Below are 288,358 nucleotides of genomic sequence, written 5' to 3'. Positions count from 1 at the left end.
TTATGGAACACAAAGAGCTATCTATAAATGACAAATAAGTAGTAATATATCTTACATATGTCTCAACAAGGAATCTTAATTACCAGCTCACCTCTTGCCCTCCTTGCCCTATTGCCTTCCAAAACAAATGGTTAATCTTAAATTTTTATCTTCAACAGATGTCAAGGATCTTGAGTTCACATCAACATTGAAAGATCTCCTTCATTTGATGGTTTCTAAACAAAAAGGCCTGACAACTATATATCAGGAGTGCTCGATGGCGTCTCCTGTCTGGCAGGGGGGCTAGGCTGGTGGCTGACTTAATTTCAGGATAGTTACAACTCTTACAACTATATGAAATAAGAATCTAGCATTTCTTAAATCCTTTGCATAATTACATTTAAGCCAATATATTTAAGCTAATATATTTCATACATTATCATAGGTAGCCTTTTAAAAGGAATAAGGCCTTTGTAAAGTAAAAGGAACTCAGTAAAAAACAGCTTTAAAAGAAGCCTCTTCAGTTTACACCCCTCCTTTCACAGCCAGCTAGATGCTTCTCCATTGCTCCTGGCCTTAGGAAAATACGGCTCAAGTTTTAATGGGAGGCCCATGGTGTTATTTTACCCATTCCCAATTGTGTTTATCTCTGCTTTTTTATCTTCTGTAACATGTAGGATCAGTGTCCTCGCTCTCAGCCTGTAATTTCCTTTTTTTTTTTTTACGACTTTGAGAATTGTTTTCTGCTATAAATCAGGGGGCCCCTTGTTCAGGAGGAAAACATTGCCAAGGTTCTTTCTAAGCAGCTGGTCTTCTGCCTGGCATGAAACATTTGAAAATCTTTAAGCTTATTTTAAAATGCAAGCCCTGATTAAACATATAGAAGCTTTGATAAAAATGCAGGCTTATGATTAGATGCCTCAATATGAAACAAAACCTACCAAAATAAATAATTTTGAATTACAATTTGTTCTGTACTTGAAGTTTCAGAATAATTTTAGTAGCAAGGTATTGGAATAGAAGACAAATAATTTCTATGCTGATTCATTCCACTATGATGACACCGTATTATTGGAGTAGTGGGGGTGTTCACCAGGAAACACACATCTTCCCATTTTAAATTTGCTAGAGATGTGTAGCAAGCAGAGAAACTCACTATTTCTAGCCCACTGTGATAGATCTACACATAGTTCTATTAAGGATTTGGAAGAGATAGGGTTGCTTAGAAAGTCAAATATTTATTATTAAATATGTGCAGATTCTCACACCTAAAGAAGTGAGGCAGATGGTTGCTAGGGAGAGGGCCTTTTCAGTGGTGACATCCCTGTTATGAAATGATCTCACTCATGAGGCTTTCCAATCACCTACATTAACATTTTCTCACTGCCAGGAGAATAACTTTTTTTTCCTCCTAGAATATTAGAAGTATATTTTAGTATTTGGAACAAATTGTTCTTATCTGGATTTTAGAATGATTTTATGTTGCCTGTGTTGCCTTTCTGTTTTGATTTTAGTATATTAATTTTTTGGCTGTTGTGTGTTTTATTCTTTTATTTTGTGTGAGTGTGACCCTTTAAAGGGATGGTGTTAATAAATCTATAAACATAGTCTTTAATGTAGTCTTGATAGAAATGTATGCAGATGTCATGCAGACAATTCAGTTGGCAATAGTAAATATTTACTTCTACTGCCTTGACAGCTGACCATACTACAGTATTCTTCCAAATTCTCTCCACCCCCTGCAAACTCCTCTACCATCCAAAATGTCATCATCATAAAAATAGCAATAGTTTTGTGACCTAATTAAAAATAAATCCCATAGCTTCTCTGTGTGTTTTTTGTAGGTCCCAGTTTCCAGAGGCATAGCTATGCTAGGCAGTTGCAGCAAAAACAGCAAAGAGTATTTTGGAACTTTAATGACCAACACTTACATTATGTCATAGGACTTTGTGGGCCACAGTCTTCTGAAATAGCTTCGGCTGATTCCCAAACTTTCATTTATATTAGTAAACACACTTCTTGAATCTGTTTCAAGGGCTCAGGGACCAAATGAACATGACACCACACAGCGACTCACATTTCAGAAATTGCATATGGAAATCAATTCTTCAAGATGAGTAATGAGGAACAGCCACTTAGATCTGTGTTTCTGGTATCCCACTGAAAGGCTGCAGAGTTTTACAGCTATGAAACAAAAGTAAAATGGCTCGAGAGTGGGATGCTAATGCAAAACATAGAGATGTTTCCTTAAGGGTCAATTCTAATATATGAAATCAATCTCCTCCTGCTGCTCCCTCACTGCCTGCAGGATTAAAATCACAAGTGTTGTGGAAATGTGAAGAACTGAATTTAAGACTGGAAAAATGAGAAACGTAAAGAAACCAAAACCTACAGATTTGCCCATCCCTATTCACACTCCTCAGCAACATGGCTGTGCTATACCATCCCCATGTCCCTCCCATCCATTTGCCAGATCTTATTATTTCTTCTACTGCATATGCAACCCATTTTCCTTTCATTGGTAACTTTGTTCTCCCACACTCCTATATGAATGTAATTGGTGCTTAGTGCTTCAGAATCTTTATAGTTTATAAAATCTGTCATACTTTACAACTATGCTGCCAGACAACAGTCTACAAACTGACATAGTACTATTAGGGCTTCCTTTTTTACTTTTCTTATTTCTGTGCATGTCCTTCATACAGATAGTAAAGTTTCTCTCTCTCTCTCTCTCTCTCTCTCTCTCTGTGTGTGTGTGTCATTTAATATAAGGACTGTTTCAAAAAGTTTAGATCATGACTCTTGTCAGAAACTTTTTTTAAAAAATGTGATTGTTATTTTTTTAAATGCAAATTGAAAACACTTAGTCTTGAGGAAGCAAATTTTTTAAAAATACAGTTTCCTTTATAGTCAGCTTCACACCACATCATTTCCCTCATAAACACAATGTTAGAGTATGCTATTAGTGAATGTAATGGTGTAATGATGTAATGGTGGGCAATTTTGAAAGGTGCAGATGATGTTAAGCATTTTAAAGGATTGGAAAGGATGGGTAGAAGAGAGAGGGAGACTTTTTTTCTCTATATAAGTGGCAGATCCCTGCCTTCTTTAAATTTATATAGCTTAATGAAAGCAAACACAATGCCTACGTCAGCCATAGTGCTATCAATCAGAACACTAGCCAGGAAAGCTCCTTTATTTGAAGCTCCTTTATTCAAAATTCCTCTCATATGCATTTTCCACAGTGTTCAATGCATGCTGATGCCTGGATGGATGAGGAAAAATAACATGATAAACTGATGATTTATTTCCTTTGAGAGCAACAGAATGTAGAATACTGTGACAAATAGAGGATCTAGTGGGACCGGGAAACATTATATTAAAAAGTAGGAGACCTGATTACTGTATTGTCAGTAATTTATCACTCTTTCCCTCAGTGACTTACCCCTGAAAGACTATTTATGTGTGAAAATCCCTGCAATTGCTCCTTGCAATATTGAAGTAGTTTACATCACATATAAGGCTATTCTGAAATTTTAGAAAAGATAGTAGAAATGTAGAAACCTACCATGACAACATTTCCCCTTAAGGTGCCTTTCCAAACTCCAGATGTATAAAAGCCTAGTCATATGTGTACAAAGCAGTCAACCCTTTGGGAACAGAGCCTGAGCCACCTTACTTTTTTTCACCACATCGCTCCCCTCATCCAAAGAACATAAGAACAACCCTGCTGAATCAGGTCAAAGGCCCATGTAGTCCAGCATCCTGGTCTCAGTGGTCAACCATATGCCTATGGGAAGCCCTCAGACAAGACCTCAAGGTACCAGTGCTTCTCTTCCCACTTGTGTTTCCCAACAGTTGGTATACAAAGGTATATTGCCTCAGAAAATGGAGGTACCATATAGTCATTGTACATTTAGCCATTGATAGATTTATCTTCCATGAATTCATCAATCCTTTTTGAAAAGAAGTATCCCAGGAATATGACCTTTTACTACTACTACTACTACTATTAGTAGTAGTAGTATTGTTTACCAACCCTTCAAGCTAAGGTCCCAGGGTGGGTTATAGCAATTTTAAATACAAAATTAAAAATCATTGAAAAACTTACAATCACAAAAAATACAATCACAAAAATTAACATTTAATAAAAATAACAATATCACTTACTGGTTTCTAACATATGTCTACCATTACTGTTCCCTTTGTGGGAACATAAATTCAAGCAGAGGAAATGCAGTTTGAAGGGAATAGGAAGAAAAAAGACACACATGGAGCAATGGTTCCAAACTACAAGAAAAAGGATTCCACCTAAACATTAGGAAAAACTTCCTGACAGTAAGAGCTGTTTGACAGTGGAATTTGCTGCCAAGAAGTGTGGTGGAGTCTCCTTCTTTGGAGGTCTTTAAGCAGAGGCTTGACAACCATATGTCAGGAGTGCTCTGATGGTGTTTCCTGCTTGGCAGGGGGTTGGACTCGATGGCCCTTGTGGTCTCTTCCAACTCTATGATTCTATGATTCTATGATCTAACTTCAGATGACAGTCTGACTTCAACATAGGGCACCAAGAGGGGTTTGTATAGCCCCAAAATAGGGCTCGCTCTTTCTTTTTTTTACTCAGCAGCTTTGAAATTGGGGTAGATTCCTAACTGACTGGATAGCAGCAGAATTATTGTGCTGTGAATTAAAAAGCATAAAGTCATAGAACAGGAATAGGACACTGACTGCCTAAAGCCCTGATTCAGTTCACCATTTGGACTAGCCTACCATCCTCTTCAACAGTGATCCAAACGGAAACACAAAAACACCATCTTCAGCTTCTGCCACTTTAAATGGCAAATGAAGTGCAAGATGGGCAGAGCATGGCAACCATCAGAAATGGGAAACCAGGCTTTTTCTGATGCTTACAATGTTCCGTCCATTTTCTCTTGATGGAAGTGGTAGTTCTAGAAGACTTCCTTCACCTTGCTCAGCAGGGCGCATTGAACATCTTGAAGCAGCAGTTCTCAGTGGCTTTCCTTAAGGTGATGAAAACCAACAATGTTAGGAGCTGCTGCCTCAGGGCATTCAGCACACCTTGAAACTGTGTCTCTCAAGGCAGCGATCCAATCATCACCCCTGCTCATCTAGGCAGCACAGCAGAGTGTTTAGCTTGTGTGTGGAGATGGCTACACCCCCTATTTCTAAAATGTAAATACAGTTGTTGTTGTTGTTTGTTGTTTGTTGTTTGTTGTTTGTTGTTTGTTTGTTGTTGTTAAATAAATGGGATTGGCCTAATCATCTCCATAAGCAGAAACCCTGCAAAAGGGCTTCTTATTCTGCAATGGGTCTTCCCCTCTCTCCTGCTCTTGTCCCCCCTGAAATTATCTCTGATGGGGTCTGGAGAACCACCAAAGAAGTGTGTGGAAGAAGGAGATGGGGAATCATTTCACCTGGCAAACTGCATGCTTTCACAGAAAGAACAATTGTGTGAGTGTGATGTTGAATTCCATCTGATAAAAATAATGGCTTCTGCTGGTTAAACCCTAGGCAATATGTTGGTCAGTTTTAAACAGAAGTACCGAAAAGCCATTGCACTGCCCCACCAAGCTCAATATATTTCTCTATATGAGATGTGAATTCAATTTCAATACAGTTACAACTCTAAAAAAGTATGCAGAGTCTCTTCTTTGGTGCATATAACTCTGCTCAGTGAGCAATGCAGTGGTACATTGTGCTGCAACACAGCTCAGTTGGTAGAACATAAGACTCTTAAATTTCAGGGACATGGATTTGAGCCCCATGTTGGGCAAAAGATTCCTGAATTGCAGGGGTTGAACTAGACCACCCTCGTGGTCCTTTCCACCTCTAAAATTCCATGATTCTATGACATCAAAGTTAGAGGTATATTCCTATTAAAATGTATGGTATGATGTCCATTTAATTATAAAATATGGGACTCATCTGGAGTTCAGTCCTAAGGAATGGAATTCTGGAGTAAATACTAATTTGCACCATCATTCCCCATACCACCTCCTTCCTTCCCCATGCATACCCCAGGCCCCCCCCCCCAAATCTGCTGCAGAGGGTCAGAGGCTTGGGGAATCCAGGACAGATCCTGGAGGACACAGAGCAAGGAGAGGGGGAGAAAATTCCCATGTGCATGAAGAAATCCTTGTATTGATGGAATGTTTGCTTTTAGTGCTACAATCTAATATCTTCATATCCCCAATCATTTTGAAACCTTAGTTATGCGCATATGGCTAGATCTTCAGATGTATGCACTCTCACTAAGCAGAAATTATTTCATCTGAAAATAATTATAGGTTTATTTTTATTTATTTAAATTCAGTCATACAATATTGCAATCCTGCAGCTAAATACACAGCAAGAGTTAAGATAGCTCTGACCATTAGTATTTGTTTTAAACACTACAGGTTTATTGCTATACTAAAACCTTTTACATCATATTAAAGAATGTGCACACAATTTTTTTCAATGGTGTGTATCTATCTATACAGTCAAATTTTATGTCATCTCAGAGTAAAAGACTTTTTCTGGTTACTGGCTTTTATAATGAGAAATTTTAAGGTTCAGTAGCAAGCATGCTTGATGAAGCAACTAGATTTCTTAACATTTGCTTTTTATGCTAGCAAATAGATTGAATGAATCCCTGCTCACAATTCATAGCAGCAGATAAGAAGGTCTGTGAGTCTCCCACAAATAACTCTAGAGGTCACAGCTTTAAAACTGTTAAGTTTCATCCAGAGTAATATAATACTCTCCAGCCATTAATTTAGTGAACTAGCATATTTATGATTTTTATATTTCATTTTTTTATATTCTTTCCAGGAAACTTTTAAATATTATCTTTATATCCCTTCTACATGGTTTCATCTCAACAGATAAATAACTTTAGGTTCTCTTATTCATTCAGCTTTCCAGTTAGAATATTAGAAAAGCCTTTTAGGATTTTTCTTTCATTTTCATCTTTAAAAGATCCTAAACACCCCAAATAACTCTACAGTTTCTATCTATATTGTTTTCATAGTAAATAGTATGTACAAGATCAAATATTTTTCCTGTTCTTTTTTTCTTTGTGCTTAGGTTTGAGAAATAGCTGGGCAAAGAATTTATTGAACCTTTAGAGCTAATCTTGGCCCCCATTCTTATATTGACGGTTTCTCTGAACTTCTTGTAACAACTTAAAACAAGATAGTGTTGGTTTTATTATTTGACATATTTTTCAAGAACCAATAGGGCCTGGTATCCAATATTCTTCACCAAGGTTAGCAAAATACCTTTAGCCAGCCCATATCCACAACGTATCCCAAGAATACAACTGTATCAGATGATGTCTATTATCTTCAGATCTTACTTTGCAGCTTATCTCTGTAAAACAGCACTTGGGTTATTAACTAGCTTTCTCAAGGGCAGATGTCACAAATCATTAGGAAACATGTTCATCGTCTCTTTTTTGTGAACACATTTGTTCTCTTTCGACATGAAAGACAATGGTTGGCTACAAAGTTGTATAGATTGAAAGACAGTCACAACTAATTCTCTGTGCTCAAGGGAGTTTGGCGCTTGTGTCCCTCAGCCTCTCCTTCATTATATAGCCTGGCAAAGCACTTTTTGTGATGTGGTATGGAGTGGAGAGTCTGTTTTAAAATGGAAAAAGGTTTTTTAGAAAATCTTCCTGGGCAAATCAAAGCACTGAGCTCGCCCTAGGTCTTTGGTCTCTGGCCAGTGATGCCTTTCCTTTCAATTTATTCCAACCTACTTTACAAATAAAAGGACAGTTAAACAATCATTTTTATTGCTTGTTCTAAGTAGTACAGATAGTCTGAAGTCTTTTGCTGGAGTATGAAAATGATTCAATTAAAAGAAAAAATTCATGCTACTGAGACAAAGTTTTCCATTCCATTCCACTTAAAAGACAACAACGGGAGATTTTAGCAGAATATTAAATACAGATTAATCCAAACCTATGTAATAAACTTTTATTCAAAGTACAGATATGAATGCACCATTATTGGCTTAAACTGCATTGCTACATTGCAGCTCAGATTCTACTGACCTCACTGAAATCAAGCAGCTTCACTCTGCACAGCACTGCAAGCTTAGAGAAGAAATCACATTCTTCTAAACTGAATCTATAATCAAGTTGCTGAGTTATAGAAGCACAGCCTAGGACTTCTCAGTATCCACTATGAAACAGTTTGCATTCATGGATCTTGTTCCTGTAAAAAACAACAACACTGAGATCCAGCTGCTAGGGCCAGCGCTACCATTATACAATCTGAGGCACTGGCTGCCGCTTCCAAACCCTACCGCGGCTGCCGCTTCCAAACCCTGCAGCCTTGACACCACCTTTGGAGGCAGCCACTTCACCAGTTGCCACTGGTGCTGAAACAGCCACTGCTGCCCAGTTGCTGCCCTTCTCTGTCATTGGATGGAGAACAGAAGCAGCAGCTAGAGCAGAAGCAGCCAAAAGACCAAGCCACAGCTTCTTCAAAGGTCTTCTAGCTTCAGGCTCACCTGATTGGTTCACCTACTCCTTCTGGCTCTTCTGATTGGTTCTCTTTCCCTGGGCTTCCATTCATTTTGTGTTTGATTGTGCCAGTTGGGCAATCCTGTACATGTTGGGACTGCCTTACCATGGACCATAAAAAAGGAAATGAAAGGAAGTTTGTTCCAAGTTTTGAACTACAAATGGATCTCTTTCACCAAGTTTGTTGATATATGCAAAGTAAAGTGTTTTATTGAGGCTGCAAATAGCCACAGGACTGAGATGTTAGCCAGTCATCAAATAATAGTAATTTATTTACTCATGTGAAGGAGGGTTGTGTTGCATAGAAAATTGATTTTTAAAACTGAGGATTTTTTCAAAACCTTTGTAATATGATATTTGCATCTCTCTCTCTCTCTCTCTCTCTCTCTCTCTGTGTGTGTGTGTGTGTGTGTAGCAGCAATGCTCCTGGATATGCCCAAGACTTTGGGTGTTCCCTAAATGTGCTCTTTGACTCCTAGCTAAAATGTGCACCACAGCTTCTATATTGATATATTGAATGGAAATGTTATATTCTCAGTTTTTTTAAAAATTCAGCATAATTACCATATTATTAATGAGAAAAGTACTGCATCATAGATCTCAGCATTATTTAGATTAGTTGCTTCAAAAGTAATTTTTATTAAATGGATTAGATCAGAAAGAAAGGAAAGGAAATACAAGGCTGAGCTTTTGTTTGCAAAAAGAACAAACTTGGTACAAGTCATAACCAACAACTTAAAACAAGTCATAGTTTGATAGGGATCAGGGAAAACATTTCTTTTGACTTTACAAAAATCTTTTCATGTTTTTGAAACAAAGCCATCCTCCTGTGCATTGTCTGGTCAAAGAATGTTCTTGTGTTGATAAATGATTACTCTGATCTTTCTTCATACCTTTGATTTTATTGTTGAATAGTGTTCTCCATATATTTATTCTGAAAAGACTTCATCTTACAATTCAAAACTGACTTCTGAGATGAGTATTTTCTGATATATATACATAAGGAGAATTTGTGATAGTGGCAGTGTTCCTACTTCACTCTGATTCTTTGTATAGCAAAAAGAAAAGAGGGGGAAGCATGGTAGTGTGATAACAGAGCTTTGCTGCTGAAGAAAAGTCATTTTATTCAACTATCTCTTCTAATTGTAGCTCTTCCTCAATTCAGTGGCTCTTAAACTTTACTGTACTGATGACCATCATGCTGTTTGGTCATGTTGTTTGTAGGTCATTACATTTCCTTGTACCATGACCATTGCGGAAGAGGGCACTTTAAATGTTTCTGAATTGAAACTCAATTGCAAGCCACTTTTTAGTTACTTTTGTTGATTAAAATAATATAGCCGCACACACAAATAATCTCTTGATACATATAAAGCATAAATTTAATGACAAAATGCAAAGAATGTGTAACTAACTTAAGAGAAAACACATTTATTACTTCTTAGGTGCCCATGGCTACTGAAAAGAGGCAAGCCATTTCTAAAAGTGATAATGCAATGCAATTCCCATTAGGGCATTTTGTAAGAGTGAAGGATGCTGCTGCCAGGCTAATCAGTGCAGCTCTTCAAGGTGCCCCTTGAAGCAACAGCACAACTCAAAACCCTCTTTCAGCATATCTTAAATGGTAAGCCATCCTTGTTCACCAAAAAGTACTAGAATTAGATACCTCGCGCCCAAACGTTTTCTGACAGTGTGCCCTGAATTTCAGGGTGGGCAAATCATCCCAACAAAGATGGGGAGGGAGAGGTCATTTTCATCCTGGAACAACTCAACCCCCATCAGCATCCATGTGAAATTATGTGTGGGTTTTTTGCCTCAATGTGCAGCGCATTACACTTACTTTGAACCACATCTGCCAGTTTGTGGCCCATTCACCCAGTTGGAAGAAATTTGTTTGGAGTTCCTCCTAATCTATTTTTGTTTTTACTACCCTGACTAATTTGCTGCCATCCACAATCTTTGATGCTTCCTAACTCCAGGGTCATTTTGTGCCTTAGCTCAGTTTCTTTCACTTTTTCATTTTTCCAGTCTTAAGTTCAGCAAACATTTTCAACTCATTTTGCATTAAAAAAAAAAAGTTTTAAAAAATTCATCAGCCTTTCAGTACACACAGAATGGCATTTTTATACACATTATTGGATAGAGAACCATATTGCAAAATTCAAATAGGTTCTAAAGTTTCAAAGGACAGTTGTGCTTCAGTCCTTGTATTGTTTCATAAACTAAAAATTAGGTTGTTTCACTTAAATGTGAATCAAATTTCTCCCCCATTCCTATCACCACATAGGTCCCACTTAAACTTAAGTGTAAGGTGACCTTTAAGAATGAATCATCAAGGTACAATAACAATGAAATAATCTAAATATGGAAATCAATTGAAAATAATGTTGTGGCTTGGATAAAGAGTAGAATGCTGATTACAGAATATTGTGCTGTGTGTTCAATCTTTCAGATGAGAATAGATTCTTGGTCCCTCAAAGCTCACAGAAGAAGACAGCCTTTCGGAAAGGTTAACCAATCCCAGTGGCACACCCTCCCCTTCATTTACAGAAATCAGGTTGACTAAATGTGAAGGAAAAAGAGCAAGGCAGGGTATGGACACCCTGGAGTAATGTATGCTCTTCCATCACTATGATGAAGTCTTGTTTCTAGACTGTCTGAGCAAGTTTGACAGATTTTCAGAAATGGATGCAAGCACTACCACTCACCATAACAAGTCTCCTGTAGCTAAGTCTCATACATCTTTACTTATATGTAACTCCCATTTGTTATGGAAAATCTGAATGAGCCATGTCCTAGAAAGGTTCTTAAATGTGATTATATCTGCATGTTTCATATCTGTGGTCTATTCAGAGCATTACTTGCATAGTGTGGATCAAATCTATGTTGTTCCCCATCCCTAAGCACTGCTGCAGTTCCACCATGCAGTTTGAGTGGAACATAGAGGTTCCACATATGTGCAATATGTTACCTGAACCTACAAACACCTTTCAAGAGTCAAGACGTTTGTCTGAACACTTCAAAAGTGTGGCCAACTGGTCTGTGGAAAGTACCAAAACAAAATATATTACTAAGTTTTTATATGGTCTCATCTTCACTATATATTTAAAGTAGTGTCATAGCACTTTAAACAGCCATGGTTCCCCCAAATAATCTTGGGAATTGTTGTTTGTTAAGGATGCTGGGAGTTGTTAAGCAACCCCATTACCATTACACAGAAAAGAAAAAAAAATCCAGAGTGGGAATTGCAGCTCTGTGTGAAGCAAGAGGTCTTCTAACAACTCTCAGCACCTTTAAACTACAGCTCCCAATATTATTTGGTAAAACCATGACTTTTTAAAGTGGTATGATAGTGCTTTATATGTATAGTGCAGATGGGGCCTATGACTGTGTATATAATTGCCATTCAGAAAAAAAAAATGTGATGAATGCTTCCACTAAATGTCCATTTCCCCTCTCCTCTCTCTCTCTCCCCCCCCCCGGCACTCTTGGTTTTGAAATTTTGGTTCCAGATTATAATTTGCAAATATGTCATCCAAATCAGTGTGCACTAGAACCTTAATTCAATCAGTAATTTTTATAGGCAATACAGAAGCTTCACAGCATTGCTATGACTGCAGTTCTGGAGGACATTATAAAGATTTGTTTTCTTGTAATAAGCCTCCTTAAATATAACTGCATTATGATATCTTCTTAACCGAATAAAAGGTGACACATATACAGAGCCAAAACAACATTTTCCCCAATAGCAGCTGTCATTCAGTGAACAGTTTATCAGCTGCCATCCACCATATGGAAAAGCCTCCTGTATCCTCCAGTATGGGATTGGAGTGGAACAAAAACAGCAGGCTTTTCTGTTGAGATTAGAGGAATCTGCGAAAAACAGAATTGCAGCCAACCTTATCCTAATCTGCATGTACCAGGGGCATGGACACCATTAAAAAAGTTCTGTTCCATCAGAGCATGGCACAGGTTTTAAGTGTGCACCCTCAGGTAGAGCCTTTACTGTGCACTTTGGGTTGCTGATCAACAGGCGCCCAAGGGAGGAATCCTCACCCTGGTCACTCAAGTGAGACCTTGCTAGATTGGTTTACACAATGACAAGGTTCAATGCTGGCTGACTCCCAAGGAACAGGTTTGACACAGTCCAACCCCCGCTGAGCCAATTCCACCAGCATCGAGTGTATGGAATGATGAACTGATCCTGGCCCTACTGCCATGGCAACCCTAACCCTACCTGCTGCATTCAGGGTTTTTTCATCCCAACACCTGGTGTCTTGTCTGCTTATTTGCCGTTCTTCTGGGTCACATCATGCACCTGCCAGGGCAATCGTTGCATGCCAATAGCCTAAGACAAAAAGCAGTTGCCATCCAATGTAAATTAAATATATTAAAGAAGCAAGGGGTTTTTCTTCTTCCATTCAATGTGATTTCATGCAGGTGAGAGTAGTTAGTAAACTGAAATTGCCCAAGGTGGTCTTAGGCTTGGACATGCAAATAGAGAAGGTACTATCTGTATTAGATACTACTGAAAAAAAATAATAAAATGGAGAGAAATAAGAGTCCAATATTCTTTAGCTTGTTGACAGTGGTGAATGTCTGCAGCATGCTGTAGACATGCTGATTTTTGATTTTGTAAATGCAGTGGCGTAGCGTGGGTTGTCAGCACCCGGGGCAAGGCAAGTAATTTGCGCCCCCTAACCCATGGATTTGCGCCCCCTAACCCTAATCCCCAGATGTTGTACCCGGTGCGTCCGGGCCCCCCTGCACCCCCCACACTACGCCACTGTGTAAATGGAACCTGCAGTAATTCATAGATGCACAATATCACAGAAGCATCCAGACCATAACCAAATGAAAAGAAAATCTAATATGAAGAAATAGTGGGAAGTGGGGGGGGGGGCAGGATGCTTAAAGCTGAAATGAGATTGACAACATTACAAATTGCACACCAAAAAGAATGGAGAAAAAGTCTAGTATATATTTACAGTGGAACAGACATAAACCCCAAGAAGAATGGCTGGATGCCTGAATGAATGCTGGCAGTTTCATACCTACCCATTCTCTATGTGGTGGTTTGTTGCAGATGAACTCCTCATGGCATGGGGACAGTTGCCATGGAAAGTAATGTACAGCGTCTATAGGGCATTGGTCCAAAATTGTCCATTGAAAGTTAAGCATTCATTGATGTTTGAAGAAAGTCCGGTTCTACTCTCAAAGGGCAGGGCTGTTATTACCATCATGAATGGTAATTTATAGCACAATGTTAATTGATTAGTGATGGGAGAAACTTCCTATTGCTCAGTTAGAGAAAGTTACGAAAGGAAATGGTTTTCTTCTGATCAAAGATCTATTATTGCTACAACTTTTAAAAATAAAAAAGATTATCTTTTAAATACTAACATTATTCTCTGCTGAATGGTGCTTCTTTGATAAATGCACTAGTTGGTCGTAGTTCTGCTAGATTCTGTCTTCTGCAACTGCATTTAGATTTGTTATTGATGACCAAAAGGGTCACCAAATAAGGGTACATTGATCCAGTCATGTGACTCTTGAAGCTGTATTGGGGAAATGAAGGAAGAACAGGAGGCTACAGGATCCCAGGAAAAGAGGGCACTGAAACTGTGAAGAGGTGTCAAGGGAAGAGGAAAGTATGAAAAACTGCAAGCTATTTTCCCTTTGTTGTCTGAAAGGACAGTAAAGCCTTTTTAAAAAGAAAAAAAAGGTTGCAGTATACATCAGAGCATGACTACATTTTTATTTTTGTTTTGTATTTAATGAGCATATATTGGAGAGATCATATAACGGGAATCTCATAATAATTTATCATGCAGCTGACCACACCCATAGCCAAACAAGCATTGCTTTAGGATTTTAAGAATGCTCTCTGTTGCTGAGACTTGTACAATATTTATAAGGCTCAAAACCCATTCAGATGTTCATCCATTCCTATGCAATGTGTTATGTTTGCTACAACCTTCATCAATAAAGAACATCCAGGTCATGTTAATATGCTGTAGTAAAAATTCCTGTTAATTAAAAATGTAGTTCCCTCTTTCCATTTTCTCTCAAAATGCCAAAGAATATAAAATATTTTGCATATTCATGTTATTCCAGTGACATTGTATACAGAATTCAGAGATAGTGTATTTCATCAACAAGTGAAAAATGTTGCCTTAACATGACATTTGTGGAGATTTTCACATTTGGTATTATTACAACTGTCATTTCTAAGCTCTGATAATGAGCCCTGATTATATGGTGTACAAAACAAAACATATTTTCCTAGCCTCAAGTAGTCTATTATCCTGAATGAGAAATGCACATTCAGAGCGGGAGGGGGAAATAATAATAATTTCCCCCTAAATGTACCCCTCAAGGAATTTGATCTTATCTTCCTTGCTAATAAAGTGTAGCTATGATATTAAAGCAGAAATTCATCTACATTTTCTCAAGGCTATTGCAATCACTGGTTGAAGAATTTTGCATTTGGAAATAACCGTTAGAGTTTGGGTGTTCATTCCTGATTAAAATTTATTCTCTATAATTTTCTATTTATTTTTATTGATGCTTCATTTGGTAGAAACAAATCATTTAAGGTCATGCTGTGACTTTTATTTGATAGGATTTTGAGTATGCTTTTATGCAGAAGTGTTTGGTCTGATCTTATAAAGTCTCTTCAGATCTCTCACTCTCTCTGTTTGCGTTTGTTTCAGACAAGCAGGATGTAACTATCAGCTCCTGTTCTTGTTGTTATGAATGACTGGTCTGGTATCTCAACAGTATTGAGGGGGTATTTTGGAAACTCATTGATGACCCATATGCTGATTCTGTTGAACAGTTACAGGTAGGTAGCCGTGTTGGTCTGCCGTGGTCGAAACAAAATAAAAAAATCCCTTCCAGTAGCACCTTAGAGACCAACTAAGTCTCTAAACAAACTTAGTTGGTCTCTAAGGTGCTATTGGAAGGGATGTTTTTATTCTGTTTAACAGAGCACAGAAAATATTATATAATTGCTTGAACACATAGATGTTTTCTACCCAGCAACAGGGTAGGAAACACTTGAACATATGCAGGAAAAAAAAAAAAGGTTTGTTTTGGTGCATGCCCAAATTCTTGTTCTTGAATTAGCATGGCACACTGATATTTTCAGTGCATTCCCACTATTGCCTACAGATTTGGTAAAGCTCTCCTGAAATAGCAGTTTTGTGATAGTCTAGTTTAGGAACACATAAATGCAAAGACCCTCAGTGTTAGGGCATCTGCTTTTCATGCAGACCATCCAAGGTTCAGTCCCTTTAATGGGATGCTACTCACCTCCTACTTATTGGCCAACAGCTGCATCTGCATCTGCACCTGCATCCCTGAGGTCATATGTCACTCTGCAAGACATTGGGGCAAATACATCAACACATATACAATCCACTTCAACTGATTCAAAATACATCCAGATTACTGGCTCAGGCTGCTTTTAGAACTCACATAGACGCTTTTCTAAAACAGCTGTGCTGGCTGCCAGTTCATTTACACACCCAACTGAAGGTTCTGATGTTAGTGTTTAAAGTCTCAAATGACTTAGGCTCCCTTCAGACCCTCTCAAGTGTTAAGATCAGCAGAGGGAGCCCTCTTGGTAGAGCCACTGCCCTCAAAATTTCACTGTGGGGCCGGGGGAGGGTTTTCTCTGTGACAGCACTTAAATTGTGGAATTCCTTCTCCAAACAGGTACATCTGTCACCTTCACTATACAGCTTGTAGCAAATTCTGAAGACTTCTATTTACCCTAACCTTTAACACTTGAGATGTGTGTTTTCAGAACCCATGCTATTTTTATGATGCTGAGCTGGACAAGCATACTGGCAAAACAGCTACAGCAATGGCTCACCTCTCCAAAATGGTAGTGGAGAATGTGATGCTAATGTCCAATCCCAAGACAAAGGTCTATCAGGCTTGTGTGTTGAGAACGCTGCTTTACAGGAGTGAGTTGTGGGCAACTTACACCTTCCAGAAGCAACTCCTCAGTGGCTTCAGCATGCGCTGCATCAGGAAGATTTTGGGCATCAGATGACAGGACAGAGTCTCAAACAAAGATATGCATTCCCAGACCCACATTCCCAGCATTTTCACACTCCTGCTCAGCGACATCTTCACTGGCTTGATCATGTCCACAGTTTAGAAGATGGCAGGATCCCCAAGGACCCTGTTAGCAGACCAGCTCTGTATGACAAAGATGCCTGCAAGCATAACACGAAGGCTGGCAACAATAACCCCACTGTGTGGGAATCTCTTGCAGATGACCATAGTGCCTGGAGACAGTCAGGTTGTTTATCCATAGCAGAGACCAGAAGAAGAATAACTGCTGGGAGCAGCATGGAAAGAAAAAAATGCCATTGTACACCTGCATCAGCACAACCAGACACCTTCATCTGCCCTAGCTGCAACAAAACATGTCTTTCCCATATTGGTCTCCATAACCATAGCAGGCACTGTAACACTCAGACAGTTTGCCTGCACCTCTGAAGGCACACTCTTCCACTGTTTCCCAAGACAGACAGATGCCAAACAAAACAAACTGTTTTTAATTTCTGAATTTTAAATTGTAACCTATCTGGGGACCAGCTGGTGAAGAGCAGGGTAATCAACATAGCAACAACTTGTGAGCAAGCATTATGAACTAGCCCTTTGTTACATGTGAAAAGAGTAACAACAACAACAACTAGCTCCAGCAACACATATACTTTTGGGTTTTGTAGTCGTCTCCACAATCCGTGGCCCCTTATGTTTTTATATGAGAACATAATTTCATATGTTCATTTGACTTTAATTCTAGAGAAGTAACACATTTGACTGGCAAACCACTTAATATAGAATATATCTGAAGATTGAAAAAGACAGGCATAGTATATATTAAATATGTACTGGCCAACATTCAGCATGCTACATTACTCAGTTTATTCACTCCAAGATTTAACTCACATGACTACCTCCACAGAATATTTCTAACCTTGGCACATTTCCCAGGACCTTATATTTTGGAAAGAGATTTAAGTTAAGTTGTTAATTCTGCGCTGAATAAATCCTCCTGTCTCAAGAGAAATGTATAAGATCGTTAAAATAATCCATCCTTTTCTACCAAAATTGAGGTTAATTGATCTATAGAGAGTCTTAAAGAATCTACCTTTTTACTCTCTTCTATAATCCACCAAGGGATAGTTCAGTTTTGGGAGGCCTTCAGTATTCTATCCTTTCAAGAACACCAAAGCTTCCACACACACACAGACACCCCTCAGAATAACAAAGATGTCTACTTTAAGGAAAGTTGTTTAAAATTAAAATATTTATAATGAAAGACTCAAGCAAGTGCATATTCATAGTTATATTAGAACAAAGTGCTATGACTTCCATATATGGCAGTCATGTGTCCTACTTTACAGGGCACAGCCCTCTATTTGGAGTCCTAAAAAACTATTCAGGCCAAGTCAAGTTTAAAAGAACAAGCAGTCGGGAAAGCAGCGGCCTTGAAATTGCCCATCAACAGACTGTGCAGGCACACAAGTCACCTGCCATCGTCTTCCTCACTATGTCTTGTATTTGTATTTAAATTAAATGTATTAGTTCTAAATATTCATGGATGCATATATAAATGTGCACATGCCATTTTATCATATCTGTGCCTCCTTCTGCTTTTTGGTATTGTGTAAGTGGCCACCTTACTTTCGGGTTGGGTTATGGTTCAGCAGAAGTCAAGGGCTTCAAGTTCCATTCAGTTCAATAGGAGACAAAAGTATCTCATAGAAATTAAAGCAATTTAAGATTTCTTAACATTTGCTGGATTGTGCTATTATAGTGCAGGAACAAGCTCTTGAGGTGTACATCCCAAAACTGAAGTGAAGATAAAAGCTTCCAGATCATTTCAGTTGATCAGCAGATCAAGATACAGATCCATGAAGATCTTATTCACCACATGTGTGATCAGTTCTAAGGTGAGCTGGCCATTGCACAATTGAAAACAACCTTAGGACAACCCTTATTTCCCAATGATGGCATAAACAAGCTTTCTGCCTGCATAACGGCTTCACATTAGGACATAAATATTCCAAATACTTTCAGTTTCTTCTTGGCACTGTGCTTCCCAGAGAAAGGGGGGGGGAGAGAAGGGAACAAACAACAAAAGATAATGAAACTTAGTGCATATAAATATGCACTAAAATCTTAACAGACAAGGTTAACGCTTTGGGGCATCCAATCTATCTTTTAAATATGCATTGTCAGACAAGCCTGAGACAGTACCAAAATATGTTTCCTTCACAGTAAATCTCCATCAGGATTGCCGTTATTGATCAGTACAGTCAGTAACTGAATCTATCCATGGGATTCAACACTATCTGTCTTCATATTATATAGCCCTTTCCTCCTGCCAGAGCCCATTAAACTGTCACCTCTGGACTTTACATCATTTTTATTTGAGGGTCCTAGTGAAAGTTTGCACCCCTTACTTGTCTTTAAAAATATAGCATTGCTCTGAAGTATGGCATCCTGAAAATTCCATTTCACATCCCTTGCTTTGTCTCTTGTTATCTTTCGTGGGGAAAGAAGGGCAAATTTAATAGGTTTTAAACAGCATGATATCACAAAGACCAAGCAATAGAAATATTTAAATTAGACATTTGATATATAATTCCTCAGACCCCCGTCAAATGTCGTTGAGCTTTTGTTGCACACTTCTGCTTAGAGAAGTATGTGAGTCACGTTTGTTTTGTTAAGGTGCTCGCTTTGATGTGCAAATAAATGACAAAGTTCAGATAAGAAAATTCAATATGTTTGCTGTGTATTTTAGGTCTTTGATGGAAACAGATGAGGTTCAGTCACACTGGGGAGGGGAGGTGTAGTTGGTCCCAGAAAATGTCATCAGGAAAAATTTGAATTGTATTTAATAATTGCTGGAAAATATATTTTAGTGGGATATGAGTACAATCAAAGCCTGTACATGAAGGGGTGAAGAAGAAGAAATCTGTTTCCATAATTCTGAAATGGAAACGTTTGTACATCTAGTGCCTTAATATGAAACAGTTTTGTTGATTTCAGATGAACACACTTCGACTTTTAATATATTAAAATGAAAGAAAAGCACATTGCAATCAATGACATTTACTTACAAGGAAATGGTTTCAAAGCAAGGTCTTATTACAAAAATAAAAGCTGACTATTGATGATCAACTGCTTGATGAGGAAAACTAGCTGCCTGACAGAAATGAATCTGGATTAGGAATCATGATCTTCATACATCTGTGAGCAGATCAATCATTAAACAAGAGCTGGTGAACCTTTGAGCCTCCAGATGTTGAATTTCAGCTCAGCAGCCTCAGCCAGCATAACCACTATTTAAGTTATAGTGCAAGGGTGTCCTCCAGATATCTGGGGCTACAATTTCCATCTTCCCTGGCCATTGGCTATGCTGGCCGGGACTGGTTGGAAGGAGGTCACAACTTGTGAAGGGCACAATATTGGCAATCACTGTACTAAAAGCTGAAAATATACATATGCTTATAAGAACATAAAGAGAACTCTGTCGGATAAGACCAAAGAGAGGCCAACCAAATATAAAGATGCTTAGTACATACGTATTTGTTTGTATATGTCGGTAATGTTATGAGATAATGAACATCAACTAAATGTCTCTCAGGGCACTCAGAGGTTTACCCCATTTCAGGATGCACCTGAGTACTTCCTACTCTTCTGTCTATGCCCCAGACAACTACAATTTCAGTTACACAAATATTATTGGTCCCATCAGAGCTGTAGAGAAAGCTCTGGAATTGCAATACCAGGACAAAATGCAAGACGACGGGCAACCAAAATAAGGGGACAAAAGCATCCAGATCAGAATGTTCTGATCCACATTTATTGTCCAATATATTAGATACCTATTTTCTTAATTTAAATGTTATCCCATAAATCAGTGTGCTAAACAGCTTCCCCCATGAGCATGAGTCACAGGATCCAAACCTGTGCTTCATTTGAGTAGCTAAAACCTGCCCAACCCCTGCCCTAAAACTAGAAGTAGAATATGTGTCCTTTTCTCAATCCACAGATGTGCTGGAGTGAAATAATTCAAAACAGCTTGAGCTGCGCACATTGCCAACTACTGAAAACCAACTGTGCATTTCCATTTCGTAGAATGATGCCTGCTCCTGGCTTGATCATGCTAAGCCTCCTTAGGCTACCTAGTGCAGCATCACTTTGAGCACAACAGTGGCATCAAACAATGGAAGTAATTCTCAATCCGATTTGTTCTCATGCCTTCCAAAATGAAAACAAATGTGAAATTAGAGAGAAGCAGTAATCTTCAACCACATGTCGCTGTGTAATTCGCAAGGAGGCAACTGTCATCTCAGGAACACATCAGCTGTTGTTTGTAATACAGAGGCAAGGAAAAATATGCGAGGAAGGCAAAATGCCAGATACTATTACTACTTTGTGCCTATGGCTACTAAAATGCACTGGATATTTTGACCCAGTGCAACTGGGACAGATCTAGATATACCAGCTAAAATACTGCGCAGCATCAGAAAATAAGTATCATTTTAAAAGTTATATTGTTCCTATACATGAAGAAGGAGTAAGTTATCTGATTCCACATAGTCTAGCATTTTAGAACTGAAATTGCATACTTTGGGTTCAACTGAAGTCAAATACTGCCATCACAGTTGCACATAACAAAGAGCTGGAAAAATGGGCCCCTTATCAGCATATATTTCTCTATAGCTAATAAAAGTGCATATGGTGCTACAATGCAATCACATTTTTAAACAATAATTATCCAATCTGTTTTCCATTTGTTCAACTTTGTAAGACATCAAAACAAACTTCCTTGAATATTCACAGTCCAATTATAGTAAAGCCTGAAGAGATGTTGAGCAACACTGAAGCGCATGAAATGGCTGCCATAAAGAGAAGGGGGGAAGGATGAAGTAAGATAATGGCCATCATTGCAAACTTTAACTTGCAATGTAAATTAGGGGTGAAGCCAGACTGACATTGAATTGTGGGAAGGGGTAGCGGCTCAAACACACATTCTCTGTTCTGGAAATAAGCGCCTCAGATGCCTTTCAGATACTGAAATTAGCATATAGGGCCTGGGGGCTGGAAGACAAAATTACAGTGATAGGCTCTGCTTTCACATGATACACATGTTCATCTGAAATGTCCTCTGCACATAAGCCTTTGTACATAGAGAGCTTCTTCTGTGAAATCAGTAATCCTAGAAAAACAAGATTCTAGATGGCAGACTCGGAGGGGTCTGCGCAGGGGCTTTCTTCAGACCTTCATATCAGTGCATGTAGTTTAGGGTGGAATCTGCTTTTGCTGCAATTCCACTCTCCACTCCACATGTATTCAGTGGATGTTTTAAAAGGAAATTCCAGTGCAGAAGACAGGAAGGATTTCTGATATCTGATATCAACTTTCTGACTATCTATGTATCAATCAAACTAACTAAGTAAGTAAGTAACTAACAAACAAATTAAGAACAATTGAATAATTTTTGCCTCTGACAGTACTTTTAACATGTAATGTCTACCGTTGCCCTATGATACTATTAACTCTGATGCTAACCACAGCAAATATTAATATTGTGAAATGATAGCAGCAAATACAGTAATTTTCCAATGACAATAATTTCCCTATTGTCGCTGAATCATTTTCCAAATATTAATAACTATGGGTAACTGTGAAACTTAAGTGAAACCAGATGCATGGAGACGGGTAGCATGGCAAAGTAGAACCTCTTGATAGTTGCCCCAAGATGAGAAATGCACTTGTCTGGAGAGGTGCTTCCTGTATTAGAGGTCGAATGCTGCTGCATACTGTCAGGAGTGCGTGCAGAAGCCGGGCCCTGTCACTGGCCTGGAAGGGCAAGGCACGGGCACACAGGTGAGGCTTGATAGAAGACTTGTAGTACCTGGTGGCAAGGACCAGGAGGGGTATATAAAACCAGCGTTCCCCTCTGGCTCTTTGCCACAGCAACACGGTCCAGTATAACCTGAAGGAGCATCTCCACCCCCAACGTTTTGCCCGGACACTGAGATCCAGCACCGAGGGCCTTCTGGCGGTTCCCTCGCTGTGAGAAGCCATGTTACAGAGAACCAGGCAGAGGGCCTTCTCGGTAGTGGCACCCGTCCTGTGGAACGCCCTCCCACCAGATGTCAAAGAGAAAAACAACTACTAGACTTTTAGACGACATCTGAAGGCAGCCCTGTTTAGGGAAGCTTTTAATGTTTAATAGGTTATTGTATTTTAATATTCTGTTGGAAGCTGCCCAGAGTGGCTGGGGAAACCCTGCCAGATGGGCGGGGTATAAATAATAAATAAATTGTTGTTGTTGTTGTTGTTGTTGTTGTTGTTGTTGTTGTTGTTGTTAACACACTACCCACCTAGCTGTGCTTCGGCTTCCTGACTCCTGGTTTCCTGACTCTTGGACCCTTGGCTTCCTGACTCCTGGTTTCCTGATCCGTGGACTCTTGGCTTCCTAACCCCTGGACTGCTGATTCCTGCTTTCCAACCTCTACCCCCGTCCTGACGTACCAAGCCGGGAATCCGACTGCCTGTAACCCAGACCGTGACACATACCAGTTGCTGGAAAACACTTGTAGGAGAGGGTGGTTGTGCCGCATCTGTTTGCATCCTGTGGGAATCAGAATTCTAGACTCGACAGACCTTTGTTCTAAACCAGAGGACAAAAACTGGAACCTGCCAGAGGTCCCTACAGACTGATGCCATATGATCCTAATGACTCATACCTATCATGAGATTATCTTCTGTGATTTGCACCAGTTGTGACTTGGAAATGTTTTTAAAGCATACACACTGTTTAATGCCTAATAATATGCAGTTCACATATCTTTTTAGAAATACAAAAAATAACTGGAGGGTAAAAATAAGTCATCATTTGAATCCCACATTGTTATTGGTTTTTTTCAAAAAAAAATAAATCATATATTCCCCCCCCAAAAAAAACCCAAGTTCATCAAATCAATGTTCTTTTGGGCAAGGCCCAAGAGACATTTAGGACTATCTAATATAGGTCATAACTGCTGACTCTATTTCAAGCTGACAGCAGCATATATCACTACAATGCTTGATGTAGTAATTTGCTGGACTGCATTGTTTGGGGAAAGCAGCAGCATTTGGGTACAATCCTGATAAATGGTTCAAGCACATACTGTAGTCCTATAGAGGCTACCTCATTTCTCAAAGGAAATGTGTGGATGAAAATTGAAGAAAGAACTTTCACATAATGGGATTTAGATTGATCCATTAGATTTATTTCTCTGGAAAGGTTTTATTTCAACTCATTATACATCTTGCAGTGGATTTCCCTGGCTTCAGTGTTAAATGTAAATTTCTGACATTTAACAATGGAGCAGTGAAAGAATTGAGGAACCTCAATTTACAAACAAGCATAAGGTCTTGGCCTGATTTATTTCAGGCCTATTAAAAATATGAAAAGTCAGCATCTGTCCTGCATACACTCGGAACCTACCCAAGGTCTTAAAAACTTGGGGGGGGGGTATTTTCTTAAAGAACTGGTTGATTTGCTATGATTATTCTATAGAATAAGCAATGTTACTAAAATATTTTTTTTTTTTAATAATATTTATTAAAGTTTTCCAATTAATTACAAATTAATAAAACATCCAATTTCAAATCTTTTTCCAATTACATCTTTTCAGGACTTCCCCTTCCCTCCCCCCCTTGTATTCCAAATCTCTCAAATGATCTCAACAAGTTCTTCTCCTCAATTCAAACTTGTTATCCTTAACCCAATTTTTTTTTTTAAAAAAAAAACATTATTTTCCATTCCCCTAAAATCGGCTTATTCCCACCACGAGTTCCCCACTTTAGAATACCATGTAGATGTATATAGCCTAAATAAAACATAGTTTACGCCTTTAAGGATTCCACATTTCCCACCCCCCCTTTTCCCGGTTGCGTTCCCAATGTTCCTCAATGTCCGATATTTCCACGTCTCTCTAAATCATAGTCCTTTGCCAGTCCTCTTTAGTTTCGAATGTCCAATCATGGAAGGATTCTGTCTCAAAGAGAGGCCCATTTTTTCCATCCAGATTTTTATATCCAGGAGTGAAAAACTCCAAATTATAATCCTTAAGCTTGTCAAATCTGGATGTCCCAAATGTCCCCACTTTTAACTTGGTCCAATTCTTGTTATTTTATTGTTCTTATTGTCCCTGCTTTCCTGCACAAATGTCCTAATTCCAAAAGTTAGTTCCTTTACAGAGGCTTGTTATTCAGAAACAAAACATTACGTCAAGTTCCTTTCATTCCACAACAGATGATTCCATTGTCTTCTTCGGTGTAGTGGCCTCTGTAGTCATAATAATGTTCCATTTCTGCAGTTTCCCAGGAGATAAACAGTTCAGTTCCATGCAATGTTACTAAAATATCCCCCCTCTGCTTATATTTTCAGCAGTACTTATTTAGGCTTTGATGATGCTTCTTAGAAAAGCACACTGATAAAAATATTCATCAGTAAGATTGGGCTGCTGAAGTAACTTGCTCTGAAGTAGTGGAACAGAACTCATTAGGATTTTCAATTTTTCCTGGAAATGACATTGGAAGTTTGCATGATAAATTTTGGTGTTAAATCAATAAGGCTGCCAGAGGTTGTGCAATGCTGAATAGTATAAATTAGGAATTCATTTTATTTCCCAGGCTCGTTAAATGGCATGCTAACACTAATAAAACATTTGAGAGTTAATATTTTCTAGTACACATGGGTACCTCCAATTTCCCTTTGCCATTTCACTTGCATACTAGTGCAAGATTTTCATTATGTCAGGCTCCCACTTGAATACTCCAGACCCCTGTGCAGAGCCATTTTGAATATTAGATAGTGTCTTGGAAAGATAGAAGGGTGGGGAAAGGACAGATTCCTTGGAAGTACTGCCTCCCCCTGAAAAGGCTCTGAAGAGACATGTAATTAATTCACCAGAGGTAATAAGTTCATTTTCCCATTGCCATTCTTTTTGCTGCAATACCCCATCATCGTGACATAGATATATATTGGTGAAGGATATGGCTCTGGAGAGCAGAGTTCAAGATTACTAACATTTAATAATGCCATGTCTGCATGTATGTGTACACATGTGCACACAACCAGGAAAAAAATGCCAATACTAACATTCTTTGGGGATTAAGTTGCCTCATCCATCATCGCCACATGCCTAAAATATACAATGGTACATCAGTTTTCGAACATAATCTGTTCTGGAAGTCTGTTCGAGTTCTAAAGCATTCAAAAATCAAAAACTGAAAGCGGAAGCCTAAAAACGGAAGCCACGTTTCCCGTTTGACTTCCAAGGCACGTTTGAAAACAGAGGCATTTACTTCTAGGTTTGGGGCGTTCGAGTTCTGAAATGTTCAACTACGGAGGCATTCGAAAACCAAGGTACCAGTGTATACATGTTCCATACCAAATTATCATCAGTAACTCTCTCCCCCCCTTTTTTAAAAGAATGGCAAACTGTCACATGCAGCGCCTTACTTGGATGTGTCTGGAGTCTTGGAAGCTTGACTACCCTACGTTCTCCTACAAATGGACCTTGAGCTTGTTTGGAGGTTCTAGCAGGGGAGCGCAGCTATCGTATACCCTTGACCGAAGAACGGTACACTCCTTCTATCTGGGATGGTCGTCCTCTTCCACCGAGCGCGTAGCTTTGGGAGGGACGCATATGGAGCGGTGAGGGAGGAAGGGGACACCCACGTAGCCAGCCAGATCAGCCAAATCAACCCTGGCGATCAATGGGGTGACAGATGTCGCAGCCAGATCACCCTCACATCCTATCATCAGTAACTCTCATTTGTGGTCCTTCTGTATCAGTAAAGGCTAAGCAGCCTGCCCAATAGTTTTCAGTATCTGGATGTCTACTATACTTTCATTATCATTTGCTTCTGAGTAAAGTACTATATTTTGTTTGCCAGACATTATTATGTTCATTGTGTTTTATGCATCCTACCCACTTCTAAGAGGCCACAGATAGTTGAAGGCCAAAGGACCGGTGATAGAGTTTTTGCCTAGGCAAAGCATGCCAAAAACAGGAAGCCACTGCAGAAATGACCCATTCTTGTGTTGCCACCCTCTGGACCTCTCATGGACAGGGAACATGAAGAAGGGTCTCAGATGATGAGCTCATTTTTCTGGGTTGGATCATATGGGGAACACGTGTCACACATTCACATATTATAGTCTCCAAATGTTTTAAATATAGAAACAAAGGCACCATGTGATAAAAGCTTGTTGTCTTGCAGTTACAGTGGTTACAAAATGTTACATTGAAAGCTCGAAAGTTCAAAATACAAAGTTGCAGTCTATTCACAAGATGGAGACAACACACCCTAATATGAAATTTGGTGGAAAGTGACATGTAGATGAAGTAAAACTGTAGCTACATTTTTGTGTTCTTCCTGGGCAGCTGCAGAGAAGGTCAAAAAGATACAGGCATATCATCCAGTTTCATCATGCATATTTCTGCACATAAATAATAAGCATATGCAGTGAGATATTTTAGTTTTGTAGATACTTTCCCAACATTCCTTCAAAATAAATGGAGAATTAAGCCAGGCATTATCTGAAGTAAATGATGCCAGGATTGTAAAGTTCTAAATTCTGAAGTAGCCTTCCAATATCAAATGCATGCTCAAGAAACTGCATATCTATATAATTTCACATTCCTCACACAACTATCTGAAAGATTTATTGTGGAGTCATCATTAAAACACATCTCCAGAGAGCTATATAAAATAATCATAATATTAGCAGTGGCTCAGTGTGAAGTATAACACATGAAATCTGCCAAGAGTCTCACAGAAGCTGGCTCAAATTAATTTAGGGTTATCTTAAATATATTTCACAGTAGAAGTCACTTTCGAGCAGCTTGGCTAAAAAGCTGTTCTTATGTGTCAACTTATTATAATTATCTTGCCTATAAAATGAAAGCTATCTTCACAGTGATACAACTTGATGAATAGGTTTATTTGACCAAACCTTTGAAAACCATGTGTATTTCAAGGAGTCTCTTCATGAATGTTAATAATCATGTTAGCCTCATTAGCAGCATCAAGGTATTTTATATTTGACTGATAGCCATTCATGATGTTATATAAGTAGACGAAAACTTGCTTGGTATCCAAAATTAAATTTTATAATAACCATTCATCTACCAACTGGTAACTTTCCATGATAGGCAAGTGGTGATCTACAATCTTCCTAGGGAATCCTGGGAATTGTAGCCCTGTGGGGGAAAATAGGAGTCTCCTAACAACTCTCAGTACCATTAACAATGTTTACCAGGATTATTTGGGGAAGCCATGAAAGTTAAATTCTGCTTTAAATGTCAAGTGCAGATGGGGGCACATTTAGAAGCATTTCCATAATGGGGGAACCTGTGTTGTCAGAGTTGTGAATTGTGAGGAGCTTTCTAAATGCTTTGAGTAAAACACACTTGGAAACTTCCTTCAGACAAGCTCAAGACAGGAAGGTCTGAAATGGAACTGATGCAATGACCATTGACTTGCATGAGTGCTTCTATTCCCGCCTGACTTTTTAGCTCTTGGGAATTCAGGCTGCCTGCCTGAAGGAGGCTACAGAAAGAGAAGACTCAACCAGTCAGTGGTCAGTTTTTTGTTAAACAAATACTGAATTGACTTGAATGCAGATGAATAAATTGATTACCAATGCAGCCAAGCTAATATTTGGAAGAAGCAAACTCACTATTACAACAAAGGGAAAGGATAGGCAGGAAGGGGGTCAGAGACTAGGCATGGGTCAGAGACTAGGCTGACACATAAAAAACTGATGTGTCAAAGCAAATATTAGTAATCATAGATATATTGCAAACATAAAGACAAATCATGCAAAAACATTACCATATTTTAATAATGAAATATCCTTTCAGGCCTGAACAATTATAAATAGTCAACAATTAACTTTGCATACATCATTGACATTATGCTGAAAACAGAATCTAAATTATACATGAGGAAAAGAGATAGTTTCAATTAACCCATAGCCTTTTAACAAATTTCCCAGGGAAACTAGTTCAAAAGCCAGTGTCAACAGAGAAATACATTAATGTACTAAACTGTTTACAGAAGAAACCATTTTCATGCTCCTAAAAGGTTTATGAGATTGAATATCTGATTTGTAATAATTCTCCACAAGGTCTAAACCAATAAAAAAATCAATAATGAATGAAAGACTATCAACAGCCATTCCATTATCTATAATATATAAAATAAGGAAGAGAGCAGTTGCGTTTTAATTTTATTTTCATAAGATAGGAAAACATTGGATGGGATCCAAATATGTCTAACATAAAGCAGAAAAGTAGTACTGCTTGCTCAAATTGTGTGAATTCCTATCAGTGTGCAGGCCTCCACACCCTCATGCCATTCTGAAGCAGATTTTGGAGGGGCGGGGGGGGGACTCACATTGCACAAGTGTTAGACCTAACCCATGGCCAGTATGAGTGTCATTAAATATAAATTTTATCAAGATTCCTTCAAAAAAATTATCTTATTCACAAAATTTACACACAGTCTCCCATTTGAGTTTGTTCCTTTAAAAATGGGTAATTTAACACTTGGAGACAACAGCAAAACTTGACCTCCCAGTGGGAAAGCTCATGGCAATTTACCTCCTTTCTTTTTTTCCTTAGGCTAATAGGATATTTATACCAACAACTACATTCTTTAACGTAAGAACTTCCCTATCCTCAAACATCTCCCTTGAGCGCTGACAATGCTTCTTGCTTGGAGGGTGGAGAGAAACGTGTGGCAGGAAAGAATCTAGCCTACAGCGCAAAGGTACAATTCACACTTATTGTTCTGCTCACTTTTGCCTCTGGCCTTACACACCTCTGTCATGTGGTCCCCAGAAAATTGCCCTGAAGGAAATGTGACACTTGGAATGGAAATGTATCCCTACTCCTGCCATAATCCCTACACATTTGTACATGTACAGATTACTACACAAAGGTGGCCAACTGGTCTCCACTCCAATATTCTTTTCCTGACCCTGTTCTTGCTGCTCTGCCCTGCGCAAACTTAGAGAAGGGACCACATTAAACCCTTGTGCTGTGAATGTGTTGTGAACCCCTACTTCCAAGGTTGCTGCAGAATAATGCATTTGATCGGCTATAATTATAATTACAACCTAAAAACTACCTATACTAGATATACCTCGTTAGATCACAGCATAGGAAGCCTTATGACAGATGGTTCTCATATTCCATCTTTCCGTAGTTCTGTGTACGTTTTATATGAAACCTTGTGCCTATTAACTTTTTAATGATTCATTTTTTTAAAAGGTCAACCCTAAGAACCCTAAGTAGATGACTGAGTAAAACTGGAGTATATTTAAAAATTTTGGGCATGTTTTATAAATCAATTGAAACTTTTGGGGGGAAAATAAAACCCATTCAATCTTTCTGTGAGGCATAATGCAAAACCACTGCTTGCAGCTGAATGAACCCATTAACTTGCTGCATTGGTAATTTTTGGAAGAAATAGCCAGCCTAACCATTTCCCTTGAAGCAAAATAAAACCTACAACAGGCATAATATCCCTAGTGCCTCAGATACTCTTCTTTGCATTCCTCTTTCCACATAGTATATCTGTCTGAGAGATAGCAAAGTAAAGGGCTTTCAAAGTTATGTAAAATGTGGTTTTATAATTCACCCTGAACTCATAGTGAATATTTGATGAAATGAGATCTTGCTTCATTTAACCTGTTTAATTACATTCTCCACTGTTAACACTCAATTTTCAGATCTTCCCAAAAAATGTCACTGTGAACTATAGTTAAACAGTGACCAGCAAACTTTGTTGCTGCTGCTTAAAGTCTAATCCTACCACAGGGGTCAACAATGTGGTACCCTTCAGATATTGCTGGCCTGCAATTCCCATCAGCCCCAGCCAACATGGCCTATAGTCAGGGACAATGGGTGTTGTAGTCAGTGGCAAAGCTGCATGCACCACTACTGGGGCGGAGAGCAGGCAGTGGTGTGGCTGGTGCCCCCGGGGGCATGGCACACATCCCAGGGGCATGGCACACTGCCCACAGGGGTGTGATACGCATCTCAGGGGCGTGGTACACCACCCGCGAGGGCATGGCGCACATTCTGGGGGCCTGGCGCGCAGTCTGTGGGGGTGTGGCTCCCAGCGCTTGGGGGGGGGTGCAGCACGTGTGCAGGGGAGGCCACCGCAATGGCACCCTACCGGAATAGTGAAGCCAGGCTATATCTTGACTCCTGCCCGTCTGCAGGGATTCCATCTAAGAGTAAACCACCAGTAGGGGGAGCACTATGACTTACATCAAATAGGGGCACTCTGGGGGGGTTCCCGTTGGGGTCATGCCATGGCCTTAGCCCACATCCGGGCATCAGACAGAATCCACACTCCCGGATCCCATTAACAGGATACCCTTAATGAGGAGGGGCAGGCGGACGCTACAAACTCCTCTCGATCCAAACAAAGGATTACCCAATGCATGACCTCACAAAGTGATGATGATTGCTACAAGGCAGGTGAAAACCACAGCCACACCTATTGCTGGTGCTGACTGGTCAGCGGGGTCACCCTGTTCCCTGCCCAGGACCAGAGATGTGGCCCAGATGCCAACAAGGGGGGCGCCAATCTCCACTCCCGCTGGATCACTGCAGGGCCCCCAATGCCTGACTGTAACAATGCCCACCAGAAAAGGTGAGTGGACTTGCTTTGCTTCTAGCTCACATCACTGCTATCTCTGCTTCAAACACTGGGTTTCTCTATTGAGAAAGGGGCCCCCTAACTGTTTGCTATCTCACACCAAGTCCCTTAATCCCCCTTAATGGCTCATCACCTCACCAGGAGGCTAGCCTAGCCATTCCACAAATTAAAAGTCTTGATTAAATTCTAACACTTGCTGGATTCATGGATTGGAAGGGTCTGGAGCACATTTTAACAGCCCAAAGTCAGAACATTATTGAAGCATTGGCTCATTGAATGAGCATACAGTCCCAGCATGGCATACTTTTGCCATCAAGAATGTTTTAAGAGCAAGTTCAAAAATGGGCCGATCACAACCCATAACATTGTCTGGGATTTTATTAAGAAATCAAAATAATAGTAATAATAATACCTTAATTGTCATTGTACAACCTGTGTACAATGAAATTACACAAGCCTCCCCCCCCCCACCCAAACACTCAATCTCTTATTGAACAACACACCACCTCGCAAGTCAATTTCGCTGTTATTTTCCATTCAACAGCCTAACAGCCCACAGATAGAAGCTATTTTAGCCTGTTGGTACGGCTGATTATACTTCTATATCTTCTGCCCGAGGGTAGAAGATTAAAGAGGTGATGATGGCCAGGGTGTGAGTCATCCCTGAGAATTTTTCTTGCTCTCCTAAGGCAATGATCCCTTGCGATATCATGTAGCAGACTCAAGGGACAGCCAATGATATCCTGTGCTGTATTCTCCACCCTCTGTAGAGACTTTCTGTCCGTGGCTGTCAGGCCAGCATACCACACTCTGACACAATATGAAAGGGCACTTTCTAAAAGGAGTTCATCAATTGTTGTTTAACATTATTCTTTCGCAAGACGCTGAGGAAATGGAGTCTCTGTTGGGCCTTTCTGATCACCTGTGTTGATTTTCCAAGTACATATATTAAAAGTATATATATAATTAATATATATTTAAAAAACACAATAAATGTGCATTGCCAACCACTTAATTTTTGTTCTGTGCTGTTATAAGTGGAGGAGCCCTGTCCACTTTTTCATCTGTCACCTTACACTGCCCTCTCCCCCCAAACTTTCCAAGATAATGTAAACCCATCACCTTTATATTTTTCCTTGCAGGGTTGTCAGAATGTTCCAAAGCACATGGTGTCTTGCCCATTCACTTGCTGGCTCTATGTGCCACTCAAGACACAGCAGAAGACAAAAAAAGAGGGTACTTTAAGGCAAAAGCATCATCTAGATTATGACTCACACAACCTTCTTGGTTTAGTACTGTCAAAATAGCTTAGTCTGCGATCAGGAATCAATCACAATTGCCCCTGATTTGGCAGTGTCTGTGTGGCAGCACCTTGTTGTAAAACAGCTGAATTTCACCGAGGTTTTTCACCCCCTTTTCCTGGCAAGCATTCTTTGCTCTGCATCCTCTAGTTTTACACTAGAGTTTTCCTGCTCTGGGTAACACTCTCCATCAATGTTAATGAATATTTTTACAACATCACTTCCACAGAAGTGCTCCAATCCATTAAATTAGACAAGTGAGACTTTTACCATCATCTCGAAGAAGAGATGCTTCAGCTGTTTCTAAGGCTTATGCTCGCATGATGAAGCCTATGTTCACAATAAATCTGAAGTGAAAATATGTAAGCAGAAAAATGTTTTGGAGTAAAAATTCAAACAGAAGAGATAGGGTGTGTAGGCAGTATGTTGTGAGTACATAACATCAAAGTATCACATGATTTGTTTGATATTTTTCTACCAAAAATATAATAAGTCTTGCTGATGAAATTTATACACATCTGTGGTTCTACCCAATGGCCAGAAGTGCTGATAATCTCAAACACTGCATCAATAAAATCAAGATTCTGCTACTTACCTAATTTACATTATGCGCATCTGTCTACATTTCTCATGACTATTCTTTTTTTACTGGAGGTGCAGTTTGGAGGCAGGGGTGTCCTTTCATTTATTATATCATATTAATATACTACTCTTCCTCTCAGTGGAGCCCATAGTGGTGCACAACCTTATTAAATGTGCATAATGAAACAGGCACATTAAAAACATTTTAAGAACCTTATGTCAAAACCAAATGAAAATAATACAGCAGCCATACCTCTTCATTGTCAGATCCCAGCAGGATCCCAATGACTCATAATATGGTATAAGCAAAGAGCACAACTGTAGATTGCAGTTAGGGAGAGTTTTGATATGGATTACCCTCTGAACAGTTTCAAGGTCTCAGGCATACCTGGGTGGCATCTCAGAAAAGAACTATTGAAATATTGCTGGATTTAGGTGAACAGCTGTAGTAGGGACAGGTTTGGTAAGATTTTTAACATGCCTTTTTAAAAGCAAAAGGAGTGTGTGTTTAGAGGAAGGAATTTGGTGCTGTTCATATTTTAATGTGAACTTACCTAATTCACATTTCCCAAACAGGATGTGAATCAAAACACAGTTATCCTTCAAATTTGCAGTCCTCTGAATTTCACAATACAGCTCTCCAAAACTATATCCATGGAAGGTGTGCATAAAATAACATATATCAGACAAAATAGCATGCAAAAATGCATTATATCATATAATTGTTTGCAAAACTGCATATATTAGGCAAAACATCCACAAAATGTTCATTTAAAAGAAATGAAATGCTGCAAACTGATGTAGAAGATGTGGAGAACTAAACTTAAGATAGGAAAAATGCAAAATTGAGATAAACCAAAACTGACAGATTCATCTATCCCTAGTGTTTAATTTGAATGTTCTTCCATTTCAAAGTTATATGTGGAGATCCCAGTTTGAACCAACTTCCATTTACCTTTGAGAGGCCAGAGAATAATTTCCAACCTTGTTTCCATGGGCACAAAAATGATACAGCGTCTTTGACATCTTGAATTCATGCACACTGATTTGCAGTGTGCTCATTAGTCCCATATGTGGAGCGTGCTGCTGCTGTTTTCATTATTGTTACACAGGCATCCATTGCTTGCCTTTTTCAGCAAAAAATAATCTGAGACTAAAGCAGAAAAACAATGAAGACAACCAAGTACCTGTGGGAGGAAAAGACATGATAAGATTGCTCAGCAATTTGCCCTTTCATCATCTTCTCTCCTGGGTTTCCCCAGCATCATACTGAACTGAAAAGAGAATGTATGCACTGAGAAGCGAGGTGTTTTCCATGTGCTATGTTTTTCCACTTTAAATTTCCATTAATTCATTCTGATTGTTAGAAAGAAATGGCAGAATAATTTAGTGAGCAAGCTGCGCTTGACCAATGTGTACAGGCTGGGTAGCAATTTCCTCACCTCTTCTAGCCCTTCAAGTCTTCATCATGCTTTATGGAAATTGCTGCTCAGTTGCAAAAGGATGTGTCTTAACAGCAACTCAGTAGGAGCTCTAGACCAGGTGGAATACCACCCTCTCTATGCTTGAATGACTCTCTGTGTGAGAAAGTCATTAATCAGGATGGTGATGGGAGTTAAGGGGGCACTTAATGTCTGACACCTGCTCAGATGAGTCTTGCGTTCAGAGTGTTTATATCCGGAGACCTTTTGAGGAGGTTAACAGAAGTAGCAAAAAGCAATTATGTTAATTTCAGCTTCAGCTGGGTGAAAAGTTTTGCTTGTCAAGTAGAAAGGCAAACATTTCTTTGCTATAAACTGTTTGTGAAAAAGAAAATTGGATACTCTAGCTGTAGTCCATGCCAACTCCTTACTGGCTCATTTAGAGCATGGAGGGAAAGCTTAGTGTTAGGCTTTATATTATTCACAGCTGCATGAGTTTTAACACTGTATTTACCAGCATAATTGGACCAAAAATCACAGTATTGCAATGTAACATATCACCGTGGCAACTTTAAGGTCTGTTAACGCATATACAGAATTAACATTCATTAATGAAATTGACACTGTGGAATTTGGCCTCAACTAATACTTGGAATGGCAGAAAGTAAATATCCCCTTTTAGATGAAATTTTACACTATTGATTTTGCTGCAGCCTAGGGTTAACCAACATGGTGCCCTCCTGACATGGTTGGACTCCAAGTCCATTTAGCCCCAGCTAGAATAGCCAATCGAAGTGCATCATGGGAGCTGCAGTCCAGCAATATCTGGAGAGAATCATATTGGCTTCCATGCTATACACCAGGCATCCCCAAACTCGGCCCTCCAGATGTTTTAGGACTACAATTCCCATCATCCCTGACCACTGTCCTGTTAGCTAGGGATGATGGGAGTTGTAGTCCCAAAACATCTGGAGGGCTGAGTTTGGGGCTGCCTGCTATACACTATTCATCACCAGTTGGGAGAATTGATGAGAGCTGCTCATTGTACATTTCAGAGTTTTCTTGGATAATTATTGGTAAGGGGGAGGGGAAATCACTGATACAAGGGAATGCTCTTGAACATTAAGTCATAATCAACATATGTTGTTGTTGTTAAAAGCAGACATGTGTGCAAGCACGCACGTGTAGAAGATTTGGACTGAGCTATGACATATTGGTTTGGAGCTTAACCACTTTCCCTGTGCCATTTCCTCAAGTTAACACACAAGCACATGCACACACCCACACCCAAATTCCTGTTGGATGTGGAGAAGAAAAACAAGAGATGTGCAGTATGCTTAACAGCAAGTTTGGGAGGGATTGAAATAACTGAAGGGGTTAAAAACCCCTCCATTAATACAACAGCCAAATTGTCTGCTCCCAGTGGCTGATTTCAACAAAAGGAAGGTATGAAGCAGGGAGTCTGCGCTAAATATATGTCTCCATTGTTCTAAATCTCATGTGGAGCCTATGTGTACACAGCAGGCTCCCCAGGTCCCAACATCTTCTCCAGTGTGTAGACCTGGGTAACTGGAATATTTTGAAGACATGATGGGGACATGATTGGAGAAATGGGACCAGGCATTTGGGGTCTCCCTCTCTCTTGAGGGATCAAGTGCTGAGCAGGACTTGATTTGAAACTGAATGTGTACCATAATGTAAGTTCTGAAGGCAACAAAATCATTAACATTCCTGACATTTCACTTATATTGTAGAGTTTAACTTTAGTGGTAAAATATATGTTTAACTTTCTCTGCAGCTCATAAGCAGCTTCTAGTGATGACTCATTTCCCCATATGGTTTTCAACAAAAGAATGGAGTCAAGCAGATCCTCGAATAAAATCCCCTGAAGAAGCAGTCAGGTCAGCAAACACACAGGAAATAAAGCTTGCTGAAAACGGGAAGTTCTCTGGAAATGAAATCAATAAGTCTGAATAGAATGGTGACATTTTTCATACGGAAACTAACATAAGGGGGGAACTCTGCTTTAAAGTGACAGACACAGATGTAGCATCTGTTGACATATATTGATATACTTTGGTTAGTTTTCATTATTTCTTGGGATTTATTTCAATGAGTTGTCAGAAGTGGCATCTAGAATTTTAAAATCCAATTTAAAAAGTAACCTGTAAGAGTTTCACATTTCTTCTGTGGTTGGGTACTTTTGCAAAGGGGGGAGCTGATGCTATACAATGTGTCGTTGTCGTTGTTGTCGTCATCTTAATATTTCTAAAATCTCTAAGTGGTCACACTATGTACAATATAAAAATAATATCCATTCCCAAAAAAACAAAAAACCCTTAAAACCAATACAACAATATAGCAGACCATGCGGTCCTGAACTGTACCAGTACCGGCTTCAAGGGAAAGTAGGAAAGTTTCTATATACAGTGGTACCTCAGGTTAAGTACTTAATTCGTTCCGGAGGTCCGTACTTAACCTGAAACTGTTCTTAACCTGAAGCACCACTTTAGCTAATGGGGCCTCCTGCTGCTGCCCTGCCGCCGGAGCACGATTTCTGTTCTCAACCTGAAGCAAAGTTCTTAACCCGAAGCACTATTTCTGGGTGAACGGAGTCTGTAACCTGAAGCATATGTAACCTGAAGCGTATGTAACCCTAGGTACCACTGTACACACTTTACACTATTATAAGCATTTTTGTACCTATTACTTTTCTTGATAACTGCACTGCAAAATTTGGAGAAGGGTGAATTTCAAAGGGTGGGTGTGTTCCTATATTGTTTCTAAAAATATGGATTAGGTAGATTTACCTGAAATTGTGCACTGACTAGAATTCTTCGCCCATCCCTAGTTGTGATATGTTACTCTAACATGTTTCACGTCGCTAATTCATTTTCACATGCTCATATGAAGGTGAAGTGTGCCCCTCATATTAAAGTGTTGTAGTATTCAGAATTCATAACTACCATTATTTGAGGATTTCTGATTTCATTTCCAGAGTACCATTAACAGGACTTTATTTTTCAGTACTTTTCTTCTTTTAATTGCTGGATAGTCTGTACTCTACAGCTTATAATGTACCTAAATTATATTTTTGTAAAGCTACTTTGTAAGAACAAAGTATTTACACTTCCAACTACACAGCTGTTTTTTTCCTTCTGAATGTTCATGCCTGGATCTTTTAAATAAAAAATCCTTGCAGAATAAAACACTCCTGCAACCATTTTTTTGTAATGGTTTTGTTTGTCTTAAAAATAGAATGGAAATGTTATTTTTGTCTGAAATGATTGTAAAGTAAAATGACACCTATAACTGTGACTGTTTTAGAGTTCCTTTCTGATTAGGGTAAGCTGAATTTGAACAATTTCTAGCATATATACTAATACAAACAACAATCAGTGAAAGTATTCTCTGAGCCTTCACCAAATATTACAATTCTGGCATAACAAAGGGTTTGACTTTCTTATATACTTACAGCAGACTCGGTTTTCCAGTGTGAAGCTTTATGTAATCAAAAGAGCTCCATCTACTCACAAGAAGGAACTTGGTGTAAGTTGCAAAAGAAAATGAAAAATCCTTAGGGAGAAAACCCTAAATATGGTGAAGGATGAGAACAGCTCAATGCAGCCTGAGCATGTTTAGTGACCATGTAATGATGCCAGAGTGTGCATGGACAAATGGAAAACTTGAGGTGTGGGGAGAGAGGAGGAGGGCGGGGGGAGGGAGATAGAGAAAGAAGAACAAAGAATATCCTGGAAAGGGACATGGTTTCCTGGAACCCTGAACAGGGACAATTAACGTAACAACATTTTGTTGAAGATTGTACTTCTTCTAAGAAACACTTGGTCATTTATAGCATAATTCTCTAACACCTTTCCTGAATCAGCTCTTCTTGCAGCAGCTTCTTGTGAATGCTGGGGTGGGGACAGAATAGAAAATACTTATTCTCATTGTCCTATTTCTTTCCTCTTGTCTATAGTGCAAGAATGCCCCTTCAGATGCCAGTAATGCAATAACACTGTAAAGCATCACATATCTAATAAAGGGAAATGACTTATGGACATTACTATTACATTACTATTGTGTCTGACATGTTACAAAATAGATACACAGACACGCACACAAACCACCACTCTGAGTGGCCCAAAGTTGGCCTACCACATGTCACCAAGCACACATAAACTATTGGTTGACATACAGCTCACTGCTTCACAGACATTCCTGGATCAGCACCATTACATTTGTTCCTCAAAGTCTGCTATAACTGGAAACCCATTTGCAAGGAATATGAGAGAGATAATTGGCAATAAACAGCCTCTGCATCAAACAGAACAAACAGTGCAAATACTGGGGAGGACATAAATGTGGATGAAAAATAAGTAGACATCAAGAGTCAGATGGTGTGACTTTTCTAGAATCATGCAGAAGGCAAATGGCCAAGCTAGTAACAAAGCTCAGGTCCACCCATTAGACAACTCAGGCTTTAGTTCAGATAGATATTTCAAGATGTTAATTCAATACAAATAAAATTCCTCAGAGTTATGCTATTAAAAAAATACACACCTTCAGTTGGGAAGATTGAGTGCCAGCTGCATCAATTTCTCTATAAGAAGGTGGGAGAGCTGCATTAGAACCCCATTAAAACTTTTTCTCCATCTTAAAACTGATCTTTCCATCAATCTGTTCATGGGTAAGTGGTAATTTTTAATTCCTCCCTAGTAGATGGTGAGTGTGCAGGTGTTATTTTGTGTGCCTGCCAAAATGGGATCAGAAAAGCACAAATCACTTCTAATATCACCTAAAAGGCATATCTGAACTCATTTTTACATACCTTTGAAGTGCATGTGCTGAGCTTTGATGTCACATAACAGCTGCTCGTTTACCCACATCCCAATTCTACCCCCACCTCAATTAAGTTTTATATTGATTTTCAGGATAAATTTATAACACTTCAAAGAGCATTTTTTATAAAAAAAATGTCTTGAAGGAATACTATTTACTGGTATGAAATTAGAGAGGGACAGTTTTCCTAAAGCCTTTCTTCAACAAAATCTGACCCCTTCACATGCATAGCTAAAATAAGACAGTGTGGTGTGGTGGAGTTGGTAGATAAAGCATTACATCCAAAATATTCCATTCAGAGATTTTGATTTAGCATGGCATCTGAAAACTAGCAAAACATTCTGGTTGCATATAAATGGGCTAAAGTTACAGCTCTGTCAGCACCCAAGTGCTAAAATGTCACAGGTTATCAAAATGGTGAAGTTAACAGCATACATGCAAATAAGAAGGGGGGAGTATCTTCAATGGGTTAGTCTTTGTTCTTAAATTAAGATGCAGAAGTATGCAATGTCTCCCACTATTTAATAATTCTGAATTACCCATTCATGAGAGTTCTGCTATCATCCTTTCCATTAGCAATGCATGGGGGTAGTTTCTGATCCCTACACAGCACTATCTAGAAAGAAGAGGGAAATATCAGCATGCCTGAAGGAGGAGGAGATTTAAGAGTCAAATTTAAGAGTCAAATTTGGGAGTGGCTGTTGAATCTTGCAGAACCAGAGGAGCACAGGGACCCAGATACTCAGGTTCCCAAAAAAGGCTCCCCACACTACTAGGTTGATTATCGAATGGCATGTTAAACTATTTATAATGTGGATACATAAAGGACCACTAGAAAGCACACAAGTATAAAATATTCTCCCGTGATACTTAATGTTTTCATAATTCTTTTAAAAAGTAGCAGTGTTTGCTGACCCATCAGCATTACCACCCAAAGCTCTTTAAGGAACACTGGAAGTTAATCATAGTCCTTGCTTATTAAGGTAGTCAGCAGCAATCACATTTAGCTTTCCTTTGGGCTACCAAATACAGCACCTAATTGTTGTTCCTGTGAAAATGACTGACACTAATTATATATCATCACTTCTGGGAGGACATGTGCCCTTCAACTGCCTCCTATTTGATACACACAGAATTGTCCTTGTTCTGATGGCTGCAATTTAGGAAATAGAAAACATAGCCAGCCATTAAATATCAGGTGGGGATCCTCATTCCCTTTGATTTGAAAGGTGCCGACACACACATGGTTCATTTATGCTTTCCAGAGACATACACCTTCCTAAACTGTTCTGCTATTTATGCCTGTCAGATAATAAACATACCAACAGGGACCTATGGAGTCAGGACCTATAGACCTGATTAGTCATTATCCTCAACAACCAAGAAGGACTGGAGGAACCAGAACCAGTTATCAGGCAGAAATCAAGCAGCAAACAAAGGCCAGAGCACCAAGAGAAAAGTACTTATCACGATCGGGCAGATGTTCAGAGTCTAGAGGTGGCAGAGCAGGAGAAAAGATAGGAAGCACTGACATTTCTAGAACAGCTACTATGTAGGATAAGTTGCCCAGACTGAGGAACCTTATCTGACCCATCTGCACCAGGCACCATGTCAAAGCAGGACCATGGATAGCTCCAAGTTAGCAACTTACTGTAACCAAGGACAAAGCTCAACTGATACAGGTACCTCCCCATTTGTGTGCAATCAGCACGTGTATTACTGCTAACACACACACCATTTTCAGCACTGCAAGGGGGCAAGGGCAGAACAGGGTGGGGCGGGCTTACTGCTAACATGTCCAGTGCCTCAGAATGTAAGCCCTGTGTAAATGGGGACTTGCCTGTACTTTAACAATTCTCTCATTCGCTCATTTTCCCCAAGTTCTATCCTCTTGGCCTCAATACGATGGCACTTAGTGGAGCAAACCCTAGCCTGCAGACATGAAATGATGCTGGAAGCTATTCTTTCTATGCTGCTGACCATGACTCTGAATACCATTTACTCACAAGAGGAGAGAGTAACAGCTTAATCATTATTTTATACCCTTCCCTCTGCCCAGATCCTTCAACAATTTGACAAACATTTGGACATCTGGTAAAATCATAGTATTGGGTTAATTAACGGTATAATAAATAATAATTATGATTATTACTGCTTGTTTGTTTGTTTGTTTGTTTGTATGCCACCCATCTGACTGGGTTGCCCCAGCCACTCTGATGTTTTAATTTGTTGGAAGTTGCCCAAACAAAGTAAAACATCAAACCTTCCTAAATTAGAGTCAGTCACCAATACTTGAAATAATTGTGTCACACCTTACATGGAAATCAGACCCACAAGCTACAGTTTCATGGAAGGAAAATATATGTGATTGTACCAGTGTCGTGTTGGCCCTATGTCTAAAAATGCAATGCTATTATAAGATTAAATATATGAGAAAATATTTAATGCAAATAGATTGAATGACTTTTTAATGATTAGCTATTAAATATTTAAGCACAATCTTGCAGCATTTTGGTTTTTTATTATTCTCAGTGTGATCTTCAAAACATAATAGAAATTTCTAGGTAAGAAGGTAATTATGCATAATAACTAGTAAGTGTTTCTCCTCATAATGCTGGAAATAATTTTATTATTGCTAGGCACTTAAGTAAAATAGCAAGCTTAAGAAATGAATGTTTTCTTGGTACTCCAACTTGGAACGTAATTTGGATGTGCTATTTAATCTATTGTGTTTCACAGCAGCAATTACTACTGCCAAATTATATAATGGAAGATTGATCTACCCATAGGATCTGCTGCAGTCATCTTCATGGTGTTAAATAGGTTCACAGTGTCTTCCATTGCACCCGCATGTGGTTCTATGGCACAAGACACACCATATAAAAAAACCTACCCATTTCCAACTCCCCAGAAATATTGCTCTTCATATATAAACACTTTTAAAAATTCACTGAGTGTTTCAGTTAAAGTAGGGCATCCAAATTCTTTTCAAATTTCACTTTAGGTTGAATGCAGAGATATCTAGGACTGTCAATCCCACTCCTTGATAATTGTTCCAGTTGCTCTTCCCCTTAATAAGAACCCCCCATACTTTCTTAGGCACACTGTTGATAGCAACATAAGAGGCTTACCAAGCAATCTTATATATACTGACCTTTGAGTCCCATTCAATGGGGGCTTACTTCTGAATGGACACCTATAGAATTGCCCTGCTAATTGGTGTGTTTAGAGTGTTAGTTACAAGTTAGTCTATATTTAAAATTCTCTTTCGACCCCCCATCAAGGATCAAAGTTGTATAAGATACTAGTAGTGTTTGTTATTTTAAGAACATGCTCTACATTTTCAGTTGGTCCTGTGCCCTTGATGGTTTGACAGCTATACTATAAATCAAAGAAATTCAGACCTAAAGCTAGCCTTGTTCTAATAAGTTTTCAGTGCCTGCCTGGTAAAGTTTAGAATAATTATAGACCCAAAAGTAGCACCACAAAAGTAAAATGGAACTGAATCAGTTTGCATATAAAACAGCATCTTGATAATAAGGGGAGGCGACTATAATTCTTTAAATAAGGCAGTATTCAGCTGAATGTAAGCACTTTAAAGCCCCATTGAGTTAAACAAGGGAAATTTAGGAATGTTCTTAAACCTACAGGCCTATCCATGCTTATCTAGGAAAACCTACCGAACACAGTGAAACTTATATCTTGCTCTACATGCAATGGATTGTACTCTAATGCCCCTGTTGAAATCTAAGGCCTATAGATTGTTCTGTAGATACATGGGCTTAAATGCAACATTCCTGTGGTTTTTAAAGGCAATGAAGACAGATTAACATTTTTTTCTAAAATAACCCTAGAGATAGTTTAAGAGTAATGCTTGTTAGCAAATCCCGTCCTCCAGCAACAGCTGACTGCACTGAAAGTCCACAGATGGAAAATCAGTTCAACTCATGGATCACACTTGCTGAATTATGTCAAAGGACATTAGAGGTCAAATGGGGCCTGCAATAAACTGTTACAGTGCTCAAGATTCTAGCTATTCCGTGTTATCCCTCTCTGCTTTTCCACATACGGTAGACTCAACAATTGGGGAACATTTTTGTACTATGAGGTTCCATCAAACCTCCTGATTCCTCACTCTTGTGTGTGGGTGGAGACATTTTGGCTACATCAGCAATGACATCCACAGAAACGGGGGGGGGGGGTTAGTAGAGAATTCTATTGAATGTAATACCTCTGCTCAGAATTTGCTTGACTACAGAGATTACTAGAAACTTAAAAAACAAAACAAAAAAATTCACCACATCATTTTACCAAATACATATGCAGGCCAGGAGCTGGCATGTTAAATTTTAATTAGATGATCCAGTTGCCTAAGCCTACAGGAAACTAATTTTATAAAAGAAGCGTAGAATGTCTGCAAAGGCATGCCCTCCTTATAAGTGATCTGTGAACATGAAACTTTTTTTCTCTCGGCAGCCTTATTATAGAAAGTTCCAATTAATGTCTTACAATTTCCATAAACAATCATATTAAACTCTGCTTGCCATGCTAAAATCACAAGTGTTTTCCCCCTTTAGGCGATAGATGATCTTAGCACTTGAACCTGCCATATTTCTATTAGACAAGAAATAAACCTCATGCATAACATTGTTGAGTTTTTAATTGAATTTCTTTATTGAAGACAATATTGTACAGATGTTCCGTACCATCCCTGAGCATGTCTTTTTGCCATTTTTTCTGCTTTTTAAAAGCCAAAACAATGTACATTGTTATAGAAGCTTGAAGACAGGAAACATTCACTATACCCATACATATGGCAAAGATTACCGTTGCAGTGGATTTTTAGCTTGAACATGTTTTATGGATCTAAAATGTTTCTTGGATTGATTGATTGATTGATTCACTGTTTGTCTCAAAGTGACTTACTGTAAAAAAAAATAACAACAACAACCCAAAACATACAATGTACAAGATTGAAAACACAGAGTAAAGCATCAGGAAGAAGAAAAAATAGAACAACATTCATAGTGCAAAGGACTCCTGAAATACAACCATTTTAAATCTCTGGACCACAGAGAAAAGCTCATTGCATTGACAATGCAATGCAAGAAGCAAAGAGCATCTTCTTAGCCACCTTCAGTGTTACTTACTAGATGGGTATGTGCTCTAACAAGTGCTTGATCAGCTTTAGAGTTAGTTTTATAGCACTTATGCTCTAGCCTTCTCTTGGATTACCCTACTGCATTGGAGTGATCATGCTGACATACCCTCCAACATTTCTCCGATGAAAATAGGGATGTCCCATTCCATAATGATCATTTTACTATTTATACCCCACATATCTTACTGGGTTGCCCCAGCCACTCTGGGAAGCTTCCAACATATATAAAAACACAATAAAAAATTAAACCTTAAAAAACTTCCCTACACAGGATTGCCTTCAGATAGCTCAGGAGTCAGATAACTCCATACCCTCCAACATTTCTCAAATGAAAATAGGGACATCCTAAGGAAAAGTGGGACATTATGGGATCAAATCAGAAACTGGGCCTGCTTTTCTAAATCAGGGATGTCCCTGGAAAATAGGGACAATTAGCGGGTCTGTGCTGATAATCCTCTTCATGTTGTTATTCCACAGTGAAATGAGTCCCTATGTTCACCAAAACCCTCCTTTCAGTAGCCTTCTCAAGAGGCATACTAAAACTATAAATAAACACTAAAAACAAGTTACATTGAAAAAATATGTAGTTACATTAGTCCAAAAACAAGTTAAATGGAAAAATATGTAGTTACATTAGTCCTACAAATAGCCCAAAGCAGGAGCTGAATGAGGCCTTCTTCTGTTAAATTTAAACGGTAATTATTTTTTTCACAGATTGCTATAATGCTCACCTCACACTGCTCAGTCCCCATATAACCCATGTTATTTCCTATTTAAACCTACAGACAAAACAAACCCAAAATCTTCCAGGATAAGCAAGTTTGAAATAGGCAGATCTCTGGCTGAGCTGGAAGAATCTGGACTCAGCTGGGCCTATGCCAGCTGTGGTGCCTCAGCTGGAAATACACCAGTTTAGCTGGCGGTCAGTCACTTCAGTTGAAGCTGGCTGGAGTTGGAGCAGCATAACTCCTGAGAAAGGGTTTGGTGGTGGACAGGAGAGGGCAGGGGCAGACTCACATCTATCCCAAACTGCTTCCAGCATAAGGGGGTAACATACACTGTCTTAAATTAGGCTAGTGTAACTTCTACTGGTTTCCTTTAGTTAGGATTACTCTGTCAATGGAGCTCTGGAAGCAGCAACCACTCAGCACAAAAGTATGTATTTTATCACAAAGCTTCTTATGGCTTCCTTCCTGCCCACCCTCCTGCAATCAAATTAAGCAATAAAAACTGTGTTTTCAAGGTCACAAATTACTAGGAATTATATATCTGGCATTTGGTCAAGTTTCAAAATGTGTTTACTTTACAGCACTTTCCCTACATTCCCTTCCTGAAATCTTTCCTTGTCATTTTAATTATTGGCTCTAACCACTGTCTGTACTAGACATCAGAATTTACATATAAAGTGCAGCCCCCAGAGCTCTCATAGAGCATGTCCTGATCAAAGCATTTATTTTGCTATTGATTCCAATGTGAAATGACTTGACAACTCTGCTCTCAGTAGGTAAGCATTTGATGCTGTTTCAAATCATATGTATTCAGTCCCCTCGAGCAATACTAGACTACTCACAAATTTCATTTGCCCAAGTCCTGATCTTATTGAGTGTGGCAGGTATAGAATAAGTGACCCAAGGTGAAATGATTGAGAATGAGGGAGGAAATTGTTTTGGTGTTTTCCCCTGAAACACTTGCATACATTTTTTTTTTTTTTTTTTTTTAAGGTAGTCCCATCCATCACAGCAAAGTTCCCTATACTGTTCTGGAAGATTTTGTAGTGGAATGGGTAAATTTGTTTGATTTTAAAGGTATAACAAAAAATTCAAAGTGGAATGATAAAATATTTTTAATGTAAGGCCAAGAATAGAGGGTGCAAAGACATGTTCTGAGTCACACAAAATGGCACCTGCTTCTCCTAAAGTAGTGGTTTTGGTAGGCATGGAGATGAACTTAAAAGAGCAATTATACCTAGCTTACTTTTCTTAAAGCAGTATTAATTGAAATGTGGAATGTAAAAACTTTTGATAACTCGGTATTTTTCATTGTTCTCATTCATCAGCTCTATATTGCATATGAAAATGTGTAATAGCAGTGTTCAGTAGAAGTACATTTCAGTCTCCTAGGACAATCTGCTGCTGGTCTGAAATTCAGTATTCTCCAACAGAGATTTCAAAGGCAGAGTTCTGTTCTCTGAATTTTCTTTTGTTTTAAATTGTGATTTCTTTCTTTTGAGATGTCATTCAATAGATTTCTTTACAAGTCATTGTTACAAGAAGAAGGTAGGGCAGTTTACATGAGACCAGTGACCTCTCTGCATGCTCAAGAACCTGAATTTTACTAGTGGGAAGAAAAGGGGAAGTGATAAGTGTGAGGGAAAGAGCCTCATTCTGGACACATCTCATCACTTGTGTGGAAAGGAAAGAGCATCAAACATAGTCTCAACCACAGTTAAGTGACTGCCGAAGTACATAAGCAACTGCACATTTTTGCACTAAAAATGTCACCCAAAAAATAGTGCGGTAGTGCTGTAAAAGGTATGTTTGGACGAGCCCTAGATCTGGGCAATGGTAATTAAGGGTCTAAAATAGCCATACTTTTTCAAAGCAACAAAATAAAATTGAAGTAAAAATGTTCCTGACATGTGCTAATGGCAAAGTTCGTTTCATTCCATCTTTTTAAAGAGATTGTTGTCTGTTACAAAAAGTGAAACACTCCTTAAGAAAAAGTTTCAAGGGAGTGAATCAGACTTAATGATAGTTTGCTTTTCAAAAGTTTTGTCCACAGACTGATTGCACTTCCAAATGTGAACACTGTCAGATCATCAACTTTACTTTCAATCTCCATAAAACTCACCTTGCAGAGTGCTACTGAAGTCTTTACATCTGTGCCACCAGTTTTTGAGGGCTAAGAAACATACAAAAAGAACTGAGATTTTTCCACAGCTTATGGCAAGGTGCCATCACACAAAATCTGTTTTATGAAGATTAGAAAGTAAGGTAAGCAGCTTTTACAGGGGGGAAAGTGTGTTGATTGGTGCTTACTTATTTTTCTTTATGCAGGTACTTTATCATCAACATGATGAAGGTGCTGCTGGCATTTAAGGGGAAATGATGATGTACGCAGCATTGTGCATTCAGTATGATAAAACGAAAACAGCATTGGCTCTTTTAAAGTAATCTGAAGCTTGCTACATTAGTTTTAACAGCCATTTGGAGTCCCAGAGCAGTTCTTATCTTTCTTGTTATTCCTATCCCAAAGCCTTAGAAACTCTCAGTAGTCCAGAACCCAAGCACTCCTGTCCCTTTCTGAGTAGTGGCTCCAGTATATTATCCTGTATATAAAGTACTGCAGTCCCTTTGAAGAATCCAATGTGGCAGGGACTTTATGCAGTAGGTTGCATATGACAGAGTTGTTCCCTGCATGAGTTGCTCATTTGCAGATAACTTCCTCTATAGTGGCCAGCTTTGATCTTGAGTTTGCATGGAGACCAGGTCTCCTGGATGGCCTTCCATGTTGATTGTCATCATGCAAGGCAATGTTTACAACAGGCATGGGAAACCTGTATTCCTCCAAGTGTTGACGCCCCATGTCCCCCAGCCAGCATGGCCAGCGGTCCAAAATGATGGCAGCTGTAGTCCAATGATATGTGGAAGGTCACAAGTTTCCCATACCTGATTTACGAGATCTGGGGAATCTGAACTTTGAGTAATATCCATATTGTAACTTCACTGTACCTCAGTTCAGTTCCTGTCTTTAAAAGCAAAGACCATTCAAAATCTAACTGTGTCTGAGTAAATGTCATAATATGAGAATCAGGCCTAAGGCTACCTTTTACCATATACATCAATGTTCATTATATATTTATAGTCAGATCCAAATAATGGATCATCAGTATATATTTAATGGTGACCACTGGCCTCCTGATTTATGTCTAATAGTCAATAGTATAAAAAATGCTCCAAAAATTGGTCTTAAAGCTGAAAGTAAGTTGGTTTGTCCTTGTAAACTGCCTTGATGAGAAACCAAGTGGGAATGGCTTCAGCCACAGAAGACCAGTGGGAGAACTCAACCTTTCAGAGAAAGGTTAATAATAATAATAATAATAATAATAATAATAATATCCATTCATACATATATTGCACATCCTCTAGCTTCTTTTAAACAGGGTGCTGCTTCAATAGAGTGCAATCCAATGCTGTAGGTGTGGTTTGTTCAGAGGACATTTTCAAGCTATGTTCTGGGGTATCTGAGTGTTGCTTGGCAGCTTTTCAATGAGTCATCATTGGATGAAAACTTCTCATCTGGCTCATGACAATGTGGTTCATGTGTACAAGCAAACAGAATAAGCTTACTTATTCAGCAGTTCAAACCATTTCTACCTAAGAAGTAAATCCTATTGAATTTGATGTTGGGTTTACAGCCTTGGCCAATCATCCTAGTCTCACTTATGTGAGAGTAAACTCTGCTGGAGACAGGGTCACCTATGACTGAGTAATTATGCACAGGATTGCATATATAACATATATTTAATATTTTATATAGAATTGTCCTTATTATGCCTTCAATATTAATGTCATGATGTGTGTTTTTTAACAGCAGGATTTTTATTTACAGTAGCAACAGGCCAGTTTACAGATTTTTCATATATACACTTTTTTAATAATAAAAAGCCTTCTGCTTTTCATTGCCTTTTTCAGTTTTTTAAAATGTTAAAAAATGTTGTGGTTCAAAACAAGGAATGATATGTGTGGCTGGGTCTACTGCTGTGCCTTTCTAATGAGAATTATTCAAGATATAGTAGGGAAAGTTGTACACTGGTAGTATGTCAAGGGAAAAATGTGCTTTCTATATATATTAGAGGACTTGAAAAGTTCATGCAGATAGGTATACATTCTGTGTTAGACCCTTGGCATAAGAAAACGCACACACACAAACAAATGCTGAAACAAATGAGCCTTTTATGTCACAAAAAGAGTGAGGTCTTTAATAAGAAAAGCAAATGGACTAACAAAATTGTAAACATCATTGAACAGCCCTAGGTAAAGGGGAAGGTGGTTGTGAAGTGGCATTTAGGTTTCATTGCAGAAAGGAGATAACTAACTGGCTGGAAAAGCTGTGTATGAATACATTTCAAACAAAACATTTCCACTCTTACGGTTTGTTTTAATATTAAATAAATGTGCCAAGAAAGGAAGGAAGGAAGGAAGGAAGGAAGGAAGGAAGGAAGGAAGGAAGGAAGGAAGGAAGGAAGGAAGGATGGGGTAGGCAGGCTACAGAAAATAATAGCTGTGTGTTCAGATATTTATCTGAATCAGGAGGGATACAAATATGTAGCAAACCCTGTGCCCAGGGGTCTGCATACCTGCAGAAGCCTCTCAGAGTTTTGTACATTGAATCTATGCATATTCAACTGTAAGCACTGAGAATCTTCTTCAAGAATAGGAATCCTGATAAAGTCAGATTCCCAATCAGATGCATGCAATTGCATCCAGTGAAAATGATAGGGAGCCCCTCTTCAACTTTCATGCTTAACATATAACGGTTTGAGAGGAGACTGCAGCTGAGTAAACAGTAGGGGAAGGCTTGAGTGCCTGCTTCAGTCTTCAGTATGATCCCTTGTGTGCTCAGTACAACACCAGCAAGTACTCTAGTGCCGTTTCCAATCGGAGATGATGGCACCAAAATATATGTTCAGTTATCCACAGCGAGAAATGTTGTTCTCAACTTAGAGTGCTATTTTTTCCAGAGCTCAGAACTAAAGGTGAGAGATGCGTTTGGATTGATCACAGCATGATGCCTTTATATTTTCCTGCTGCTGCAAAAAGTTTTATCTATCTTCACAAAAATATATTAACTGACATGCCACTAGGATCTAGCACGTAATGCATTAAAAAAGAGAGTTTTGTTGGACCACACTTGCCAACAATAATAGGCTTAAAATTAGGTTAATCAGCTCAATGTTTCATTTGAATTTAAAATTTTAATTACCTTGTGCAGTTTCATTACTGCAGGGTGAAAAGGGTGGAGGGGAGGGAGCTGTGTCATTTGCAAATGTTAAAAAGCCAAGATATTAGAATGCTTAGGTTGAAATGACTCCAAGTTTATCAGCAAGAGGAGTAATAATCTCTATCACATATGAGACCCAAAGAAGAATTTGTATTTTGTATGCAGTCATCCATATGTTCTCTACTACTATTCACGGTGAACCACATTCATTCTTGGCCAATTTTGAGGGCCAGTATGTCATTTGTACACTTCTGCATTCGCAAATAGGCACATAGGCCCTTCAGCTAATCTGTGCAGGTCAGCCGAGGAAAAGGTTATAGCCCCTCTCTGCTCACCAGATTATCAAACTGATGCCCATGAAGGGGCACCAGGCACTACCAATCCCCATGCTCTGTCTATTTTTTTATTCTTCTTTTAGCACCTGCTGCTATAATTTGGGTAGGGAAATATTGTTTTATCAGGTCCTTGAAAAGGAAGCTAGCCGCCCCTTCTTTAAAAGCTTCTTGACTTGCCTTTTCCCTACACTAAAACTCCCTAATGCTGAAAGCTTTCCTCATAGGGGGTTTTCTCCAACCTCTTCATCATTTTCTTTGCCCTTTTCTGAACTCTACAATATACTTTTTAAGATGAGGTGAGCCGAACTATATGCAGTATTCCAAATGTTCACACCATTTGTTTAGTCGTTTAGTCGTGTCCGACTCTTTGTGACCCCATGGACCAGAGCACGCCAGGCACTCCTGTCTTCTACTGCCTCCCACAGTTTAGTCACACTCATGTTGGTAGCTTCAAGAACACTATCCAACCATTTCATTCTCTGTCGTCCCCTTCTCCTTGTGCCCTCCATCTTTCCCAACATCAGGGTCTTTTCCAGGGAGTCTTCTCTTCTCATGAGGTGGCCAAAGTACTGGAGCCTCAGCTTCACAATCTGTCCTTCCAGTGAGCACTCAGGGCTGATTTCCTTAAGAATGGATAGGTTTGATCTCTTTGCAGTCCATGGGACTCTCAAGAGTCTCCTCCAGCGTCATAATTCAAAAGCATCAATTCTTCGGCGATCAGCCTTCTTTATCGTCCAGCTCTCACTTCCATACATCACTACTGGGAAAACCATGGCCTTAACTATACAGACCTTTGTTGGCAAGGTGATGTCTCTGCTTTTTAAGACGCTGTCTAGGTTTGTCATCACCTTTCTCCCAAGGAGCAGGTGCCTTTTAATTTTGTGACTGCTGTCACTGTCTGCAGTGATTATGGAGCCCAAGAAAGTAAATCTCTCACTGTCTTCATTTCTCCCCCTTCTATTTGCCAGGAGGTGATGGGCCCAGTGGCCGTGATCTTCGTTTTTTTGATGTTGAGCTTCAGACCATATTTTGCGCTCTCCTCTTTCACCCTCATTAAAAGGTTCTTTAATTCCTCCTCACTTTCTGCCATCAAGGTTGTGTCATCTGCATATCTGAGGTTGTTGATATTTCTTCCGGCAATCTTAATTCCGGTTCACACCATAGAGTTATATAAATGGCACTATAATAACAGTAGTTTTTTGCTATAAGCTGCATTTGTTTGACTTTTTTTTTTTTTTAGGATGTTGGTAGCTTTGTTTTTAGTTCCTTTCTTAATGATCCCAAGTAGTGACTTCACCCTTTACACAGCTGCCACACACTGGGTCTAGCTATCCTCTATGACAGGATTTCTCAACCTCGGCCCTCCAGATGTTTTTGGCCTACAACTCCCATGATCCTAGCTAGCAGGACCAGTGGTCAGGGATGCTGGGAATTGTAGTCTCAAAACATCTGGTGGGCCGAGGTTGCGGAAGCCTGCTCTAAGATGTCAAAGTCATGTTCCTGGTCAGTCACTGCCAGTTCAGACCCTATTAGCATATACAGTGTGTGAAATTAAGATTTAGCCCTAAGTCTTATTGTTTCAAGGATGGATGTCTAAGAACTTCTTGGAACATTCACCTTTACATGAATGTGTATTGTTTAAAAGTTACAACTACCTTGTCAAGAATGGGTGAGAGAAGGCATTGAGAATAATTTTATTGAATACAAACTAATAATTGTAGGGATCGGTCCATTTTATATGAGCCAATAATCTATTTTAGCTTCTCTTTTGCCCTTTTCAAACATGCCCATCTTAGATAAGGTCTAATTTATTTTCCCAGCCTTTTGTAATTGCTTTATTTTTACTATCTTCTCTGGGGGTATATCATTCTGGAAATTAGAAATGTCTTCTTCATCCTTTCTGTGATATCTTGAATGATTCAATTTCATATAATTAGATTTTAAACACCACCATGTCTTTAGTGAAATTTCTTCGATTCGGCTGAATCAGTCTCTTTTGTAAGACAACCTGTGCTTCCAAGATGTATTAAAGATGCTTGATGTTCATTCATCATTCTGAGTTAAAAAAAAGACTTAGTGCAATATGCAAACTGTAAAATAATAAGGATGCTCTTAAAGCTGGATAACTTTATAGATTCCACCCACCCCCTGCCAAAACCAGACATTTCCACACTTAGAGGATAATAGCTGATGGAGAAACAGACCTCATCCAAAAACCACAATCAAGCTTTGAGATCCATAAAACACATTTGTTTGTTCCTCAGTTATATATAACTCATTGAAAGTCAGGATCACTTACATTTCCTTCAGAGGAAAAAAAAAATCAATTCAAAGTCATTAATTCATTTACTCTGCTATATCAACACAATTTGCCAAAAACCAGACACTATATTAAATGCTTTCTTAATCTTTATTGTTGTTGTTATTACAGTGTGGTATTTTCCTCTCCAAAGAGGTTTGCTTATATAGTAGTACTGATACTGTTCAAACTCTGCTTATCATAGGATTATTTATTAAATTTATAGCCCCCTCCCCCTCCGTCCTTTCTCCAGAAGGAGACCAGGACAGACAAGCATACAAAAGATAGAACAATTAAAATGTTTAAACCAGTTCCAGAACAGACAGACTAGGAAAGATGATATAGTGAACACTGGCATAATTTTGAGAATTGAGAATTTTGAATAATTGTGAGTATTGGCACCAGGTAAACCAAATCAATCTCCACTCAAATTTTGCTTTCAAAAGGATCACCTGGGGCAATTAATGTATAAATTTCCCAGCCATCAAGTGCCATAAGTCAAAGGACACGTTTCTGAAGCAGGAGCTGCCTTTGCATGCAGAGCCTTATCACACATTGTAGAACACTGTATAATCAGTACTTGACTGGCAATGCCTAGCTGTTATATTTATGTATTTCATGCAGTTGTGTTCATATGTGTGCTAAGAATTATGGCTACATAATTATCTTAAGGCTTTGCAATGGTGCAAGCTGTATATTTAAACAAATGAAGAATACTATGACTGTTATGAACGGTAACTACAATCCCCTGAGATTATTTCACATGGAAAGCTCAAGGCAAGGAATGTATCAGTTTTAGATGAATCTATTCTATCTGAAAAGAATTAGCTTTGGGATAGATTTTTGAAGGCATTTACATTCACCGTTTTGACATTCCACTCCCTCAACCTTTTCACTAGAGAATGAATAACATGACACCCTAACTTTAATACCTTTTTTAAAAAGAAGAGAAAAAAGACGGTCCTATGATTTAAATAAGGGTTATTTTAAGGTAAGAATGCATTGGATTGCAACCTTGGGCTGTAATGTAGCACATAGACTGCTTAAATCTTACTGTAGTCAATGTGATTTAAGTGGCTTAACAGGGTGCACAATTTTTCAGCTGGCATGTTCCAAAGGACAGAAAGGCAAATTTGGAAACTCCACAGATCAAAGCAGTCAATTTACACTATTACTACATGAACTAAGGAAATAAGGCAGGCAGGCATTCTGCCTGCCTGCCTTATGGGAGAAGGAAGGCAGAATGAGAGAAGAACATCAGGAGAATTTTTGGCAAATCTCAAACAACAGATGTGTCTGGGATTCAGAGCTGTCTCAGGGACAATTGCTAACATACGGATGGACAGAGGGAAATGTGGATTAAAATAGAAATAAATAATATGCTGAGTGGAGTGCAGTGACCCAGGAGAGAGAAAACAACAAGGCATTCTATTTAGAAGGAGCAGATGATCAGGCTGGCTGATCAGGAAATTAAGCTGTTGGGAATGATGGCTAGATTCCGAGTGCTTCTAGCCATGTCAACACATTGTTCCTGGTGTGGATGGGCTCCGGTCCAGATCTTGATCGTTCCTGCAGCATTTGCTCCTGTGGTAAGCAGTGAAAAGGGCTCAAATCAGTAACATCTGCTAGGATCATTGAACACCTTGTTTGCTAAAGGCTTGAAGGGGCAAACCCTATGGTAGCTCATCTGTTCTTGCATTGTCATAATTGGGAAAGCAATATTGGATTTCACGGCACACAAAGAAAACAAGAACAGCAAGAGTTGTAAAAACATAGCCCTCTTCATAAGGGCCAGTGCTTGTGTCGTTTAGCTTCAGAAAGAACATGAAGTAATGTAAAGATAGGATCCTGTAAAAGTTTATCTGATAGTTTTAAAGGACTGCTTCTATATTTGTACCTAGAATAAGCGTACATTTTCCTACAACATTCCTGTAAGCATTTAATATAGGTGTGGATGAATCTCCCAATTTTAGTATCTCCCAATTTCTAATTTTTCTAATCTATTTTTTTTTTTTTGTGGGGGGGGAAAGTTCATATGGAAATCCATACATTTATTTTTGTGTGTGTGTGTGCATTTCACCTTATATCTTTATTTTGGCAGCCATTTTTTATAATATAATGCTTTTTGGTACATTTTGTGCTGTACTCTTATATTAAGATATGCTTTTCGGTATGCATATTTTGGCTGAAAAACTGCATCACAAAATTTGTATAATGCACGTTTCAAAAGACAGCCGTGCTCCGAAAGAGTGAATTGGGTGGGTTCAAATAAAAATGTAAATTTAACAAATATATCCTCCATCCCTAAAGCAATCAATTTTACTAAATGGGTCTGGGTGGCAGGATCTCATCTTGCATATACTATGGGAACTGCACATGTTCTATTTCTGAAATTTGTACAAAGTCTCATGGGCTCACACCTCTGAATATATGCCTATATTAATGTCATTTATTTTTCCAGGCTTTGTTGCTTTGTTGTTGTTTAGTCGTTTAGTCGTGTCCGACTGTTCGTGACCCCATGGACCAGAGCACGCCAGGCACTTCTGTCTTCCACTGCCTCCTGCAGTTTAGTCAAACTCATGCTGGTAGCTTCGAGAACACTATCCAACCATCTCGTCCTTTGTCGTCCCCTTCTCCTTGTGCCCTCCATCTTTCCCAACATCCGGGTCTTTTCCAGGGATTCTTCTCTTCTCATGAGGTGGCCAAAGTATTGGAGCCTCAGCTTCAGGATCTGTTCTTCAAGTGAGCACTCAGGGCTGATTTCTTTAAGAAAGGATAGGTTAGATCCCAGGCTTTAAAACATCTTAAACAGATGGGAGTACTGTGTTTAATTCTTCTGTGCTTTCAGGCTTCCAGCAGATAGGTGTTTCTTCAGTTCTTGTTATAATAATAATACAGTGGTGCCTCGCAAGACGAAATTAATTCGTTCCGCGAGTTTGCTTCGTCTTGCGGTTTTTTCGTCTTGCGAAGCACGGCTATTAGCGGCTTAGCGGCTATTAGCGGCTATTAGTGGTTTCGTCTTGCAAAGCAAGCCCATAGGGAAATTCGTCTTGCGAAGCACCTCGAAAAACGGAAAACCCTTTCGTCTAGCGGATTTTTCGTCTTGCGAGGCATTCGTCTTGCAGGGCACCACTGTAATTTATTATTTCTACCCCACCCATCTGGCTGAGTTTCCTTAGCCACTCTGGGCGGCTCCCAATCAAGTGTTAAATACAATACAGCATTAAATATTAAAAACTTAACTAAACAGGGCTGCCTTCAGATGTCTTTTAAAGATAGGATAGCTGCTTATTTTCTTCACATCTGAAGGGAGGGTGTTCCACAGGGTGGGTGCCACTACCGAGAAGGCCCTCTGTCTGGTTCCCTGTAACCTCACTTCTCGTAATGAGGGAACTGCTAGAAGACCCTCGGCACTGGATCTCAGTGTCCAGGCTGAACGATGGGGGTGGAGATGCTCCTTCAGGTATACAGGACCGAGGCTGTTTGGGGCTTTAAAGGTCAGCACCAACACTTTGAATTGTGCTCGGAAACACACTGCGAGCCAATGAAGATCCTTTAGGACCAGTGTTATATGGTCCTGGCAGCCACTCCTGGTCACCAGTCTAGCTGCCGCATTCTGGATTAATTGCAGTTTCTGGGTCACCTTCAAAGGTAGCCCCACTTAGAGTGCATTGCAGTAGTCCAAGCGAGAGAGAACTAGAGCATGCACCATTCTGGCAAGGCATTCTGCGGGCAGGTAGGGTCTTAGCCTGCATACCAGGTGGAGCTGGTAGACAGCCGCTCTGGACACAGAATTAACCTGCACCTCCATGGACAGCTGTGAGTCCAAAATGACTCCCAGGCTGCGCACCTGGTCCTTCAGGGGCATATTTACCCCATTCAGGACCAGGGAATCCCCCACACCCTCCCACACCCTGTTCCCCCAAAACAGTACTTCTGTCCTGTTGTTGTTACTGCTGACATGGTTCCCTGAAGGAACCATTGTGCTGTGACAGTGCAGAATGCAAATTCTGAAAGTGAAAATAAATAAATAATAATAACTGCATTAACACACACAAAGAAGTTATTATTAGGTCTGTTTTTATAAGAAAAAGAGGTGCCAGAACTCACCATGGACGCCTCCCTTGTTCCCTTATAATGGCAATGGTTCCCACCTGAGAGGAGCTGCAACAGAGTTTCCGTGAGTTTTGACTGTAAAAAAACCCTGGCTATTATTGAAAGGTACTCTCTTCTTGGCAGTTAGAGACAGGTTGCAAACATTTACATAGGCCACATAAAGGGATGAATCTAGCTAAGTCATTGTGAGAGCAATTGGACTTCTTATGCAACCTCCCCCTGCACATTTTCTGTACCTTTCCCAAACCTGCTATGAAGCGTTGTGGGGAGTAGATTTGGGGCGAAAGGGCTAGGAAGTTCCACTACACAATCAGAAATTCTACTGCTTGTGCAATGACCTTGCTGGATGCAACCAAAATGTTTGTTACCACTGAAGAAAGATGATGTTGCCAGACAAATCTCCCTTGCTCTCACCTGTTGGGAATTGGTCACCTATCCAAGCATTTCTATGTCAAGAGGCGAGCGATTTAATTCCCTATTTTGTGGGAGGTGGCAACAATTAATAATTTACCCTAAACTCTCAGGCAAGTTAGGAGAGGTAAATGGAATTATTATTCTCTCCTGTTACATCATGAATTAGTTGGAAATCCTATATCTAGCCTCCTTCCTTCTTCCAGGCTTTTCTCCACATTTGGACCAGCTTCACACATACAGTGGTACCTCAGGTTACATACGCTTCAGGTTACAGACTCCGCTAACCCAGAAATAGTGCTTCAGGTTAAGAACTTTGCTTCAGGATGAGAACAGAAATTGTACTCCAGCGGTGCGGCAGCAGCAGGAGGCCCCACTAGCTAAAGTGGTGCTTCAGGTTAAGGACAGTTTCAGGTTAAGTATGGACGTCCGGAATGAATTAAGTACTTAACCTGAGGTACAACTGTACTTCATTTGAGTAGACTCCCAAACTCAGATGTTCAACAGATACATGCAGATGATGTGAAATGTTAACCATATTAACTTCTTAAGCACTGAGCTTGAATGTCCAATGCTTGCAATACTTGTCACATTATTTGTGAGCAAGCTCCAAGCCAAGAATTATTTTCAGAAGCAATTTGCTATAGGTTTCTGTATTCTAAGCACTCAATCATAAAACAGGGAGAACATTCACCAGATGAATTATTCATTGCTGTTTAGTCACCCAGTCTCACTCTAAGAACAGATGGGATTTCACTTCTTTTTCATGTTTCGGCTTTGATATGTACATGCAACATTTTAAACACCTCAGAAGGCCTTTTTTCGATTTCTATGAAAGTGCAAAATCCCATACCACTTCCATGTGTGGATTTTCTAAAAGCAACAGCCACCCAAGATGCAGAAAAACCAATTTATTATTATGTATATAATTAAAATTGACTACTACACTTGTTTATTTTTAGAAAGAAATAGGAAATGATAAAATAATGGCAGCAGAGTTCAGATGCAGATCTTGATGCAGCTCCCATACACAGCTGGCAGCCCTGGATAGGAATGTGCAACCTTCCAAAAACCAGTTCACTGAAGCCTGGATGAGATGGACACCAAAATCTTCATCTGGGTGTTCATCTCCATCTACACTGAGCTGCTTTCATGCATATCAGGTCTGAATGGGCCAATGCTAGAGACTCAATGCACTCAGTTCTATCCAATTTACTCCAAATAATATTGGGGTTATATGTTATGTATGCACAAATGCATATATTCATTCAATTTATCAACTCTCCTGAGAGTTATGTGCAAAACATTTCATTGTGGTCGTGCGCCTGTCATTAATGTTGACTGTATATTTTAAAAGTATTTTCTGGCTTGTATTTGTCCTATAAACATGATGGTGGAAAAAAAAATGCTGTCTAAATGGAGCCTGACTTATGTTCATTAATTTTAATGGGGTTACTCTGAATAGTACTAACATGAATACAAGTCAAGGTCTTTATCGTTATCTTGGTGGTTCCGCTGTGGTACATCACTAAGAGGTACGATGAAAACTTATGCCATATTCTGATGGTTGCTCAGAAAAAGCAAGAGATACATAATTCAAAACAATCAAGTACTTTCTTAACCTTTGGACAAGTAAGGCAGGGATACAAATTTACTTAGCTTACTTAGCTCTAAGAACAATTCTCTATTGTTGGAAGAGATTTAAGCAACTTAAATCACATAATTCTGATTTTAATGGTGATTTGTACATGTTTTTAAGTTTTTAAGTCTTTGTAAATCAACCTTAGACCATTCACTGAAGGGTGGACTATAACTACAAATCATAAATAACATTAAGAATAATAGAGGTGCCTCTGTTAGGCCTGTAAAATAATACTCATTCCTTTGCATTAATGGGGGGGGGGACACAACATGAATTATCATATAATCATTAGGTATTGGTTCTGTTCTCTTTGAATCCACAGAGATACATTTTAAGTTTGTTGGCAAAGATCTTCAAGTAGGCAAAATATTCTGATGAACAACATTTGTTTCTAGGATATTATTATTTTCTAATTATGGCACATCTGTGTTTATTCATATGCAAGTGTGGGTTTTCTGGCTGGATAAATGATGAAACAGAAGATGCATTTTTATGTCTTGCAACACATTAACCAGGAAAATACATTTCATGTAATTCAGTGACATGGTCGCTATTAAATCCTGTGTAATTGCAAACCACTATGCAGCCTAAGCACATATTAACACTGAGTCCATACACATAAATACCAAAAATGTATTTATTTCCATTCCTATGAGGGCAAAAGCAGGTTTAAAATGAAAATTCACACAATATGACACACATTCACATGCAAGGAAAAACTAAGTAAAACTAAGGCGATATCAAGAGTGCTTTTACTAATGTGAAATAGCAGCATGATTATGTATGTTCTTCAAAGTCTAGGGAAGGAGAAGTGTGAAAGTTAATAGCGCCATAATAACACATTATAGCTCTATTCAGATGTTATCCCCCATGCATAGGGCTACTGTGTGGAAGGAAGTGGGGTCGCACTACCAATCTCACAATGCCTGCCATCCGCCACTGGTTCCACACCTTCTAATAAGGAAATATTCTCCCTTGATGTGAACATGCATACACAGAGCCCAGGAATTCTTCGGAGAACCCAGGACAAAATAGGAACTTGAGAATGGAACCTGAGATACCGGTAAATTGCGATTTTGGTTATTAGGTGTGAAATACTTACAATGCAATCTCTTGATGTAGAGGAGAAGCAAGCTGTGAGGGATAACTATCAATGAAAGTCCTTTTGGCAAGCATGGACCGATAAATAATGAAACTTTTTACCAAATTAGTTTTTACAGAAGCATATATGAAAGTGTGAGATGAGGCAACTTTCTGAATCTAAGCAGGTGAGGGTGTGACCAGTGCCTGAATTTGAGGTCACCAGGAATCCTGATATGTACAATACTGGAGAAAACATGGGGTATAAAGGCATTGGATACATTACAAATAAAATGTGGAGAAATGAAATAAGGGTTCGAAATCTCTCCTCCAAAACTCCATATTTTGATATAAATGACAAATGTTAATGTTCCTTTACTTAACAAATTGTCATAATGTGTCAAAGCATCAACACCAGCAATGTTCTGCGTTATTATTATTTAAGAGTTGGTCATTTTTTCTTCTCATCCTTTGTAATGCCTTTGTGTAGTTTTGTTCTGCCTTAGTTTTATTTAAACTGCCTTTAGTTTTCTCATCTTATGCATCATACTTATTGGATTTTCATTAATGCTTCTCTTTCCTTTGTTGACTCAAACCTTTTGGTTCCTCAAGCTTCTCCTTGAGGCCCTTTGATCTGTGTTCTTTATCTTTGGCCACTGGGTTTTCTTATTAACAATCATGTGTGCTGAAGATATTGTCGTTCATAGATTCATTTAAATGTGTGAAATTGGAAGTGGGCCCAGAGAGTGTGATCTCTTTCATTGCTACGCCAGGTGTTCTTTCCCCAATATGAAGGTGTGAACAGTTCTTTTGACAAATGCTTATCTTTAATCTCTGATTTCTCTGTGTCCTCTTCTTCGTGGCCTCCTTTCTTTTTTCGTTGCTTGTCAAATTGTATTTTTATCTCTGTTTTTTCACCTTTGGGCTTTTTCTGTATTGGCTCCCTTTATGAAACACATTTACCATCCAAAATTCATTCATCTAATTCTGTTCCTCTTAAAAGAAAAATAAACAAACAAAATCCAACATGCATACTGAGACTCAGTTATTCCAGTTACTCATTATTTTGGCACTCTCCCTACCAGTACATAGAGTTTTTGTTTGTTTGTTTGCTCTAAATTAGATTGTAAGTTAATTGGCCTGGCTAGGAATGACAAGTGAGCCTCATTATGTTCCTCAACACTGCTGATCTTTTCTCTTTTCCACCAAAACTCACAGACCAAGGTAGTGATGAAAGGTAACTGCTGGAAATTAGGTCTCAGTTGTGCTTCACGATACTGCTGTGGCAGAATCTTAGGTGTCAGGAGCTCTGCAAAAGTAGTTTCCAAGACTTTAACATCCATAGATCAGAAAACAATATTGTTCAGGTTCCGGGAATTCTAGAGGAGTGGATTTGAAATTTTTCACCCTGCGGACCACTTTTAAACTGCTGCAAGCCACTGAAATAACCTGCCCCCCTATCAGGCCTGCCATAATCATTATCATCACCAAAAAGGGGCTAGAAGGGTGCCAGGAGAAAACTGTAATGAAATGCCATCCTTTGATATAAAATAATCAAATAGTGAAGAAAGTGTATCAGTGAAAATACACGCATGCAACTCCTTATTGTGCTAGAATATTAATCTAACATTAATACCTAAAATGTTATGTGAAACTTCATTTAGAGACTGTGACAGTTGACTGTCAGTCTATTTATCAGTCAAGGATATTGCATATGCCAAACACTGCAGAAGCTCAGAAACATATGGGAGAGTTTCTGAGACTTTCAAAGGTTCATATATATGAAGCATACCATATATTTATAATCTACGTATTAGAATGGCGTCATTTTTTAAAGATTGTATCAGCCAAGATAAATAATAACTGATTTTATGTCTATTTATGGTGCAACCTGATGAATGTCTGCTCAGAACCACATTAAGGAAGTGCTTATAATAGTGAAGGACCCAATGCACGCCATCGTGAATGCCCTTTAATTACATGCTATTCATTGAAATAGCTTTTTATATCTTTGTTTCCAAGAGATGATTCTGCAGTTCTTTATACACTTTTCTCAATCTATGCAAGAAATATTTTATTCTCTTGGAAACTATTCCAAACACTACTTTTTTTTTTTAGTATAGGCACCTAGTTGACTATGCAAATTAACACAGGTTCTTCATCCTTACCTGTTTGCAGTTATTAGGTGGAATTATTTTTAATGTTAGCAACAGTGTATTTGTAGAACTAAAGACTGATTATTATTTTTGTGATCCAAACTATCTCACTGACAATAGCAGTGTACTTGAAGGCTTTCCCATAAGTGCTATACCAATACATCATAATAAGTTGTAATGCAGAAGGGATATACTATTTTTCTCATTTTTGATAGCATGCCGTTTTTGTTTTAAAATGTCTTCTGGAAAACTTTCTCTGGAAACAAAATTTGGAATAGTGAAGGTTTTTAAGTAAATGCTCTCCCAAATCAGCTTATTCCTGGCAGAGAGACAGAAATGGAAAATGAAGCATTTCATTAAAGTAAAAGTCTCTTTACTATTAATATACAAATGGTGAAGAGTGACAAATAATTGATATAACTGTAATCCATACTTTCAATATCTTTCATAAATACAAAACTTCAGCATTGCAGTATCTTTTTTTTTTTTTACAGTTTAGAATATATATATACAGCATTTCATAGGGACATAAAATTCTGAAACTATGAACAAATGCACCCCAGTTGTAGGTAACGCAACAGTACAGTAAGTGGATCAGATGGCAGATACCATATGGAATGTTGAAACAAAAGAAATGTTGATGAACAAAAACTGTTAAGTCTTAATTTTACTGTACACAGAATCCAAAATACCTACTAAATGTTCATTTTTTGCAGGATAACTATCCTTGTCAAAGTAGGCTATATATCTGGAGGCTTAAAATGCTCTGTCTCTTTTTTATTATCCACTTATGTACATTCAGAGGCTGTTGTGATGATGGCAACTGTATTAAATTGCATGATTAAGGAAGTAACTCAAAGGTCCCGGGGGAGGGTAGCAGGTGGCTGCAGGGTGCAGTGGTTCCCAATCTACATGGATTGGGTAAGTCCTGCCATTGAAGGCTCCTCATGGCAGTGGCAGAAAGCTCCACTGCTGTTGCTCCTCTGCATTCAGACTTCCAATAGCAGTAGAGGGTGAAAAGGAGTATGTTGTGAACATGTCAGGGGGGACTGGGGGAAGTCTTGGATCAGCAAGATCCAAATCCCTCCTATGCCCCTGAAGAAAATGAATATTAAAAACTGACTACAGAAAAATAGAAAAAAAAAATCCCATTCCCCTGACCTTCTGCCGTGTACACACAACATGGCAGGGCTTAGGATATGAGTAGTCCACAGACTACTCCCTGCCTCCACCTAGGATTGTTCTGCCTGAGATCTCTTTCTGAGAACAAGTCTCCTTACAGTTTCCATTCAAAACAAGCATAGGTTTTTATGTTATTGTCCACCTATTTGTCGTTCTCTGTTGGCTGCACCACTACTTCAGCATTGCCTTCATGGGACCTGTTGCTGTCCTATCCTTTCCCCCATCTTTTCTCTCTTTTTACTGCCCTACTGCGATCACGTGGAATCAGTGGGGCTTCACATTGACAAACTTCAATTGTTTTGTGCCCATCCACACCACACACCCCAGGACAGGTCTACAATAAAATCTTAAATACAAGCAGAATGGAAATCACAATGCCTTTTTAAAGAGAAGTTTTAACTAACAAACTGTAATTGGCCCAAAGAGCTCTGAAGCTTCCCAGCTGCATCAGTAAATTGATCAGGTCTTCAAAATCTAAATGCAGGTTACATTTATACATGAATGGTGGAAATGTTGCAAATTCTGTGACCAGAAGTCGCTCTATCTGGTGAGTGTAATATTACATAGCAATGAAGTTATCGTGTGTAAAAGAATCATCTCACGCGTGGCTACTGACCAGGGTTCTGAAAAAGAAGCATATCTAACTGAATTCCTAAACAGATTCAGGGGACCACTGCAGTAATTTTGTCAAAGATACTAAGTTTTCCTTATAAGACTAGCAGCCAGTGATTTTAACTGATGCTTGGACCTGATGTCCATTCCCTGCATAGAAATGATTGAACTGCATGCTGCAATAAGAGTTCTTGGTCAATAATTTATTGTGACAATGCAAGCAGAGGCAGTGAATTCAATACGAGCTTCGGCAACACTCCTAATAGTTTTATGATCCACTGAAAATTGAGGGATCGTATGTTGCAGATCCTCCCCCCCCCACACACACCTTTTTAGGAAAAAAAGAGAACAGAATTAAATGTTAAGAGTTAGGAATATTAACACAGAAGGCTATTTATTGATAAGATTGCTCTAATAAGCCTTTGCTATGATGATTTAGTTAAATAAGGCAATAATTGAAATGGGGCTTTTGTTTCTCTCATTGCTTTTGTGGGAGATAGCAGTATCTGTTTTGTTTTAATCTTCTTCAAAAGAGCTCTCATTCTCTCTCCCTTAAAGGAAAGTTGAAGACAGACGTCTGAAAACCCATAACTACATTTAGCAACATACTGCACAAATCCAAACAAAATGGCTACTTTACCAGTCTTAGGTAGGTTTGGGTTTTTCATGGTGCCACTGAATAACATGATGGCCCAGGTGTATTTCCATATGCAAGAATGTAAGCAAGTCTGAGGCTCTGTATTCAATGAAACTAGGGATCTATAGGTACATGACTGGAGGTGGGTGTTGTTTTTTGCTTGACTAAAACAGAGTGACATCCTACCCACTCTGTTACTTACCGTGCTAAGCAACAGGGGGAAATGACTCACAGTTTGGCACTTAAATGAACTTATTTCACAATCATTAGACAAATAATTGATTTCTAATACACAGTTCAAAGCTTGGCAATATTTAGTGGGATTTGTCATATGATTACATATTGTCTGTCTCAGTAATTGTTTTATTGTGGAATATTGCTGTATATTTCTGTAGATAGAAACTAGACCTCACACACATACCTGTGAGCTGCTTATGAAGGACAGTTACAATCTTGCATTACCCTACAAGGTGGTATTTGTTTATTATTATTGATCTAGCACTCAAGTTGCCAGATATTCCTATATACTAATAGAAAATTCATTCTCTGAGTGTCAGTCCAAGAAGGAGGTAGGTGGTGGGCAGGGCGGGATTAATGGAGGAAGGAGAAAGTTACATACCATCACATTGATGACAGAGGAATGAATGCTGGCAATTGGGGGAAGGATGGAAAACTTGGGGAGGGGATGAGTATCCTAGAAAGGGGCACTCTCCACACCACAATATTTCAAATGTTTCAAAAGGAGAAGTTGGAACAATGGATTCTAGTTGACAGAAAGCTAAAGCACTGGTATGTGCTATAAAATAAAGCATTAAATATGAAATTAACTACAGTCATTTTGGAGTTGATTTTCACATGTATTGCATTGTTCTGAAATTTAAGAGAATGCCCTATTTAACTCTTAATTGTGGAATTCTATCATGTTGATTTCATTATGCTATTTTTGTACTCGTTGTTTGAAGATAGGTTGCAAAGATGTTGTCAACCACCTAGAGATATTATTTTTTGGTAAAGCATGAACACTATGTAAACCGTCTAAATAAAGCAAAAAGTATTCAAAGTAGTTTAGAAAAACTATATTTGTCTTCAAATAAAGAAAAAAACTGGCTCTGACATATGGCACCACATTATCAGACTGTAGGAACATTAATATTTAGCAGTTCTAGCATGATGACACAGGAAGCCAGTAAACATGTTATGAAAATTTCTAATCAAATAAATATATATTTATACCCATTTCATATATTTCAATAGTGTATGCCAGAGAAGGTGAATGCTTTATCAGGCCATTAGTGGATGGAAACCTTGGGCCCTGCAGTGCAGACCTATCATACCATGAGCCCTTGCTGGGAGCTGCAAGAATCGTCAGGACATGGAGGTGGGGTAGCACCTCCATATCTCTGCCCAACATATCTCTGCACTTCTCCCATAACACCTTCAGCCTTTTGCTCCCTTGTTTGCCACTCAACAATAGCAGTTGCACAATACATTCCTCCCATGCAGGACTACTGTTCCATATATTTATTAACAGCAAAGATTTAAGGGGGATCTGGGAGCCAAATGAATATACTGCAGCTGATGGCAATTTTACCAAGGATCAAAAAAAAAAAGCAAAAAAAAGCACAGTTTTTTATTTGTTATTTTATTTCAATAGCAAGTTACACATCTGTAGAGGCCAACCAAAATTTAACTATTGAAGGGTATGATCCACAAATTGTTCTATTGCCATCACAGCTATCCAGTACAACAAAGGCATGCCTAGGGTTTGGAGACTGCAGTTCAACATTCTATTTTTATTTGGATTTAAATGCATCTTAAGGTTGTCTGCTTAGTTCATTCCCAAACTAGGGAAGATATTGCTGGGAAAAATTATGTATAGAATTCTATGAGAACAGAAACAGCATTTTAAAAGTCAACTGGTTTCTTGGATATATTTTCCTCTATTGTTTAAATGCAGCTCACTCAACCTCTGTCTTATCTTTCTTATCACCTATCATTTGACATTCCTCCTAACACCCACATTTTCCATTGCTTTTATTTTATTTTTGTGTAGTTGGTTTATTAAATTGGTGGTGGAAGTGAAAATTACACAGGGCATGGCCAAGCCTAGAGAAGTTTTTTGGATCTTGGGTTTGAGTTTACGTGAATAACTTTAAAAATATATATTAGAACAAATATGATTATTGTTGTAGTAAACAAATGAAAGCAGAAATGTGCATATTATGTTTCTTTATAAATACATTGAGGCAACTCAGTTGAGCTTGTATTTATTGTTGTAAGACTTGCTTTGAAGCTGAGTGCTATGGTCATAAGTCAGGATTCTTATTTTCACAACAAAATAGGTTTCGACATTTTTAGCTTACACATGATCTTCCAAACATAAATACAAAGTATCTGAAGCACTGAAATTTCTGTGGACTTTTGATAGTTAGGATGTGATCAATGTCTTCATCAAAATAGTTCACAACTTTTGTTAAAATCTGTACATCAAACCTACAAACCCTTCATTGTCTGGTGTGAAGTGCAGGGTTAACAGCATAAGGAGGTTGTCTACTCTGTGTCAAAGATCAGCTGCAGTCAAGTCACTATTTAGCTTTGCCAGCTACATATATCTAATTTCTAATGGAGCCTAATATTATATCTATATATATATAATTTGTTTATATATATATATTCTTTTAAAGGCAACCAAAATCTTTTAAAATTTCAAGTACAAACAAATATAAATGTATATGGCACTTTCTCTCAGGGTTTAATTTCCATTGTAAGTGGTACGGCTGTCAGGTGTACAGTCTGTGGCTAAGGGGGTTTCTTGAATTTTTATAAATAGATTTCTTCAGTGATAAAATAAATTACAATATTTATATTGGCTGATTTGCCAAACTGAGACCACGGGACTGATGTCATCCAGGACTACAGACTAAAACTATTGAAATAAAGTGAAAATGGACAGTCAACAGAAGTCATTTGAACTACGGTACTTCTGAGAATTATTCCATCTTAAGTTGCCCAAGAAACTAAGGTCAGCTGTAAAGTTTTGGTCACAGATTTATTTGAATCCAAATGCCTTTTATTCCCCTCTAGACAGCTGTAGTTGTTGTATTATGCTTTGCTATCATCTTCTTTTGACTGGATGATGTCATTAGAAACTTTGATTTCTATAGTATCTGAATTTAAAACTTCTTTTCCATTTTCTTCCTTTAATGGCAGTTTCCTGTGAGAAAGTAAGGAAAAACCAAAATATTACATTGTAAATTCATGGGTGATTTTTTTTGGGGGGGAGGGGGGTTAGATCATTTTTCTCTTATTCAGATTTTGTTGAGAGCACTACACTGCCGCAGTGGCAAATCTTTAAGTTTCTCTATGCGTCTCTTCCTCCCCACCCCACCTTCCACCACTGTTAACAATGTGCAACACTACCCAAAAAAAATTGTTCATACAATTGCATCAAGTTTCATTTTGTGAAGTATTTTACTGATGCCCATGTGTTGTTGTCTTTCATGCTCAATAGAAGCTTTTCTTCTAGTAGAAATAGGCTTAATTGTGTTTTTAACATTGTTGTAAAGCACTTGGAGACTTTCCCATAAAAAGTGATTAACAAATATAAGAAATACTACTACTAGCAGGCAGGACCCCCCAATCCAGATTGGGAGTGGGGGTGGGCAGCAATTTAAAGTTTCTCCTTCTCTCTCCAGGGTCCCAAAGCAGATCAGGCATTCCCACACCTGCCATTTACATTTGATTGATTTCAAAGGGATGTCCATTTAACCAGCTACATTTGGATTGGGACAAATAGAAAATATATATTATATGATGGAAGGAGCATCAATATGATATGTTGTAAGGTACACTAAGATTACTTTCCCCCATAGTTCTGGGAGGACAGTTGTTGTTAGTGCACAACCTACAGCCTATACATTATGGAGATGGTAGGGTGATCTGGACCTAGGTCACAGACCCACTTACATGGGTTCAGCCATGAGTCATCCCTTCTGCTCATTCAGTTCTTAGTAGCAGCCAACACAAGGCAGCTACCCTGACCTTTTTAGCTAGCAGCTATTGTTCTTAGAGAATGCTAATTCTGTAACGCATCAGACTATAGTTGGGACTTTCCTATTGATGTCAAAAATTACAATGCTCCAGAGGCAGGGGTCAAGGCAGCGAGCAACCACAGCACCTGCTTGAGCTAGTTTCTGATGTTCAACACTGAGCTGAGGGTCAACCACAGAGTTCCTGTTTGATAGCCCCAATTTATAAAAATTGGAACATCAATCTGCTGCAACTAAAGCGTAAGTTGATTAATAGGAAGAAACACAAGGCTTGAGAGAAACACGTCCATAGAAGGACAGCATCGGGGTGCCAACTTGAGTAAACTAGGGTGGGGCAGGTAAACCCTGCTCCATATAATCAATCAAATGACATGGTGCATGCACTCCATTTGAAGGGCAATACCCATCAACTTAGGGGATGGTCCCCTCAAATATTTTATTGGGGGGGGGTATGAAGACCACGTTGACCCCTAGGAGTTGGTTCCTGTGCTGCAGACCAATCAGGGGAGTGCAATGGGGATGGGCAGGGTACAGTAGGGAATCACATATGTGTAGATAATGTGCATTAGAACTTATGCCTCTCATCCAGTCTTGGGAGATTAATCTGCTGGACATTTACTTTTGAATATACAGGGTGTGAAGTTATTAAAATGTGGACTACATACTCTGGTTCTGTTAATGGTGTTGTTTCATTGGGTTCATTTACTGGACTTCCATCTTCGTGATTGGTAATTCTTTCATCCTCTGTTCTCATTTCAACTATCGGCTCTTTTGATCCGTCTTTCCTAAAGAACATTGAAAGATTCTTAGCCTCACTTCCTTTGTGATAAAAATATGTTGCATTTTATTAATTGTCAGTATTCTGCTTTCAGAATCATGGAAGAAAAGCAAAAGGCAACTATAATTAATACTGATAAAAATATTTCAACATTTATTACACCCATCATTGTCACCTCATACATTATCATACATTTTAAGCTCAAACTAATATGCAAAAATAAATGTTATATCTAAATAATAATTTGAGAGTACCAAATTGGATTTTTCAAAAACTAACATAGAGGCTAGCAAACTATCTGATCTATTCAGCATGACAAATGATAGTAGCCATATTATAGTTTCAACTTATATAGATTACCTTAATATGCTTTTCTGAATAAAAGGAGAAAAACTAATGCCTTTCTCATGGAAACTGATGGTAAGATTTTCAGAGCTGTAACGATATGCTTGCATAGACTTGCCAAGTTCATTAATGTGTTATGTTAGAAAACCCTTTTCCTTTTCATCAAAGTAGCATCAAACGTGTGGGGCAGGGGATGAAATCATTTTTGAGTGCTGCTTATATATAAGGACTTTTAACTCCCATTGCTTAAAAATATGGGAAACTGTTCCGCATCTACCTAACTCTCTCACTGAAAGCCACCAGCAAAACATAAATGTGCTTAATTTTGGCTGAATGGGATTCATTATGTCTTCAGTCTCAGTACTGACTGAAAGCAGCTTTCCAGGGTTTTTAGACAATGGTCCTTCCAAGTGGTCCCTGGAGATTCCAGGGATTAAAGCTTGGATATTTTGCATGTTCTCTATCACTGAACTACAGCCCCTTCTAACACTGAAGCCTCAGCACAAATGTCTATTAAAAAAACTTTTAAAAAATTGTAACATGCAATATGTAATTCTGCCTTTCCTTGGCAATATGGCCCATCAATAAAAATGCATAGGAGCAGGCTGTACAGCTGCGATCCTAAGGACATTTATTAAGGAAGCAGCATTGGGTTTTCTTAATATTGATGTGGTCAATGGTGCTACTCAGAGGTGTATGTTTGTAATTATAACCTGCATGGAAGCACATCTGTGAGCTCTTGGCAATTCAACACACCTGCAGTCTCTTAACAATTTAACTAATTAGCCGGGGGGAGTTTACCTGCTGCACCGAACGCAGCAATGTGATAGGGTAATTGATTATTTTGAAAACTGCATTTAAGTTGATCAAATGCTTTGTATGATACTGGCTGGAGTGGAGTGGTGAGAAGGGTTGTTTTGCAGCTGTTTGATCATATTATTTAAAAATAAAAGATAAGCAAAGATATCGTGGGCAAGTTTTTATTCCATCGCCCCAGCCGCTGCGCTCAGTTGGTGAAGAAAGTCCAACAGAAAGTCCAATTGGACTGACCTGCAAGGACTGGAGGGGCATGTCTGGAGTTAAAGAACACAATTTGTGCCAGTCACCTGTTGGCACACCATTGAAATAGTGCAGCGGGCCATAAAGAAGCTGTAGTTAAATGACACAGTGAATAAGCTTTCTCAGCCTTGGAGACCCAAGGTTGTTCTGTGAATGGCAGTTCGTGACAGATTCACAATTCACATATGCTTGTCCTTTGGCTAAACGTTGCGACTAATACTCACAGATATGCAGCCTTCCCCTCCTCTAGCTCTTTACTCTTCCCACTGGAGCCACTCTTCTTTCCACAGATCCTTCTGGTGATGCACATCAGCAATCCACATTGCCTTACAAAGAAGCAGCTGACATCAGTCACGACAAGGATTAATAAAAGGGCAGCTACACCCAGTCCAATGACTGCACCGAGTCCAAGTCCATTAAAAAGTGTGTCTTGAAAACAAACAAAATAGACAAAGGCAATCCGGTTAATCTACTGTGATGCATTCACAAAGGGAAGAGCTTATATGTCTTGATGGCAGGCCTACTTTTGCACATTAAAGGCCTTAAAATACTTCAGACTTTTCTAGCAAAACAATTTTCTTCTACTGCAATGCAGTATGCATTGTGCCTGATGGCTTTAAAGCATGGTAGTTACATGCAAACTAGGAAGAGTGTTTTGTCAGGTAATTTAGCTACAGAATTCAATGGCTGATCATGTACTTTGGAGATAATCAAACATTATAGCTCAAAAGGGTTGTTATTTTTAGAACATGCATTATTTGATTGATGGTTTGTCAGATCCCATCATTCCACTGTTGAACGAAACAGAAAGGTTATATGTAAATACTTTTTTAAATGCTACGGTTAGTACAAATAGACACTTTTCAAAGTTAATTGTGCAGCTATTAGTTCACACTTGATGAACTCCAAATATATTTTTGTACTTATTCCAGTGTAAACACACAGAACTTCATTAAGTTTACTCTGGAGTTGAAGCAGAATAAAAATTGGTTGAAAATGTTTATCCAGACTACACGTCCATGCAATTGGCCTTTGGCAGAAAAGATCGTTTGGGAGGGATAGGGTACCTTATCTGAAGGTAATAAATAAATATAAAAATGTAGTTTTAAAACTATTAATTTCAAAATTCAACACTTTCAATCTTTATTCCAGTAAATTATTTTACATAACTTTCCTATCCCACCCAAGTGCATTATAGTAGACAGAGATCATCTAAGCCTACAAAACAAAATATTGAATTGCATAATTGCATATAACTGGCTGGTTGTGTCACGCCTTTGCAGCTCTAGCAAGATCTGGCATATTAGGAACATAGGATGCTGTGTTGCCTTGTATCACACCATTGGTCCCTCTAGCTCACAACTGTCTACACCTGGGATGGGGAACCTGTTGCTGGACTCCACCACCTATCACCCTTGAACATTGGCCATGCTGACACTGAAAGGGATCCAGCTTCATGTGGAAGGCCACAGCTTTCCATCTCTAGTGTACACTGACCACCAGCAGCTGGAGATGTTGGGATTTAACGGGAACCTTTTCAAATGTGCTTTGCTACTGATTACAATCCTGACATCTCCTTAGCAACAGTAACAACACTACCCTCTTTTCTGCAGTAGTAATAGCTCTGATATCTGTGTTCCAAGATATAGCTGGGCCTTGAATGTCAAAAAATGCCAGGGCGGGCTGTTGTCATATGGCCTTTACTCAACCCTTAGGAAGAATGGACATAGATAGTGGTGGTGAAGAATTTATTTATTTATTAGCTAATTATTTTTAATGCCCTTTATCAGCTATGATCCCAGGGTGATAATTTAAAACCAATACAAAATGCAACCATAATACAATGTAGCAAGAGGACAACCTTCGGCTTAGTAAGCATGTTACAAAAAGCCAAACCATGGCTTAGTGTAAACAAGCATGCACATGGCTGCCACACTCCATGAATCCTGCTGCTGATCTGCAGCTCTGAGCTAAGCCCTGTGGTGCTTGATCTGTAATGGTAGATTCACATATGCTATAGTCATATGTTGGTGAACATTAATGTATTCAGCGGCTCTGGGTATAACAGATAAATTCTTCGTTGATGTAATTTACTGCTGTACAGCTCAAAGCAGATCTTTGAGATCTTCAGATATTTGTGCCAAATATTTGTGTTGAGGTAGCTTTGTGAAACTGAGACTCAGGCTTAACTTTAGTCAAACCTGGAATCTATTCCACTAGCCCAATGACCTTTTTAATGCCAGGGGAGGGAGCAAAACGAATACAGTTTGGAAAGGGGAGAAAAATGAAATTGAGAAATAGTATGGGAAGAGGCCCCTTAATTCCCCCATCCCATTTCCCTGGTCCAAATGGCTGCATTGCCAAACAACTGGTGTTAATACTTTGGTTTTAACTTACAATTTGTTGAAGAGTGAATGGTCATTTATGATTAAGTTTTTGGAACCCAAATTCCATACAAGTGAGCTGAATTTATGTGGATTTCACTTCAAAATCTGAATGAAATGGCCTTTTGGTATGTTCTCCGCCCCCACTTTCTAGCCTGTCTCTCAGAATTGCCTTGGGTTAAAATGGAAATCATGCCAAACCCCAAGTTCCCCCTACATACACTACATCACATCTCACACTATCAGCAAAAATGGCTTTGTCCCCTTCTCCCTGTGGGAGAATTTTGTGGACAGTGCTCTGCCCACCAATAAATCTAAAGCCTACCATCTTTTCTTGCAATGCTGATGGATTTCAGGCAGTGAGCTTAACATTACTGTTAGGCTTTTCTTTCTGTGCAAATGCTTATTGTTTTGTACAGAACTGAGTCACAAGATTGGCTCAGGGTAAATCCTGTATAAGCAGAGAGCTGCAGAGGCTGCAAGGCATTGATTGTATCCAACAATCCACAAGTGGCATTCTGCTTGCACAGTAAATCTTCCCCTTCTCCCATCCCTGCTTCAGAAGGTCCCCAAACCCTCTACAGAAGATTCTGAGGGTGCATAAGAAGGGGGCTGCTGGAGATAGGGAAGGAGAAATTTCCATTTCATAAGTGGGAGCCTGCTACATGAGGGTGGCAGCATTGGATAAAACCCTAAATTTGTGCATCCCTAGTGTGCAAGTCTGGCAGGTAGAATCCTCCCACTACATAAATGGGTGAACAAGACTTGATTAAGTAATGCTATCCATTACAACTATGGTCTGATCATGTGCTTTCAACTCACTCTTTGGTGAGTTCCTAAAACTATAAAGCCCCATTTAATCATCTTGCTCCTGCTGAGAATAGCACATCCCTTTATACTTTCACTTTAAGTTCTTGGGGTTTTTTTATTATGTGATGTTTTAATTTATTAATTAATTGAGTGGAGCAATTAATAGTTCTAATCCCATTAGCAACAGAACTGATTAGAATTTCATGGTTGAAGGAGACAAGAAGTGATCGGATTCACGAAGGGATATAAGCAAGAAAGGAGACAACCTCAACAGGTGCTAAACTTAATTAGCCAAAGAAGCAGCACAACAAACATTATCTTCAAGTTGCCCCTAATGAGCAGTTTATATCCAAAATGCATTGAGATGCATTTCTTCATGTTATATTGCTTCATGACACTTGCAGAGATTATTTTCTCTCTTGTTTCTTTGTTGTCCCCCCCCCCCAATCCACCAAAGAAACTTGCATACAAGCTTCTGCATTGGGACTGTTCTTTGGGACGCAACCCCATAAATACGACAAATAGCTGGGGAAGAGAGAAGTCCTTACTTCCAGCCCTCTTGGAAATCCTGATCACATAATTGGAGACAGATTCTGAGCACCCAACTCTCAACTAAAGATGTCCAGTGTGCAAAAAGCAAAATAAACCAAAGCAGACTCCCCCCCCCATAAAAAAGCTCAGATTTTTATTTTTCTCTCCCCCTAAGGGAAGAATAGCAACTTTGTAGAATTTTCTCCACCACTTTCTTGTGGTGATCACCACCATAGAGCTTGAGCTACTGTTACATAAATGGCTACAGAGAAAATGAAAGCCTTTTCAGAAAGCAGAATAAGGAGAGATGGTTTTGCAAAGCAATGCAGTTATGAAGCAAACATACATCAAATTGTAAAGAAAGGAAGTAAAATATTGAATTTTATGGGCAACACTCTGTGTAATGAAAATCTCAAATCTCAGTTGATCACATATTTTCATACTTAATTCTAGTGAATTGAGCGTTGGCAATTTGCAATTGAGAAGTCAACATTTTGCAAGCTAGTTACAGATTTTAAAATAGTGGGCTGTATAAAATTTGCTAATTTGGATCCTGTGTTTATTTTGATTGACATTTGTCAAAAATGTACTGGTTCCACAATTCTATCACTTTCAAATATGAATAGCTTTTCATAAATGAAAATAGCATGCCTTATCTATGGTCCTGTCAAGTTAACTATAATGTTCAATAAGCGTTACTCAAAAACTTTTGAATGTGTTATCACTCCCAACCCTTTTAATTACAAATATGTTAACTATGACAGAGGGCTTTGTTCTGAAAATATTCCATCAAAGCAGAATCAGACAAATGAGTTGACATGTGAAAATTAGTATTAGCAGGTAGTACCATCAATATATAGCAGAGGTAGCCAACATGGCTCCTTCTATATGTAATTAGAATAAAACTTCCAACATCTCTGATCATTGGCCATGCTGGTGAGGCTGATGGGAGTTCTAATAACATCTGAAGGACACCACAAAGCTGTGTTTTAAAGTACAGCATTTTAAAAATGATTCTGAGTACCTGTGGTTGCAGGAAACTAGCTGCATGTGACAATTTAGGGCTCAGATGGGCAGTGTATCCAACCAGTTCAATACTTCAGGAAGCCATGTAAATTATGTGGACCACTCATTACCTGCACTGCTCTATTCTTCTGTTTTAGCTTAGAAAAAGAGGGCCTTAATGTAATCTGTTGTAATATTTACCTGCATGGGAATAAAGGATTGTATCCAGTGCTAGTATTACTCAGAATAAGCTCATGGAAATGCATTTGTTAGTGGTGTTCATTAGTTTGAATGTGTCTACTCTGAGTGGTCCATGGGGTCATGAAGAGTCGGACACGACTAAACGACTAAACAACAACACTCTGAGTCAAACTAGCATTGCCTACAGCCCATAATTACTAATTTTAAAAGATAATAATAATAATAATAATAATAATAATAATAATAATAATAATAATAATTTTTATTTATTTCCTGCCCTCCCCAGCCGAAGCCGGGCTCAGGGCAGCTAACAACACTAAAACAGTGCAACATTATAAAAACATTATAAAAATTAATTAAAATCAAAATTGATGGCAACCATAAACTAAAGTTTTGTAAAGATTGCCAAAGGAGGGAGTCAGGCTGCGCCCTGACCAAAGGCCTGGTGGAACAGCTCTGTCTTGCAGGCCCTGCGGAAAGATGTCAAGTCCTGCAGGGCCCTTGTCTCTTGTGACAGAGCGTTCCACCAGGTTGGAGCCACAGCCGAAAAAGCCCTGGCTCTAGTTGAGGCCAGCCTAACCTCTCTGTGGCCTGGGACCTTCAAGATGTTTTTATTTGAAGACCGTAAGTTCCTCTGTGGGGCATACCAGGAGAGGCGGTCCCGTAGGTACGAGGGTCCTAGGCCGTATAGGGCTTTGAAGGTTAAAACCAGCACCTTAAACCTGATCCTGTACTTCACCAGGAGCCAGTGCAGCTGGTATAGCACCGGATGAATGTGGTCTTGCAGCGAAGACCCCGTAAGGAGTCTCACTGCGGCATTCTGCACCCGCTGGAATTTCTGGGTCAGTCTCAAGGGCAGCCCCACATAGAGCAAGTTACAATAATCCAGTCTGGAGGTGACCGTCACGTGGATCACAGTGGCTAGGTCAGGGCGAGAGAGGTAAGGAGCCAACTGCTTACCTTGGCGGAGATGAAAAAATGCCGCCTTTGTTATAGCTGCAATCTGCGCCTCCATGGAGAGGGAGGTATCGAAGATTACACCCAAACTCTTAACGGACGGTGCTGACACTAATTGCACCCCCGCAAGAGATGGGAGTTGCCCCCTCAATCCCATATCGTCCCGTCCCAGCCAGAGGACCTCTGTCTTCGAAAGATTTAACTTCAACTGGCTCCCACGTAACCATCCAGCCACAGCTTCCAAGCATCTGATCAGTGTGTCTGGGGCCGAGTCAGGATGGCCATCCATCAACAGATAAGAGTTGGGTGTCATCAGCATACTGATGGCAGCCCAGCCCAAAACTGGGGGCACATAAAGATGTTAAAAAGCATCGGGGAGAGTATTGCACCCTGGGGCACTCCACACACCAAGGAGAGGCGGGATGACAATTCCCCCCCAAGCGCCACCCTCTGTCCCTGACCAGAGCGAAACGAGCGCAGCCATTGAAGGACTGTGCCCTGGATCCCCACGTTGGCAAGGCGGTGGTCCAGGAGTTCGTGATCGACCATGTCGAAGGCTGCTGACAGGTCTAGAAGAATCAGCAGCCCCGACCTACCTCGATCCAGCTGCCTGCGGAGATCATCTGTTAGGGCGACCAGAGCCGTCTCGGTCCCATGACCAGCGCGGAAGCCGGACTGGAATGGATCCAGAGCCGATGTTTCATCCAGAAACCTACCAAGCTGTTCAGCAACCACTCTCTCAATCACCTTACCCAGGAATGGAAGATTCGAAACCGGGCGGTAATTGGATAGATCTAAGGGATCTAATGATGTTTTCTTTAAAAGCGGGCACACCACTGCCTCCTTCAGTTCCCCTGGGAATGACCCGGTGCCAAGGGACAAATTGATGATATCCCCCAGGGGGGCCCGCACCTCGTCTGGACATGCTCTAATCAGCCAGGACGGGCACGGGTCGAGAGGACAAGTGGTGGGCTTTCCAGCTCGGAGGAGTCTGTCCACATCGGCTGGGGATATCCGGTCAAAGTGGTCCAATACTGGACCCGAGGACAGTCGAGGGGCCTCCAGTTCCTTTATTGTATCCAAATTGGCAGGGAGGTCATGGCGGAGCAACAGGACCTTCACCGCACAAAAGCTCGCAAATGCCTCACAGCTGTGTGTCAAATTGTTATTTAAATTTGGCTGTCCTTCGAGGGACGTTAAAGGCCGAATTATACTAAATAATTGCGCCGGGCGAGAGCTAGCGGATGCAATGGAGGCCGAGAAGTAGGACTTCTTAGTGGCCTTCACTGCCATCTCGTAGGTTTTCATAAAAACCCTATAAGATGTTCTTGAAGCTCCATCACGGGCACCCCGCCATACTCGTTCTAGCCGTCTGAGGTCCCACTTCATTTTCTGGAGCTCCTCGGTAAACCAGGGAGCCCGGTTTCTGCGGGGTCGCAGAGGGTGCTTTGGTGCGATCTCATTGATGGCTACCAGGAGCTGGGTATTCCAGCCCTCAACAAGCTCAGTCAATGAGTCACCAGGGGGAGAAAGGTCCCGCAAGGCTTGACAGAATCTATCAGGGTCCATCAGCCTCTGCGGGCGAGCCCAAATCGGCTCGCAACCTAAGCAGGGTGGGGGTGGAACGTCAATCCTGGCTTTCAGAGCGTAGTGATCAGACCATGGCACCTTCATCGAAGGAAACATGATCACGTCTATACCGACGCCAAAGATCAAATCCAGGGTGTGGCCTGCTTGATGTGTGGGGCCCGAAACAAACTGGGAGAGCCCTAGTGTCGCCATGGAAGACACCAGGTCCAGAGCCTGTGAGGAGGGAGTGGCATCAGCATGGATGTTGAAGTCCCCCAATACCAATAGGTTAGGGAACTCCAAGGCCCAGCCGGCCACTGCCTCCAGCAGGCCTGACAGGGTGGCTGCTGGTGCGCTAGGTGGCCGGTACACCAGACAGACAGCCAAGCTCACCTCGGAGCCCCACACTAGGCCAACACATTCAATGCCGGGGATCGATGGCGATGGTAGAGCCCTGAAAAAACAATCTTCCTGGATTAATAATGCCACCCCTCCCCCCGACCTACAGTCCATGACTGGTGGAGGACGGAGAAACCCGGGGGCGCCATCTCTCGTAAGGTAACAGTATCCCCTTCGCGCACCCAGGTCTCCGTCACACAAGCCAGGTCGACCCCCTGCGAGATGAAGAAATCTCGCAGGGTGGCGGTTTTGTTGCCTATAGACCTGGCATTGCACAACACCAGTGACGGAGGTGAGTAATCCTTGCTCACCCTACCCTCGTCTCTTGGGATGGGGCGCAGATTGGAAGGGGTACGAGCATATCCGGATCTCGATCCCCTTCGCCTATGACATCTGCCCCCACCGCCATACCTCCCTCGCCCCTCCACAGTAGGAATCCCAAGCCTCATACTCGCCTCCATTTACAAAATATAAAAGCAAACAAACAAAAAACAATTACACCAAAACAAAACCAATCCCTTTGAAAAACTCAAAGATAAGGTGTGGGATTGGCTACATTATTTTCAAGTAAGAGAGGCCTATAATTTAGATAAAAAGATTGGCTTCCAGGTGGAAAAATCAAAGTTAGAAACTGAATTGTTAGAACCCAATGCTAAGATATTATCAAGAATGCATAATCTGCTGTTGAAATGGAATACTGTGGATGAGACAGTGAAATCTACTATGATTAAATGGGCACAAGATGTTGGACATAACATTATGTTTGCTGACTGGGAACAGTTATGGACCACCGGAATTAAATTTATGGCATGCAATGCCTTAAGGGAGAATATTATGAAAATGATGTATAGGTGGTACATGACCCCAGTCAAGCTTGCAAAAATTTACCATTTGCCCGATAACAAATGCTGGAAATGTAAAGAAACTGAAGGTACATTCTTTCACCTTTGGTGGACATGCCCAAGGATTAAGGCTTTCTGGGAAATGATTTATAATGAAATGAAAAAGGTATTTAAATATACTTTCTTGAAGAAACCAGAGGCCTTTCTCCTGGGCATGGTTGGCCAATTGGTGCCAAAGAAGGATAGAATTTTCTTTTTGTATGCCACAGCAGCAGCAAGAATTCTTGTTGCAAAGCGCTGGAAGGCACACGATCTACCCACCTTGGAAGAATGGCAGATGCAAGTAATGGACTACATGGAAATGGCAGAAATGACTGGCAGAGTACGAGATCAAGGAGAAGAGCAGGTGGAAGAAGATTGGAAGAAGTTTAAAAACTACTTACAAAAACATTGTAAAATCTTTGAATGTTGAGGACATTGAAATGAAAAGAAGAGGTTCAAGTGACTAAGATAAATAAGAATATGAAAGAAGGGATAGACATTGGATGAAAATTTGAATAATATATTACTTGAAGGAATTTTTAAAGGATAAAACTAATATAAATGAATTTGCTAAATTAAATTTGAAGTGGAATACAAGAAAGGAGGGCGGGTGGAAGTCAAGAAAATAAGGCTATGAAGGATATGAATTTGAAAAGAGTGTTCTTTTTCTTCTTCTTTTTCTTTTTTATGTTAAGTGTTTGTATTTTTGTGGTTTGTATTTCTTTTGTGTTTTTCTTATTTATTGTTTATAATTTCTTTATTGTGGAAATTAATAAAATATCATTAAAAAAAAACAACAACCAATCCCCACCCCAGTCAACAACCATCCCACCCCAACCCAAAATAAAAATACATGGGTAAAAACCACCGTTTATGGTGGTACAACAAAGTAAAAAGTAAAAACACTTTTAAAACACTTTAAAATATATAAAAACATTTTAAACATTTGCTGCTGCAGCACCAGTGTCCTTAAAGTTGTGGCGGTGGTGAGTGTGGGCCCCGCCCCCCGGGCCTGGTGGAGAATGAGCTTGCAGGGGGAAGAGCCCTCCCCACAAACTCACGGCAGAGTGGCAGCAGCAATGTCCCGAGGCCTCCTTGGAGCCTTATATGCTGAGGTGGAGTATGGGGCCCGCCCCCAGGCCCAAGATGGAGAATGGGCTTGCAGGGGGAGCGGTCCTCCCCACAAACTCACGGCAGAGCGGCATCAGCAATGTCCCAAGGTCTCCTTGGAGCCTTATATGCTGAGGTGGAGTATGGGGCCCGCCCCCAGGCCCAAGATGGAGAATGGGCTTGCAGGGGGAGCGGTCCTCCCCACAAACTCACGGCAGAGCGGCATCAGCAATGTCCCAAGGTCTCCTTGGAGCCTTATATGCTGAGGTGGAGTATGGGGCCCGCCCCCAGGCCCAAGATGGAGAATGGGCTTGCAGGGGGAGCGGTCCTCCCCACAAACTCACGGCAGAGCGGCATCAGCAATGTCCCAAGGTCTCCTTGGAGCCTTATATGCTGAGGTGGAGTATGGGGCCCGCCCCCAGGCCCAAGATGGAGAATGGGCTTGCAGGGGGAGCGGTCCTCCCCACAAACTCACGGCAGAGCGGCAGCAGCCGAAATCACCATGACATTCATGTCAAATGATGGTTCAGTAAATGGGAATGGAATACAAACAATATTTCTTACTGGTCCCAGTTTATTTCAATTTGAAATAGTAGATATCGAAGACCAAGCTTTGGAAGGTGAAAGTATTACCAACAAAATCTCAGGGTGGTGACTCTATATAGCTTGTCAGACACTGTGCCCTCCTTGGATTACAAGTAGGATTTTCTTTTTTTAATATGATTAATAAATTATCAGAGTAAAAATTAATTACACAGTTGCTAAGAGCTATTCCTCATATGTTATTTTCCTCTAGCATCTATATTTTGGAATCAGAATAGGAAAAGGGAATCTTCACCCTTGGGACTGAATCCAGCTCTCCTGGCATAATAGGCCCTTGGGATTGTTCCGAGGCCACACCCTCTCTCCCTAGACCATGCCCCTGCTCCGTGCCTTCCTCGGATTGTTTTGACTGGCCAGGGTATGTCTATAACTGTGAAAATGCATCTTGATTTCCTATATGCAGGATGGGAAAATGTCTATGTGGAGAGAGGCCCCCTGTCTTTTACGTGGCTGCTGTAGTCTACCAAGGGCAAGAGTAACCTCCATTGCTCCACCCACTTTTGTTTCTGGCCCTGCCCACAGCTGACATGCAGTCCCCATAAGTTTCCTTTTGAAAAAATGTGATTCTTGGACTGAAAGGTATGGAATCTTACTGGAGGAGCACCACATGCTGGTCACCCCCACTCTCATGATGCTTTAAGGCAGGTCTCTGACCTAAGACGGAACAGGTATACACAAGTTTAATAAGGAAGCAGGCACTTGCGTAGCTCTTTTGAAAAATGCTACTAAAATCACAGGCCTGAAATTCTTATGTTGTATGGCATAGCACCTTTCCCCCTACCTGCTGCCATGTGTACAGCCAAGTTTTAACTGATGCATATATGTCACACTCCCACAATACTATTGGTATTGTACTAGGGCTGTATCCCAGATTTGACCAAATCTCAAGCCAAGTCAACCTGATTCAGGTGGGTCAGCTTTGGTTGATTTGAAGTTGAGGCCTAAGGATAACTGATAGATTATTTTTATTGTTAATAGGAGCTGACAATTTTGCTTGGTTTTTTAAATGTTATACTCAGACACACACATACACATACATGCGCACGCACACACACACACACACACAATCTGAACACTATTATGTTTTACTGAAAGATCTTCATGATAAGCTAGGTTCTATGTCCACTGTAAAGAAGCAGTATGCCTCTGAATAGCAGTTTCTGGGCATTGCAAATGGATTAAGGTCATGCTTGTGGGTTTCCCATAGGCATCTGGCTAGTCACGATGAGAACTAGATGCTGAACTAGACTGTTCTTATAGCTGCATTACATTTGGTAGGGTTCAGAATAAGAAGCAATAACCACAATGCGATGATTGTGTTTTCTTCAATATTTTACTGATAAGACAATACTGTCCTTTGACTTTACAAAAAGGGGGGGGGGGGAATCCTGAGAAGAATGTTATACAGTTAACTGTGATGTGGAAACGTGTGAATTAGAACAACAGTATCTTTATATATAATTAAAGAAACTACTGCTAAATGAATGTTACATTACTTTTCTTTATTACAAAAATGGGGTAAAGATTACATAAAACAAAATGGACGTTAAACAAGTAATGAAAGACGTGCATAAGGTTACAAATGTTTTTGACATTACACTTGGGAAGATCTTGTGGGACATTACACTTACAATGCACACACTTGTTTTAAGGAAAAGATATGATGCATGACAGTAACCATCAGTGTGTACTAAAGCCATTGAGACAGAATGTCAATGAGACATGAATGAATGAATAAAGAGTTACACAGTGCTTCATAAACTACTTTAAAACTATATATTTCTACATTTGGAAAGTGTTTTGTTTTAAATAGCATTCCAGAGAAGATATTTAGTATGGACAGTTTCTCTCTCACACACACACCTCTACACCCCACACCCACACCTAAAATCATGGCTTATTGGGAATAAGAAGCAGTGACCCATGAACTTTAAAACCACAGTTCCCCATTACATCTGACCTTGGGGAACTGTGGTTTGCTCTAACCAAAGCTAGTTAAAGCAAACTAGGATCAAACTCTGGTTTGAACCAGGCTAGACTAGCTTAAGCCAGCTGTTGGGAACCTTTGGTGCTCCAACGTTGCTGAAATACAACTCCCATCATCCATTACCACTGACCATACTTGCTGGTGCTGTTGGGAGCTGTAGTACAGAAACATCTTGAAAGCCAAAGGTTCCTGACATCTGCTTTAAGTGAACCAGACATATGCTGGATATGCTTGATTTATTTTTCATGTGTTACAATTCAAATATGATTAGTAACTAAAAGAAAATAACAAAATAATGTTAAGACCAACTTTATATCAAATAAAAACAATTATTTTACAACCTGCAAATATACATTCCTGTAATTTGATTACTGAAATAAAGAGTTTACATTAATGGGCAGCAACATGTTTTTGTATCCAGAGCTTTAATGCTAAGTAGATGTCTTTGAAAGATTATGAAATACAAGAACAAATAAAATGCTAACTGATTCTAAGATTGATACACAATGCTCAATTTATTTCAATGTGTCTACTCTGGGCATGGCTGAAGCTGGATATCACACACAGTTTTGAACTTTGTGAATTAGTGGGTGCTTTAGTGAGGGTAGCTGTATTGCTGCCTAGAGATTTAGCTTTAGATGATGCCCTGCTTGTCACACCTTTAAATTCTTAGAGAATTGGTGTGGCCCTCTAATAAAAAACCCCCATAAAAATATGTTGCAATAATTAGAGAAAAATGTTATTACCCACTCACATAGCACTTACTATTTAGTTAAATGCCTGTAAAAGGATCAGATTGGGCTAATAGTCTCTGGGCTCACACCATCTCTTTCCCCTTTCCCCAACCTATTTCTGCTTCCTTTGCTTCAGCACCTCCCCTTCACAACTCAGACTCTGTTTCATGGCTCTCCCTCCCTTATTCAGCACCCCTGTGCTGAAGTTCCTGCCCTTCATCTGAGCACTCAGATGTTTAATTTCCCATTCCACAGTCACAGCATCCCATCACCTTCTCCCTCCTCACTCCTCATCAATATTTTTCAATGTTGAGATAGGTCAGAGCTGGATCAGGAGCTGTGAATATGATCCTGCCCCTTGTTTTGTCCACAGGAAAAGCCTCACTGAAAGATGACAAGAGAACGTGTAGGGACTCTTCATCCCAGGGGTGCCAACTTGGGATCCAGGCAATGGGTGCCCAATGACACCTGTGACATAACATGACATTGCAGTGTCATGATGTCATGTTAATCAGTGTGCCGCAGCAGAGCTTCTGAGGCCTGACAGGGCCTCGGACGCCTCAGAGATCATGCCCAAGGCCTCCCACACAACCTCCAAAGAGACTTCTGGTTTGTACTGGAAGAGCTGTTGGAAGGCCTGGTTGGGCCTCCAGCGTGACTTTGGGTAGAAACCAGAGGTCACATGGGAGCCTGCAGTGTGGGTACCAAGCACCCAGAAAAAAATTGTGGATGCCCGGGCATCTAGGTCACCCAATGCTTGGCACCTACGCTTCACTTACATTCAGTCTGAATGCCTGAAAGTCATGAATGCCTTTGCCATGGTCAATGTAAAGGGCAGTACAACTGATTCTACCCCAAACCCACCCACTGAAGTGTTCCTTTCCAAATAAGATATCTCGCATGTTTCCAGTGTTGTCTCTTTGGTAAGAAAGAGGTAGTCTGCTGCTGCCTTGCTTCCAGATATTTTTTGAGAGTTCACTTCCCTGATGTAACTGAGAAGCCATTTCATAGTAGAAAGACAGTAGGGAGAAATATAGACCTAAACCATCTAGAACCACCAGTTGTTGCTACTCATTAGTGCCCATATAGACTAATAGCTGTAATAAGGGGGGCGGGCAATGCAGATGACACACATTTGGTAGCAATCCCCTCTGTTTCTCTATATATCCTATAGTATGCTTTTTATATATTCCATTTATATATGGCACTTCACTACTTCAGCGGGTATGGCTCTTTATTGCTTGTATGGAGACATGCAATTTCAAGCTCTTATTAGAATCAACAATGCTATAGGCAGCCTCATTGCTGACTGATTAGACAAATTATATGGGAAAATTTATTTATTCATTTATTAAAATATTTCTAGAGCATTATTCATACACAGCAGTAAGGCAGTTTACAAAAAAGCAGAATTACAATAAAATTACAATAAAAAACAAATTGGCATTAGAAGCCAGCAGAACCCTCAAAAAAATAATAATGCATTTTCAGCTAGTGCCAACATTGCATTAATATATATGCTTTCTGCAACTCACAGGGAAGGTGGTTTCACAGGGAGGGTGACACTTGAACAGACCCTCTCTGTGTGAGTTGTAGAACAACCCAATATGTTTCTGAGCATCTGTATAAGATATAGCCCAAGTGGTTCCTTCCAGGTGTGACCATTGGCCATCAGCTGGGGCTGATGAAAGTTGCAGGCAACATCTGGAAGGCTCTACATTGGCCACCCCACCTTAAAAATTCCCAGTCCTATTTTAAGTTCTATTGTTGTTATATTTCTATAGGATCCATAGTAGGTTTACATTAACAAGACGTGCAGATCGTAGAAGGAAAGGATGCTAACTAACAGTAACATCTAGTATCTAAATGATTATTTACTTATTAATTTTGACAGGCCAATCAAACTGACAGGCTTCAATTCATCAAGATGTTTAGGCTTATGAATATTTAAAGCATATACACTAGCAGAGAGGATATGCACATGGTTAAGTATTTTTAGGACATCTGCCTAATGCAGATTCCCAACATATTACTAAAGGTTTTAGGAGTGAAGAAAGTGTATATAAAATAACATATCAAGTGTAGCTCATTAAGGTTTTGAAGTTGCAAAACAGTTGCTAGGTATTATTTGCTAAATTATAAATTGGCTAGTGAAGTTCCCAATATGAATGATATGTTGAATGATACCCATAAAAATAATGTGAAATAGAACATTTACTTTCCTAAATATAATACATAAGTGGATATCACTGACCATTGAGAAGTTTCAATCTTATGCTCTGTATTTGAAACACAGATTGAATGATAAGCTTATTACTATGATAAGCTTATTACTATGATAAGCTTATTACACGTGACTCAAAGAAGTAGGAGGCCCAGGGTTCGCTCTGATTGTTTAGAAATACACAATCGCTTTGAGGTCCTCTCCCCTAGCATGGAAGACGAAGAGCAGACTCCATTTGAGGATCTCTCCCTCATTACAGTCGATCAGGTATATGAAGATGAGCAGCAAAGTCAGTCCTCAGGGAATGTGCAGGCGACCTTGGAACGGACAGCTCACGGAAGAACCCCGACCATACCTAAGAGGAGGCGTGTAGTGGTGATAGGGGATTCCCTACTGAGGGGAACAGAAGCAGTGATCTGTGGGCCTGACAAGATGTCTCAGGAAGTGTGCTGTCTCCCCGGGGCTAAGATCCAAGATGTAACTGAACGACTGCAAGGAATCATAAAACCCACTGACAAATACCCCTTCCTCTTGGTTCATGTGGGAACCAATGACACTGCAAGCAATAGCCTCCAGAACATCAAAAGAGACTATGAGGCTCTGGGCAGGAAATTGAAGCAATTAAATACACAAATTGTCATCTCATCTGTCCTCCCAGTTGAACGACGTGGCCCAGGGAGAGAGGGGAAAATAGTGGAAGTGAACAGCTGGCTTCGCAAATGGTGTAAACAAGAACGGTTTGGATTCTTAGATCACGGACTGCAGTTTCTTGAAGATGGACTTCTGGCAAGCGATGGGCTGCACCTCACAACGGTTGGGAGGAATGTTTTTGCCAAAAATCTCAGAAACCTCATCAGGAGGGCTTTAAACTGACTAATGTGGGGGAGGGAGACAGTGCTCCTGAAGGTAGGAGTCTATCAATTGATGAAGATGATCATCCAAATGTCATAGACCAAATGGAGCAAACAAAATGAACTCAGGCTTGCTAGAGAGGTTAAAAGCAACAAAAAAGGCTTTTATGGGTATGTTCGTAGCAAAAGGAAGAACAAAGAAACAGTGGGGTCACTCAGAGGAGAAGATGGTGAAATGCAAACAGGGGACACAGAAAGGGCTGAACTCCTCAATGCCGTCTTTGCCTCAGTTTTCTCCGATAAAGAAAACAATGCCCGACCTGAAGAATTTGGAGCAAATGATTCAGCAGAGGAAACACAGCCCAGAATAACTAAGCAGATAGTACAAGAATACTTGGCTAGTTTAGATGTATTCAAGTCTCCAGGGCCAGATGAACTGCATCCAAGAGTATTAAAAGAACTGGCAGATGTGATCTCAGAACCACTGGCAGTCATCTTTGAGAATTCCTGGAGAACAGGCGAAGTCCGGCAGACTGGAGGAGGGCAAATGTTGTCCCTATTTTCAAAAAGGGGAAAAGAGAGGACCCAAATAATTACCGCCCAGTCAGTCTGACATCAATACCAGGGAAGATTCTGGAGCAGATCATTAAGCAAACAGTCTGTGAGCACCTAGAAAGGAGTACTGTGATCACCAATAGTCAGCATGGATTTCTGAAAAATAAGTCATGTCAGACTAACCTGATCCCGTTTTTTGATAGAATTACAAGCCTGGTAGATGAAAGGAACGCAGTGGATGTATCCTACCTTGATTTCAGCAAGGCATTTGACAAGGTGCCCCATGATATTCTTGTAAAGAAGCTGGTAAAATGCGGACTTGACTATGCTACCACTCAGTGGATTTGTAACTGGCTGACTGACCGAACCCAAAGGGTGCTCATCAATGGTTCCTCTTCATCCTGGAGAAGACGGACTAGTGGGGTGCCACAGGGTTCTGTCTTGGGTCCGGTCTTATTCAACATCTTTATCAACGACTTGGATGATGGACTCAAGGGCATCCTGATCAAATTTGCAGATGACACCAAACTGGGAGGGGTGGCTAACACCCCAGAGGACAGGATCACACTTCAAAACGACCTTGACAGATTAGAGAACTCGGCCAAAACAAACAAGATGAATTTTAACAGGGAGAAATGTTAAGTATTGCACTTGGGCAAAAAAAAATGAGAGGCACAAATACAAGAAGGGTGACACCTGGCTTGAGAGCAGTACACGTGTAAAGGATCTAGGAGTCTTGGTTGACCACAAACTTGACATGAGCCAACAGTGTGACGTGGCAGCTAAAAAAGCCTATGCAATTCTGGGCTGCATAAATAGTAGTATAGCATCTAGATCAAGGGAAGTAATAGTGCCACTGTATTCTGCTCTGGTCAGACCTCACCTGGAGTACTGTGTCCAGTTCTGGGCACCACAGTTCAAGAAGGACACTGACAAACTGGAACGTGTCCAGAGGAGGGCAACCAAAATGGTCAAAGGCCTGGAAACGATGCCTTATGAGGAACGGCTAAGGGAGCTGGGCATGTTTAGCCTGGAGAAGAGGAGGTTAAGGGGTGATATGATAGCCATGTTCAAATATATAAAAGGATGTCACCTAGAGGAGGGAGAAAGGTTGTTTTCTGCTGCTCCAGAGAAGCGGACATGGAGCGATGGTTCCAAACTACAAGAAGGAAGATTCCACCTAAACATTAGGAAGAACTTCCTGACAGTAAGAGCTGTTCAACAGTGGAATTTGCTGCCAAGGAGTGTGGTGGAGTCTCCTTCTTTGGAGGTCTTTAAGCAGAGGCTTGACAACCATATGTCAGGAGTGCTCTGATGGTGTTTCCTGCTTGGCAGGGGGTTGGACTCGATGGCCCTTGTGGTCTCTTCCAACTCTATGATTCTATGATTCTATGACTATCCTACAATTTTCATGTAATCTATTTTTGCCTTTAGAAAAAAATGTATTCCCTGGTATATTAAAAACATAACAAAATTATTAGACCTACGTACCTGCATAGTAGTTGCTTAATCATGAGACCTATTAGATGCCCAAAGGTAAGTAGTGTAAATTGTCTGACTATATAAAATGTCTGACTATTTAATAAGTAAAAATCATTAATTTGAAGAAATAAATAATTTTATTTATAGAAGTCTATGGTTGATGCAAGAAAGACTGAATAACTGAGCAAACTTCTCAGTGGTCAAAATTTTATGTAGGAAAACCAGACAGAGATGTCCTTTTTCCCTGTTCTGGAATACCAGCATGCTACGTTAAGTAAAATATACAAATGAAATAAAAGTAAATAATTAGATTAGTAAGATATCACTATTGTCATAGGATATCATGTATCTCTTATAATATTATGTTTTTCAGAACTGAAAACATCACCCCAGTAGCTCTTTGGGGAACCTTTGGACCTGCAGATGTTGCTAAACAGCATATCCCATCAGCCCTAGCAAACATGGGCAATGGCCAGGGATTATGAGAGCTGTAGTTATAGAATCTAGAGAGCCAAAGATTTCCCACACCTGCATTAGAGAAGCATTTTGATTTGCTGTTAACCATGATAACTCAGAAAAGTATGTTACTTTAACAACTAAGGGCAAGGAGAGAGTAAATCAAAGTTCCCATTTGTGTGGACTAAAAAATATCGGAGACACTTGGAGCTAATCCTACATCTGATCACTTGCTCATGTTCGGAGAGGAAAGAGCTATTGATGGCTACTAGACATGATGGCTATGTTCTGCCTCCATAGTTGGAGGCAACATTGCTTCTGGGTACCAGTTGCTGGAATCCACTGGAGGGGAAAGTGCTCTTGTTCTCAAACCCTGCTTGCTGGTTTCCCAGAGGCAAATGGTTTGGCACTGTGAGACAGGATGCTGGACTTGATGGACCATTGGCCTGATCCAGCAGGCTCTTCTTATGTTATATTTATGTGTAATAAACTACTTTGTGTGGTGTGTGTGTGTGTGTGTTTGTATGTGTTAAGAAGTTATAATTGTGGATATAATGGAGAATACTCTATTCCTACCAAACATGATTAAATGAACCAAGATTTCCACCTCCAATGTTCTGAAGAGGTGGCATTAAGTATGAATGTTGAATGTGTAAGTTTATGTCTAGAGTCAATGGATAGAACAAACACCATTAGATGTACAACTGGATAAGTGTTTAATGTTTCATGTATCTGTATTTGTTTAAAAAACAATAAAAATTGTGTGGGGGGGAGGAGTTATAAATATGGATGGGATGTTGTTTATCTTGGGCAGTACTTCCAAAAATTATAAATTTCAAGCAATGTCAATTATTTAATTATCGCAATACATTAATGAAATGGCAAACTAAAATAAATACTTTAATGAGGCGAAACAAGAGATACATCCTACATTGTTGCCTTAAGGGGGATAGGCTGGCATTACCGCATATTGCTGATTATTTTTATGCTTGTCAGTTGAAGGATTTATCAGGAAGCATCATGGCAACAAATGGAACAATTTGAGTCCTTAATGTATTAGAAGTTTGGAAATAATAACTGATATACAGTAAGGATAAAATGGAAGGGGAGAATCATATCCTCAGAACAGTCCACTAGCTGCTGCCAGATGTAATCCAAATTTCATAAAGCAACATTTCAGGGGTGGAAAGCTCTAAGCAAGCATGAATTTACTGATACCTTTAAAAAGTGAAGATATGAAAGCTGACTACTGTAATGCAATTCTGTTCCCTGTTGATTTCCATATTTGAGAAATATTACAGAGTCTGAAAATGTGTTTTTCACACTGTTTTAGAGAAAGAAGTTCCTTTGGTGGAGAGGAGGTGCAAATCTTGCTTTATACCTTTTTTAGGTAAATGAGAGCATAGCATAGCATACCATACCATAATTGCTACATAATAAAATGGGAAGTAATTTCCAGAGTGCTGAATCCACATGGGAAAAGTGCTGCTTTTCCAAGGGTAATAGAAATTTTCCTCCAGCAATAGGAACAGATGTGACACAGGTGAAATGAGGCATATTGATATCTCAGTTCTGATGCTGTCGAGTGACATAACTACAGAAACTATACAATAAGACCTGTGGCCTTTGGGTTATTATTTAAAGTTAGATTTTAAATTTCACATAGAGATACTGAATAGTATGAAACAGAATCCAATGATGAATCAGAGTTTTATTAGAGGATTGTTATATGGTAGTTTAAAATCATCAGGTATTATAATTATTTATCTGTGATCTTTACTTCAATATGTATTTCTAGATATATGTTTTAGTGTGTTATTCCTTTATATTAGCTGAACATTTATATGTATTTATATGAAAGGATGTGTTTTACCCTTAATACATAAAAAGAAAGGCCTTTCCCTATAAATTAATCCCTGTCATTCCAATAATTTACATACTAATAAGGCCAGTGATATAAAATATTGCCTATTACTGTGTTAATGGAATTATCACCAATATCTAATCTGGTGGATGTATTGAAAAGTAACAACATTTGGTGTAAAATTATTAACTGTCTCATATGGGAATGATTATTATTTTTTTGTAAAGATGTATTAGTTAAGGCAGGAATGGCTGCATTTTACCTACAATAAATAGTATATTATACTCTCAGTCTTGGGACGGTATTCTGAGAGAGGTTTTAGTTGTCTGAAGAATTGTGATAGGAAGGAAAAATAGAAAGGGATTGCCTAGGGAACTTACAAAGTCTATAGAGGTACGAAATGGCTGCTTGTTTGTTTTTGAATATATATACACATATAAATCTAAACTATGTTAAAATATATATTAGGCAAAAACGCTCCGGCCTGAAGTTCTGCATGCATTCCAGTATGCTTCTGCAGGTTTCCCCATTGACTTTAATGTCAGAAATATCATTGTACAGGGATGTATAAACAGGCTCTGACAGCACAGTGAATGGAAAAACACAGGTAGGGACAGTAAAACTCTTTATGGGTATTTAAGAGGTCCCAACTATATTTAATCGTCCTTTAGAAAGGGCTGAACGTCAACACTTTGCTTTAAAAACAAAAAACAAACAATGTCATAAGAAATAACAAAGAGCATATAAATACATCTTAATAAAGGCACAGCAATATGCATAGTGGCATATATGAAACCAAAGTATTCTAATAGACTATTCAAGTCATGTGATAAAATTGAACTACAGGTCAACCCATGGGCCAATGAATAACTATGCTTGTGGTTGTTGCTGTTGTTGTTTTGCAAAGAAACATAATTGAGACAGAATGGCAACATTTTACTCCAAACCATGCTACAAGTAGCTAATCATGTTGTGTGTTTGCCATAAGATTGAAACTGTTTCCACAAGTGATGCTGAGAATCTATCATTTTGAACTGAATCTACTTCTATACCATGAAGATTCTACATTCAAATTGCATATGCATGAAATACAAAAGATGATTTAAGCATCACTTCTGAAAACATTCTTAGGGTTTCCCCAATAAAAAAAAGCCACTCGTAAGGAACATTCATTCATGCATAGTTTCTTCAGTTGCTTTCATGTTGATGTAATATAACAAATGTTTAAAGGAGCTCCAGAAAGTCCAATAGTATCCAGGTCTGTTATTTCCCCTTAAATAGGAAGTTCACAGAAAGAAAGAAAAACCTCGTACAATGTTCTGCATGGTTCACCACCAATATGAAAACGTGCACAATAGACTTATGACTATAAGGAAAACAAAGCCAGCAGCATTCAGCTGCCGTGACTGGCATCCATTTCCACCTTTACGGGCTTCGCAGCAGGTATCTGCTTTGATGAAGATTGATATAAAAATCAGAAGTGTAAGAAAAAAATTGACAAAAATGAAAAAAATATTATAAAATGTGAAAAAAGAAAATTAAAAGGAAACAGTGATAGTGAGAAAGAAAAAAGAGAAAAAATAATTAATGCAATATTTATACAATGTCAAAGACATTTACTTAAACCAATTACTTTAAAATGTTGAAAATGTAGGTAAATGAAGGGCCCTTTTTAAAAAACGTGAAACAAATATCGTCTGAAGTAGGAGGAATTACCAGGTTAAGATACTGAATATACTTTCAGTAAAAGTGCACCATAAGAGCCCTAGGACAGCAATATGAATTTCAGGTGGAACCACACCACTGCTAATCCCATTTTAGTCCTTCTACTAATATTATTAGACAAGCCAAGATGCCATGTTACCATTCAAAATCTGATTTTGCAAGATTGCAATGGAACAAAATGGCCTCCCATTCACCAACATTTAATACCTTGCCAAGGTGCAGGCAATAAATTATGAGTCATTATGTTGCCTTCAGCTGATCTGCAGTACATATTAGTTAGATACAGCTCTTTCTGTTCCGTTACTTTGGAAGTACTGAGAGGCTATGCAATTTTCATCTTTTAAAGTGTTGGTAGAAATCCTATTGAAGTGGCTGAGCTATAAATCAGTTTGGCATATCTTGCAACACCGTGCAGGTTCCACATGCAATGTATATGGATGGTGGTGGCATGTATGAAGCCCAAAGCTCTATCACATGAATGACCTTATCTGATTGGTAATAGCAAAATACCATTCATCCATTCATTTTATGTAAGAAATAAGTTGCACTGGGAAATAAAAAATGTTCACAGAAATCTATGGGCATATGTAACTCAAGTCCATTAATTCCAGTGGGTCTATCCTGATTATGAATTAGATGGATGTAATCCATCTTCCTCCCAATGAAGTACCTCAGTTCTAGCCATGTCTACTCAGAAATAACTCTTATTGAATGAAATGAAGCTTATTCCCAAGTATGCAGGGTGATGATTGCAGCCTAAGTGTCTTTGACACCTCCAGTCTTTGATCAAAGAGCAGAATTGGGAAACAACAAATGGAGGGTGAATCTTTCTCTTCCTGTGCCCTACAAATCACCAGCAGAGCAGAAATGGTGGGTGAGTGGGAGTATATATTAGTTCTGGATTTTTATTTTTATTTTTTTTGTGTGTCTTTTAAACAGTTTCACAATGAGAGAGAAATAATTACATCAGATCCAGGACTGGGTTTGCTCCAGTTCTGGGAGCATGATAGGGACAGTTTCATGCTCAAACATAAATGTTCCCATCACCATTTTTGACATTAGTGCTCCAGTGTTGGAGAGAAACTGGCTGTGAACTTTTCCACAGCAACATACAGTAGAGGAAGCCTCTGATTTCATACCTCCTTCTCCAAGGGAGATCCAATAGCATATATAGCAAATGCAACTAATAGAATTTTCTATGCCTCTGTCCTACAGGACTTTAAATGTAAGATTTCTAAGTAATTCATGTTGAGTTTCTGACTTTCTGCTGCTCTTTCTGGTAAATAGCTATGTTTCACCTTAGCCTTCTCACATTCCATTGGAAAATTACTCCAGATGCCTCTGGATCAGCACATAAACTTCTGAGGCATCAGCCTATTTTTATGCTGGGGATGGTGACATGCTGCTCAGAAGAGGTATGTAATTCCCAGCAAGCATGCTCCACTTAGCCTGACCTATACTACTTTCCCCAACTAGTTTTTTCCCCCTTAGAAAGAAATATTGGAAGCTGTTGAGATACAGACAGGACATCTCTCCAAGAAGGGCTTGGAGATAATAGCCTGTTAGATCAGGCCAATTGCCCATCTAGTCTAGCATCCTGTTATCACAGTGCCAACCAGACGCCTGTGGGAAACCAGTGAGCAGAACATGAGCACAAGAGCACTCTCTTGTGGTTTCCAACAACTGGTATTTGGAAACATTGCTGCCTCCAACTGTGGAGGCAGAGCATAGCCATTATAGCTGGAAGCCATGGATAGCCCTCTTCTCCATGAATTTGCCTAATCATCTTTTAAAGGCATCCAAGTTGTTCGCCACCACTGCCTCCTGGGGGAAAGAGTTCCATAGCTTGACTAGCTAGCTTCTATGACTCCCAGATTTCACTCCTGCTCTGTCACTTCCAGTTCAGACCCTTAAATTAAGATTTTTTGGGGGGTCCAACATGCACCACTTTACACTTGTTTATATTGCATAGCATTTGCAATTTTACTGCTCATTCGCTCACTTTGGAGAGGTCCTTTGTTCAAATTCTCTTTTTTGTTTTTGAGAACCCTGAACAATTTAGTGTCAGCAGCAAACGTAGCCACCTCACTGCTTACTCCTAACTCTGAATCTCTAGGATCTCTCAGCTGGTTGAGCAAAGGCACTTTCTAGACATCTCTAAGATGACAGCAACTAGGAGCAACATTGCACAACCCAACAGCATTGATCAGGTCTCTGTTTCTGAGACAGTAGATGCCACATTTGAGAAATGGGAAGAAATGACTATTACACAGTTCTCTTGCTTTGAAATGTCCTCTACTTTTGAACCAAGGCAGTGCTTTCCAAATTATTTAAGAATGTGAGCAGCTTAATATGGAGGGTTTGAAATAAAGGAGCACAAAAAGGAAAGATAGCAGTGTTGGTCCATAAGAAAAATTACACACTCCACAGTAGGGCAATAATTTTATTAGGTCAAGAAAAATATCACAAAATAGTGTCAAATTTAATAATTGTGTGATTTTCTCCTAATAAACACATTTTTATGCAGTGCGTGTTTTGCAGTGAATTTATCCTAATATAATCCATTTTGTATGTAATCCTCACCAATATATTCATTTTTATGCACAATTGTTCCTAACAAATTCATTTTTAATTAGTTGGAGAACTGAGTTGAAAAGTCAGATAAGGGCGAATTTCAAAGAATAGTTGTTTCTCCATTCCCATAGTATTTCAGAAACTAGGAGTTTGATAAATTCACCTTTAAAAGTGAACTGAATTCTCCAAACCCATTCCTAGAAAGAACCATATAATTTACCCACTTATAGTTCTTACAGAGCATACTGGTGTGGCAATGTAACTACTGCACTGTAGATGCTGTTACATGTTGAGTGGTAATAGGACAGAGAGGAAGAAGCAGACCTGATTGTCAAGATTTCTTTCCCATAGAACCCTACAGGGTGGACTCAGAGACCCACAATGGTTTCTTACTCCAAGTTCTGCTTGGCAGGTTCTAATCACAGTATCCCTTTTTTGATAAACAATCCTTACAGTATAACCTGTTTTCTTTGGCTCACCACTGAAGTTTACACTCAGACTTCCTCCCTTGGGTATCTCCCTTTCACAGCTCATCATCTCACAATTATCTCAATATACCTATGCTGGCAAAAGATGTCTGGAGTTTATCATTCATCTGTACTGGATCATGGAAACCAGCAAGCTGTGCTTGCAAAGAACAGTAACATGACTGAAGCTGTGTACATGCTACCACTGGTGTTTGAAGATGAGTACTACATGATGTTATACACAATTGATATGTAACTTGTATTTTCTTGAAAAATACTCTTAAAAAAAATTAAACTATTAAAGCTTTTTCATAATGCAACAAAGTAAAAGAAACTAATCTAAATAAAAACAAAAACAAAGAGAGAAAGAGAAAACACCAAATGAAAACAAAAAAGAATGGAAGAAAATTAAAAAAGAAGAAAAATATAAAGCAATTTTGATTTTCTGTTTGTCAGTTACATAAAATAAATAATTCAAAATAGACATTCTAGAATGACATCCAACTGATCTACTTTCTGTTAGGCACCCCCCCCCAATCTTCTGACCCAAATGTCTCAAATTAATTCATTTTACTTTTATTTATTTATTTATTTATTTATTATTAAGGATTTTCTTGTTTAACAAGGGTTCTCTAATTCTTGATATTAATAAAAGTCTGAAATGGTTTTTATCTAATCAAACGTATCAACTTCTTCTCCAATAACTTCAACTACCATTCCTCCATATTAAACAATAATAACTCTTTCCATATTTGTCCACATAAGACTCTTTCTGCTGTGATCATATATTAAAATAATATTCCATAGTTCTTTACTTATGATGTATTCATCAATTCACACCTAGTTCAGTTTCTTCCATTTCCTGTTGAATTTGCCATGGTTCTGCATCTTGATTTTTAAAAATTACCCTTCTGTTTACACTTCATTCTACTCCATCAGGACTCCAGCATTTGGCTGTTTCATTTCTCTAAACTCCTGTGTGAAGGGTTTCTTCTATTTCACCAACCACTGCCTCCAACTCTAGAATTTCACCCTCCTTTTCTGGCAATCTTTTATCTATATTGTTCTCTGAAGTCTCTGTGTCATATTCAATTCTGTTTTACATTTCATCCTTCTCTGGTCTGCTTTCATTCACCATTTCATCAATCTTAGCTCTAATCACTTTTATTTGCTTATCAAACATTTCCTGAAGGATGCCAACAGTCAATGGAATGTCCAACATTACATCTGCCATCTTCACCTTAAGTTCTTAACAGCACTATCTCTTATCAAAACACAAACCTTTCCCATGGAGGAGGTATGAAGTGGCAAAATTACTATCGATTTCAAGGCAACACTTTCATCAATAAAACAGAGAATTAAAAATAATAAAATAAGAATTATCAGCACTCAGAGCTCCCTTGACCTTTTAAAACTTTATTGGTTCAAACAATTAGAGCATGTTTTTTTTCCTCCTGCCTTGAATGAACAACTCTTCTTAAGGCCAGAAAGTAGATCATACGCCAGATTAAATTTCCACTGGCAAACAGAAATCTTTCTCAGTCATAAAATATAACTGCCTCAGAGATTGTTAGAAAAAGGAATGCTTTTCAGGCTCATACCCATCAGGGCTCTTACATGGCTTTTGGGCAAAATGTTGATTCCTCTACTCATAAGTTGCCCATCCTTGTTCAGGTTCCCAGGAGCTGACAGCTTCTCAGTCGCCCAGTGTAGAAAATGGCCTTTTCAGAGTATCAGGCATTAATCCCCTGTTCACTCTTATCTCTAGATTACTTCTGGATCCACAGCTGTCTCTTGAGGCTCAGGCGGCCTTGCTAGCATGGTTTAGCTTCTGTTAGGTTTGTCCAGTAACCCAGCTGCACCCTTACCTGGACAAGGATAGCCTAGCTTCTGTTGGCCAAAAAACAAAACGAAACCTCAAAAAAGCTCAAAAACTTTTGTTTTTGAAACATGGCAACCCTGGGACAGGACTTTTCTGTGGTAGCTCCCCATTTGTAGAATGTTCTCCCAGGGAGGCTCAACTGGCACATTCATAATATATCCTTTGGTGCCAGGCAAAAACTTTTTTCTTCAAACAGACTTTTGGCTGATTAATACTCTATGACCTTTTAGATGTGTTTGTGGGAGAGGCATAATTGGTTTGTTTTTATTATCAGTTTTGTTTTATTATGTATTCTTCTGTTCTCATTTCATATGTTTGTGTTGTGGACCACCTTGTAATCTTCAGATGAAGGGCAGTATACAAATTTTATTATTAATAATAATATTTTTACTGAATCGATATTGAATCCTCATTATATCACAAACATTCTGCCCCAAGATGTAGAGAACATATCTGTGTCCTTGGGTACACTCTTTGGATCTTAGACTATGTACTTAAAACTAGGGGAATATCAATCTTAGAAATTTCTACATGATCAATGCTGAATTCCAGTCAAAGAGTCTATACTGATATAATATGATATGATAGCCAACTTCAAATATCTAAAGGGCAATCATAACAATGACGGAGGAAGCTTGTTTTCTGTTTCTCCAGAGGTAGGATCTGGATCCATAGATTCAAATTATATGAGATGAGTTTCTGCCTGAACATTAGGAAGAACTTTCTGGTAGTAAAAGCTGTTCAACAGTGCAATGGACTCTATTGGGAAGTTGTGTACTCTCCTTCACTGGATGTTTTTTAAATAAAGGTCAGATGACCAGCTGTCAGGGATTTTTAAATCTATGATTCCTGTATTGCAGGGGATTGGAATAGATGGCTCTGTGTCACTACCAACTATAATTCTTTGATTCTATGCCAGGCAGGGCTGCCAAGAGGTGGATACAGAAGGTACTGATTTACAAGACAGCAGGGGTCCTGGACTCTGAGATTCCATTTAAAAAAGAGGTGCTAGACCTCCCAGAAGGGAAGATATAAAGCAAACATGGAGGCAAATCTCTAAGTGATTTCTGTGAGATGACATGTCAGTCTGGCTGCTCACATCTTTCAGTGATTACAGTCAACGAGTGAAGTCAGAGCTGTGACTGATTAGTGAGTTGTTTGGACACCAAGCAACAGGAACACCTGTATTCCTAAAAAACTGTTGCTTTCACTCCTTGCCTCCTTCTGTCTAATTTTTTAGTCCCTGAAGACTCACTCCACAGTTCTAAAGACCTCATTTCCCCATGTGTTCTGGCATCCTTCCTTTCCTCTTAAGCAACTTTTCTGTGGTTGTTCATCTGAAAATAGGCACTGCCTTGAAGTTATTTTGTGCAAGTTATTTAAACAAATTTTCTTTTTTAAAAAAATGAAAGACATTAGAAGGAAAAGCAAAACAGAAGAGGAGAAATCACACAGTCTAGGGGAAAGTTACTGTGTAAGCACACTAGAAATATATTGATATATAGGGTTTAATGCAAAATATAGAAGAACAGTCTTCTTATAATTTTACCATAACTTATGATAAATGGAATGGAACCAAGTATATAATATATGCATAATTTGTTTACAAACTAAAATTACACAACATATTTGGGAAGATCATATTTACAAGCATTTTATGATGGTTCTAGATTGCAAAAAAGAAGTGCATAAAATGCAGGTCCACTTGTTGTTGGGCAAATTCACTCTTCAGTCTTATAGCTACTTCAGCCCACATTTGAGAACAATGCCATAATAGCTTTAATTATGTAAAGGTAAATTACTTAGGGCAGTAATACAAAGTGATGTGTTCTCTTACTTTTTTTTCCTGAAGAGCTAATTAATGTTCAAAAAGTGCTGAAGTTGCAAAAATATCATAATTTAATTGCAATTTGGGTAACGAAGCTGACATTGATGTTGATGATGATGGTGGTGGTGATGATAGTGACGAAACAGATTTACATTTTGCTTGGTGCAGAAAACTTTCTGCCCCTGGGTATAACATTCCCAGCAGCTATTTTTTACAAGTGCAGGAAATGAAAAAAAAAAAAAAGGTTGCACTTACCCCAAATTGTTGTTCATTAATCAGGTCCTCTATGCAGTCACACACATAGAACCACACATATACAAGTCACAGATTCTAGAGCTCTAAGCAGGCCCAAAGGTGCTTGGGTCCCTTTTTGACTGATGGGTTTTGACCTAGTGGACATGTGCTGACAGGCAGGCTGAGCACCTCTCTCCTCACTACTCAGTTCCTTCCTGACAACCAAGACCCTTTACAGGGACAAAGGCAGAAATCACGTGTTCCATTTGATATTACCACCCCAAAAAAATAAAAGTTACAGATATGTGCATTCTTCTTTTCAACTTTTTATCCATGTTCATTCCCACATAGTGACAACTGATGACCTAGGCAAGGTCGTAAGTGTTTTCAGGAGTAAAAAGCCTGAACAAAACTGCAGTCAATCTTTGCTCAAACATCCTGGGAATAATGTTTGAGATATAGTTCACACAGTAGCTTTGCACAGATCTGGAATATGGTCCACTGGAATGTGCCAATATGAGTAGAATCCCATATCTTGATGAAAATAATAATAATAAAATTGAGATGTAGAGGATCATATCATCATGCTCCATTACACTTTGGAATTATGACCGTTATATTTATTAGAATTTCTCTTCGTGAAAGTATCCACTTTAAATTGCCCTTCGGTTTAGTTGTACATCAGCTGTTCCACTAAAACATGGCAGATAGCATACAAAGGACTAACATAATTTGGTCCAGAATCTGCAGAATGGGCTCCATCTTTGATATTTTGTGCTCTGCTAGGGCAAGGAGAAACACTTCCTTATCTTGCCAAGATAAATCTAAAACAGAAAGGAGCATAGAACCCATTGTCTTTTGTTCTAAAAGTTTAGAGCTAAAATGCCCAGCAGAGTTTGATTCCCCCTTTATTCCATCATAATCTGGCTTTCTTTCCTTTGGACATGAATCTGCTGGGCAATTAACTGTTTTGTTCTGGAAGACAGTCAACTGAGTCATTTTGAGAGCATCTCTAAATCCTGAAGTCATTTCTGGGGTGATCACATAAGACGTTGTGTGATTTTAACTGCCTCAGCTACTTTCAGTTTCCGGTGAAGATTCATTTTGTAATTCCTATTTACCTGGCACAAGGCTGTATAAACTTGACAAACAATATAACTCTTTTAAGAAAGAATTCCTGTAACTACAGAGGAGATGTCAGTAGTACATCGCTATAGAGTGAGTCTTTATTACTCACTTCCCTAATTTCCATTTGCTCTTGATGGCCTATAAGAGTTTTATCTGTGAGTCAGCAGAGTGTCAGTCCATGAAATGTGTGCAGCTCACTGCGTTGTTAGTGCAGCTATTCTTTGTAATATGGAAAGACCAGCTGGCTCAGGGAATTCCAAATCAGCATCATCTGTTCAGCCATAAAAATGTTCCAGCAAATAACTGGAGATCTTGTTGATCCAGTCTGCAGATGCACCAAATGCTAGAGTGTTCATCTTTGGCCCTGTTTACTTTGAAGTTTTATCTCTGAAGCAGACAGTATCACTTGATTTCAGCAAAAGACACACCTGGGTCTATTTGTCAAATGAACATTTTTGCTTCTCTTTCTTTCACATTCTTTAAGGCGACATTGCCATGAGTTTTCAGTAGGGTGTCATTAATTGTATGGCAGCATCCTTCATCCCACTTGCTACTGCACTGAGAATAAGTCATACTCCAGGGCTGTACATAGGTCAATAATGCTTTAAACAAATCTCCATACAGCATATACTTTCTTCATCATGTATTTCACTGTGTGGCTCTTTCAATTACACACAGTTCTGGGTTATGTGGGCAACTTGTGCTACAGTTAAACAGTTTAAATTCAGCACTGGGAAACTGAGGCATTCATTATTACTGACTTTATTTGGTATGCTATATTTTGAGAATGTTAACTACAACACAGCCATCACTGAGGACTACATGCCTGTGGCATGTAGTGAATAGATATATTGGGGTACAATAAATGTAATTATTAAGTGCATCTTGGAATTTCAAGTCAAGCCATCCCTTCCTTTGTGGCATTGGGTGAGAATTTAGTGCCTGCTCTTGCAATCAAGCACCTTCCAAAATTATCCCATCTGCAATTCCTGTAGTCTCTCACCCAGAGATCACAGCTACATTTATTTTTTAGCTTTCTCATATGACTGCTTCCTCTAGAATTCTCAATGAACAATCCTCTTTTCCATTATTTTTTTGTATGCTAGAGGGAGTGATTTGACAAGTAATCCTGCATGGGCCTGCAGCTCAGGTTCAGAGATCTTACCAGCTTTCAATATAGAGTTTAAATTTCCAGAAATAACATCTAAAATATGCATTTACCTGTCATGCAGGTGCAACATTCAACTCTACTTTTGCATTTTTATCATTTGTTGAATCCTAAAATGTGGTATAAGGAGTTTGTGATCTGCTTAATTCTGGGCAGTTTGCACAGATATAGTCATAAAATAAGATTCCCAGCAACTGTTGATTTCTGTGTATCTTGTTTGTGCCGCAGACAGATTTATTTAGAAGATTTGCACACCATCTCTTAATCAGGTTTCAAAAAGTGGCTTATAACAGGCTGCATAAATTAAAACAAAAACCCAAGAACCCTTGTTCCTTAGGCTAACGCAGAGGCCAGTGCTCTTCTGACAGCTAGACACAAGATGATCTTTCACTTCCTGTGATGTTCTTCCTAGGAGAGGAAGGAGCAGCATCTCATTGGTCTTTGTTTCTTTGGTTGATGAGAGGACATAATGGACATAATGGTATTCCCTTTGCTTCTGCATTCCCAGTTTCATATTCGTATGTCAGCCATTGTCAAAATAGATTTGTGTATCTGCAGACTGTGCTCCTTGCTCCGGTGATAATACATCCAACTGATATTTTGACACACATCCCGGAATCATAGTGCCGCTTTTGTGGTAAATTATATGTGTATTTTACTTTTTTGCTTGACAAAAGCAATGGCAGCAGTTCAGGACCCTGAACTTTTCTCTTGTTCATTTCAATCCCTTTGGTGGAGAGGAAATCTACAAACGTCAACTCAGTAAAGGCAAGCACACTTTTTATCAATTCAGTTATATATTTTCAGTTCAGGTAATTAGTAATTGAATTAATAGGGGGTCTCATTGGCTCTTTCATCCTGAATAGTGAATCAATTACACTTTCAGGTGAATTTAGCATTTTGGCGTGTGCTTTTATTGCTTTTCGTTATCCTGCAGATCTTGAGAGTCTTTTACAGAATCAAGACTTGCTCATGAGAAAGCTTCTCTTGTGACATATTGGCTGCATTTACGCATTAATGTTAAACAGTGGTTTAGCATTATGAGGATGAGCTACAGTAAGCAATGAACTCATGTACACACAGGTCCAGCAGTACATCCCCAGGAAATTGTTTAATAGGCGAATGTTTGCATAACAAGCTGATGATTTCCATTATTTCTTATGGGAAGATTAATAAATCATGACTTGTCCGATCTCCCTCGTACCCTCCCTCCCTGGCAAAAGACAAAAAAAGTAAGGAAGTGGGCAAACTTCGACTGTTCAGATATCTGAATCAGCTGCTGGTGTAATGAGGTTTGGGTATCATTCTTTGTGTTCAGATAACTGAGATTTCAGATAATGAGCATTCTGATTTACTCCCTTCCCCTGGTGGGGTCTTGAGGAGTTTGGAAGCTTTTGCTTCTGTTTTACATTATCTTAGTGTTGCATCCCAAACCTAAAATGTGGTAAACTAAATATGGTTTATTGAAACAAGCCTGCTCCATAACAAATAATTTGAAGTTGGTTTGTTTCTATGATAGTTTGTTTTTAAAAAGGTGCATTTATTTATTTATTAAATTTGTACACTGCCTTTCATCCATAGATCTCAGGATGGTTCGTAGCATAAAAATACAAGATAAAAACACAAAATACATAATAAAAACAAGAACAAAATAATAACCTCGCTCTCCCCAACACCTCCCACAAACACATTTTAAAGAATATAGGGTGGTTGAAGAGAAATGTTTTTGCCTGGCTCCTAAAGGTGTGTGTGTGTGTGATGTTTTCATTAAAGGTTTCTTGGTTTACAAAAGTATGTGCAATGTCTATTTTTTCAACTTACATTTTCTACAGATCAGTTTCATTTGTTGAGACATTAGTGTTACATTTAAAAGTGTATAATTAAGGAGCCCAATTATAGAGAACAGAGTCAAAAATTAAGCCAGCTCTTAATACAATTGTCATGTATTGGATTATAATAAATAATTGATATTTAAATGGGTCTTTTCTTCAGCTTAAATTCTTCAAACTACTGTAAGCATTGAATGTTGATATCATTCACGGGATCAAGTACTGTGCAGGAATTTGAACTTTTCCTCCACCAGTTACTGTTGTAAAAAGTTTGTTCCAGCCTTAATTATATCCTTGATAAGGCACTATGTTCATGTGTGGCCTTAGGACAATCACCCTCTCATTCTAATCTATCTCAAAGGTGTGTTTTGAGGATAAAATGGGGAGGGCGTCATAGGAGCCAACTCCTAGGGGCTGAGGTCTGTTCAGCCCCCCCTAAAGTATTTGAGGGGCCCATCCCCCCTCCCCCAAGCGGATGGGCACTACCATTCAAATGGTGTGTTTGTGATGTGTATTTTGATCAATTATGTGGGGTGGGGCCCCCCTATTTTATTCACGTTGGCCCCCTTGCAGGGCATGTATACCACCCTGCACTTGTTGGGTGAAAGGTGGGGTGAACATGTAGTAATTAACAAGTACCATACATATTATCTGTTTCCTCTCTTTCTGTGCCAACAAACAAAGATAGATTTTATTCATCTTATTTCCTACACAGTTCTCACTGATGCTATAGAGATTTCTATACAGCAATCTTTCCCCTACCCATTCCCGCAGTGTTGCAAAACACTTCAGGGCTTAAATTCTGCTAGGGGCCACCAGAGTGATATTTCAAACCTGTTTTTACTTTCATATTTTAGCCTTGGGAGAAGTGCATAATAGTTGAGTGTCCTTCTTAGCATATGCCAAGTGAATTTCCTGTTGCAGCGATAATAATCAGATTAAGCACATCAAGGCTCAGGGTGCACTTTTGGGAGTACTAACATGTTTCTTTCTATTTTAAATTTAATTTTATTCTGTAAGTAAATCTATATGAGTAAACTGAAAGCTCTTTTCTATAGTGATGAGATTTGGAAGCAGGTAGCAGTATTGTAACAGGCTTGTACCCTATAATATCTTGAAATTAGGTACTGAATCCACCTTACCATTACAGAAAACTATGAAGCAAGAAAGAAACTCTAGTTGCAAAAGTAAACAGAAGTGTTTCACACATTTCCTATGGGGGGTTGCAGAAAAGAATATATCAGTGTTGTGTTTATTCAAGCTTCAAAATATGAACATATTGTTATACTTAAAATAAAAGTAAATGTTTTTAACCTCCAGATGAACCTTTAAAGTTCATAAGGCTTTCACTGTGAGTAATTAATGAAAATATAAAGGAATGGTTTAACTTGAACACTGACATTTTTTGCAAGTATATAGCACAACACGATCACATTAAATAGATTATCCATCATCTCTGCCTATGACAAAATGGGTTTGGTCAGGAAGAGTGAAGATGCTTTAACACATATGATGGAAAGGGTATGCAAGACATTCCAGTCAGGGACATAAAAGGTCGTAATATTTGTGGAATCTGAAAACAGTCCTAAATGCAATGACTGATGGGTGCGCTTCCATGAAATAATTGGCTTAAGTCCATAGTCAAGAAAATATTGCTATGTAAGCTGAAGGGTTGTGACTGGAAACAGCAGCTATTCATCCCAAACATCAACAAATAAATTCTGCCTTGCTGATAAACACAACCACTTAAAATATTTTAAAGAAATTGATTCACTGAAAAAGTATTAATATGTTGAGAATTATTGTACATAAGTTAAACTCTAGGGAGAACTGAGATATGTCTAGAAGCTTTCAATTTTATCTAAAAATAATCAATGTGGATTCCTAAGATAGCAATTGTCTTGATGATGATGGTTGAATCTTGTGATCTACCTTCAAATCTCCTGATAATATTAGTTTTAGTTTCCTACCAATTTGCTCTGGATACCAAACTGATATTGATATAATTGTGAGACCTAGAAAGTAATTGAGGATGGCAGAAATCCTTCTCAGTGGAGTTATATTTGATACCAAATGTGTCATAATGACCATGTTTGCATGCTTGATCAAGGCTTCATAAGCAATAATGATACCCAGCCTTATTTTCCTGGGTTGTTAGCTCAGGCATAGTTCCTTAGTTCAGGTGTAAAATGGAATGCTGGATTAACATAAGCCAAAAAGTTCACACTGCTGGATAATGGGAACAGTGTAGGGATGAGAGTGTAGCCAGATCATTCATGCATGGCTTTATTAAAACATTGTTTACAAAGTCCTGGATGATTATCCAAACATGGCAAATGTCCATCTTCCCACCCATTGTCTTTCCCTTTCCCTTTCAACTTTTATTTTAATGAATTTTTAAAAAAATGATTCTGTAGAAATAATCCATTAATCACAGACACCTATCTCATTTAGGCTTGTAATTTTCTGCAAGGTTTCAGATCTTGCACAATTTCTTTTGTGATTCTGAATAAAAATTATCTGCTTTTTATTATGCACTAGGCACAAGGGAGCAGGTGCACATGAAGAACTGAAACCGTGTATGGGGTAAACAAATCCACAACAAGGCTACAGGAACATTGGGGTTTGGCAAGGCATGATCAGTGGTGGGAGACAACAGAGGTCACCACCACCCTTTTAAGGTTCAAATGCAGATCAGGAAAGACACAATCTTCCATCAGGTCTGTTTCCAGGCCCTACCCAGCAAGATTTTGAAATTTGATTTTCATATCATTACTAGAATTCAATTTTTATAATTCGTCCCAAGTTTGAAAATTCATTTGAATAATTTGTGAAAATGTGATTGCATTCCAACTAATAGCCACACAGGAATTACCTAGTGGCCTATAGCTAAAAGAAACTTTTGACAAAATTTCACAGGGAACCAAACACTCAAGTCAGAAGTCAGGCAAACAAGGCACCATTAGTATTCTTCAGATTTCTAATTAAAGTACCTATTGGTAACTTTTGGACAACCTGATCCCAAACAGTCATGGAAAAGAACAGGGATAGGGAAGCTGTGGCTTCTTGGATTTTGTCAGACACCAAACTCTCATCAGCCCTGTGTTTAGGCATGATGGTAAACCAACAACATCTGGATGTCCACAAGTCCACCTCTTCTGGTATGGAAACTTGTGCCATGGCAGCTGCAGAATGACCAGCATCATATGCTATACAAATGGGGCAGATGTCACCTGATTAACGTGCTTTCAAAAATGCCTAGCATGCTCTTTTCTACACTATGATCCCAGGGAGGCATTGCCACTCCACCAGACTTTAATATTCCAGGCAACAATCTGCTAGCAACTGCACCATCATCTCCTTTAATGTCACCCTCTAGGAGCCTGTTGTTTGATGCACGCAGTACCATGCAGAGACTTCTTCTAAGTGCTACTGCAACAAAACCAATTACTGCTAGGTGGATGTAACTACCAAACTGTAGACCGTAAAATTGCAGAGATATGGTAAGTGATTTCTTTTGAAATAGTGATCTGTTAGCATATGTCAGTGCATAAAATCAACAGAATATTGTAAACCTTGTAGCTGGTGATTTTGCTAGTAATAAGGAAATAGTCATACCAGTAATAAGCAACTGTGTGCCATCTGAGATATACCATTTGTAGTGCTATAACTGTTCTTTGTTCTGATGATTTTGGCAGCAAAATTGTAGCGGACCGCCCACACTAGCTGTCACATGTTGCTGCTTTTTTGGAGGCTGATTGCTTCTTTCCCCACTGCCCATACCAATGGTGGGATGGGTTCAGACAGAAAAAAATCTGTGCCTATAATCAGACCCCTTCCTTTACCTTGTGCCTGAAACCAGTGTAAGAGTTATGAGACAGGGTACTGACAGACCTCTTGCATCCACACCTGATGTTCTGGAATTCTGTTTGTGAGGGAGATTAGGCAGTAGGAACTCTCTGAGTTTTTGGTCTTGGCTATGGACAACCTCCTGTCAAAAAAGGCCAAGGAGGTTAAAGAAGTGCAAAGCTAAAGTGGCTTAAATCCCACACCATGAACAGCACCTAGAATGCATGGAACTGCACAAAACACCACACAATGGTGTTCCACACAATGAAAAGATTGCAGAAGAATTCCAGATCTTTCACAAATGTCAGAAATTTTGCTGCAGAAGAAAAAGTGGTTTGATGACTGCAGTGCTTTGGAATAGTGATGAAATAATGCTGCCATGTGGAAGCATGTAGAAAAATATAGATAAAAGCCCCACCAGTTATAACACTACAAACGGTATATCTGGCAGGGCCAGAAATGTTGAAGATGTTTAGAAAATATAGAAAACCAATTCTCTACTAATGTTAAAATAAGAGCAGAAGTAACTGTTAGTAGTATGTTAGAATTAACTTACCTGTAATTATATTGGGCTTTGGTGGCATGATGAATTCATACACAGCTGGTTCTGAATATCCCAGTCTGTTGGTGGCAGTAATTTGCACTTCATAGACCATTGTCCACTGCAACGGTTCTAGAATAATTTGGTCTTTATTACCTTGAAACTTTTTCACTTCCCATTGGTCTTCCTTATCTTTCTGTAAAAATGCAAAAAGGAGTCTAAATTGTGATGAATTTAGTCCTTAAACTGAGTACAGTTGAAAGCAAGTCCCAAACTACAACATCAGTCATCTAATATATGACTGTACTTTCCTATTAAGCATATAAAAAGCAATCCACCAGGAGCTGCTGGTATGGAGAAGTGGTGTTGTGCTGTCCCCTTTCAGACACTAGAGTTACTGCTACTTGCTGAGACAGTGTAGGAGTTACGTAGGGTTTGGCTAGGCTCTGTGGATGTACTTGTAGGAGTTTTGGACTGGCTGCACTGATGCACCCACCTCAGCCCGGACCTCAGTGCTACCCTGCACCTTCTATAAGTGGTAGCAACTCTGCAATGACTTTGCTGTTGGGAGAGCTCAGCACTGCCCCTCCATACTGCATGTTTCTGGTATAGCCCTGGAAAGCCTCCTTTTCTGGAAGCTACCTTACTTGGAAGTGAGGGTTGGAGGAGAAGCAGCAGCCCTAACCGGAGAAGGGATGGGGGAGGATTTCACACTATATTGGGCAACCTTTTAGTCTGCATCTCCAAGCCTTTCAATCCATGCACAGAGGTTCATCTTTCTCCTTGTGCAAAACAAGTTCTCCTTCCCATTTTTAGGCTGTGGGTGGCTGGCTTTTGAGGTTGCCTACAAAACAGGAACCCTTTCTCATATCTGTCTGAAATTTGGCAAGTCTAATTTCTTGTTTCATTCCAAATAGATGGAAAAAGCAGAAGATACAGATAATACAATGGCAGCTGGTCTTCCAATGAAAACAGTTGGAAACAAATGAAATAATAATGAGAAGAACTAATGAATAACAAAACATATGAGGTTTTAGTAACAAAAATGAATGTAATAATTAAACAAACAAATTCTTGCCCATCCCTATAATCTAGAGTTCACTGGTACAACACTCTGAGGAAATATAAAGTACAGAAAGGCTTGGGGAAAGTAGTAACAGTTATTTCCTCTGTAGTAAACTACCACTATGGCACAGCATTAATCTCAACAAAGCATTTAAAGCAATAGCTTCTTTCTAAAGCAGTGTTATATTGGATGAAAGAATATTATTTGCTACTTCTGTTATATAGCTGTTAGATCTTTAGGAGCATAAAGCAAAACAATTCTGCACTCCATTCATTTAAACAGGGTATGGGTATGGGTATGGGTATACTGGGTATGTGTGTGAGAGAGAGAGATAGAGAGAGAGAGAGATATCTGGGAAACAGTTATAACTGTCAGAAAAGTCAGAAAACAGAAGCAGACTGGAGCTCCTCAGGGTCTCTGCTTCATAAAAGGCAGTTAAGCCTTTTCTTGATCTAGTTGCCTATAGGTAGCAGCAGGAAGCAGTGAGAAGAAAAGTCTTATACTTCCCACACTTACTTATATCTATTAGGGATGGGAAAGAAATTTGATTTTGCACCTGTATTAATGAGAAATTACCTTAATCACACTTCACAAACAAGTATGTGAACCAAAACACAGCCATCCTTCAAAACCAGGAGTTCCCTGAATTTTGTGATGTTCTCCAACCAAATAAGTAAAGGTAAAGGACCCCTGGACAGTTAAGACCAGTCAAAGGTGAATATGGGGTGAAGTGCTCATCTCGCTTTAGGCCAAGGGAGCCTGTGTTTGTCCTAGGACAGGCATGGCCAAACTTGGCCCTCCAGCTGTTTTGGGACTACAACTCCCATCATCCCTAGCCAACAGGACCAGTGGCCAGGGATGAAGGGAACTGTAGTCCCAAAACAGCTGGAGGGCCAAGTTTGGCCATGCCTGTCTTAGGAAGTGGGTTGCACTGTGGTCTAAACCACTGAGCCTCTTGGGCTTGCTGATCGGAAGGTTAGCAATGGGGTGAGCTCCTGTTGCTCTGTCCCAGCTTCTGCCAACCTAGCAGTTTTAAAGCAAATCAATGCAAGTAGATAAATAGGTACTGCTGTGGCAGAAAGATGAATGGTGTTTCTGTGTGCTCTGGCTTCCATCACAGTGTTCCATTGCACCAGAAGTGGTTTACTCATGCTAGGCACATGACCTGGAAAGCTCACTGTGGACCAACACTGGCACTCTTGGCCTGAAGTGAGATAAGTGCTGAACCCCACAGTCACCTTTGAGTGGGGTCCAACCAAATAATGTATACAAAGCACATGTATTGGATAAAGTGTGCATGAAGTGCATATATTAGAAAATGTAAGATACAAAAATGCATCATAATAGGAAAAGCTGCACAAAAATGTGCTTATCCATTGAAACTGCATACAAAAAATGTGTATATTAAGAGAAAATCACAACTTTTCATGAAGGTTTTTAAATACATAAATAAATCACAACTTCCTGCACAAATGTGGAACACTGAATTTAAGATTGGAAACTGAGATAAACTGAAAATTACAGATTAATCCACCCTTATATAACATATGTATCTGTAAGAAAGAAATTCAAATGAATTTATTAGCAGAAAGAACGTCAATCAAGGTCAACCACAATTAAAACATACTTTTCACTGTAAAAAAGCTGGAAAATACATTATCAAATAAAATCATTTGAATACCACAGGAAAACACCATCAAGCATGGGTTGGACTACATGGCCTACAAGATATCCTCCATCTTAGTTCATTTATTCATGTTTTATGGAAATGCTCCCATGTTTAAAACTTTTGGAATTGAGCATTTTCCATTATAGCTGCAATTACAAGCCAACCCATTTCTCCAAATCCTGCCTTAACTCTATTTGGACATAGAGTTAGACTCCACCCTGCACCATAGAGAACTAGTAGGCTTCTTACTGCCTGCAGCACACTTCGTGATAGCTCAACAATGGAAGAACCAGACAGAAATACCCCTGAACATATGGGGAAATAATGTATTGCATATAGTAATATGGGAGTGTCTGACTAGACCAGGCATAGGCAAACTCAGCCCTCCAGATGTTTTGGGACTACAGCTCCCATCATCCCTGACCACTGGTCCTGTTAGCTAGGGATGATGAGAGTTGTAGTCCCAAAACATCTGGAGTGCCGAGTTTGCCTATGCCTGCGCTAGACACAGGACGGCAATTAAAGACATCAAGGAAAGAGACACTTTCCAAGAATAAAAACGTGGACCCATTACTTTAACTATTTTAATGACTTTGCTAGACCAACAACTCAATATTCTCAGTGGAGAGAGTATGCTAAGTGATATGTTTAAATGTTATATGTGTAAGTTTATGTCTAGAGTCAATGGATAAAACAAACACCATTAGATGTACTGCTGGATAAATGTTTAATGGTTGACAAATGTTTAAATGGCTGACAAAGACAAGAAATGTTCATATTATCTGAGAGTTCCTAGGCTGAATTAATCTCTGAAGTAATGTAACATAATGGCAGACGCATTACAGAGTGCTTTCATTTGTGGGTCACAGTGGGCTCTGTGCTAAGCTCTTGTGGATTGTGACCAACGTAGATTCCTGTTCTGCATACATGAATTATTGGACAGCAACTGTTAGAGAGCACAGGCAACGTTTTGAACCTGCAGAGCCCCTAGCCCTTTCATTTAAATTCAGTTCCCTCTTGAAACATGCCTGCTTTTCTTGGAACCTCAGTTTTTACAATTGTCAGTTGTGTGTGTTTGTTTGTTTTGGTTTTTTATAAAAAAAATAAGTGTTTGTACATAAAAGAAGTAGAGACAGATCAACCCTCCCTCTATAGCTTTGTACTATTACATTTTTTGGTTTGTGTTTGTGAGAGCTGCTATTACACAGGCAGTGGAAGAATTAAAATGCAAGCTGAAGGCAACGGCAACACACAAAATAAGATGGTTGGGAACCACTTGGAATGTCTCTTGTGTTAGCAGAGGGCTTGCCAACCTGGTACCCTCCAGATGTTATGGACTACAACTCCCATGAGCCCTCACCAGCAGAGTTGGCTGGGAACCACCCAGAATATTTCTTGCGTTAACCTCTTTTGAGATGAGTGGGTCATGCATAGAAGCTGGTTCCTGGTAGATCATTGCGCCTATTTCATACTGTATACTGATGTCCACCCCACCCCCCCTCCAAAAAGTGTAGTTAGTTCTGGTTTTACTTCTGAAAAAAAATGTTTATATCTTTATTATGTGTATAAATGCAGTGGGGTGTAAATGTAAACAGAAAAGAAAAAGTAAAGGTTTCTCTCCTCCCCTGCATTTTTTTTTTTTTTGACAGCCTCTGTGTTTGGTTTTGATTGTGACAGCAGAAGCAATGTCTATTTCTACAGACAGTGAAGATGAAAATTAGACTCTCCCCTTTGTCTCAACCTCCTCTTCCCTCCCTCTCACAAAAAGGTGTGTTAGGAAGCCGGTCTAATTTGTAAATATCTTTATGAACATAAAACATTTGTACTTGACCAGTAGGATTGTAAGGACTTGTGATGTATCCTACCTGAAGGTGTAATAAAGTGTATTTGAATTTGTTTAACAACCAATAAAAAAATGTGTGTGTGTTTTAAAGTGTGCATAGGATTGCAGCATACACATCCTTTCAACACACTAGTAACTGCCCCAATGTGAAATCTGCAATGGAAGTCTGAGGTTCTTGCTTGTAGATACTGTCAAAACATATTCTAGGGGGGAAGTTTTATAAATTTGCTGCAACAAGAATAAAAAAGAACCTTGCGGCAACTTTAGCAAAAACAGTCTGGGGAAAGATTTTGTGTGCTTGTAGCTTTATTTTAAAAGTTCAAAAGAAAAATCATAACATAAGCATATTCTCGAGATTAATAAAATACTTACACTTCTGTATTTTACAATATATTCCAAAATAGGTGCTCCTCCATCATCTTGCTTTGTTATGCTAAGTTTAAAGCTTTTCCCACTGCCTGGTTGTCCATGAATAGCTGGAGGGCTTGGCTCACCTAAAATACAAGATGAAAAGAGATATGCAATAATTCTATGATGTAATTGTTGTATTTTATTTATATGTGTATTTTTAGGTTGCTCTCATGTTATTTTACAGATGTGAGTTGATCTCAATCAAATGAAGAAAATGCACAATTTTATTGGGAAGCTGGTCTTAAGCACCACTTACAGATATCACTGAAACAGTAATTTCACATAAGGGAGTATTTACAATTAATGAAAACATTGTGTTATATTTTGTTTGAAAAATATAACTTTAACAACATATCTTTCCAAAGATTGACTGGGTTACAAAAAGACAACCCTGGGTACAATCCATTCCTGAATCTTAAAAGGTAAAGGTACCCCTGCCCGTACGGGCCAGTCTTGCCAGACTCTAGGGTTGTGTGCTCATCTCACTCTATAGGCCAGGAGCCAGCGCTGTCCACCGCGGGGATTCGAACCGCCGACCATGCGATTGGCAAGTCCTAGGCGCTGAGGTTTTACCCACAGTGCCACCCACGTCCCGACTCCTGAATCTTACATGGGTAAAATTCCATGTGTAAGGAGGTAAACCAGTGCAGGATCTGTCTCGCCACTCCTGGCTGACTCATGGCTATGGCTGCATTAGCATTATCTACGCACCATACAACAAATCACACAATGCTCTCCTTCTAAAATCTCTGGCCTGTGAGTTACCAAGCTCTGTTTATGCAATTTATTACAAAAACACAGACTAGAAAGCAACCATATATTTTCTGTTGCAGGACAGGTTGAGGAAATTGAAGCAGTGGAAAAAGGGACAGCTTGCTTGTACAAGCTGTTGCACAGCTAAGCCAATTGTACTCTTAATGCCTTGAGAGGAGAGAGATGTAAATTAGGAAATCATGTTGCTGTTCCTTTTGTTCTCTCATGTGCTTCCAACCAAAAGCATTTGTGCCCCACTCCCCATGGTCCCCTATCTGAACTATGTGAACAGATTAGAAATCTCCATATGTTCATAGGATAAGGGAATGATTAATAAAAATTGCTCTCCTCACTGGTATGCTGCAATAGAAAAGGTAATTGAATTTCATTTTATTTATGGAATATTACTTTCCCACAGCTTGGAAAAGTCTTTAGAGAACTTAGGTTTCAGCAGATACCCATTAGTTACGTGAATGGTATGTACCTGTAATGGATATATTGTGTATATTTGGAAGAAGTGGTAAAGAGAGTTTTGTTTACTTTATGTGTATCCCAGAATTAAACTATTTTCCTGCTATGTATTCCAGTGTACCAGAAGGTCAACACAGGATATAGCAAAACATAACTCATAGATGGTATGGGTACCATGGATGTAAAACACATTTAATATACTGTTACAGGTTTCTGGGTGCCCAATACCCTCTAGATTCTTGGGTAATAGGGTTTAATCAGTGTGCTGAGAATTAAGGTGAGCTAACAGTGCAAAGGGATGTGGGTGGCACTGTGGTCTAAACCACTGAGCCTGGGGTTTGCCGATCGGAAGGTTGGCGGTTTGAATCCCCATGACGGGGTGAGCTCCTGTTGCTAGGTCCCAGCTCCTGCCAACCTAGCAGTTCGAAAGCACGTCAAAGTGCAAGTAGATAAATAGGCACTGCTCCGGTGGGAAGGTCAATGGCGTTTCTGTGCACTGCTCTGGTTTCACCAGAAGTGGCTTAGTCATGCTGGCCACATGACCCAGAAAAACTGTCTGTGGACAAACGTCCAATCCCTCGACCAGTAAAGTGAGATGAGCACCGCAACCCCAGAGTCGTTCGCGACTGGACTTAACGGTCAGGGGTCCTTTACCTTTACCTTTTTTAACAGTGCAAAATGGCAGGCTAAGCTTCTTTTCCAGTCCAGGATATCGCCTGGGGGAATTAGTTAAGGAGTACAATGATGCTGATGACCGGTCATCAACACATCAAAAGAAGATCCTTGGAGTCTGGGGAAATGGAGGTTTCCAGGAATAGCAGTGGGTGTGATGACCCACTGGAAAGAAAAGTCTCCCTTTAAAAACAGATGTTTGGAGGAAGGGGAGGCATGGAACATCTTGGTGGGCTGGCCAACACAGAGGGGGGAAGCAGCTGTAAATGCTGCTGAGAAGCAGAAGGAGGAAATGGGTAGAATGGGTGAAAGAATCAGCAGCAAATAAGCATCCAAAGTATCACCTAAACTTGATTTTTCAACAAATATAATTCATTAAAGAGTAATGAGATTACTTACGAACTGGCAATGTTTGAAATATCTCAATTTTGCTATATTCTCCTTGCCCTTTTCCATTTACAGCAGCAACCTTCATTTCATATGTTGTATTAGGTTCCAGGTTGCTAAGAATAACGGTTGCTAAAAAAGAAGAAGAAAAACTTTGGTTAGAAACACACACATGAAATAGGATATAGCATTTTGTTACATTGCTGCTTCAGTTACTTCAAAAGCATTTTACTAATTTTATACTGAGAAGTTAGACAAATATACTTTTGTATTTAAGCAGGAATATTAAGTTCTTTGCCAATAGGCAAATTTGTTTTCTGCTTTACACAAGAATGCTGCTATGATAGTGCAATCAGCTTTGGTGTTATTAGTGACCAAATGATAAAAATACATAACAGTGAGCATGTAACTATCTATGTTCCACTAGATTTGTGATCACAAGTATACTGCAGGATGAGGGAACTCAACACATCTAAGGAAAATCCCATGAGCACATGTTCAAACAATTACACCTTGGCACTATCTCAGTCAGTGTTGTATACTTAAGGAGAGTGTGGTTGTACTGGAAAACTGCAAGCCTGAATGCAATATAGAAATATATTTTAATCAACAGAATAAAAGCATAAGTTATAATGTTCCATAGATAGCATGGGGGGGGGGGAGAGATGATGACAATTTTCAGCACAAAACAAGTCAGGTAATGTCTACTATGTGAGTTGTGACTTTTTAAAGAAAACTTTTGATAGGGTCAAAGCCTTATCACGTGTTTCAGGGAAATAAAATAATATTATTGTATGATTGTTCTTGGTTTTTTTTTTAAAAAAAATAAACCCCACAAAAACACTTCAACTAAATTGTGTATGGATGTGTAGTTCTTCTAGCAAGCAAAAAAAATAATTTTTGAAGCACGCCATCTTTTCTCCCCTTCCCTTTTCTTTAAAGACACCTTCCCTTTTCTTTAAAGACACCATATTAATTTTCAGGAACTGTCTCACTAACCCAATTACCTCAGTTTGCAATACTCAAATAACAACTCAATTCATAAATTGTGAGTCAAGAATCACATTATAAATGTCACAAAATAGCTGAAATGCAAAGTTGCACTTTCATAATAAACAATTTGTATGCTAAAGGTTAAGACATATATGATAATTAAGTATTGCATTATACTTTCTTTTAAATCAATTTGAAACCTTAGGAGGTTGCAGAAACAAATAAGGGGAGCTTCACATTTCCTTATCAAAAAAATGTTAAGTTTCTCTGAAATGAAACAGCAATGTACCAGATGGAGCTCACTCATCCTCACACTCGTGCCCAGTTAGAAAAACTAATATTCACACCCACTTATCCCAAACACCTGCACACTGCTGGTAACAGCAAACAGGATTAAGTTGAAACCCAGGGCTACCACTTGCAGCATACCAACACAGAATCATCCACGGGCAGTCACACACCCTTGAGCTCACCCCAGGAAGCCCTGCAGGATTCTTTAATAGCAACGCTTGGTCCCCTTTAAAGGGGAAACACAGTCACACCCACCCACCTGCAAGAAGCCAAGCAGAATGTCTAACAGCAAAACTCCCTCTTCCCCAGCTGCACCACATATGCACACATACAAACACACTGGACTCTCCCTCTCACAGACAGGCAAGCAAGGATTATGGAAACGACCCTTGAGCCAAACACACACACTCACACAGGACCAGTACTCTTCTAGCACGTTCACTCACCACCACTACGGACTTCAACTCCCAAACTCCCCCCACTCCCGACGTTTTGCCTGATTTTAAAAACCTGCCCGGGCAGACACTTTAAGCTGGAAAAAGAGGGCAGGTCTGGGAAAGACAGACAGATGGCAACCCTACCATAATGGACAGACATCGCAGAGTTTGATTGTAATATACACAAGATACAATAGCAGAGCTATTTTGCTAGAGAAATATGAAAACCAAAATAAGTAAATTAAATGGGTTCAATTTGGCATTTGCTCCTCCCCACTATAATATCTTCTGAGCAGAGTTCTCAGACAGGAGCGTACCTATGGGTTGATCAAGATGGCCTGCACCCTTGGTGCTGGTATAAATCATATGTCTCCACCCTTGTTAGGAGTGGCTAGGTCCCCATTTGCATTCACCCTGGGTTGCTGCTCTGCTGCTCAAGCCATGGGGGGGATACAGCTGCTAGCCATGGGCACACCTTTGCCAGGTACACCTCTGTTCTCAGGGAACACTTCTGCTGGCCAAATGTGACTGTGGCCCACTCCCCCTCTCCTATATCTATCTGCTAGTACTACTTCCAATACTATTCCAGAGGGTCTTCCAGAACTGTCTGGCCCTCAAAGACAAAATAAGTCTTGGAGTCCACAGAAGATAAAGGCTGGATCCAACCCACTCAAACCTCGAAATGTTGTCAATCACAGGCCATGGAATATGGTGGCAGGATCCTTAATAAAACATTAAATTGTTCATTTTTGTTATATCTGCACATTTTCTCCCCATTGTTCAGTGGCATTTCTTCAACCCAATTATATACACCAACCAATACTTTACACATTTAGTTCCATAAGAGCCAGAAAATAGAACAAAACATTGTTCATTCTGAAGCTAATAAACACTATGTATGATGGACTTTGTATGAATGGGTTTTAATTAGTATGTTCTATGCCCTGTGTTATTTTATTCAGCAGCTTTGTTTGGTCCAGTAAAAGAAAAGAAAAGAAAAGAAAGAATGTTATCATATGAAGGACCAGTTCCAAAACAGTCTGTGAAGTACTGCAGTTATAATTAAATGCATGCTATATAAATAGATGTGTAACAAGTAGAAAGCTTAAAATTTTACATCTGTTTTCAGAAGTTCAGCCTCTGGGTAGAGAAAGTGAGATTATTCATTACAATGAATGTTAATGCTGCCATCACATAACTATTAGAAATCACATTGTTAATTTCTTCATTTTACTAGTTCTTTTAGGATATGTGTATCATTTCTGACACCACTAATTCTCAGTCTTTCAGATTCCATTTAAAGTTCCTATGTTGTAATAAAATAAAGTCAAAACGCAGCACCACACAAATACAGCATATTATAAGAAAACAGTATGTCTGAGGGATACACTAAACTGAGATATTGATAAAACACACACATTGTGGCTTGTGTAATAAACAACTTATTGCGCTGAACAACCTCAAATGCTATTCGAGTGAACTGTCTCTAAACTACTTGAATATATGGTGTGAGCCTATAGTCTGATTTAATCAAGAAACTGGGAGTGTAAAATTCTATGCAAGTATCCACTATGCATGTAGAGTTACCTTTATTTTTAGTATTAAAAATGTTTTCAATAACAAAAAGAATTTTGAAATGTAACAGATATGCCACAGTTATCAAATAATGCATACTATACAAATACAAATATTTGTGCAGTGTTATACTTCTAATATTACCCAATTTTTATCCAGCAATTATAAAAGTTTTGAATTCTTGCATTAATTTATAGCATTAATTATGTTAATAAATGGCTTTCCCCAGTCATTTTTTTCTTTGCAGGTATAGATATTAATTTCCTATGCTTTGCCTAAATAATTTTCGTGGCCACTAATAAAAACATTACAGGCATTATAATTCTTCCAATGTCTTTAGGTATCTCAAAACACAGACAGGCTAATACAGGGAGATACAGTCCTTCAGATTGTCTGGACCTTACCTAAATATGTATAGCCACACAAACATACCTAAAACTACCACCAATTTTATTAATAATCTAATCATGTAATCCTGCACCCATTTACTCAGTAACAAACCACATTAAACTCCCACATGTAGAATTATGCTGCTAGAGTACTTAATATAAAAAACAAACAAATGCCATAGGAAAGCTGGGCCAATATTTCTCTTGGCTCATGAATTTTAAAGTGTGCTTGATATGTTTCTTTATATAAAATTCCATAAAATGTATATCCACTTGGAGAGTACATTTGTATTTGTGTTCACTTGACTTTCCCTCTGTCATTTTCTTGTCCAGGTAATGCAACTTCAGGTATGCAAGTGTTAAGTGTGGCACCCCCCCCCCCAAAAAAAAAAAATCACATATACTCTTATGGGGTGTGAATTGGCAATGACTAACCAGAAAATATATATTGGGGTCATAATGAAGCTGTCATCCTAGTGTGTGGTAGTTGTGAAAGGAAAATTCTGCTAGGAAAGAAACTGAAAATAGTGTGGCTATATGTTGAATAATGTGTTTTAGTCACCATACCTTAGGATTTTGTAGATCTGAAAATGCTTGAGAAAAGTCAACCTGATAGTCAGGGGCTGGAATAACTCTGCTATGAAGAACATCTTGCTTGACGACAGCATAGTAAATCTTAGTGCTTTAATTTTGAAACTTTATTACACACTAAAATTACCACAACTATTTAAAGATGACTATATGTGTTCATTATCTAAAACATGTTAGTTCCCCATTAGAGAATGTGCTCTCCCACGTAATACCATGGACAGAAATGAGCATTTAACAAGTATTTTCCTTTTATACTCATATTATGAATTATCCCCGTTTTTCCCGTTGCAGACTCACTCTGAACTCCATGGGAAAGAACGACTTTCCATGTTTCCGAAGAGACTTCTTTGACATCCACTTGATAATGATGGATTGGGACGCCCCCATGTGAATCTGGTTTATTGAAAGAGACTTTTGCAATCGTCTGTGAGATCTCTATAATTTTTACTCCATGTGGACTGGATGGTACATCTAGGGAAGTGTAAGAGATAAGTAACTAGAAATTATATTCCTTATCAATAAAAACATAATACAGTGTTCAGCATCTTGAGAAGAACAGATTATAAAATGTGTACTGATGCGTACTGGTTTTTAAAATGTCAAAACCACATTGCAGAAACATAATATTTATACCCTGCCCATCTGGCTGGGTTTCCCCAGCCACTCTGGGCGGCTTCCAACCGAATATTAAAAACAATACAGCATCAGACATTAAAAACTTCCCTAAACAGGGCCGCCTTTAGTTGTCTTTTAAAAGTAAAATAGTTGTTTATTGCCTTGACATCTGCTGGGAGGGCATTCCACAGGGCGGGTGCCACTACTGAGAAGGCCCTCTGCCTGGTTCCTTGTAACCTCACTTCTTGCAGCGAGGGAACCGCCAGAAGGCCCTCAGCCCTGGACCTCAGTGTCCGAGCTGGATGATGGGGGTGGAGACACTCCTTCGGGTATATAGGATCAAGGCCGTTTAGGGCTTTAAAGGTCAGCACCAACACATTGAATTGTGCTCGGAAATGTACTGGGAGCACAATTCCCCATCTAATTCCATGCCAACTCTAACCATCCTAGATATGGATGGATGACGAATTCATTTCAATGGATCTGTACATGGTTGGTGGTTCCAACCTGACGAAGCTCTGCACACATCAGACTTCTCTTGCATCAAGTGCCAGCTTATACCTGAGCCAACGATGCCTTGTCAGTTTTGTTTTGTTTTTAAAGAAAAGGTTAAATGCAAAGGTTATATGCAAATCTGAATGAAAAAGGTATATTATATATATGCCACATATGAAAGAGTCAAATATTAGGGTGCAGTAAAGTTCACCACCTCATGTGATCAGATGCTACAGATGATTGCAATAGGTTATTCTTAAACTGCATTGTTAAAGAAACAAGTAATTCATCTCCTGACTCAGTTTTACTTGCTGTTAATTAACCTTTAGAGTCCAAAACAGCCTGGGACAAAGCCACTGTAATGACTTGCTTTGCCCACATGAAACAACCCAAGCCTCAAGATCAGAAAGGACTTCTTCTCTTGTGTATTTAGATGGCTTATAAAAACATTTTTATTGCAAGATGAGCTTGATGACCAACAGAGCAATCCAAAGCCCTGCTGAGCTCATGCTACCAGGACAGCGGGGTGGCTTCTCTTTCTCCTCCTTTTTGCATTCTCTTTATTCTCCTCCTTTTTCTTCTTCCTTCTGTAGTTCTCCACCCCGTGGATTTTTCTTCCCATTGGGAGCGCAAAATAATTAAGCCAGCTTGGGGAGGGAGGAAGAACGTTGGATAAACAGGATTCAAAACATTCTTCAACACACACCCTGTTGTGTTTTCTCAGCCATTAGGTAACTGATGATGGAGAAGTAACAGCACTTGGTTCTTTCCTTAGCCCAGTCACTGGAAGGACACTGAACTCCCTTTCAAGGGACCATAAAAGTGACCAGAGTCTATGTCATTTATTTGTTTGATGCTGGTTTTTAATGTTGCTATTCAATTGAACTGGATAGGAATAATGTACCAAATATATATTTCCCCCTGCAACTTTTTTCAGCATTCTGGTTCATTAAATCATAAACCTTAACAATATACATCAGGAAAGTGAAATAAGGTTGCTGATTTTTTTCTTCACTGGCCTTTATAGTGGCCTTAACAAAATGGGGGTTTTCAAATACAGGGCTTAATATATTTCCAAAGAATTGCTGTAGTACAGAATAAATGTTAAACAAATCACATGCCATGGCTGAAAGATGCTAATGTATTCTTAAAACTGCCATCCTTCCCCTTAACACAAAACTGTTATATTAACAGGTATTAATATACATTTCTAGGGGCTGCAGTGCTTTTGAAATATTTGCTTGGCAAACAGTTTTTCTTTGCTTTGAGTAAATTTATTGAGCTGCATAACCCATTATTTCTTCAGACAACAATGTTCTGCAGCAAAAATCCCCCAACTCTTTGTCTTGTAAACTTCTCTTTTAAAGAATGTATTAAGGGCTGTTCTCATAAAACTTATAAAAGAAATGTTAATTGCTTATGAAGGAGGCACAGTGACATTTAGCCAGCATAATCAACCTTTAAGAATTGCAGAACAATTAGAGCAAATGAAGTCAGAGAGAAAGCTACGTACATAATCACCACCTTGCAACTATCTGGCTTTGTAATGAGATTTGTGTCTTTGATCCACATTCTTCACTGGTGTAAATTACTATCATTCCAGTCATGCCTAGTCTACACCAGAAGACACCTAGATTTATGTGCTGTGGTGTAAAATGTGGCTAAAATAAGTCACAGTATGTCAAAAGCAGGCTAGAATATTTCTTTATAGGCTGCAATAGTGGGTTGGGCATCTCACTCATCCTGCACCATTTGCCCTCTTCCTCCATTAACAAGATTTTGTGAGAAACCAATGTGGTTGGCAATGTAATCCTAATCACGCTAAGGTGAAGGCCCACTGAGGCCACTGAATTACTGATGGTGAGTAAACATGCTTAGGATTGCAGCGTTAAGGGCCCTCACTACTACAGTTTGAGAATTTCTGGTCTAACCATGTGTAACCATTATTGTACTATGTATATAAAGCTTTACTGTGAAATGCTGAGCTTGGGTTGGCAGGCTCTGATGCAGGAGGAGGAGGAGGAGAAACAGAGGGAGCCTGAATGCTGGGAACCTGTCAGAGGAAAAGGGAATCTCACCTTTCCACCCTAACGTCTGTTGCTTGGAAACAGGGAACAGGGATGTCACCTAGAACCAGATGCCATGTCTGGAGACTGGAGCTGACCCACCCACCCTGTCGTAGCACACACTTGCAATCTGAACATTCCTGTGAGACGAGTGAACATGTCATACCTCATCTTGGTGGGCAGAGAATAGAAACTTCTTGAGACATTTCTGTTGCTTCCACCTAGTTCTCAGCTTTTTGCCTTGCTCTTGAACTCCTGAACTCTTGTGTCTGCTGCTGAGCCTTTACCATAATTTGCCTGAATAAATATATATTTCTTGCTTACAAGTAAGAGCCCTTATTTGCATATTTTGGGGTGGGAGCCTGGACAGTAGCAGTTATTGTCATATTGATGTTTTTGAGGGTGGGAACAGAAATTTTAATTATGCTTATTGTTGCTAACCATTTTGCTTTCTCATTGCCAAAAGAGCAGGGCATATATGTAGTAAAATAAACAAATAAGTATTTGAAATAAGTTATAAAGAAGAAGGCCTTCAGTGATATTCCCTCTCTTTCCTCTTCACATCCCACAGAGGCCTGTAAGGCTTGCTCTTATTCTCTTCTCTCTGCCTAACTCTAAATCACACACACTGTTCAAAAAGCTTAATAATTTCATTTATTCAGGCAAGTGTCTCTAGCTTAATCATTGTATGCTCTCAAGAAACACTTCGCCAATCAGATTTTAGGGCCAATTATATGATCCAGTGTTGTTATGGTTTAAAAATTATATGTTTCCACTATTCATAAGCTATATTGAGATATTTACTTCTACACATTAAGTAGGCTTATACATTCTTAAGTACATTATTTATCCATTTTTCATTAAAGTATTGCTTCTCATGAGCTACCCTGAAGCAGTTTACAATATGTAATATATATACAAAAAATAGTTTAAACAAATGCATATATAATTTTTTTTTAAAAAAACCCACAAATTTATGCATGTATACACACTTTCAAACAACAGCGCACATAGCCTAAATTAAACTCAGTACAAGCTATATCTCCATTCAGAAAGTATCTCCATTCAGAAAGTTTGTTGAAATAATATATAAAAAACAACAAATATTTTTACTTACCAGCTAAAGCTAATATATATTCTTGATATCGTGTTCCTATTCTATTGGTAGCTGTGCAGTTGTACCGTCCAAAATCATTGTCAGATGTAGGAGCAAACTTTAGGGTCACAACAGGGGAGGGGGGAAATAGAGAAATACAAATGTGTATCAGTCTGCATGTAAAAACAAAACAATATATTTAAGGAATTTATTATTATCTAGTTTTTACCCCCCAAAAAAGAAATAATAATAAAAAATAATAATTGTTAATCTGGTTACATATCCATCTAGCAACTGGAAATGGTTAAGCATAAATATCCACTGCCATTGGATGGTCATCTGTCATGGATGTTTAGTTGATATTCCTGCATTGCAGGAAGTTGTACTAGATGTCCCATGGGGTCCCTTTTAAGCTCTACAATACTAAGATTCTGTGATTAACATCAATACTGTACAAGGTTTGAGAAGGAGCCTCCATTCTGGGGACTTGATACTGCCAACAGCAAGCACAGAGTCTAGCTGTAAAGGATGTCACATAGCTTACTTGCTAAAATCTGATATGTCCCATCTCCCTTCACCTACTTGTCATGTACACAGGGCAACTGCAAGGAATAGGAGGCCCAGTTGTCCTTCTGTCCACTGTACAAGTTACTTTTGATTTGAGGTAGCCAATGTTGTGCCCTATGGATGCTGTTGGACTACAACTCCTATCATCCCTCACCACGGACCATGCTGGTTGGGGCTGATGGGAGTTGGAGGGTACCATGCTGGGCAATAATGTTGGAAAGAAACCCTGCTCTAGAGCATAATTTCACCAAGTTTAGAGGCTCAGCTGCATAAACCTTGCTGGTATGCACAAGACAGGTGAGGAAGGAGGGCTGTATTGAATCTTGTCTGAGTCCTCTGCGACAATAACACTGGAACTGCACTTGGAGAGGATCAATCCTATGCCTGTTTATTCTGAAGTCCTTTTGAGTTCATTGGTGCTTGGGATAAGTGTATATAGGATTGCTTACACACACACACACACACACACACACACACACCCCACTAGGAAAAAATTGACAAATTCAAGTATAGAATAACAAATATAGAATAACAAATTCAAGTATAGAATAACAAATTATTATTATTAATAATAAAAGAAAGATGCCGAATCCCGCAGGGCCCTGATCTCTTGTGGGAGATTGTTCCAACAGGCCAGGGCCACAGCCGAAAAGGGAATGTAAAAGGGAAGGGTGAAGAATCCCTCATGAGAAAATAATCTTAGTCACAATTGTAGAAGCAAAGATATTATGATTTTTTAAAAACAGTATTTAAGTTACTAACACAGGTTCAAGGTCTTACCTCTAGTATCAGTTTGCTTCCAGCACTGTGTGTCTTTAGATGAGTTGAGTTTCTTACAGGTAAAACTAGTTTTCCTTGTCTCCACTGAATAGATGCTGATGGATTAGATAGAACATCACAACTTATATTGATGGGATTTCCTTCCCAGGAATAATATGTTGTCTGATTTGAAACAAAGACTGGAGCATCTGCAAAAAAAGAGGGGACATATTTTAAAAGTGTGTTCTTGCTTTCTCTTCAGTCAATCCAACGCTATACAAGATGCTGTAGAGATTTCAATGACCAGTTATATCAGTGTGTAATATATAAAGAAGTACTCCGTAGTAATTTCTGAAATATTATTAGCACACTTCCTATTCTATTTTGTTGTCATGAACAAAATACTTGGCTTTATACTGCACTTTTAAATACATTGTGTGAGTGGGGCATAATTAAGCCTATCCCAAATGCTCAACACACTATATAGATGCACAATGCAAGATCAACTGGAAAACAAATCAAGCTACTTGGAGAAACAAGATATAGTTTATTTGCTTATCTGTGAGAAGATTAGTTGTTTGTTGAACAAATCGTGGTTAAAGCAAATCATGGCTTAGTGAACATGCTTGAATGCATTTTTGACATTGCTTGTGTTAATACTCAATGACAAGTAGCTATTAAAATTATTTTTTAGAAATTATTTTCAAAAAACCCCAACCTAAAATCTGATTTGAACTTAATTCTCACATAGCTACATGGTGTGCATATGGCACATAGCAAACAGGATGAAATCCCCCCTTTTCCTCATTAAATACAGTTTCAGGGTGGAAAAATTGTCCCTAAGCTATTCTCATCAAAAACACTGAAAACAAACAACTGGCTACTTCACCACTGCTAAAAATTGTCACCTGAAACATGTCACCATGTCACATCATGCCTTCACTTCACCTTCCCTTGATTACAGGAACATGATCAGATTTCTATGTGACAGCTGCATAATACCTCAAATGGATTCAGCTAGAGTGACCATATGTGGCATTCATAAGCAGAGGCTACAGAATATGCATTGAAGAAGCTACAGAAGAAGGTCAATGCCAGGGAACAACATCATTAGGCACTCACTGACTGCTGCTGCAGGCTGTTCCCCTTCTGATCACGCAAGAATCAATGAGAGCAAGGAGGGAAACTGTGAGAATTGGGCCCAGAGGGAAATAGCACACTACTGGACCATAGTGTGGAGCTGGGCCAAATCAAGGAAGGGGGCTCTATAAGAATGCTCACAGCTCCCCATCTTCATCTGGATGGCCACCACAAATTGAAAGTTGAAAATACAACTTTAAAATAGTGGCTTTAAAGTTGAAGATGAATGGGTTTGCAAACCCTGTGACATGAGATAAGATCCATCCAAATCAGGTAGATTCATTTTAAAAGGATTAAAACAAAAAATGATGCCCAAGAAATCACTGAATCCACAGCTTATATGACAGAACACAGTTTACTGGAAGCACCAAGCTTGGCAGCAAATTGAATTACTTTGACTTTGACACATGAAGTACTATTATGACAGTTAAATTGCAGAGCTGTCAATGGTATCTCATACGACCCATAATTCAAAATGAAGCCAATAAGTTCAAATGAGAGGAAGTTTGTGCTATACTACTGGTAAATTAGGCCCATATCAAGAACATATATAGTATTTGATAGAATCATAATAAATTATAACTTGAGTTATAATTCTCAAGGCACAGAACCACTAAGCACCTTTCATTTCTAAGAGTTTAGCATCTTCATAGTACTGTACCAGGAGGAAATGTATCTGAAAGTCTATAAGGCTTTCCTGCCTATTTGTTTAATAATTTTATTATTATTCCACTTGGGTGGAATCAGGCAGAGATACTAAGAAGTAAAAGGTGCAACGGGGAACAGTAAAACACAACCACTTAATTCTTAGAAATGCAAAACAGAACTGTGTAAGCACAGTTACAGATAGGTAGCTGTGTTGGTCTGCCATAGTCAAAACAAAATAAAAAAATTCTGTTGGTCTTTAAGGTGCTACTGGAAGGAATTTTTTTATTTTGTTTTGTGTCAGCACAGTGTTTGTGCTATCTGGAGGGGGCAGTTGAGGAAGTAAAACTTTTCCACTGTAAACCAGATCATGGCTTTCTGGCTAACTAGTAATCAAATATTGGAGCATTTCATCATTTAATTGGGATAGCACACCTACATAAAGTGGGTAGTTTCTGCAATAACAGTTCCTTGTATTTAGCAAACCTATGCAGCTCTCAGCAATCCCAGCCTACAAAGTGGATCAGGATATATGTTTACGGTATTGGAGCATTTCATCATTTAATTGGGATAGCACACCTACATAAAGTGGGTAGTTTCTGCAATAACAGTTCCTTGTATTTAGCAAACCTATGCAGCTCTCAGCAATCCCAGCCTACAAAGTGGATCAGGATATATGTTTACGGTATGTGTATTTCGAGAAATTTTCTGCCCAGGTGTTTGCTTTGCTGATGTTAAGCTGAAATAATGGCATAGACGGTTCAAACAATATGTAACACCTCTATGAATTCTCAGAAATTTGCATGCAATACTTGATGAAGGCCATATTGCAACATGAAACTTAGAGTGTTTAATATATATTAAAGTAAGCACAGATCTATATTTAACAAATTTATACCACTGGGTGGCTTATATAAGTCACATAGAACACAATATGAAAGCACATATATGCTGCCATTTAAAAAAATACAACAAGAAACAAAATGCAGAATAAAAGCAGCAATTAAAACATTTATGGAGAGAGAGAATGAAACACAGTGAAAATAGAAAGGTCTTTGTTCCAGAAAGACAACATAGTTCTTTGCAGAAGAGGATCTCATAAACAAGGCTCAGCAACTGACAAGACCCTATTCCCGTTGCTACCTGCTTTACGTGAGACAGCAGGAACTCTGGACCTCAGGCTGTGTTAGAAGCATCTCTTCAGATACCCAGGTCAGAAACCATTTGGGACTTTAAAAGTAAACAACAGCATTTTCTGACCAAAAATGAAGCCGGAGCCAGTGCAACAGCACCAGTAAGGTATGACCCCACTATTCAGGTCTAGTTAGCAGATGAGTAGCTAACTAACTAGCTAACAGTTTCCTGACAAAGGTAGCTCCAAATGCAACACATTGCAATAGTCTAATTTGGGGGTTGCCACCAAATGGATGAATGAGGCTCGCTATTTCTAGCCAAGCAGAGTCACAGCTAATGTGCCATCAAAAGATGTTATGAGCTGTGGAAGCATGGTTCCAGTGACAAAGCTGGATCAAGAAGCACCCCCAAATTGTGAACTCCTTGAGGGGAATGGCAATATCATGTAGAACAGGTTAAACACTCATTGGACAACAAATTGCCCACCAACTGAAGCGTCTCGATCTCCATCTACTTTATTACAGACTTAATATGTTCACGTCCACACCAGACTCAGGTGTAAAGCATACCGATGAAAACAAACATCATATCTGTGGGTGATGTCACTCAGTGGCCTCAGGTAGATGTTGAGATGCGTATGGGAAAAGATGGAACACTGTGGGGCTACATAGCATACTGGGCTGAACAGCAGTCCCATAGCACCACCTTCTGGAAACAGCCTTCTAGATAGAAATGGAATGAAAACAGAATTGCAATCCACCTGGGGCCCCTGTTCATTCCAGAATTTACACAGAACTAGACCTACAGCAGTCCTGCTAATTTATTACTATAAACAATGTCCCGAAATTCAGGCACATTTGACCCCAGTGCTGGAATGGTCCAGTCAGGTTTTCTAATGAAGGAGGGTTAAAGAAGCTACAAGGAAAGTGTTCAATACTGCTGAATATAAAATAAGTCATTCTCCCCATTCCTTTCAGAGGAGGTAAAATCCCTCTTAGGCCATTATTACAACGATGAGAAGTGGCTTTGCATAAAATCAATACAGAAATTATGCAGAGCAGCAAACCCTTGGCTGGAAACTGTCTCCATACATTTGAATATTTCCATTATGTTTAATGCCTCAGAAACTGTTAGGAGAATACTGGATAATATATCACTTGTCACATCCAGCAGGTAATTCAATTAATGATTTCTTAGATCCAACCCTAGTGTATGTTCAGAGTTGTATCCAAAATTAGATATGGAAATTTACCTGATTCAGCATATGTGCCTAGGGAGCTCTGATGGCCAGGCATAAACCTGCTTGTTAAACAGATGGCCAAAGGTTTTCAAAATTTAGTGTATTTCCCTTCTCCAGAGGGGGGGGGGGTGATGTGGGAGTAAACTGTGTGGCTTATTTATGCAATGTTCACCTTTTACTCCCAAGCAGCTAGCCTTTTGGCTCAATGTAAAATAATTTTTTTTGGGGGGGGGGAATCTTTCACCTCTGACCTTCTAATTTGCTAATCCCTTTGAATAACTGGTTTTATTGGATTGTTTTACCTTGCAACTGTTTTGAATATGTTTATCTGCCACCAATGCTTGTGTTTAGCATTTCAAACTTTTTAAGGCAGACATTTCATCTGGTTTTTATATCTGGTTTTATAGCTGTGCTTTTGTATCTTATCACTGAACTGTCAGGAAAGATGAGATATAAATCTGGTAAATAAATAAATATAATCTAGGTGGTTCACAGCATAAAAACACAGGATAAAACACACAATGCATAATCAATACAAGAACAAGAACAAAACAAGCTAATACCCCTGCTTCCTCTTTTGATTCAACAGATGTCTATGCTAATAGAAGAAGAGGGGAAGTGGTTTTTTGTTTTGTTTTTTACCATTCCTCCCCCTCCCCCAGTTTCCAGTTCTCCCTTGAAAACTGGTTACAGAGTTGTGACATCCACCCACTCTCGGAACAATGGCATGGGGGGGGGGGAGATAGGCAAAAATGTTCCTCTTCCTTTTCCTTTAGCAGACACATCCACCAGATCAAAAGTGCTTTCTTTAGCACAATATAATCAGTTTCTACCCTAAATAGTAGAACCCTATTATGCATGTTTCAGTTCCTTTTGCATCCTCTAGTCTATGAATGCTGGTCCTGCTCATGATCTCTATTCATATGCATCGCCCTCTCACAGAAGAATTATTATTTATTATTTATTTTAGTATTAATATTGTACCCTAGAACCAAGTTTTCCAGGCTGCTTACTACAATAATAAAAGGAAACTAAAAATAAAACAAGCTGCATGCACATAACAGCACTCAGGAACATGCATGCTGAGTGAGGCTCCACAAGGAGCAAGCTCTATTTTCTCATAACTTCTTACTAATTTAGAAACATAGGAAGCTGTCTTAAAACAAGTACAACTTTTGATACATCTAACTAGGTACATCTACAGTGACTGGCAGAGATTCTTCAGAATTACAACTGCTATACACATGCCAGTCTTGTTTGGAGACGTTAGGGATCGAACCTGAGACCTTCTGCATGCAAAGAAGGTGGTCTGTTTCTGAGCTACAGCCATTCCCCTATGGAACCCTTGAAAACAACTCTTTCAAAAAACTATTAAAATAGCACTTTGCTCTGCAAACAGTCAGTTTAAGCCTTTTGCATACTGTTAAACTTCTATGTGGTGGAAGAAGTCTTCAAAGAATTTGAATAAATTTTAAGATTACAGTGTGTATTCAATAAACATCATGCATTTTTAGACCAGTTTCTTAAGATTTATTTTTTATGTATGTATGTATGTATGTATGTATGTATGTATGTAAACATTTTCACAATTGCATTGGGCATAATCTATGCAATAATTACCTTAGGCAGAGAAATTATAATGGGACAATTGCATTAGTTTGTTGCAGTAAAAACAACAGTCCTGTGGCACCTTAAACACTAACAGATTTAGTGAAGCATAAGCATATGTCATAACAAATCTGCTTGTTTTTAAGGTGCCACAAGACTCTTTTTCATTTATACAGATGGTGAGATTTCTTAGAAAGTAAACACACCTCAGCAGATCCCAACTCTCTAAATCGATGAAAAAGAATTTCCTGTAGCTTCAGTGCTAATACATGTAGCAAATACGTGTTTGCCATCTTCATCATAATATTGAAAGTGATGCTGCCTTGTTTCCTAAACATATTATGTGTTGGCTCCAAGCTTCACCTTCTGCAAGTCTCCTTCCAGCCACTGAATACATTTTTTTATGGGTTCCTATGATCTTCAGAGACCTAAGTAGCCTTTTCACTTCAGAGAGATCTTTATTCTCTGTGGGATCTCTCATGGCAGTCTTTGAAGGCAGCAACTGCCCAGTACTGGAAAATACTGGTTTATTCTAGTGTGTCTGTTCATTTCTGCTGAGACAGCAGCAGATGTCATGAGTTACTCTGTTCTCTGTGTGTTCGATGTCAAGGCCACAGTGAGCCAGAAAGATATATCTGAGCTCAGTGAACTGCCTGCTCATTCTTACTTTCTCTTTTCTTTTCTTCTCTTCGCATCCTCTGAGTTTCTATATATTTATTCTTGAAGTTGGCTTTTGTTTTGTTTTTGCAACTAAGCCAGAAATCATTAGTAAAAGTTCTATTTGCTAATAAGCTTTTACTGTTCGTGATTTTTTGGAATCAAACGCATCCAACAGGCTTCTGCAATTCTTCTATCCAACAAGACAAGGAGCACCTTGGGATTTAAGGCCAAATCTTGTCAGGATCCTTATTCTGGGGCCTTGAATGTTATCATTAGATCTTCTCAATAAAGGTGTATATTTTACACATCACTCTCCCGCAACTTCTTCTGCCCAATCCCTTACCAAAGGGATTAACAGCCCGATGCCTTCTTATTCTTAGCTTTTCTTTCAGTGTTGCTCCCATCTCCATGCAGCTCTGTGTGCCACCTTCCATACTGTTCTTGGAGAATGTGGGAAGTGGCAGTTGGGTCTGCAGGAAGATGTGGAATCAGCAAACATCAACTTCCCCATCCACCATTAGGAAGGAAGTCTGAATCCAGCCCAATGCTTTTAAAATGGAATATTCTGTGGAAATTGTAAAGTTGCCCACAAGCAAATTCAAATAGCTAATTTTGGAGCAGCTTCCCTGACTATTCAACAAGGTTTCTCTAAATCTAGAATATTACGTCTCTGTTTGGGGAATCTTACTGAGCGTATGAGGTAGCATGACAACTGCAGTCATTCCTAATCTAACCAGTGTTTCTCAAGCTTTTTCAATATGGACTCTGCATTCAGACATCATACAAACCAGAATTTATTGTGACATTAGTGCACCACCGTGAGCCTTGGGTATGCATGCTCATGCCATCTCATCTTACAGCATGATTACAAGCTGAAATTAATAAACTTTCACTTCCATTTTTGCTTAACCATCTCTTGTGCTATCTGAACAGGCAAACTGATCAAGGTGGGTTGTTTCAAACATTAATCATAGTTTGCCACAGCAAGTTGTAGTGGGGGACAGAAGCAAAAGCTTTCAAACTCCTCTTCACAGCTGCACAAGGACGAGCAAGTGGGGAACATGTAAGTGCAAAGCTATCTGAAGTGCATTTACATCATAGTAATCTATGATTTAATATATGGATAAACACAGCAAGGATGCCTTTTAAACCAACCACTGAGAAACTGTGTTAAGGTGGAGGAGACAAAAAACACAGAACAAAATTTAGACTAAACAGAATGTTGTTAGCAAAGAATTCAGACACTGAGGGGGAAATGACTTTTCCTGTCTCTTTCTTGCCTTGTCAGATCATGCACACAAAAAGGGTAGGACTTGGCATTGCTACTGGAGAAAGAAAAACATGCCCACAGCCAGATGGACCTTTTATCAACTATATATTATAAGCTCCCTCTTCTATGATATGGATTTCACTTTATCATACAATATATTTTTTTATATATTCAGTAGTCAAATATATGAGAAATAAGCTAGGAAATAAGCTGGATGTCAATTAAGATGCTTCACAGCTACACCTTCCAAAGATGGAAACAGATTCAAACAGTATTGCAAAAATTGTAGCGGCTGCTGGCGATTTTCCAGGCCCATTTTTAAAGGCTTCACAATCTTTGAATAACATAGCTTAGACAGCATTCCGACATATATGAGCAGGGATGTCAAATCAGAGGTGAGGGTCCTACTTTTAGTTATAACAGCTTAAAAGATCAGGACAGCAGCTCAAGATCTTCTCAACAGAAGCTCAGGATCTAGAATAAGCTCCCATATGACAATGGTTTTTGCTAATGTTATGAAAACATTGGAAAGCACACATCTTTAGGCTAAAGCTTTGGAATCTGAATATATTAATAATACAAGGCATTGCCTGTGCCACCACAACTACAACACATTAATTGTTTAAAGTTGCAAGGATTTCCCTCTTCAATTGCCCATATCTTCAAGCATTCTTTATTTTTCACTATGTTCTTTGCTTTTCCATACAAGTTTAACTTCAATTTAGTTCATTGGATATATATATCTTTTTTTAAAAAATCCCACAAGGTTTTATATAAGGCTCTTCATTTCCTTTCTTCAGATTCTTAAACTGCTTCATTACCACAATTTTATATAATTGTTCCTTCCCTTGATTAGTTTCAAGAATCCATTCAGTTTAAGAACTGATAGTTTTTGCCTTGCATGTATTTTCCCATTACAAAGTTTTTGCAACAACCAGATGACCGTCTCATTTTTCTGCTATACTTGTGAACACTTAATGTACATCACATGGTATGTGAAATAAATCATATGAATATTAATGCATTTAATTTCACTTGCCTCAGTTTTTTTCTACCCAGGAATTATATTACTCACCATAGTCATATTCACTTGCAGTTTTCTGAAATTTCTCCTTTTTTTCTGAATTGAAAAAGCAGTTACCCTTTACTCATTAAATCATTGTATTTCAGGACCTTCATTTCTGCCTCAAAGGTCAGTGTATGTCATAACTGCTTTTATATGCGTTTTGGTGACTCCTACTTAAGTACTTTATTTGCTCACTGACATCATTAAGATACATCACTGCAATAAAGTTCACATGCTGACAGAAAAATCAGTTCCAAATGAGTAAATGCCAAATCCATTTTTCAGTTTAAACCCCAGCATGCCATCTTTAAATAGTACTATTTCGAAGTTATTTATAATACTAAACCAGTTTCAAGACAATCTAAAAAGCAGGTTTTAAAAGTGAGTTTAAAGTTATAAAATGAGTTAAAATGAGTGGAGTTAGATTCTTACTATGAGATAAAGATAAAGAAAAATAAGAAAAATTGCTGACAAACAGATCAGCTCATAAATTGGTTGCTTTTGTTTTTCTTTTGAAAAAGAAATTTTCTACGAAGAAAATTGCTGTATACAAAACCATTCAATACTTCTGTGAAGTTAAAGAAAGCAGTGTTCTGAACTCTCTGAGCACAATCAAGATAATTTACAGCACTTTTTGGTCCCACTGAAATCTAGAGGACTTCGAAGTACTTAATCTTTGGCTATATCATGACAGATTTTCTACTATGTGGATTTGTCATAGTTAATGTAGGTGTCACTAAAATAAGTTTGCATTATACCAAATTGCACAGAGATGAGTTTAGATACAGAGGTGATTCCCTGAGTTCACTAAATAAAAAAGCCGTAAGTCAATAACTAAAACAAGTTATTTCATGCTTCAGGCCAGGAATATTGAGAAAAAATATTAATGATAAGTCCAAACAACTTGATCCTGGAATTCTCATGCACACAAAGTAGCACTTGTATTTAGTTTTCCAATGTACAGACTCTGTTCTATACTAACACCTAGAATTAAATATTAGTATGAGTGCTGTCTGACCCGATCTGTCACACACATACTGGTTAACCTATATCACCCCAGTTATCAGAACAAATGATAGAGCAATTTGTATTAAAGACAAGCAACTACTTAGTAAAACTCAGAAAGCTGAAGTATGTGGGAACTCAAATATCATAGTACAGTAAACAATTGTGGGTGGATGGGGAAGAACCAAATTATGAACATTACAAAGGAAAGGAAAGACCTGAAATATATTATCGGGTGGGAGTGGGGAGATTGGTGGGGATAGAATTACTTTTCAAGCCCAATATTGTCACTATTAAAACTACTTAGGAAATTATGAAACTATGCTTCAATAGCACTTTTTTCATTTTGTATACCAACAATAGAATAATTTTACAAAACAAATATTTGCAGAATACAATATGAAAACAAAAATATTGCTGTTTCTTATGTGACACTATTTTATGAACACATGTTGGGCTTTGTGCAAGGACTGCTTCCTTGTAAACAAACTTCAGGCCTTTCACATGATTTTTGGTAGCCCTTCTTGAAAATGTGTGAAACTCTTTACAAGGAGATAAACAGTGTGAGCATCCAAATACACATCCCACTGAAATGTATAGTGAGGGATTATTAATATTATAAATTTAATATTATAAATTTAGTGCAAATGTAAAGTCACTTCCTTAAATGTCCAAGAAAAGCATTAACCAGTTAAATGTTGGTTTAAAGCTCTTCGATTCCATGCCCAATAAGCATGGCACATCTTTGCCCAGCGGCACTGTGGCCCATAGATTGCAGCAAAATACTGGGCAAGGTTTTGCCCAGTATCTTCTTTGTGTGATGGGCTCATGGGAAAAAGCTGTCCCATGAGCCTTTGCTGAAGATGGGAGGGGAAAGCCTATATAAGGCTGCTTTCCCTGGATCTCACAGCCATTTTGCTTTGAGAGATTCCCCCCCACCTATCTTTGGGTTAGAACTTGGCCGACCGGCTGACTGTATAGATTTTGAGCATTCCAAACACAGCGGATCCATTCCATCAACATGGAGCTTGTGGAACGATGAACTGATCCTGGGACCCAACCCATGCCAACCATGTCAATAAAGATTTTATCCTATCACCATTGTACAGTCTGGTTATTTTGCTGCTCTCATGGGTTGCATACTGTGCCTGCCTGGCAACTCCAAATTCAAAACCACAGCCCTTAGGAATCCTTAGAAAACTAAGTACAGTGGTGCCCCGCAAGACGAACGCCTCGCAAGACGGAAAACCCGCTAGACGAAAGGGTTTTCCGTTTTGGAGGCGCTTCGCAAAACGAATTTCCCTATGGGCTTGCTTCGCAAGACGAAATGTCTTGCGAGTTCCTGCGGGTTTTTTCCCCTTTTTCCCCCTTTTCCTAAGCCGCTAAGCCGCTTATCAGCTGATCCGCTGATAAGCCACTTATCAGCTGATCCGCTAAAAGCCGTTAAACCGCTAATAGCGCTAATCCGCTAAGCTGTCAATGGGCTTGCTTCGCAAGACGAAAAAACCGCTATACGAAGAGCCTCACGGAACGGATTAATTTCGTCTTGCGAGGCACCACTGTACATAAGTCCAGTGCTACTAACCTAGGTGTTTAAAATGCAAGCAGTAATCCAAGTCTCTTACAACACAATTCTACTCAGAAGTTAGAACCACAGAATTTAATGGAACTTAATTCTAGTTCCAGCGTCTCCACCCCCATTGTTCTGCCCGGACACTGAGATCCAGCGCCGAGGGGCTTCTGGCAGTTCCCTCACTGCGACAAGTGAAGTTACAGGGAACCAGGCAGAGGGCCTTCTTGGTAGTGGCGCCCGACCTGTAGAATGCCCTCCCATCAGATGTCAAAGAAATAAACAACTATCGGACTTTTAGAAGACATCCGAAGGCAGCCCTGTTTAGGGAAGCTTTTAATACTGGATAAATCACTGTATTTTAATATTCTTCTGGAAGCCGCCCAGAGTGGTTGGGGAAACCCAGCCAGATGGGTGGGGTATTAATAAATAATAATAATAATAATAATAATAATAATAATAATAATAATAATACAGTCCAAGTAATCCAAGGGAAAATAATCATTTCACTGCTTGAGGGTGGGGGCATACACCAGTACTTGAAATAATAATACAACTAACCTCCAACATTACTTAGATGAAAATAAGGGCATTCTATTCTACTTCAATATCTCTCCCTGTACCCCTTAAATATGTGCACTGCCAATGGAATATAAGAAAAAGGCAAGGGTGGCTGCGTTACCCAGTATGTTCAAACTGTAAGCTCTTTGAAGTTCAAATACAAGTGTGCTCAAGTTCGAAATCTTACACACATGCTGTCTCATTCAAGTCAGTGAAAGCACACAAAGGGATCCACAACCCTTTTAAACTGTTAAAAGTGTAAATTTACACCCCATGGGCTTCCAAGGAATAATACTCAAAATGCTGGTTCTGACCTGCTGAATTTTTGCAAATCATTTATCATTAACTCTGCTGGGGGGGGGGGGAGGTGTCAGTCTATATGCCCAACAGCACACATACACACATGCTAAAAGGGGATTAACTTGCAACACACCTATACCTCAGGTGCAATGCCTGCTTCCTATCCACTGAACTCAGTTGTACAACACACACAAGCTCCCGAGTTACAGCACCCTCACGCTCAAAGGCTTGCACAGCTCTTTAAAGGCCTAACACAAACATTCATTTGCAAATTCAAAAAGGGATTGAATGAAAAGCTTAAACACACTTATTCACAACACCAGCCCAATGGAATTTATGTAGCTTCCAGCCTTTTGAAGACCCCACAAACCTCCAGCTTCCAGGGCAGCTTTTATGGAGCTGAGCTGTGAATGGCAAACTGCCAAAGCAGAAGCAGGGAAGGCCCCATGTCTACTTTGCCCAGTACCTGTCAAGTGTCTAGCCTGCAGATGGGCATCCTCAGCTCCAGGAATGTAGCCATGCCTCTCACCCTCAGAGCCTCTTTCTTCCCACCCCACCCCCAACAAACCCCTGTGCATATCTCTTCTCTGTAGCCAGTCTGGTTCCTCCCTGGCTATGAAAGCAAACCCCACTGACCTTAATGGGGCTTACTCCCAAGTAGACATGGCTGGGTTTGGGAGAGAGAAAGAGAGAGAAAGAAAAATGAACCACTAACTAACTTTGCAAAGCCATTGGCTCTGAGGCGACTGTTTTGCTCTGGGCCCTTGCCCAATGCTCCTCTGCTGAGCCAAGGAAATCCTGCCAGAGTGAATTAATGAGAGAGGGTGGACAAGCACTGTGGAAAGTGAACTAAACAGATAAGAGCATTTCTCTCAGTAGTTTATATAGGAGAGCAAGGTGGGGACTTCAGGAGCCAAGATACTCTTAAAGGAGCTGCAAGCTAGTAACAATTTTGCCCACAGCTCTTTTAAAATTGGGACAGCCTGTGGCACAGGAAGAAACCATGATGGCTTACTGGTTTTCATGGCAGTCCTGGCATAGTCGTGACATTTGGAGACTATGGCTAATTGCTGCTCTCTTTCCGTAAGCACTCTGATAAGCTTGATTTTGGATCCAATATATTTGTCCAATTATCTGTTGGGCAACTTTATTTCACAAGAGAAAAACATTATACTGAATACAGTGATGCACTACACTGGAGTGCTATGAAAAATTTACTATGTCACAAGAAAACTCTGCTTTTTTAACTCAAATAATTAAAGGCAAATTAGAATTTTCAATCAGAATTATTTTAAAGAGTGTATTCCCATTTTCCTTTCATAATACAATTTAGGAAAGAGAAAGTAGAACTTACATTCAATATCAAGATACATGCTCTTTTGGTGCCCTCCAATTCTACTTGCTGCTTCACAGTCGTATCTTCCTGAATCTGACAACTTCACATCTTTAATGTGCAGTGAGGATCTTCCATGTTGCCCTTTGACTTCTATCCGGCCATCTGGGCTCTGTAGACATTCAGGAAAGAAGTTTTTGTGTAACTTATTTTGTCTTCACTTTATTTTGTACTAAATCCTACTAACAATTGTATCTGAATGCATACCTCTTTTGAAAACAGAGCAATTTTAATAAAGCTTATATGACATATTCTGGATGTTTTAAAATAGCGTTTTAACCATAATATATGCATTAGTGTTTATTGTGTACTTTGCATAGTGTTTATTCTGTACTTTGCCTTAAATAAATAGCTTTATGCTGTTAAAGGATTAAAGTTTCAGTCACCATCTCACGTAGGGCTGGTTCTCCCAGAGACCTTGTGATAATGATCTATGTCAGGTGAGGCAGATATTTGTGGATTTCTTTCCAAGATGACCTGATCTATGTGTCTCAAGGAATGGTGGCAACCAAATGATAGAGCAAAGGCTTTATTGCAAAAGTGCCAGGTATAGTTCCTGGAATCTACACATATAGTTGGCATAGGGCCTTGTCTGAAACCTTAGAAAACTGCTCCCCATCAGCATAGACAATGCTAGATGGACAAATGATCTAGGCTCAGTATAAGACACATTACTAATGTGTGAAACTTGCATGTCTCTGAATGCTGAAATACTATTCTTGGCAGTTTAAACATTATCAAAATACACATTTAAATAGCCTTTGGATTATTATTTTTTTAAATACACATTTAAATATGTATTTTGAGAGGGTGTTTACATTTGTGATTAATGCAGTTATGGAACAAAACAGAAAGTGGCACAGACAGGAAGCAAACAGATTTCGGCATCTCTTGGCCGGGAAACCAATCTGTCTTGCACTCACTTCGCCATAGTGTAGTGCATCATACATGGTACTGATACACACATGTCTGTACCAATATAGGCTCATCTTGATTACCTCCTCATATTTTTGGTGGGTATAGATTGGGTGGGTCAGGCCTACATATGTACATAGGTATGCTCAATATCATAAATGCATGCACAATATACTTTATGCTCTATATATGGTACTAGGGGACAGTGGAGAGGCTGAGGCTTGCTCCTGCACTTCAGTACGCATGGGACACTGATGCTCGGACCATGAATAAAATGACACACACACTCACTCAACCTTCTTAATTAAAGCACAGTGTATATGTTACTTGATGAATATAATGGCTTAAAAATTATAGAATAAAGCAGTCCTCATTTGAAGTGTTCTGGTTTTATACAAATGTAAAACCAGAATATTTAGAATCAGAATAAATTGGTTCCCTACTTTTTCATAATATAAAGTAACATATCACAAACAGATTTGAAAATAATAGTTATTTGCATTCTAATCAGATTGTCATATTATATTGAAGATATCCATGAATAATGCAGATGTAAAACACTTAAAAGAGTAATGCTGACCTACATGTACCTAAAGGCTGTGCAAACCACAAAATGCAAGTAAACTGTCTAGCATAGTGCAAAGAAACAGAAGGGTAAATGTTTCTTCTTATAATGACACAATTGCTAAAGTCAGTTAACGTTTTATTTTTTAAAAAAACAAAACTTGTGAGGTATTTGCTGTGAAACTGCATGTAGCCTTTAGATTTTGTAGTTTTATTGAACTTGTTTCAAAACCTCTGCAATAAAAAATAATAAAGGGCATACAATGTTGTAAAGGAAAATATAATTAATTCATCAGTAGCAAATACAGTCTAGAGAAAGGCACACCAAAGTCCCCCTGAAATGAATGGTACAATTAAGCACTTAAATCCTGCTGATTTCAGCTGTATTCAAACATGCCTAAGTTTTTGCAATTTGTAACCAGTGGCAATTTTATGTATGCAGAAAAATGTAATACTGACACAAAGTTTGGATATAGAGCTCCTTCTTCACAGTGTCATTCTATATATCTGCTCAGATGTAAGTCCCTCAGAGGTCAATGGGGCTGGCTGTCATCTAAGTGGGCACAGAACTGCAACCTCACAGTGCTAATGACAAAATGTAAAAAACTGAATTCAGATATCATCCAGTGTTGGACACCTGTGGCCTTTCTGAAGGACTCCAGGTCCCATCAGCCTCACTATAATGGCCAATATAGAATACAGATCAAGAGGTCTGGGACCCAGAACCCAGCAATATAGGGGTGAAGGCTTCTGCACCAGAGAAATAAAGAAAGTGGTAAGGAGTGGAAGCCAAAGTACCTAGAGGCAGATACATCTGTAATATGCAGATCCCAGTGTGCCTATGCAGAGCCAGCTGTAAAGGGGTGAATCTGTTTATCTATGGAATACAGCTAGTTCTTGTCCTGTAAACAAGCAAGACCACCCACACATATCACAATAGATCAGCTTTCACCTATGACACAAGTACAAAACATGAACTAAATGTGCAGGCAGAACCATTTGCTGAATGATGAGTCAAACTACAGACTACATTCTAGTGTCATATATATTCAGGAGGAAAAAATAATAATCCTAGCAAGCATTTGCACTTTTTGTCAGATGGGCAATCTTAGATTAACAGTGTGTAGCTCAAACAATGAATCAGTGAATCAATAGCAGACATGCCAACACTAACACAGAACAAATCCCTCAAGAACATGAGTGAAAATACTATAAAAATTGCCAGTTGCATTCAAGTAACCATATCCACAAAACTCATCCCTCCCCCCATCACACACCACTGGCTCTAAACAAGCTAGCATTCCTTTTCCCTTTGTATTGTGTGCAGCCCATATACTCCCCTGACACTTCTCATCCCAGTTGTTCCTCTTCTATCTCAACCTGAAGCAGCCACCACTTTCTTACTTCTGTGATGCCCACACACTAAGTGCCAGTTATATTGCCTGTGTACCACTGTAGTGCTGCCATTACAGTCTGTTTTTGCCATTAGAATGCCAGCTCACACATTATGGGAAGATTCTGAATCACACAATGAGCCAAAGAGCATAGTGCAGGCTCCCTTCTTCAGACCTTTGATGAATGCATGACTAGCAGGGTGAGCAGAATGAAGGAATACAGGATCACCCTGCTCCCCTGCTCCATACAATGTTAATCATATGAAGGCAAAAGTCTGACCAACAAACTGAAACTAGCATGGGGAAAAATAAAAGAGGATGCCTTAACCCCAGTGTGGCTCTCCTTTATTACACATAGCCCAACAAGACAACAAGAACCCACCGACAGCATACAAATAAATATGGCTATCTTGACCCAGCAATCCCTCCCCCTCACACACACAAACCAACTCACTGCAGTCAACTGAAGGCAACCAACAATGCCCTGGACCCACCAATCTCTCTCATTGTCAGTGAAAACTAATAAATGAACAGAAAGAGAACCTACCCACATGACACTGACACAAAAACCTTGCACATACACTATGTAATGAATTGTCCCTGAACCAGAGTCCATGGGTACTTTGATATACATGTGGAGTATGTGCTTCCTGTTTACATTATTTGGTGAGGACCACTACACGCTCAAGGAGAATCTAACAATGAATGGTAATCACCATTCAAGTTAAAAGGAAAGTTCTTACACCAAAAGCCCTGTGACTAGAACAAAAGCCATAAAAGGTTGAAAGAATGGTGGTGATTACACAGAAGGAAATTTTAGAAATTTCATTTCAACTTTTACCCCTATAATATGGATATCCACAGGCTACCTAGGACTTATTTTGCTTAACATTCATTGAGTCTGGACATGGTTTTTAAAAAGACTTTCATTTGTTTTAATAATAAAAACTAAAGGTATATATAGACCTATCATTTGAGTTATGTCGTTAAATAAACTAATATTTGACTATAAAGCTGCAATACTTTTTGACACATTGTCATCACTTCCAATGCAAAAAGAAATACATTTCATGAATACGTTGCATAAAATCCAATATAAAATAACACAACAAATGTAGTTTAGTTACCAGTAGAAACAAACATTTTATCCAACCACAATACTGAATTTAACTATACATATTGTATTTGTTTATTGCAAAAAATACATATATATATTTTCTTTAAAAATAAAAAACCCTCAAGGCAGTTTACAAAATGAAAACATAGGAGGAAAACCATCATTAAAATACAGTTATGTAATACTATGCATATTCACCCATAAGTAAGTCTAGGACTTACTTCTGAGCAGGCATGCATAGGATTGTACTGTAAGCAAAACAATAGCATCAAAATAAGGCTAAGAATATAGATATAAATATGATAAACAGACATAGAAGAACACTTTTATTTTAAGAATAAGGATCAGACTCAATAGGGTCAGATTAAAATATTGGTGAAAGCTGTCCAATTTACTTTCAAAGGGTTGTATCCAACAGTGGACTTGCTGTAGCCTAAGCAATCCTTTCTACCAATTGAAACCCTGTATATATTCCATACTGTTCAGAGGGTCCTCCAGCTCTCAGGAGAAGCTCTTGGTAGACATGAATGGCTGCACTGGATAAGGTGGATTTGACATTACACAGGGAAAAGGAAAATAAGAGCAGACACAACAGGGGTGTAGCCTACTGGGCAAAGGTAACAGTCCCATCTCTTAGTCTGCCTCTGTCCCTACCCACCACTGGCATGTGAGCTCTGGGAGACTGCCTATGAGAGACTGTAGCTCTTTGGCAGAATTTCAATCCACTCCTAGAAACCTTATTCAGAATTGTATTCAAAATATATTCAAGAAATTTGAATGTTAGTTTGAAGAGTTTTTGTTTTAGCTCTGTATTTTCTTATGCAAACATGTTCAGGATTTTTTGATGGGAATCAGTCTAGAAATGATTTTAATAAATAATTAACTCATTTAAGTAAGTCAAAGAAAAGTAACCCAGGTGATTTGTATAACCAGCAATATATGCGTTGTAGCATTAAAATCTATGGTAGCAATGTAATGCTTTGCAGAGTTCACTGACACTGATGAGAGAAGGGGTCTTGTTCCAATACAGAAGAATGGCTTCTAATTTTAGTTCTTGCTGGCTGCCTGTAATGATGTCCTACATGGGAATTATTTGTTGATCACCAGTTACAAAACTATGCAAATTGCAGTGAACGATAACTCAGTTTAATTGATCAGTTTCTGATGGATTTTTTCTTTTTTTGCAGTGAAAGGGATAACATCATAAAGTTCTCATACTGTCCATTTTTAATTAGATGGAGGATAATATACAATGTGAGAAGAGCTGTAAGCAGTAATAAGCTTGTCTTCTTTTGTAGAGGTCTCAGTGTCCATACGTAAATTTCCACAGGCAATTATATGACAGAGTTAAAGGACTAGAACAAAATTATTTACAAAGAAATAAAATTGAGAAAAAACAGTGGCGCTTTTATTTGTTCCTGAGTAAATGTTTGAATTACTGTTATTTTTAGAATTCTGTATAACAACTACATAACTATTGCACTATAGGTTGACTTTACTTGTCACTGTTCGTAGCCATAATGCATTTTCAAATGCATTTCTGTTATCAACATGTTCACTTGGTTTAGCTCTAAAGAATGCCATGTGTCACCAGCTATAATGACAGGAAATAGAGCCCCAGTATGTATAATACTGCCATTTCTCAAATGTATGATGCATATGACAATATTGGTTTCTTGATTGTACTACAATCTGTCCCCCTCAAAAAGGCAAAATTTATTATTAGCAGTCATCAGGAATTGAGTACCTATAATTGCCACAAGTATAGATGGTAGGAGAGCCAAAGCAAGATGATGCCTCATTCGTATACTTAGTTCTTCACTGCTACTATTTAATTCAGCTGCTGTTTAGTTCAGCAGGCAAAAGGTAGCTGGCTGAGAAAGTCAAATATATGGTTTACTCAGGTTGTCAGGACCAGATTTTACTGATTTTCAAAAGGATCCAGAATCCTCATTAAACAGCACTGTATTTGAAGTCCATGAAATATATCTGTTTGCCAAGAAATATATTGCATGTTGTATGGTTGATGAACTAGCATCCACAGGAGAAATAAATAAAACAGTACAGACACTTGCAAGTCAGGCTTCACTGTCGGACACAACTCTAGCAGTAAGCTTGTTCCTCAAGTAGAAGAAAAGCAATGGAGACAAAAAGTGCTATCTGAATTGAAGGTGTTATGAAAATTCCAGAAGTTGAAACAGATGGCCAAGACTTCCTAGGCTGAAAGCTACCTTTGAAGAGCAAGGGCTGTTATTCACAACAGCCACCAATGTAGAGAAGCTGATGGAAGCTCCCTTCTGGGTTATGGATGCAACATTCACAACATTCCCCACATTCTTCTGGTAAATGTATTCTATCCATGCACCTGTTGGAAACAGCAGAAAATTCCAGAGTATTGCCATGTGTATATTCCTTATTGCGCACTGATTCAGTCATGTTACACCTGAGTCTTGCATTTGATTGTGATTTTTTCCCCTAAATGAAAGACCTTGAATGGAGTCTATAAGTGCAGTTTATTTCTCAGTTTCACACAGGTACTAATCATTGCAACATGCTACAATTTCCTTAATGGGTTTATATACTTTCGCCCTTCAAGGGAAGAAATAATTTGTAGTCACCCATTTAAGAGCTGATCAGTATTTAGGTCATTATATGAAATCTAATCCTGAAGGAAAGCTGTTTTGTTGCTTTGGCTTTCTGTCCATCTGTAGACATAGCAGCTAATTTTAATGATTTCAAAGTAGAAATATCACTTGGTATGTACTGAAAATTGCCTGATAATTATGATTACATACAGGTACAATAAGTAAATTCTAAAGGACATGAGACATAATTTAAGAAATGGTAGCAATATGAGTCATGATTAATCACTGCTTTATGCTGGTGTTTTCATGCAACATTTTGGTTGGTTATAGAAAGAGGTGACACAGGGCATTGTACATACCAAACCCAATACTACTTCTTCTGTTCTTGAAAGAGCCGGCATTGGTGCGCCTGTAATTGTAGGAAGGTAAAAAAAGGAAAATAATGAAGAAAAATGATACCTTAAATGTGTTTTTATTGCTAAAAAAAAGTAAAGAAGCATCAGTAATCATACAGAACAGAAAAAATAAAGGGAACTACATAAGGATACTAAAAACTTCACTGAAATATGATGTCAGATACTGTCAAAAACTCATCTGGAGATTCCAACCGTACAGAACAGAAAGGGGTGTAGGAAGCTGCAGGGAGACAAAATTGCCTCCTTCCCTGTTCCATTGACTAAGGCCTCCATTAGAGGAACAACATCAGCTGGATTCTACCCTTTATGTTTATTATTATTAATTTATTAGATTTATATACCACCTTTCATCAAAAGATCTCAAGGCGGCTTACAAGATAAAAATGCATGTTTCCACTGGTGTTTCCAAAGCAGCTCAGTATAATCTAATGCTCCAGTTTTCATTAATCTGTGCAATTAGACTATTTTGAACAAGCTGCAAATGTTTAAAATATAGAGGCTTGAGATTGGGAGGAAATGATAGGAAACTAAATTTCTGGAACAAAAGGGTGTGGAAATGAAGACGACAAAGCAGAATTCTGTAAGAGTTACTATAAGAGTTCAACAACCAATTAAAAGTGCAAACACAATATTTCTATATATTCTTTATGGAGCTAGAAAAATGAAAACACATCTACAGGTTTCTGTAAGGTGATCAGAAGACACAGTTGTGATAAAACTAGAACCACGAATGTTCTGCATATTAGGCTCCTTTGGGAGGAAGTGCAAGATAAAATGTAATTAATTAATTAATTAATTAATAATAATGGGATGATACCCTTCATTTTTCATATTTCATATTTCATATTTCAGAGTCAAATAACTTAATTTTAAATGCTCTGGATATGACTTGGATATATCAATCATAATAACCAACAATGTCTTAAAAAGGTCAGTTTCACTGATCATGGTATTACACTTGCAAGAATCATAAGCACATATGGCCTTATCATCAGCTTTAACAAGCTATCATGACGTAAAATAAGTATATTTCATGTATTATCAGTGCATTTGTACTGCCAACCATCCCAACTATATTTACAAATGCACAATTATTGTTATGGGCGGGGGGGAAGGACGCAAAAAAAGGGTTCTTGGCGAATTACTGATATTGCAGTATCATTTAGTCACTGATTAGTAAAGTTCATGCTGTGGTAGAACTTGCAGACATGAATAAAAACTGCCATTTTTAATAAACTAAAGCAGTATTTGCCATCACAATACAGTCCAAAATTCACTTAAGATGATGTACTAACGCTGATGCTGAATTTAAGGGAAAACAGCACCTGCAGTTAAAAACGTATACCACCCCACTTCTTTTCAGTTCTCCAGCGGATCACATTTCATATTCAAGCTTTCAGCATATATGTGTATATGCTTTTTATCAGAATAACATGCATTATTGATTATGCCATCATCGTATTTAATGACTTGACTGGTAGCCATATGTGATCAAGAATTCCATGCAGTCAAATGTGTGAAAATGCATGACAGTGAGTATGTGGCTTGGCAGAGTGGAGAAACCAATTTCCACCAGCCTGATTGATTTAAACCAATTTTCTTTTATTAGTCTGTTAAGAGAGTATTGTCTGCTGTTTCCATGCTTGCTGTGGAAGAAATGACTTCAAACGACTATTAGCAGGCTAGTAATTTTGGGGGGCTTCTTTATAAAGTGAAATTAAGCCCCCCATTTAGTTCTCATTCTCCCTTGTTTAATTCTATCCCTTCTACTGATGTTCCTGTATAGTAATTACAATAGTCTCACCAGCAGAAATAAACAGAACCTATAAAAATGGCAACAAACACAAACATACTTCACATTAAATTCCAATAAAATAAAAGAATAGGACTTGCACCATAGTAATAGGTTAGCACATTACAGAATGACCAGATATTTTACAGCCTATCCTCTGTGAGGTTCAATGGGGTGGAGGGAAAGGAATATAGATTGCTTGTATAATACAATGTGGTACATTAGAGTCAAGTGTTATATATTAAGGTCTACTGTACACTGTTAATTTTCCCATATTTGACAGGTTAGTCATAACCTTACAATTATTTACACAGTGCACAGAACTGGAAACCTATTGAAACTGACCATGAAATACCTTGCCAGGTCATTTAATTGAGTACCCTGATAATATATTAAAGTACTTATTGGTCCTCTCTCAGTAAAAATGCCCTAGCTCCTTTAATCTCAACTGTAAAAAAAAACAAAAAAACAAAAAACAAAAACTTAATTGGACATTATTTGAACTCATCTCTGTGGGTGGGTGGTGGATTTTTTTAAAGGAAAAATGAAAAAAGAAAGAGAGCTCTCCCCACCCCATAGGCTGACCTGATCAGCCCCTGCTACTCTGATGTCTTTTCAAAATAAGTTGAAAACAACTGCTTTGCAAATCTTTTTCTAGATCAAGAGTAGTCATTTCCTTCAGGATTTCTTTATATGATTCTACTTTGGATCATAATCTTTGCATCACCATCAGATAGTCTACAAGAAACAGGATGAGAACATGTATTGAAAAACCTATTACAGTAAAGTTCAAGAACAGAGTCAACAAAAGCTAGAAAGGCAGAAGCAAAGAAAGCCCAGTTCCAAATAACACCATTTTATACCCAGTAAAATACTCATGAGTGTAGGTTTAATAGGCATAACCAACTCAGGTGAGATTATCATAAAGAACAGCTCCAAACAGAAAAAACAACATCAAAATAAGCACCATCCTTGGAAGTGCATAGCTTCAACCATATTCTCAAAGTATACTAGCACATACAAGATAAACTTTGCCAGTTTCTATTAAGAATAACAATTTATGAGAGGAGACATGTCCACAGTGGTGTATGGGACATTCGACTTTGCAGATAACAGCAGTGAAATCTGACACCATGTTGTATTGCTGTATTGTGTATCACAAGCCTTAAATGTTACCAGTAAATGTTATGTATGGAGACTGCCTTGCAGCCAGAGAAAACACTGTATGTGAAATGTTAATATTTCTAGTCTTTTGCTATGGAGAAGTTACATCATTAAGGGCATGGTCATCCTCCTTACACAGCTTGACACCTCATGTTTCTAGTTCTGGGATATAAGCCAAATCAGGAGTATACATAAATTCCCCAAAGGACATCTATCTTATTTGTGGAACATATTTATCCGCACACAAGGCAAGGGTGTCATATAAAATTTGCTATAATTCAAAGAGGTCACTATTAGAAGAATTCTAGTGGAAGATTCAAGACATTAAGAGAACTAAAAAAAGTATACTAGTACACACATATAATCATTTTCTTTAGTATTTACCTCTTGCTTTATTATCTTAATGCTCCCAAAGAGTGTTATGGTATAAAACAAGCAATGTTCAATAAGCTCATAAAACTACATTAAAAACACCAACAAACAGGCCCAACAAAATAATTAACAATAACTAAAGCAGTGGGGAAAAAGAATTCAGAGCTGCAAGGAATTGGTTGGTAGCAAGTAAGGGAATATGTGCTGGGACTAGGGTTAATGGAGAATTGTACAGAAATATGAAGACTGCAACTTGCCATGACTGCAACTTGCATTCTCAAGACCACCTCTTACTCATTTTCAGCAGTTATATAATTTCATATTTCCAATATAATTTTTATAGATATATCTTTATAGTTGCTTTCGTAGATTTTCACGGGTACAGGAATGCAGGTTTTGGTGTCCTCGGGTGTCTTCCCGTGTAAAAGTTGGGGTGTCTAGGCGACGTTTCGACGAGGTCTCACTCGTCATCTTCAGGCTGGTGCTTTCGGCTTCTTGTTACTGGAACAGAGCAGGATCTCAGTGTTTGAGTTCCTATAAATACTGTAGAGGGGGTGTGGTGTATAGCCTCCAATGTTCTGGGCAGAGAGGAAGTTCCCAGGCTAGTGTGTCTTTTCTTCTTTTGTTCCTTAATTACTTGAGAGATATCTTGAGTGATTTCTTGAGTGATATCCTGAGTACCACTTAGGTGGGTCATTAGGTGTGGATTAGTTGTTAAAGTCTTTGTGTCTTGACCTCTTGAACTTTGTGAAGAGTTTTCCTGAGAAGATGGCTGTACTGTACTTAGTTGTGCTCTGGCTTGGCTTCGTGTATAGGGGCGAGCTGTGGTTTTGTGGCTTGTGTCAGCCAGATCTGTGTAGGGATTGCAGGGGGGTGCAGCATCCGGAGGTGCCACCATGGATTGGCTACTGGATGGTGTCTGTAATTCATCTGTGGAGAGGGTCTGGGTTTGGGTCTGGTGTGGTTGATTGGTGTTGGCGTTCTGTGTGCCTCTGGATCTGGTGTCAGTTTTTGTGGGGAGGGCTAATTTCCAGATGTCTGGCAAGCGGGATGTGTCGTCACGCTTGTTCATGTTGTGAGGGTGTTTCTCTATCTCGATGGCTTCCATGATTATTCTCTTGTGGTGATGTTCCGTGTTAAAGAGCAATTTGGAATCTGCAAAATTAATTTCGTGTCCTGTTTCTTTCATGTGTTGGAAAAGAGAGGAAGTTTTTTCTTCTTTTTTGACGGCATTCTTGTGTTCTGCGATACGTGCATTTATTCGTCTGTTTGTTTGTCCAATGTACGTGGCTGGGCAGACTTTGCAGGGTATTTCATAGATCCCTTGGTTTTCCAACTGGATTTTATCCTTGGGGTTTCTGAGGATATTGGCTATTTTTTGGTTGGTGCAAAAGGCTGTTTTGATATTGTGTTTATGGAGGATTTTGCTAATTTTATCTGTAGTGCCCTTGATATAAGGAAGGAGGGCCATGCCATTGTTTTCTTCTGTGTCTTGGTTTTTGGGGGGTGTTTCCTTTTGGATTAGCTTCGTAATCCTGTTTTGCTGGTATCCATTGGCAATTAACACGTTTGAGAGATTCTGTAACTCAGTTGTCAAGTGGTCTTTGTCAGCCAGGCGTTTGGTTCTGGAGATGAGAGTCTTGGCTACGGAGTTTATTTGTGCAGGGTGGTGGTGTGATTGTGCATGTAAGTAGCGGTTGGTGTGTGTTTTTTTCCGGTAGATAGTGTGTCCTAGGGAGCCATCAGGTTTTTTGTAGATTAGGACGTCAAGGAAGGGAAGTTGGTTGTTGGCTTCTATTTCCATAGTGAATTGTATTTTGGGGTGTAAGTTGTTGAGATGTGTGAGGAAGCTATCCAGTTTTTCTTTCCCGTGTGGCCAAATTACAAAGGTGTCGTCAACATATCTGAGCCAAAGTTTGGGTTTGTGTTCTGACTTGTCTAAAGCATTGGTTTCAAAGTGTTCCATGTACAGGTTTGCGATGACCGGTGAGAGGGGTGATCCCATAGGTGCTCCTTCTATCTGTTTGTATCTTTGTCCATTGTGGATGAAGTACGTGTTGGTTAGGCAGTGGTTGGTCAGGTCCAAGATGTATTCGGGGGGATTGTATTTGTTTTGAATAGCTGTCAAGGCTTCATTAATGGGCACTTGTGTGAAGAGAGATACAACATCGAAGCTCACAAGTAGGTCATTAGGATGTAGGTTTTGCTTCTTTATTGTTTCTATGAACTGGAAGGAGTTTGGTACGTGTGAAGAGATGGATTCTGCATAGGGCTGAAGTTGCTTGGCGAGAAATTTAGCGAGATTTTGTAGAGGTGAGCCTATGGAGCTGACTATTGGTCTGAGTGGTGTTCCTTCTTTGTGTATCTTGGGGAGGCCGTAGAGTTTGGGGCATCTGGATGATTTTTCTCTGGGGATGATTCTTAGCTGGATTTCTTCACTGATAGGAGAGGCTTTTATTTTGGATTTGGTGGTTTTTTCCAGGTAGGTGGTGGGATCTGTTTTTATAGGTTTGTAGGCAGGATCTTGGAGTAGATTTGATAGTTTTGCTTGGTAGTCCGATGTGTTCATCACCACTGTGGCATTACCTTTGTCTGCTGGGAGAATGATTATGTTGTTGTCTTTCCTCAGGTTGGTGAGTGCTTTCTGTTCTTCTTTGTGTAAATTGCTTCTGGGTGGTTTGCTGGAGCAGAGGATGTTGGTGACTTCAAGTCTGATTTTATTGGCTTCATCTGGGTTGATTTTGGTTAGGCTAGCTTCGACTCCGCATATGATGTTTTCCGTGGGGATGCGTCTCGGGGCGACTGCAAAGTTGAAACCTTTGGAGAGTACTTTGGTTTCAGTTGTGGTGAGGATCCTGTCTGATATGTTATGTACTGTTTGTTTCATGGGTTGCTGTGGAGGGTGGCTGGGCTTCTGGCGTTTCTCTAGTTTGTGGAGTTTGTTGGTGTGTGTGTCTGTCTTATGTGAGGTCTCCGTTTCAGCTCTCCAGACGGCTAGTTGTTTGCATTTGTCCCAGAGTGCAGGGTGGATTTTGTTACAGAGTTTGAGGTGAAGAGTGAGTAGATCTTTGTTGGTTTGGTCTAGTAGGTATCTTTTCTTGTGTAGTTCGTTTCTGATTAGGGATAGTTCAGTTCGTTTCAGGATCCTTTCGGTGGCTGGGGTTTTAGAATGGAATTTAAGTTGGAAGCATGTGGGAATTAAGTTGTTGTCTCGGCAGTTGCGTAGGAACAAGAGATCACATAAGATGGTGGCTCTTCGGACTTCTAGTTTCTCGTAGGTTCTTGTCAGCTGGAAGGTTTCCTCCCCGTAGAGGTAAGATATTTGCTTTCGTAGATTTTCACGGGTACAGGAATGCAGGTTTTGGTGTCCTCGGGTGTCTTCCCGTGTAAAAGTTGGGGTGTCTAGGCGACGTTTCGACGAGGTCTCACTCGTCATCTTCAGGCTGGTGCTTTCGGCTTCTTGTTACTGGAACAGAGCAGGATCTCAGTGTTTGAGTTCCTATAAATACTGTAGAGGGGGTGTGGTGTATAGCCTCCAATGTTCTGGGCAGAGAGGAAGTTCCCAGGCTAGTGTGTCTTTTCTTCTTTTGTTCCTTAATTACTTGAGAGATATCTTGAGTGATTTCTTGAGTGATATCCTGAGTACCACTTAGGTGGGTCATTAGGTGTGGATTAGTTGTTAAAGTCTTTGTGTCTTGACCTCTTGAACTTTGTGAAGAGTTTTCCTGAGAAGATGGCTGTACTGTACTTAGTTGTGCTCTGGCTTGGCTTCGTGTATAGGGGCGAGCTGTGGTTTTGTGGCTTGTGTCAGCCAGATCTGTGTAGGGATTGCAGGGGGGTGCAGCATCCGGAGGTGCCACCATGGATTGGCTACTGGATGGTGTCTGTAATTCATCTGTGGAGAGGGTCTGGGTTTGGGTCTGGTGTGGTTGATTGGTGTTGGCGTTCTGTGTGCCTCTGGATCTGGTGTCAGTTTTTGTGGGGAGGGCTAATTTCCAGATGTCTGGCAAGCGGGATGTGTCGTCACGCTTGTTCATGTTGTGAGGGTGTTTCTCTATCTCGATGGCTTCCATGATTATTCTCTTGTGGTGATGTTCCGTGTTAAAGAGCAATTTGGAATCTGCAAAATTAATTTCGTGTCCTGTTTCTTTCATGTGTTGGAAAAGAGAGGAAGTTTTTTCTTCTTTTTTGACGGCATTCTTGTGTTCTGCGATACGTGCATTTATTCGTCTGTTTGTTTGTCCAATGTACGTGGCTGGGCAGACTTTGCAGGGTATTTCATAGATCCCTTGGTTTTCCAACTGGATTTCCAACTTGGTTTTCCAACTTGGTTTTCCAACTGCAATCCCTACACAGATCTGGCTGACACAAGCCACAAAACCACAGCTCGCCCCTATACACGAAGCCAAGCCAGAGCACAACTAAGTACAGTACAGCCATCTTCTCAGGAAAACTCTTCACAAAGTTCAAGAGGTCAAGACACAAAGACTTTAACAACTAATCCACACCTAATGACCCACCTAAGTGGTACTCAGGATATCACTCAAGAAATCACTCAAGATATCTCTCAAGTAATTAAGGAACAAAAGAAGAAAAGACACACTAGCCTGGGAACTTCCTCTCTGCCCAGAACATTGGAGGCTATACACCACACCCCCTCTACAGTATTTATAGGAACTCAAACACTGAGATCCTGCTCTGTTCCAGTAACAAGAAGCCGAAAGCACCAGCCTGAAGATGACGAGTGAGACCTCGTCGAAACGTCGCCTAGACACCCCAACTTTTACACGGGAAGACACCCGAGGACACCAAAACCTGCATCTTTATAGTTAGGTACATTATGACTCTTTCTTTCCATATTCTCTTGCATTCCCAAGAAGATGCATCAAAACAATATCATATTACAAATAGCCCCAAATCTGAAGACAATGTATAGTCACATAACTAGATAGCTCTTTCTCATAATAATATGTTCAAATTATCCACAAAATACTCAATGTGCACAAGTCCTACAGATTTTGAAGAGAGCACTTCACCCTGCAGTTTGTCTTCAGGATTATACCTAGATAAAGCAAATTAAGGGAGCATTTTTAAAGCGGAAATACTGACATTCTAAATTACAGGGGAAATGCAGAGAAATGTCCTATCAAATTTCAGCAGGGAATTTTTAAGAGATTAACAAAGCATTCTCACCCATGCTTATTCAGAAGCAAATCTTACTGAATTCAATGGCACTTACTCCCTGTAAGTGGATATAGGACTACATTCTTAAAAAATGTTCCCTTATTTTGGATAGTCTGATCTCTGTCCAGAAAACAAGTTTCAAGGAAGACCATTTCCCTTGAAGTCTGTGGAATTGCTGTGGTTAAGTATTTTGTCTTTATTTTCCTCTCTGCTGGAAAACTGCAATTCCCACACTATCGTATAAATATATTGGAAACAAAAGTGCCAAACTCAAAGTGACATTGGTATTTACACCTTTCCTCCTTCCCCATTTTTTTCCAGTAATAAAGAGATATATTTAGCCTTTATTCAACATAATCCTGATTCTTAAAAAAATCATAATCAAGGGAGACTGTTTTACCTTGTCACCTTCAGAGAATGTGATTCCATCGATTGCTCTTTTCCAAGTAATTTCAGGGACAGGTTCTCCTTCTGCCTCACATATGAGGGTAGCTTGGCCATTTTCAAAGGTAGTTTCATTTTTAAGTTGTATTATTTGAGGCTGTACTGTTAGAAATATAATTTATATTATTCATTCTTGATTTGAATAAATATGAACAATGCTATTTGTTTAGCTAGAAGATTTATAACCTACCCTTCATTGGTACCAATACCAATGAAGATGCAACACAAAATAAATTATTAAAAGACAATAATAAAAGAAAGCATCAGGAAACAAAACAGCAACTCAACAACTAAGCAGAGGAAAGGACCAAAAAACTAACTAAAAAGGATGAGTGGGTATGCCTTCACTTAGCACTGTGTTAGTGTTGGGTGAGTGACATTCCACAAGAAGGCTGCAGCCATGGAGAAGGCTCTCTCATGCATAACTTCAAGTCTCCCCTAGCAGTGGACCGCAAGGAATTAGAAAACATTTTTTGGTTCTAAACACACATAAATATTTAGCAGGACACACAGAAAGGACATTATTGGAAGTGCATCAGTGCCCCAGGGAATGGGAACAGGGTGTTCCTCTTATAGATTGTGCTGAAATTTGCTATTAACTGGTTTCTGTAGATAACTATGCCAAACTTGTTATACACAAATGTATTACCAAATGAGTGCCACTTCCCCTGGAACTTCGGTAACCTATGATAAATGAAATTCTGCACATGTGTGGTCAAGCTTTCATCACAGCAGGCATCCAAAGCTAGCGGATTTCAGATGTACATGTCGAACCCATACAGGTGATAAAAACATTAACTGCTGTGAAACCAAGTGAATTTCTGAAATAGGCTTGTAACTTACAAAAGGAAAGACTTTAACATAGTCAATTAAACTAATCAGATTTATTCATTTGGCAACCATTACAAATATGAAAATACAAGGAATACATGTCGTTGACAACAAAGAATATTGTAGAATAGTAATACATTAAATCAGAGGTGGGGAAGCCTGAGTGTTTCTTCTTTCCAAATCTAAAATTTAGCAATAATTCAAGTCCCCTTGTAACACTAATCAGAACATACTTTTTGTAAGACTGTGAATAAAAGTAAGCAAGAAAAGAAAAGAAAAAAATAGCAGCCATTGAATAAATGAAACTGGAAATTGTTGGTTTAGGTGTGTGTATTTTACTAAAAGAATTAAAGTTGTATTTCAAATTTAGAAAAAAAGTTGCAGCGAACCCTTATCACTTTTAAAAAGTGGTCTTCTTCAATGCTTCAGTTAGCTGCCACAGGATTTTCATAGTGCTGTTTGTGCTTACTAAGGAAAAGGGGGGAGGGATGTTTTTCAATATAAAGATGGGGGCAGGAATTTCCTACTCCTTTGAAACATTTCCCTCACCATATTAAATAATGCTAAAGGCATTTGGAGCTACCTACTAGTTTCAAATCAGAGTGTTTGGCTACAATAAAGCAGGAAAAGGGTTAATGTCTGTGGGTGTTCCTGTATTTTTGCCAACGTGATAGGCACTAGGCTACTCAAATTCAGCATTAGAAATAATGGTAGGTTATAGCATCACTGTCCCTCCCCTAGGTTATCCTAATGAATCCTTTGGGATTAGCATTTGGGTTGGGGGAAGAATCACAATATGCAAGATACTATAATCCCTATTCCCTGAAATATGTTGCTTTATGGAAAATCTAAGTTTCCTTTAAAATTCCTCAGAGTTCAGAAGTTTCCTTATTCTTTTTTTACCTTAGGTGAAATTTCTCGCAACTTGGACGTATGCCATACACCAGGCATAGGCAAACTCAGCCCTCCAGATGTTTTGGGACTACAACCCCCATCATCCTTAGCTAACAGGACCAGTGGTCAGGGATGATGGGAGCTGTAGTCCCAAAACATCTGGAGGGTCATGTTTGCCTATGCCTGTCATACACCGTTGCACAGGACCTCCAAATTTGTCTGAAATCTGTATGTGAAATTCAGTGGCAACTTTAACAATATAGCAGGAATCAGAATATGTACTCTAATTTGAGTTCAAAGGTAGATATAGCAAGCAATACTTACCAAAAACTTGAAGAAATGTCTGATTTGTCATCTTTCCTGCTTTATTTCTTGCTTCACAGATGTAAGGTCCAGCATCAATATTTTTGATATCTCTAATGGTCAGTTCTGTATTGCTTCCCCTTAGTACATATTTTTCATTTTCCTCAATGCGTTTTCCTTTCCTGAGAGACGAAAATGATTTATAAGCACAAAGCATACTTTATCATCTGATCTGAAACAGGCAAGCATTTCAAAACAATATTACTGTTGTTATTTGGCTTGTCTTGGGTGAGATAAAGTGACTAACATATTTAATAAATAAAAAATGATAAATAAGTATAAGAATATTTTCATGATCATTTCTAGTACATAGCATACTAGTGTCAATAGTAGCACACAGTTTCTTGATTCACTGGCAAATGTACAGTGCTACTTTTTAAAAAAAAAATTGCAAGGCAATTCATTTTAACAGGGTTCACTGAATAATTGAGGACTATGCAAATTAATTACCTGAGGTCAAATTATTTATTAGTTTCAGGTAAATTTAATATAACCTCAACAATTCCAACCTTCTCACTGGATGTACAGCTCCAGTCATGAGAGTTTAAATATAGTCTCACTCTACTACTGAACTTACTACCCAGAGTCACTTCATCATGATTGACTGACCTGTGGCCAATTTAATCACAAAGTTGAACAACTAACAGAATAGATGTACAGTGGTACCTCGGGTTAAGAACTTAATTCATTATGGAGGTCTGTTCTTAACCTGAAACTGTTCTTAACCTGAAGCACTACTTTAGCTAATGAGACCTCCTGCTGCCGCTGCACCATCGCTGCACGATTTCTGTTCTCATCCTGAAGCAGGTAATATTTCTGGATTAGTGGAGTCTGTAACCTGAAACGTATGTAACCTGAAGCATATGTAACCCGAGGTACCACTGTACTCTCATAGGCTGCATTCAGACAGCACTTTATTTGGTCTTCCTGACCTTTCCATTCCTGTTAATTTTCATGTTTTATGGTCACACAAGAACAGATGTCACTGGACATGTCACCACAACCCTACCCATTACATACGTTTCAAGTTACAGACTCCGCTAACCCAGATGTTTTATGGCATAAAAGCAAATTCTAGAAATCCACTGGAATCTAGCAGAAGTTTAGCATTCATTTACGTGTTAATTGTTTCAAGAAATATAAATGGGAGCACACTAGCGGGATTGTGGTGACATGTCCAGTGACATTTGTTCTTGTGTTACACCATGGCCACTGGTGTGAATGAAATATGAATGCATTTTGAAAGCTTGGGTTAGCTGTTTCTCTCCTACTGGAACTCAATATACCAAATACCAAAGAGGTTACAATTTAAGCAAAAGGGACGTTACTGTACGTTGCTGTAGTGTAGGAGGAAGAGAAAATCTGTAATATTAGCAAAAATCCTGCTTCATTGTTGCAAATTATAACCTGCTCACACCATGCAGAATGTCTTTTCTTCAAGGATATGGGTAGAAAAAAGAAAACTGAAAAACCAAACCAAAAATAAACCCCCACAGCTAAATACTGGATATTTTCATCTTTAAAAGAAAGCTTTATACTCCAAAACATGCTATCCTCAAACAGGCAGAGAGGGAATTACCCTGAGGCAACAGGAAGTTCTGCTTATGTCAGGAAACAAGGATCTGAATACCAACAGTTGAGGTTGCAAATAATTCTTCAAGAGATTAATAATTTAAGAAAATGAACAATACAAAAAGAAGGCATCCATTTACATTTTTTAAAGATATGCCTCAGAATTTTTAAAAATATGTTATCAGGGGGACTTCTTTTCAATCAATGATAATTGCCATTGAAAATAACGTTTTGATAAAATCTGCCGATTTAGTTGCTTCTACCTATGAAGGAACTTTTCTGTGGAAAGATCCGCAAGGTCAGATTTCAAACCCTCCAGTGAGCAGAAGATAACGAAATGGTATTTTTATGCAATACCTGAGTCAGATTTTTCATGTTCAAAATGGCAGAAGTGGCTTTGAGAAGGAGTATGCTTCTGCACACACAACTGGAAATACTTGTTTAGACAGAAAAGCTCAGATTTTTGATTGACTTTTCTCTTAAGCACCCCTTTGCTCATTACAATTTACATATGAGAGAAATATGAGATTTGGGACAGAATCCCAACAAAATGTTTTCTGGAGAAGAAAGCATCTCTCAACAAGAGGTGATTAGTAAATAGAAATAAAGTTTGATCATGGACTGTATTAGTTATGTAGCAGTCTATGTAGCAATGTTTCTAAACAAATTACCTTATCCATATGTGGGAATACAACTGAACTTGTATTCTAAAAAGGTAAGGTAAAGGACCTCTGGACAGTTAAGTCCAGTCAAAGGCGACTATGGGATAAGGCGCTCATCTTGCTTCAGGCCGAGGGAGCCGACGTTTGTCCACAGACAGCTTTGTGGGTCATGTGGCTAGCATGACTAAACTGCTTCTGGCACAACGGGACACCGTGATGGAAACCAGAGCACACGGAAATGCCATATTTTTATCTACTTGCACTGCCGTGCTTTCGAACTGCTAGGATGGCAAAAGCTTGTATTCTACATCTAATTGGCACTGAAGATTTGCATGCAAAATGATGGAGGCCCAAACCACCTCAGTCAAAAAGGATAAGAGAAACAACCCAGCCACACTTTCAGTGAGTAGAACGGAGAGTTGCACATGGGGAAAGGCCTGCAGAACTGCTCTAGGCTCCATCCACAGTGCAGCAGATTGAGGTGTGTGTATTGCACCCCTCAGTCCCTGGAGACTCATCTGGATGTACTGCTAATGGATCATCTGGATGACAAGCTGATGACTGCACTGAATATGAAAGTCTGAACTTTTGCCTCTCCCCAGCTTGGCTGAAGCACTGTCCACTTTGGCAGTGTAACTCAGATATAAACAAAGTGAATAATACTTCAGGATCTGTGTCTTTCTTGTATTTACAGCATTCAGACAATGTTTCATGTTAATTTTGATGGTTTCAGATAGCACAAAGTCCAATTACATGACATTTCCAACAGGAATAAAGTAAAAACAAGAACAAAATACCTGCTCAATTAGTGACCCTTTAAAAAGAAATCCCTATGAGCTCAAAGGTTTATTTTCACCTCACTATTCAAATGTATATTTGAAATATCTCTGCAGCATATATTTGAGCTTACCTATACCAATTGATTTCAGGTTCAGGAGAACCCATGGCTCTGCAGAATAATGTAATTGACTCTCCTCGATCTGCTGTGGCATTAAAGGACTTCTGTAGCAATGTGATAGCTGGAGGAACTGAAGAAAATATGGAAAATGGATGTAAGGTTAGATAACTGAAAGCACACAGATCCCTCTTGTTTCTTAAAGTAACTTTGCTATAACCATTTCATTTTCGAACCATAAATGAGGCCGATGGATAAGTTTTAGTCAAGTAAAATTCAGTTACTTATCTTCCTGAAAACATTTTGTGATAATACCTTATTTTACTTTCATCAAGAACAGGCATAGGCAAATGCAGCCCTCCAGATGTTTTGGGACTACAACTCTCACCATCCCTGACCACTGGTCCTGTTAGCTAGGGATGATGGGAGTTGTAGTCCCAAAACATCTGGAGGGCCGAGTTTGCCTATGCCTGATCAAGAATATTAGCAGTTTATAGTTTCAGTTTTAGTCAGTTCAGAGTTAACTACAGCACTTCTATCAGAAGAAACCATGGATATTTAAACCTTAATTGTTAGGCTCTAAACTGTTAACTCTTAGCATTTTGATGCCATTTTAAAATTAAAAATGTATAGTGATTTTTTGACATAAATGCATGATCGTTTTTAAAGGTTACTGCATTATAAATGCTTTAAGGAGTTCATTACTGGAAACAGGAAAAATGCCTTAACAATAGCACCTTAGATTTAAATATGTAATTACTTCAAATGAATTGCAACTAATTCCTAACTACGGTACATATTCCACACAAATTTGTAAACATCAAAACATATGAAACATAATGCCTTTTAATTTTTTGTTTGGTGCACTATATTTATTAAAATAACATTCCTCTTACATTGGGTAGTGTCCTTTAAGATGACTACAGCCTGCCATCAACCCTGTTGGCTGAGTTTGCTGTGGCTCCTAACCTGAGATCAGCCAATAGCTGACCTTTACTCCCCAAAGCCAAAAATTTCAAGGAATGGAGGGAACTACAGGCAGCAGAAAAACCATACTATCCAACCTTTGAGAATAATGAAGGCATTCACTTCCCTAAAGTTTCTTTCCTTATCTGCTCAGGCTAATGAGCTCAAAGGTTGGTTTTGTAGCCACAACAATATCTCAGGATGGTCACCAATATATTTTTACTACTTCATTTTTATTTTACTATGTCTGCATGTATCTTCATTGTGGAAGAAGGGAATATAAATGTTTGGTTTGGCTGGACTGTGCCCATTCTATGCACTATATAGGTAAAGATAAAGGCACCCCTGACCGTTAGGTCCAGTCGTGGATGACTCTGGGGTTGCACGCTCATCTTGCTCTATAGGCCGAGGGAGCCGGTGTTTGTCCGCAGACAGCTTCCGGGTCATGTGGCCAGCATGACTAAGCCGCTTCTGGTGAACCAGAGCAGCATACGGAAATGCTGTTTACCTTCCCACCAGGGTTGTACCTATTTATCTACTTGCACTTTGACATTGTTTCGAACTGCTAGGTTGGTAGGAGCTGGGACTGAGCAATGGGAGCTCACCCCGTCATGGGGATTCAAACCACGACCTTCTGATAGGCAAGCCCTAGGCTCTGTGGTTTAGACCCCAGCGCCACCCGCGTCCCTTCTATGCACTATACCACACACTTAATAAAACATGCCATTTTGAAAAATAATAATATAGAGTTGTATCTAATGAAATCATAGAAGATGATTAACTGAAATTCAGGAGTCTGCTCTAAGTCATACACAACCCATAATTAAGGTAGTGTTTAAAAATAATACAGCAAACATTATGCCTTGGATTCAAAGAAATGTTAAGTGAGACTCCACTTGCCCCATTGGAGCACTGCCACCTTCCCAGTATGGAACTGCCTTTCAGCTTATGCAGGGCACCTTTGGACCCAGGCCTATCTTTTTAATCAAGATGCTGAACTGAAGATCATTTAAAGTAAAAGGTTTGCATGGATACATATATGTAATAAATGACTACAACCCTGGTCACATGTAAACTTTAGGTGCACAACAATAGTCACAAACATTAAATTATATACCTGTGTGTGTGTGTGTGTGTGTGTGTGTGTGTTTGGCTGCAGCATCATTAAATGAAAGTCTCAACGTGTAATTTAACAAGCTGATAAAGTTGCTACAGTAATGAGCATAATATTGAATCCTTGATTATTCTGAATTATATAAGTGGAGGTTCTCCCAATGTAACATCTAGCCCAATTTCTCTTATAAACTGGAATGTGAACTCAATGGTAGACTATTACCTTGATATTATAGTATTAGAAAAATTGATTTTGTTCATGACTTTTGCCAGACCTCAGCTATTTACACACTTAGAGTAAGCTACAGCATATTTTGTGGTAATAACAAGGCAAGAGAAAGCACTGAGGGCCACACATAAAGGGTGATAATTTAGATTTATGTAATATTTTGTTTGGTGCTAAGCAGAATTATTTTAACACAAAAAAACAGGCATCTCTCTCTCTCTCTCTCTCTCTCTCTCTCTCTCTCTCTCTGTGTGTGTGTGTGTGTGTGTTCAGTTTTGCTTCTTACCATTTACAAGTACAATGATATCCCGAAAGTCAATTTCCCCTCTGGCTTCTACTCTTCCTTCACATCTGTAAACACCTTCATCACTTTTATTGATTTTAAGAATTTGAAGATTATTGTTTGGCAGCATGGCAAACCTATCTGGAAAGGCATGTAAGATATAAAATAGTATCAGTAAATGAAGGCACTGCTGGGAACATGATTGTGAATCGATAAAATTTAAACTATTCTGCTATACTATCAGAGAGCTCATCAACAAAACATACTTCAATTTACAAGTAAAATGTAATTCTAGAAGCTCAGTTATCCTATATCAAATGCTTCATGTTGTCTTTTTTTAAAAAAATTAACAAATGTACCTCTTATAAACAACAGCTCATCTGACCCATCATACCTCACAAACTTTCCTAACAAGAAATGAATATCAGAACAAGGAAAAGGGAGACAGGAAAGAAAAGAAGAACAGAAGCAGGAAGAGAGATAAAGAAGTAAGTTAGGGAAAGCCAACATGGTTCCCTCCAGACATTGTTACACTGCAGTTCCTATCATTCTGACCTCTGGCTATGCTAGCTGGCTTGGGCGTGTGCAATTAGTTGCCCAACAAGCACAGGAAATGAACCACACCAGCTATCGGAAGGTTATATATGAATTTATCTATGGATTCTCAATCATTTTTATAAGTCTCTCTCCTGTTATATGACTTTTCCACACACTGAACTCTTGCATGTCTCTACCATGTAACTGATATCAGGAGAGTGAGATAGCTCATGGTTTTGAAGTTTTAACTTTTTGCCACCAATGAAGGTTGCTGAACTCATAATGCAGGGGTCAGTCCAAGCTGGTCCACAAGGCTGTTCTTACCCAAACCATGCCAATATCCCCCAAACCTCCTCTCAGGTGTGAGGTAGGTAAGGGTGCAGCTCCAAAGGAATAATGCAACCTCAAAAGCACTGGCAGAGAACCCCACTAGGGTATGTATACTGCTGAGGGGGATCAATGTTGAGTGAGACCCCCTATTGTTTGCAGGTGAGATTTCATAGCACATCTGAAAACAGACATTTTTGCTTTCCAGATGCCACCTGCAGATGGAAAATGTAACTGCTGTAACTCAATGTAACTGCTACATTAGTAACAGCAAGCCTGTTTGCAGGCACACTCCCAGTGCCAATCAACTTCAAATGGTTGCAACCTGATATAAAGTCAGGTGACTAACCAGTGGAGGCCCTGCCCACCTGTCAAAGATGGTCTGCAGGGGGGTTAGGAAGGAGAGGTTCTGGCCACCTGCTGAATCCACTGCCCTACCTCTCTCCCAATGTATCACTTAGAAAGCTCCCACAATGATTTAAATAATCCAGAATCAACTGACTGGTGGAAAATAGGATAGCAGAAGACAAAGAAAGAATAATTCAATGTTCCAAATCATGGCAAAATCCAACAACCATAGAGCAGATAGTTATATCTTTTGTTAAAATTCAGTCATTTTCCTGATTTTTAATTCAGCACATTTTAGCTAGTTCTCAGAATTTACTAAGGTAGTATAGAAATTAAAGTAGAACTGAAGTCATGTATGAGAAAAAATACGGTCTTGAGGGTCTAATCCAAAGACCAAACAAATGAAGATTAACATGACAGTTCTTGAATTCATTGGTCTCCATGACTAACCTAATTTACAACCAAGTTTAAAAGCTAAAAATCTACAAATGTCTTCCCACAGCTGTTGACTAGAATTATTTATTTTTGTACTTGGCAAGAGTCTACCTAACTGTGGGGTTACTTAACAAGAAGGTACCAAACATAGTCAGTTGTAAGTTCAAGAGGGATCCTGAGCAGAGAAGTCTCAAACAACACAGAGTCTAAAATACCCAGGTAGATAGTCCTGTGGCCACAACCACCACTTCTTTGGGAAATTTCTTTCATCACTGAGTTTGTACATAGGACCCAAGTAGTCACCAGGGTTTTTGTTTTGTTTTTGGCCAGTTTTATCTTGTGGCTTTCATTTGCCAATTCCTAAGCTATTTACCTTTATTTGCAATGGAAAATTAAATTTCAGAGGGATATATCAGGAAAAGGACTGCATCACGATTTAATAGTAACATTAATTGCATTCCCTATCTCCAGCAATATAACATCTCAATGACCACATTTTACTCATTATTTTGCTAGCACAATAGGTGTTTCATTACTATATCAGAACATTAACATAAGTGCCTTTAAACTGGTTGAATGTAGAATGAAAACAGATAATTTAAAGAGTTACCAAAATACTAACTGTCAGCAATATTTGAGACTTCCTCATTTTGATACAACCAGCTGACAATAGGTGCAGGTGAACTAGTAACACGGCAAATGACTTGTACATCTTCTCCCTGTACAAATTCTTGTGGGGATGAGATATCTTGGAATGTGAGCTTTTCTAAGAAAGAAGGAAAGACAGTTTAGTTAGTAGCTTCTACCATTTGCTGAGAATTCCAAAGTACATTACATAGGTAACAAATAGAATTTACTTAGCACTTTAAAGTGTTAAAAAGTATTTCACATGCAAGTTGGGTAAGTACGATTATCGTATTGTTCTGTTGCAGCAAAAAGACAAGGTTGATGGCAAAAATATACAGCAGGGCATCAGTGCTATATTATTTATTTATTTCATAAAAGTCATACACTGCTTGATTGTTGTTGTTGTTTAAATCACATCAAATTTGTTTTCAAAAATACCAGAATACTTTAAGTTTCTATTAACAAAGACAAAACTATTTCAAGTTAAAAGTAAACCACTGTTGTTGTTGTTTAGTCATTTAGTCATGACCAATTACTATAAATAAGTCTTCTGCTGCCATCTATTACAAATATATATATGAAAATTTGCTTACTTCAAAGTAATCATTGAGTACATACAATACTTAGCACTGAGTAGCCCCAATATACTGAATACTTTTGATATAAAGTTTACAGAGCATTTTCGGTACAACATGAAGGAAGAGAAGCCTCACTACTGAATTTATTTTCACCTTTGGATTTTACTTACGGTAAATTTCCAAAACAACAGTAGCCTCTTGAGTCTGTCCTCTAGAATCTGTTGCTTGACACCTGTATATTCCAGCATCTTCTACATTGGCATTGTAGATTGTTAACCGTGATCTGACACCTTCTTTCTGTACTACTACTCTTTGATTAGATACAATCTTCTCTCCTTGTGGGTTGTACCAATCTATACTCTCAGCCTCACCAATTACTAAAGGAAAGAAGAAAGAAAGACAACAATGTACATAATGAGTAATGGACAAGGTATCAGATACATTTCTTTAAAATATGCTACGCTCATGTGCATCAGTTTGGTTCTATATTTTGAGACAATATCAAGCAGTCTCACAATATTATGTCCAGTAGGGGTCTTCCAGAAGTTTGATTTTGTTAGGGGTGTGCATCTGATTTTACTGAATCCTAAATTAGAAACAAGCAACACAAAATGGCAGGTTTCAGGCTTGTCTAGGATTCCCATATTTCAAGAAGTAAAAATTCGGGTGATCTTGCAAAAAATAAAAGCTCAACAACTTTTTTTGCAATCTCAACAAAATAAAGCACCCTAAAACCCAGGCATTTCCTATAAAATGCAAACAAACAAACAAAACAAAAAAAACAGATGGGGATGTAGGCCCCCCAAAAGAGGACATGTCTGGGATTTTCCGGATGTATGGCAAGCCTAGGGTTGTCCAAACCAAAGAGGAATCTGAAGTGCCTTGAACTGAAGAAAGAACAACTAAAGTGATTTGGAGATACTTTCTTTTTTATATCTGTGGACAGTGTGCCTGCAAAAATCAAACCATTTCTCCCAAGATTCCAATGTAATGAAATTCCACTGTAAAAGTGGGAAAGCGGAAATAATTTAATTGGGTCTCTGCAATCGCAATGCTTCAGGGAAAGGGTGCTAAAAAGTACTATATCACTTTGTTTTTACCAGTTCCACTTGTTTTGCTAGTTCTGCTAATGACATTTGTTTCCAAAATGATAGACAATCAAGTCTTTCTGCCTTTGTGTCATTGCCCAAGCATCCATTCCTGCATTGATATAATTTTTAAGCTGCTTGTAAAAACAAACTCTAAAAACAACAAAATAAAAAAAACCAACCACTCTATCTTTTATTTGAATAAAACAACTGAAATGTAGAGTATTTTCAGGAACAAATTATTCATTAGTGGTTGACATTTGATTAGTTAGGTTTTGTTTGTATTACTTCTGTTTGTAATAATCTTTAATTATCTGCCATTAACTCAAAATTCAATTGGTCGGAATGAGTAGCCATAAAAATAATTACATGGAATGAACTTTGTACATCTCCTGTCCTAATATCATTTCAAAGTTAGAAGTTAGCGACCCCATGCTTTATAGACCTAATAATGTATACTTAAATTCTAATGGGATATCTCATTGTCTCCTGGCTATGATATGACAGTAAAATCAACTCCTTTCAAATCTCACTTGGAAGCACATTGCAGAGATTCTGAAGCATAAATGCTGTGGAAATGTGATTTTCAGAGTTAAGACTTAGAAGGAAATTCCACCAATACCTGTACTCATTAAATGAAACCACACATTGTTCAGATAGTTTAATTTATTCAGTAGTGACTGAATAATTAGTGCCAGAACATTTCTCAATGTTTCAGTTCATTATACATTTTTAATGCTTTGTAATGCATTTGCAGAACAGGTAGAGTTTTCTACTCAGTGATCTAAGTACCAAGAAAAGATTCCCCTCTAAATTTCCATACAAAGGGTTACTATGAAAAGCTCAGGAGCACATCCAGTAAAATAGAAAGCAACTCTATTCTTGCTATCTTTTCAGAAGTGAAAAGAGGTCATGCCCAGTGCCACTAATATTTCTGACCAGCTCAGTTCTTTTCTCACTTAATTGCCTTAGTTTGTAGCCTCTGAAAACTGGCTGCTTCAATATGAAAAGCTCAATTCCTACCCAGGGCTGACTCTACCATTATTTAGAGGTGGTGCCTGCATTATTTTTGGGGCCATGAAAGAGAAGCAAATTATTAGTTTTTTAATTTATCATCATCATCATTGTCATCATCATAAAATTTACATACCGCTTAATTATATATATATATCAATATATATTGTCAGGGAACTGCCATCAGCTCAGAGGCGAGAGGTGGAAGGGCAGTTAGGTTACAGGGAGCCTCCAAAGATCATGAGAATCAGCACTTCCTCCGTGGAGGAGGGAAGCCACGCCTCCAGTGGGCAAGGGGTGCAGGGCTCGGAGGATGCAAGGGAGAGCTACAGCACTGAGCATGAACAAAGCGGGGGGGGCAGGTCCCCCTCTGCCCACGCCCTCTTTGTGCAGTGGGTTTTTGCACAGAGAGGGGAGGTGTAGGATGGGGGTCAAAAGACTACTCTGCTGGGGAAAGTTTAAGGACCGCCCACTCCCAGATTCTGCTAGCGACTGAGCAGACATAGAATTGAGTCAATCAGCATTGTGAACATTTGGGACAGATAATAAAGCCTTGAAAAGACCAACGGGGAGTCTTGTCTGTTTGCTCTTGAGCAACCACCCCGGCACACATAATATATATAAATATATATCAATATTTATCTATCTATCTATCTCTCTATCTATCATCTATCTATCAATCTCTCTATCTATCTCTCTATCTCTCTCTCTCTCTCTCTATCTATCTATTTATTTGTCTGTCTGTCTGTCTGTCTGTCTGTCTATATGACCAGTTTACAAAAAGATAAAACAATAAAACTGAGAAAAATTCACAACAATACTTTAAAAGATACAAAATTTCTATTTTATTTTACTGCCAAGAAGGGAAGGAAGTCCTTGTGCATTTTTTTTTTTTTTGCTTCAAGTATCCCATTTGACTTGAAGCGAGCACTATATGCTGTTCTACCTGAGGCAGCCAAGTTCTCACCCTCCCCTTTCGCTCCTTAGACTAGTGACTCCAGACCCATAGAGAGGAATCTTCACTTCTGAAAGTTTGCATATAAGGGACCGTTTCACCAGGTGCCTGTGATCACCACATGGCACTGAATGATGAGAAAACACAATTCAAGTAAAGCACATTCCACAGTTCAATGCTATTGGGGGGAGGGATGGAGTTGGAGAATACGTAATTTATACAGTTCGTGCAAAGATCAGGGACCATTTTCCAATCAATCAAATCAAAATAATGTCAGACATTATTCTCAAGTGGAGTATCTGCTTTCTAATGCCTACAAATAATTTTTTTTGCTTTCATAAAAGCTCTGCAGGACCAGGCTTCCTGTAGACCAGAGAGTACCTATATTGGTATGTAGCTACCGTATTTTTCACCCTATAGGACGCACTTTTTCCCCTCCAAAAATGAAGGGGAAATGTGTGTGCGTCCTATGGGGCAAATGCAGGCTTTCGCTGAAGCCTGGAGAGTGAGAGGGGTCGGTGCGCACCGACCCCTCTCGCTCTGCAGGCTTTGCGGACCTCTCCGCAAGCAGCGGGAGCACTCCCGCTGCTTGCGGAGAGTTGCCTGCATGCAGAAGCCTGCGCGCGCTGAGCTCAGCGCGTCCAGGCTTCGTGGACCTCTCCGCAAGCAGCGGGAGCGCTCCCGCTGCTTGCGGAGAGTTGCCTGCATGCAGAAGCCTGCGCGCACTGAGCTCAGCGCGTCCAGGCTTCGTGGACCTCTCCGCAAGCAGCGGGAGCGCTCCCGCTGCTTGCGGAGAGTTGCCTGCATGCAGAAGCCTGCGCGCACTGAGCTCAGCGCGTCCAGGCTTCGCGGACCTCTCCGCAAGCAGCGGGAGCCAGCGCTGGGCTCCCATGGCTTGCAGAGAGCTGCCTGTTTGGGGGCTGGGGCGGGGGAAGCTCGGGCCTCCCCCGCCCCAGCCCCGCACCTGGGGGGGGGGAATAATTTTTTCCCTTTATTTCCCCCCCAAAAAACTAGGTGCGCCTTATGGGACGGTGCATCCTATAGGGCAAAAAATACGGTATATATAATCTAAAATAATACAATGAAACATAAAGTGCACACAACATTAAGAATCCAAGTTGATGCATCAAAAAATAATGTCAAAAAATCACAAAATATTAGGTTGAAACTGCACCCTTCCTCACAAAACTCCAGCACACATCTGGTTCCAGGAACTGTCTTATGACAAGGCAAGAGGGCCATAAATATTTGAAATTTCCTTGTTCAACCACTTCCTTCCTTTCATCAGCTCATAGCTTCTTCTTTCACTGATATCTATGTAAGATATTGCCTTGCCCCATATTCTCCAATCTTAGATTCCAAGCCTTAGATATTAGATTCCAAGCCTCAAATACTCACATTCCCATCAGGCCAATCACTAGTCAGTGATTGTTGCAATGAACAACTTTGTTACACTTCCTTAACCATCCCAATGCTTAGCTGCTTCCCTCCAATTGTGTACACACTAGTCACACGTGAAAAGGGATAGAAGTCAAGTTGAAATTAAGCAAATATACATACCTGTGCATGTGAAGAATTTGGATACACCCACACTGACTTCTACCTTGCTGAGGGAAATTGACACTTGTAAAAGTGCTGCAAAATAAAATAAAATTATTATTATTATTATTGAAGCAGAATTTTCCATATGTCTACAAAGAGAAAAACTTCCACATATTAAAACCATAAACAGAATCATGTCCCTACAAATTAGATTCCTCTCTGAAAGAGCCTTACACCCTACCTCTTGGAATACTTCTAAGTAACAAGCGCTACAGACTAATATTTAGAAGCAGGAGCCAAATATTAGGGGCAGTCATACTCATGTATAAAAAATGGGGGGAAACAGTTAATGAGATTTTTTAAAAGAGACAATCACATTATTCTAAACACATCACACCATCTATTAATTTTTAAATACATTTAGGTAAATCCAGACTACGGTAGATGAACTCAATGGTGTCTAAATAATTCAGACCTAAATAAGTAGACCTACATGGTAGTCCTTGAGTGACATTGTCACAGATTGTTACCTGCACAATGTCCCCAAATAACAGCCAGTTGCCACTTGCTATTTTCCTTCTGGAAACAACAACAACAAAACCACCTGTGGCAAAAAAAAAAAGACCCTGAAATGTATTGAATTTTGCCATTGGGATGTGTTTACTACAAGCCAATGTTAGCAGACTAGGGTGAATAAAAAAAATCAAGAAAGGTCAAGAAACGGTGGGGCATATCCATATTTCTCTAACCAAAAGCAGTTCTCTTGAAGGTTTCTTAATGGAATCAGAAAAACACCCCATTTACCATTAATGTTAGTTAACATTGGTTCTCAGCTGCAATGCAGGTCCCCCCCCCCCGACAAGTTACAAAATTTCCATAACACTTTAAAAGACTTGTCATTTGTAAAAGGGGTCATATTCTGTTTAAAGAAATCCATCTTGCTTACTACTCAGCCTTCCCGTTAGCAGAACTATCATAACAGCTGCTTACAAAATGATTCTGTGCCCAGTCTGCTTGCAGTCAACAAGCTACAGCTTTCCTCTCAGCTATCAAACGCACTAAATATTAATGTTTAGTGTGCAGCTACATCTCTATTTTTTTCTTTACTTGATTGTATGTGTGAGGAACCCTGGAAGTTACTAGGACCGTGACAGAGAGACAGAGAGTGCTTCCAAAGGTTAGTGAAAAATAAAAATAAAAATCCCATTTGTGCCCTGCTATCTACCATAAAAGCTTAAAACTCATCAGAATTTTTAGAAGACATCTGAAGGCAGCCCTGAATCGGGAAGTTTTTACTGTTTGATATTTACTATGTTTTTATATGTTCTGTAAGCTACCCAGAGTGGTTGGGGAAACCCAGCCTGATGGTGGGATATAATAATAATAATAATAATAATAATAATAATAATAATAATAATAATAATAATAATAATAATAGATCAATAGCAATGGGCCTAGCTGCAATGTTTAGCTGATTAGTAGGCTAGATTAATGAGTGCATTTTTGTAGTGGTTAAAAGGTTATCTCTGATTAATTATGCTTCACATTTAAACCATTCATTGTTTTTAATGGGATGCAGTCAAGCAAGAAGGGCACCCTAGTGTTGTTGATGTCCCCCTTCCCTACCCAGAGGAACCCCCTGTGCTACCAAAAATATATTTATGAGGGTTGGGGACACTTCAGAGCAGTATGGGACATGGCACAAGAGACTGCAATATTTGCTTGCATTGGGTGCAACCTGTAGTATTGTGATGCTACACGGACAGACAGCACAGCACAGCACAGCAGAAAACCTATTCAGGCATTATGGAAATGGAGTAAGTTCTTCCATAAGGAGGAAAACGTTGAGATGAATATGTTAGCTTCAGCCCATCTCTCTTCCTTTTCATCACCTTCCATGAGTTGGCTGGAGAACCACACTGAAAAATTTGAAGAAGACTGAATTTCCAAGGATTGCTGAATACACTAATATTCATTTGGCACAGATTGCTCCTCAACTTAAACAACATGAGGAGGAATAGAATTTGAAGGCACTGGTATTAAAAATTCTAAACTACACTTATAAATGTAGGCACAACTCTAGTAGTAACAGAATAAAGGAAAGAATATAAACACATGTTCTACATATGGTTATTTAATAATTATAAAATAGAAAACAAAAAAATACCATATGCCCTCTTTCCCCAGCCCAGCCAGAAGCATCATTTCTGGCAAGGCTTTATGTAAATACGGTTTGAGAGAATTAAATATAAATAAATCCCTGATGCAGATTAGAATCGAAAAGTATTTCCTTAGTGATTAGTTGAGCAATCTGTGCTTATGAGGTAGTTAAGCAAACTCTATTACCGGTTCATGGAATGTTCTCTCATCAGTTATTTGAAGTATGACATTTAATTAAAATGAAAATATTCTGAAGGGATATCAGTGTCCAAAAAAGTTTTATGTCATGACCAGATGTAAAGCTGTAAAGACACGACAGGAAGTACTAAGATGATGTGATGAAGCTACTGCGTAAAAGGCAGGAGAAGATCAGTTCTAACTCGCATTTATGCTTGTGCAGCCCATGGTTATTCACTTGTGGAGCATCTATCACATCCATCCCCCTGCTGGTTTACTGTGGTCAGAGCAGGGAGGTGAACAGCCCTTCCTACCTCTTGACAACAATGGAGGAACATATTACAGCGCACATGTTTCTCCTCTCTGCTGGTGGAACAATAACTGCAGTGGATCTGTAAAGAGGCGTGTTAGGGAACTTCTAGCTGGTTTAGACATCCCACCAGTGTGCATTCATATCTGCTTCTGGAGTAACACTTACGCCACTTCTTTAAGCCCCTCAAACAGTCAGCTTGAGTGACATGTAAACTTGAGTGACATACAACAGCACTTCCTCCTCCTCTACCCTGCAGTCCCCTATGCACCTTCAAGATCTGCTGAAGCATTGGGGGATCCTAGAGTAGATTTTTTAGAGGTGTGGGGAGAGGAGAGAAAAGGGAAGTATTGTTATACAGTACCCTTAGTATCTCGATTTACACATTATATTTCTCAAGTTGCTTGTGCACTATATCAGAAGTTATCCTTTTGCTATTTACTATTTCTCCATATTTCTTTAATTACTGTGGTACCTTAGCTGTCAAACTTACTCCATTCCGGGAGTCCATTTGACTCCCGGAAGCATTCGAAAACCAAGGCACTCAATCGGAAGCCACAGAAGGCGTGTCAGACGTTTGCCTTCCGAAAAATGTTCGCAAACCAGAACTCACATCCGGGTTTGCGGCATTTGGGAGCCAAGCCATTTGACAACCAAGGTACCACTGCAAGGTACCACTGGTGTCCTACAGACATATTCTACAATAATTATTTTCTTATTTTTCGGTGAACAACCTTAAGCCATTAAAAACAAAATGTAAGATAGTAAATTCCATTTCCATAATATGCTATTGATTGTTACTAAGTGATATCCAACAACAGTCAATTCAAATATTATCTGAAATGTGCAGATGTGTAATAAGATGTTTCTCTATTTCTAAAAGCTAGAAATATGAATCGTTCCTACTCCTAGAACCCATTCTCAAAATTCCCCTTCCCACTGGAAATGTTTATCCATTGAAGTAACTCTATACCCATGCTGTACCATGTGCTTACCATATAAACAGGCTCCATATATGACCTGCTGTCAAGATAGAAGTGTTTCTTCTCTATATTATTATTATTATTATTATTATTATTATTATTATTATTATTATTATTACAATAGAACTGACTTTTAGACAGGTATGTGGCAGTAGTGTATATAATGATTAAACTAAGGTTACCAGATTCCCCCCCCCAATGAATAGGGGGACACATTTCAACTTCAATGGATTTTGTATGGGAACTGATTTGTAAATCTGGGGATTGTCCTTGGGAAATGGGGATGTCTGGTAAGCTTAGATTAAACCTTTCCTATTTGAGAAGTTGGGAGGCACCATATTGTGGAAGCTTCCCAAGTGATTTTGACCCACTGTAATAAATGTGTACTCTATTTTAAAGATGAGCTCAAGTGTTTTGCTTTGCTTTTGAGTTCAAAAACACAAAATTTGCATCCCTGAATGCTCAGCCTTGCTTATTTACGTACATTGATTTTTTATATATATATAAATATTTATTAAGATTTTTTAAATACAAATGAAAAAACAATAAACAATATAACATATATCATAACATAGTTTCATAACTTCTTTGGACTCCCTCACATCTCCCGCTCCCACTTTCATCACCGTAAGTTTTTGCCAGCAATTTATCATCTTGTTTACATTCTTGTATTCCACAAATTGAAAAAATAACCTAACACTTCTCCAAAAAGTTATTTTCTTCAATCTCGCTTATCTTCCTAATTCCATCTAATTTAGTGGTGCCGAATTATTTATGATCTAGCATCCTTCTTAACATTCAACCAAATTACAGTATTTTTGTAAGTAAATCTTAAATTTCTTCCAATCTTCTTCAACCTTCTCCTCTCCCAGGTCTCGGATTCTGCCAGTCATCTCAGCCAATTCCATATAGTCTATCAGTTGCATCTGCCATTCTTCCAGTGTGGGTAGATCTTGGGTTTTCCAATGCTTGGCGACGAGTATCCTTGCTGCCGTTGTTGCATACAGGAAAAAAGTTCTGTCCTTCTTTGTCACCCTCTGGCCGACAATACCCAGAAGGAAGGCCTCTGGTTTCTTGGGGAAGGTATACTTAAATACCTTTTTCAACTCATTATATATCATTTCCCAGAAAGCCTTCACTCTAGGGCACGTCCACCAGAGGTGAAAGAATGTTCCTTCATTTCCTTTACATTTCCAGCATTTGTTATCAGACACTTGGTATATTTTGGCAAGTTTAACTGGGGTCATGTACCATCTATATATCATTTTCATTACATTTTCCTTCAAAGCATTACATGCAGTGAAGTTCAACCCAGTGGTCCACAACCTTTCCCAATCCTCAAACATAATGTTATACCCAATGTCCTGTGCCCACTTTATCATAGCCGATTTAACCATTTCATCTTGTGTGTTCCGTTTTAACAGCAAGTTATACATTCTTGAAAGTACCTTAGTCCTAGGTTCTAACAGTTCTGTTTCCAATTTCGATTTGTCCACCTGGAACCCTAACTTTTTGTCATTTTTAAAAACTTCTTTAATCTGAGCGTAATGTAACCAGTCTCGCACTTTATCTTTTATTTTCTCCAAACTCTGCAATTTCCAATTGTCTCCATCTTTTTCTAATATTTCCCAGTATTTTGGCCATTTGGCCTCCATATTGGGTCTTTTCCGGGCCTTAGCTTCCAGAGGTGAAAGCCACCTTGGAGTTTTGTTTTCTAGTAAGTCTTTATATTTTGTCCAGACATTAAACACTGCTTTTCTGACAATATGGTTCTTAAAGGCCTTATTGATCTTAACCTTGTCATACCATAGGTATGCATGTCAACCAAAAGCATTGTTAAAACCTTCCAAGTCCAATACATCAGTGTCTTCGAGAAGTAGCCAGTCTTTAAGCCAGCAGAAGGCTGCTGACTCATAATACAACCTTAGGTCTGGCAGGGCAAAGCCCCCTCTTTCTTTCGCATCTGTTAATATCTTAAACTTAATTCTGGGCTTTTTGCCCTGCCAGACAAACTTAGAGATATCTCTCTGCCACTTCCGGAAGCACTCCGTCTTGTCCACAATCTGTAGTGTTTGAAACAAAAACAGCATTTTTGGCAATACATTCATCTTGATCGCAGCAATTCGGCCTAACAAAGACAGTTTCAATTTTGTCCAACTGTCTAAGTCTCTCTTAATTTCTGACCAGCATTTTTCATAATTGTCCTTAAATAAACTCAGATTTTTTGCTGTTATGTTTACCCCTAGGTACTTTACTTTTTTGACCACATTTAATTCTGTCTCTCTCTGAAACTGTTCTGACTCTGTATCTGTCAAAATTTTTTTCCAATACCTTAGTTTTCTGTTTGTTTAATTTAAATCCTGCCACCCGACCAAAGTCTTGAATCAGTTGTAATACTCTTTTCATGCTAGATTCTGGCTCCTGCAAAGTCAAAACTAGGTCATCTGCAAAAGCTTTAAGTTTATATTGTTTCGCTCCGACCTGAATTCCTTCCACCAACCGGTCCCCTCTAATCATATTCAAGAGCACCTCCAGAACCGAAATAAAAAGCAAAGGGGAAATAGGGCAGCCTTGTCGTGTTCTTTTTTCAATTTTGAACTCCTCTGTAACCACATTGTTAACTATCAATTTAGCCTTTTGTTCTGAGTATATTGCGTCAATCCCATTTTCAAAACCCCGTCCCACTCCCATCCCTTCTAAGTTTCCCTTCATAAATTTCCAGGAGATATTGTCAAAGGCCTTCTCCGCATCTATAAAAATTAACACTGCTTTTGTATTTATATTTGTTTGCAAAAGTTCCAAAATGTCAATAATGTTCCTTGTGTTAGCAAACAAATGTCTACCTGGGAGAAAGCCTGCCTGGTCCTTATGAATTACTTCATTTAGGACTTTTTAAAATCTACTTGCTAAAATGTCTGCAAATATTTTATAATCCACATTTAAGAGAGAGATGGGACGGTAGTTCTTAAGTTATGTCTTTTCAGCTTCCGATTTTGGTATCAATGTGATAAAAGCTTCTTTCCACGATTCCGGCGCCTTCTTCCCCTCCATAATTTCATTGCTAACCTCCATCAGTGGTTGTATCAAATAATCTTTCAATGTCTTGTAGTACTTGGACGTCAGCCCATCTGGCCCTGGAGATTTGCCCAGTTGCATGTTCTGAATGGCTTGTTCGATCTCTTGTCGTGTTATTTTACAATTCAGGATTGATCTGTTTTCTTGTGACAATTTTGGTAGTCCATTCTTTTTCAAAAATTGTTTAATCTCAGCCTCGTCTTGCGGCCCTTGAGTGTATAATTTTTTGAAATATCTCTGGAAACATTTTCTAATATCCACAGGGTTCTGAATGTTTCTTCCTTCAATCTCTAAATTTGTAACTGTATTTAGTTTTTGTCTTTTCTTCATCTGCCAAGCTAGCAGTTTCCCACATTTATTCGCCGATTCAAAAGTTTTTTGTTTCATTAGTTTAACTTTCCACTCTATTTCCTGGTTTATCAATTTAGAATATTGTGCTTGATAGAGTTTAATTTCTCTCAGAATCGGCTGTGACTTCGGATTTGATCTTAACTTCTTCTCTAATTCTTTAATTTTCTTCAAGATCTTGTCTTTTTTCTCATTTTGTGTCCTTTTCTTTACAGCATTCTGTTGTATCAAGAACCCCCTCATCACAGCCTTGCTTGCGTCCCAGATGATTATTTACGTACATTGAAATCAACAAATCTGTTTCCTCAAAAAATGCAATTTTGTGATGAATCAATAAATATTCTTAGACAGAACCTATGCACATTTAAATAGGTCAACAAGAAAATGCATGATCTAGTTAAGATGCCTGCATTGCAGGGGATCACTTCCAACTCTACAATTCTATGATTCTGTGATCATTAATTATTGCAGTGGGAGGAGAAAGATTCGGCTGATTAATGTCCTCTGCATGGCAACCTCTGCCATCCTCCCAAGTAGCTTTATGGCATCAGCTTTTGGCAGTTTACTGCACCTGCCAGTTTTGACAAAACTTTAAACTCTACTGAGGTCATTTAGAGTTTATTTTTCCTCCTCCCATATTTGGCAAACAACAGTCTCCAGAGTCCCAAAGGTAATGAAGGATGTTTGTTGTATTTTTTAAGTGTTTGCCATTAAGTTTCAAATGGGATTTTTTTTTCATTTGTTGTTAAATCAGTTATCATATGTATTTAAGAATTTAGGATTTATTCACAAAATCACTGAGATTTATCAACATGAACTGAAAACAAGTTGACTAATTCTGAAGAGTGATTCTAACTTGTTTACCAATGACTACTCTTCATTATACTGGTATTATTATGTTCCTAGCCTGACTGTGTGTAATATTCTTCGTTGTATCATCAGGCAAAGTGATCTTAGTTTCTCTACTTATGGGACTGAACTAGAAGTCACACAAAGTTCATTCAGCCCATGGGATTTTCAAGATGTTTCCAGTGTAAGAAGAGTGATGCAAGTGTTTCATCCTTTGGTACAGAAAATAAATATATGGATGCAACAAGCCAGAACAAATTAGGTGCATTTAAATCCCATTGTAACCAACAAACTTTTAAAATTTATGGCACTACCTAGTCAAAGGTAAATATTTTAAAGTCTGATTTATCTAAAAGGAAGCCTAACTACAAGCTTAACTCTCTTCTGTTGAAATCAGTGGCACTTAAATATAATGAACTTTGGCTTGATAAATTATGTTAAGAAGTAAGTCCCAGTTTCAATGACACAACCTGAGAAGTTGCTATCCTTAGCCCCAGCCTGAGCAGTTGCTATGGTAATACTGTGCTGAACATTGTTATATGCAACCTTTAGTAAGCTGGTATTCTTTCAGTACCTATGCCATTTTTTAAAAAGCATTATTTATGCTAAATTGTGTGTTCTATTTTTCAAGGCCTATATGGACCTTGAAAAACTATGTTCATAGGGCACATTCTTAATTCCTGACTAAACACAGCTACACACCTAGGATTTGGTAGCTACCCTTTAAATTGAGAAATGCTTTGAGTCAAGTTTTGAAACCCAAAATTTTAATGAACGATCCTAGGTGTATAACTAGTTAGTCAATGATTAAGAATGGGGCCTATAAACATTTTCAGAAGGCCCCTGGTGTCCTGGCTCAGTTTAATACAGAAATTTGTATTAATATGTGATTAGCTTCACATACATTATTAATATTAGTTGTAACCTAACTTTCAGAGGTACAAAATGCCCATCTCTGCCCATTCATTTTAATTGGAACCGGTGAATCAGCTCTCTTGAAAATACACCCTGGGGAATAGGAAGCCCACACTTATTTTGAATTACACTATACTGCAGAGAACTTTTTGTAGAATCAGTGCAATTACTTTAAGTTAAGGTAATTTGGGGTCAGAATTCTATTACATATCTTGAACTTAATTTGGACTATCTTAAAAGATTTTTTTTTAAATGAAGTGCTTAGGATTCTTGCTAGGAAGAAAGTCTAATAGCACTAACATCCTTTTTTGCAGGAGTCGTAACATTGTTTGTAGTAGCTTGGATTCAGAGGTCTGGAAAACTGTAGATGGCGGGCAGTAAAAACCCCTAAAACTCTAAGTAGAAGGCTTCTATTTAACATTTTTGGAATACTGTATTCTCTTTTCCAAGCTATGTCAAAGCTGTTTTGCAAATTAATAAAAGCCATTGTCCACACTGCAGCACCATATTCCCTGTGGGATGTTCTGATGAAACGTCTGCTTTCCCCTACAGTAAATGCCTGAATATTATTGCACAGAGACTTCTTTATATAAAAACAACAATAAAAAAGACAATATTGCAGGGTCTTACTCTTTTACATATCATAACAGATTCATTTGAGATCTTTAACAGAAGAATGTAAATGTAATGTTCACTATGGAATTATGTTCAGTTGTTTGTATGCAGTAAATTATAATTTATCTTAAACATTGTTGAACTAAAACTTTTCAGCCATTAAAGCAATTGCTAAGCAAAGCAGCAGGCTTGCTGCTCAGAAAGTCAGCGGTTCAAATCCCTACAATGGGGTGAGCTCCCATTGCTCAGTCCCAGCTCCTACCAACCTAGCAGTTCGAAAGCACATCAAAGTGCAAGTAGATAAATAGGTACTGCTCCAGGGGGAAGGTAAACAGCATTTTCATGCACTTCTCTGGCTCGCCAGAAGCAGCTTAGGCTGGCCACATGTCTGTGGACAAACACCAGCTCCCTCGGCCAGTAAAGCAAGATGAGCACTGCAACCCCAGAGTTGTCCGCAATTGGATTTAACGGTCAGGGGTCCCTTTACCTCTAGGTAAAGCAGCAGTATGCTGTGCTAGAAAGGCAAAAGTTGCCTAAAATCTAAAAGGGTTTGGGCTCAACTCAAGAGTGAAAGGCTTGTAAATTAGTGATCTGCTATGCATGGCACTACTGAACATGCTATTTTAATGCCCCAACATTTACAGTTTAACTATGATTGTTTCCAAATTAGCATTGAGCCATTTGTTTCAAGCGACAGTATTGAAATGGAGTAACATTTCCGTTGAAATTATTTCAAATAAAATGGAATGACATTAAAGGAGGAGTAAAGAAATATAAAGCATCTAGCCATGTTTTTGTTCTCCCTGCACTGTTGGAGCAGATAGAACAAACCTGGGAATTGAAGATTTGGGAAAACTGGTGAACTCAAGTGCTGCTTATGGGATTCTCAAAGACATCTCTGTGTGGTCACTGTGAGAACAGAAAACTAAACTAACTGCTTGGGCCTTTGACCTAGTCCAGCAGGGTTCTTCTTATGCTTTTAATGTCTTTGAACAAGTATATACATTTATATGGGCTATCTTCTCTTCCTGCTCCTTTCCCTTCCCCTTTCTTCTGCATGACTGCACAGAGCATGGTATGGCACAGTCTATTGTGGGTCTCCCCCACCTCAGGTTTCTTTCGTTGTGCTTTTTTTCCTCATTTTCTTATAATAGCATCTACTTCTGCAATGTCTGTAGTCATACGTCTATTGCCTGTTTGGGATTGCTTTTTCTCTTTTTAAGAAAGTAAACGCTTAATGAAAAGTGCATAACTTTTTTCCAATAAGTGCATGGATTTTGGCTACGCAAGTATCAGCACTAATCCCTGAAGACAGAAAATATAATAAATGATTCATCCCTTCTCTAAACACAACCTTCCAGCAATCTTTCTAATATCCAACACAGAATGTCTTTTTAAAAATCATCATTTAACAAGTGAATGAGTTACTGGGGTATATAGATCTGTTATACAAAATATGGAAGAGAATCAAATACGGGGAAAGGTAATGAGTAACTAAATAAAGATGATTTTGAAAGGGCAAGATACACCTCTCACATGGGGTTTGCCATTCCAGAAAGCTGAATATGATCCATATTCATATATCAATACATTTCCAGAAGCAATTTGTTTTGCACATACACAAAATCAATGAACACCACCATAAATTAGAGCCTAGAAGCAAGAGACCTCAGTGCCCAGACATTCTAAAAATCCTTAGATTGGCATAAAAAGTCAAATTACCTGAAAATCTGCTCTCAACTAACCCTGTCCCTCCGAAAATAGCTAAGAAAATTGCTTAATATTATCTGAAGAAATAGAGAATAATAAAATAAAAAATGCTTCTATTGTAACTAACAGCAGGTAGGAAAACCATAGTTCTAACAGCAGGTAGGAAAACCATAGTTTTTTATAATTCCCTTCTGAAAGAAAATCAGCACAAAAATCCATGAAACGTTTCTCCCTGATCGACTGGTTTGCATTTGTGGGGAAGTTATATTATTTTTTAAATGGACAAGAACTAAAAAAACCTGCACCGATAGTATGCAGCAGTACAATTCTATATACCATGACAGTAGTCCATCACATCATTTCCACATCATTCATTTGCATTTGTAGACCCATGGTTAGCTCACAGCGCTTACTCTGAATCTAAACTGTAGCATGTGTGAGTTTGCTACTTCTTTCTCAAGAAAGGGTAAGTAAAACCTTTTAAATGAGTTTGGTGCCCTCTTGTCTGCACACTTTCTGTTCAGTAAGTGCATACTGGCAAAAGTTCTTATTGATACACACCTTGTCCTTTCCTCCTAGAGCCAGGTTGAAAAGATATTCAATATTACTAACTTAACTCAACAACCCCCCCCCCATGCACAAACTTCACTTCTGCCAACCAAAGACAATCAACCACACCCTAGGCCACCCCAACCTCTCTCACCACAAGGAAACACAACAAGTGAATAGAAAGAGAACCTACCCAAGTGACGCTTGTACAAACCCCACACACATACACTAAGTAAAGGAACATAAGCTTTACCAACCCCTCTCTCCCTCCCCCCTCTTTTCTTCCCAACCCTATACTGCATATCACACCAATGCTTCACAACTGATGTAACTGATCTGTAGAAAACAAAACCTGAAGAAAGAGACAATGTGTGTGCTTTTGTAAACCAGGAAGATCTTTAATAAGAAATATTTTTAGAAAGAAAGAAAGAAAGTCAAAGATATGCCCCATAGGAATACCATGGAGATAAAATTAGCTAATTCTTCTAACAGATATCACAGATTAAGTCCAAATAATTTCCAGTCTTTATGAAGAAACAGAGGAGGGAGAGAGACAGAGAGAGAGAGAGAGAGAGAGAGAAGGAAATAGCAATTTTGCTTGTGAGCCCTGATATGAGATGCAATCTTTTTGAAAGTTTTCAGGTCCCCCAACCGACCTTTCACAGGTAGAAGGGGCAGCCCACCTGATGATCACCTAACATCATGTGATTCGACTTCAAAGGAACAATCAGAAGTCTACTTGCAGTGCTCTTCCAATTCTTTCCCTCCAACTGCAATTCAACACTTTTTTCTCTTGGGTGCCTTTTTCTGTGACAGAACCATTTTAAGTGTTTTAAATTATGTCAGTTGGTGCAAAGGAAGAATAATGAAAGCACTTAGAAGTTTCATTTAGGCCCCACACTTTTACCTATCCCACACATAACATCAGGTGACATCAAGTGCTGAACAAGTAATTGTGGTCTGTGCAAAACCATATCATGGCCAAACTGGGGAGGTTTGGTGGGCCCGCCTTTTGTTCTAAAATTACACACACAAAGGCACACACTGTATTTTGTATCCTGCATTCAAACAAGAAGAGGATACATTCCCACAATTTCAATCCAATGTTTTTTGAAGGTTTAGAAATCATTTTCAGTCTCTCAACTAGTAATTTTCCCAGGAGAAACAATGAAAATCCATGGGGACTCACTATGATTCAAAATTATAATGTGTAAGAAATTTGACTAATGAAGAGGATTAAAGAGTTAGGTGGTCATGCTTAGTAGGAATTATATTATTTTAGTATATTTCTCCTTGGAATAAAGCACACATGCCTGAATAAAAATTGGATTACATATCAAGCATGAACTAATAAAAGAAATAAATGCACAATGGATAGTGGTATTCTACATTTGGCAAAATGTTGTTGGCTTTTGTGGCTTTTACCACAAAAATGACCAACATGCAGAACTCATTTCCAGTTTTTCTAGCTGAAATGCTGTTGGACTATCACTGAGCTAATGGCCCTTCCACTAACTTGACATTCATTGTTCAATTAAAAATAAAAAAAGATGAGGAAGATATGATAAAGAACACAACAGGGCTGTAAACTTCAGAATTAAAAAGCATTGTCAGAATTTTGTGGACACCCATTTGTGGGGGGGGGGGGGAGTGTATTCTAGCTAATCTCAAATACACACAGATCCTTGGGAAAATTTATTGAAAAGCAACCGTTTTTAAAATGAAACCATATTCAACAAGGAAGAATAAAAATACCAATTCTCATCTTTAAAACGATTCCAATTCGTAGGTAAAAAGATGCACAATTCTAGCAAGTGTAATTTAAATTGAAAATAGGTGTTTCCTATATTGTAACAACACAAAAGAAGCATAGCTATAGAAGCTATAAAACAGCATAGATTTCTAAGATTGTAAATTCTACATACACCTTACCGTACTTTATAGAAAGTCCCACTAAGGTATGAGTAAGGATACACAGGATTGCCCACTTTTGAATGCCTGAAAAGTGCTCTGGTATATTTTTGTATAATATATGTAGTGTAGATGGTTTTGAATTGATTAAAAAATACTTTCCACATACCTGCTATCCAGACTGAAGAGCAAATGTATATGGTGCATTTAAATAAGGTAGTGTATTATACCAGTAGTAGATAAAACAGAAACTGCAACTAATTCTTTCTAGACTATGACAAAATTGTTTGAGGTAATTTGCTCAAACAATGATTAAAAAAGCACTTGGTGTCACTAAAATTGAGAGGTTTTTGTTTTATCCACAATACCTAGATATCAATTGCCACAATCCAAAACACTTTACAACTACTTCCATGAACCCCAGAGGCACTTGTGCTTCTTGAGGAGTACCATTTTTTTAATCCCTCCAAAAGTTTCAGTGGCATTTACTATAGGCAGCTGGGGAATGCCTGCAATTTCTCCTTTTCTTGCAGTAGCTCCTTGCCTGTACAACAACACTACATTGAGATGTAGCATAATTCCAAGACAGGCCTTAGGGTGTGGGGAATGGTGACTATCAATGGAGGACATTGTTCATGTAGTGTCATTCCAAGGGCATCCTGGGGGATAAATAAAACAGGCACTGCTGCCACAAGCACAAAATGGAAAATATAATTAAAGTGATAAAATAGAAGAACAGCTGCCAGTGATAAGTGTAAGTTAACACTCCAAAAAAAAGGGGGGGGGGAGAAATTGTTTTAAATTCTCCTTGAAATACCCATTCACCCCAATTTAATCGGCTATGCCCTACAAATCTCAGGTTCTCATTCCTTGTCCTATTTCAGGTGTTTGCTACATCTAGTGTTTCTTGGTTCCAGTCACAATTTTTATATAAAAGGATTAGTCTTTCCCCAGCAGAACAGGCATTTTCAGATTGCCATTCTTGCATACTCAAGACACCAGTGAGAATCAATAAACACCCTGCAGGGCAGTATTATATACAGTAGTGCAACACTAATGTCCTAAAATTATGCCCTAGGTTGAAACTTCAGGGAACCTCTATTAGTATAGGCACCACTAATCAATTAGCTTAAGTTACAAAATAAAAATAATAATGAATTACATATATTACATTGCTTCAAAAATAAACAGAATGAGCAAGGAAAGCGGGCAAGGAAAATAACAGTACTATGTTAACTGGTACATTTTAGGAGTTTGCTTGTATGATTAAGTGCTGAAACTCTGCTTCATCAACTGCAGCTTTAACAACATATCAAATGGAAAGAGGGTGCCATTAAGAGATAAGTACTTTTTAGACTTTTGCACAACTCCAGTCTGCAGTACCCCTTTTCTGATCTTGACCAGGCAGAGCTCCAGATTATTTGGGATAGGAATAGGGCCAGCCCAATACATTTTGGCACCTGAGGTGGATCTCAAAATGGTGTCTCTCTCCACATCAGGAAAGAAGGTGCTACAGAATAGCTATGTTAGTAACAAGGAGGGAAGAAAGATCCACATTGGGGTCTGCTTCCCCTGTGGATTCTGCCACCTGAAGTAGTCGTGCCTCACTTTGTATCATGGATGAGCCAGCCCTGAATAAAGATTGGCATCAGACTGTATTTCCCTTAGTGATCTTGCCACCTGAAGAGATGACTTCACCTTGCCCCATAGGTGGGCTGACCCTTGATGGGGGTATGGAAGGTATCCTACCACAGATATTAACTGCAGTCTTCAACTGATCTCAAGCATTATGGAATGTTTATTTTAAAGCTTGGAAGTCAGAAACAAAGCAGTACTGAACATAACAGTAAAGGTAAAAAAAGAGGAAACCTGCTGTGAATATCCTGTTTCACATTACAACTGCAGTACTCTTAAGTGACCTCAAATTTCAAGAGGACTATCTTAAGAGTAGTGTTTCTCAGATTTCTGACAGCCAACACAAACTTTTTTCTTAACTGAAACAGGAACTATATTATTAGGCCTTCCAAATATTTACTCTAGAGTAGGAAAGAGGAAACATTGCAAACTTTGGAAAGGGATGATACAAAGACAATCACGTGGAGATGCAATAGCGGAGAACTTTTCTGAGATGTGGGGCAAGAAAGGAAGAAACCAAATGATCTTATCATGGTACCCTGTTCCTGCTTTAGTCAAAGCAACACAACCTGCCTGCTTCTTCCACTGCTTTCTACTCACTCTTCAAAAAATGGTGTGTTGGCTCCTCAGAAATGAACTGAAGCAACAACAAAAATGTGATTGGTTGAAACTGTCCAGAATAAATTCAGATTGATCCCATGACAACAATCAAAGTAAAATTGGGGAAATATTTTGAAGTGCTTGCAATGGATTTGTTGTGGGTGTCAGTCTGCAGTGAACCACTTTATGCAAATTAAAGCAAATAATTATTTCCTGATTGACTGGCTTGAAAGAAGGCTATATGGTTGGTCTTGTTGACCTGCTTCAACACTATTTTTCCACGAGTAATTATCTGTGGGGTGGGGCATGGACTGGGGCTTGTCTTCATGATGATGGTTACAAAAATGTTCATTTCTCATAATTCACAATAAGAATGCAGGAACAACTAGAAAAGCCTTGGCTCCTCTCACCTCCAATAAAATCACAGCATGCTAAGTAGTTGTAGTAGTAATAAAAATAATAACAATAATGCCTTTATTGTCAATGTATAACATGTGTACAGTGAAATTAACCAAGCCTCCCCCCCCCGAAACACTCCATCTCATTGCATTCTGTGTGCTTGTCGCACAACATACCATCCCCAAAAGTCAGTTGCACTATATTATTTTCCGTTCAGCAGCCTAACAGCCCACGGATAGAAAGTGTTTTTTAGCCTGTTGGTACGACTGATTATGGGACCTGGGTGGGGCTGTGGGTTAAACCACAGAGCCTAGGGCTTGCCGATCAGAAGGTCAGCGGTTCGAATCCCTGCGACAGGGTAAGCTTCTGTTGCTCGGTCCCTGCTCCTGCCAACTTAGCTGTTCAAAAGCACGAAGTGCAAGTAGATAAATAGGTACAGCTCCGGTGAGAAGGTAAACGGCATTTCTGTGTGCTGCTCTGGTGCACTAGAAGCGGCTTAGTCATGCTGGCCACTGAACATCCCTTCAGGCCACATAACCCGGAAGCTGTATGCCAGCTCCCTTGGCCAGTAAAGCGAGATGAGCGCCGCAACCCCAGAGTCATCCACAACTGGACCTAATGGTCAGGGGTCCCTTTACCTTTACGGCTGATTATACTTCTATATCTCCTGCCCGAGGGTAGAAGATTAAAGAGGTGCTGGCTGGGGTGTGAATCGTCCCTGAGAATTTTTCTTGCTCTCCTAAAGCAACAAACCCTTGTAATGTCATCTAGTGGGCTCAGGGGACAGCCCATGATAACATGTGCTGTGTTCACCACCCTCTGTAAAGACTTTCTGTCTGTGGCTGTCAAGCCAACGTACCACACTGTGATACAATATGAGAGGACACTTTCTATTGTGGACCAGTAGAAGGAGATCATCAATTGTTGTCTAACATTGTTCTTTCGCAAGACCCTGAGGAAATGGAGTCTCTGTTGGGCCTTCCTAACCACCTGAGTTATATTGTTTTTCCACTAAGGTAAACTTCACTAAGGTAAACTCCCAGGAATTTTAAATAAGACACTCTCTCCACAGCCCTCCCCCCCCCCCCGATATACAATGGGGCTAGTTCCCCTCTCTTCCTCTGAAAGTCCAAGACCCTTTAGTGGTAAAGGGGCAAGAAGCAAAACTGAGACTGATGCCAAGCCCTTTTGAGTTGGGGGTGGAATGAAATCTGAAAGTTCTCCCATCAGTGTGCACTCAATGCTTGACCACCTCTCCATTTTTCTCCTGGATATTTCCAATTCCTGAGTATGACATTGTACTTCCCCAGTCTCTCTAAGAGATCAGCATCATCATGATATGCTTTCAGAAGAAGAATGAAAAGGCAAGTGAAAGTGCATGTAAGACTGGCGAGGTTGATGGAGAAGAGAATCATTTGCATGGTTCTTTTCTAAAATCTTTCCTTCCAGCAGCCTAGAGTGCAGTCATTAAAGCTTCACTAGGGCAATGCCTTCAAATCAACAAGCCTCTTCAGTCTTCCTCTTTCCATGATGTCATTGTAATGATAATTAAAAATGGTCCTATTAACCTTTGCTGGTTCTGGCAAATGTACAGGATACTTAGTTGTATAAGAGCCACTTGTTCCCAATTAAGTTATAATGGACTATCATTAAATACGATAAACATTGATTTGTTGGTATAGTTTTCAGAAACATACAGTTTTTGATATGTACATCCAGACCTTTTGTGTTCTTTAAAATGTCAGAACTCTACCAGTGCCAGAAAATGAGGGGCAAGGCACGCACACACATACGCACACACATTACATAAAATATGAGTCAAAGAAACAGAATGTGCTTCCATTGTACTGGCTGTTAAGATTTGGCAAACAAAAGGAGGGGGAAGCAGCAGAAACAATTATGTCTTGTTTTGAAAACGAGCTCTGAAAATTAACTCAAGAACTATGCACTTTCCTTTTTGAAATGAATATTATATTGCTTTAAAATAATGTGTTCATTTCTTCAAGATTTAATCTCTAAATAACTGCAAAAAATATGATAATGTAGTGATGCAAGCTTAACGTAAGAAAGAGAAAGTTTGCATAATTCATAAACATATTGTATTTCTTAAAACAACTAATGTCTCTTTTATAACCGAAAGTATTAAGTATTTAATACCTTATACTAACAATAATTTTACTGAAATTCTAATGCCAATCTTTTCCTTTCTGGCTTTGGAATATCTTACCCTAACCAAATTCAAATCTTATATGAAATCAACACTTCGTATAAGGTACTTCACTAAACATTTGAACTGTTCACTCAAAATTATATTCTTCTGCACAGTGAACACTATCAAAAACTACCACAAAATTACAGATGGACAAATTTGTCTAGACTAGTGTCACTTTCACATGCGCATTTTAAATTTTTGTTCTCTTTTAGCATTGTATGCATTTTTTTAAAAAAAAATATCATATCAAAAAACCATTTAAAGAGAGAGAGAGAGAGAGAGAGAGAGAGAGAGAGAGTATTACAGATTCTTGACTCAAAATGTATACAGGTAACTCGCAGTTTACATGAAGGTTCAGTTCCTGGGTTCCATGTATAAATGCAAAATTGCGTAAAGCCAGGAACACCTGTAACCTATGCCAATGTTGGGTTTTTCAGTGTCCCTCTCCACTTGAAGAAAGAGATGAGTGGTGAAATCTGAACAATGGCAGTACCAGGTTCACCTGCGGGGGGGGGGGAGCATACCATTGTATATCATATTCAGAAAGAACAAACAAAAACTGCTTGGCTGCCATCAAGGCTTGAAATACACACTGCACACCAATGCATATAACTTAAACACCAGCACTCTGCCACTGCCCCCACAAGTCACTTGAGTACAGGGTGATTTGAAGTGAGGAAATGATGGAAGGGTGTTAAACCTTTTTCCCAACCCACATTACATGATTCCCCAGCTTGTTTTCCATTCTGAACACTAGCTGAAGTTGCTTTACTTGGGGGGGGGGATGGGTGTCACCGGGATTCAATTACATGGATTTGAATGTAATGAGTAGCTATTTCTTACATGTTCTAAGCTACTCTAAATACTTTTGGTAGAAGATCATGATAGAAATAAGAAATGAAACTGAGCAAGGTTCTCAAATTGCTGGAGAAATGAATATCTACATGACTAAGTAAAACCAATTAACATATCTAAGCTAAACTCATTCTCACTTGCTATGAGGAATTATTATTCTTAAGTACTCTAGGGATACTGTTGACTACTGAAGAGTAATGCAGATTTATAATAAGACTTAGGGCTGATTCAGACATACTTGCACATTATGGAACATAAAATCAATTACTCACAGCTGAATGTGAAAATCGAAAAGCAGTATGTTCAAGATTATGTTAGGTAATATGGAAACTCTGTTTTTGAACTGCAAAGGCTGTTTAAATTCATATATTAATTCCTGTGATGTGCATAGAAGGGGAATAAGAATCTACAGGAGGGGACATATCTCAAGAAAACCGAAGCAGGAAAGGAAGGAAGCCGAGGCGTGAGGACACGCAGTGTAAATATAATGACTTAAATTGTTGGTTGTAAAAGATTGCTTTATTTTCTTGTTGTTTGTGTGTGAAAAATAAATAAACAGTGACCCATGCCAAAAAATATATATTCATATATTAATCCAGTGAATTCAATATGCACTCCTCACTAGATTTTGAATACAGATTTGTTGGTACACTACCAGGTTCAATTTTGTCATGAAGGTACTGCAGTTCCATTTGACCAGACAAAATTCCATATCCTTATATCCAGTTCAATCTCATCTGACTTTCTTTGGAGAAATGGGATATTGGGGGCTGAATATAGTGTCAGACTAGAACAGGGGAGACCCAGGATCAAATCCCCAACTAGTCATGAAGCTCTCTAGCCAAGCTCAGCCTAACATGGTAGCTCATTTGATTAGAGTGTGGTGCTGATAATATCAATATTTCAGGTTCAATCCCCATATGGAACAGCTGCATATTCCTGCATTGCAAGGTGTTGGGACTAAATGATCCTCAAGGTCCCTTCCAACTCTACAATTCTATGATTCTATTAAAAAAAAGTGGGGCAAGTACTCTTCCTTCAGCTCTGGAGATGAAAGGTGAACATGACTGTAATAAATAGATAAAATAGAACTTGCACAATCTTGGAAATTTGTGTTGAAAAAAGAACAGAGAAAAAAAAAGAATTATCACTTCACCCTGGTTCTTAGTAGGCACGAGTCCCAGAAGTTCTGTCAGCACAGTGGTGTAATTGACAAGGACTTTTAAAATAGATCTTTCTACAGTGAAGGGTCTTCTCCAGGCTAACTGCAGAAGTGGGTAAAAGACTGTCTTTCATTCTTACTTTTACAGATACTTTCTCAAGCTTAAGCAAGATGTTGTGTGTTGTGGTCACTTCTTAGGTGAAAAGGAAAATGGTTATTAATGATATCCACAAAGCCCAGCCCCCGATTTACCTCAATTTTAGCTATATCACCCCATAGCTTTGTAAAAACAAGCTGGATTCTCTACAATTGGGACTTCTAGATTCCCTATAATTCAAGCATTGATCTAGTCCCCACCATAAAGTTTTCAATGAGAAGAAGGCACACTGTCAAGCTTGAGTTCAATTAAGTCCATCATTCAAAAATGAAACTAATAAGAGCTTCCCCTGCACAACTACAACCATCCATTTTATTTCTCTGCTGAACGAACTTATCTGACTTGCCCCATGTTTTACAGCTGCAGGGGTTAGTTTAACACATAACAGTAAAGATACAAATGAAACTCATAGTTATGGGTTTTGGACCAAAATAGACAGAAATTCATGTTCTGACCTTTGTTCTGACCTTAAAGAACTGACCTGTATCTTCCTTCCACTTCTATTCCTTTTGTGGTCTTTTTTTTTTTTAGTTTTTAAGGCTAAGGGCAGGGTCTCCCTCCCCCCCCCCGCGCTTTTTAATGAAGAAAACTGAGACAATACTTGTCTGAAGAGCAAGATAAACAAACTGGGTGGTTATTTCCGTTATTTCCCCAGGTATTCCTAGCTAACTCATCTGACCTAGCCAGCCAGCCCAACTATGTCTCATCATCCTGCCACTCTTTAATCCCTATCATTATTATTTTCTAAGGGCCTGGCAGGTGCAGCAGTGGTGCCACTTTAGGCATTTGGAAAGTGAAAGTGCAGATATAGCATGCTATAGGAACATCATTACCGGTACATTCCTGCTGGTTTAGACTGAAAGTCTGCCTAGTACAGTGGTACCTCGGGTTACAGATGCTTCAGGTTACAGACTCCACTAACCCAGAAATAGTACCTCAGGTTAAGAACTTTGCTTCAGGATGAGAACAGAAATCGCGCAGCAGCGGCATGGCAGCAGCAGGAGGCCCCATTAGCTAAAGTGGTACTTCAGGTTAAGAACAGTTTCAGGTTAAGAACGGACCTCCAGAACGAATTAAGTTCTTAACCTGAGGTAGGGGCAAACCACATGCTTGCTGTGTAGCAGCATACCAAGAAAAAAAACATTGTGTCATTCTTTGGAAACAGTCCCCACTCTCCAGAGCATTGTCCATGGTGGAGCCACTAATAACCTTATGTTGTATGAATCAACAATTCTGTCCAAATAAGAGTGTGTATGATCAATGAGCAAACAAAGCTAAGCTTGTTGCCTACGCTGAGTTTAATATTTTATGTTTTGTAGGGTTGCCATATGTCCAGAATTTCCTGGACATATATGGGATACTGCTGACTATAGCAGGGGATTTTCACTGTTTGAAATATGGCAACCCTAATGTTTTGCTTACCCTGGTCTTTTCAATAGCAGAACACAAAGCCTCTCTGCTTATCCAGAACACCACTGGTATTGATGAGATATTATATAGCTGGGGTGAAATCTGTTCATAAAATGTCATCAATGAGTCATTTTCAATGTGCTCTGAATTTATCAGGGCCCATTTGGCACTATTGAAATATAAATAAAAACCCCACATGCTCTCTTAGAACTGAGCTTTTTCTTCTAATAGACCATAAAGCTTTCTCCTTCTTGGTATATTTATTATTATTATTATTTTCTGTACTATAAGGTTGCACTTTGTAGTCTTAGATTCCTACACATATTTTCAGATTTAAACCTGGCACTTGCTTGCTATATAAAGGGACCAACACATCGACTCAAAACTTGATTTCACACCATTACTGCAAATAAGTATGCCAATGCAAATGCTTCAGATGATGCCAAGCACAAACACAGCACGCACAAAATGTATACTGCCATTTCAGATATAAACATAAATTACTTTCAGAGCATATCAACTTCCTTCCTGGATCAGAAGAAAGGTCTCAGTAGTCCTGTTGGCAGAGCGAGCCAGTCAGAGACCTCTAGACAGCTCAGCAGCAGAACAGGAAGCCTCTTCCCCCTCATGTTTTCCCCAGCTGCCAATCAGTAATCTAATTAATCTATAATGGCTTACAGTACAGCAAGGAATAGATCTGTCGTCCTTGAAGTTGTCTAGTCCTTTTGGGCAGGGGGAAAAGTCATTTATCCTATATCCTGAATACAATGCCATTGCTACATAAGCAGTGGGGGTAGGGTAGGGATAGCCATCATAAACAGGAAGGATAGGATCAGAGCTCAGCAAAGACATAGAAATGTATTTGCTTCCCAGTTTGCTGTCTTCTACACATTCAGATGGCTGTATGTGTTCTAGTATAAGATTTCCCACCACACACAGAGAGAATCTGTTTGACATGTAGCTAGGCTATTTGTAGATTAATAGTTCTATTTCTTCAAGACACATGCAAAACAAATGAAGTGGCATTGGTCCATAATAGGGGATGCGGGCGGTGAATCAAAACCCATGGTTGGGCAATGCCTTTATTAGGACCAACCAAAATGTCACAGAATAGTGTGCAAGCTTCTTCATTATTTTGTAGTATTTTGGTTGGTCCCAATAAAAGTGTGGGGTTTGGGGACTTAATGTTGGTTTAATTGTTTATCTGCAAAAAAAAATCAAAATATTAAGAACAACAACAACAAATAGACATAGCATGTGATGCAGACATGTGTTGCGTGTTGAAGTCCCCCAAGCCACCCCTAAATAATTCACAATTCACACATAATTTTTGTTTAAGGTTTTTGGCATAATTTTGGCAATAACATTATTAAAATACAAACAAGTGAGTGGTTGCTTAGGCATTGCTTATGACTATCTGTCCCCACACCCAGGGACAGAACTGACTTCTGGATTCCGGCAAAGTTTTCCAGTAAGGGAAAACAATATTGGGGAGAGCATGGAGGCAGGCACCAGACCCTCATCCCCCCCACTCATGCTCCCGGGGGCTTGCGCGGCCCTAAGCCCCATTCAGGGGTACGGACGAAAGAATGGCAAGCCCCTGGATTCTTTTAACGAAATTCCCTTTCCACAGCAGCATTGGAGGGGCAGGCACCGCCAATCCTTACCGCTCCACCAACCAATTTTTTAACCAATGCCTAACCGCAATCCTACAAGTTGTGACGATTTGCTACACAGTAGGCAAAAACCAAATGGCACCAGCCAATCAGCCAAATGGACAAAATTCCTACCAGGCCCCTGCCCCAAAAGCAGACGACCCCATGACAGGCATAGCAAGGTCAACACAATAGCCCTAGATTGCAGCAAAAGAGCCCAGTCAGTGCTGTGTGACTTGATTTTATAACCTTTGGTCTGTCCCCCTAAATGGCAACACCAAAGTTTTCCCAGTAACCCAACTGCCCAGTCACTGCAAATGGTCATCCATACTAACCCGCCCAGCAACAGAGGGGCGGTCTGTCAGACCCCATCACAACACGTGCTCTCTATGAAAGCAAACACGCTATGCATAAACTAAACAGGAAATCGGAAACAAATGTTCATCTTGTTAAGATACTTTCATACAATCTATTCATGTATTGCACTTTATAAAGAGACTGGCCTGATTTTCACCTCACTTTAAAACAGAAATCAGCTGAACTATGGGACTGTGGTTTGCTTTTCTACAAACAAATCACAAGCGGTAACCAAGCTTTGCTTTTGGCTTACTAGTCATGGTTTATTTGAGCCCAGGTTCAGACATGCTAAGCCAAACCATAGCTTAGGTCCTGATAGGACAGCACGCTTCATTAGTATGGGGAAGGAGTGAATCATTCGTTAGTTTAGCTTTATTCACCATCATGCTGCACGTCCACCTCTAAACCTTAGCTAAACATAACTGTGATTTAAAAGGTTGTGTGAACCAAACAATTGCAGCTGTACATGGGTGATTTACACAGTAACAATATTTTAGAAAATTACACAGAAATATATTTTGTCAGTTTGATATGCTGAAATTTGTCAAATATCTATGTAGAAACAGACAGATAAACCTTATCAAAATGTGTCCTCATAGTTTTGTGGAGTATTTTGTAACATACTAAACATGGAAAATACAATTTTTTCAACTTCCCCTTGTGGTGGTGTTCTCAGCAATCTTTATATCATCATCATTTTATTTGTATGTTGCCTTTCCAGTTAAAAACAATGCTCAAGGCAGCTTACAACATGACAAGATTTACATAATTATAAAAGTCATATTCAATAAATAAACCACATAAAAAAAAAAACCACAGCCAAATGGAAAACAATTTCCACATAAATAAAAACCTAAAACTAAGAATACAGCATTAATATTACAGTTTAAAATGACATAGGTAAAAAATATGAGCAATTTTAAAAGAAGACAAACAGAACACAAACAAAACAGAGCGCTTCCTGCCCTAGGCCAGGTGGTGAGTGGCAGGACTGGGGCCAGGGGAAAGATTATATGCTAGTAAACCCAGGTTGCAGTTAAGCATGAATGTTACATAGCTACAACTACCAATTTTGAGCTATCTAGTCACACTTCAGTTCTTTTACAACTTCTTAGCAGCTCTTTCCCTGGCATACAAGGGAGTGCATGAAATCTTCTGTAGTAGTTGAATTCAAAAGGCAGTTGTTCTTGAATTCTTTGGCTGCTGTATGCTATGGGTATGGGATTCATATTGGTTTTCAAGTGCAATGTTTCCCAAAGATAATAAAATGCCTTTCGGAAGCCGAGTCAGTTTCCTCCTATGTTATCACAGTAGTCTATGCAGATAAAACTAACATTTCACTATAGGATGCAAGGAAGTAAGAGTAAATAACATCCATGTCCTATCAGCAGTTATACAACAGGAGTACCTCACACTGAACTTAGTAGGCCTTAATCTACTGCGCCACTTGGACTTGCTAATCGGAGGTTGGGGGTTCGAATCCCTGTGACGGGTTGAGCTCCCGTTGCTCGGTCCCTGCTTCTGCCAACCTGGCAGTTCGAAAACACACTGTGCAAGTAGATAAATAGGTACCGCTCTGGCGGGAAGGTCAACGGCATTTCCATGTGCTGCTCTGGCTTCACCAGAAGAGGCTTAGTCATGCTGGCCACATGACCCAGAAAAACTGTCTGCGGAAGCGGATAAACCCCGGCTCCCTCAGCCTGTAAAGTGAGATGACCGCTGCAACCCCAGAGTCGTTCGCAACTGGACTTAACTGTCAGGGGTACCTTTACCTAACCCAAAGTAAACATGCAGACTCCTAGGGGTTGAGCGTCTTTGCGCGTGCACGCCATGTGTTTGAAGGAGCCCCCATGGAATGACTGGGAAAATGTCAAAGAACTGCCAAAAAACTGAGCATCTTTAAGAGACTCCCTTGCAAGTCTCTTATATATAGTAAGACCTTGTGGGTAAAAATGAGAATTGTGTAAAGAAAAACAACCATAATAAACAAGTTGAAATGAGTGAGTTTAGTAGTTGGTTGTTTTATTTTGTTTTATGTTGTAAGTTGTTTCAGGTGCATTCTAGATAATGTAACATTTGTAAATAAATGCATAAAGACTCGAAATCCTTATGTTTTCAAAATTATCAAGAGTTTCCTTTTTCAGCTTTACAAAAATAGTTCAGGATGGAATAATTTGGATTTAATTTAACATTGAAAGCGGTAACATGATCTTATTCAAAAGTTTATTTTTACATTCTATGAGCATTAGGAACAGCTTATTTTTACAAAGGTCTTTTCAGAATCCAATGATTTGCTACATTCCATTTTCAAGAAGAAGCTATTCAAAATTAGATGAAGCCAATGTGTTCCCTTGACTGAATTTAGATTTATTAATCTGAGCTCTGGTTCAGACCACTGAAATTTGTTTGAAGTGCAAATTAAAATGTCCTGCAGTTTCCCCCCTATTTTATACATTATTAAACTGATTCAAGGTTATAATTCTTGTCCAGTATTATGTACAATGCTTTCCATTTTTTTATGCATTTGAAAGGCACACCTTAGAAAACACTGTACAGCAGCTATGTTTAATTAACTTCAAAGGGACCCATTATGATACACTGTGCTATTGTTAGCAACTTGGGAAAGCAAGTTAATAGTAGAAACACCCAATAAATTGTTCAGATGGAATCATTTCATAATTCCTAAGCATATGGATTTTTCATTAATAAATGGAAGTCTCTTTTTTGAGGAATTGGTTGATTATTACTGAAAATATTATTTGTCATCAATGGTTTCTTTCAAACAGTGTAGGGGAGAACTACAAATGGATAGTTCCAATATCAAAATTAGTGCTTAAGTATGCAAATTACATCCCAGCAGGAGTCTGCTGAACATTACATTAACAGGATGTTTTTCATTCATTTTCACCTGGATCTTTTTCAAGCCAGAAGGAAGAAATATGGCTGATTGCTAATATAAGCTTTGTAGCAGTTTAGGGCTATAAAGTAGCTCCACATTGTGAGTGGGACTCTACTAAAGACACACACACACACACACACACACACACACAGTGATTCGATAAAAAATATTAAGGGAAATGATGCTCAGCTGGCTGGAGTCCTGTCAACCACCATCATGCCTTCAGCCAGTTCTGCCAAGGCTGTAGAGCTTCAAAGGCAGATAAAGACTATTGGTCTGCCTGCTATCAGTGTTTCCTACTGATAACCAAGGCTGCAGAGGTGGGGAACCACCAACTCATAGGCTTAGTTAGACCCAGAACAGGTCCCATTTTGGCCCACAGGGCCATTTTCCACGAAGCATGTATTTAGAGATGAACAAAGCTATTTCCAGTCTCTGTTGAAGAAACCTAAGTTCCAGTCTGCACATGAGTGATAGATATGGATCAGAATACTTCATACAGTAATTAGCAAAGATCAAATTCCTCAAGCATCACTTTATACATGAGAGAAATGCAAGGCCATACCTCCTTTGGTCATGCAGATTTAGATTCCCCAGGACGATTCCCTTAAGAGACCTTGGTTTGTCACATCAAGGCCTTATCCAAGCTCAGCAGCCAATACACCAGTCATACACCTGGTCACAGTAAAGGCCTACATCATGCTGATGTGGGCCTGTGATTGCCACCTAGTCCCACTAACGTTCTCCCAATATGCAGGATGGTTGGTGATACTGATCAGCAACTAGGATCTCCGGTGCACAGATCCATCCCCTATGCCATTCCAAACTCTTTCCCCATCTTCAATAAAGTCATGGTTATTTTTAACTCACTTTTGTCTACATGTAGGTGTTGTGCCTGTACAGCACCCTGTTTCACATTGGAAGCATAAAGAACTTCATTACTGAACAATGAGGCTTTATCTCAGGAAAAATAACATCGACTTCCACAGCATTCTTCTTGTCCCAACACAAGTCTTTTCAGGCCAGCCTCTAGAAAGGTTATCTGGAAATGTCTTAAATATTGCCAAACTTTCTACCAAGTCTCTATGGGACTTGGAAATCTCATTGCATCCTGCTTAGTTTTCCATGTTACTAGCCAGTTGCCCTTTAGGAATTTCAAATTTCAAATCCTACTGCAAAGATAGATTGCTGATTCTGACCACATATTTCCTTCCCAGCACATGATGGACTATAAATTTAATTACTGCCCGAATTCCTTTGTGACTATTGCAATATTTCCTTTTTGCTGTATGACAAAGTGTTTTAATGTAATAATGCAATACCCTTTCAACAATACAATGGTATGATCCTTGTACATTTTTTTTAAAAAAAACCTTAATACCTGCCCTTTTGTTTTATCATGGCTAAAAAGTGTATTAGCATCTTTAACTGCCAGAAAATCTGATCCAAATCAATGGAGCATTTGGGGCTGTACCATACCATTTCCTACTATATCAAACAACACATATTAGCTTTAGCCTTTTATATACCATGTCCTTCAACACAGATTTTTTTTAAAGAAAGAGTAGATTAAAATTGAGACTTTTAATTTTGGAAAAGTTTCACTATACTCAATTTTTCACCAGTTCTCCCCGTTGCCTATAGGACTGCTGAGCTAAGCACCTGCCTTTAAAGTAGTTATGTATTTTAATATCAAAGACAGATAATATGTCCTAATGTAACTTCTCTCATTACCATAATTCTAAAATGAATTTAACAACAACTAGAAAACACAGTGGGTAACCATGTTCACATAGTTACTCAATATGTATCAGTCTGGATGACCTTAGAGGGGAAACGTATATTCAATTCTATTGCATGCAACAGCATTGCTCACCAACTTGTGGACAAAATCAGTCTGACATGCATAGGGCTAGTTTGGATATAACCATAACCATAATTTAGTGCTATGGGAACGAGCCTCCTTGAGCCTTGTGTGCAATCTCGCCTTCTTCATCATGGTGATGAGGAACAGAATGATGTCTGTTTTCTGGTTTAAATTAACAATAGTTACATGCAATCTGTGGTCAGTGTGAACTACATGATTTATTAAAGCAAGCCAAAGACAAATTACGGTTTCTGATCTGGGCTTGGTTCAATAAGCGATAGTATAAGCTAACTGTTGTTCCTATTTTGGTGTCCACATCAGGACACAGTGTGCCTCCCCACTGTAGTGTACATATTTTGCTGAAGAAACAGCAATTTTGTTTGCTGTATGAACTGTTGAGCTGTCTTTTACATACCACATTAGAGTCTAGAATCAAAAAATGTATCAGAATTCTGAAACATATTTATTTTTTTGACAAAATGCACATGAATTATCAATGGATTGAGTTATAGAATATTAGATTTATGGCTGACACAAGAAGGTATTCCTTTTAACTTTGCCAGTGTAGCAATAAAAAACACTGGATATTGATGAAAGACTGCAGCATATCAGGCTTTGTTCTTTAAAAAAATAAATGTTAATTTTTTTATTTAAGAGATATATTTCACAATGCCCATTTTTCATTTTAATGATGACCTTGTAGAAGGGAAAGTTATGTTTGTATTTTGTTTCAAATCCACAAGTTGTTTTTTCGTAAACTCACCAGTGGTTTGACACTACCCCAGTGACACACTCTTCCATTGTCTCTCGAGACAGATAGATTCCAACATTTTTTGTTTTTTAAAGAAGCCTTTGTTTATTATTTATTCGGAACTATAAGCCTCATACCCAGCACTGCTTGGTAATTCTAAGAAACCAAAAAATCAGTGCAGTTTTGAAAAATTCAGCCTTCCATCTTGATTTAAAAGATAGACAAAATCCTGCTTCTTGATTTGGTTATAATTTTAAGGTGTCCAAATGCATAGCGAACAGATAATACACTTTCCAAAATATATAGTAGATAACATGAAAAGGTACAGGTCACTATAATAAGTAGAGCAATTTTCTCTTCTCAGTGCCACAAGTGCTACTACACTAATATGACACTGCTATACCTTTGGGCTTCATTCAAACAAAATTCAGTACTTAAATCATATCAATTTCAATAGGACAGAGCTAATTGAATGCTCAACTCTCTGTCTGAAATCAGCAGCAAAGGGAGAGGATTCAAATTAGAGTCACTATCTGCTCTGCTGAGAAGTCTTGTCCACTTCCCTGTGGGGTGGGCTTGTGGACAGACCGAGTGGCCTCTCACACGCAGCGGGGAGATCCCTTGGCTGCGTCATGGACTCCAGCCAGCAAATCTGGGTGGCCGTGGGGCATGGTTTGGCTAATTTAAGCTGCTGCACAGCCGAGGGATCTCCCTTGTTTGTCCAGGTCTTGACACGCAAGACCACTACATCAGGCTTCTTTTCCTCAGTGGCAGCAAACATTCCACTAGGCTGCAGCAGAGGAAATTATGAGAAGCAAGTCCACATTCAGAATTGCTGAAGGAACCTCCTTTCATCAAAGCCCTTTGTTGTGTCTTTAGTTTGTAAACCTGAGTGCAGGGAATGCATTTTTACTGATCTCGGTAAGCTGCCCTGGGATGCTTTATTTGGTGAAGAGCAAAGTTCAGTTCTTAAAATAAATTTTAAAATACAAAAAGAAAAAGAAAAAACAAGGACACTTAAAAGTGCTTAATGTTGCTTGGAGTGTGCCCTTTGCAATGTTATAAGAAAAGAAAATGGTCAGTGTCTGTTCAAGGAAACCTATTACTCATTGTAAAGATGTTCCTAGGACCTGGACTTTTCAGGACAGCTGGCAGGCACAGCTACTGTGGCAAGAAAATGATGGCTGAAGGTAAAGGAAGAGATGTGTGTCCTTCCCTCCCACTGAACCACTGAAAGTGTTTGAATTTTGTCAACTTCCTGATGCTCCAGAGCAACCCAATTTGGTGAACCAAGTAAGAGACCTACACCCCATAGGCTGCAACCTAGGATACTTTCTCAGTGCTGCAAGGCATTGTGTTGTCAGTCCCCACCATGCTAATCCAGATCCTACTCTTAACATGAGGGAACCTGTGGGCTTCACTGGATTCCTGGCACAAATGGGTAGCTAATTTAGTTTTTGTTTTGTTTTCTGTAAAAATACTCATTTAAAAGGGCATTATGAACCTTGTCTTTTAAACTGATGCAATTTGTATCTGCCTCTGTGTTTCTTCTACTTTTTTCTGTAGCAACAATTTAGGAGACTGACCTGGGTGAGATGCATCTGAACCTAACTAACATTGCAGCTAAAACAAAGGAACAGAAAGCAACTCATTTAAGGATGCATGCTATGAACAAACTCTTCCCTGTTAGTGGACCAGAAAGGAAATGATGCAAGCTGCAGTGATTAAGAAATGTTTGATTTACCAGGCTTGGATTTCCAAATAAAGCATCCATTTTGTCAGTCTCTTCCCCTACTTCCCTATTTTGTCCTTGCTATGTTGGTAAATATACTGGAAGTTCTCAATAAAATGCTTCAAGTTTGTAACCTGGAAAAACACACACTCAAACCCAAGCCACCAGAATTTTAAGGTTTCAGCCAATGTTGTGATAATTTTTTGTGTAAAAAGAGGGGTCTTCTGCTTGTAAAGGAGATGTGACTGCTTAACTCAAAGGTTTTCAACCTTTCTGAGTCCACGGTTCCCTTGACTAAATGCATTCTTTATTTGGCTCCCTTGTGGGGCTTAGGAGCCAAGTTATGTCACCCCTTGCCTGCAGAGCTGGCAGCCCCTCACCCCTTTTCAAACACCCTCCCAAGTGGAGTAGTCACTCAGTCTCTTCTCCTCTCCTCTTTCCTTGGGAACCATCCAGGCAGCAGCTGCCACCGCTGCCTCTGGTCCCTGAGCATCCTCACTCCACCCCACAGGAGCCTGGGAAGAGGATGCTCCCAGCCTTAGCAGCCTGATGGGAGACTGCCCAAAGGTGAATGTGAGGCCACCATCTTATTCACATTGGGAAGCAGCAGTGGTAGTAGTGGGTGCTGCCAGGCCTGCATGGCAAAAAGGCTCCCCTTTGGCACCAGGCACTCAGCTACCAGGCAGGCACTGCAAACAGTAAGCACAAGAAAGGCCAGCACAGCCTCTGCCTGCCTGCCTGCCCAGCCTCCCACTTGTCTGTCCATTCCCAACAGCAAAGACTGGCGGACTGTCTGGCTGGGCTCCCTCATGCACTTGCTTGCTTACTCTAACACCGCCTAAGTTCCTGGCAACCAGCACCATTTGCCTGGAGAGTTATAGCCAGGACTGCTGCAACAAAAGACACACAAGCCTTTGGGAGGAAAAGATGCAAAAGGGCATCAGAGAAGCGAGGGAATGAAAGAGGGACAGAGGCCAGATTTGCCTGCAGCACCCCTGACCATCCTTCAATGCAACCCAAGGTGTCACGGCACACTGGTTGAAAACCCCTGGCTTAACCCATTGAATAGCACACAGAAAACTATTTTGATGGGTCAGATGAAAGGTATTCTTGCAAAAAAAAAAAAAAAAGGAAAAAAAAGACAGCAAGCCAAGCATATGATAGTATATGGACCTACATGATAGAGAGAAAAGCAGAAAGATAAAAGGGTAGAGGGACTCTTTTCCCCTCTCACCTTTTTATACATTTGGAGAGGGAGGGGGAAATGCATCCTGCTATGAAGAAAATAGAACACATTTGAGAGCAGAGGTTAGTTGGTTCTGACAAATCACAGAGTAGATGAAGCTGCTATGTTGCAAAGACAAGAGAAGCCCACTGTTTCAAGAAGTAACTTGGGAACAAAGACTAGCACAAATTTTTTTAACTATGAAGAACTGCTGGGAATATTGTAGAAAATACAATGCAGTGTGTGAGATAACAGTACAAGCCAACTGTTTTTTTAGAACATAGTTTTATAGAATCGTAGAATTGTAGTGTTGGGAGAAAACCCACGGGTCATCTAGTTCAATCACTTGCAATGCAGGAATCACAGCTAAAGAATCCCTGACAGATTCCAGCCTCTGTTTAGATACCTCAAATGGAGAATTTATCACCTTCTGAAGGCATTGATATAAACTAGTCATTCAAGAGGGCATTGATATATATACTAGTTATTTGCTGTTACATAAACCATGAAGCCCTGTCCATGGGTACTTTGGTACTGGACCCCCATAGACTATGTACTACCGGCAGGATCTGGATTTGGGTTACAGTGTATATTAGTCTTCAAAACATGACTTTGTTTTAATGCGCTGCAAGCATGAGCATAATGGCTTTGAGTCCTTTAAGACTTTCACTTTGCACATTTGGGGTTGATGAAACTTGGACAATACTCTGTTATTAACTCTTTTTATCAATAAATACAGATATAAGAATGAAAACATTTACTGAATGCATAACATGCACATAAGGTGAAATTATTCCAAATATTGTCATTAACAAAATGGAACTAGGGAAGTACCTAAAATATATCAGTTGAGCCCACTCCTTCAGACATGGATATTTCTCATATCCTTTCGCAAGTAAAAATGTTTCATTCAGAAGCAGGTGCCAACGGACAATTAAAAGTTCAATGCATTGCTAACCATGGAAATAAAATTAGAAATATTTGCAAACAGAAGCAGCTTTACCACATTCAACTCCAGTTTTAAGATTTGAACCACATTATTATTACAACCCTGGTAGATGAAGGGAACGCAGTGGATGTAGCCTACCTTGATTTCAGCAAGGCATTTGACAAGGTGCCCCATGATATTCTTGTAAAGAAGCTGGTAAAATGCGGACTTGACTATGCTACCACTCAGTGGATTTGTAACTGGCTGAATGACCGAACCCAAAGGGTGCTCATCAATGGTTCCTCTTCATCCTGGAGAAGACGGACTAGTGGGGTGCCACAGGGTTCTGTCTTGGGCCCGGTCTTATTCAACATCTTTATCAACGACTTGGATGATGGACTCAAGGGCATCCTGATCAAATTTGCAGATGACACCAAACTGGGAGGGGTGGCTAACACCCCAGAGGACAGGATCACACTTCAAAACGACCTTGACAGATTAGAGAACTGGGCCAAAACAAACAAGATGAATTTTAACAGGGAGAAATGTAAAGTATTGCACTTGGGCACAAAAAATATGAGAGGCACAAATACAAGATGGGTGACACCTGGCTTAAACAAACAAGATGAATTTTAACAGGGAGAAATGTAAAGTATTGCACTTGGGCAAAAAAAATATGAGAGGCACAAATACAAGATGGGTGACACCTGGCTTGAGAGCAGTACATGTGAAAAGGATCTAGGGGTCTTGGTTGACCACAAACTTGACATGAGCCAACAGTGTGATGCAGCAGCTAAAAAAGCCAATGCAATTCTGGGCTGCATCAATAGGAGTATAGCATCTAGATCAAGGGAAGTAATAGTGACACTGTATTCTGTTCTGGTCAGACCTCACCTGGAGTACTGTGTCCAGTTCTGGGCACCACAGTTCAAGAAGGACACTGACAAACTAGAACGTGTCCAGAGGAGGGCAACCAAAATGGTCAAAGGCCTGGAAACGATGCCTTATGAGGAACGGCTGGAGAAGAGGAGGTTAAGGGGTGATATGATAGCCATGTTCAAATATATAAAAGGATGTCACATAGAGGAGGGAGAAAGGTTGTTTTCTGCTGCTCCAGAGAAGTGGACACGGAGCAATGGATCCAAACTACAAGAAAGAAGATTCCACCTAAACATTAGGAAGAACTTCCTGACAGTAAGAGCTGTTCAACAGTGGAATTTGCTGCCAAGGAGTGTGGTGGAGTCTCCTTCTTTGGAGGTCTTTAAGCAGAGGCTTGACAACCATATGTCAGGAGTGCTCTGATGGTGTTTCCTGCTTGGCAGGGGGTTGGACTCGATGGCCCTTGTGGTCTCTTCCAACTCTATGATTCTATGATTCTATGATTATTTCATACAAATGATCTATTAATGAACCGAACATTTAAAAATAAGAAAGCTCCGGAAGAAATCTGATAAAAGGCTTTAACATGTGACACAATGGAAAACATCAATTGTGTCCATAGTTATCAATCTGACCTTTACTGATACAGAAGATCCTTCATATTTCATGGCATTTCTCTGAGCTAATTATTTCATAAATTGAAATATCAATCATAGAGACTCTCCAGAAGATAGATGAATATAAAGAGACATGTGGCATAATCATCTGTAACAGTATTAAAACGGCAATTATCTGTCTAGTGGTGAAATAAATAAAAACATTTCATACCTTCTGTAATTCTTGTTTTGTTTGCTAATTTTTGAAATGTAAATACCCAACATAAAATAGCAGGCTACATCTGTCACGAGAACAAACAGCAGGAATGAGAAGAACAGCTTGATAGGAATATGTTCCACAGTAAAATGTCAATTATATACCTTAAATGTATTGATGTATGTGCACTACAGCCTCATTTTAAACACATATTAAAGAAAATGGCACCTACATGTTTCAGAGAAAAAGAGGTGCATATACTAACAGAGATATATGCATAGAATAATAGAATTGCATTTGAAGTGACCATGAGGGTCATCTAGTCCAACCCCTTGCAATGCAGGAAGACTTTGCCCAATGTGGGGCTTGAACCCATGACCCTGATATTAATGATCTCATGCATATGCACACAGTAAAGGTAAAGGTAAAGGGAACCCTGACCATTAAGTCCAGTCACAGACGACTCTGGGGTTGCGGCGCCCATCTCGCTTTACTGGCCGAGGGAGCTGGCGTACAGCTTCCGGGTCATGTGGCCAGCATGACTAAGCTGCTTCTGGCGAACCAGAGCAGCGCACAGAAACGCCGTTTACCTTCCCGCTGGAGCAGTACCTATTTATCTACTTGCACTTTGACATGCTTTCGAACTACTAGGTTGGCAGGAGCTGGGACCGAGCAACGGGAGCTCACCCCATCACGGGGATTCGAACCTCCGATCTTCTGATCAGCAAGCCCTAGGTTTAGACCACAGCGCCACCCATGTCCCAATAAACCACCACAATTTAGAAGGGGTTGGGTTTTATTATTCTCAATTCTCCTTATTTTTACAATTATTTTTGAGCTGTTTCTGAATCTGGTTTGCCACCTAATAAATATACTCTGTCCTTTATATCAGAGTTGGGGAAACTTTGGCCTTCCAGATATCACTGGACTTCAACTTCCATCATTCCTGCCCTTTAGCCATGCTGGATGGAACTGATGGGTGTTGGAGTACTGTATCTACATATCCACAAGTTCCCCATTCTTGCTTTAGACTGTCATCAAAACACTGTATCAATAATTATTGTTAGGGGCATTTAAATTATGTGTTGTATCATGTTGAATAGGTAATTTGGAGAAATTTGTTATTTGTTTACTGCAGAAAATAGGAGGAGGAAAATGCTAGAGCTAACCTCACTGAATTAATGTTTCATAGGATGGCAGCAATTTTAGATCCGTTTACTGATGTTTCATTGTTCATTCCAGATGTCTAGAAGGTTTCTGATTTAAAAATGCTTATTTTCAAATATCTTCATAACTGGATCAGGGTACAGTTTTTGGATGTTGCTTCTGCTGCTAGGGAGGATGTTAGGCAAAAAGCAAAGTACTTGTGGGTTGCAGGAATCCACACACCGAGACTGAGTGTGAATCTATTTGTTTAAATCTACATATGCACTCCTAAATTCATACGCTTACATAAGACGCTAACAGATTGGTGTACCAAGCATGTACATGTGTGCACACAAGTGCATGGACACACAGACAAACAAACAAACAAACAAACACACTGTAACATTATTTTTTAATGGTTTACAACACAAAACTTCCAAAGGGACTTATTTCACATATTTTGCACTGAAAATACATTTGAAAACCAATGTTTCAGCTTGTATCAAATAAATTTTACTATTAAAAAATCAAACCATAATAGAAGATGCTTAGAATGCTTGGCTATGAAAGGTGATTGAGATCCTCTTTAAAGAAGATATGTGTGGTTTTAGTATTGGAAAAATATATTGTAATGTGCCCCAGATGGTTTAAAAAAAACCCACAGTAACCTTTTATAGCATTATTCAGGCCTTGTTTATTTATTCAAAATATCCTGCCTTTCTGCCTGACAACAAGCGTCCAAGACATGTTCAGAATAAGTGAAAATAATACATAATAACACAGTAATAAAATCCTTTTGAGGGGGAAATTATAGCAAAACTCTCTCCTTGACCTTAGATGTTTCAGATGCTGTTGGCAGTGTTCTTCTTTCAACTTACGTCCTATATATTCCCTTACGGTATACACAAATCTTCATGCACACACACATTTTAGTCTATACATGCCTATTGCGGACTGCAACATGGTAAGCTTAGTGCATCCAATTAAAAGGAGCTGCCTGCATGTATAAAATAGCTATCATAGCCAGAGCAAATATTTGATAGAAATCTGAAAGCTACATTTGTAGCCATCATGTGAAAAATAGGATTGTGCAGAACCACCACAACACAGGCAAAAATCCAGTTTTATTTCAAAACCATGTTTCTCCCCCAGAGGAATGACATTTACTTAATACTATTTTTTTCACATACTTTCTTGGCAAAATAAGCACCCATTAGAAACCCATTCCAGAATAATTGCATTTTCTAGCTTGATAATGATGCACTTTCACAACGTCATGCATCACTTAAGCTGAATACAAAATAAAAGTGACTTAATGCAATGAATAGTGTTGCATACAAAGAAATCTGTGCCATTTGATTTCCCAGAAAAAGTAAAACACAAAGCACAATCAGGCTTAGATTTGATGCTCTTGAATCTTAAAAGAACTTAAGGTGGAACTATATATATTTGACGGATCCTTAATTATGTCTGTGCTGAATAGTGCTTACAGAAAGTAAGGCTTAACTGATTTCCCTCTTAGTTGTCCATGACATTACTTAAAACAAGACTGGGGAGAGCAGTAGAATACACTTACCAGTACCTCATAAATTCAACATTGCATGTCAAACATTGAGCATATAGGCAAGTAAAGTATTCCTTGTTATGAATAGGTTTCAGTGACAATAAAGCTCAGAAATACTAAAGAAGCTAGCCATAGTTAGGCATGGTCACCCACCTAATTGTAATCATATGTCCACACTATGTACCTGACAGACAGAGGGAGGGAGGGAGGAGGAGGTTGTGAGAAGAGGAGAAATGATTAAATAGTAACCAGAAATCTCTCTTCTCGTACTCTGCCCCACAGAAGAGCCTAGAAATTAGCATGTACATCCAGCTAGGAAGGGCTCTGTAACCCAGACATCATGGCAAGGAGGAATGGCCCCATGGTGTGGAATAGACAAATCTTATATTCTGTTTGTCTGTCTCTCCAGTGCAGCATATTGGTTTGTTCCTGTGTGCTGTTCCTCTGGAAAAGGAACTGCTGCGGACTGGACCCAATCCACCCAATCAAACCACCAAGTAAGAGAGAGCGAGTTGAAAGAGGTGAAAGCTGCCCTTTCATTCAGGTCTTAAACCTATTTGCCCAAGTTCAGGGAATAAGTCATTCTAGATCACATATAACAGTATGGGGGACCTAGCTCTTTAATGGAACCTTTTTTCTTCCTAGGCTACCAGGGATTAGGCTGGTGTTGGTCTGCTGAGCTGCGTCAAAAAAGAAGGATATTAAAACGATACACAGAAATATATTGTTGTTTTACATTGTTTTTAATGCTGAATTTAAATTGTTGTAACCTTCCTTAGGACCTTAGTTAATTAATTATAGAGATAGAGGAATCTATGCCTGCATTCTAAGTGAGAAAATGTAGGAAGAGGGGGAAATGTGCACGAGTGTGCCAGTTCTTCCACCTACCTTGCCACACTTAATGTGTTTCATGGTGACTGTCTGCAGGGTTTCAAACCTCAAATTGTAAACATATTTATCAGCTACAAAAGATTTTTATTCTCAGGTTAATGTGAAAGCCAAAGGACATGCTAAACTTTTAGGCTTCTTTCTGTTGGTGGTGCAGTCTACTGACCTGCCAGAGAGATATTAGTAGGTCATTGTAAACTTGTGGGGGTGGTTGGCATAGGTCTGGTTTTGAACATTGTTTATCGTATGTCAGGTAGGCTAGAGTCACTGAGTGACTCTTTATGATGATTAAGAAGGTGAACCCAGGTTTCCCCAGCCAAAGGAAACTGTTTCCCCAGCTAACATAACAATCATTACAGCACCTTTTGTCAGTTCACAATTCTGTCAGATGATCCTAATAAAATGGTATTATGCTATGCATTATGCTCTTTCGGATAGGTAAGGTAGGGTAGGGGGAGAGGGAGATAGAGGTGGATTCTCATTGAGAGTGTAATATGATTTCTCTTTGGCGATATTATGGGGCTGTCATGGTGAGCTCCTTAACTTCAGAATTTACCACTGCACCCAGTACCTTCTGTACAAAAATGTAGTCCATCTTGGACATATATATCTAAAGGAAATTAATATCAGCTGGGATGTTCTGGTGCTAAATGCATAATTGCTGAAGGGCGTTGTGTTTATAATTCATTGAAAATCAATACAAAAATTGTATTTAGAAAAACCAACTAACTTAGGTCTGAACAATTTCTGACCATCATACTCAAATGCAGTTCACTAGTCACATACCTGGACAACCACTAGATAGACCAGGCAGGAAGGAAAAGAACAAGAGGTCTTTCAAGCCGCTGGTGGCATTGGCCACACGTCTTCTCAAATGAGTTTGATTTGGTTGATCAATGCTGAGCAAAGTAGAATGCATATGTGTGTGTAGCATAAGAATAGGGCAAGGTTGTTTATTGAATCAGCTCTGATTTAGAATGTGTTTCAGGGTTTCGAACTGCATAATAACTATTCATGAGCCACAGTTGTTAAAAAGCAATAAGAATAAAATGGATTCTCTGCTATCATTTAATATTTGTGATGCTTCATAAGACTATGAGATTATGTATTAGTAATCAATCATAATTAATTTTCTACATCCCCCTCTCCCTCCACAAAAACATACAAATATATTTTCAGCAGCAGTATTAATTAAGCAATATTTCTTTCCCTATCACCAGCTTTCAAATCAATTAATTCAGAACTGCTTCATTCATTATTCTATCAGTAGTTCATCCTGCTAAAATTATTAATAGAGTCCATATTCATTCTTCTCCCCCCCACATTAAAGAGACCCCCCCCGACACTATTATTACAATCTCAAGTGTTAAGAAAGCAAACAGATGATCTGCTGTGCACTTCACTGCTGTAATATGAATGTCTAGCAAACAGATAAGAAACCATGGAAAATGACGACAACATATTACATAAGGCCAGACTTCACTTTACCTAAGACACATGTGCCAATGAAGTCAAACAGTATGTAGTATCAGAAATGAAGTTCTTCAGTTTTGAGAACTGTGTGGAAGAAGAGCAGGTGGCTACAAAGTTGAGGCAATGCAAATTAGACTCCTTACTCACTGGGGGGGGGGACTTTCACTGTACCACAGATGCTGTTGGACAATTGCTTACATCATCGCTGACCATTGTCCATGCTGGCTGGACCTGATGACAGTTACAATCAAACAGCATCTGGAGGGCCACAGGTTCCCAATCTCTGGATTATGCTGATGATTTTCACACTCCCTAGAGCTTCAATGGCAAGTTTGGGGAATATTTTGGAGAGTGTAGGAAATATAATCATTTAACGTGGCAGCCAAAATCCTTGCAAGTGAAAGAACTGAGAAACCCCAACTAAATCCACAGCTTTGGGATATGGGGCAGGGAACCAAGCTAATCATTAACATTTTTTGTAGGTTACCCAAAAAATGGCATAGGAGTTTCATCATGAGGGGTTTGTTGTAGTATTAATTTAAAGCTGTTCCAGGGACTCTATTTCAAATCCTAGCAGTAATACTGGGGGAGTGTTTAACCCTTTCTCAGTGTGCCATATTCCAGATCTGAAACACACCCTACTTGCAATAATATACAAGTGTGGTACAGGCACCTATATTATCCCCACAAATATGCTAATAGCAACATTTAGGAGGGGGTGACCTCACATAGGGCACAATTGGTGAACCTGTGATGTTGTTGGACTCCTCCTCCTATCAGCCCCAGACATGATAGCCAATGATTAGGGAGGGATGCAAATTGTACTGCAGCAACAAATGGTGGACCACAAAGAGAGGCAAATGTGCTTCAAAGGTTGGGAAACTGTATGCCACAGAATACAAAGAAGGGATGTGTTCATGGTGAGCTGAATTTCACTTATCAACTTTAGCTAACTAACTTTGGCTGCAGATATCTAGGTTTAAACACAATTAGGGATAATGAAACCTTAAAGTGCTGTTGGCATCTATTCTGATCATATATCTAGCTTGTCTCTTTCTTGTAATGAGTTGGAAGAAAAGTTATGTCTATGTCCCATTAAGAACAGACAGGGGGATACGTCTTTCTTAGGATTTGGCTGACTTCCAAGTAGTTTCTATTCTCTTAAAAGTGAAGAATGAAAAGGATGCAGATTTGGCATAAAGAAGTGTGAGATTTTAGGACCAAAAGGCTGTGTACACATACTGGCTTAAAATGCAGCTAGGCCATGCCTTTTTTGTCAATTTGGATGGAATCTGGTTTTAGGGAAAACACATTAAAATGCCGCATTTCATAAGGAACAATGGGTAGCTAGATATAGGATAGACACAAGAGAGGTATGCATTATAGATAATGTCCTGTGTACACTGCTCCCAAAATCAGCAGTGGGAGCACTCTGAGTAAATGGGAGTGTGGAAAATGCTAAATGGCTCAGTGGTTCATTTAGTTCACGATGCCTCACAGGGTGACAGGAGTTATGTGTAGCCTGAAGAAAATAGGATATTTTAACATTTAAAGATGATAGAACACATTTATTTTCTGTCAGTGCAGATGCTATGACCCAAACCAATAGGTTCAAAGTACAAGAAAGGGAATTTTGACCCAACATTACAAAGAATTTCATGGTGGTGTGAAGTGTCTGGCCACAAAACAGACTCCCTCAGAGGTGGCATAGGTTTTTAAGCAGAGACTGGATGGCTACCTAGAATGGGTGCTGTAACAGCAGATTTCCTGCATTGGCAGAGGAAATGGACAAGGTGCCCTTTGAGGTACAATTCAACTCTGTCGTTATACGTACACCCCCAGCTAAGGCGTGTATCTCCCAGATGCCTACCAAATGTTCATATAAAAGCCTCAGAAGAAAGGGGGGTAGACTGCTAAGCCACTGTTCAGCTATTCTTACTCTTAGAAATGCTCTCCTAAGAGAAGGTTGTTAATGTTTAGCTAAATATTCCATATAGCTTTAAACAACCATTTCTTATGCTAGAAGGCTGTCATCAAATTATAAGAACCCATGGTCAAAGCTCATTAAAGTAAACAAGCCCCTGGTGACATTGCTATCTACCAGAGTTAGTATTTTCAACAGTACACCTATTCCCAAACAGAAACAAAGGGAGCTGCCACATTGACATGATCATTACTTACGTGCTAGAGGGTTATTCTGCTTTTGTTTTGTTTTCAATAGCCAAATCAGCTTTCCTAGATTCCTCTGGCTTATTCAGTGCTTTCTTTTACAATATGCACAATACTTAAAACATAACGAGTGACTGGGGAAGCATAGTAGTGTGCAGATGTTGGCAGAAGTTGGCTTTCCCATCTTACTCAGAGTATCTTTATATATTCACTTTTAAGGCCAAGCAACATGAATATAGTGACTAGCAATGAAGGCAGGGGCTTACAGAGAGTACAGAGAGGGATTCTGACGAAGCTGTAATTTAATTGGATCTGGGAGCTTCCCAGAGGTGAATTAGACAAAGGCAAAACTGTTTTGATACCAACTCCAGAAGGCCTCCTGAGCTCTGTCCCATGGATGGCTATAAGATTGTATGGTGCTGGGCAAGGTGGGGCAGAGCACTTGGAAGCTTTTGCATACTTATAGGTGTCCAGAACTTGAACAAAGCAACAGATAAAATCCAAAGGCTTGTGTGAGAGTCTAAAGTACATCAAAACACAAGGTGCTTTTCTAAAATAAGGAAAGTCAAAACAAACAACAATGGTGTTTCAACTCAGCTGAAATTAGTTGTCAGTCAGAAGCATGCTACATGAGAAGGAAAGTATAATACTTAAGGATAATAAGCTACTAATATTTGAAAGAGTAAGAAACATAGACAAAACTAATAAACCCAAGGGAACATATTAATTCAAGAATAGATTTATAGTATAGGGTCATTTTCCTATAGATGTTGGTGTGAGAACACTGCAAGGTTCTATATGTAATGTTTTCTTACATACAGATATACAGACTGAGAAAGTTGCAAGCAAGCAGGCACAGGGATGGTGCCAGTTTCAAAACAGCATTTGACACAAGACAACTGCAACAACCGTGAAGCAAATACCGTACATTGCAAAAAAAATAAATGTTTGCTTTCTTTTTATATTTTTTATATCCTTGTACGCACATCATGTTATGCCTTTTTAGGCAGCAGGTTGTGATGAATTCCAAGAGATTCAAATAGACCAAGTCTTACCAAGACTCTACACTTCACTATCTTGTTTATTTAAACAATTTATATGCCACTTAACCTACAATTGCCTTTAAGTGGTGCAAAAGTAACAAAACATTAAAAAAAACAGTTATAACTATAAATCAAGCTTTCATTAAAATGTCAGCTGGAATAAAAGTCGTTAGTAGTACCAGAAGTTCAACAAGAATCAGGTTAGTCTGAAACTAATTTACTCAAAGCCACCCAAAACACTTCTTAACTGAACATGCATTTCAACCAAGTCCAGCAGACATCACTGCATCCAAAGGAATCAAATGTTGTTTTAGAGTGTAGCAGTATATTGAGAAGAGATTGCATGCCTTATCCTGCCTACTTTATCAAACGCTCTTCTGTCAGATGAATTCCACAATACAGCACTTCTAAAATTGTGTTTCTCATTTAAAGTGCAATATAGATTCTTATGTCATTAAATGAGACAGGCAACCAGAGATGGGAAGGTACTGCAAAGACAAAGTATCTTTTTTAAAAAAAAGAAAAGAACATTTCTCCAAGAGATTTGATGAAGAAAATGTGTGACAGACTCATAGATCTTTCTTATTTTTCAGCGAGCTTCAGAAGTGTGGGATTTACATTGCAAAATTTAACTTTGCCTAGATAAATTCATTATTGGTACTTTCAAAATACTCCCTGATTCCAAAACAACAACCCTGTGACACGTTGAAGACAAAGAGGTTTAATGCATTGTTTAGTTGTTTAGTCGTGTCCGACTCTTCATGACCCCATGGACCAGAGCACGCCAGGCACTCCTGTCTTCCACTGCCTCCCACAGTTTGGTCAAACTCATGTTGGTAGCTTCAAGAACACTGTCCAACCATCTCATCCTCTGTCATCCCCTTCTCCTTGTGCCCTCCATCTTTCCCAATATCAGGGTCTTTTCCAGGGAGTCTTCTCTTCTCATGAGGTGGCCAAAGTATTGGAGCCTCAGCTTCATGATCTGTCCTTCCAGTGAGCACTCAGGGCTGATTTCCTTAAGAATGGATACGTTTGATCTTCTTGCAATCCATGGGACTCTCAAGAGTCTCCTCCAGCACCATAATTCAAAAGCATCAATTCTTCAGCGATCAGCCTTCTTTATGGTCCAGCTCTCACTTCCATACATCACTACTGGGAAAACCATAGCTTATACTATATGGACCTTTGTTGGCAAGGTGATGTCTCTACTTTTTAAGATGCTGTCTAGGTTTGTCATTGCTTTTCTCCCAAGAAGCAGGCGTCTTTTAATTTCGTGACTGCTGTCACCATCTGCAGTGATCATGGAACCCAAGAAAGTAAAATCTCTCACTGCCTCCATTTCTTCCCCTTCTATTTGCCAGGAGGTGATGGGACCAGTGGCCATGATCTTAGTTTTTTTGATGTTGAGCATACAGTTTTTTAATTGCCAACTTATTTGCCTTCAATACCATTAATACTGAAATAACAATTTAAGAATAAAAGAAATCTCCAAACAAGTTCCATTTAGGCCTCATTAACTTGGCTCAGGAGGCAAAACAAGAATGCCAAGCTTTGGCTTTAGATGTTCCAGGGAAAACAAACTAGTGTATTTGTACTGGATTAATCCTGGAAGTATATTTGTTTGCTTCATTGGGTGCTAAATAATCAAGAATTAAAGGTTTAAATCCTAAAAAGGGATTTTAAGAAATTGCCTTCCTTTTCAAATTTACCCATAGGAAGCTAGTCTTATGGGAGATTTATTTAATGATTTCTGTTGGCTACAGAAAACTAAGCTGACTTTTAGTTCATACCACGTACTCTGAATATTCTATTACAGTCCACTTGTATTACAGAGTCTTATGTCAACTGTTACAAAAGTAAGAGAATCAGGTATAAGATTTTTTGCCTACAAGGTTCAAAAGAAATACCCAAAACAAAATTATATATAAAAATTAATGTGAGAAAGGTCTGCAAAATAACATAGTTAAATGTAGAGGGACCAATACTAATTCAGACCAGTTCTGTGTGCTGCTGTTAAGGCAGTTCTCTTACAGACCAGCCCATGAGATCCATGAATGCATAGGTGTTGGGTTCTTGTATCAATCCCTGAATACTTCCAGTAGTGACAAAATTTTATTTAAAGATCTCTCACAAAATAAAAGGAAACCATTGGAAAGGCAGTTAATATACAACCTTTATCTATTGCAATTACCTTCTTTACCAGAAAGCTCAAGAAGGAAAAGACAGAGAAAGGGCATTGTGAAGTGGGGAAACTGTGACAAATACTCTTAAAAATAAACAATCCCACTTTTTTTTTTTTAGATAAAAGAAAAGCAAACTTGTACCCCCACCAAAAAAAAGTTTAACAGAAATGGTTCACTATCAGAAAAAGAAGTTAGAACCAAAAATTGGACTTGAGACATGTCTCATTTGGCCACTGGTTTCTTAGGCTTCAATCCTAATGTATAAAAAACTGAAGGTAGCTTCACCACCATATCCTATGCCCTGCAGGGCTTATGCCAGTGAAATAGAAGCAAAGATGGAGCAATGCTATTCTGTTGTTCTGTCCTTTTTCCTTAGTCTGCTTTCTTGCTTTTAATGACAACCAATATGAGGAAAATTCACTCTGCCCTCTGCAGGTCTGGTGTAGATTCATCCCTGCTTTGGGCACAGCAGAAAACTGGGAATGTGATGGCTCCCAATCTGCTTATAGAGCTGCTGTTCAAACGTTCCAGCCCAATGTTCCAGCTGTAGCTTTGCTATAAGTAGGGAAAGGGCAGCAGAGGTTTTCTGTAGCAGGGTGAAAGCATTCAATGTTAAAGCCCTAAGGTCAAACCTCCCAATGCTTCCTATTATGCTCTTTCTGGTACACTTTCCCAGGGACCATAGGATTGCAGAGTCTATCTGGATTCATCCCATTACGTGCAGGGAATAAATCTTTTTATAACATTATGATTTTTTAAAATAAAAAAACCACAACATTGCAATGACAGGGTAACAACAACAGGAGCATAAACACTCTGTTGACTTACCTGTTTAAGCATATCAGAATATATCCCGATGCAGAAGGTATGTTTTGTTTCATTAGGGAGAGTAAATCCAGGTGATGTGGTTGTATTCAAAAAGGGAAGGAGAAAGAGAAAGACAGAAGAAAATCAGTTAGTTTAAATTTTCATGTAGGTTGTTTGAATTTAATACACACAACATATTTTGCAGCACAATTATGCTTCATTTATACTAATAGTTTAGCTTTGTCTTACTATTCCTTGGAAAATAATAAAAGTAACATTATCAGTAACAATACTGAATCTAATTACTTAACCGTGCTCAGTCTTCTGAAGAAGGATTACTCAAGAAAAACAAAGCCTTTTAATACCAGGTACATACATAAGCAGAGAGTGGAACAGGAGATTGCATAATTGACACAGACACTCATGAATGAACACACAATATAACACAATTGTGGTACAAAATATTCAGACTTGCACATACACAAACACTATGTGGGCATGCCAAGACTGTGAGGAACAATCATGACCCCCATTCACACTTATACAATTAGACCAGTCTTCACCAATCTGATGTACTAGTTGGGGATGTAGTACAAACCATGTGAAGGCACCAGGTTGGCCAAGACTGAATTAGAACATCAGCATGGGGTTTAAAGTACTGTGCACAGCCACTCTTAGAATAAATATTAGCTCCTTCTCATTCCATTCCTTACTTCTCTTTGGGTATCAGCTGTCTTTTATGTAAAGAGCTTCCTTGGTTACAATGGGGCAACCTACATAAACAAGGCTTTGTCAGTACATTCCTTGTTTCCTTTTTTGTCTAAAAAGTGTTATACAGCAAAATCAAACACAACATAGGGAGCACAATAAAACTGCAGCTTGTGTTTGGGTTTCATCCAAATATCTAATCTGCTGACACCAAATGCTCTATCTTCGTGAATACGCAAAGGTGCATTCTTCTATTGGTAATCAATATTCCACCCTTGTTTGTAAACGTTCATTTAGTGGCAGTAAATCACTAAACAATGCAATAAAACAGTATACATATTTTAGCATATTTTAAATGAAAGGATTTCAAAGTATAAAAACCAACTTCTGTTTAGAAATACAGTGCACTACAAACATCAAAGCCACCAATTAAGAGACAGAAAAGGCTGCAATTGGGCCATGGCAGCCTAGACATTCAGCAAGGGTGCTGAGTAACTAAGGAGGCAAAACGTGAGAAATTGAACAAATGGCAAGCAGGCTGTGCCTACTTCACTTTGCACATGTTTCAAGTTATGGAGTTGCACTGTTCTACAGCAGACTTCCCATGAGAAAAATAAGGTTGTTGGAGGCAGTTGTCTCTTTCTATTTTGTGTTATGCCACACCCATTCCATGGCAGCCAATATGTAACTGGCAATTCAGAAAGCTCTCAAAATTTGAAATGTGCCCATTAGTCCAAAAAGTTTGGCAAGTCCTGCCATAAGCCAATGGTCAAGTAATCAAAGAAGAGCTCAGGAAACAAGTAGAGTGTGAGGGGAGTGTTTGCTGCCCAGGTGCATGCTGACCACATCCCAGTGACGGGGAATGGTGAACCATAGAAAAAACCACAGGATATTTGTATAAGGTTGAAATAGGCCACAACTTTTTATTGATTGCATATCTAAGTAGGTCTTCACCAAGACATTGGGTGTGTGTCAAGCAGCCCACCTGCTGCTGGATAGGGTCAACCCTGAGCTGAGAGTCACCCCTGACATGTACCAGGTGCTTTCATCCTGAAGGTCACCATTGGGAGAGATGCTATGGCCCATAACCCCCCTTGTGGGCTCCCAGACAGTGATACCCCTCCTGGACTCCTTTAATGGGGCACCCATTAAACTAAGGATCCAAATCATTGCCTTATTCGCCAAAGTTGTGACAGTGCTTATGAGGTAGGCAAAAACCTGCAGAAAGAGCAACTTATTTGCAGGGGGGAAATCCTCCCCTTCCCCCAACCCAGCAACTGTATAAACCAGGCTTCCTCAACCTCGGCCCTCCAGATGTTTTTGGCCTACAACTCCCATGATCCCTAGCTAGCAGGACCAGTGGTCAGAGATGATGGGAATTGTAGACTCAAAACATCTGGAGGGCCGAGGCTGAGGAAGTCTGGTATAAACCATAACAAGGTCATATGTTGGCGTGCCCACTTACATTTGAAAAAGCCACTTAGAGTCTAGTAAACGGGTGGTAAATCCTATGTCGGTCTTCCAAGAAGGCGTCTTTCCAAGGGTCACCCTCTTAAATACTTTGGAGGCAGACCTGGTCTAGCCCCTCCACCACTCTCCTGATTGGCCTTCCCGCCAGACCAGCGCAACCAAAAGGAGAGTCACTGGGCACCCCCCCCTTCAGCTATGATGGAAGAAGATGGCCTAGGCCAGGACTCACAGCTGCTCCAGGCAGCAAACACTGCCCACGAGGTGACCCAAGTGAACAGGGAATCTTGGATTAGAATTGGCCAAAAATAAGACAAGCCGTTTTTCAAAAACATTGGAACTGGCACATATAATTTCCAAGCTAACCTGAAATCACACTCTATCCCACCCCTCCTACACAAATGACAGTTTCACTCAGATAGAAGAAGGGACGTTTTTGGTTGTATGAAGTGTTGGCAGGCATTATGGAACATATCAGTCTTCATGGTGGTGGTTGGTAGTGGAGAGTTGCACTGCACAAAATGGATGCTTTAGGGTAAAGGCTCACCCGCTGCCAGGTACCCTTGTGGCAAATTGGCCCTTGGTCATAAACCTTGATATTAACTCTGACAAACATGAATGTCTTGTCAACACTCCCACACCTTAAGCTAGGCTAATTTGTTGAGGTTAGGATACTGGACTTAGATAGAATGCCGGAGGATTCAAATGGCTACATCATTTGCATGCAAGTATGGTGAGCTCATAATCTATGTTAAACTCTACTTGCCCTTCCCATATGTATTAACTAGTAAAGGAAGGAAAGTTCACACAATACTGTACTGGCATGATCACCTCCTAAATGAACTACTAATTTATCATCTATACTCAGCCATTGAGCTAGAATAGGAGATACAATAGAATGAGAGTCGCTGACACACTGCCTCCCTCCTACAGGGTCTCAAAGCCAATACCCTGACTACTGGTTCTCTGCCATCGTGCCAAGGTTATGAAATGTGCTTTTGATCTATTTGTTTCTTTTTTCACAAGTTGTATTGTGTGATTTTTTTTCTTAGCTGCTTTGAGTGTTCTTTAAAAAGAAAATCCGAACAAAAGAAATGGTTAGAAAAAGAGAGCCCACAGACCTAGCAATTTAGTTTGAAATTGAACATGATCTATTTTTCCAAGGAAAAGAAAAGAATCCAAGTTTGAAATCCCCCTCCCCCACTTTTTTCAAGCATCTTGGCAGGTCTCTTTACATTTCCTGTGGAAGATATTTTTCTCTAGCAGTTAATCGATTTTTCCAATAAGATAAAATAAAATAAAACCTCCTCTTAATCCGGTTACGATTGGCTCACTTGGGGTTTTTGTGGGGGGTTTTGCTTGTTTTTTGGTTTGCTAAGTTAAAAGCACATGAAGATGTCAGTACGAGGACCCTAACTCCAGAGCTACCTTAGACATCTCCAGCATCTCCACAGAACTGACACCAGGCCCATCTGCAGAAAAAAAACCTGATGGGACATGTGGATGAGGTACATGATCCATCCGCAAAAGTTCCCTCTCCTATGGAATCAGAGGGGAATATGTGGTTTGCTGACTGCTCTTAATTCTTACTGGCAAGCTGCCATTTTAGGGGGCAGAGTAGGTGGGTTAAAAACATAAAGGCAGTATATGAAAGAATCTTCTCTTATTTATTATGTGATTTGAATTATTTGGGTAGAGAGAGAAAAAGATGCTGCTGGTCCCTCCCATCATACCCAGCCTTCTTTTAGGCAACATATTCCAAACAAATGGTAGTTTCCTGTTGATTTCTGTCACATCCTGCTGGAGCAAATAATCTATAATGAGGTGTCAGGCAACATTATATTATATTTGTAAATATTTGTAATTTAATACCACAGGCAGTAATTAGTATTTAACAGCTGTCATACATGTGAGACATATAAAAGGAAAGGAAAGGAAAAAAAAACTGATTTTAAGTTGACACTGCAGTTACAGATCAGGCTAGCAGGATAATCTGTCCTATTATCATTCATTCAAGAAGGGGGCACTATCTGAAAACTCATCAGATTCACAAGAAGGAAACAATATATTAATCCTATGAAGTTTTTGCTTTTTACCTGTCAGTCTCTCATCATCGGAGCTGACTGCTGATATCTGACGTGATTTTGTGGGGAGGACCGCTCCCCCTGCAAGCCCATTCTCCACCTTGGGCCTGGGGGTGGGCCCCATACTCCACCTCAGCATATAAGGCTCCAAGGAGGCCTCGGGACATTGCTGCTGCCGCTTTGCTGTGAGTTTGTGGGGACGGCTTTTCCCCCTGCAAGCCCATTCTCCACCAGGCCAGGGGGCCGGGCCCACACTCACCACCGCCACAATTTTAAGGACACTGGTGCTGCTGCAGGAAATGTTTAAAATGTTTTTTTATATTTTAAAGTGTTTTAAAAGTGTTTTTACTTTTTACTTTGTTGTACCACCATAAACGGTGGCTTTTATCCATATATTTTTATTTTGTTTTGTTTTATTTTGGGTTGGGGTGGGATGGTTGTTGAGTGTGGTGGGGATTGGTTTTGTTTTGGTGTAATTGTTTTTTGTTTGTTTGCTTTTATATTTTGTAAATGGAGGCGAGTATGAGGCTTGGGATTCCTACTGTGGAGGGGCGAGGGAGGTATGGTGGTGGGGGCAGATATCACAGGCGAAGGGGATCAAGATACGGATATGCTCGTACAACTTCCAATCTGTGCCCCATCCTGAGAGACGAGGGTAGGGTGAGCAAGGATTACTCACCTCCGTCACTGGTGTTGTGCAATGCCAGGTCTTTAGGCAACAAAACCGCCACCCTGTGAGACTTCTTCATCTCGCAGGGGGTCGACCTGGCTTGTGTGACGGAGACCTGGGTGCGCGAAGGGGATACTGTTACCTTACGAGAGATGGCGCCCCCGGGTTTCTCCGTCCTCCACCAGTTGCGGACTGTGGGCCGGGGGGGAGGGGTGGCCTTATTAATCCGGGAAGATTGTTCTTTCAGGGCTCTACCATCGCCATCGATCCCTGGCATTGAATGTGTTGGCCTAGTGTGGGGCTCTGAGATGAGCTTGGCTGTCTGTCTGGTGTACCGGCCACCTAGCGCACCAGCAGCCACCCTGTCAGGCCTGCTGGAGGCGGTGGCCGGCTGGGCCTTGGAGTTCCCTAACCTATTGGTATTGGGGGACTTCAACATCCATGCTGATGCCACTCCCTCCTCACAGGCTCTGGACCTGGTGTCTTCCATGACGACACTAGGGCTCTCCCAGTTTGTTTTGGACCCCACACATCAAGCAGGCCACACGCTGGATTTGATCTTTGGCATCGGTATAGATGTGATCACGTTTCCTTCGATGAAGGTGCCATGGTCTGATCACTACACTCTGAAAGCCAGGATTGACGTTCCACCCCCACCCTGCTTAGGTGGCAAGCCGATTTGGGCTCGCCTGCAGAGGCTGATGGACCCTGATAGATTCCGTCAAGCCTTGCGGGACCTTTCTCCCCCTGGCGACTCATTGACTGAGCTTGTTGAGGGCTGGAATACCCAGTTCCTGGCAGCCATCAATGAGATCGCACCTAAGCGCCCTCTGTGACCCCGCAGAAACCAGGCTCCCTGGTTTACCGAGGAGCTCCGGAAAATGAAGCGGGACCTCAGATGGCTAGAGCGAGTATGGTGGGGTGCCCGTGACGGAGCTTCAAGAACATCTTATAGGGTTTTTATGAAAACCTATGAGATGGCAGTGAAGGCCGCTAAGAAGTCCTACTTCTCGGCCTCCATTGCATCCGCTAGCTCTCACCCAGCGCAATTATTTAGTACAGTGGTGCCCCGCAAGACGGAAACCCCGCTAGACGAAAGGGTTTTCCGTTTTGGAGGTGCTTCACAAAACGAATTTCCCTATGGGCTTGCTTCGCAAGACGAAATGTCTTGCGAGTTCCTGCGGGTTTCCCCCCCTTTCCCCCCCTTTTCCTAAGCCGCTAAACTGCTTATCAGCTGATCCGCTGATAAGCCACTTATCAGCTGATCTGCTAAAAGCCGCTAAACCGCTAATAGCGCTAATCTGCTAAGCTGTCAATGGGCTTGCTTCGCAAGACGAAAAAACCGCTATACGAAGAGCCTCACGGAACGGATTAATTTCGTCTTGCGAGGCACCACTGTATAATTCGGTCTTTAACATCCCTCGAAGGACAGCCAAATTTAAATAACAATTTGACACACAGCTGTGAGGCATTTGCGAGTTTTTTTGCGGAGAAGGTCCTGTTGCGCCGCCATGACCTCCCTGCCAATTTGGATACAATAAAGGAACTGGAGGCCCCTCGACTGTCCTCGGGTCCAGTATTGGACCACTTTGACCGGATATCCCCAGCCGATGTGGACAGACTCCTCCGAGCTGGAAAGCCCACCACTGGTCCTCTCGACCCGTGCCCGTCCTGGCTGATTAGAGCGTGTCCAGACGAGGTGCGGGCCCCCCTGGGGGATATCATCAATTTGTCCCTTGGCACCGGGACATTCCCAGGGGAACTGAAGGAGGCAGTGGTGCGCCCGCTTTTAAAGAAAACATCATTAGATCCCTTAGATCTATCCAATTACCGCCCGGTTTCGAATCTTCCATTCCTGGGTAAGGTGATTGAGAGAGTGGTTGCTGAACAGCTTGGTAGGTTTCTGGATGAAACATTGGCTCTGGATCCATTCCAGTCCGGCTTCCGTGCTGGTCATGGGACCGAGACGGCTCTGGTCGCCCTAACAGATGATCTCCGCAGGCAGCTGGATCGAGGTGGGTCGGGGCTGCTGATTCTTCTAGACCTATCAGCAGCCTTCGACATGGTCGATTACGAACTCCTGGACCACCGCCTTGCCGACGTGGGGATCCAGGGCACAGTCCTTCAATGGCTGCGCTCGTTTCTCTCTGGTCGGGGACAGAGGGTGGCGCTTGGGGGGGAATTCTCATCCCGCCACTCCTTGGTGTGTGGAGTGCCCCAGGGTGCGATACTTTCCCCGATGCTTTTTAACATCTTTATGCACCCCCTCGCCCAGCTTGTCTGGAGTTTTGGGCTGGGCTGCCATCAGTATGCTGATGACACCCAACTCTATCTGTTGATGGATGGCCATCCTGACTCGGCCCCAGACACACTGATCAGATGCTTGGAAGCTGTGGCTGGATGGTTACGTGGGAGCCGGTTGAAGTTAAATCCTTCGAAGACAGAGGTCCTCTGGCTGGGACGGGACGATATGGGATTGAGGGGGCAACTCCCATCTCTTGCGGGGGTGCAATTAGTGCCAGCACCATCCGTTAAGAGTTTGGGTGTAATCTTCGATACCTCCCTCTCCATGGAGGTGCAGATTGCAGCTATAACAAAGGCGGCATTTTTTCATCTCCGCCAAGCTAAGCAGTTGGCTCCTTACCTCTCTCGCCCTGACCTAGCCACTGTGATCCATGCGACGGTCACCTCCAGACTGGATTATTGTAACTCGCTCTCTGTGGGGCTGCCCTTGAGACTGCCCCAGAAACTCCAGCGGGTGCAGAATGCCGCAGCGAGACTCCTTACGGGGTCTTCACTGCAAGATCACATTCATCCAGTGCTATACCAGCTGCACTGGCTCCCGGTGGAGTACAGGATCAGGTTTAAGGTGCTGGTTTTAACCTTCAAAGCCCTATACGGCCTAGGACCCTCATACCTACGGGACCGCCTCTTCTGGTATGCCCCACAGAGGAACTTACGGTCTTCAAATAAAAACATCTTGAAGGTCCCAGGCCACAGAGAGGTTAGGCTGGCCTCAACTAGAGCCAGGGCTTTTTCGGCTGCGGCTCCAACCTGGTGGAACGCTCTGTCACCAGAGACAAGGGCCCTGCAGGACTTGACATCTTTCCACATCAATAATAGGATGCCCAGGCTCTTGGCAATATATATATCAATACAGTGACAATATCAATGGGATGATTCCAGGATTAGTCATGCTTAGGATAGAATCGCTCAAACCAATACCATTGATTTCGATTTGCCTCTCACCTGGATCCAACCCATATTTAATTTTGGGGTGGGGCCAGAGACTTAAAACTGGTCAAAGCTAGCTTCTGCATTTTGTACCAGTTACAGTTTCTGGACATTTTTCACAGGCAGCCCTACTCAGAGCTCTAGACTGGAAGTAACCAGAGTATGTAAGACCAGCCTTTCCTCAGGAATGAGAAGGGACATACTAGCTGAAGCTGAGAAAAAGTACTGCTAGTTATGACTTCTACCTGCCTATTCAGGAACAAAACTGAGTTCAGAAACACTCCAAACTACTTATTTGCTATTGTGAGAGGAGTATAATCCCATTCAGGGCAGGTCACACACATGTCCTGGGTCAGGAATCCTTTCTGCTAACAGGATTTCCATCTTGTCTGGGTAAAGCTTCAGCTTGTTAGCCTACATCTCAGACACTGGTTCAGGGTTTCCACTACACTTCACAAAGCAGTTTTATGTAACAGCTGAACAACACAGTGGCAAGATGGGTTCCTAATGAATTCCAGAATTCAAAGGCCATGGGCTGCAGATTAGTTTTCCTATATCACCTTCTTAGACCTGCCTGCCAGGCATGATCAGAACCAACATAAAATGCTACATCCATTAACAAACTCATCCAGGTAGCTCAGAAATATTGTTGATGGCATTAAGAACCACTTTAAGCTCTGTAAGATTCAACAGCGATGCACTCCACCTGACTATTGCCAGCAAAGATGAAATTGTCTGCCAAGGTGATAAAAGCTGTTTCCATTCCTGAAGCAGATCAGAAATCAAACTGAAAAGGATACAAATCCTCCAAATGATTCTGCAAGCAGCACAGTAGTGGCTATCATAGTGGTTATAGCTGCTGGTGTAGAGGCAGATTTGCAACATTGGGAGCTACAACACACTTGTTGATACTGAGTCAGTGGCTCTTCTGGGCAACTCTTTGGTGCTGCCTCTGCTGTTTGCTAGAGTTAAGGCTGCTTGCCAGATTTTGCAGCAGCTCTAGTTACCTCTGGTTGGATGTAATGCCTGCAGCATCTCACATCCAGGTTTCTATCACCAAAGTATCTACAAATTAATAGAATTAGAAAAAATGCAGACAACATGGATGTTAATTTAACTGGGATTAGTGTTCATGAGCTGATTACTTGAAATGTGTTTAACAGCATCTAAATTGTATTATGCCCAGACGTTCAGTGGGATTACAGGAACAGTTGGATGCTGAGTTGGTACCTATTTAACACTCATTTAATGGCAGATTATAAGATATTGCTAAAAAGCAAGCATTGTTTCTTAAAGTATTTGACAAAGCAGAAACTTCTGTTGTTGAACCACCCAAAATAATGTTTAAAAGACAGTGGAATTGTACATCATTTAAAATATTGTACATCTTGGGGACCTCTACAGGGGAGGGATGTTTAGCAATATAGGACCACTGAATATATATTGTGATACGTTCTGTTTGTTAGGCTATTTCCGTTCCACCTTAAAAAGAGAGCAGGTTGTTGTGTCACAGCCTGCGTATTTCCTGTTCACAGGAAGTTTCTCTTTTGTTTATTGCTTTCGTTTTCTCTCTCCGTGCCTGAACATCGAAGCAGGCAGTCATGTTTTTTCTTTGTTCTGATCAATGCTGAATAAAGCTGTAAATAATGCTCTCCTGAGTGCATCTTTCATTGTGTGAACTCTGCTGAAAGAGCGTGCACCAGCCTTGGAATGTGGCATGTTATTTCTGAGTCTCGTGTCGCTAATTGACTGATACTGTATCTACGGGAGATCGATGGATCGTCCGGAGGCGACGTGGAATCATTATGGCCTTTGTCTCCCTGGCAGTATCCCAACACTGTTTACTATTCATAACTACAACCACATCTGCACTGAGCAACTGTGCTACGTAATCCAGTTGACAGTGTATGTGTCTAAAGCCTGTCTTGACAGTGCCACTTCCTATGAAGTTTCATTCCTTCCCAAAGGCAGCTCAAATAAAAATTATCCAATATGTAGTTTGCATGAATCTCAGGCAGATTGTCCATGGTGCCAGTAGATTTTCAAATCTCTTCCCACCTGAAAGGTTGTCACGTAAGGTATAGTTGACATGTTAGTATGAGCAGTCCCAGAACAAAGTGAGTTATACCATACTCTAGAAGGCTTTGAGCCATAAATGAGTTCTAAATGTATTTTTCTTTGGGATGTTTAAAATCGATGTGGGCTCGTACTTCTTTAACCAATATGCTGATCCTAAACACTTATCTAGTGTATCCTCTGTGACAACAGGCCAGAACCTGATGGGGCAACATAAATGTGCCTGGCACTTTTCTGACTTCTAAAGTTGGACTTCTGTACCATTGATGTTGCATTGTGATTTTTTCCATGCCATGTTTTATGTTATGTTTTATTTTGTGCTATGTTGAACTGTATACTGCTTAGATATTTTAATGTTTAGTAGTCTAGGTTTTAACATTAATAATAATAATAATAATATAAATCAGAAAGGGTGACCCAGTTTTAAATACCAGTTGAAAAAAGGCAGATACCTCATATTGAGCCACTTTTCCACTCTATTCTATGAGATTCCAAAATGTACAATCTCTTCAGGTCTAAATTGGGGTGTGTGTGATGAGGTGTGAGGACTACCACCTTCCACTGTTCAATTTCTATACCAGCTTGGTATTGGGATTTCTCAGCAATGTCAAGCCCACATAATGATGTATAATTGCTTTCTTGGTTTTGTTACACAGAATTTTGCCTACAGGGACACAGCTTATTTCATTTTGCTCACCAGACCAAATGCTTCAAATTACAATATGAGTTAGGGTGAAATGGAGTGATTTATCCAAGTCATAATTCCATTAAGCTCCTTGTGTATAAACCCAAACACCTATATTTAACTTGCATTAGTAATGTAAATTTTCTTGTTGCAAAATTACACAGTGAAACATGAGAAAACTTTCCACAATAATATTATCATTAAACAATATCTCTGCTGCTTTCTACAGATAAGAAATGACACATTACTGGTAGCACAAAATATTTCTCTCTTTTTCCCATTAAAGGGGTAGGGTGAATAACAGAAATAAGACATAGAGGCCACCAAACATGCACAGAGGTCAACTCTACACACACTAGAAAATTGAACAGTGAGACTTGTGTCTGACTCAGAACATGCTCATAATTGATCATATAGTCTAATTTCTGGATGGCCGAATCCTTTACAGGGGTATTGTAACAGCCCACCTTCAATTTCTCTATTCTCTCCTTTCACACTTTCTTTCTCCCTCATTCTTTTTCTTTCATGCCCTGATTTAAACTCTTAGACTAGACAAGAAATGTTGGAGATCTTCACACCAAATATAATGGCAAAATTAACCTGCTTATATATCTGGACCATTTATAATCCCAACTTCAATCCAATTCAATTACTAACAACAGCTAGAATGCATACTTGGAAATCAAGGTTCAATTCCATATGCTACTTTCCTTAGAGCGATCTGAATTTCATAATTTAATGTAATCCAATATGATACTTGAAAGTCAATAAAAATCTAAGGAGCTGAATTTTATTGAAGCGTCCTTATACTGGAATTTATGCTGGAAAAGGGATTTAGCCCAACAAGGATATTAAATTTCATAAACCATGCTATATCACCAAGTATTATCTTTGTCTTTGTGATGATTTATTCTCTGAAGAAACAACCTGAAGCAAAATAACACAGATTTGAGATGCATCTTAGGAAATTAATATAAAGTTTATAGTTTATGTTTTCCAAATACATGTTAATTACCATTTCACTATCATTAAAGTTTTTTTTATTAATCCCCAGCTGAATAAAGAAATTAAATAAAGGAAGGACAAACACCATAAAATACTGGTTTGTATGCAAAGGTGTCCTCCTGATGGAAGGATCTTTGATTTAGTAGAGGCTACCATTAGTGGAACAGAAAAAGAGGTGATTTTATTTGGTTGTCCATACTGTCTGCAGCCCCCACCCCTCACACTGCCACCTTCAATACTGGGTGGCAGAGGCAGCTGCCAGGTAACACATTCATGGCTTCCCTTTATGGGAAGATGCCTTTTTCTTTCTAGTAATGCCAGGGAATTTATCTGTGAAGGTTTGGCCCTAAATGCAGGCAGGCAGATTTGCCAATGTCTAGGTTTTACCTGCCTGCATTTGTTTTCGCAACTGATGCGAGTTTTCTTTCTACCAAAACATTTACTATCAATTCTTCATTCCATGTGTGGGCCAACAGATATCAATAAATCAAAAGGTTAGAAAATGAGTTCATAATGGTCAATGTCAATGGGAAGGTTTCATACGGTACTATGGGCACCAGGCATATTGTAATATTTTTAACTCAGGAATACAGAGTCTTTTTCAGTAACAGAAAAAAAATTATTAATTTAGGGCAATCTCAACAACCGTATTCTACTGAACCTCCAGAATTCTAGAAGGGACAAATGGAAAAAAACAAACAAGCAGAAACTCCCCCTTGCGGCTGCTGGCATACATTACAGCACTTGCAGTGTTACGTTTGAATGTTTTGAACTCCAAAAAGAATACAAAATAATGTCTGACCTGGAATGCAAACACAATTTCCCAATGACAATTTGCATAAGTGCTACCACTTATTTCAACCACTTCCTTCATGCAAATTGCTGCTGAGAAATAGCACCAGGATTCAGAGAGGCTTAAGGTCATACATTGCTTCTTGAACACAGCAGCGTGGTGCAAGGCTGCTTGGCATGGCTGAACAGAAAAACAGATGCTTAATGTTGATTTTGTCTGAGTTTTAGGCCCATTAGGAAACGATAACTTCTACTAAGACATTGACTAACATTTTTTTCCTGTGACAATAGACTGCTCTGCCTCCTTTCTTTTGGCAAATGTTTTGTGCCACTGGGGAAGTGGTAATTCTGTATTGATTTGTTTTGGGTGTTTGTACGTGATGCCAATAAAAGGTTTGATGATGATGATGATGACTAACATTTTTGTGACCTCCCATTTTCATACATTATATCCCAGAACACAGATTTCTTTCCCTCCATTCCCCAACATCACAAACAATGCTGTGAGAATGTATTGACGTCCTATCGGAAGGCTCAGAACCATTGATTATGGGCTGGAGAGCGACTAATAGTCATGCACAGCTCCATGTTCCTTCCTAACAATTACTATTCCTTGCAGCCCTGCTTCTACAACCCTTTTATGTAACCTTATCTCCAAATGCCCTGCCATCCATTTCCCCTGCTCTTTTTATCTTCTGTCATTCTAATCCTTGAACACATACAAATATGAAGCTCAGCTGTTCTAAATTTCTGAACTTGTAATGGAGAAAGAATATATTTGCAAAGTGAGTAACACCATGCAAATGTACTTGATATACATAATTCATTCTAAAACACAATACTTTGAGCTTCCTTGGAATAAATTTGGATTCCTTTGGTACATAGTGCAGCCAGCCCTCGTTATGACACAAGGATATCTGAATAGCTGTATTGTTTTTGTCATGCTGATCAGCTTGTTTCCATTTTGCATGCAGTGAAACTTAGTGTCTAATAATTGTGCTGCATTATAAATGATAGCAGATAGTCACAAACATCAAACTTGCTCTTCAAGGGGATTTATCAATATGTGATTTAAATGTAAATTGGTGAGCATCTTTAGTCAATTCTGAAAAGAAAAATAAAGCCTCTGGAAAAAAATATTTTCTAGCAGAGCATGCTACAATAAAAGCAACAGTATAAAATGCTTTTTTTAAAAAAAATGTATAAATTATATCACACTCAAGTTTTCTGAAATTCAGTCTACCATGATTTATCAGAACCATACAAAAGAAAGGAGGATTGCTATTCATGTGAAAAGTGATAAGTGAGAAAACATGGATGTGAATGTTTTGATCAGTTGGTTATGGTGAAAGTTGTGAATGAGGTAAGAAATATTCATCACATTTCAACTGCTTCACATTACCAAAATTGTATGTGTGTGTGTGTAAATATTTTATAGCATCTCCTTTATTTCAAGAACAGTAATGAAAATCACTCTAAGAAGCTGTGTAACAAAAGAATGGTTGGCAATGGCAGAGTGTGGTGGAATAATAATAATAATAATAATAATAATAATAATAATTTGTTTATACCCCACATGGAGTTAGAGATAGCAACAGGTGACAATTAGAAGAGGTTTAGAGAGAAAGAGAGAGAGAGAGAAGTAGGAGGAGTTGTAGAGAAATGAATTTGAGAATGAGGGCTCCAAGAAAAGGTATGGTGTTTATGTAACATAACAAGGGGATCAGGTATGGATATGGATATCTGGTTAGGATATGGGCAGAACAATACAGGAGGGTGGGAAAGGGAAAATCTGTGGCAGTAAAGCTGCCAAATCCCAAACCCAGACAGTCTTGCATAGACCAGAACAGGGAAGAATCATAGTACTGCAGAGTTGTAAAGGACCACAAGGCTCATCTACTCCAACTGCAGCTGTCCCATATGGGGATCAAAGCTGCAACCTTGGTGTTATCATCACCATGCTCTAACCAACTTAGCAATCCAGAAGGTGATGGAATGGCTGGAAAGACAAATTATGCTAGCCTCGGAGCATACTTTCCCCCTGTCCACAGGACTGTAGTGGGGGATGGGGATAGAAGTGTTAAGGGAATGGCCAGACTTTGCATTTACTAGATCAAAAACCTATTCCAATCTGTCACTGACACTCCTTCCTTTTGCTCTTTCCCCCCATTAGAATAGTTCAAAAGCTTTGGGGTGAAGGGAAGCTATAACCCCCCCAAATAACAAAGAAGTAAATCAATCATATACTGAAGCAAGACTAATTGTAATATAATCTTAATAATGTGTGGGTTTCCCCACGTATAATTATTTTTAAAAAAGAAAGAGTTAATCTAGCAAAGGAGACTTCTTTCTGAATAAACTTCATGGATTCTTCCAGAATGAAGGCCTGTCTCCCCACCTTTCCCCAAACATAGTGAATCAGTCATCTGTTAGCTGAAGGATGTATGTAGGTATCACACAATAATGTTAAACCCAGTAGGTCCTAGGAACAAATAAACAATTGGGCTCTAGAGAAAAGAAAGGTTTTTTAAAAGAAAGAAAGAAAAAGAAACAAAACACAATTTTCTCATATCTGCTGTATAGTGAGAAGTTATTATTACCACTCTGGTTTAACCTATAAAGTGACACAATCCAATTTAGAAAGGAAAACAAACAAATCCTTTATGAAAATGCCAAATCACATCAGAGTGACACCTGATTTCATTCTGCTCACTGAAGTATTTGATGATGGAGAACAGCTAATGTGCCACCAAATCCCATGGGGACTGAAGCTACAGAAATGTAATCTTCTCATGTCTGCACTGTAATGCCTTTTACATGAATAAATAGAGTATGAGATTGCCTCTGCAAACTTTTCTTTCGAAGTCATTACTGGGAAAAGCACTACAATATTATGACTCTTAAGTGTACTGAGATAAATAACAGCTTCCATTCAAAGGAGGCATAGGAATGCTTTTGTTGGACCCATTGTCTGAAAAATATGCAATTTAAGTTACACGGAAATCTTTTCTTTCTTTTAGGCAAAGTGAGAAATTAGACAATTTTCAGCTATTTTCCTAGCGCAGTTACTTATGCCTGTAAATATATTTGTTCTTTTCTGGTAGACCATCCAATGCTGTCTTAGTAAACTTTTGATGAAGCTAAAGAAATAGATGTACTTTAAACTGCATCACATTGCTAGAATTTGAGAATGAAAGAAGGCTGCAATTCTATACCTGATTACATAGGAACAAGCTCTGCTGTACTCAGTAGAACTTGTTCCTGAGCATAGGACTGCATAGTAAGGATTTTTCTTGGTGTGGTTTGTTTTGCACTCAGATTAGCAGGACATTTATGGGTAGCTGACAATAAATTGAGAAGGGGGGAAATCTGAGAAGGCAGAAGCAGACTAGGAAATTAATGTTAAACTGTGAGACTGACAGATCATCAATGCAATAAGGTATCATTGTGGAGAGTATATAGCAATGGATCTTGGATGGTAGGCAAAGGTGAGAAAAAGCTGGAACGCATTTGCTTACAATCATCATTCAGTACTGATTGGAAACTGAAGCTTATTTTCTGAAGCAAAATCCAATTAACTGCAAGCTTGTGGTAGAAGGTCTTCTGTTGTATCAGTTGTGTAGCACTTAGTGGTTGATGGACACAGAAATAAACATTCATCTTTGCATGGAGTAAAAAATGTCAAAAATGCCTTCAAAAGCTAATGTATGGAGCCTGCAAGACTGGAAACTTTACTAATTCAATTCAGTTGATGCAATAAATTTAATTTCCTAGGTAATGACTTATTATATTTGCACTAAACATTCAGTGTTCTCCCTTATATTTCCTGTTTTTATTTCCAATTAAAGGCAGTTGGTGTATTTTAAGGAATATTAATAAATCTGAATAAGAATCAATACTTGTTTACAATCTAAACCATAATCAGTATAGAAACATACAGCATTTTAACCTAATGGACATTTCATTCTAAGTACTACAACTTAACAACAGCACAATTTAGCTTATTTATGGGCATGCACTGGTGAGGTCTCATTAAGTTCAACAACAATTGTCTTATGTAACCAATATTTAACCAATTCAAATTTAACCAATTTCATCAAAATAGTTATATTGTTACACTGGATATAAAGATTTCAGTTTCATTTATTTATTTGAACACCAAAAAGGCTCCCAGAGGATTTAAAAATGTCAATAATAAGACATTTCCTTTCCTTACAGTTAAAATCTAAAAGTCGTAACACAAAAGGAATGGGCACTACGACAGAGAAGGAAAAAGGCAAACTGGGAAGCTAATCTTTGGTCACAAAGTGCTTGCAGCAAAGAACAGTTTTGGAAAACATTTCAGGAAGATCCATAGAGATGAGTCAGGCATTCTGCTGCTAATTTCAGATGTGTGTTAAATACCATTTTATGTTGACAGGTCTATATAATTGCCTACATTCCCCCCCCCTTCAAAATATGCAAGTCATGTTTATGATTATTTTGATTTTTTTTTTACATATATTATGTTTTGCTGTGTTTGTACATGTTGCTATATACCTCCTTGTTATGTTATATGAGTGGGCACTTTATAAATATTCTTATAAACAAATAAATAAATGTTGCTGACTTTTAGCTGAGCTGATAGAGTGGTCCTGTTTCTGTTCACTGTGCTACACTTTGCTATAATGGCCACTGTCTGATGACAGTTATTTGAGTTGGTGGAGGAATGGCCATATATAATACAATAGAGTGGAGCCAGACTTCCTATGCATGGGTTTTGCAGTTTCCTACCCCCTCCTGTGTTCCCTGAAAAGCTGCTCCAAAGTTGGGGGTCCCTCTGGGAGGAGAGTTTGTGGGCTAGCGGTGAAGAGGAACTGGCAAAACATATCTTCCCTTCCTCCTCCATCACGACCTGCTCAACCCTGGTGCTAGCCAGCAGGGCACATCTGCAGCCTGCCAACTGATTAGGCACACTCCCCTGGGATGCTCTGCATCCTCACACATGCATTGTGTGGCACAGGAGGCTGGGTGATGTCAAAGCCCTATTTAATGGCTACTCAGCCTTCCCCTGCCCTCTTCTCCCCAGTACCTGCTCTTCCTCCCTGTCTCAGTGTGACTTGCTGGTTGCTTAGAGCAGTGGTTTTCCACCAGTGTGCTGTGGCACCCTGGGGTGCCTTGAATGATGATCAGGGGTTCCACAGGCAACAATGGCCTCTGTTCCTCTTTCCTTCCTTCCTTCCCTCCCTTCCTCTGATACCCTCTTGCAGCTCTGCCTCCCAAAGGCTTGCACAGCTGTTTGTTGCATTAGCCTTGGCTACAAGCTTCCCAGGTGAATGGTGCCTCTGGATCTGGCCAGGGGGTGCTTCCCAGGCCCCTGTGGGGCAGTGTGAGGAGGCACCTCTCTTTGGGGCAGGGGGGCAGCTCAGAGACCAGGGGCAGCAGCTGTGGTGACCCAGATGACTCCCAAGGAGAGGGGAGAAGAGAGAGGAGAGGAGAGGAGAGGAGAGGAGAGGAGAGGAGAGGAGAGGAAGCTGAGGGAACACTCCACAAGGGACCGTGTTTGAAAAGGGGTGAGAGGCTGCTAGCTCTGTAGGCAAGGGGTGACAGAGCTGGGTTCCTGAGTCCTCCAGGGGTGTCGTAGAAAGAATGTAGTTGGTCAAGGGAGCCGTGGACCTAAAAAGGTTGAAAACCTCTGCCTTAGGGGACAAGCAGGCATTTTGGGGTAATTACCTTGTTTGGGGATTTTCTCCATCTACTCTGTACTGAATAGATGGGTGGTGTCACTGGATGGTCTTCTGTGTTGTTAAGTATGTCAATCTGGTCTTTAATTCATGCACTTTTCATGGATGTACAGGAAGGGGAATAGTTGTGTTTCAGCCTTGTGATCCTAGTTCAGTTCAGCCTCTGCATCTTTCTCGTTATTTAGCCATCAAACCACGAAGTTCTCCACTGGATAGTAGTCTGTTCCACAAATGGAAGAAGCTCTTACCATTTATGGAAGAGCATACCTGGATTCAGCCCAATAATTTTAGCAAACGCAGGATGAAGTCAGGTTATATACAGCCAATCATTACCATTAAAAGGCTGGCAAGAATTCAGTCTTGGTTATTTGCTTCAATACTTCATACTGGATCTATACTAGTAATGAACTTATTAAAAGATTTACACATTCATAGTATGTTTAAAATAACAATTCTAAATTTCTTTATTGATTAAGTGTGTACTTCAAAACACATTCTAGCAAAGCACCAATGAGTGTTGTTTTTCTGTCTGGGATTCCTGCAAAGTTATCTTGTGAATCACACAAGAGACACTCTCTTTAACAGACAAGCACAATTTCAGGCATGCTAATTTTACTTTAGATTTCACAGCTAGAGTATTTCAAGATAGGAAAAGGAAGCATTGCAATGTCATAATGAAACATAAAACAGCAGGGAGAAAACTACTTTTTGACTTATTCAGTAATTCCCTCTTCATGAAGAAATGAAAAATTCATGAAAAATGACTGTTTTGCAGGCTCACATTCTTTCCTAAACTAGTCTGACTGGTTCACCCAAAGGATAGTTTTGGGTAGGAAGAAGGGAAAAATAAAATGTTGCATTATTCTTATGTAATATCCAAAAGTAGGAAACTGATGCATATACAACTTTATATGATACACATCACACAAAACAAGAGGCAGGTTAGTTCTTTTTAATTATATATTATAATGTGACAAGAAGCATGAGAACAGGAATGACAAGTAATTGATTTCTCTCCCTCTTATACAAAAAAAAAAAAAATAAATTGTAAAAACGCAAGCTACAGTTGGACCTAGAGAAATCTACTCTTGGACTAAGAGAAACCACAAGTATTATCCATGCCTGATATGGATGTTTGCCAAGCAGAACAGAATTAACAGCCCAAATATAAGGAAACCAAAGTAGAAGTCTGCATAACCCAGCCTTCCTAAAACTAGCACTCTCAATGTTTTTGACTACATCTCCGATCACCCTGACCGTGCTGGCTGGGACTGTTGGGAGTTGGGGTCCAACAACATCTGGAAAACCAAAGGTTCCTTATCCCTACTTTTGAATGTCTGGCTTCAGCACAAAGTTCTCTGACCTTGGATATTCTTTGTAAGTCCAGATAGGTTTGTTTGTGACCACACACTTGAGGTTTTAGACAATTTTGTCTCCCTGGGCTCCACCACAAACAGTGACCTCTCTACTGATACTGAGCTGGACAAACATATCAGCAAGACAGCTATAGCAGTGTCTCAACTCTCCAAAAAGGTATGGGAGAATATGATGCTAACATCCAATCACTTGCAGATGACTGCAGTGTCTGCAGACAGTCAGGTCATGCATCCATAGCAGTGACCAGAGGAGGAATGACCGCTGGGAGGAGTGCAGAGAGAAGAAACGCCATTGTGCAACTGCAGTAGCACAACTAAATGCCTTCATCTGTCCCAGCGGCAATAAAGCATCTATCTCCCATATTGGTCTCTACAGCCACAGCAGGCACTGTAACGTTTCAATCCATCAATTAACTGCTCAAATTCCTACTAACTTCTCAAATTTCCCTCAGGTCTCCAGCCTTATATTTGATGTAGTGGAAATGTAATTTTAAAATATTTTGCATAACCTGCTGATGATTATGTCATAAAAATATATTTGCTCATCTCAGGTATGTTCTCATGTGGGTAAGAAGCAAGAAGCAATAATACTAAAAAATAACAATTTTATAAATTTGGATGGCATTTTTTTTTGCAATGGTACTGTATTTTAATGATAAATTATTTAAAAGAAATCATTCCCAATTTGTTACATTTTTCTCCTATGTCTTACATCAGAGTGTGGAACAATGTAAAAGGTCAAAGGTCAAATCTTATGGAGCCAAGCATAGAGATAATGGTCTTGTTTGCTCCTTCCTGATATTTTTGCTCCTACAGTGGGTTCAGGTGGCAAACTATTGTACAGTAACAACAGTGGGTTCAGGTGGCAAACTATTGTACAGTAACATCTTGTTATGTAGAATAGCAGCTTCAGAAGCAATTTAACTTTACTAATATGTGCCACTGCTTCATGTTGATTTGCCCCTTTAGGGAGAGCTACTGAAACGTCAAATGAGTAATCACAAATACCTGTATGAAGAATCATTTTTGAAATTAGATTTAGATATATGATGAATACACACACACACACACACACACACACACACACACACAATTGTGGTTTGATTGATGACAGACTCATAGATTCCGGCAGAAGAGGTCATGCTTAAACAACCTTTTATAAAAATTACTCCCATGATTTTTAAAAAAGGAAAATTCAGTAACTATAGTATATTTCAGTTTTCAGAGAAATATTGACACCAAAGATTAATGGCCAAATTTAGCAGCCACAGTACAGAAAGCAAAGCAAGGTTCTGAATATAAAAGCATAGTAAATGCTTTTGAAAGCAGTAGTTGCAAATACACATCTGAAGAGGGTGATATAAAGTGAATTTCTGATGTTAAGAAGCAGTAATACCCTTCGTCTACAGTAGTTCCATTAGGGCACAGATGGCAAAGACAGAAAATGGTGAAGAAGTAGCAGAAGAAGAAAGGGCAGCAACATTTGGCTCTGATTTCACCCCCTTTGAATTCTGCCCCTTTGCCTCTGGCCCCGTTGCCCATTGGTATGCAGCATCTGACAGATTACCCAAGACAGAATAAAAAGGTTTCCTGCCCCTGTCCTAGGATCTGGACCAGGCAGCTCTTATCAGAGATGAAGATGTCCCATGTGTGCTAGACTGCTTCTGTACACACCATTATGAGGTTAACAGACTAAAGTTTTGAGGCTTACTTTCTCTCAGTATGATGGAGAGAAACAGGGTTGTTGCTTTTTCTTGCGGATGTGTGGAGGCCTGTTGCTAAAAACTGATACAGTAGTCATCTACCATCATATGTACTGTTCCTGAATGGTGGGAAGCACAACATTTGGAGTACAGTGGTACCTCGGGTTAAGAACTTAATTCGTTCTGGAGGTCCGTTCTTAACCTGAAACTGTTCTTAACCTGAAGCACCACTTTAGCTAATGGGGCCTCCTGCTGCTGCTTTGCCGCCAGAGCACGATTTCTGTTCTCATCCTGAAGCAAAGTTCTTAACCTGAGGTAATATTTCTGGGTTAGCGGAGTCTGTAACTTGAAGCGTATGTAATCTGAAGCGTATGTAACCCAAGGTACCACTGTACATGAAACTGAAACGTGTAAAATCTAATCTATTACCCCTTTCAATGAAACAGAATTTTAATAACAATTTAGTAGTCATGCCATGCAGAACTTTCATGCACAGCCTTAAATCACATCACAATACTTAAGTGTTCTCAGCTTTGTAGCCTGTTAATTTTTTAAAAAGGTGATGTGTTAACTTTCAAGGGAAAAGCATAAGTAAATGTTTATAGCTTATACTGCACAATCTACTTCTATTTATAAGCTTACAAGAATTCAAGTGCTTATTCTGTTTTTTAGACACTGAAGAAGTGAGACTTGGGTATACTTATCCCTACTTTATATTCCAAAGCAATAATACCTGGAATTTGCTGCCAAGGAGTATGGTGGAGTCTCCTTCTTTGGAGGTCTTTAAGCAGAGGCTTGACAACCATATGTCAGGAGTGCTCTGATGGTGTTTCCTGCTTGGCAGGGGGTTGGACTCGATGGCCCTTGTGGTCTCTTCCAACTCTATGATTCTATGATTCTACCTAAATTCAGAGACATTTCTTATTTCCTCAAGCAAATGAATGCTTAAAATCCAAATAGAATCGGATAACTGAGACTTGAACTTGGCACTCGGCACAGTATGGACAACCTAGTGCATGGCTATAGTTCTCCCTCGTTAAAGCATACCCTCTTTTATTTATTAAGCTTAAGACACTACGGAGTGTGCAGGTACATCTGAGAGCAGTGCAGGTACAAATACAAAAAGTATTTGTAAGTCATGGCTTTGCCTTGATTAATGGCAATTGGCAACCTGGAGAAAACACACAAGAAACACTAAAGTTGAGGGGCTGTAGATGTTAATCACTTGACTTACGAGCCCTCTTCAACTTTCAAGTCAGGATCAGAGCCACAGCAACAAGTGAATGGGGCTGACTGCCCTGGGGATAAGACGCCAGATCCTCTGCAGTCCCTACTCACCCAAGGAAGTTTTAGGACACATATGCAATTTCACATTCCATTTTGCATTTCTTCCAAGGGTCTGCAATGCATTCTACTCTGTGGCATTCCCTGCTTCCTGTACCATTTAACATTTACTTATCAGGGTTGTGGCACTACACCATCCATTTTTAATAGTTTTACTGTGGTTGCATTCTTGTTGACTAAGGCATTTTCTGGCAAATGGCAGGATTTTAAAATGTTTTAAAGAAAACAAAATAGAAGTATTTAATGGACGCAACACATAGTGCTCTTCCCCACATCCAGTATTCTGTGTGCTGCATATCTAAAGTTAGCTTCTGTTAAAGAAGACACTGCCTCTTATCTTAACTTGCCATTTCCCCAGTGATCTTAAGTAACAGTTTTACTTCAATTTGTGTGATATTGTGTGATACAGCTTCTCCTCTGGAAACATTTATTAGTTTTTTTAACATGTATTAGTTTTTCACTACAGAGTTTTCAGTAGTTCATGGTGCCATGGAATATAAATTCACTTATTCCTTCAGTTAAGCCGGCTTCAATAAGGCCATAAATTGGTTAAGACTTATTCATTATAACCTTACTTTTATTACATCAATCAATGGATTTCAGGAACTGTTAATTTTATACAGCCATGTCTTACATTTTCCCCACAAAGACACCCTTGGAACTTCAAATCATGTTTGTGGCCCCACTCCAATCAATCAATCAATCAATCAATCAAATCACTCGTATATTTCTGTGAAGACATCTGCCAGTGAAGAAGCTGGTAAGCTTTTTGCATAAATCATCCCAGGGGTGTTGCTAGAATAGGTCCTGGATAATTTTCCAAGTGCCCCAAAATGTTTCTGAGTGGGTTATAAATTGAGGAGAAATGGAATTGGGTAGCAATCTGGCTTCTTAAGAAGTATATTTATTTGGAGAAATAAAATTATTTAAAATTGTTTTATCTAGAGATGACTGCAGGCAATGCAGGGATAATTCAATTTTTGCTTGAAATCCCAAACAAAATCCTTACTTCCAAGCTCCCTTAAAATGTTACTTGTGTTTAAGATAGGTCTTTTCACATTATCACTAATTTACTATTCTAAAGATGTGTGAGGATAGTAATGCACACTATGAATTAGGACTCAGAAATGGGTTTTTTATTTATCCGCTGTATAAACCTATATTCCAAGAAGTTACACCTGTACCTCATTTTTTTAGAGAATGAAGAAGGTCACTAATCTCTACACCATCATAACTGAAAATGAAACTAGGCTAACAGAAGCCCTTTCCTTGTGTTACTAATGAGTAGGCAATTACAGATGATCCAACCTATGAGCAATGCTATTAAAATCTGCAGACCATGAACTATCTGTATTATTTTACCCTATTACTGAGACCTGAGGCTACACCATAGATACTAGGAATGGGATGCCATACAAGTTTTGTCTTCTCTCTCAATCCCTTTCCCCTCCACTACATACATGTATACAGGAAAAAACCTGCCCGGCCAGAGGCTGAACACAGGGAAAATATAACAAAACCATGTCAGTGGATTCACACTGACACATTTATATAAAAAAGCTTTTTCTTGGAAGAGTAATTTTTATATTTCAGTTTCACTTGAATGAATGCATTGAAGAGGTGAGCTGGGAGGTAGGAAAATTGTATGTTTGTATGGCATTGTCCCAATAGTAGAAGACATGATTTGCTCTTCTTCCTATTAGATTGAATTGTGTTTATAAGGTGTCGTGAAACTGCAGTTTTGTGAGGCTGTTTCTTGATTTAAAATGGTGGAGTGAAGGAAAAGCATCCTCTGTAATGACACTCCTGTCTACGATACAGATTTCCCCACACAAAGGGAATATGTACTATTAACAACGTCCATAGTGATTGGTACATCTGAGTACTATTATTTGTATATCAAATGAAAGCACTCTGTAATGCGTCTGCCATTATGTTACATTACTTCAGAGATTAATTCAGCCTAGGAACTCTCAGATAATATGAACATTTCTTGTCTTTGTCAGCCATTTATAGGATGAAAAATCCATGCCTCAAGAAAGGAAAAGCTTCATCAAGATATCTTGGTAGGCTGGTTATACTGATTTATCTTTATCTTTTGTTTTCCTTCTGTTGCTTCAGCAGATATGTAAGTGGAGGGGAGTGTGGATAATGACAAGCAATTTCATTCTGGAACATGTGCATTGTTCAAAAAGATCTTATCAACTGAAATTGATTACTAGTCTCTTCCAGTGCTTCAGGTTAGCTCTCACAGTCCCTTTTTATGAACCAATTCACTTAAAGTATTAAATACTTTAAAAATAATTATGAAGAATGGCTTTTGATATGAAAGAGTTGCTGCCAGTATGATATGCAACCATTCTCAGGAAACTATTTTCCCTGTGATGATAGCCCAACTTGGAAGCATGTGGGTTAAAAAGAGCAAGGCCATTCACTGGTCCTGCCTCCTCTATTCCGTCGCCATGACTAGCCACACTCTTCCCCTCATGCAATTCAGTCTAGGGATTCAACATCTAGAATAAAGCTTATGGGTAAGAGGAATGACCTGCAGTATATGGAAAAGTTTTGAACATGCAGATGGGGTCAAATGCTGAGTGAATTCCACTGTAGGCATGCATTGCTTTATAAAAGAAGTCAGACTCCTAGTTTTTTTATCATTTATACTCCGTTGCTATTCTGATAGCCAATTCATATCACACAAATAAATATGATCGCAAACATTTTTTGGTGTTTCTTTGCTTTGAAGAAATGAGAATGAGGTCACTAATTGACATACGCTAACATAGAAAACAATGCTAAGCACTCTACTCACAATGGTAAGCTGGCCTGCTGAAATAATAATTTAAAAAGATGTGATGAAGGCTTGTGAAAGTGGCTCAATAAAAGTAGGGGTTATTCGTTGCCTAGGACCTACAGTGTCCAGAAAATAATAGGAATTCAGTAAAATGTACTATACAAATATCACTAGGGTTCACTCTTCCTGGCGAAGACCACTATTGCACTGTAATTTAGCAGACATTTCAATTTCAAAAGGTATTTTCAATGTTATGATATGGTATATGTCTAAACATCAAATTGATTCTTATTATAAACCACTCAACCAAAGAGAGTTTAGCACATTTGTAAAGAAATTGCACACATGTTCTGCCATTCATACACTTTTCTTTCAATCATTTCAGCAATAAACTGTTAGAAAAGGAAATCAAGTAATTCCATTTCACATACAGGTTGGCAAAATTATAGGGGCATATAATTTATAAGTACAAACCGCAGTCTAATTTCCAAAAAAGAAACTTGTAATAAAACTTTTAAGTTTGATGTAAAATAAACTTTTGCCTACTGAAGCAGAAATGTGAACTATAATGTAGTTATGCCAGTTGATTTATAAAAGGCATATTACTTGCATCTAAGTAAATATGAACCTAAGAATTGTCATGCACATCTAAGTACCAGTGGACTGACTCAACACCAAAACTCTAATGACATTACATTCTTATTTATTTAAATATTTCAGGTCTTTCATTCCGAAGGCTAAGAATGAAGTGAAAATCAGTATAAGAATGGGCAAAAGGAAAATAGGGGTGGTAAATAAACTATATATTCAAATTACAAACGACATTCCTTTCTTTGTAATGTGAAAATATAATAGCCCTGGCACCAATGGTATCTGTCTAAGCTGGTCCCATGTTTTGTTGGAGGAACTAGACATGGAAGAAGGGGTAAATTTCTTTACAGGTGCAATGTCAGCCAAGCCAGTTGCTATGGCAATGGCCCAGTGCTGTCTATATAAGTCATTAAGGCACATCAGCTCAGCGGTCCGGGCGCTTGTGCTGAATGACAGTCAACAAGTCAGTCTGTGAATTGGAATATGTGTTACGTCTTGAATTGCTGGAGCAACAGATATACTTTGTGCTTGTATATATCTGTATCTGTATCTGTATCTAAAAGCCTACAAGCTGTATGTATATATCAATGTATGTAACTGTATTACTGAAGCATAATCTTCTGCAGCAGTAAAACTGTTTGGACCTAAGCTGCCTGTGTGTGGTGATTGTAACTGTGGACAACTTTCGCTATGTGGATATCTTAGCTCAGATTCCCAGCACCCTTGACATTCATATATTAAGTGTGTCTATGAAGGAATCACACATGTCATGCAACAATAGAGCTCTAATTGGTACTAAAAGCCTGCTATCTCTATTAAGATCTTCTAATATGGCTCATAAATATTTCTACTTATTGAATCAAAAGTGGAAAGGGGATCAATAAAACCAACAAAAGTCTCTGGTTATTGTTGTTTTTAATGTGAAGATATTTATGAATCAAATGATTCAGTATAAAATATTGATCTATAGCTGGCTCCAAACCCAGCCTGCTTGTCTGCCAATAAGTAATTCGTAAAATAAAGCAACCAGTTTCTGAATGGTTATTGCCATGAAAATAATACGTATATATGTTATTATTAATATACATAGGTAAGTGACTTATTATATACAGTGGTGCCCCGCAAGACAAATACCTCGCAAGACGGAAAACCCGCTAGACGAAAGGGTTTTTCGCTTTGGAGGCACTTCGCTAAACGAATTTCTCTATGGGGTTGCTTCGCAAGACGAAAAAATCTTGCGAGTTCCCGCGGTTTTTTTTCGCTTTTTTTCACCCTTTCCCTAAGCGCTAAGCCGATTATCAGCTGTTCCGCTGATAAGCCGCTTCTCAGCTGATCGCTAAAAGCTGCTAGACCACTAATAGCGCTAATCCGCTAAGCTGTCAATGGGCTTGCTTCGCAAGACGAGAAAACCGCTATACGAAGAGCCTCACGGAACGGATTCTTTTCGTCTTGCGAGGCACCACTGTATAAATAAATGTGGACCCATTTCAGTCTAGGTCCAGGTTGAATGGAACAAACTGGCTTTAGTTGTCCAGGAGAGGAGGGTGAAGTGTTACACTGCTGGGCTTAATTTCTCAGCAGCTTTTTATACCATCATCCATAGCAGGGCTTCTTTCAGAGGGAGCTTACAGGAATTCAGTTCTAGAACCTCTCAGGTGGGTGCCATTGCCATTCTAAAAGAATGAGGAAGATATTCCTGGTGAGTTCTGGCACCTCTTTTTCTGATCTTCTGCATGTATATGTTTTACTGAGCTGGCTTGATGGGTTGGGAGTGGTTTTGCTCAAACCTTCAAGGCTGGTTTCAGAGGGAAGCATTGAGGGCTGATACTTCAACTTCCTGGCAGTTGTGCTATAGAGTGCTGCAGGATATCATATTGTCCCCAGTGAAAGGTGCAACTTTTCAGGAAAACAATTCATAAGGTTCAAGATAAAAGAACAAGTCATAGGGCACTGAGGAATTTAAGCAACATACCCACTCCAGAGTAGGAGCAGCATTGTTGAGGTAAAAGGGCCTAGAAGAGGATTAAAAAAACAAACAAACACATGCATTGCAGACCTGAGCAGGGGTAGTGGTGATAAACCTTTATTCAAAATCACATCCTTTTACTCTCAGCTTGGACAGAATAACCAACTTTGTAGAGAAGCACACTGCTCAACTGTTCTGTAATCAATATGTCGAAGATCCTTGAATGTTAGGAACTCCAGAAAATACATGTCTAAAAGAGAAATTATAAGAAGTCACTGCTAATCAACAAAGCTTCAAGATCTGCTTTCAGTAGTGATCATTTACACTCCAGATTTCCTGATCAGGAGCTTGAAAATGCAGCAGATTCCAAGGGGGATGCATTTGGTGCCAAGTGTAAGAGGCATTGAATGCAAGCTTACCTGCCAAGTAACAACTGGGAATGCACTTCAAGGCTGCCAATATATAGATATATAGATACTTCCAAAATGGGGCTAGAACACTGATACAGTGTTTTTTTTTCTAGAAAAATAGGTGCCCGTACTTACCATGAAGTTGTTACAATAAGTGTCACACTTTTTAACAACAACAACAACAACAACAAATCTTGCCAGTACTGTGTACCCTTGAGTACCCCTAAAATAATAATCACTGCCTGTAAATATTGCTGCATGAACACATAGCAGAATTTCCAGGGACAAAATTTCCATTAGGGGACATTCACAACTCTTGTTTGTCAGGGTAATATCATATGCCTCCTCCGTGTGAGGTCTGGAGTGTGGCAACATGAAAATGGGCCTTTTCTGCAGTGGCTCCTCATTTGTGTAATGCTCTCCCTGGGGAGATCCAGCTGGCACCTTCATTATACACCATTAGGTGCCAGGCAAAAACATTCCTCTTCAACCAGGCCTTTGGCTGATTAACATCTTATACCCCTTTTTAATGTGTTTGAAAGAGAGGGGATGTGGAGATGGGAGTGTATTACATTTTTTGGTTCTTTTTTATTATTTATTTTGTGTTTTTGTATTGTGCTTTTATGTTGTGAGCCACCTTGAGATCTACATATAGTGGGCAGTATACAAATTCAATAAATACAAATAAATAATAAAATAATTTTCAGAAACATTTACAGGGATGTTTCCTAGCCACTCCATGTGGCATTAACTTTTAAACAAGTTAGAAGAAGAGGAGGAGGAGGAGGAGGAGGAAGAAGAAGAAGATGACAACGACTTAAAAGCCATTGGACCACCTCATAATTATAAATGTAACTAAATTTAAAAAGGTAAAGGTAAAGGACCCCTGGATGGTTAAGTCCAGTCAAAGGTGACTATGGAGTGTGGCGCTCATCTTGCATTGGGCTAAATACTAAATATCTCCTACCCGCATACATCAAATGACTTTTACAATATTCATCATTGCCTCTGTCTTTTTAAATTATTATTTACTTTCATTGGAAGCACAGTCCCAACCTAAACTGAAACTCATTTTTATAAATTATATAAATCAATGCCAAAACTCATTTAACAACATTCCTTTTTTTCTTTTAGACTGCTTTCACCATCCCAAATGAATGCAATATGTATAAAATCATTTATGAGGACCAAATGTATTGTTATTACCTAGGTGCTCTTCTGAAGCCTCTCAAATAGAAAATCTTTAAATGTAATGATACAGAAAAATGATACCATCTTAAAACAGAATGAGAGCTCCAAAGACTTTGGAGTTTATGATTAAGAAATAACAGCCCTGGCATATTAATATATAGTGGATTAATTCCGTGGAACAGTTTTCAATTTTAGCTAATCCTGTTTGCAAAATCTTCATCAACCAAACAGATGGATAGTATTATTAGAAGCAGAGTATTAAAGATGGATTATTGGAATGTCCAATATTTGACAAATGATAATGAGTTAAAACAGCTGAGAAGGAAAATCCTTTTGTCCTTTTATGAAAATCCTGATGGAGATGAACAAAAAAAAAAAAAAAAAAGATGACACTCTTGAGGGAAGTGAGGAGTGAAAGACAGAATTAGATATGATAATTTCAGTGAATTCCCAAGATTCTCTTCAAAATGTCATGTGCTCTTAAAGAAAATCTTGAAAATCTGCTGCATCCAAGGATGAGGGTGATAATTTTCATAAAGCTTTGAAAAAAAGTATTGTCCCCAAATGGAAACAAGGACATGAGACACGCATTATTCACATATGGCACAAATAAATACCCATCGCATCATGGCTACCACTCTTTAGTAAAATGATACTTAGAATGAATACATCCTGTTGTCATCCCCGTTAAGCAATTCCACCCTGGTTCTTATCCTGGGATCAACCAGTATCTGACCGTTGCTCATTGCACGCAGTCCATTCAAAGAGGGAACTATAGGCAGCATAATCCATCTCACACTATCTAATCTATGAGGTCAATGAAGCTACCAATGCTCTGTGGAAAACAAATCCCAGTTCCCTCATGCCAATTAGGTACAGCAGCCTTCACTGCTGTGGTGTCTCTGGGAGGTCACCAATATAATCCAGGTGATTTCATTTTGTACCAGCTTCTGTACTTCCTTCAAATGAAGACACATGGGAATATTCTAGTCAGTAGATGAGCAGTGGATGAGTAGTAGAGACTAGGTCGCCCTTCTCTAGGTATGGTCTCTGCTGGTGTACTACCCTATGATGTACTGTACCTAGCACTTCCAAGTCCAGGAAAACCTCAAAGCTGCAAACTTGTCCTCCCAAATCAATAGTCAGCAGCAAAGCTCCATTTAGAGCAGTTGGTTTTCCTACCAAGAACCTTAATCTTATTTGGTTTATGTCTCAGCTAGCTCAGCAAAAATCCAATTAAAAAACCCACAGCTCCTGACCCCTATTTACGAGCATGACAGCCTCCCTGGGGTTGTTAGATGAAGATGAAAGGTAAAGCCATATACTGGTGACATTGTAGCCTGTATCTCCAGATTTTCAGGCAAACATTTGGGGGAAAGATGGAGTTCTGAAGCACCCTCTAGATTAAAAGCCATGTAATGGAGCAGAAATCTGTGCACACTTCCTTTTGGGAATATTGTTCCAAAAGGATTGGAATCACCATTATGCTGTGCCTAAGCTCAGCCCAGGAAGATGGGCCAGGAGGATACCATGATCAGTGTTACTGAAAACTACTGAGAGGTCCATTCCCTGGCATTATCATTCTGGTGCATCCATCCTGCTATCCAACACTTGTTTCTTGAAAAAGTCTTCCCATTCTGCATGGCAGCAGAAGCAAATGCATTAAACCCAACTCAGTCAAACTTCACACACCTTGTGAGCAATTCCTCAAATTGACATTCAAGATGGAAATGGTATTATCTGAAAGCTTCATGCATTTCCACATACACATGTGACATGTACATGTCACCTTTGCAGTTCCCTCCCCTAAGTGGTGTATGGGATGCTGCAGGAAGTCAAGTAAACAAACATGACAATAAGCTTTTATAAATTAATACTTCCATGTGCAGTGCCCTATTTTGGATACTGTACCAGATGGACTTTTAGTTGGATGAAGCAGGGTACTTCTTAGTTAATAGGTAAAGACAGCTTTGACCAGCCTAATGTTTCAGACATAGTGTGTTCTCCCTCATGGAGAGCACAGGTTGCGGGCGGGGCTGACAAGACACCTCACTGTTACTAGGCAAATGATTTGGCCATCCTGTAAGCAGGGGCGGGCTGTTACTGGGGAAATTTAGATGTTGCCAATTAGTGATTGACAGCCCTATTTGTTAAATACAAGGCACGCAGCAACGGACGTCCTCTTTCACTGCATGCTTTGGATCACCAGGAGCACTTGGACCGTGGAGTTATCTTCTCATTGTCTGGTTACATTTCTTTATTTCCCCCTTCTCTTTAATCCTCTCTACTCCCTTAATTAATTCCACCCCTCTTCTTTTCCTCTTTTATTTCCCACCCCACCCCTTACCCTGCCCTTTGAGAAGATCCTCCCTGTACCTGTGAGCGCTGCCTGTGCATAATCCTCCTTGGCTTGTCTTTCCCAATAGGGAGAGAGCCCCCATTTAGGGGCTTTCTTTTGCAGAAAGGTTTCCCTCATTTTAACTGTTTGTTAATTGTGGGGCTAGTCAGGACTGTTCCCAGCCTAGCTGGAATCACTTTCGTTTTTAGTATCCCCAAAGGTGGCTTTATTTTGGGTGTGTGCAGCGCTGTTGGCCGAATTTTAATCTAGCCTTGGGCAGGAGCACCATTTTGAGCTTCCTTTAATATTGCAATGAGTCAAAGATTTTTAAGAGCAGAAGCAGTGAGGCCTACATTCAGTGTTAGGATATTTCCGTTCTACCTTAAAAGGGAGCAGGCTTTGTGAGTCACAGAGTCTGCGTACAGTGGTGCCTCGCAAGACGAAAAGAATCCGTTCCGCGATTCTCTTCGTCTAGCGGTTTTTTCGTCTTGCGAAGCAAGCCCATTGACGGCTTAGCGGATTAGCGCTTTTAGCGGCTTTTAGCGGCTTAGCAGATCAGCTGATAAGCGGCTTAGCGGCTTAGAAAAAGGGGGGGAAGGGGAAAAAAACCTGCAGGAACTCGCAAGACATTTTCGTCGTGCGAAGCAAGCCCATAGGGAAATTCGTTTTGCGAAGCGCCTCCAAAACGGAAAACCCTTTCGTCTAGCGGGTTTTCCATCTTGCGAGGCGTTCGTCTTGCGGGGCACCACTGTATTTCCTGTTCACAGGAAGTTTATGTTATGTCTATGCTTTTGTTTCTCTGTGCCTGAACACGCAAGCAGGCAGTCATGTTTTTTCTTTTGTTCTGACCAACGCTGAATAAACTTCTAAATAATGCTCTCCTGCATGCATCTTTCGCTGTGCGAATTCTGCTGATAGAGCGTGCATCAGCTCTGGAATGTGGCAAGCTATTTTCTGGAGCTCGTGTCGCTAATTGCTGATACTGTATCTACGGGAGATCTATGGATTGTCCAGAGGCGACGTGGGGGCCATGATGGGCTTTATCTCCCTGGCAGTATCCCAACATTCAGGCCTAAGCCTGCTACAGTTAGCAGTAAATTGTGAAGTCTCTGTGACATGTGACTCATTCTCTAAGAATGTATCTTGCTTGCAGGCTCAGTTGGTATTGCATATTTGGGGCAGAGTGGAGCCAGGGTCTCTATGCCTCCAATGACTATGAGCACTCTGTGTATGCTCTTTAACTATGCTGTTTCTAAACAAGTTTATTTTCTTCAAGTTTGTTTTGCCCTGATAGTGGCTACCACTATTTTAGAGAGGAATTGTGGCTTAGTGGCTAGAGGACAGGACTAGGTCCTGGGAGACAGGGTTCATGTCCCCCCTCTTAGCCATTATTATAACAAAACAAAACAAACTGCTCCTTTTGGACTATTCTGTGGCTGGGTGGTTGGGCCCATTTGTGATATCATTGCCCCCCCCCAAAAAAGAAAGGAAATAAAAAGAAATTTGGGTTTCTTGTGGAGGTGCTTCCCTGTAAAAGGGCAAGCAGGCGTACCTGGTCAGGCAGTGGGCTGCCTCCAGCTTGCTATTTCACTGGAAACATTTATGCCTGGCCTAGCAGGTAATCCTAGGGCTTTGCCCTAGAATTCGATGGCCTGGAAGCGTTTCTGGCCTGAATAGTGTCCCTATGTGGTGCATGAAGCATTGGTTTCACCGGTTCCTTACATTGTTTAGTTTTTTTGCAGACTATGACAGGGCTTTTGCAGATGCCTCAAGAGCTTGCCTTTCCTGCAGAGGATGACTTGCGGATGCCCCAGGTGCCTTTTTCCATAAGGAAGCATCTTTGGAGGCTGTGATCCAGGAGGAGGGCAAAGAGGAGCAGGGATGATGATTCAGACATCACCTTGGACCTCTACAGGGGTCAGGGTGAGGCTGTCCTGGGTCTTTAGGGATCATCCTGGATAGATCAGCTGGTCAGCGCATAGTGCTGGTAATGCCTAGGTTGCAGGATTGGTCCCTGTATGGGACAGCTACATGCCCCCCATAGCTCTACCTGGACACTTAGGTCCAGTGTCGAGGGCCTTTTGGTGGTTCCCTCACTGCGACGGATGTAACGGGTGCCACGTTTGCAATATGCAAGCGGGAGGAAGCACCTTTGAGTGCCCGCATTGCAGTTTGCTCTGTGCGTTGCAGGGCACAGCGCTGCACGGGCTGCATTTGCATTGCATTGCATTGCGTGAGAGATTGCATTTGCATTGCACGGAGGGTGTGTGCATTGCACGGAGTGTGTAGTTGCATTGCACGAAGTGTGTTGTTGCATTGTATGGAAGGTGTGGTTGCATTGCACGGAGTGTGTGTGTGTGCATTGCACGGAGCGTGTAGTTGCATTGTATGGAAGGTGTTTTTGCATTGCACAGAGTGTGTGTGCATTGCACAGTGTGTGTAGTTGCATTGCACGGAGTGGGTAGTTGCATTAAGCGGAGTGTGTAGTTGCATTGCATGGAGTGTGTGTGCATTCCATGGAGTGTGTTTTTGCATTGCACGGAGTGTGTAGTTGCATTGCACGGAGTGTGCAGTTGCATTGCACCGAGTGTAGTTGCATTGAACGGAGTGTGTAGTTGTGTTGCACGGAGTGTGGAGTTGCATTGCACGGATTGTAGTTGCATTGCACAGAGTGTGTGTCTGAAAAGGAAGCTGGATCGGCGGCAGCTTTGTCAGGACTTCTTTAGGGGTTCTGGCCAGCGTCGGCCCTGTAAATTTACATATCATGATGGCAGCACAAGATGCCCCCTGCCCAAGCGGGGACTGGAAGCTGGCAAGCAATAGCTCAATACCTTTTGCCCATATTCCCATTTTATTTAGGGATCCAGATGGATATCGTTGCTAAAACATACCACTTGCCTAGGGAGAAGCTGTCTGCCTTGAAGGAAGTTATTTTGTAATACTTCCTCTGTAGCAAGTGATGCTTCATCAGATCCGACCTTGCTGGGTCACTTAATTAATCTTGCATGCAGAGTGGTTGCCCCAGGCCACTCCTTCCATTCCTGCTAGGCCAGGCTGCCTGCGGCCTGAGGTCCCCTTACCTTCGTGTATGCTTACCAAGTGAGGTGATACACAGATCTCATGCAATGGTTGCAATTCCAAAATGAATGCAATAGTAGTTCGCCATGGCAGGATACCTTGAGCCTGCACAGGGATTTTCAGGTTCATGCTGATGCTGCTGGATCTTTGCCCTTTGGTTTTTTATTTCAGGGGCTGCTGGTGTGCATAGCCATGGCCTCCAGCCCGGTGTGGTGAAGCAATCATGTGACCTAACTTTTCTTGAGTTTTCCCCATTGTAGTAGCAGTTCACATGTGGCCCGAGGAGTTCAGTGACCATCGGATCTGCTTTTGGTCTGATAACCAGGCAGTGGTGAGCGTCTTGGCAAAACAGTCCTCACGCTCCAGCAGAGTCTCCGCCCCTCCGCTCACGCTTCGAGCTGCGCTGCTTAAGGTTTAATATTGTACTTTATGCTCTCCTGATTACGGGATCCTCTAATGATGTTGCTGACACTCTATCCCATTTTCAGATGGAGCGCTTCAGATCCTGGGCTCCAGACACTCAGCTACTGCCAGACTTTTCCAGACCACCTGTGGCACTTTGACAACAATTAGTTGTCAATTACAGAGAGCAGCAGCTTCCATTTCCCCTTCTGCTTTTAGCTCTTATGAGAAGGCCTGGCTGTATATCTTAGCCTTAAGCTGGCAGTCCTCGGCCATTCAGAAGAACTGGTCCCCATCCTCTGAGCAGATCCTGCAGTATTTGGTCCACCTGCTGCAGATTGGATGTGCTGTTAAAACTATCAGTATTCAGTCCGCTGCAATGTCTGTTATAGTAAAGCTTTAATTTGCAGATACCCTTGTATAAAGTCAGTTGTGCGCAGGGCCTTGGAAGGTTGGAATAAGCTCCAACCTCATAGGACAGTGGGCAGGAAGTCGGTCAATTTTTACCTATGCAGTATCTGCAACAAGTTATAACTTGTCTGCTGGTTAAAGATCAAGGCGAGACTCCTTTCAGTATTCCATTGCATTTTTGGTGCACTGAGGGTTGGGGAAATTGTGTTGGAGCCAGCACGGGGCTGAGAGTCTGGAGGCTTATTGCTTCAGGACTTTTCCTTATCTGCTTTGGAGCTGGTCATTAGAGTGGGGAACTCTAAAACAGACCTAGTGGGCAGGAGTGCCACCATCAGGCTTCCCCTCACAGGTGAGGAGGGCCCTTGCCCAGTTATGGATACCAGAAATATTTGGCTTTTCATTCCCCTGGGTGCTGGCCCGCTCCTAGTGCATGAAAATGGGTTCCCGTTAGCCAGGCATCAATGTGCTTACGTCGTGCACCAGTTATTATGGCCTGCGGCTTGCCTACCGCTGAACACGCCTCATTCCTTCCGAATAGGGCTGCTGCAAAGGCTGCACACTGGGGGCCTGTCAGTAGACAGGATTGTGAATACTGGTCATTGGAAGTCTGATGCTGACAAGGGTTACATCAGGAAGTGTCACTAATGATGTCTGTGCTGATGCCTGTCTGTTATTTCCGTTTTTCATAGGAGCAGCTGTGCACATTTAGATTGGCGGTTGAACAGGCCAGAAAGCATGTTAATAAGGCGGTGGAAAATAAATAAAATAAAGTAAAATAAATAAATAAAAAATAAATAAATAAATAAAATAAAAAATAAAAGCATTGTACACTGGGCTGGCAAGCGTGCTGAAGAGTCTGGACTGGGGCGCCATCTCAGTCTTCCTGCCCATGTGAACATATACTGGGTGTCCAGACGGGGAATGCTTTGGGAGGAGTTCCTTCCTTTGGTGCGGTCGAGTGTGACATGTGCAGGTCCTCCCGCAGTGCTAGTGGTGCAGCTGGACGAGAATGACTGGCCGTCTTCTTACAGCATAAATTTGCGTTCCTGCATGCAGGAGGACTTGGATGAGTTGATGGCAGCTCTCCCTGGACTCAAAATAATTTAAGGCATTGGTTCAAGGTGGTCTGGAGGGAGGGTCGGAGCACCTGTCCCCTCCAATGCGCAAAGGTAATCCTTTAAAGGAATCCAAGGATTTGCCATGCTTTTGTCGACCCCTTTCGAGGGGTAGGGCCACACAAGGGTCCCTGGAGCATTTAGGGTGCGCTTGAGTCTGATCCTGGTTCATTGCTCCCCCATGATGTTTGCTTGTACTGACGATATGGTGGGGCCCAGTCGTCAGTGCTGCCCTGCTGAGGTCAGGTGCAGATAGTCGGAACCAATGCCTAGACAAACTACCACTGAGCAGGCCAGAAAGCATGTTAATAGGGCGGTGGAAAATAAAATAAAATAAAATAAAATAAAATAAAATAAATAAAATAAAATAAAATAAAATAAAATAAAATAAAATAAAATAAAATAAAATAAAATAAAATAAAATAAAATAAAATAAAATAAAATAAAATAAAATAAAATATAAATAAAATAAAATAAAATAACAGTGGTTCTGTGATATTGCACCCTGCTATTTCCTTCAAGGCTGTTGCCCCCTTTAGGGCAGATGGGGTGCATCTTTCCGCTATGGGGAACGACACCTGGCTGGATGCGGTTGCTTTGGGATTGAAGGAAGGGTTGCATTTGTGAGTGGTTTGGCGGTGAGCTTCAGTGCTCAGTTGGCGGTTAGGCATTGGTCTGGAATTGGTTGCTGGGGGGTATGGATTCAGCTGTGCCTGCCCCCCAAAATGCTGCTGCTGGTGGAGGGGTATGGATTCGGCTGTGCCTGCCCCTCCAAAATGCTGCTGCTGCTGCTGCTGCTGAAGGGTTTTACCGTTAAAGGAACCCAGGGGCTCCCCATGCTATAGTTCGAAACCCCCTGGCAAGGGGCTAGGGCCACGCAAGCCCCTGGGAGCATTCTGGGGAGAGGTGAGGCATGGTTCCCAGTCCCGTCTCTCTCCTCAGGTGACTTATCCTTCCTGACTTTGCGGGGGGTGCGAATGTCAGAGCTGTCCCCGTGCGGGGGCAGTTAGTGCTACCAATGCCTAAGCAACCACTCACATTGCTGTATTTGAATAAAGTTGTGGCCAAAATTATGCCAAAAACCTTAAACAAAAATTAAGTGTCAATTGTGTTTTTCTTGGGGGGGGGGGGCGGTGTCTTGGGGACCTCGACGCGCAACACAAACAAACCCAAAGGACATATTGAAATGTGAATGTGACTTTAGTGATAGAGAATCTTTCATGGAAGCTACTTAAATACCAGGCCTTTGGCCTTTCAAATGTGTTTGTGGGAGATAGGTTATTGGTTTGTTTTTGTTTTATTATGTAATTTGTTGTCAGAGCTGCCTCTAGGTCCCAGCTCACAGAGGACCAACGCTAGGCTGTCTTAATGTACAAAAGTCTTTATTGAAGTTCAGTTTCCATTTCAAAGCCGCAGCGTGCAGCCCTACGTCTTAAACCCTAGATCGGCGAAGTCCCGTCTGAGTCTCCTCCCCTCTGACACCAGTTTAAGATCCTAGCCCTGCTCCACCTTTTCCGCTGCTCTCTCCTCCTCTGGGTCCTCCTGCCCGCTGGGGCATTGCCCTTTCTGGACTCTTCTGACGCTGAGTCGCTTAGCTCCTCCCCCTGCCTCCGGCGGGCTTTAGGACCCGGTTCCCAATCCTCATTCTCTGCTGTCCCGCGCTCCTGTACATTTGAACTTGCCTCTCGCGCCAACCCAGTGACCTTTCTCCTAACCGTTACACTACTTCTGTCACTGCTTCCCTCTTCCGGGATACTGGCCGGATCTGACCTCCCCTCCGTTGTCCGACTCTCCGATGGAGGCGTGGTCAGCTCTGCCTCGTCTTCTCTCCCTGGTGGGGAATGCACTGGCCCCGATACTTGGGACTCTTCCCCCCCACTCTGCTCTGGTGGGGAAGCTGGTCCTGATTTCCAACTACTGCTCTGGGAGTCCCTGCTGCCCCCTTGCTCCTGGGGCGTTCCCCTTGGGAACCCCCTACCCCTGGCCACTGGCGCCCCCTTCTGTGAATCTTCCGATTCGCTGGAGAGGCTCATGGAATCCCTCGGGCCACTGTCATCTCCTACGCTCCCCTCGGATTCCTCCCCCTCGCTCTCCATTTCCTCCCCCTCCTGTGCCTCTGCTCCTGAGCCCCTGACATTTGTGTTCTCATTGTGTGTGTTTTTTATTGTTAACCACCCTGTGATTTTCGGATGAACAGCAGTATACTAAAGAAATAAATACAATATCTGAACAGCATGTAATCAGATGTGAAGGACATGACCAACTCTTCATAGGGTTAAGCTATCCAGGTAGTGATTAAAAGAATGCTATATTCTTTTTAAAAAGAAAGAAAATGTCCAGGCTATTCAGAAACAGCTTGAGATTATGTATGTTTTTTCAGAAGTATGTCCAAAGGAGTTCAATGGCATTTACTCCCACATGAGTGTGCAATGGATGGTGGCCTTATTGGTCAGCTAAAAATTTTATTTTAAAAATCTGCAGTGCAGTTTGGAGAATGTTCACACAGCAGTGGTTGTGCAAATATGAAAATCAACCATTAAAACTCTAAGTGTAAAATGTTAAAACAGTCTACCTTGAGAGGGAGAAAACAGCCGAGACAAATTTAGGTATCACACTTGTTTATTTCTAAATCAGTTTGATACATATGTCTTAAAAAATACAGTGACCTAAATGCTGAATTACTAACTTCATCTTTTTGCACTTAACAGTTTGTAAATCCTGCAAAGTTGGTTTCATCAAAAGATGTTGGGGTTTCTGAAAACCTTAGGTTTTATTGCCAAGTCTGCAAAAGCCATATTTTCCATGGATATCAATACACATACAGACACTAAAATGGCATATTTAACCCCCCCTGCGCCCCCCGTTTCCCACATCCAGAGGAAATGCCACTGAATAAACAATTGTAGTCTCTGGTTTTTTTCATAGTCTGTCGCCCACAAAAGAAAAGAAAGCACGTTGGAAACAGCAAAATAGGCTATTAAGCCCAGTATGTTAAAGGCACAGTACACCTTATGCAAATAATTCCTGGTACAGTAGTTTAAGACTAAGATCAAGCCAGCTGTAGCACACATACAGATAGCCTTGTTCAAGAATATATTTAAATGCAGAGATTTTACAAGGACAAACACTACATCGGCTTTAGCAATGTGACTAGAAAATTCCTAACACCTCTAGTTTTGAAAAGGAGTGCATGCTTGATCTCACAAATGTTGCATTTTTTTAAAAAAACACCAAAACAAATACAAAACTGTTTTGTCATTAGTATAGAATCATAGAATTGTAGAGTTGGAAGGGATCATGACAGTCATCTAGTTCTATACCCAGCAATGTGTGAATATTTCATCCAATGTGGGGCTCAAACTCACAATCTTGAGATTGGGATTCTCATGCTCTACTGACTCAGACTTCATATTTCACTGTTTTCAAAGATACTTCATGTACTATTTAACTAGAATTATAGGCATGTCTCCAATTTTATCTTCCTTTACCAAGAAATTACTAGTGTGTCATTTCCCATACAGCCACAGAGTTCAGATTTTATAAAGTTTAACTCAAGATTCATATTTACTAATAGTACTATGGGCAATCATTCATGTATTTGTTTTGTTTGTTAAGTTTGTGTACCAGCCTTCATCTGAAGAACACAGGGCAGTTCACAACAAAATAAAAAATGAGAACACAAAAGACATAACAAACAAAAAACAAACAGACCTATAACCCCTCCCACAGACACATATTTATTTACTAAATTTGAACATCATCACCCAGTTTGGCTTTTTATCACCAAGTCCTCCTGCAACAAGGAATCATAGAATTGTGGAGTTGGAATGAAACTGAAGGGTGTGAGAAAATACAGAATAAAATGTAGAGTGGGAATTTCATGAGGAATCATAACATTATCTAAGGACTGTTCATGTGTCAGTTGATTGAACATCAAGTGGTGACTTTCTCTTCCTTATCAAGCACTATGTAGCAAGTATTAATCTTACTTCATGCTGTCCCAAGCTCTGGAGTGTACCAGGAAGCCAAGTGGGCTCCACAAAGCAGGAAAGCATCCAGATGTTCCAGAGTATGACCAAGGAATGGACAGGAGCACCAGTCATAACAGCTGGAAAATCCCTCAGAGCCATTTGAAGATGCACTTGTTCCATCAGCCTCCAAAAGGTGGATCATCTTCATTGGTCCTCACCTCTTTGGACGGGAAAAGGTGATGAAAACCTTGATCCCAGCAGAACGTGACAAGGTCCAGAGTGTGACCTGCCATATGCATTGGACTGGTGCCTTTTAAGGGCAGCCCCATGGTCAACATGGTATCTATGAAGTCCTGAGCCACCCCAGAACTAGCCACCTTGGCATGGATATTAAAGTCCCTCCAAAGTCCTCAATACTGCCTCCCAAACCAGTTCTGCCAGCTCAGGCAGGGAAACTAGTCCTTTTAGATCTAATGAATGAAAATTTGCACAGAGTTAAAGATCAAGAAACAATGGTTCACTACCTTGGATAAGATATCCAAAAGGAGCTTATACAGCTTCTAACAGGTGCTATAAAACAGAGTTTTAGCACATGCAAACTCAGCCAAATACTACTTAATTATTCTGGACGGCATACCTGATGTTAGTCATATTGAACAAATGATAATGAATGTGCATTATGTTGATGTAATCAGACTATCAGATAGTGAGGTGTCTGAGCCTGAGGCTATCATAAAAAAATTCTTGGGATTTGTTCCACTAAATTTGCAGGTGCCTTTATATAACAAACTCTTCCTGGATAGCTTGAGAAAATTTGATTATCAGTTGTGAATCTATGTGGTCAAGGTTATAATCATGAAAGGTTATGATCATGAGAGTAACATGAAAAGCAAAGAAAATGGAAGACAAAAGAGACTCCTGGACATAAACTGTTTTTTGTCCTCTTCAATGCACACTCATTAAACTTAGTAGTCAATGGTGCTAAGTGTTGTCTGGGAGCAACTAGTTTCTTCAGTTTTGTTCTGCTGATATATAATTATTCCTCTGCATCGACTCAACATTGGAAAATTATAACTAGCCATGTATCAAATTTAGGGATAACTGTTAAGCCATTGAGCAAGACAAGCTAGGAGAGTCAGACTGATGCTTTAAAACCACTAAGATATCATATTGGTAGTATATATAATGCTTTAATAGAGATTTTTGATGGCACAAACCTAAAAGGTTCTCTGGAAATATTTTCTAAATTTAAGCTATGGTCCTTGCCAATGCAATTTGTAAGTTTGAGTTGCCGTATCCCTTGTTACATAGTGCAACATCCTTTTTGAAGTCAATCTTACAAGCAAGCTATTGCAAAATAAGGAAATAGATTTAAATTCAGCTACAAGCCAGTTGCAAGTGCCCAAGAATTACCTTGTGAGATGCAGGTACAATGAGCATTTTCAATCAGTTTTGACAGGTGCTACTGAGATTGCAAAGGATCTAGAAATACTATCAATGTTTGAGACAGAAATGGCAGTTTGAGTATAAGCCCCCAAAATAGGCACCACAAGAACCAAACCAGAAGTTCAAAATAGGTTTCTACTGTGCTGTCTTAGGCATTGCCAAACAACAATATAATTCCGAAAGCTACAACAATCTGGCTTCCTGTGTGATATATACAGTATCAACATAAAATCCACTGAAGATGCACTTAAAGCCTGCACGAATTTGATGCAGAATGGAAACAAATATAATGATGCTGAAGATCAGTGCTGTGATCTTGAAGACTTCCAAAGTCTATGCTGCCACAAGGAATCCGCAAGTCTCTTTATACTACAACAAAAACTCCTGTATAATGTGCTTCATGTTTTCATTGCTTTAAGAATCCTTCTCACACTTCTACTTTAGTGGCAGCACAGTTTCTAAAAGCACAAAATTACAAAAACTAGCTTATGCTCAACTATGTTGCAATGATAACTATATAAACTTAACATGCCCAATCATCAGCACTTGACCTGAAAGAATTGATGGCAATTGGTGAGATTTTGATGTGCCTGAAAATGTGCTTCTTTAATGACTGAGCCAAAAGATTCCTGATCCTGTGCAAGGTGTAAGATTCACAATCCTTTTACACTATTTTGAAATGGAGCTGAACCAGAATGCTTGGCCCAGCTTTTTATTTGGGTTTGTGTGTGTGTGCAGAATATTGGCAATAAAGTAGGTGGGGGCAAAGTAGTCACAAAAACTGCAGCAGGGGAGCAAAAAACCTTGCAAACATTTTGAGAGAGGAGCAAATATTTTGGCTTAATTTACTTAATAACAAGGTGGCAAGTCCCCACCCCACGCCTTCTATTTCACTATTTTAAAAGCATGTAGCTGACCACAGCAAGCATGCCGGAATTTTCTGCTTCCTGCTGCAGGAGGGATAAAATTGCCCATGGGAACACTACCATAGAAATCACACCATGCAACTGCTAGCAATGGGGTGGAGGAGGTCTGTATGTTGCCAGAGGGACACTTTTTCTAAAACTAAATACCGGTATAGTCTGGTGGTGGTTTCCATTAGCACTGTAGCTCAAGAAGAAAATGTTAGACCTCCCCTGCCTACATGCAATAGTAGGGATCACCTAGGATTAAAATTCACAAATGTTAGTGCAACAAACTATACAAATAACCTAACATGTAGGTAGGTCCTGTATCCACACACAAAGCAAAACACTGGCGTAATGGTAATGCTACTGGGGGGAGAGGGTTCTGAAAAGTCACCACAACCTTTTCCCTGGGGCAGCAGTGGAAGTGCATATATTTTGCTCAACAGTTTATTGTTAGTCTGCTCATGTGCTTCCGAGTGTGAGATGATACTTTACCAGGCCCATTATAATTTTAATATGTCCATTACACAGTACTTTCCTCCTATTCATGCTCTCAGATAACATTATTGTAATCACTCTAGCTAAGGGCTTTATCCTTCATACAGGAGGGAAAGGGAAAGGTTTAAATCAAAAAGCTTGGAATAATCATGCACTGCACTTTCTGTAAAGAGCACCTGAAAATTACCACGATTTTATAGTTTATCTTTAGCACTCAATGATCCAACAGCTATAATTTCAAGAACTAATAAAAGAATCTCCTTAAATTAGGCTAGGTAGACCCCAAAATGGGGTTGTCATTTCTTAACCCCCATTTGATCATTCCTGGGAATCTAAAAATATAGAAGAGTAGTGTTTTGGGGAAAGAGTTCCTTTTCTTAGGTGGCTATCAGGTAGTTGTATTTTCATAACAAAAACCTTCTAAAGTTAATGGCTGGCATACATTTGGCAGCTACCCTGCAGAGATAAAAGGGATATATGGATTAAAGCTACTTAGCATTCTGGTCAGCACTGCAGAGCAGCAACATTACAAACAAAGATTTTACTAATTAGAAAGGCCTTTTTTCAGTGTATTTCATGGACTGCTAGGAAAAGCCCCCTTCCCAATAAAAAAATATTTCAGAATCAGTTATAAAATACAGAGTATGGATGCCAAAATTTCAGTGCTTGGCTCATCCTGTAATTTTTCAGTGAACTTTTGCAGTTATATTTTGAAAGAAGCAAGAACTCAGAGTGACTATTTGATACAAGGGATGAGAAGTTCAGTTTTTCAACATTCCATTTTGCACTCTTGTGTTTTCATACATAAGTCTGCTTCTATGCACTAAAAGCAATGATGAATATCCACATTTAAAGACATATTTTAAAAAATATTTCATCTGAAAATACACCTTTCTAAATATATTCCGGGAAGTTTTTTGAGCTGAGAACTGCATTCAAATTTTGGGGAAGTGTGAAAACTGGTGAACAAGTAAGTTCTGACCCACACGTCAGTCCAGTATGAGCAGATCAGATCAGTTTATACTTCAATCAAAACAAATCAGAATGAACGCTCAGTAAATAGCTGGCATCGTCACATACAGGAGTACTCACTAAACAAGTCATCTGGAAAACAACTTCAGTCTCTTTCATAATGATGAAAGATGTCATCTCTTTGCAAATAATACAGCTGGAATGTTCTATGTCACCACTGCACATATCTCATCTTCCATAAGAACATTAGAAGAACTGAATCGTACCAAATGTCTAGCTAGTCCTCTTTGCTAGAGCTGCCAACCAGACTCCTGTGGGAAGCCCCAAAATTGGACATGAGAGAAATAGCCATTGTTTGCTTTTGTTCCCTGATGGTTGGCACTCTACATCTAATACTGGAGGTAATATGAATTTTTCCAAGTTGGGAACCATAATTAGGCATGGAGGACGAATCCACCAAGTTCAGACAGGCTGACATGATTTGATCTAGGCATAAATTGACCTGGATCAGTCCGTGAGTCCACTCTGAATTCACAGTTCTGTGGATCCAGTTACAAGGTAGTATGAGGATTGCAGTACTGCCTCTAAAAGCTATTTCTTTCCTTTAAATGTTTGAAAGCAGATAATCCAGCCATCTGGAGCCACAACAGCAATTCCCTCAGGGAGTGATGATGTCCCATTGCTCTTCAGGAGAATTGTACAGAGGAAAACATGGCTGGCTCCATGTAAATAGTAAAGGCCTTTACCTGCCTCATGTTTTTGCATGAATTTTTAAACAGGTTTTTTTCCTTACAAATATGCATAGAACCAGGACAACACAGAATTAGTCCCATACTCATGCAGAGCTGGAACGAACTGGATTTTGACAGATCTAGCCCTCAGGATATTAAGACATACAGCTTGGTAAAATAGCACCTGTCGTGCAAGCAGAAGGTCCCAGGTTCAATCCCGAGCTTCTTCAGGTGCAGATGGCTGTAAAACTGCCCAGGTTCTAGTATTAAAAGAGGGGGAGATTTCCCTCCATCTATCAATCTATCAATGCCCTGCCTTAATCACCTAAACTGTAACACTCCAGATTATGAAATGCTTCCTCATTTGGGACTTGCTTCAACTCCTTCATCATTTTGGTTGCCCCTTTCTTCCTCTTTTCCAGCTCTGTGATATCCTTTCTGATATACTACAAGGAACCCACAGTTCCACATGTGGTCTTATGGACAACTCTTGTGTTTAAAAGGAGGGAGGTTTCTATGTTCTAACATGTACAAATGGAAAAGTATTTCATGAAGCACTGCCCAAGGGCCACATTCCCTTGTTGGTATCCATGGGGGGGGGGGGCGACGACACATGCCAATTGTGGGAATGGTCAGAGGCAATGGATGTGCCTCTTAGCTTTGTACAGTAGGCTACATTATACAAGTCACATGAAAGTATGAGGTTCTACAAAGTAACACTCATGCACAACTCTCCACGCAGAAAAGCAAGAGACATTATCGCAGAAGAACATATTCCTGATGAAGAAAAGCACTCAGTAAGGGTGTGGAGGGCATGGTTATAGGCAGTTATAGGTTAGTGCTGTAATAGACAAACATAGCTGCCCATATTTTGTTGCTGCTGCTGTTACAATAAGCGTATAAATAAAAGATATACAAGCAAGAATGATATAAAAAGATTAAAGTCACTTCTAGGGGAACTACACCTACAGCACATTAGGACTTAAGAAATTTCTACAGTACAAATCCAACTTGAAGGTTTACTGAAAACAACATATTTCAGATCCAGACATTTACAATACAATTCATATTCTCTGTGAAGCTTGGGGTCAATTGCATTGCCTTGAACTCGCTTACATTTCTTTCTTTCACATGCCACTGATTTTCATATCAAAGATTTACGCGTTAAGTTCCAAACTTTATTATGCAGCATCAGCTTCTCCAGCTTCTAATTCTATTAGTAACAGACATACTGTAGCTGCATGAATCAGCATGTTTGCATAGTAGTATGTAGCACAGATGTTCCTGTGCTATGATCAGTGGGTCCCGAAAGAGTAATTAACTCTTAGAATTCTTATTTGTGTCACTCTAGACAATGCTGACTTTAAATAAAGGCCAACTGATACATACCCACATGTTTAGTAATAGGTAGGCATATATTATATTAACGCTTTTCTATACACAAATTCTTAAAAACCACCATGTTCATTAACTGAATTCAGAATTCAGCTCAGATTTATTTATCAAACCCATGCCTCTTTCTCATAGTCACATACAATTATCAATGTAAAGGCATGGTTCAAGCAACACTGGAACACGATAATATGTGATTAAAATAAAAAATGTGCATATATGCCAAAAAGCAGGAGTAAAAAAACTAAATCTACAATTAAATTCAATCATATCAAATAAAACATTTGATATATTCAGAAAGATTCCATTTTTTTTATAGCAGTAACATAGTCAGGATAGAGCTAGATACGTTAACAGTTGGCTGTACCGACACATCTTAAAATAAATACTCCTGTAAAAGTACCAGTCTTTTTTAAAAAGGAAAAGCATTACATCATAACCCTGTAAGTACACAGAATTTATGAGCAAAAATAGCTACAGAAATCAAATGCAAATCTATGGGAAGACCCATCCAAGCGCTTAGCAGTTGTTGGAATCAAGAGCCCAGAACTGCCATAAATGGCACAAAGCCATTTAATATCCAATCACCCAGCCCCAATGCTTCAATGACTAGCAACATGATTTGAATATTGAACATTCGGAAACAGTTTGAAGTTGTAATATAAAACCAGAAACTAAGCCACCAAACTCACATGATATGTATAAGTTCCCTGTTATCTAAAATGCTATATCCTTGGAATCAATACATTCAGAGTGTGAATCACAGATTGTGAATAACAGTTATTTCCATAAATAAGAACAGCACACCTGTTTTTAGTACTTACAGACCTGTTCTGGTCTTATCTCACATATACAGAGATTAGGACCACTATTATTATAATTTAATACAAACAGCAATAACTAGAAGCCTGTAGCCAAAGAGTTGAATGTTTCATTCAAATCAACATGAGGCATTCAGCTGCAGAAGCAATGGTACTGTCAGGGCAGGACTTTGGGGGCAGAGGTTCAGAATGCAAAGAGTCTCTAAACACTGCAAAATAGTAAAGTAATACCCACCTCTTATGGGACATTCAGGAGAACAAAAGGCTAAGGAGTAAATCCTACACAAATCTGGAATGAAGCTCCTAAGGTAGTTAGATGGCACCTTGTACATCTCCCTCTGGCAACTCCTGCAGCCAAGCTGGTGCCAAATACATTGCTCTGCTTTCCTTCGTGCCACATCAGTGAGGTCAAGAGGAGGTCTTGTTATCTGAGCAGCCCACAACTTCCATACACATTGCCCAGGCTTGCATCCCAGAGTGATTACTTTCCTGATGCCAACTCAGCAAAAACAACACAGGAAGCAGCAGTTATGAGTTACTGGTCTCTGCAGCCACACAAGGCACTGTGGTTTGACTTCAGCTCTGGAAGTGCACTCTTGAGGCAGACAGATGCCACAATAGTAAAGTTAACACACATTGCCATGGAGAGGGCCCCATAGGATGAGTAAAAACACAGTCTAAAATGATGTAACTACCACTGCCCACCAACATTAGCTACTGCTTCTTGTCACAAGTTGCTTCCTAAGGGTTGTCTGGTCACAATATATTAGTGACAGTAGAAGCTCTTTTAGACTCCTGACTCGGGGTGGTGAACCTGTGGCCCTCCAGCTGTTGCTGGACGCCAACTCTCATCAACCCCTGTCAGCATGGCCAATGATCAGGGACTATGGGAGTTGTAATCAAACAACATCTGCAGAGATGCTGCTAACCAATCACTGCTATTCACATGATCTCTTGTTTTGAGTAAGTTCCTTTTGTTGGTTTCTGTTTTATTCAACTATGTGCCTGCTCCAGTGCCTGATGTTGCCTTGGTTTCTGCTTTTAACCCACAACCTACTTTGTCCCACTTTGTTTGGTCACAATGGCTTGAATCCTGAGATAAGGAAATTCAAGGAAGGAAAGCTTACCATCTCCTGTAGCTTCTCTGGGGATCATGGGACTCTTCTGAAACCTTTTTTCCATAAACATCCTGATATTATTCTAGGATCAAGGCAATTCCACCCTTCCTTAGGAGTCCCTGTATTTCCCCCCACAATGTTCAGCAGATGCTCTGGCTGTCCAAAAAGTATTACAAAGGTACATGGGTGGCTTGGGGGGGGGAGGCAGAGAACTTTTTTCTGATCAGTTCCTTATGTTTTTCTTTATCCAAGGATGCAATCCCAGGCCTCTTAGCCAGCTTCCTGATCACTCCTCTCTCCTGCAAAATTTATTCAAAGCCAACCCATGGCTGCCCCTACTTGCATTCTCCATCTACTCTTTCTTCAAATTCATATTTCTCTGTTTGTTGCCTTTGGCTTCATTGAATTTACTAGGTACCCTTTCCTGAAGCTTCAGTGAATACCAGGACCACCTCCTAGTGTACACTCTGAAGTTTACAACCCAAGGAAACTAATAAGTTACCCTTCCTTCACTCAATATGTACTTCAAATTGTTTAGCTTCTTGAACTGAACATTCCAGAGCAACAGAGTAACATGGCCAAACAATGCTAGAAGATTCACAACCACAATACAGCTGCTGCAGGAGTGGTGGTTAAAAAAAAAGGTGTCTGGATTTTTCAGTGTTCCATTATTATAATGCCATCAAGATAATTGATACTCTCATTCTAAAAGTTGGTGTAGAATTTGACTATACCCAAGTGCCTACTCGTCTACCAGAAAAAGTGTGAATATTCATCCCTCTCTTCCTTTTCTCCAGCAACAACAATGAGATAAGTAGGATGAAATATCTGAGAAGGGTATTTGGGTGTGGGGAGATCATGGGTGTGTGGTATTTAGCTAGGAAATGAATTCAGATTGGCATGGAAATAAACTTAGGTATTGCCTGAAGTGGGTGAAATTAAAGACTCAATCCAATTTTAGATGTCAATCCCATTTATGCTGCAAAGAGTTTTATTTTAATCTCTTGACTCCCTTAGATCTTAATCATTCATTATTATCATAGTTGTGAAACTGTTATCAGTATCTACATAACATCAACCAAAGAGAAAATAAAACTCCCTAGACTTCAAATGTAATGGAAAGTTTATGGGTAAACATTCATAGCTGGTCTGATAATACGGTTGTTGTTAAAGATTTCTTAGAAAAATGAGAACTTCACATGTCAAAAAAGTGTAGGTTTATGATCATGTGCTTACTTGTCATTATTCTTCTGCAGTATGCAAAAAGGCCATTGAATCCTGCTCTGATTATTTAAAAAGAATACTTACCTAGTTTTTTATTGGTCTTATACTACTTTAACTAACATGGCTCCCCTGACAAAATACGGGCAATGTAAATTTTGTGAAGTGCTAGAATTCTGTTAAATGTCCATACTTCCCCCTGCTTCACTACAGCATTCCCCAATAAAAAAAGATTTTAATCTATAGTGCAGATATGAGCAGGAAGGTTCTAGGTTGATGAACGTAATTCCCAAGCACCTTATTGTCAATAAAATATATCCAGTAATTAAGTGTAATACGACCATACTAGAGCTCCAGTGAGATTTCCTAGCAGAGAGCATCATATATTTGAAGCAGCTACTGCTTGCCATTGATTTTAAATTTGGTACACAAATGGTAACATAAGAATGATGCTCTTGTTCATTATTAAAGCCCAGATTCTATGCAGCTGCACTCAGGAACAGGCATGAGGACCCTAGTGTAGCTGCAAAGGCAGAACTTGTTTCTTCATGTTAGAACAAGGGCCTGATGTCAGCACCAGAGCCCTGCACAGCATACAGCTTAGTATCAGCATTAGTGCCATGCTAAAATGTCTCTTGAATTCCCCCCCTCCCAGTCAATCGCCATCAATTAAAGAGAAAAGAATCTGCATAATAAAATTATCGAAATGGAGAAGTTCTCACAGGTGAGGTGCAGAGTTTTGCTGTGCTTATTTTCCAAGCAGCCAAGGGCTTTTGTGAGCATCCTGAAAACCCCATGACCTCTTCATCTGAACTCTTCTAAAAAGCATAGGAAGTTGGGGGTGGGGTGCTTCTGGTGCATACAACAGCTGTTCATTTTTAAGTGGTCAGATTTAAAAAAGAAAAGAAAAAACCTGCAAGATTTTCCCTTAAAGATAATGTCAACAACTGAACCAGTCTCGTGTGCTTTGTAACATCTCCTGGCTTTCTATTCTTCAATTAAAGCTCCTTCCCATGGACCTTATCCAGATCAGGAATCACAAGCAGAGAATCTGTAGAGGGCTAGAGAAATATTTAATGGAAATTAAAATGCACACACATTACCCATGGTCATCTCAGAGTAATAAAGCAAGCTTTCAGATCTGAATGTACCTCAAGAATGAGGGAGAAAAATTGAAAACCTTTGAGAAACTGGAGGACGGATTTCAGCATAACTTGAATCAGCATGCAAAGTACTTCCTCCAGGTTCCTGTTTTGCACCCACAAAAAGGCATGAAGCATAGTATCAAGCTGTGTGAGTGGCAATCGTCATTATTTGGGGTAAACAGGCTGTCATTGCAAAAGTGAACAGAGCTATCCCATTTCCCTAGGACTATGCCCATAATTATGTTACAGAATGGCATGTCTCTCTCTACATACATCATCTGTTCAAGAAAAACAACCACAAGATCAAGTTGTAGGGTACAGTGGGATTGAGAAACGAAGATGAGCTCTGACATATGTACAGCCCAAGTCATATTTGCCTTTACTGATAATGATCAATCAGTGCCCTGAAGTGTGTTTTGTAAGGTTATTTTAAAAAGTTTATATTGCTACAGAGGTTGCGCGCCACCCCCAATCTCTGCCGAACAGTAGCACGAATCCAGGAGTTCCAGGAGCTAACCTGGGATGTGTTTCCATGGGCAACACAGAGGAAACTAGTATCCTTAATAAACATGGCTTATTGTATACATACTGTATTTATACCTGGATGTACTTTGGAGACAGTTCAGAGCATTACATCTCACAAAGGGCTTGTTTCCCACAACAGTGCAGCATTGAAATCCAAGGCATCCTGAACACCATCTTTGTGCCTCTGTCCCATCATGCCAAGATGGTTTTGGCCTTCACAGCAGCTCATTAAGTCCTCTCCCTTCTTTCCTAACCTCTAAATTTCAAAAGAACACTACATACCCTTATTACCCAGGCAACCTCCCCACATCTGAACTCTGCTATTGTCTTCAGCTAACTAACACACAGCTGGTGGGGAAGACAGCATCTGCATGGTCAATTGTTCTTCTGGTACTTAGTTTTTCCTTCTCTTCTTAATGGTGACACTATCAGCGATCTCTTGAACAGGAAAACTGGTTCAGCCTGTATTTTTTATTTGCCTTGCATCTTCCCTTCATTACTCCAAATATTATCTAAATTCTACCATATATTATTTTCTAACATTCACTAACTCTAGCAATTATGAGTGCTATTGCACCCCTAAACTCTGTTACCTCATATCTGTAACAATATATTCATTTATGTTGGGAACCTGGCCCATATCCCATAGCACATGGGGATGGGAATTCAGAAATCGTTTGTATTTAAAACAAGAGGCTATAGGTATGTGCATCTGTCTTGTTTTTACAAATGTAAAAATAACCAACAGTGCAAGTTTTCAAAATCAAAGCATTTTTTTCCATTGCAAAATTGATTACTTTCCCTTGCTAAAAAGGTAAAGGTACCCCTGCCCGTACGGGCCAGTCTTGACAGACTCTAGGGTTGTGTGCTCATCTCACTCTATAGGCCGGGAGCCAGCGCTGTCCGCAGACACTTCTGGGTCACGTGGCCAGCATGACAAGCTGCATCTGGCGAGCCAGCGCAGCACACGGAAACACCATTTACCTTCCCGCTGGTAAGCAGTCCCTATTTATCTACTTGCACCCGGGGGTGCTTTCGAACTGCTAGGTTGGCAGGCGCTGGGACCGAACGACGGGAGCGCAGCCCGCCGCAGGGATTTGAACCGCCGACCATGTGATCGGCAAGTCCTAGGCACTGAGGTTTTACCCACAGCGCCACCCGCGTCCCTTTTCCCTTGCTACAGAATCATTAATTGAAGGGGAGAATGTTTGCATAAAGATAGCTACCAGTTGTGCAGAATTATTTATAAGAAATATTTGTTTTTACTAGTTATGCAAACTTGTTATATCCCTTGCTATTTCCCTTGCGATAAGATACATATTACTCTGATTGAATTGTGTAACATTTTGTTTAGAGCTCTTCAAAGAGATTTGTCTTCAGACAACAGCAATGAAGAGGTATATGGAATTAAAGCTGGAGGAACACTGAGAGAAAGGGACACTATGTGGTACAGTCTGAATGTAGCAAGACTAAATACACTGTTAGTATTTCACAGAAGTTGATTGCATGCTCTTGAATAAAGGAGTAAAAGTTTTTCAAACACTTGCATGATCAACAGTGGAGAAGATATAATGAGGATTGTGACAAACGACTCAATATACTATTTAGAACAAAGGAAGCACTGTACAAACTTAATTTGTAGTTGTGCCTGGCAAGGGACTAATTGGGAAAAACGTTACAACATATAAGTATCACGTCCCAAGCAGTTACACTACATAGCCCAAGTTCAATAAAGGAACAACAAAACACATGCCTACACAGTTCATTGTCATAATAAATTGAATAGAAACTTTCCCTTGCAAAATCAGAACAGAATGCATTAACACACATAGTCTCCAGAGCCTATCAATGGTTTTTGCATCTTCATGGCCTCTTTAACAAATTTGGTAGTTCTGTGTGACATAAAGTAATTGTATGGCCAATAAAAAATGCAGACAACATTTCCTTATAAAGTTTACCATATCCCTTTTCTTGTGGCAACCAGGTGGAAGGTATCTATTCTCACCAAGTTGAACCCCATAGCACTCCTTCACCTCCATCAACTGCAAAGAAATTCAGGCTACATTTAGTCAACCACCACCTCAACTCATGTGAACAAGTAAGGATAGATATGGGGTACTTTCTTGGAAGAATATTATTATTTTTATATAGCTTATTGGAATGCCATTCTATTACAAGTGCCCCTGTAGTGTGAATTTCAACATCATATAGTTGCTCTTATATGTTATATAATCCTGAGTTGTCAGCCAGGATAACCAGCGTTTGGGGGAAAGAGTTTTTCCTCATCTGATAATTAACTAAAAAACCTCAAGGAGCGATGGAGTTCAATGTACTTACAAAACTATGGTGACAATAATGAAGACAGTTTTCAGAATCCTACCACTTGTTATGGGAGACTCGTTCAGTTGCACTCCAGATGCAGAGAGCTCTGATGACATCTCCCATGCTGATATAGCAACCATGATAGATTAGAGTAAAACCTAAAATGCATGAAGCCTTGAAGTACAAAAACTATGAAAATGCTTGAGCACACCTTAGAATCACTGAATAAAGTACTGGGGTGGTGACAGCATTTAAAAACAAACACTACATTAAAAAAGCAAAAAATAAAATAAAAACAAGCTGCAGAGCCTAGATAAACCACAGCTCTGGCTGCCATCTTGACAACTGAAAGTGGAGTACATATGCAATGTACAAGAAGTGAATCATCCATCTGCTTCCTCCAGTTCATCACATATATCACTCCCCAACGTACTGTAGGATGCTGACAAAAGTGCAGACGTCATTGTTGAATTCTGGGACCTTTTGAAGGCCTTATCAGTTGCCGCTGTATTATTCTGATTATGATTGTTATTATTATTATTAGCCAGTTATTGGCTTTGATCCAAAGTCATGCTTTAGAGTACACCGGTTAAAATAATAGGACTTATTATTTCAGTGGGTCTACTCTAAGCACAACAAAGTCTGGATTTAACCACTTACGTGGCACTTTTCTGAGAGGAAAATATATTATTTGAATAAGTTACACATGTCAAAAATGATGCACAGCTGTGGGTATCGAGTGGGTATTCTTAACACTGCTTAGCTGAGGTCATATTAAAGTGCTTTTCTTTTTTATAATTTATTTATAGAATGGAAGGAATGAATTGGTTTGTATGTGATGTGATCCAACAAAACTCCCCCCCACCCATTAAGGTAAAGGACCTGGTTATTAGAGCACATGATGCATTGCACATATAATTCAGAATTTACAGCCCTCATGTTCAGGCCCAGAGACTCTGCCACAAACATCTGAATTCCAAGTAAGATTTATTTCCAAACATCAGAGGATGGTAGAAAGCAATTATTAAACTTCCAGAAATATACTTTTGCTGAAGTCATCCTGTTCAGACAAATACTCCCATTGATTTCATTGTGTGTGTGTCACAGAAAGGAAGAGATAAATAGATAAAATGAGAAGAACAGTTATTTAAAGCTATTGAGCAAATACCACTAAATTTAGACTCCAAATCTGATTTGCTGAAAAGCATGAAAAGTTGAAATCTTAAAAAAACCAGTCACAGTGTATTTTCTTGTAAATCTGTAGATAAACTAAATTCTACTGCCATTTAAAAGCCTACAAATTCAATACCTAGTTTATGTCGAAAGCATATTGCATTTGGTTGCCGCCACATTATTATATCTAAAATAGCTGATACTGACAGGCCAACACGAGAGGTAGATAGGCCTAAATTTGGATCTTTCAAATCTCCATTTTTCACTGCAATATCTAAATCCTTGCAATTTGCTGTGGCAGCAGTGGTTGATAGTTCAAGGTAGTGTGTTAATGGAAGTGAGTGTGTTTGCAAAATGGTAGTAAGAATATTCCTGTTCCCAGATCTGCCATGTACACATATCTACGGATTCAGATGTAACAACTGAGCTGGTCCAGAGCAGGCCTACTTTAGAGAGAGGGAAATACTAGTAAATAGAATATTTCACACAAGAAATTCTGACCAATCAGAGAGGCAGAGGCATTTGTGCACTATATTGTAAATGTAGCCAACAACAATTCTCACGCAAATGCTTTCTACATGCAAGTACATATATAAGAAAATGGAATGCTGCATCAAGTGTACCATCTGTGAGATTTATCTAAAGCTGAACACTGACCAAGGTATGCTACTGATTCTTTTTGGGTTTTTATTTATTACTGAGGATTTGTGTTGAGACCAACCCAGAGAACATGATACATAATGAATAAAAGAAATAAATAAATGAAATGAAATATGAAAATATGGCTTTAATATGATGCAAGAGTTGTTTTCATACACAGTGTCCTTACCCATTCACTAAGAAAGGCCTATGAACTCCATGCAGATTCCCATCAGAAGAATCCCAAACAGAATTAATACACTACCAACTCTTTTAGTCTTACAAATAATCCTTTTAAGTAGATGTATATGGATTAAAGCCAATTGAATCCCATTCAACATCCATCATGATATTGTTTAAGTTAGTAAAAAAAGTCCTTTCTGACTTTTTTTTTGGGGGGGTGGAAGCAAAATGCCAGCAACATGGTTCAATTTTTAAAATGCAACTTTATCCAACCAATTTTAAAGCTTCTCTCTCACAAAGTAAACAAACTTTCTTGGTTTTCTTTTGTTTTAAGGTCATGATGTTCTTATTTTCAGCCAACAGAGCACTCTTGGCACATTAACATCCTCTATAATTACCTTTCAGCATCAGCCCAATTCTCTTTTCAGGAAGGATTGTAGGAGATCACTCGCATGTGCTATGCTGTTTATTTTGAAGAATGTAGTGAGGAAGAATAAAAGCCCTGACATGTAATCAAAATGTAACTCTGTGTTTTGCCAATCAGTTGCTCATCAGGGCAAAAGTAGCAGGAATAGCTACCCTTATTTGAGTGCCAGGGGTGCTTTAGGTAACTGCTAATGTTAGCAACACTGCTCTTTCCAGGCAAGACTTTTTTGTAGTTCAATCAAAGAGGAGGGAAAATCAAAGTGATTTTCTGCAGTAGTCTAATATTAATATTACAAGCTGACACTTGTCCAGTCCCTTTTCAAGAAGTGATAGTGAACTTCCTACAGACAAGTGTTGTATTTCAGAAGGAGAGATGGGAGTGTCAGGTAAGAGCCATATTATTTATTCATATGTACATTTACATCCAGGCCTTCAGCAAAATCTTTCTCAGATCTTTCTCAGATCATATTGAGCATAACAAAAAGATCAGAATGTACTGTACTTTACTTGTTTCAATTCACCATTGTACAGAAACAATGTCCTATTCCATCATAAAGCTAAGCAGTTTTTGAGATCCCAAATAAGCATTAATATTAACCTCTATAAAATCTTAACCTGGCATCCCATCATCCTCTATAAATCAGAACTCCTTATAGTAACAAAATGGGCTTAATCTATTTTCTGTGAATCGACCTTTTACACATATTTTATAGAGACAACTTAAATGTTGCAAGCCAACATTTTTTGCATCTTCTAGTTAAATGTGGGCCTACAAGGATTTAAATTATCAAGACCAATGTTTCCCAACCTTGGGTCTCCAGCTGTTTTTGGACTACAATTCCCATCATGATCCGACCATTAGTCTTGCTAGCTAGGGATGTTGGGAGTTGCAGTGCAAAAACAGCTGGAGACCCAAGGTTGGGAAATACTGATCTAGACACTTTTCAGATATTACTTTTTTAAAAAGTCAACATACTCTTCAAAACGTGTTTTTGGAGTGCATATTGCATTATCAGTACAATTAAATGTGTTGATTTGGGCCTTCTTATTTAATTATGACATTGAATAGCACTCAGGCTTGGAAGTTTTTTACTTCTGCTATTCTGAGCAAGCAGTTGCTTCAGCTCAAACATATTGCGATTGCTTAAAAAGAAATGCATTCTTCCTTCACCAGCCTAACAACACAATGCTTTCCAAAGAAACAAGCTTCAACCATGCTTCATAAAATCCACATCAACTATATTACCAACATAAAACCTGAACCTTGGGGGTTCGTATATCTAAAACAAATGACCCCAGTGATTACTGTCTATTTTATTTGTGCCTCCCATATGCTCTCCCACTTCTTTCAGTTATTGAGAGATAACATGCATTCTAAGATTCTAGATGAGTACACAGTTAAGAAGTTAATAGGATGCCCAAATAATTCTGACATTTTAACCAACAGAATTGTTCCAAAATGTGTCCTTCCAATTTTTTTCCAAGGTCCCCACCCAACAAGATGTATGTGTTTCTTGTTAATGAACCAAGTTTCTCTTCTTAATTCTTGCCGTTTGTTTAGGCAATTTTATTTAGCCTTTTATTTAGTTCCATCCACAACAATTGTAGCAATCCGTATGTGGGTTTCAGTGAGATAGATTACTCTGACAAAGATGCACATACACATACAAACATACGAGGAATGTGGTGGATGAAAATAACATGTTGTATTTGTACCCTAAAAAAACCATGAAACATGGTTTGTAATTGACTATGAAACCCAGTGGTTCTGGACAAGCCACTATTTCACAGAATTACTGTATGGATGACCAACTATAAAGCACACTGCATGCTGAAAAGACCTTCAGAAATGATTAAAATACAATCTCTCTTCAATGCAAATTTTATCAAAAGCAATCTGACCCAAAGAACTGATCTTGAAGGCATATGGTCTAGTTCTACTGATGAATCAATAAGGTCTAGCCTTGGATGTGGTATTCTTCAGAGTTATAGCAGAGTGCGAAATTGATCAATAAATATCCTGTTTGCAGTTAAGTCATTTTTAGGACATGGAATTTTCCCAGTTGAAGAACAATATGAATTTGCAAATTTGCACCCGTCTATTTCTTGAACCTTAGCAACACCATGCTCCACAAACTACCCCGCTAAGCAGATGTGAATGCTTAGGCTACTGTCTTCCATTGCCTCTTCTCTTAGCTCTAACTGTTGTTCTGCTGAATATCTTCAGGGCAGTACTAAATTACTAAATACAATTGATCCAAAGTCTACCCAGAGATAGCAAAAAAAAAGAAAAGAAAACAGCATTTTCACTTAAGATAATAGCATCCAGTGACTTACATTCCTAAGGACATGAAATACAAAATAATTATGTGAGATACAATCCTCAGTATCCCTAATTATCATTGGTTTGAAAATGTGCAACAGTTTGCTCTTAGGCATTTTATAAACCTGCATTGTTGATGTTGCTTAAAAAAAAAGATGCTGCGGGTCTTAATTCTAAATGTGTTTGATGGAAGGGAAGCAGGGCAGGAAAATGGCTTGTGCAGCTAATTTGCATATCACTGCCTGTGCTCAGCTGAGGGGGGGGGGAGAGATGAGAACAGAGAATTGAAGAAGTCACATCCAAAATGTCAAGCTGTGCTTGAAGAATGATAGAAGACAGACTCACTCTCTTTCTGCCTGTGTAAAAGCCTTGCTTTGACATAGAGTGAAATTAACAAACTTAGCCATTTCAGTAGAACTCTATCACCCCCTGCTGGACAGAATAATTCAGTAAAAAGAGCAACCTAGAAAATGCAAGTCCAGAAGTAATCCCAGTTGGTGAAATTCCACCCCCCCCCCTTTCTTAGATATGCTTTATAAATAAAGTCTATGGCATGCATCTGTCCAGCTTTTCTCCAGCATGCATACACACACACAAATATATATGAACTTCCATGTAGCTAGTTGCCGTAATACCTATAAATCCTTTCCCAGGGAGGGCGAAACAAGCTCCTCCAGCAATTTAACTGACTCTTTAAGTCATGCCAAAAACTTGTCTAAACAGTTTGAAACGCTGCAATTAATTTGCACAAAGGGGTTCTGTTAGTGCGTCCCATTCATACAGTGCAATGTTCCTTCTGCCTGTCCAAAAGTAGTGGAATCCTGAAGTAACCTAGGAGTAAGAAGCACACAACAGGCACAGACCAGCCTCTGTTTCAAGCGAAGCACTGCTAAAATGTACGTTTAAACACACAAACATATATCCGAAAACCAAAAGCGCCGAGGTGCAGCTTCTGCCTTTGCTTTCTTATTGCAATGCAACTGCCATTCAGTTCTAAGGATGTATACATGCCATGCACCACCTTGTATCAGAACGGCTGCGTGCATACCTACACAGATGTGCCATACACAACACAGCACCCAGTGTCTGCTGTTGGCAAATTTAATCCAGGAAAGCTCTCCTTGCAGAACCACAAGGAGACAATTTTTTCCTCTTGTGGGGGTGGGGGGAACCTCCAGATTTCCTCACTGGCAAGGACTCCCAACCCCTTTCAAATTCATTCCAATTGGGTAAATCCAGTTTAATTAGTATGTGAAGGAAGGCTTTACATTCAATCCCATTCCTTTTACTGCAGTACCAGGAGAGGGGAGGGGAAGGGGAAAAAAATCAAAATCAGCTGTGAAGAAACAAGGACAATCATTGTTCCGAATGATCAGAGAAAGATTAGCCCCCAAGAAAACTGCAGTTAGCATACTCGTTCTCCATCGTATATCACAGACGTATATATCAACGGGGAGATCTTCCTCGATTTAAGAAGCTGACCAATGCAAAAGGCCAAATGATATTTCAAGTGTCAGGTTGCTGCTGCTACTGGCGATAGGAGTGTGAGGGTGGGGGGGGCGCGTTATTTTAATTGCATTATAAGCATCACGAAGAGATGGAGGAAGATTGAGGGGCTCATGGAACAAGGGAAGGAAGGGAAGCGAGGGGGAATCGTTCTCCTACCTTGCCCGCTACTGAGGAACAATCCGAGCAGGTAAAGAGTCAGGCGGTTCATTTTCAGGAGCTCCCGTTGGTGGACAGTTCCCAAGTTAAGAGGCGCCGCGCGGAGGCGAAGCCAGCAGTCTCGCTCCTACTTTGCCGCCGCCTCTGCTGCTACTGCGTGGCTCTCCTCGCGCTCAAGTCTCCTCACCCCTTCAGTCAAAGGCGCGCGCCCGCCGCGCGCCCGCTCGCACATAGACGCGCGCCGCGAGAGCAAACTCCAGCCCCGAAGCCTCCTCACCAGCGCCGTGCGCCGAGTGACTGCAAGCGCCTCTTTGCGCCTCGCTATATCAAGGAGGCGGCGGCGGTAGCAGCAGAGGAGGAGCCGTTACACACACACACACACACACACACGAAGGAAGGAATGGGAAGTATCCCTCCGCCGGCACACATGCAGGGCTTGATTTAAAACGCGCACACACACACACACACGGGAGCCGGTCCAGCTCGACGAGCGGTAAACAGCGAAGAAGGGAGAGAGAGAGAGAGATTCTTCCGCGCCTTTTTGGCGCTCTGGCGCTGCTTCTTACAACATTCCGCGCCTTTCCCGCCCTGGCGGAATGCCGCCGAGGGGGAAAAGGGCTCTGCTGGCTGGCTGCGAGCAGCTTTTCGAGGAGAAGAGGAAAGGGAGCTGCCCCCGGAGCTGGGGGGAGGCGCGAAAGGGCAAAAGGCATGTGGCGAGGCCAGGCAGAACAGGAAAGAGAGAGGGGAAGGGGGGAAAAAGTTTGCAGGAGCTGAAAGGCGACGGATATGCAGATTTGGAGGGGCTGCGTGGGCTCACATGCCTGGGCAGTGCGACAGGTTGCACCGAGGTGCGGGGAAGGAGGGAGACGAGTCGGGAAGGGAAGGCGGCTGCTGCTGCTGCTGCTGCTGCTGCTGGAGGAGTCTGTGGTCAGAAAGGTTTCTACAGTGACAAAATCTGCCTGCTAGGTGCTGCAAGCGGGGTGGGCTGCGGTGGGTGAGGCTCCAGAACAACGCGGGGAGTGGCTGTCTGTAAAGACATGTCTGTATCTGCGAGGGGAGGCGGTTTTCTTTTCTTTTTTTCTTGCTTTTTTAATGAGGAGGAAAACAAAATGGCTGTAAGGAGAAAAGGGAAAACAAATCGGGCATCTGGAAGGCCACCTGAGACCGGCGTGGGGATGAATGGCTGGAGGCTATGCCGTCCAAACGGGAATGCCCAAAGTTGAGGTGAAATTTCCATGGGGAATATAGGACATAACGGGAGAGCAGGTGAAAGGGCAGAGAGAGAACCACATCATCTTTGGGTGATGAGGATTTAAAAGGCGCTGAAATAATATGCATGGTTGAAAAGGCAAGGAATGGCTAAGTGTGGGTCGATACACCAGAAACAAAGATTCTCTCTCCAAACCAGCAAGTCTGCATGGAGAAGAAGCTATGCAACCAGTGCAGGTGCAGATTGGCATCTGGATTGTTACTTACTGCATTTATACCCCTGTCATTTCTCCATTGCACTCAAGGCAGCGTACCTAGTTCTCTCCCCAAATGCATCTTCACAAGAACCCTGCAAAGTACATGCTAGATTAAGAGATAATGATTGCTCCAAATCTCTCCCCTTCATGCTGAGTTGGGATTGAACCTGAATCTTTCCAGTCTCCAACACTGTAATAATGATGGACACCTGGCTTCCAATGTTCACCTGCATTGTGCTTCTTAGGTCACCCCAATATAGCAGTTTGACCCATTTAAAGCGGATGAATATGTTCATACCCTTATGAGGCCATTGACTGGGTGCAGCTAGAGCTGAATTGACTCCATATCTTTGAGCCAGTGCTGGTTTATATCTAAAATTAAAAATCAGGAACATGAAGTTTGTAATCAATCTCACGAAAAGCCATCTGAAAATGTTCAAAATTTTGTGTAAGCCAAGTGTTTGCTTCTCTATTCATATTATCTAGAAAGCTGTCATTCGGGATGCACACTGGGTTTGATCCAGGAACTGTCATTCTTAAAGTAGACTCATTGAAATCAGTGGTTACTGAGTCAATCATGAGCCTACTCTGGCTATATTCACACATCTGAATTGCTAGAAATTTCTGAGAACAGCATTATTATGAACTACGTTAAAAGAGGGGTATGAAATGCACCTCTGCACTGTAGTTACTAAGATTGAATTTGGTATATATGGAGTTCTTTTTAGACTAGGGAAATCTGAAAATCATACATCAAATTGTCAGATCTCATGAAATATGCCGTCAAATTCCAACATGAAACAGTGAAACATAACAAAGGCTGTGTTAAGTTATTGGACTTCCAGTGCCACTTTGGAACATAGAAATATGCCTTATACTGAGTCAGACTCATTGGTCCTTCTACGTCAATACTGCTTACACTGACTGTCAGTGGCAGCAGCTCTTTAGGGTTTCAGACATGTGTCTCTCCCAGCCCTAAATGGGGTTGAACCTGGGGTTCTCTGCATGTGAAACTTGTCTCCTATTACTCAGTTAAGGCTCTCCCACAGTTAAATCAAGTAATCTTGAATTCAAGTAAAAGTGATATGAATTAACTTTCAAAGATTTTCAGTAGCAGCTCAACACATATATCTATGCTTACAAAATGCAGTCTGAAATTACTAGCATATTGTGTATGTGTGTGTGTGGAGATTGAGTGTTCATCCATCTACACACTTGTCAGCGTGCCATCTGTATTCTCTAAGAACAAAAAAAAATCATGTTTATATGATGACAGTTAAGGCTTGAAGGGAGGAAGATTAAAATAATATTATATCCAAGAAAATATAATAACTTTTGTGCTAGGCATTGCTCTCGATTTCCAGCTTGGACCTGTTATTTCCTGGGTACCAGGCAGAATGGAAAGAAACATGTGGATTTACAATTATATCAAACAGAGAGGAAGACACAAAGCCAATCTCATGAAGGCATATGGAATAGCAAGAGTGCTAGGATGGGAGTTTAATTACATGGGGAGTCTATGGGGACAAGGGGATGAAAAGGATGAGGAGAAGGTGAAAGGGGGGGAATTATGTAGGAAGTATAAAAGGAAGTACTAATTAAAAGAAGGTTTATGATAAAGGGGCAAATGTAGAGATAGTGGTGTAGTGATTATGCAGACCTGGCAGAAGATGAGTAAAATCTTCTGAGTGTTGTTATTATAAGAAGGCTTTAGAGACTGTGGCATGGACTATTTGCTACATAACCAAACAATGGCTTAACATGGTGGCAGCAGGACCAAGGAAGGAACAAAGGAGTTACCATTTTCACTATACGTAAAAATGTACATTACTTGTCCATGGTTAGCTATGCGTGGGTGAGAGCACTGGATAACTACTTCAAGGCTCAAGATAGCATAACAAGGAGAGCCATGATGTTATTTCCTATGATGCAAAATATTATTTTTGTCATTTTTAAAATCTGTAAAGTTTCATCATTGAAACCATATTTCACCTGGATCTACAAAAAAATATGTACATCCTCATACGCCAAGGTGATGTGAAATTATCATATTCCAAATTAACCTTGTTTGGGCATTCCGTTGCATGTAATTAATATTGTGTGAACCAGGAGAGGAGGACTGCGGTCTCTCCCCCCCCCCCCATCTTCCCCACCATATGCCACTTGCTTAGATAGCTTAATAAGATGTGAGTAGACAGAAATCTATAGGATAGTTCCATCTGTAGTAGTTAGCTATGGTAGCTAATAGAACATCCACTACTTCCTTAATGCCAAGCTTGTGAACTTCCCAGAAGTATTTGCTTGGCCATGGTGGGAAACATGTTGCTGAGCTAACAGGTCTATGATCTAATCTAACAGAGCTCTACTTATTTTCACTGTTGGTTAAATATTTAGGGTGAAATGTATACAGACTTATTGAAAAAGACTTACCATGCTCCCTAATTCCACCATTGTCTGATGTCTTCAGCCTAGCTTACTGTAGCTCAATGTCAGAGTACATGTTTCTCATACAGAACGTCTTCAGTTACAAGAAACAAGTAGCTGTGTACATGCAAGAAGTCTGCCTGAGACTCTGGGAAACTGTTGCCATTCACAGTCCTGGATACATATGCTAACTAGGAATAACACAGCTTCCTGTGTACCTCTGCTTTGTCATTTTACATTCATCCCATGGTCTTCAGCCTACCCTTCTGTTGTTCTGTATAGTTCCTGAAAGCTATGCTCCACTGAGACAGGCAAACTTCTCAGTGACCCCCAGGGCAAGTGGCCAGCATTTCACATTTATTGTTGTAAGACACTGTGCTTTTTATACAGGCCTACTGACACCTATTATTTGGTTTTGTCCCCATAGGTTATAGCTGTGTTGGCATTGTATTCCAGATTTTACAGTGAGCATTTCTTTGTCATTTACAGCCCCTGAGTTGGAAATATGTTCAGAGTTCTTGTGCTCCCTGCTTTCTTGAACTGGTGCTTGGTATTCACTTTGTTGGTTGCTACCAGTCCTCAGGAGAGCTCACATCCACCAATTAGATCTAAACTGCAGGATTCTGGCCAGATTCTTTCCTAGCTGGACAGTAAAGTATTTGGTGAAGAAGTGATGATTATTTGAATGCAATTTCAGGGCTTAACTCCCCTCCCCCTTCAATGTCACCTTCTTTCCTTACTATTGTGTGCATTCACTTGCCAGTCTTTTCATGTTAAAATATTTAAATAATATTAGAAAAGTGGATATTTGGGAGCCTTCCATGTGTTTTGAAAGTGTCACAAATTCTCACACCTATTCATTTACTCGTCTATAAAATTGCTGGTTTGGGCTTCTTTATTAATGCAAATAAAAAAACCCCATTCCTTTTATATGAATGTAGTAGACTGTTTGTGTGATATGCAGTCAATTCAATGCTATGAAGGACCTTTTCTCAGAAAAACAGCACCTAAAAATACATGTATATATTTTATAACCAGTGAAGCAAATGACGTTTGCACTCTCTTTTCACATTATAATGTAGCAGGAAAGTTTTACTCAGAAGCTATATTGCATTGCTATTTGCCAGTAATGAGACTGTTATCTCCCTAGTTGGGAGAACCCCATGCAAAAGTAGGTGAATACAAGTCTACAGTTTCCATTGATATGACCTGAGCACACGTACTGATAGTAACAAAGCATCATATGGTTTTAAATCATTTTAAAAATACGGGACATAGAAAGAGTGGGAACAACTTCTAAAGTACATTGAAGATGTGATGTTCCATCCTCTACCACCTTTTTGGCTCCAACTCCTATTCAGACAGGCCTCTTTTATTATTATTGTGGGTGGATGCTTGGCTAGAACTCCTTGGTTCACAGCAACCTTTTCTCGCTTTGAGATCCACCTCTCCATGACTACCTTGGGGGAGGGAGATGATGTCTTCAAACTCTTCTGCTTTTCTCCACACTCTTTATATACTTACACAATTTCAGATTTCATAGCTAGCTTTTCATTGCTCTGCAACACAACTTTAAAGCTAGAATCCAGTCCATGGCTACTGTACCTCAACCCCTCACCCCCCTTCTGCATGCCTGCAGTCTTCCCTGTAATGGGGTGCACACATCACAATATCTTACAGCAGTAGTTGATATGGCCTGTAGAATACTTTTATATGGTTTTGGGTTTTTTTTAAAAAAACCTTTATTTATAATTTTTCTATGATATAATAACAAAAAAATAGAACATAATATAGCTAATAAGTTGCCCTCTCCCAGATTTATTGGTGATTTATTTAGAATTTATTTGTATTTTGGCAATAATTCCTATAGACTTAGGGCTGTTTCAATGGCTGGTGCTTCTGCTGTGTGCTGTTCAACAGAGATATCGGTCACACCTATGAGATCAGAATCAGTAGCTGTAATTGATGTCTCTATTCTTCATCAGCAAGGAGCTGAAAATGTAGCAACCCCCAACATTGTCCATGCTGCCAGTTGTGTACACATGTTGTCTGCAGTCCCTTCGGAATAATGAGCATATTGCAGTACGCTCATTATATGGCACTATAAATTGCTTGGGCCCTGGAAATTCTGTCTCTCCCGTGAATGATATCAGTGGCCAGATGCAGACAAACTTTCTGAGGGAAACTGAGATGATTTTGTTAGGAACGAGATGCTGAAAGTATATCCTGAGGCCTTTGTGAAGGCAAGACAAAGGCAGCCTTTAGGAGAAAGAAGCAAAATTCTTCAGTGGATTCTGGTCCACTGAAGGTGCATTAAATTGGACAGGTTAGTGTAGGAAAAATGACATGTACTGCTCCCCTAATTGCTTAAATGTTTTTGGGAATAAGGATAAACTCAAGGATATGGTAAAGTGTTTCTCCAAATAATGACTGAAAGCCCAATAGAGTCAATAGCCCATTTCCCTTTATTTCAGGAGACATGCTACACTGTGAATAGCTTGTGTAAGTATCATTCTTTCTGTGTTCAGTGCTGTAGTGCCAGGTAGAAAATTTAGAAAGTATGGCATGCCTACAGGTTTTATAGCCATTATATGTGTTGTGCACTGACAGTAGAAGGCAGGCATAGGCAAATTTGGCCCTTCAGATGTTTTTGGGACTACAACTCCCATAATCCCTAGCTAACAGGACTAGTGGTCAGGGATGATGGGAGTTGTAGTCCCAAAACATCTGGAGGGCCGAGTTTGCCTATGCCTGGTATAAAGCATCCTTTTCAGGTACAAAGAAAACTGGTGCAGGTTCTGGGAGTAGTGTGTTGAAAATCATCAAACTATAGGGAATTCCAGATGAATCTTGTGAATGTCCAACAATACAATGACAACTTATGACAGTCATCAAAATGAAATTGTCAGTCTTTACCAGCACATTCCTCTAACAAGTTGGGGAAAATGCATTTCTTATGGAGTAGTCCTAAAACTAAGACAACATGCCTAAATTATCCATATTTTGAACAAGCCCTGTTTCGGGCATATGATAACAGAATGAAAAACAAAACCAAAAAGACAAGGGGTGAAGACCAATACCACACCAGTGGATTTGACAGGACTTTCTCCTTCATCTTCTCCCACCACATCCTCTGATCCTCTGAGGCAGATTTTGGGAGCTTGTGAGTGGTGGGGGGGGGGGGGAGAAAGAGAAGAAGGTTCTCAGATGTATTTCCTGATATGTGGATGCCCTTCCTGTGAGGTGTGTCAATGTCCATCATAACTGACTTTCATATAACTTCACACACACACACACACACCAGACATAACAACCTTTAAATTAGCAACTGTAAGATATACAATTGCCTTAATGGTAGATGAGGGCGCAGACTTGGCATGTATAACTGAGACTTGGGCAGATGGACCGGATGGTTCTACATTTGCCCAGCTGTGCACACCTGGATACATGGTGCAGCATATTCCAATCAGAAGGGTAGGGGATTTGCAGTTTCCTTCACCAGGAGACCAATCCACATGGTGTCTGGGTTTGATAAATAGTTTGTGGTTTTGAGACAGAAAGGCAGAATAAGGATGTTGCTGGTATGCCTTCCACCCCGCTCTTTGCAACCTCCCTGACCAAACTGGCGGAAGTTGTCTTAGATGTGGTTGGAGAACTCTCACACAGCGGTGCTGGTGGACTTCAGTATCCAGCTGATGCTGCCTCAAATGAGGCTGCCTCAGTAAATCAGTGACCCAACACATGTAGCTGAGCATCCCTTGGCCTGGTATTTGTCTCACAACAGTTTAGCACTATTCCAATGATTGGTGGGCTCACTGTGAGTACATTGTTGCAGATGGACCCTTTCCTGGTGAGATTTGGGCTAAATGTTGCTGCTCCGCTCTGCAAGGGTGTGGGACCAATGTAGTTCAGATGTAAAAGCAATCTTTGGGAAGGAATCAGAGCACATGGGGGGTAGGATATAGATGGAATGACAGCAGGTAGCATATGAACCTTGTTTCTTCAAGGTCAAACCATGTCTTAACCTTACATCTGAACCTAACCAGAGACTGTTACCACTTTCATTTCAGATAATAAATTCATGTTAATAGTTGACTCTATAGTTTTAAATGTTCATGAAATAGTTGCCAGGTCAGTTTGGTAGCTATAGGGGCCTTTTAAGTATTCAATACTTGAATCTTTGTAATGATGACTAAAAGACTCATGACACATACAGGGCCTGACTCGTGTCCTTGGGAATTCTAGATAAAAAGAGCAAAGCTTCCTGCCTGATGCCACAGAAAATTAGGACTTATTTTCATACAACAAGCAAACACAACTAAGCTGTCATCTTCAAACATTTTGAATGAATGTTGATGAGCCAAAGTGAGTAATCATCGAAAATGCAATGCTTTCTCACAATTAAAAATACAATTGAGTAAGCACCAACATTGATTAGAACAGTGAGCAAGACCATTACAATGATGTACCATGGTGTAGCAAAGATGCAAAATATCAACAAAAGACTAGTGTTAGCATGGCCTTTTCTGTTTTAAAAGCATCTCAGAGTACATATTTTAAAGAGTTAAATCTTTTCCATTTACTTTAAATCTTGTAGGGGCCTTTTTGGAAAATTCATTTTCCTATACCATACAGAAAGTTTCTTGAAATAGCTTTGTTCCAGTGTAACTTATATTGTTAGGGAGTTTAGGAAAGATTTGCTTTTGAAACTGAAGTTTGTGAAGATTATTTGTCCACAGATATCAATACCAACAAGCAGTTACTGGGATAGCAAAGGGTGAAACTTTCCTACAATTTAATATTCTGTCCAATGTAGCTCAAGGTAAAGGTAAAGGTAAAGGTACCCCTGCCCGTATGGACCAGTCGTGTCCGACTCTGGGGTTGCGTGCTCATCTCGCTCTAGAGGCCGTGAGCCGGCGCCGTCCGAAGACACTTCCGGGTCACGTGGCCAGCGTGACGAAGCTGCAGCTGGCGAGCCAGCACCAGCGCAGCACACGGAAACGCCGTTTACCTTCCCGCTATATAGCGGTACCTATTTATCTACTTGCACTTAAGAGTGCTTTCGAACTGCTAGGTGGGCAGGAGCTGGGACCGAACGACGGGAGCTCACCCCGCCGCGGGGATTCGAACCGCCGACCAGCTCAAACAACATCTAAATTGTGTTAATCATTATAATTGACGCTAGTAGCAATAACAACAATAATAATTTCTATATTTCTTAGATACTATGGTGTAGCTTCCAGGCTTCTATTGGTGATGGTGATGATAACAGTCTAAATTCTAATGAGAATACAATCATAAGCTGTACTCCAAAGCCTCAAGGCCTTCTTCTCACTAGGATATATACCGCAAAACTCTCTCTCTTTGTGTGTGTGTGCACGTGTGTGCTTAGAAAACAATCAGGGAAGTTATTATCTAATTAGAATAAGACCCAATAAGTGGATTAATAAAACAACTCCGGACAGGAACACTCTAAATTAGCGTGAGAGGAATCAGCCTCAGGAGAGATATGGCAGTGTGATGAACAATGTGTCTGTTTTGCACTTCCATTGTCAACTTGCTTTCTAAAGCAGAATCATCAGTATAGTTCCAAAACCACAGATTCTCCATGCAGCTAACAGTGTTATTCAGATACAAGTTTCTTAACATTTTTATTCTGTTCTTGTTTAATGATACACCTTTTAATTTAGGAACAAAAAATGACCAACATTACGATGAAGTTCAAAGACGTTCAGAAAAGCATGCCTACTGATTAGCAATCATTAGTAAACTCCAAATATTGTTGCTTTCATCCATGCTGCATGCACTTAAAAACACAAAAACAGTTTTGTATATGTAAATGTGAATAACTTATGTTTCATTGATTTCAGTAGAATCAGCATGACTTAGGCTACAATCCTAGCCCTACTTAGCTCAGATTATACCCCACTGATTCAAAAGAACTTTCTTCTTAGTATACATGGCTAGTTCCTTCCAGCTGAAGGAAAAGGACACTTTTAAGACCATTTACTTTAATGATGAGCTACAGTGTTATCATGAGCACATTTCAAAGGGTTTTCCCACTGATTACAGCAACAGTGGCAACAAACTCCAGTTTAAATGCAGCTGGGAGACCAGAGTGCAGCATTCACCCTGAGTCTGTGTTAGTGTCACTGTTTCTGGCTATACTCTTATCAGAAAATGCCAGCTTTCCAGCCTGGAGTCTGTATAATTTATCAGTGCTGCAAGAAGACCATACTTTATAACTTTGGACTGACTCACATTGCCAACAGCAATCATGTGCATAGGGTTTGTGAACCACATCCTTGTGTCCACCACACACCTGCTGATTGCATGGA

The 288,358-nt window shown here is 39.6% G+C and overlaps 1 protein-coding gene and 2 long non-coding RNA genes across 6 annotated transcripts; 2 read left to right on the top strand and 1 right to left on the bottom strand.

Moving 5' to 3' along the window:
• Positions 1–62,994: 62,994 nt before the first annotated feature.
• NCAM2 (neural cell adhesion molecule 2) lies at positions 62,995–278,434 on the bottom strand. Of its 3 annotated transcripts, XM_081858463.1 has the most exons (18): positions 278,131–278,433; positions 171,096–171,170; positions 166,649–166,855; positions 165,896–166,039; positions 163,630–163,767; positions 161,054–161,171; positions 157,871–158,031; positions 155,778–155,923; positions 139,836–139,986; positions 126,304–126,491; positions 124,978–125,074; positions 120,982–121,155; positions 116,421–116,540; positions 114,087–114,208; positions 109,152–109,332; positions 71,530–71,734; positions 69,789–69,908; positions 62,995–68,288 (listed from the first exon to the last, which is right to left on the bottom strand). In XM_081858463.1, exons 1-18 carry the CDS (start codon positions 278,180–278,182, stop codon positions 68,177–68,179), a joined length of 2,511 nt encoding a protein of 836 aa, XP_081714589.1. In that variant the 5' UTR covers positions 278,183–278,433; the 3' UTR covers positions 62,995–68,176. The 3 variants fall into 3 exon arrangements, with proteins under 3 accessions (XP_081714589.1, XP_081714590.1, XP_081714591.1); XM_081858464.1 differs by lacking the exons at positions 62,995–68,288; positions 69,789–69,908; positions 71,530–71,734 and adding an exon at positions 89,506–93,361 and having other exon boundaries at positions 278,131–278,434; XM_081858465.1 differs by lacking the exons at positions 62,995–68,288; positions 69,789–69,908; positions 71,530–71,734 and adding an exon at positions 89,506–93,358 and having other exon boundaries at positions 278,131–278,434.
• Positions 211,446–221,280, top strand: LOC309340055. 2 transcript variants are annotated; one of them, XR_014155776.1, is made up of 3 exons: positions 211,446–211,612; positions 218,592–218,706; positions 221,043–221,280. It is a non-coding gene; the product is annotated as an uncharacterized lncRNA (long non-coding RNA). The 2 variants fall into 2 exon arrangements; XR_014155777.1 differs by lacking the exon at positions 211,446–211,612 and adding an exon at positions 211,964–212,206.
• LOC309340073 lies at positions 242,376–258,745 on the top strand. Its single transcript, XR_014155796.1, has 3 exons — positions 242,376–242,421; positions 245,347–245,395; positions 258,657–258,745. It is a non-coding gene; the product is annotated as an uncharacterized lncRNA (long non-coding RNA).
• Positions 278,435–288,358: the final 9,924 nt, after the last annotated feature.

This window comes from Podarcis erhardii, assembly GCF_964252035.2.
Source record: "Podarcis erhardii genome assembly, chromosome: 4".
Classification (NCBI taxonomy): domain Eukaryota; kingdom Metazoa; phylum Chordata; class Lepidosauria; order Squamata; family Lacertidae; genus Podarcis; species Podarcis erhardii.
Note: the sequence above shows the minus strand (reverse complement) of the source record. Positions and strands in the feature narration are given on the sequence as shown.

What these genes read in the sequence shown, in the direction of transcription:
- NCAM2 (XM_081858463.1), bottom strand. Translation starts at nt 278,182, where the DNA reads ATGAACCGCCTGACTCTTTACCTGCTCGGATTGTTCCTCAGTAGCGGG. An exon ending in CAAATTCTTCACATGCACAG is followed by an intron (nt 166,856 to 171,095) that starts GTATGTATATTT and finishes TCTTTCCTTTAG; the next exon opens with TAATTGGTGAGGCTGAGAGT. An exon ending in GACATTTCTTCAAGTTTTTG is followed by an intron (nt 155,924 to 157,870) that starts GTAAGTATTGCT and finishes TATTTCTAACAG; the next exon opens with TACAGCCTCAAATAATACAA.